At 38.6% G+C, this 250258-nt stretch overlaps 11 protein-coding genes across 19 annotated transcripts in view; 6 read left to right on the top strand and 5 right to left on the bottom strand.

The window, feature by feature from the left end:
* The first annotated feature begins 5556 nt into the window (after nt 1-5556).
* On the top strand, nt 5557-47770 carry gli1 (GLI family zinc finger 1). The gene is made up of 13 exons (XM_026922964.3): nt 5557-6247; nt 37696-37796; nt 39746-39945; nt 40369-40470; nt 40846-41044; nt 41241-41400; nt 41527-41634; nt 42022-42159; nt 42292-42441; nt 42535-42699; nt 42799-43041; nt 43189-43501; nt 43655-47770. Exons 2-13 carry the CDS (start codon nt 37729-37731, stop codon nt 46183-46185), a joined length of 4377 nt encoding a protein of 1458 aa, XP_026778765.1. The 5' UTR covers nt 5557-6247; nt 37696-37728; the 3' UTR covers nt 46186-47770.
* A 6765-nt stretch (nt 47771-54535) lies between these two features.
* Nucleotides 54536-79883, top strand: LOC113531982 (zinc finger E-box-binding homeobox 2). 2 transcript variants are annotated; one of them, XM_053232167.1, is made up of 8 exons: nt 54536-54700; nt 69807-70040; nt 71927-72124; nt 73497-73714; nt 73842-73950; nt 74918-76275; nt 76922-77105; nt 78246-79883. In XM_053232167.1, exons 1-8 carry the CDS (start codon nt 54643-54645, stop codon nt 78842-78844), a joined length of 2958 nt encoding a protein of 985 aa, XP_053088142.1. In that variant the 5' UTR covers nt 54536-54642; the 3' UTR covers nt 78845-79883. The 2 variants fall into 2 exon arrangements, with proteins under 2 accessions (XP_053088142.1, XP_053088143.1); XM_053232168.1 differs by lacking the exon at nt 54536-54700 and adding an exon at nt 65808-65984.
* Nucleotides 79884-87650: 7767 nt separating this feature from the next.
* arhgap9 (Rho GTPase activating protein 9) lies at nt 87651-130625 on the bottom strand. Of its 3 annotated transcripts, none has more exons than XM_026922402.3 (20): nt 130452-130625; nt 117892-118374; nt 114098-114408; nt 109090-109308; nt 108805-108894; nt 104906-104962; nt 104343-104489; nt 104051-104107; nt 98042-98103; nt 96992-97079; nt 96757-96852; nt 96476-96574; nt 96255-96372; nt 95734-95853; nt 95079-95177; nt 93629-93706; nt 93394-93447; nt 91339-91473; nt 90476-90581; nt 87651-89856 (listed from the first exon to the last, which is right to left on the bottom strand). In XM_026922402.3, exons 2-20 carry the CDS (start codon nt 118274-118276, stop codon nt 89664-89666), a joined length of 2514 nt encoding a protein of 837 aa, XP_026778203.3. In that variant the 5' UTR covers nt 118277-118374; nt 130452-130625; the 3' UTR covers nt 87651-89663. The 3 variants fall into 3 exon arrangements, with proteins under 3 accessions (XP_026778203.3, XP_026778193.3, XP_053083878.1); XM_026922392.3 differs by lacking the exon at nt 130452-130625 and adding an exon at nt 128689-129242; XM_053227903.1 differs by lacking the exon at nt 93394-93447.
* Nucleotides 130626-130984: 359 nt separating this feature from the next.
* On the top strand, nt 130985-145070 carry mars1 (methionyl-tRNA synthetase 1). Of its 2 annotated transcripts, XR_008300723.1 has the most exons (22): nt 130985-131248; nt 133084-133174; nt 133253-133331; nt 134848-134979; nt 135671-135746; nt 135848-136014; nt 136093-136202; nt 137268-137384; nt 137623-137826; nt 138191-138392; nt 138647-138721; nt 138802-138972; nt 139071-139166; nt 139909-140026; nt 140585-140798; nt 141014-141145; nt 142136-142240; nt 142473-142668; nt 142854-142925; nt 143365-143392; nt 144320-144385; nt 144679-145070. XR_008300723.1 is itself a non-coding variant. In XM_026922382.3 (21 exons), the coding sequence occupies exons 1-21, from the start codon at nt 131146-131148 to the stop codon at nt 144691-144693; spliced, it is 2541 nt and encodes an 846-aa protein (XP_026778183.1). In that variant the 5' UTR covers nt 130985-131145; the 3' UTR covers nt 144694-145070. The 2 variants fall into 2 exon arrangements, 1 of the variants encoding a protein (XP_026778183.1); XM_026922382.3 differs by lacking the exon at nt 143365-143392.
* Nucleotides 145071-149554, bottom strand: ddit3 (DNA-damage-inducible transcript 3). 2 transcript variants are annotated; one of them, XM_026925428.3, is made up of 4 exons: nt 149396-149554; nt 147746-147811; nt 147056-147263; nt 145071-146843 (listed from the first exon to the last, which is right to left on the bottom strand). In XM_026925428.3, exons 3-4 carry the CDS (start codon nt 147194-147196, stop codon nt 146172-146174), a joined length of 813 nt encoding a protein of 270 aa, XP_026781229.1. In that variant the 5' UTR covers nt 147197-147263; nt 147746-147811; nt 149396-149554; the 3' UTR covers nt 145071-146171. The 2 variants fall into 2 exon arrangements, with proteins under 2 accessions (XP_026781229.1, XP_053083890.1); XM_053227915.1 differs by lacking the exons at nt 147746-147811; nt 149396-149554 and having other exon boundaries at nt 146974-147108.
* A 2852-nt stretch (nt 149555-152406) lies between these two features.
* Nucleotides 152407-166427, top strand: mbd6 (methyl-CpG binding domain protein 6). Of its 2 annotated transcripts, none has more exons than XM_026918430.3 (13): nt 152407-152766; nt 154322-154502; nt 155247-155386; nt 156126-156228; nt 156898-157066; nt 157509-159530; nt 159681-160519; nt 160859-161018; nt 162465-162604; nt 163071-163730; nt 165095-165144; nt 165230-165293; nt 165445-166427. In XM_026918430.3, exons 3-13 carry the CDS (start codon nt 155271-155273, stop codon nt 165493-165495), a joined length of 4374 nt encoding a protein of 1457 aa, XP_026774231.2. In that variant the 5' UTR covers nt 152407-152766; nt 154322-154502; nt 155247-155270; the 3' UTR covers nt 165496-166427. The 2 variants fall into 2 exon arrangements, with proteins under 2 accessions (XP_026774231.2, XP_026774230.2); XM_026918429.3 differs by having other exon boundaries at nt 152408-152917.
* A 69-nt stretch (nt 166428-166496) lies between these two features.
* Nucleotides 166497-180257, bottom strand: dctn2 (dynactin 2 (p50)). Its single transcript, XM_026919922.3, has 14 exons — nt 180062-180257; nt 179165-179233; nt 174321-174417; nt 174160-174221; nt 173967-174065; nt 171207-171367; nt 170782-170932; nt 170599-170664; nt 169816-169854; nt 169649-169726; nt 169291-169362; nt 168375-168477; nt 167379-167470; nt 166497-167285 (listed from the first exon to the last, which is right to left on the bottom strand). Exons 1-14 carry the CDS (start codon nt 180095-180097, stop codon nt 167199-167201), a joined length of 1212 nt encoding a protein of 403 aa, XP_026775723.1. The 5' UTR covers nt 180098-180257; the 3' UTR covers nt 166497-167198.
* A 1278-nt stretch (nt 180258-181535) lies between these two features.
* kif5ab (kinesin family member 5A, b) lies at nt 181536-224494 on the top strand. Its single transcript, XM_026922188.3, has 28 exons — nt 181536-182118; nt 192047-192134; nt 195489-195562; nt 195642-195746; nt 195906-195954; nt 196625-196680; nt 197368-197455; nt 197646-197770; nt 201897-202001; nt 202153-202301; nt 202498-202646; nt 203363-203523; nt 204657-204725; nt 204881-205087; nt 205194-205340; nt 205546-205734; nt 205820-205937; nt 206312-206361; nt 206531-206625; nt 206722-206823; nt 220942-221002; nt 221098-221169; nt 221266-221370; nt 221504-221720; nt 222515-222665; nt 222759-222829; nt 222977-223004; nt 223130-224494. Exons 1-28 carry the CDS (start codon nt 181990-181992, stop codon nt 223239-223241), a joined length of 3072 nt encoding a protein of 1023 aa, XP_026777989.2. The 5' UTR covers nt 181536-181989; the 3' UTR covers nt 223242-224494.
* On the bottom strand, nt 210806-214853 carry LOC117595871 (mucin-5AC). Its single transcript, XM_034298674.2, has 6 exons — nt 214498-214853; nt 214291-214410; nt 214051-214166; nt 213283-213436; nt 212926-213044; nt 210806-212849 (listed from the first exon to the last, which is right to left on the bottom strand). The coding sequence occupies exons 1-6, from the start codon at nt 214736-214738 to the stop codon at nt 211041-211043; spliced, it is 2559 nt and encodes an 852-aa protein (XP_034154565.2). The 5' UTR covers nt 214739-214853; the 3' UTR covers nt 210806-211040.
* A 1095-nt stretch (nt 224495-225589) lies between the features above and the next one.
* On the top strand, nt 225590-238182 carry soat2 (sterol O-acyltransferase 2). 2 transcript variants are annotated; one of them, XM_053232071.1, is made up of 16 exons: nt 225590-225759; nt 227707-227860; nt 227990-228048; nt 228192-228343; nt 228441-228491; nt 228580-228687; nt 228805-229087; nt 231751-231826; nt 232568-232652; nt 232771-232816; nt 232996-233062; nt 235687-235784; nt 236392-236490; nt 236617-236752; nt 236931-237076; nt 237345-238182. In XM_053232071.1, exons 2-16 carry the CDS (start codon nt 227761-227763, stop codon nt 237399-237401), a joined length of 1563 nt encoding a protein of 520 aa, XP_053088046.1. In that variant the 5' UTR covers nt 225590-225759; nt 227707-227760; the 3' UTR covers nt 237402-238182. The 2 variants fall into 2 exon arrangements, with proteins under 2 accessions (XP_053088046.1, XP_026793821.1); XM_026938020.3 differs by having other exon boundaries at nt 225592-225759; nt 232933-233062.
* A 9386-nt stretch (nt 238183-247568) lies between these two features.
* Nucleotides 247569-250258, bottom strand: part of igsf8 (immunoglobulin superfamily, member 8) — a 10655-nt gene continuing 7965 nt past the window's right edge. For both annotated transcript variants that reach the window (XM_026926305.3, XM_026926314.3), the window contains one exon: nt 247569-249866. In XM_026926305.3, coding sequence (XP_026782106.1) covers nt 249733-249866 — 134 coding nt within the window. In that variant the 3' untranslated portion in view covers nt 247569-249732. The remainder of the gene's footprint in view (nt 249867-250258) is intronic.

The raw sequence follows: 250258 nt of genomic DNA, 5'->3' as shown, positions 1-250258 counted from the left end.
TTTTGAAAGCCTCTTTGAAGTCTGCTTTTAGATCAAGCAAATGTTGTCTCTGTTCTAAGCATGACAATGTTGCTGATCTTCTTCTTTACATGTAGAAGCATGTATACATGCACTCACACATACTATCAGACTTTCAGTATGTACAGTACACATAATGGCACTCTTAGGACATATACATAACAGAAAAATACATAAAACTGCAGCATCATGTGGAGTAGCAATGAACAAACCCAAAATATCTCCAGTCCCCTCATCATTTATATTCATAACTCAGCTTGTCCTGAATGCAGGAGTCTTCATATGATGGACCATATGTGTATGGGGTGGGGGTTGGGGGGGATGACAGAAAAGAGATAAAAGAGAGAAACAGAGATCAGTAGTTATAACTAAAGTCACCTGGCATATGGCCGTAGCATCTGCCTGAAAATAAGCCCACGGTATCACAGACAGCCTCGACTCTCATTCTCACAATCTGCTCCTGACAAGAGCAAGAGAACTTAGCCAGAGAGCTTATAGAGGAATTCCAGTTTTACACCCAAGGATCAATTATTCGGAAGGATCCAATTGATTTACTCAATTTTTTAAATGGGTAATTGGATATCTGATTATTTGATGCAAAAATCATCTGAAAATATATATATAGGTATAAGTTAAGTATAGTATACAAAGTTTTCAGAGAAACAGGACATGTTGGACAAATTTCCTTTTTCAGCTGTGCAAGCAAAGTGCTTCTGAGACTGTAGGAGGTAAAACCAGTAGATATTCAAAATGGGCGATGATATAATAGTTGTAGTCAGAACGTGACATTCATTCTCTGTGGTTCCAAAGTTCCAAGAGAGATGAGCTTTTTCTCATTACATTTCCTCACATTATTGCTCCCATAGGAAAAACTAGCAGTGCCTTGCCAGCAGAAAGGAGAAATCCTTCATTTTGTATATCTACTGGTTTCACCTCCTACGGCCACATAATCGTCTTGCTTGCACAGCTTATGAAAGACTGTATTATTTGTCTGAAATGTATTATTTCTCTGGAAGCTTTGTGTACTATACTTAAATTTTTCCTAAAGCCACTATCTCTACTGAAGTATACAGCAGTTCCTTCCTGGATTCATCTTTAGGCGTAGATATAAATATAAATATGTACTGACTGTATCTGAAGTGTATTTAAGTAATTGTTGTAGATGTAGTAAAAGTTATGAGAAGTACACAAAGTGTCTAGAGAAACAGGACATTTCTCTAGCTGTACAAGCAAAGTGCTTCTTAGGTTGTAGGAGGTGACATTTTTGCAAATAAGGAGAAATTATATTTATTTAAAACACAAATGACTTAATGAAAAAAAAAAAGGGGGGGGGGGGGGGGGGGGACAGAAACCTATAACCTCTGAATCACTTTGCTTGCACAGTTTATGAAAGACCTTTGCCTGAAACCTCCTGTTTCTATAGAAACTTTGTGTACCTTGCTTATCTTCTACTACTTTACTTTTATTACTTTTTCTACTATCTACAATGAATACTAAGTACACTGCAGTTACATATGCATAACCTACATGTACACATACATACACACACGTACACACATATAATAGATAGTATATTCACAGATAGCTATTTGACTTGATTTTGAAATCCCAGATCTTCCTGCTTGTCGCATGTCTGTCCCAAGAGCAGCTGGATGTGACTGCACGGTTTCCACTCTACTCAGCTGCTGCATGCAGGCGTGTGGTGTGTGAGACTCCACTCCGGGTTTTACACCTCTCCCCTCCTCTCCTCAGCCACACACAGCGTTTCAGCTCAGCCCACACACCTCTGCCTTTAGCATGCATAAGTTCATAGAAAAAGTTCAGACTTGCTTAAAACGCATGACTTCTTCTTCTTATTATTATTATCAGCATTATTATTATTATTATTATCTTCTTCTTCTTCTTCTTCCTCTTCTTCCTCTTCTTCTTATTATTATTACCATCATCATCTTCTTCTTCTTGTTTAGTGACCTTGCCATATCAAAATTACAGTATGCCATAACATCTAACTTATGTTAATCATATCTCAGTCTAGTAACCAGTCTATAATGCACTTTCAGAAATAAAGGTAGCACACTGTACTTTTCCTTGTCACTGAGGTGGACTCATGGGATACATCTTTTGTACCTTTAGTATGTATCTTATGATACCTAGTATGTATCATACCCCTTACTTCAATAATGAACCTTAAATTAAATTGAACCTTAATATAGCCTTTATTTTCCCCCCCATATAGCTTCATAGTGGGGGTCACGGGGGCTTAGTGGTTAGCACCGTTGCCTCGCACCTCCAGGGCTGGGGGTTCGATTCCTTCCTCCATGTGCATGGAGTTTGCATGTTCTCCCCGTGCTTCTGTGGTTTCCTTCAGGTACTCCAGTTTCCTCCCACAGTCCAAAGACATGCATTGTAGGCTGACTGGCATATCCAAATTGTCTGTAGAGTGTGAATTGGTGTGTGAGTATGTGCGTTTGTGCCCTGCAATGGGTTGGCACCCCATCCAGGTTGTCCCCTACCTTGTGCCCTGAGTTCCCTGGGATAGGCTCTGCGACCCCGTGTAGGATAAGTGGTACAGAGAATGGATGGATGGAGTGGAGATTCATAGTGCATGTGCCCCAGTGACAAGGAAAATTGGAGTTTGCTACCTTTATTTCTGAGAGTGTAATCACAAGATCTTACGGGACAGTTTGTGTGTCTGTTGTGCTCAAAGTGTAGTCTGGGAACCCCCGGGGGTCAGTGATGTATCCAGAAAGTCCCTGGCTATCTTGCTTTTTTGTATTACATAATGGTGGTGTAGATTACTATCAACTAACAACAAGTTTAGGGTTATTATATTGTTATCATAGTTATAAGCCTAATTGACTGTTCAATTAAAAATGAAAGAGGTAAAGCTAAAGCTCAGTAACTAAAATATATATATAAGTAGTATTTGCTTTAACTATAATTTCTTAATTAATACCACAAAGTGATTTTAGTATGATACACAGTGGTTCAAATCGACATCTGGGTGAGTGGAAAGTTCAGGAATAAAAGCATCTACCCTCTTAGAAATAAAGGTACTATACTGTACTTTTCCTTGTCACTGGAGTGGCACTTTTTTCTACTATTAATATGTTGTTTTCACCTGGAAACATGCATATAGTGTAACCATTTAAAAATGATTTAAGGTACATAAATGGACTGGAATTAGATTTTAGAGTGAAGCTAAAGATTTCTAGGGAAAAGATACACACTAAAGGTGTGTGTAACCCCAGATTTACCACCCCAGCAACAAGGAGAAGTACAGCTTGCTAAAATTATTTCTCAGAGTGTAATGTCTTGAATAAATTAATATGATGGCACATATTTGCCTTATTGGTTTAGAATTAAATATGTGCTGTGATCTTAAGGGGGTCATTGCAAACTAGTTTACTCTGGAAGGGGTTGCTGGTTACAAAATGAACCCTTGGTCTGTTGCAGCCTATTTTGTGTCTAGTCTATCAGTAGTAGTAGTAGTAGTAGTAGTAGTAGTTAAAGCTAAAAATAGCCGTGTAGTCTAGTAGTAGTAGTAGTAGTAGTAGTAAAAGCTAAAAGTAGTTGTGTAGTCAATCAGTAGTAGTAGTAGTAATAGTTAAAGCTAAAAGTAGCTGTGTAGTCTATCAGTAGTAGTAGTAGTAGTAGTTAAAGCTAAAAGTAGCTGTGTAGTCTATCAGTAGTAGTAGTAGTAATAGTTAAAGCTAAAAGTAGCTGTGTAGTCAATCAGTAGTAGTAGTAGTAGTAGTTAAAGCTAAAAGTAGCTGTGTAGTCTATCAGTAGTAGTAGTAGTAATAGTTAAAGCTAAAAGTAGCTGTGTAGTCTATCAGTAGTAGTAGTAGTAGTAGTAGTAATAGTTAAAGCTAAAAGTAGCCATGTAGTCTATCAGTAGTAGTAATAGTAGTAGTAATAGTAGTAGTAGTTAAAGCTAAAAGTAGCTGTGTAGTCTATCAGTAGTAGTAATAGTAGTAGTATTAGTAGTAGTAGTTAAAGCTAAAAGTAGCCGTGTAGTCTATCAGTAGAAGTAGTAATAGTAGTATTAGTTAAAGCTAAAAGTAGCTGTGTAGTCTATCAGTAGTAGTAGTAGTAATAGTTAAAGCTAAAAGTAGCTGTGTAGTCTATCAGTAGTAGTAATAGTAGTAGTAATAGTAATAGTAGTTAAAGCTAAAAGTAGCTGTGTAGTCTATCAGTAGTAATAATAGTAGTAGTATTAGTAGTATTAGTTAAAGCTAAAAGTAGCTGTGTAGTCTATCAGTAGTAGTAATAGTAGTAGTATTAGTAGTAGTAGTTAAAGCTAAAAGTAGCCGTGTAGTCTATCAGTAGAAGTAGTAATAGTAGTATTAGTTAAAGGTAAAAGTAGCCGTGTAGTCTATCAGTAGTAGTAGTAATAGTAGTAATAGTAGTAGTAGTTAAAGCTAAAAGTAGCCGTGTAGTCTATCAGTAGTAGTAATAGTAGTAGTAATAGTAGTAGTAGTTAAAGCTAAAAGTAGCTGTGTATTCTATCAGTAGTAGTAGTAATAATAGTATTAGTAGTAGTAGTTAAAGCTAAAAGTAGCCGTGTAGTCTATCAGTAGTAGTAGTAATAGTAGTAGTTGTTAAAGCTAAAAGTAGCCGTGTAGTCTATCAGTAGTAGTAGTAATAGTAGTATTAGTTAAAGCTAAAAGTAGCCGTGTAGTCTATCAGTAGTAGTAGTAGTAATAGTAGTAGTAGTTAAAGCTAAAAGTAGCCGTGTAGTCTATCAGTAGTAGTAGTAATAGTAGTAGTAGTTAAAGCTAAAAGTAGCCGTGTAGTCTATCAGTAGTAGTAGTAATAGTAGTATTAGTTAAAGCTAAAAGTAGCCGTGTAGTCTATCAGTAGTAGTAGTAGTTAAAGCTAAAAGTAGCCGTGTAGTCTATCAGTAGTAGTAGTAATAGTAGTATTAGTTAAAGCTAAAAGTAGCCGTGTAGTCTATCAGTAGTAGTAGTAATAGTAGTATTAGTAGTAGTAGTTAAAGCTAAAAGTAGCCGTGTAGTCTATCAGTAGTACTAGTAATAGTAGTAGTAGTTAAAGCTAAAAGTAGCCGTGTAGTCTATCAGTAGTAGTAGTAATAGTAGTATTAGTAGTAGTAGTTAAAGCTAAAAGTAGCCGTGTAGTCTATCAGTAGTAGTAGTAATAGTAGTATTAGTTAAAGCTAAAAGTAGCTGTGTAGTCTATCAGTAGTAGTAGTAATAGTAGTAGTTGTTAAAGCTAAAAGTAGCTGTGTAGTCTATCAGTAGTAGTAGTAATAGTAGTAGTAGTTAAAGCTAAAAGTAGCCGTGTAGTCTATCAGTAGTAGTAGTAATAGTAGTAGTTGTTAAAGCTAAAAGTAGCCGTGTAGTCTATCAGTAGTAGTAGTAATAGTAGTAGTAGTTAAAGCTAAAAGTAGCCGTGTAGTCTATCAGTAGTAGTAGTAGTAATAGTAGTAGTAGTTAAAGCTAAAAGTAGCCGTGTAGTCTATCAGTAGTAGTAGTAGTTAAAGCTAAAAGTAGCCGTGTAGTCTATCAGTAGTAGTAGTAGTTAAAGCTAAAAGTAGCCGTGTAGTCTATCAGTAGTAGTAGTAATAGTAGTAGTAGTTAAAGCTAAAAGTAGCCGTGTAGTCTACTTAGAAATAGCTTCATTAGACGATGCTTGAAACAGGAGAGGAGTAAGTTACAGCCTCAGCAGTCAGGCTTTCCTTCTCCCTCTCTCTCTCTCTCTCTTTCCTTGAAGAAAAACAGAAAGTTCACTTCCTGTTTCGGGGTGGTCCTCGGAGTGTGTTGCAGGAGAAGGAGGAGGAGGAGGAGGGGGACTCGGCGCTCAGCTCGCATGCTCGCGCTACCTCGAAAACTTCGGGCTCGCTGGAGCAGGATACCCAAAATGGAGCTCAAGTTTACCGCTCACTCCAAACTCCAACTTTAGGGGAAACTTCTTCTGGATGTGTTTTTTGTCCCGTGTGTGTGGAGTGGAGGACTGCGTGCTGGAGTGAGGTGAACATTTGAAGTTCACGCGCCTGGACTCTCCATCTGTGTGCGTGTGTTCAGCAGGAGAAAAAGAGGGGCTTTATTGGAAATTCTGAAACCCCCGGTGGGACGCGCTCAGCTTTCAGCTTCAGCTCTGCATTTTCCTCCTTCTTTCCAGGGAAAGCTGAGGTTTTTGTTTGTTTTTTGGCAGGGAAAAGTTTAGGGCCACACAAACTGATGCGGACAGCTCGGGAATCTGAAAGGTAAGCCTCTGTTCCAACTCTTTTATTTGGTTTTACATGGATTCATTAATATATGGAGTGAATGAATAATTTCTCATCAGAGGTGAACATGTCAGTGGCATTTCTAAGAGACCTTAAAAAGACTGAATGTGTGGAAAGGCTTGAGTAAGTGTGCTGGAGTGTTAATCAAGTGCAGTGTTTGCGCATTGATTAGCAAACCAAACATGTCTCTATATGACACACTGCTGAGGAGAATCACTTGACTAGAGATGGGAAACATAAGCACATAAGCATACATCCAAACTCATCCAGCTAGTCCATCAATAGGCTGAGAAGCTTACTGAATGAGAAGAAAAGACTTTTACACTCTCAGGGATGAGGTTTAGTTGGTGCTCCTTTAACAGTCCATGTTCCTCAAGACTGATTCTGAAGTTGCTGCATATACAGGTTTAATATTATTCATATTTTTTATTTTTATTTTATTAATATCCCTGCACAGTCAGCACCGCTGCAAGTTTCCGTCAGAGTTTTATGTGTCAGACAGAAATAAAATGTATGATGGTGGTCTTCTGAGGTCAACTAAGGCATTCTACTGCTTCCTACAAGAAAGGCTTATACAGATCCTGGCTAAGATATATCCTGACAAACACATCCGTATTCCCATATTCATGTCCTCCTCAGAACATCAGAGTTATAGGCTATATATATAATTCATAACGTCTTAAGAACTTTCCCTGGCAGCTTTGTCACTCTTTTGATAGAAGGTCCCAGGAAGCCTTCTTCTGTCTGGAGGTCACAGTATTCCTGTGTGGCTCGAGGGCCGCACCTCAGCAGCTGTTTCTCGTAACCTGAAATACTTTAGGAGCAAATATCTTTTCCAAATGTGCGTCACCACAGCCGGGACCAGACAACAGGCTCGCCATCTTGGTGATGGATTTAAAAGAATGGTTCTGGGGGAAAATTGGATTTATGCACAATTTCAACTTATCTCAGATGTCCATCAGCTAAAGTATACCTAATGTCTGAAAAAAATCTGCCCCCTTACTTTTTTGCACTAAAACAACTACTACAGGCTATTGTATGTACCAAATAATGGAAACCTATGACCACAAATTAGCATCACACAAACTACACATACAAAACGATTTTAACACACTTGCCTCAAACAAGTGTTGAGTGTTCAGTAATCACAAATAGACGTATTGTTTCTGGCACTGTATGACAAAAAAATCACTCAATTGTAGTGGCAGCCATATTGAAACCTGAACCTTGCGTTTTTAATATAGCCTTATTCTGATATTTTGTGAGGTACAAATTGTATTGCTTATCCATTCACACATCATTTGATATGAAAAGATTTAGGCATGCAGATTGCAAGTAATGCCTATTATTATCTGCCTATCATAATCGTCAATTACTTGTTAGCTTCAGTGCAAACATATAAAAAATCAGAAGACTGAGCAAAATCATAGGTATTTATCAAATCCTTCGAAATACAGTGATCTTTCCCTGAAGAATTTATTCTAATTAATTTCTGAAATACACAAACCCATCACAGTTCGGAATACGACAGCGTGCTGAGACAATGTCAGCATGACGTGTCAGAACGTTATCTTCTGTACGCTTCCAGTTAAAAAAAACAGCAAAACAACTTATTCACATCTGCTTTTCTCCTTTTCCTGGGTCGCCTCACTTTGTGTGTCATTTCTCTGAGTGGATATAAAAATCTGAAGCGAATTTGAACATTTCAGTGTAAACATGAGGCAAAGAGAGCGATGGTAGAGAGAAGTTTTGAAAGAGGGGGGAGATCCGGAGTTCTGAGTGTAAAAGCTTATGTAAGCTTTACTAATCTTCATAATTGCAGTGTAAAGAGCTCAGTCAAGCGTTTACTGTGGTTAGATCCCCTAAACATCTTAAACTCAACAAAAATTTTCCCATAAATGACTTTGTGTTGTGGTTTACATAAATTGGGGGTATTTCAGCAAGAGCAAGGAGCTGATGCAGATTAAGTAAATTTCTTATTTGTGGTTTTGACTTTAGTGCTTTTAAAATGATGATTATTATTATTATTATTATTATTATGCAGAGGTCAATTATTATTAATTAAACAGTGCCCAGAATCATCTTTACGTCTCAGTACACTACACTTTGCATTCAGAGCTGTATATGTACGTATACACATAGACACATAGCTCGTAATGTCACTGATGACAAGTTATTACGATTGTAAATCAGTGATCTGACGAACACACACACACACACGGACACACACAGACACAAATCCACACACATTCCTCTGGCAGTGCCCCGCTACAGGTTGACATGGTAGCTGAACTTGCCCTATGAGAGGTGAGAATGACCCAGTAGGGTTTCTTCCTCTCCCCTGTTATTCATTATTAGTGTTTGATGGAGCAGTGTTAAGGCCAAAAGGCTCTCATTAGCAAGCATCCTCCCACCCATCCACACACACACACACACACACACACACGCATACACACACACAGAGAGCTGAACTTTCTTTACAATCAGCCTACCAGACCATCTTCAGTTTCTAACAGAGAGGTGTCAAGGGGCTGGTGTATGCGTGTCACCTTTTGCTAACATGGAGGTGGAGACCTCAAGATTAAACTTCACTCGCAAATGAATGTAGTTGTTATGCCATTATCACATGCTTATTATCCTGTAATAGAGCTCTTTAAGCTCATGTGATGCTGTTTAAGTGTGAGTTGAGTATCTGCAGGCATAGAGCACACAGGCTTAAACTTAATTGCAGTTTTGTGGTTTGTGATTGAGATTGTTGTAGAGGAAAACTACTTTTTTATCATGTGTTTTTTTTTTTCTTGATTCTTTTTTAAAATTTGGAATCAGAGTGTGGAGATTAGCTGAAAATGCTAAATGCATGTGGGTGGGATACCGCTTACTGCTTCACTGAGGTGTGTGTATGTGTGAGTGAGTGTGTATGTGTCATGGAGTAGGCAAGCGGCATCAAGTGCTATGCTTTTTTCCATACTAGATTCCTTTTTCAGGCTGCGCAGCGAGATGCACTCGTCACGTGAGCCTTTCCTTTTGCTTCACCCCTCCACTCCTCCCTCCGGTGTGGAGACCACCCTCATAGGGAGCGTAGCCCCCAATCAGCCCCTTTCACACCCCGTGAACCTGAAACAATCAGAGTTTAATAGCAGCTGTCCATCCGCGCGCCAGCCAGAGAGAGACAGAAACAGACTGAGCAAAAGACTCACACTAAATGTCCCCTGCTCGCTCTTTCTCTATGTCTCTGTCTCTCTCTCTCCCTCTCTGTGTCTTTATCCCCTCACAAGCCTTTTGTCTTTCTTCTGTCCTTCATTCTGTGGATCAGGAAAACCTAAGAAAGGACATGGCTGATGCTGTGCATTTTTTATCCTCTTTGCCTACATGAGTGTGGACGTATTTTTATATGCCTACTTTTCTTTTTCTTTCTTTCTTTCTTTCTTTCTTTCTTTCTTTCTTTTTCTTCTCTACCCTCTGCACCTGTTTAAAGTTATGCGTACATAGATTTCTGTAGCAAAATTGGATTCGGTCTTGCAAAGCTACAGGTGTATTGAGTATAGAATGTCATCATTAAAGCGGAGAATCTCTCAGAACCTTTCAGGTGTATCTCTGAATGTCATTGTAATGTGCTTTTGTCATTGATTGTTGGGTCAGTGACTCGGGTCTACTCGGTGGAACTTAATGAGTGGAGGAGGGGTTCAGCAGTATTGCTAAGTAGTTGGTTTGACACAAAAGGGCAAAGGCATTAGATGTTTAGCCTTGGGATGATCACTTCAGACTTACCCCGACAAAAGAAGCGGCCAAAGGACACTGCTCCAGCAGAACTGATGTGCAGTATTAATAGTTGTATTAATTATTAGTTGTATTATTAATAGATGTATTGACTGTTATCTGTACAGATAATAGACGTATTAGAGGAAAATAAGGACAATTTCAAAGTTATTGGTTCAGTACTGTTTCTACCAGGATATAGTTTTTAAATGGTTTCTAACTCACTAATATGTTCACTATTAACTTCTCTTCTCTTCTCTCTGATTGGTCTCTTTGATTGGGAGTGGCTCTGAGACAGCCCATGTGGTAGATATTAGTAATAATACTGTAGTTAATGAGATCCAGGTGCTAAAGCACCTCACATTTAGCATGATTTTTCAGCTTTTTCTTCTTAGCTATGCAACTTTCCGTGAGGCCTGTTGCTGAGTTTAAAATCAGGAAAGAAGTGCTGAAACTTTATCTGTTCTAGAGGGGCTGAGGAAAGGAGAGGAGCTGCTTTGATTGCAGTGTACCCTGAATTAGGCTTGTGTTGCAGGTCGAAACAGTTGGCTAATTGAGTTAAACCATACAACTGAGCATTAACTAGAGTAGTCCTTTTGACTGGAGAGTTTCTAAAAAGTAGAAGTGGGGCATTGTTGCCTTGTTGAGAGCACTTTATACCTCCACCACTAGGTGGTGAAGGCATTATTTTTTTCAGGTTGTTCATCATTCTGTACATCATTCTGTCCGTCTGTCTGTGTGTCTGTCCAAGATGCTTATTAGCATGATATCTTAAGAACTAGATTTTGAGTGTTTATAGAATTTATATGGAATTGTCATTGTAACTAGCAGGTGAATGGATTAGACTTTGTAATTGATCCAAACGGAATCAAGGTCACGGCAAGGTCAGATGTCTGAAACAGTTTTTTTTTCAATAGCTCTTTTCTGGTTGAAGTATATTTTAAAGGTATTTCAGACATACAAATTAGTAAAAGAAGGACTAGACTTGTTGGTGATGGAGGCATCCCCGTTGAGTTCCACTTGTTTTTAAATAGACAGGAAGCATGTGTCTTTGCGTGTTATTTGCCAATTTTATTTGACTAATAAGCATTTTGTTTAAGCTTGTCCTTCTTGTGAGACTCGCCCACTTATGAAAAATGTGTTGTTTGTGTATGTGTTGCCTGTCTGAACCTTTAGAGCAGACATAGATATACACTGGTATTTCCTTTTTTTGAACATTCAAGCAATTACATTACTTTTGCAGTGTAATTTAATTGAAATTCTCCCATGGCATCCTTTTTTGTACCATCCGAGCTGTTTGTTAGCATGAATGGTGAGTCATGTTTGACTGTTAGCTGTGTGTGTGAGGCAGTATCACAGGGACGATCCGCTACACTGCTGATTAAAGAAGATGTACTGTATGTAGACAAATGTATTAAGGAAGGTGATCAGATATCAGGATAAATGTAAATGAAGCTCAGACACAGCAGAGATCCTTGCTGTAGCTTTCAATTTGCAGTGCGTCACCGATTTCACAATAATTTACATAGAATTTATAAAAGAAAATGCAAAGCAATGTTATTTTGTTAATCAGAAGGAAGGGTAAAATTTCATTAAACAGTTTCAGCCATAGTTTGGCAAGGAAAAACAATCACTGGGTGAAATATTGCAACCTTTGTCTGGTTTAGAAAAAAAAAAGCCAGTGAGCTATTTGGGAGCCGAAAGAGTCAGCTCTTATTCGTGAGCTGAGCCAAACGATCTGACTCACTGACGAGAGCAGGAATTCCCATCTCTAGTCAAAGGTCAAAAGCAAGAGAAAAATTCCAGAAGTAAGAAACACAGTGAAAGATTGCCAAAAAGAGAAAATTAAGCAACATTTAAATATTTGATTTCTATATGCATGCATTTTATTTCTATATTTATTTTCAGGAATTTGATGCGTAAAATGTTGCTCGTAGATTTTTGATTCATTCTTCTGGCATTTTTCCTAGCGGGAAGTGAATATATCTTTAAGAGTGACTAACTCACTGGCCACACAGGCTGATGTGTCTCCAGGATTGTCTTTTGTAGCATATGGTGATATCGCTTATGAGTGTGTACCATTCAGTGTGTAGGATGTAACTTTGAGAATTCAAAGCCAAATTATGTCATTGTTAGTATGAACAATATATCAATTCAAATGTTAAATCTCATTGTGCCTGAGACAGGAAATGAACGGACAAATAACACTTTGCTGATTGCTAGGTTGAATGCAGAGTTCTTTAGTGGTTAGTATATTACAGATGTGATGCAGGGGTGTCAGGTCCATATATATTCTCCACTACACTCTTAGAAAAAATGAGTTTCAGGGGTTCTTTGAATAGTTTTTGGTTGTAGGTTTCTAAAGAGGTTAGACGTAAAACCTTTTCTGAAAGGGAAACCCTGTGGTGTTTTAGAGTGGTGTATTAGATGGAGCGTTTTTTGCTAAGACGGTACTTGTTTTACATTTTAAGGCTTTTGCACAGAAATACAAAAAAAAAAAACCACAAGGATTCAGTGTGCACTTTTTCAGTTGTTTTAATGCTAGAAAATCAGAGAAAGAAAACACAGTTATGAAACCAATCCGATTTGGATCAGAGAAAAAAGGACAGTGAATTTCATTAGCTCAGGTGCTTAAACTCTACAGGCCAAAGCAACATACTGACAGCTGGTTAAAAGATCCACCATTAAGATTGCCAAGCCATTTAACAATTTTTTGCCATATCTTTTTTTTTTTCACATTATTATTTTTGTAATCTATTTTTTTAATAATTAAAAAGCTTCTTATGCTATGACAAACACACAACAAGCTTGCCAGCAGCCAGCTTTAACTGAAGATCAGTTAATTATGACTTGTTTTAAGTCAGTTTTTGGTGTATTGGTGCCACAGACTAGCATGTGTTTCTTATGGATTTGCTCATTTTTCGTCAATCGATTGGGCAGCCTGTTTACAATGGCCTTAAGGTGTAACAAGGTAAGTCTGAGGAGGTAGGTCTAAGGACTTAGTAGGTCTCTGTATGTGTGTGTGTGTGTGTGTGTGTGTGTGTGTAAAAAAAAAAAAAACGGTAGGTATAGAGCAGCACCAGACCCAGAGACAAACATCAAACACAGAATAACACATGCCAGAAATTACTGATAAACACAAGGACTCTCTCTCTCTTTCGCTCTCTCTCCCTCTCTCTCTCGCTCTATACATGTGTTTTTGTGTACTTAATACAGTGTGTGTGTGTGTGTGCGTGTGTGTGTGTGTGTGTGTGTGTGCGTGATGACTCACTGATGTCCACCTCTTTGAGAAAAGAGGGGGAGTGGTGTTTATTATTCGCCCCGGTTTCCACGGAGACTGCAGATTCTTTCGCTGTCATCAGTATAATTATACACCTCTGATGTTTCTGTTCTCCTCATTTGGATTTTCAGCATTTGACAAATTAGATACAACAGAGAAACCACTCAATTAGCTGATCTCTTTGAAACAGTGCAAGGATTTAAAGTGTTTACCAGCAGGTTAGTTTGGAGCCAAACAAGAAGGGATATTGAGCTGAAATATTGTGATGAACAGAAAAACAGGCATGAGTGAGGCTTTATGTCTTCACTAATTTGCTCAGAAATGAGATTAAATAGAGATTAAAAACTAAAGATGTGTATGTATTAAGTTTGCCAACTGGTGTTCTGACTTGTTGCATACATTCCACATGCACAAATATTCACAGAGTGCATTCAATAACAAACCCAGTTACAGCTCAGCAAAATAATATTATTCACAAAGTCTGAGAAAGGGTTTTGTTTCATAACCCACTGGTGAGAGGGGAAGGATATCAAGCACGACAAGAAGGAGGAGTTAGGAATAGAAAAAATGAGAGAGAGACAGACAGAGAGAGAGGGAGAGAGCTGTAGATTAAATCCACTGTGAGTCAGGCTCTCAGATTTATGCCCATGGGCTGCTGCTGCTTCTTGGGTGGGCTGGAGCAACAGTCTGAGCAAATCACTGAAAGCAAGAGGGACAGAAAACTCTGTGAAACACATTTCAGTCCGCACTTTCTTTCTTTCTTTCTTTCTATACAAAAAGTGATCCTTCTTTTCGTATTATCTTACACTCATTGTCAAATCTATGGCATTCATTTTTCACAGTTTATGCATTTCTTCTGCATTTGGTTGTCTACCTCGATATTTCTAGTGCATACACAACATGAGGGTGTTGATTTCGAGGTGAACTCTGCAGAGGAATGCCTAGATAATGACTTTACTCTGTCAGTATGTGTGGGACCATAATTTACACCTTAGTCTTGGAAAAGATGATGTTAATGCATTCTTATGTGCACTGAGTTGTATTTTTTTTTTTTACACATGAAAGTTGCGTTTCGATACCAAATTGTTTTATTGGTCCCTTGAGCACAGTCCAGCTGTTTTACCTCACTGTTCAAAGCTCTGTAAATGTTGGAATAAGAAGTTATATATATAATAATATATATATATTAACATTTAGTAGGGGAAAGAAAGTAGAATAGACGTTTGAGAAGACCTCTCGGGGAAGGCTAGCTCTACAGTAATGCTGTTTTTCCAGCCTGAGCTTCAGATCTGATAAGGCTCTCTCTGCTATGAGTGCTTTCGTGCCAGCCCACTTTGTTTGTTTTATGTGAGAGGGGGAAAAAATCATAGCCCGCATCTTTCCTTCTCCTGGATTCCGTCTGTAAATAAGATTCAGGATGTGCTGTCCTAGTGATATTGTGACTGTAGGAGCAACTGAGAGCAGATTTAAAAAGTTAAAAAACCATATAGACCATGTTAGAAACAGATAAAAACATACTGAATACCCCCTCCTATGATATTCTATCCTATAGGTCTTTTTATTTAATGATAATCAATTTTATTTAATGATAATAAAAGTTATTAGAACAACATAAATGATAATTTCTTAATTTTTTTAGGAGTTTTAGGTGAGTGTATCTACAAGTGTATGATGTAAAGATACTAGTAACGTCAATTAAAGTATAACTGATAGTGTTATAAGTGAGGAATGGATGACATAACAAAAAAATGTCATATGAGATGTTTCTACAATGCGCAATATGTATCATAATATAAAGATTTGCTAACAAACTGCCAGCAAACAGTAGTGTTGTGTTTAAAAAAAGAGTTCACTGATTATTGACATTTGCAAAAATAGATTATAAAACACTGTAAAAGAAGGAAATAGTTTTTAAAAATGTCTGTGCAATATTTGAACATTTTGAATTTTTATTGATTTAGTACATAATGTTAGCATCTAATCAGCTGCCCCAATCAGAATTTATAATTGTTATTAAAAATACTGATGATGCTCTGCTCTCAAATTCAGAAAATATAATGTATAACATAATTTATCATAGCATCTTTTATGTAATAATATTGCTAGGCTCTAGATGGATTAGTGTGAGCAATTTCAGTGTGTGCTTTGATTTACTGAAAAGTTTCTCTGCATAAAAATAAAAAAAAAATAATTTAAGCACAACAGAGATTATTTCTGTCCTAATGTAGCCCGTATTTTGTCTCTTTCCCATGACGTGTCCTCTATACTGTCTCTGCTCTAAGCCCCATGCCTGCTAATATGTGAGGGTTTCATGGTAATAATCATGACTGTAGGCCATTAAAGCTGTTATTTACTGGCATGTGTATGTGTCTTTGTGTGAGTTCTGTAATAATTGTGTTCATTAATTACACACAGTTCTGTGTCTGTCCAGCATTCAGTTTGAGTTACAACGTTTTCTCATTCAGATGCTGTGAAAAGAGCCCACAGAGACCTGCACTTCCACTTAATCTGAACCCATGGACCTTCAGGGTTTGTTGTCCAAGATCTTGGCAAAAAATAGGAGCACAGAGTATGATTAATAGGCAACAACCAGTCATTGCAAATCTTCTCTCAAGTGATCCAAATGCTTTAATGGTAATAAGATCAAAACAGTACACATAATAATTTGCAGTAGTTACACTGGTATATTCTGCTGTATTCTATGTGGTGGAGAATTTATTCTGGATTCTTCTGCTTCAGCTCCGCTCCCAGTTGTTTTGGAATACACACACACACACACACACACACACACACTTTTGATACCATCTCCTTCCGCCCTCATTCTTTAAGGCAAAGCAAACCGGTGTGGTGCTTGCCGCTGCCACAGATGTTTTCTCACCAGTGGGAGTGTGTGTGTCACCACGTCACTAAGCTACTGGTTAAACGGGAAAGCTTCCTTTTTAGTACAAGGGTGATAAATATCACCAGTCAATTGACATCCCAGTGTGGAGAAAGTGAGAGTGTAGATCCCCCTGACCTGTTTCTAAAGGGAAAAATCGACTCTGAATGAACATAGGAATGAATGTCAAGATAAAAATTATCCATGCTCACTCAAGCTACAGTACTGTGCAAAAGTCTTAGGCACACACAAAGAAATGCTGTAGAGCAAAGATGCCTTCAAAAATAATGAAGTTAAATGTTTCTACATTTAATACAAATACTATAAAGAGCAGTAAACAGTAATAAATGAAACAAAGTCAATATTTGGTGTGATGATCCTTCGCTTTTAAGAAAAAATAGTAGTCTCAGGTACAGTTTGTGCAGTTTTATAAGGAAATGAGCTGTAAGTGTTACTGAGCATCTTGCAGAAGCAGCCACAGTTCTTCTGGAGACTTTGACTGTCACACTTGCTTCTTATTTTTGCAGCAAAACCCAGCAGCCTTCATTATGTTTTTTTGTCTCAGAAGTGTCTCTTATGTAATATTCTGCTTTCTTTACTGACATACAAACATTTTTCTATAACATTTGATTTTGTGCTGGAAAACTAATGTTTGGAAATCTAAAAAGTTTTTTTGTACTGAATCAATAATGTAGAAATCATAAAATAAAAATCTATAACAAAGTTATAGTGTCTAAGATTTTTGCACAGTACTGTACGTTAATTCAATTTATTAATTTAAGTATGTGGAAACGAATTCCACACTGGTGATTATAGATGATTGAAATGGTGGTTTTACACTGATCTGAGATCAGTTTTTTTTTTTTTTACACTTTCACTATAAGGATTATAGTTTTGAGTGGCATGGCATGAGAATGGTACTACATCAGCACAAGATGGAGCAGTTGAAATTTTATAACTCTTTGTTCACAATGATGTGGTGAACTTCAGCTTGATGTAACTTTTACAGATATAGACATGCATTTAAGGGTACAATGACAGAATACAGGAACCTGTAATATACTAGGACCTCAGGATTCCTGATTCCTGACGATGCTTTCTCACCATAAATCAAGTTATGATGGTGCATTTTCTATATTTCTATCACTAAGGCCCATTTCTACTTGTTCATCTTATGTTTTATAGAAAAAAACACAAAATGGAAAAACTGGAATGTCCTAGGCCTACAATATGTAATACTCTTGGTCACAGCCTGAAGTGACTTTGCTGTAGATGTATATGAAGATTAGTTAAGTCAGCAACGTCACCATGCCCCTCCCTGTTGATGACAAATGTTGCATGGTTGGCGCACTGCCACAGCTGTTGTTGTTTCAGGTTCTGAGCTCTCTTCCTGGATGCAATTCCCCACATCCCCCTTTTTTCTCTGCCCATCCTTACTATTCTCCCACCCTCTTTCTCCAATTGCCCCATTTACCCCCATTCTAAAACTTTCTGTCAGCAGAGTTCACGGGAGCCAAGTCCACCTGCCATCAGGGGGTTGGAGGGGTGGGTGTGAGAGAGAAAAAAGAGAAAGGGAGAGAGAGTGTGACTGTGAGAGAGGTACAAGCTCAGTGAAGGATTGTGGTGCATCTTCAGCGGCCTCACAGCACAAGTATAAAAGGACAGAAGAAAGATAGCAAAAGTGGATCTGCACTAGTTGTTTGATCTCATACTCTGTGTGACTAGTTTTATGTGGAGGATTGAAGGCCCATGCTGAGACTAGCCCGCTGATAAAGGACTCAAAAGAACATCACTACAGGCAAGTCCCGTGAATGTGAACTTCATCAATGTTCTATTCACCATGTGATAGATGTGTAATGAGAATATAGCTCCTAGCTGCTGGCTCAAAGTCTGTTTGATTGAATATTTCAAGAATACTTCAGGAGTTAAAGACCCAGATGATTAAGAGATCTGAAGCCTGAACTTATTTAGTATATAAAGTGCACTGAAAATAAAGTTTAAATGCAGCTTACTTTGGGAAATCTGACCTGAGTGTGTGAGATAGCACTGTAGACACTGAGTATAAATCCATTGTTCTGGTAAAAGTCTTTCCCAGGTGGACACAGAGGCAGGACAGTGGGTCCACACCTGGTTAAATAGTAGGCTGAGGGGTTTGTGGCTCATCCCACAGCTACACATTCACATACATATACACACAGCGACAGCATTTATTCTCTCATCTTTACTCAGGTGGTGTAAACAAATGTGTGGGAGCTAGCTGTTTCTCTCAATTAATTATCATTTAACTTTAATTTATGTTGTCCAAATGCATTGTACATCATCATAGCCATTACAGAATAACTATTTATTGAGTTTGGATTACTTAGGATTTACATGTTTTAGTGATCGTTTCATGACAGAAAAAAAAAAATATGGCAAAGGAACATGTTTACAACTTTACCCTTATTAAATAATGCCAGTATCTATAAGTGTGCAATTTGAAAATGATCCAATGTCCATGTATCCAATGTTAACTGCTAGTAAACTAGTTGACAGGCAGACATGAGTGTGATTTTAGTATAATCAGTTGTATTTTGCAGTGTCATGTTCTCAGCGATTTATTTAATGCTAGTCAAACCTGTTAAATTACACCATAACACCAAAGAGTTTAATGTAACTAACATTAGTTGACAGAAACTGCTTAAAATATTAATGGGGCAGTGTGGTACACTAAACACGGTGGCTGTATAATGTATGTATGCCCCTTAGTAAATTATTATTTGAGCCAAAGTTCACACATTATTTACACCATTTTTGTGAGAACTATAAAAACTTTAACAACTAATTCAAATCTGCATTTAAAATGTGTATCTTGTCAATCTATTTCTGGTATTCGCATCTTTCCCCATTCGAGTAGATATGAGCCCAGTCTTGTGTGACTGAAAATAACAAGAACAGAAACATTGCCAAGATGGCCGCCAAGTGGACAGACTTTACTACAAGGACTTTGGTTAGCTGGCTAGTTTAGCATGTGGGTTCTGTGGCTAAGCAAGCTACCTAATAATTTCTGTATTGGGTGCGATGTTCAAAGCAACTGAGCCTGGTTCGTAACATCACAAAGTCATGAGCTCATACGTCACACTCCCTGAATCTTTTTTTTTACAGAAGTACTGACAAAGTCACCAATTTAAAGGGAAAAGTGTAAATGTAGCACAGTGTTAGCAAATTTGACTGAAGTGTACTCAAGTGATAGTTGATATAGTAAAAATCGCAGAGTAAAAGTACACAAGGTTTCCAGAGAAACAGGAAGTCATTTCACCTGAATCAGCCATTTAAACACATTTAAAAATCAGATTTTTCAGTTATATTTTAAAGCAGAAAATGCAGACATAGGAAACTGTCTACTGATTACTCTACCAGCAGGTCGACATGGCTGTGCTGTAGCCAGTTTTGTGATGAGCAGGTGTGTGTTGTGTCATGCTTTTAGTGGCTCCCTGTTGAGACACCTGTATTTAATGACTCTGTAGTAGGCTACGTGACTGCACAGTGGACTGTTAGAGAGGGAGATTTATGCAGGGACTAGTACGTGAGTGTGGGAACGTGTGTGATCATGCTATATTTGTGTTACAAGTGAGAGTATGGGTCAAAGGGCAAAAACTTTTGGTGCAAAATTTCTCTGAGTGCGGGATGCTCATGTCCCATTACACTGCTGTTCACACCCTTATACACAGACACAGAAGTGGCTCTGCTTAGGGAAACTCCACGCTGAACTGGAAAAATGTTGCTGTGCTAGAAAGCTGGTATACACACATCAAACACAGCTTAGCAACTCTCTGTCTGTGTGTGTTTGCATGTGTGTTTTCACCTTGGTCAGCAGCAAAAGATTTTCCTCAGGTATATTATGTTAAAAGTTATAACCACTTTCCTGCTATGGTAAAATTATGGTTAATTGTTATTATTTGCTCATATTTGGGGCTAACTTCACTCAGTCAGAGTAGTGTGAGACCTGAGGTACAGAGGTGTGTGGCTCACCACTGTGTGATCAGAACACACACACAGACACACACACTCACTCACTCAGGGTGGAGCCTGGACAGCGTTTTTTCCCCCAAGCCTCATGCAGCTCAGCCCAAACCCAGGAGAAACCTTGAGGCATAGTTCCAGAGACTGGACTACACACACACACACACACACACATAACCTGAATTCTCTCCAGGGCTGTTAGACGCACTGGTCAAGGAGGCAGTTGTTTTAACCCCAGAGCTGAAGTAGACAGGATGAGGGGGAGCTGGAAGGATAATTCACTGCCTCATCCCTCCATAAACAGAGAGAGAAGGGGAGAGAGAAGGATTGAGAGAAAGAGAGAGTAAGGGCGGTTAACAGTCTGAAGTGTGATGGCTGGTTAGAAAGTGGGGCTTTCTGTGTGGAAGGAGCGGATGCTGAAGAGCTCACAATAGCACTGCTGCCCCTCTAGCTTTGTGTGCACAAGGGCCTTTACATAACCCACATAACCAATTACATTGTCTAGCAACCAGCCAGCCAGTCAGCTCTAGGGCCTACGTGCGTGTGTGTGTGCGTGTGTGTTAAGGCAGGCTTAGACAGGCCCCCAGTATGCCTGTTAAAATGCTAATGTACCCTCTGGCTTTAGGATTTTATTCATTTAGGAGTTTCTGATCTCATGAGGAGAGGAATCCTCTTCTCCCCCATATCTCTCTAATTTATGTCAGACACATTTGGCCCCCATCAAAATGCACAGTTTCCTGTTTAAACAGAATTGTGCATAAGCTTCAGCAAAACCACAAAAAGCTGTGAACGCTTTGTTAACTGTTTACCTAGTCTCTCATGCTAAACAATATTACTTACCCCAAATTGAATAAATGTTGAGAGCCAGATGTATATACATGGTTAGACACAGCGCAAAAAGCGGCATGATGCAGCTACAAAATGTGCTCGCAGTGCGTCTGAAATGAATGGTCTATCTGCTAAGGCTGTAGGTCATCACGCCAGTTGTGCCTTGGACTACCAATGCTCTGTGTGAGACAGGAACTGTGGTTTAATGCGGCCAGTGTTAAGTGGTGGAAATGGTCACAGAGCTGTGAAAAAGCTAGGGAATAAAGAGGAAATGCAAATGATTTTTTTATTTTATCATAGATGTATCATATCTTATTGTATCGTAATGTACCATAATGTATCATAACAAGCAAACGGTGTACAGTGCATTAATACGGTTAATTGCCATTTGGTTAATAATTGGCTTTAATGAAAAGGCTGCTGTGTACGGAATAAGCTACTTCATATAAAAGTGCACAATTAAAACATTTGGAAATTTGGCCATATCACAGATTTAATTTGTTTTAATTTTTTTGTGGTAGATGTGAGGAAATTGATGTCTGTGTTCGTGATGTATGATCAGGCTTTCTAGCTCTGCATAACAAATCAGAGTACGTGACAAGGAGTAATAAAAGACATAGTTTCCCTGAATAGTTTTTTGACCAAGTTCGTATTACTAGACAAGTTGACATAAAAAACAATAAAAAATATCTATGATAATGAATAAAAAAACAACCTGCACTGACAGGACAAAAGAAGTCTATTTAGCGGTAAAACAGCACACCAGGCAACACTCAACAAACCCTGAGAAACATGCACTAATTTAAACCTGGTTTTGGCATCATGTTAAAAAAAATGGCTGCTGCTAAGTTTTAGTACATGGAATAATTAATCAGGCATGCTTTCCATTTCTCTCTACTTTGTTCTAACTTTCTATTTGTGTGTGTGATCCTCCCTCAAATGCATGTGTATGAGGGGGAGTAGTGCACTTTACATGTTGCAGAGTGCACAGTACTGTACGCTTTCATGTTTCTGTGCCAGTGTCGCACATTACAGTTTTGTTTTTGTACTCAAAACAAACATCTTTATACATCAGGCCCAGAGTGTTCATTAATTCCAAGCTTATATGAACACTAGTTATAAAGTAAAATCTGAAGATGTTCATTTAACACATGGGATTTGACTGTATTGTATTTTTTATTTCAGCCAACCCAATATCACACAAAATTGTAAGTATAGCTTCAATCGTTAACCTTGTCCCTCACTGTAAGCTTGAGTGACCCGTGTTTGGGCAACTACTAGTACAATTTACCATAATTTAATTTACTACCCTACACCTCTAGAGCAATCCTTAAGTCTTGTCTGGAAAAATATTATATGTTTAGCCACAATCTCCAGAAATGTTTAGAATATGTGGAATATGAGGGAGATATTCACAATTTCAAGCACAGAGAAGTTACTGTTACTGATCAAACAATCTTGAATTGTTCCCTTGTCAATGAGAGGGACACTGGCAAAGCGAAGAGTTATCTGTTAGCTCATGTAAGAGAGCAGTGCAGAGCAGAGAGCAGTTAATGCTCTCATCCATGCACCTTCAGCAATTCTATGATGTTGCTAGAGTGGCAAAAAAGATGTGATGGCTGGCTTCACCTGTTTCAGAGGAAGCATGTGTTAAATTTTACCCTCCCCTTGTGATAGGACAGAACTAAATTTGGAGAAATTAGTTAAAAAAAAAAACCCAGACTGAGTGTGTAATAGTGTTCTTGTGACCTTCACACTAATCACAGTCCTTTGACAGAACCTGGGACCAGTGACTGTCATTATAACACTTTCACTGTATCACCTTCTCATGTTAATGACCCATTTAGCAGTAGTGAGTCACACACACACACACACACACACACACACTTCTCCCAGGGTGAAGAGGAAGCATTTATGGCACTAGACTCCATTGTCCTCCAATACACAAAGAGAAGGTGCTGCAGCCTTGCCATTGTCATGGGTTTGTGACCAGTCACAGAGTGAAAGCGAGACAGAGGGATAGATAAGGGAGGAGGGGATGCATTGCTGGATAGGGCTTTGAGATGATGTGTGAAAGGGGAGAATTGGTATTAGGGATCAAACCCAGGAAGGGGTCTATTGCAGCCTGGGATCAAATCCCCCACCGAGCCCCATGATCTGCCTGCGTTAAGGTGAATACAACCTGACGGCAGGCCTGCGGTCCCGGCCAAAGTGCTACTAATGAGCAGCTGTTCCGAGCCAGCCCCCTGCTACACGTAACAATTCCACCACACACACATACTAAAGCACCATCAAATGACCTTTCTGTGCCTAATATACACACCATGCTACTGTCAAATAGTAATTCCCAGCCAATTAGTCCATTCAGTCATTGAGCAGACTTTCCACTAACATCTCATACAAACCCTTAAATATATCGTCCTCTAATACTCTGTTGATCTTTCTGATTACTGCCATGTCATTTGTTCTTAATAAACTCAATGGAATGCAAATTCTCTCAGCTTTCTCCAGTTTGATTTGTTTAATTATTGTGGGATGTTTTTGGTAAGACACCTTTATTTTCGCCTGCAGTAAAAGAAAAGCTGGCAAAGCTGTTTACATTTTTTGTATGCATCTCACATAATGACAGAAAATCACAGTAGTTGTCAATAATGCTAAATTGTGACATAAGCCTTGGCAAACCTTACTTGGCGAGTTGAGTTATTATACATAAATTACAAGGACTTTAACTGTGATGTTTTACGATCAAAAGCAAATGATAATACTAATAAAAACAAACCTATTTAAAAGAAATACTGTTTTAACTAAGTGGCCAATTAACTTGATTAAGGGTCTTTTAAGCTGTTTAGCTTATACTATGCTGTTATTAGCATATTCTTCAAGTGGGATATGTGCTTGATTGTGCTCGTAGTGTGAGTCCATGAGTGTGTACACATACATATTTGCACAGGGTTATCCAGCTTGCACGAGGCCAACAGAAGTAAAACAACTGTCAACAGTGGAAGTCTATAAAAACGGGTCGTTCACAAAGCGAGAACAAACAGCCGTAGTTTACTCAGGATTTCCTAACAAACACTCGAGGAGAGGGGACACACGGCAGAGGACACAAGACGGAATAAAGAAGGCAAAAGAACACTTACTTGTCCGTTTGGTACAGTTTATATAACACAGCTTCCACCAGGACGAGTGTGTTATACACCATATGATATACTTTAGTCCTAATTACAAAATTTTAGTATACAGTAATCTCTGATCACATGCAAGAGGTAGTTATCATGAAACACCTGTGTGTACGAATAATAATTGCGAGAGAACAAGCAAATTTTCATCATCATCGCTGGGGTAATAGATTATTTAATTGATTGAACAAAACACAAAATAGTAAAAGTAAATGGTTGAAAGTAAAGGTGGAGTAGTTGAGAGTTGGGGTCTTGCAGAAGTTTGAGGAGTTCAGAGGTTGTTAAACTTAACATAATAGGCTCAAACTGCATTTTCTTCATTAATAACCTCCAGGATATTTTCTCTAATGCATACACTTTCATTACAGTACATTAGAGACAACAAAAATGGACACGAAACAGCAAACAGTAATGTGTATGACTAGATTAAATGTACCTTGTTTTTATTTTTAACATCAGTCAAATACTGTTGTTAGTTATGTTTTGAACCTATGTATCTCATTGTTAATTGGTAGCAATATAATTATATTAATTATGTAGACTAATTGGGTAACTATTATATTATAAACCATTAGCTGTGTTGTCAACAGTAAGAGAAAACTTAAATGTCAGCTTCTCACGCCTTTGGAACAAATATACTTAAACTCAAGAAAAGGCTTTTGTAGTCCATCCACACAAAGACAGGCCTCTAAAGCTCTTGGACAAACAGGCAGGCTATGGGGGAAGAAGACTTTTCCACTGTCTAGGGCATCATTAAACCGTAGAACTCAGTGTAAGTGACTCAGAACATGTAGACACAACACAGTAACTGACAGTTAACTCGGTGTGTGATAAGTGGCATTGGAAATAACCTGTTGAGTCTGTTTTTTTTTTTTTGTTAAGGATTGGAGTGCAGACTGTCATGATTTCAGGAGTTGAGTGCTTTTTCGAAGGATAGTGTGGTACAGTTACTAATCTGAATCCCAAACTATCCTCATCCTGATAAAATGTGTCTGTTTCCCAATAGCATAAACATGAAAATACACATGAAAATAAAAGTACCTGTGAAAGTAAAGGTTCCTGTTAAAGTACAATTAACTGTGAAAGTAAAGGTTCCTGTGAAAGTACAATTACCTGTGAAAGTAAAAGTACCTGTAAAAGTAGGGGGAGTTCTTTAGAGGTTGTGAGGTGGTGACTAGCAGTGAGCTTGAGAAGTCAACTATATGTGTCTACCGCTCAATATTAGCAATTATTTCTTTGTCCAGAAATTAAAAAAAAACCAGGTCTATAGCTAATTTTATTTAAAATGTGTGTGACTATCTCAGAGGGCTCATACTGATCACAAAAAAAAAAAAAGTTTTTTGGCTTGCACCAATGATAGTCAAGTGTATAAAACTAAGAGTAGCAATGTAAAAAAAAAAAAGAGTGAGAGAGAAGAAGAAGAATGTTGAGTACAAACGGTATCTGATTTAGTGTTCACTAACAACAAAAATATGGATACTTTTCTGTGGCAGAATCTAAAATGGTGTTCTGTTAGGCATATGATGCGTTGACTACATAATACTCTATATAGGAAACATATACAGTATAGTGAAAGAATACTGTGGCTAATTAAGGAACAACTCTGTTGCATTTTATGATAACCTTGATATTTCCTAAAGCCTACAGAAGTCGTACATTTGAACAGAGACAGAAAGCCTCTTTTAGTCAGTCACTAGGCTACTAATTGCTCTACTGTAGATTGTTGTGCCATCTTGTATGATAGAAAAGTGACCCTTTTTCAACACAACAGTTTTCTGACTCGTGACAAGTGATGGTTGTGTGATGACTGCTTTTGACCAGTCAAGGGTCTGCACTATTTCTAGCTCCACCTATGTGACCCTGTTCAGTACACTTGATACGCTGCTAAGAACCAAATTCAGTACACATGCTTAGTTACAGTAAGACTCAGTTGGCAATGGAAACAACAACAAAATGCGGGATAATTTGTTTGTGTACCATGCTGTAACCCACTGTCCAGTGGGAAAATGACTATGAGGTTATAAACGGATGATGAGTGGGGGAAGCGGGGTAGGAAGCATTGGGCAATTGTAGGAGGAGTGGGTGATTAAAATTCATCCCACAGAGAGAACAAAAAGAAGAATGAAAAGAGTGAGAATGTGAAAGAAGGAGAAAGTGAGTGATAAGATTGTACGACTTCCCCTAACTCAGCCTTTGAATCACAGCACAATCACTCTAAGACAACGGAGTAGAGGAGGGGGTGGAGAGAGAGAGAGCGAGAGAGGGAGAACATTTATTATTCTGGAGGCTTTCTCTTCAGAGTAGCCCAGGCAGGCTGAACAGGAGGTCAACAATTGACTCAATTACAAGACAAACTTCCCAAGAGCTCTACACCCTGGCTCTCTGCAGACCTGCTCTCTCAGACACAAGAGCTTTTCCCTTTATTTCTCTTCTCTCCTTTGCTCTCTGTCTTTCCTCTCCCTTTCTTTTCCTACCCCTCATCATAAACGATTCAATGTTTGCCCCACCCCAGGTAGGAGAGAGAGTGTAGCCTCTTTTATCCACTCAAGGATTCTTCCCCCTCTTTCTGTCTGATAAGTGGTGGCAAGAAGGAGAGAGGGCGAACGATGGTGAGAGGGAGAGAGAATAAGTGCAGGTTAGAGGGGGAGAAGGCATCTCTTTGTGTCATTCTCGTTCTATCCTGGAGTGAAAGGAGAAGTAGATGCTGACCTAAACAGAAGGGTCTAGTTCAAAAAGGTAAATCAGCTCCACTTGTATTACCAAAAAGCTCAAGACGCAATGCTAGTAAAGCAGTAGACAGAATTAGTAGCAGCTGATGTAGCATTCCTGATATAAATATCCTTTACTTGGGGGGTGGGAGGGTTGCACAAATGTATATTTCCAGAATATCCAGATTTTTGCAGTTCTCTCTAGAACAAAACAGCCAAATGTTACATGCTACTTTTTCATTTCTACTTAGACATAAAAACCTAAATCTGTCCCGACTGAATAGAAACACCCTGAAAAAAGTGAGAAAGATCTTCTCACACACGGATATCCCTTTAAAACAATACATTTTAACATTAGAGACTGTACAAATAATATTAACAATATAATCATTACATAATATAAAGCATCTTGAATTAAATTTTAGTTCTAAATGAAATCTTAGCGCTTAAATCGCATTATGTTGGTGCTTTATGCAATTTATGCATCATTTATAATTCAAGGTTAGAAAATAGGATAGGATAAAACTGTAATTATGGTGTGATATAAGATCAATCATAGCACTGGAGTGTATTTAAAAATTCAGCCTTTGAGATACTGCACAGATCATTTATCCCACTCACAAAAGATTGGACAAGGCAAAATGTTTAAAGAAACTGCAGTTGGAATGTTGGAGAGTAATGTCTGATGTCTGAGAGAGACAGCAATTAAGAGTGAGTAGTAAGACTGGTTATGGTTATAGTGAGACTGGAGATGAGTATTGGGTCTCAATCTTGTTAAATCATTAGATTTGTTAGGAATGTAGATCAAATCCTTGAAGCTGTCTGTAGCTATCTGTCATCACTTTTCAACTACATGATTATATAGAAATATAGTGAAAAAAAAAATGTAAAAACATGTTATGGACTTAAGTTCCATAGCAAAGCAATTGCACTTTGTTACTTAGTTTTATTAATGAAGTTGTAAACATTGTGTTCATAAATGCCCTAGTATCTTTGTGATGTTTTGACTTTAATATTATAAGGGTCTCCCATTCATTCTTAACCCAGATTGAAGCTTATAATACTAAGGTCACAATGTGCAGCTGTGAATACTTTGTTTAAAATTCAAAGTTGCCAAGCCTCATGCTTTTGGCATAAGACTCATGCTTTTGGGTGCTGTCTCACTCTCCTAAGCCACCCAGAAATCTCTCTCAAATCATGACAGACCCCAGTAAGAGAACCCAATAAGAGCACTTCCTGGTGAAGGAAATGATCCAAGTTTGCAAGACACTTAGTTTGTTTCATGATGTTGTGCTGAGATTGGCTGAGAAAGACTGTTGTTTGGCTATTAGTCCTTGACAGCACGAGTATAAACAGTGAAGCAGTGAAACGCCTTACATCCAATGATTATAGAGCATCATATGGACCTAAACACTTCAAGTTAACTGTTATCATTCCAGTCAAATTTAAGCCATACCAGTAGTAGAGCTTCAGGTATTGTCTAGGGCTGGGAGATATTGCGGGAAAAAAAACAACTTGATTTTGTTTTTCAACGTTATGAATGACTCTCGATTACGATTAAAATATTTTGTTCTTACATAATGCAATTAAAAATAAATTGTATAAAGTTTTTAATGTTTTTTTAATTTATTAGAATGGACTTTGGAAAATGTAGATGTGCAAAAAAAGTAACAGCACCATCTATAGCAAACAGTTCAAATACATTGTTGCAGTATTTGCTATAGATGGCACTGTTACAATTTTTTCACAACATAGTGAACTCTTCTTTCTTGAGAGACTAAATGGGGACCATGTCTTTCACAACATGAAATGCCACTGCAACAGAGAAGTCACCTTGGGGTATTCTTCTGAACTCCGAGCTCCTTCCCCAATTACAGAGTGACATCAAATCACACATCAGTGACATCATGCGCACAGCATCAGAAATAAACAAAGTAAAAACCTCTTACTTTCAAATGAGTTAAACTATATATACAAGTATTAGCTTTAGATACAGACATATTTGTTTGTTAAATCTAAAACACTGACTAGACAGTTTGCTGTTTAGAGAAAAGAAAATATCTTCACAGCATCACTCATCCGAGTTATACGAACATGGGGGCGTCAGTTTTCCCACTTCGTCTGTCGAGCATGCCAAGGTCGAAAATGACGTAATTCTGACCTACGAATTACCACTTAGGATGTAATACAGCATTATATTTTGCATAAACTTCTTCTGTTCTGTTCTGACTTTTCAAACCTGTACCAATTCCATATCTAAGTGATATTTAATCATGAAAATCACCCAGCACTAGCATTGTCCAGAACCTAATACCAATCCGACAATGACTTTCTCTTAGTAACTGGGCTCACTTCTGTTGCTCAGTTATGTGAAACATGAGAAGTGCAATTTATGTCCTTCATAACCAAGATCTGTGTTGTGTTAGTCATAATTTGTGTTTATGACAGAAAATACATCAAATCCAATCCAATAGCAATATAGCCTTCATGCTAGTATCAGCCCTTATACCCATGCCCTCTTGCTATAACAGATCTATTGTCAAAAACTAACATTATGCAGCTACCTAGCTTTTGGAAAATATTACAATTATGTAATATTGTGCAATCTAATTTGTTTCTAAGTGAGCCAAGGATCAATTTTAATCAGTCTATTTGTCTCATTTGTTTTTGAAATCATTCTGTGCACATGGTTGTGATTACTCCCAGCCCTGACCTTAGAAATCTCACTCCAGACTGTGAAAGTGTGCACTTGTTAAATGATGATAGTGATAGAAACTCTTCAGAACTGGTGCGCACGTGTGTGTGTGTGTGTGTGTGTGTGTGTGTGAGTGTAGCATCTGGCATTATTCTGAAAGACAGATATATATTTTTTTACTTTATTGTACAAGGTCCATACAGAGCATAAAGATATTTATGTTTGACTTTTTAAGTTTGTTATTGAGTTTTTTATACTGTTGGGTATTGAGAGCAATTTAGAATTGTTGGTTTTCTGAGTGTGTTCATGAATGTGTGTGCCTTTGTATATGTAATATGATCAGTTTGAATTAGTTAGCGTAGTGTGTGAGTGAGCATCGTTGGCTGAGCATTGCAGCCGTTGAGGCCACACACGAGCACTGCAGCATTCCTCCCTCTTACAGCTACAGCAAGAGAGAGAACTGACTCAGAAATATATTTTTGCTCTGAGGTGAAGAGTTGCACTGTTAGCTCTTACAGATATAAACTGCAATGGGCATGCTGTTGCTGATCTCTCAGTATTCGAGGAAAGGGTAGTGTGAGAGATGCTGGGTCTGGAAAGTGGAAAAACCACAAGACTGAAGAAAGGAAAGTTTTGTAGAATGAGCAGATTGAGAAGATAGACCTTCTGGCAGCTCCTGCTAAGCTCTGCTGAGACTGCATTTTAGCTTTCTCATCAAACAAAGATAAATCTTGAAATTTCTGATGACAAATAAATTGTTTGCAATCATACATTCTTTTATTACCTAGAAAATTCTTAAGAGGAGCTGATGAGAAGGGGAGATAAGCAAGAGTGGGGAATGGACATGACAAAGACAGAAAACAAAGAAAGAAAGAAGATGCTCATGCAGTAGACCAGGAACAGAGCCAAAGTGTTGACTCATAGACTGGAGTCCTTGTCAGCTCATAACACACACTCACACATACATAAGCACACAAATGTGTAAGCACACCAATTAACAAGCTGAGTGCGAGTCGAAACAGGCTACATAAAAGTTCACCTTCCCATATTAAAGAATGGAAATGTTCAGGAGTGAGATTAAGCGATCTCAAACCCTGTTCAGACGTCATAGAGTCAGTGATGTTTAGAATAATGGCAGTCAAACTGCATGTTCAGATAATAAACTGTTTCTCTGGTACATTTCCAGATATTCTCAAAATAAGGGATTTCAGATTTCTGTGATTGTTGCTTTTCTGATCATTTCTGAAGATTAAGCCCAAACACACATAACCTACTGTACGTCAGCTGCCATGTCAGACTAGAACATGATCCCAGCCAGCGTCAGAGTTAGTGTGTGTGGTCTGTGTGCATGAGGACACTCAGCATGCAGCCTTGCCATGAAACCCGTTTGAAAATGTAAATCTTGGTTTCCTTGGCGTTACCTCCTTCAAAAACCAGGCATGTTCCTACCGTCCTGTTTCTCTTCTTATCCTGTGCCTGCTTCTTCTCTCTACTGTTCATCGCTGTCTGCCACCGTCCCCCTGCTTTTTTGTGGTATTTATAGTAAAAGAAATGGTTCTCAAAATATTCAGCGCACACACAAGTTCTTGGGCCACCCATCATTATTATGATTATTATTTTTTTTATACCATCATCAGAGCCAACATCAGGGTTAGCAGAGGGTTATACAGTACTATTCTTGACTCTTTGTGTGTGTGTGTGTGTGTGTGTGTGTGTGTGTGTGCGTGCATGTGTCAGGGCTCGGCCACTGCAGCTGGGTCCCAGCTGTGCATCCCAGCCTTTTGGTGGAGCTGTTTTCCACTCCTCCTCCTCCTCCTCCTCCTCCTCATCTGTTCCATCCCTCCCTACTTCCTCCGTCTCCTACAGGGAGTTCAAAGGGATACGTGTGGGCACATTTGGGCACATTAATAACCCCATACTATAGGATGTAAGACTCTCTGGACACAGAACAGAGCCTAAAGAAAAAAAATTAAAAGCCACATCACTGCCACAGAGTGTAGATTCATTTTCAGTTTAACCAATTTAATTCCCAAAATCCATGTGAGGGTCCAGACTCACTCTGTCACACCTTTCCTATTAGTTTTTGTTGTATTTACAGTGGTTATTGGATAACATGCTTTAAAATGAATAACTTAATAATAATCCAGGACTTTATTGGGTTAAGGCACATATAATAAATTAAGAGGTGACAGAGGTGAGTGAGTGTTAAATCGAAAACATAGTAGCTAAGAAGGTATGAGGATTAAAGGAGAGCAAGAAAGAGAACCTAAGGTATGAGGTGAAGGGAGGGAGGGCGACAGGAAACCACAGGTATGCACTGCCTGGAGAGAGAGAGAGAGAGAGAGAGAGAGAGAGAGAAGAGTGGGATGGATGGCGGTTAGAGGACTTCTAAACTAGGGGAGAATGGGTTTTTAGATCATTACCTTACTGATTGCTGCTTCATCAAGACTCCTTCTTCACATAAGATGCTCAGAGACACTTCTCTCTTTCTGTCTCACACCCGCAACACTTTCTAGTAGTCACTCATCGGCCACTCAAAGCATGTCATCGGCCACTCAAAGCATGTGTTCTCAAAAGATCAAAAGATCTCTGTGCTGACAGAAATTGATGCACCTGAACTCCCCACCAATGTCATGTTTCCTGTGCAGATAAACAAATGTTTGTTTAACCAATTAAGTTCAGTAGAAACTGAATTCGGCAAAAACGTCAAACAAACACAGTACAACAGATTTTTCCTGTGTGTGGAAGTTCACCTTGAGGTACTCAGTGGTGCTGAAGAATTTGAGTGTGTGTATGGGGGTGGGGTGTCTGGGTTGAGGGGAGCAGGAAGGGATGAGTATGTGTTATAAAAACAAAGGCAGAATGATAAAGCAAAGTTTACCATAAAAAAAATAACATGTAAAAAAGTGTGGAAAGAGCGAAACAGCAGGAAACGCTTAATTTTTTTCTGTAGTTCACCAAAATCTTAAGTCTGGTCCATTCCCCCCTCCCTTTCACCCTCACTCCCTCAGGAACAGCAAGCTACATTAGAGCTGCCATTATCCCCTCTAGCTCATAACAGCCAGAACACCCACCTCGACTCTGCTCCATGAGCAAGGGAGAGGGAGGGAGCAATGGGGGTTGGGATGAGAGAGTGTGCAAGATGAGCAGCTAAAGAGGGAGGAGGAAAAGGAGGAGGGGGTTCAGATGAGTGTGTCCAGCCCTATGTCTTGTTTTAGAGATCTTTCTCTCATGTGACGTGCACTTTTCTGCTAGGGACAGTACCAAATTGTTTATGTTGTAGTCTCAGAATGCCAAGCGAGTTTGAGCAAACAGAGCGATTTGAGGATTAGGGGATATAGTGCAGAGGGTGGAGAGAAAGAGGTGGAGGAGAGAGCTGGATGTGCCTGAAAATTCATTCTGTTACGTGTATAATGGGAACAGAGATAGACAAGGAGTAGTGGTAATAGAGAGATTAAAATGATGGATGTTGCATTTTGTGTGGGGTCAGTTACATGTCGGAGAGGCAAGAAGTTAAACAGAGTGAACACAGTGAGGCTGTACAGAACACTGTGTTTTAGACTGGCGTCCTGCTCTGTACACAGAAAATGCTGTTGGCCACAGATATTAATCCCATCAGTGTGATAGAAATAGTACTGGATGATAATTTATCCTTGACCAGGATGGATGCATTTGTAAGTGCTAAAGTTTCTGATAGTGAATAACTGTGTATGAAGCTATTTCAGATTCAAGGATGCTCATACACGTTTTTACAGGGAAAGAGTGTGCTTCATTTCTTCCCTCACTTTATTACCATTCTACAGGGTAGGGTTCTACAGGGTACAGGGTACAAGAGTAAAAGGAAGACAAGTAGAGCTATTCTTTCAGGGCAGTCGTGGCCTAATGGTTAGAGTCTCGGACTAGTGAACCTGAAGGTCGTGGGTTTGAGTCTCAGGTCTGGCAGGGATTGTAGGTAGGGGGAGTGAATGACCAGCACTCTCTCCCACCCTCGACTACCATGACTGAGGTGAGACCCTCGAGCAAGGCACCGAACCCCCAACTGCTCCATAGTACAGATGCTGCCTTTAAGTAACTGTGTGTGTTAGCTATATAAGCCTTTGTGAATTCATAAATTTGTAGGTGCCTGGTTAGCTGCCAACCCCAGCTACTGGGGTGCATAGACTAGTGTATTCTCAGTGCCAGTCCCAAGCCCAGATAAACAAGGAGGGTTGCATCAGGAATGGCATCCAAATGCGAACATATCAATATGCATTGGAAGGTGATCTGCTGTGGCGACCCCTAATGGGAGCAGCTGAAAGAAGAAGTAACAGCAGCACCATCTTGGCCTGCTCTGTATTAAATGATTCATGTAATGTACTGGATATCAATATTGTATTGTTTATTCTTTCTATATTTGGAAAATAACAGGTTTATACAACTTGGCATAAAGATTACATTCCACTGCACTAAATTTATGACAGAATCCGGTTTGGAATTCATTCAGTAAACAGCACAATCTAATTCCACCCATACCTTAATTAATTTAACTTGCATTCAAGTTAACAGTAACTGTTAAACAAATGCAGCTTAATTTTAATCTTGATTGATTTTAATGTTTGGTGACTTGCAGGCGAGTTGTGTAAATAATGGATTTTTTTTTTTCAATTATTTTGCCAATTTCAGGAGTTTTTTATTGTTATGCTCACATTGTGTGTGTGACGTTTTTGGGGCTGGGAAAGTGGGGTAGCAATTGGGGTAGATCGCCATGCAGCTCCATGCCTCATCCTCTTAAGCATATTACGTCACTATGACTGGACTGGATTAGTTTTACATAGGGAAGGTGGGGTAATGTACTTATTACCAGAGTATCTCTTGTCATTCTGTTACATCTTTTAGCTGCCAACCAGGGAGTATAAGGGCTATCACATGCTTCCTCTTGAAGCCAGCCAGCTGCATCTTTTGGAACTGCTCCTCATGCTGCATCACAGGGCAGCGTAACACACTTGGAGGAAAGCACTATCTGCCCTCTTCCGCAAGGATGAATTCGCAGACGCCCACAACTGGCTATTGTCGCTGTGATTGACTAATGCTCTCCCTCCTACCCAGAGAACATGGCTAATTTTTCCTCCCTTGGTTCCCAGCAACTGATAGTATATCACTGGGATTTGAACTCACAATCTTCAGGCGACCAGGCAAACGCTTTTCTGTTGCACCACCTGAAAGCCCTAGCAAACTTTTATCAACTGTGTATTCCCTGGTCTGTAAACTTATGCCATCTTTTACCTACCATATAAGGTAATATACACTAACTAAGCACTTTATTAGGAAAACTATTACTGGTTAGGGCCTCCCTTTGCTCACAAAACAGCCTCAATTCTTAAACATTCCTTTGAGATTCTGGTCCATGTTGACATGATTGCATGATGCAATTCCTGCAGTATTTTTTTCAGGTCCAGATCCAGTGACTGGGAAGGCCACTGAAGAGCATTGAACTCATTGTCATGAAGATGGGTAAATTGTGGCCATGAAGGGATGCACATAGTCAGCAACAATACTCAAATAGGCTGTGGCATTCAAGCAACGATTGATTGGTATTAACGGCCCAAAGTGTACCAAGAAAACTTTCCCCACATTATTACACCACCTCCACCAACCCAGACTGTTGACACAAGGCAGGTTGGGTCCATGGATTCATGCTGCTGGCACCAAATTCTGACCCTACCATCTGTGTGCCTCAGCAGAAATCGAGATTCACCAGACCAGGCTACGTTTTTCCAGTCTTGTCCAGTTTTGGTGAGCTTGTGCCCACTGCAGCCTCAGCTTTCTGTTCTTGGATGACAGGAGTGGAACCCGACATGGTCTTCTGCTGTTTTAGCCCATCTGTCTCAAGGTTCGACATGTCGCGCATTCTGCTTTTCTGCTCACCACAGTTGTACAGAGTTGTTATCTGAGTTACTGTAGCCTTTCTGTCAGCTCGAACCAGTCTGGCCATTTTCCTTTGACCTAGGGTTGTGTAAAGGAGGACAGAAAGAATGATGAACACCAAATGGTGAAAGAAGAGATATCGGGATGAAAGAATATGTCTACTTCTGTTTTTTTTTACTCTTGTCCTCTACCCTGTAGAATGGTAACAGTCATGCCAACGTCAAAATCACTGAGATCACATTTTTTTCCCATTCTGATGGTTGATGTGAACCTGAAGCTGCTGGCCTGTATCTGCATGATTTTATGCATTGCACTGCTGCCACACAGTTGGCTGATCAGATAATTGCATGAATGTGTAGGTTTATTGGTGTTCCTAATAAAGTGTTTGGTGAGTGTATATCCTGTCCTGATGTTGGTAAAGATGACGTTATAGCATGTTGGAAAAGAGATTTTGTATTTTTGCTTTGGTATAGAGACACTCCTAGAAGTGATCTTTTCTATAGTCTCTCTTCAAAACCAAGTAGCAGCAGAGTTTAAGATGCAGAACTATATAATAAAGAGGACTTTAAAAGAACTTGTCAGAGAATGTATGCTTCTGGGGGTTTTGGGCAAGTTATTGAGTTCCTAGCACAAATACAGCCTACGTTATGGACATATAACCTAGTAATGATCAAGCGCATCTTGGGCGGCTTTTCAACAAGTGGTTATAATAAATGTCAAAATAATCAGTTTCTATTCAAATGGTGTATGTAATACACACAGAACTTTTGGTGTTACAATCATTCTTACACTGTGCAGACACTCCCATCTCTCTGATGTTATACAGAAATTGCTTAACACGTGAATCAATTATACTTAGTACATTTTAATATACTTCTTCATTTCAATATTTGAAATTGAAATACTTTCTTTCCATTCTGTCTCCACTATAAAAATTCTGTTTAGCACTGAACCACTAAAGGTAGGGCAGGATATTGTTGCACCTGCCAAACCACACACACACACAATGCTATGCTTTCCAGAATATAAAAACAGAGCTGGAACAAAAAACTCATGCTTTCATGTTTTCCACACACACGTCTAGCCTCCTTAGCAGTGACAGACAGACTCTAGGGGACTTGCAATACTTCATCAGAACTGATTGTGAGGGCCGACCGGAACAAACTTAGGAAAATCCCACGCATACAATAGATACTTTCAAACACTTTAGCCATGTAATCAATCATCAATTTCTCTCTATCACAATCCCTCACTATACTTGTCTACACACGCCTGCCAAGCAGCATGCCTTTAGTCACTGAGGCATTAACACTTTCTGCTACACATACATGAACACACTTTCTCAGTAATGCAGAGCCCTTCTTTTTGGCTTATACACTAATCTCTGCTCTACCCCCTAATGATTCCAACAGGTGTCTGTGTGTGTGTGTGTGTGTGTGTATGTGTGTGAAGGATTGGACACTGCTATAGCAGCTGTGGCTTGAGAAGAGATCTCTATTTAGTGTATCCACCTCATTAACACATGTGTTATCAAATATACACCTCAAAACATCTACACACACATGCACGTATACCTGTCTATGGTGTCTTTATGTAAAACACTCAATCTGCGTGAATGCTGTCTTCGTATTGTGAATTAGTAATTTTAATTTTAATACTAATTTTACTCTTTTTAATTTTATCTAGTTTCAGACTTAAGTCCATGTTGGGGTAGGAAATGTGACAAAGTAGTGTCACATTAAAACACTGAAAAAAGTTCAGTGACCTCAGTACTGTAAGCTTGTATTGAAAAAAAAAAAAAGTGTTTTAGTATTGTATTATAACTTAGTATTATTAGTAAGTATTATTATTAGTTTTTGTTAAGACTAATAATTTTGTTAGTTTTTGTTAAGTTTTTGTTTTTGTTCTTTTAGACTGAATGTCAGATAAAACCTTGTTTTACTCATGACTTAGGTTATGTTTTATATAACAAACTGAACAAAAAATTATTTAACACAATGAAGCATACAGTATATAAAATATGCTAGTGAAGGTAATAATGAAGTCAGGCAGTGTTATAAAACTGATGATACCCATGGTATAGCCGGAAAGTTCATAGGGACAGTATTAAAATGGCATTGTCACATTGCCCAACCCTGTGTTCATCATTTTTTTCTTTCTCATTTATGCTGATGTGAATGTGTTTATGTAATCACAGGGTCCTACAGGACTAGCAGGAGTGCTGGCCCCAATGCCAGTGGTCATGCAGCCTCACCACAGGCTGTATCACTACAACAACACCAGTCAACCAAGCAAAGGGTAAGATGAGCATTTAGAAAAGATGCCCTTATACCTTCAACTTGAGTGGTGTGGTACAAAACACCCGTTTTGTGTTTTTCCAAGCACACAGGCTAAGGGCATCCCTACTAAAACACCACTGTAAGTGGTGTACCTAATTCAAACACCCTGGGGGGACTGGAGTTACAGTAGCAGCCAAACTTTCTGTCTGTTTCTTTCTGTGTGCCCTGATGTTGTTGTACAGAAGACTTGCTAGCTCCTCCTCTACTCCCCATCTCCACCCTCCTCCTGCAGAATGCCACCCAGGTTGAGCCAGCATTGGGCTCTCGCTCTTTCTCTGGGGTAACCTGAGTGGTGTTTGGTCAGTCATGCGGAGACTAGCAGCTCCCTGACCAGTCAGTAATAAGCAGCTGTCAGAGACAGAGGGGGAAAGAGAGAGAGAAAGAATGTTAACCAGGGAGAACAGGGCTACCGATGAGGAAAGAGGGGAAGAAAGAAAGAGTGCATGAAAGGAAGCGAGCTTCAGAAAAAATACCCAAAAAATAGACAACACATAAAGGGAGGCAGAATTGGGGGAAGGGGACTTGGTGGATTAGTGCAAGGAGATTAGGAGCTGTGGAATACACATGACGTTCTGAGAGAATTACAGCGACTGGGTGTCGAAGTGAACGTAGTGTAAGAGTCAAGGAATGGAGGAATGAAGTGTGTGTGTGTGTGTGTGTTGGAGGGCATGTATTTATCTCATGGGGGCTATATGTCTGCATGTTGATAGGAATACATAACATTTATGACCTTGAGAGGACGTTTAGGTGGTCCCTTTGAAGAAAAGCGCTTTTGAACACAAACTACAGCTTTGTTTGAAAAATTAAAAGAGCCAAAAAAATTTCCATTTTGTTCTTGAGATTAAAGTTAGGGTTAGGCAGAGCATTACAGTAATGCACACATCAATGGAAATACCTCACAAAAATGTAATACAAGACTAGGAACGTGTATGTGTATAGAAGACAGGGAAAGACAGAGCATTAGAGGAATGTGGGAATTCCCCTGCTGTCACTTTTGCTCTCAAAATACAGTCACTAGATGCCACCCAGTGGTCAGGAATGTACGTCACAACATAGGCTGCATTTCAGTTGGTTTCTGTTTTCAGCCTAATACGTTTTACCAGGGGAATGATGTGTTAGATGTGTCAGGTCTTATATACAGTGGGATCCAAAAGTCTGAGACCACTAGAGAAAATGCTACTGTTTTGCATTCTTTTCTAATTTAATATAACAATTTTAATTACAGATTATATTATTGGCAACAACTTGCATAAAATGTCAAATCTTACATACATATTTATATGAATTTCAGAGTTTCTTAGTATTTGGTATGTCCCCGATTTTGTTTTAATGACAGTGTGCACGCGAGCTGGCATGGACTCTACAAGTTTGTGCGAAACCTTATGATTCATTTTAAGTCAAATCCATAGGATTGTTGTCTGAACGCATGCTTCAGTAGAAGAGCTTAGACATGAGGAGAATCTGACTTTTTGTGCAAAGCATTTATCATAATTTTTGCATGTTTTCATTTAAAAAGGGACCTAGAAGTAGTGCAGAATCTCAAGACATTGAACCTTTACTTTCTTTGTTTTAAATATTTCAAAAATTTGTAAAACCTCCTGTATATTTCCAATTTCAAAAGAAAAAAATCTGAGATTTTCACTGTGGTCTCAGACTTTTGGACCCTGGTGTAAATGTAAACAGACGGGGCAAAATTTCAGACTTGTGTCAAAATATCAGAAGTGTGCATTAAGGCCCACAATCAGTAAGTCTCATCACTTTTCTCAGCATTGATACTTATAAGTCTAATATTAAAAGTATTATAATTGTCAGAAATAATAGTTAATCATAATCAATCAAAAGATATATTGCAAACATTTTGTGTGGAACTGAAATAACTTTATTGTGTTCTGTGAATGTTTTTTGTAGTCTGGCGCCATCAATAAAATCACCCTACAGTGAGGTATCTCCTGTGTGTGGTGCTCCCCCTTGTGGTCAACCTCCAGAAAGCAGAGCAATGTACAATCCATCCTTCAACCCTGGAACCTGCATGGATCCTTACATGCGGCCTCCGCAAGGACACCCACCCCATGGCATGATGGGACACCGTGGCATGCCCCCACCTGAGGGTGTGTGCTGCTATCAAATACTTCAAATTCATAGTTTGTTAAAAGAACTATATAAATTTTAAAAATTGATTTGAATTGAACTCTCCCAAGTGCTCAAGCACTAATTTTACCCAAAAAAGCTAATCCTTGGCCAACAATTAACCAACACAGTTGCAGCAGTCTATCACTCAGTAGAGAAACTGGTTTAAACAGGCAGTGACTTTATGCATGTGTAGAGAGAGCAGTTGCTAAGTTAGCTTTTTTTTTTTTTACATGTACTGTCAAAGCACATTGCTCCGTTCTAGGATCTTTCAGTATTTATGTATTACGAGGAATTCTTTAGTAGACATTATTCGAAGACCCACTGAGAAATGTTTCTGCTTCGAGCTCCTTTCTAGGCAGTAGCAGTATTTCATGCTTAATTTTAATTCTGTGTGTTTTTAGGAGGTAATGGTACCCCCTACTGTAGCCAGAGTAACACAATGTCAGCGCATCATGGCTTTCCTCACAACCAGTCAGGCCCAGAACACTTGGGTTCAGGAGACGGTGAGACGGCACTCACATTGGTTCTTAAGTAACATAAAATAAGATGAACCTATTTGAAGAATCTATAATCATCTGCATACCACATTTGTGTTTTCTATTTTATATTCTTTTATTTTATGTACTCTTAATTTAAGGAAGCAAGTTATTAAGAACAGTTTAATATTTACAATGGAGGTCTGAAAAAAGAAAGAAAGAACTACATAAAACAGGGTAAACACACTAGTAAAAGCAACATTAAAATGAAAAGGTGAATGACAAAATAAACAAAGGCACCATAGTACAACATAGAAGCCCACAAATTTAAAAATCTATAGTGCTTAGTTAAAGGAAATGTTAATAGAAAATCAATAAGGAATCCTTTTGCTCATTCACCAGGTTCTCGTTTCTCCACTCCTCGTTCCATACTGAAGTTGAGCAAGAAGCGAGCACTGTCCATCTCTCCTCTGTCTGATACAAGCGTGGACCTGCAGACAGTCATTCGCACATCTCCCAACTCTCTGGTGGCATTTGTTAACTCTCGCTGTGGGCAAAATGCTGCAAGCTCATATGGACACCTATCTGTGGGAGCTTTGAGGTAAATAGCATGTTATATGATTTCAGTGTCAAAGATGTTCAGTGCATAGGCCACGCCTCCATATAGTACTTGCCACAGTAAATGGCCACAACCCAGGAAGCCAAGTAGGAATACTGAAAGCACTTAAGTGTAACTGCTGTTACATGAGAGAACATCTGCATTTTGCTGAGTAACTGAACCTTTTTTTCTTGTGTAGTCCATCGATGGGTTACTCAAGCTCAACAAACTACCAGTCCAGGCCTCAAGGGAACATGTACGGAACGCCGCTTGGCCACACCCCTGCTCCCTGCCATGGACCCCCAACTCGCCTTCCTCCTCACAACCCCCGTCTGCATGCACCTCCAAAACATGGACATGTAAATAAGATCTTGTGCTTTCTCACCCTTTTCCTGCATCCTGAATTGACTTCTGAGTTGACCCATAATGGTGTGTGTATATATATGTGTGTGTGTGTGTGTGTGTGTGTGTCTGTCTGTCTCTAGCTGAAGGCAGAACCCATCATAGGTAATGTGATGGATGGCATTAATGTGAAGAGTTTAGAAGAGCATTCAGAAGGAGATGTGGCCAGTCCATCTTCCACTGGAACTCAGGTACTGCACTATTCAACTATTCAAAATCCACAGATAATATTTATTTCTCAAAGTATTCAGGCCTGATAACTGTCTGTCAACTGTTAGACTGTTCAGGCGTCTTGGACTGGTTGTTGTGGTCTGCACTTGAGTGCAGTTGCTATGTTCCCACCTGCCCAATGGAACCACACCAAAGAAGAAGAACACACCAGTGTTCAATTCAAACAGAGTAAATGCTGCAGAACCCTTAGATTAAACTTTTCTATATAAATATTCCACAAAAAAGACAACAGTTAAAAATTCCTTTATAGTATGTGTTGAAGTATATTGTGCGACCTGGTTAGTGAGCAATATATTTGTGTTTTTTTTTTGCCTAAGTTTATAATCTATAAAATGTTGTTCTTGTAGGATCCTCTTCTTGGGCTTCTGGAGGGCAGAGATGATTTGGATAAAGAGGAGAAACCAGAGCCTGAGGCCGTCTATGAGACCAACTGCCACTGGGAGAGCTGCAGCAAGGAGTTTGACACCCAGGAACAACTTGTGCATGTAAGACAGATAAAATGATAGTGTGGAGATTCTGTGTGGGAGCTTTTGTGTAGTTATTTATGTAATTTCCAACTCTTTTGCTTTTTTATTCCATCTTCATTGACTAATTTATTTAACTGTATCTCCCTCTAGCACATCAATAATGAGCATATCCATGGTGAGAAAAAAGAATTTGTGTGCCACTGGAAGGACTGCTCTCGTGAGCAGAGACCATTTAAGGCTCAATATATGCTGGTGGTACATATGCGTAGACACACTGGCGAGAAACCTCACAAGTGCACTGTGAGTGTCTGTGTGACTGATGCTGTATTCTTTTATATACAGTCTCTGCAACCCATAACATTATCCTTGATTATATGTTATTGTGTGCCTTAGTTTGAGGGTTGCAACAAAGCATACTCTCGTCTGGAGAACCTGAAAACACACCTGCGCTCACACACTGGTGAGAAGCCATATGTATGTGAGCATGAGGGATGTAACAAGGCTTTCTCTAATGCCTCAGACCGTGCAAAGCACCAGAACAGGACACACTCCAATGAGGTATACACCAAAGACAAACAAAAGCATGACACACAAAATCAGACATTAGCAGTCAAATGTTTTTTATACTATCCATAAATACCGGCTTTTCATCCTTAGAAACCCTATGTGTGCAAGATCCCTGGATGTACAAAGCGTTACACAGACCCAAGCTCCCTACGCAAGCATGTAAAGACAGTTCATGGACCTGAGGCTCACATAACTAAGAAACACCGTGGTGACACTGGACCTCGACCACCAGGTTCTGCTCTGACCTCTGCAGGTCAAAGTTCAGAGCTGATGGTAGAAAAAGAGGAAAGGACCAGAGAGGATTGCAAACTTCTGGCTCCTGAAAATACACTAGTGAGATATATATATATTTTCATGTACACTCTCTCTGTCTTCTCACTGTTTAACATCTGCTTTTTTAAGAATGTTTTAAAATCATGTCAGAATGTTTTTGCTCTGTTATGACTGATTTTCTACTTCTGTCTGCTTTGGGTACACCAGAAGTCTCAGCCAAGTCCTGGAGGCCAGTCATCCTGCAGTAGTGAGCGCTCTCCATTAGGGAGTGCAAACAACAACGACAGTGGTGTAGAGATGAACCTGAATGCAGCAGGAAGTCTGGAAGACCTGACAGCAGTGGAAGATGGAGGGGGAACCAGTGTGGCTGAGTCTAATGGGGGAGTGGGTTCTGGGGGTATGGGTATGTCTGCACAGGCCCTGAAGAGGCTGGAGAACTTGAAGATTGATAAACTAAAACAGATCCGCAGGCAGACCCCACCAGGCCGGGGCACAGTAAATAAATTACCAGCACTTTCAGGTATGGGAGATCTGGAAAATCAGTGATGTACAAATGTGATGAAATTACATAATGCATAATGCATTAATTTCTTATTGGAATTTTCTCCTGAATATTCCAGTTAAGGATTTTAGTAGCACAGTTACACAATTAACTTTCTCTTTTTCTCCTCAGCATCAGGTGAGATAATCGGCATGTGTGGCCCCTCCCCTTTGCTTTCTAATCGTCGTGTGATGGAGCTCTCTACCCCAGACCTGGGTGGAGGTGGTATAGGGGGAATCGGCAGAATGGTTATGCCTTGCCCACCCAGTGACCGCCGTGGAAGTGGTACCAGTAGTTTAAGCTCCGCCTACACTGTGAGCCGTCGTTCCTCTGTGGTTTCCCCTTACCTATCAAGTCGACGCTCAAGTGAAGTATCTCAGGTGGGCACAGGTGGGCATTGCCAGTCTGTCATTGGAAATGATGTGGGTGGGGACCCATTATCACCCGAGACCAGCCACAGAACTGGTTTGTGCCAGAGCACCAGTGGATTGCCAGGTCTACCATGTCTTACAGCTGCAGAACAATACAGTTTGAAAGCTAAATATGCGGCAGCAACTGGTGGACCACCGCCAACACCTCTACCCAATATGGAGCAGCCTGGTACCCCCAGCAGACGAAGTGGTTTCTTGAGTGAATATGACGGTCAGCCACTCCCACCATTCCTTCATCAAGTGGGAACCAGGAGACACAGTGCCAACACCGAGTATGGAACAGGCGTTATTTATCCACACCAGGCTCCTGGCAACAACATGCGACGTGCCAGTGATCCCGTGCGCTCTGGAGCTGACCCACAAGGCCTACCCAAAGTGCAGCGCTTTAACAGCCTGAGTAACATGACATTGATGGGCCGTCGTAATGCCTTGCAGCACTGTGGGTCTGATGCCAATGTCACCAGACACATGTATTCACCACGACCGCCAAGTATTACTGAGAACGTGATGATGGAGGCCATGGCAATGGAGCCTCAGAGGAATACCACAGAGGGCCGGGATCACGGAAGCATGATACAAGGTGCAGACAGGGCCTACATGGGCTACCAGCAGTCTCAGTCCCATCCTCGTACTGGTGACCAGCTTTCTCCTGGGAATGAAGGCATGGGATGCTTGGATCCTTCCTACCAGTCACAGATGCAGGGGCAGTACCACAGTCAACGTGGGAATATAGGTGTTGGAGAAACTATGGGTCAGAATGAGATTTCAAATACTCTCCTCCAGCAAGCCGAGTACAGTATGAGCACCTGTCAGCTCAGCCCCTCTGGGCCACACTACCCTGGCCTGGGGCAGCCTAGTGAGGGATCAGGACCCTGGGGACAAAATGGCCAGCTCCACAATCCTCATGTGGGTATGCAAGCAGCTATGCAGTTCCAAGACGCAGGATTGCAGGGACAACAGTATTCTCAAGGTTTGTATGATCCCAACACTGATCCTAACCATCAGAGGGTCACTATCAAACCAGAACAGTTCCATCCACCCATGGGAGGCTCCAATGCCTGCCAAAATGCCAAGGCTCTTCAACAGCATTGCCAGCCTAGCACTATGGAGGTATGCCAGCAAGGGTACGCACCACAGACAAAAGAGCATGGTTTAATCAGCAAATCTTCCAACCCCAGCTGTGACTTTGTCCATGGTCAGATCAAGACCCAGACTGATCATCATCAACACCAAAGCCAGGCTGGATCATTTCTCCATGGGGGAAGCTTGAGTCTCGGCTGTGCTGGCTCTGTGCTGGCTGAGGACCGGAGGTCACAGACTCCAATGCTGCAGGTGAAGGAGATGATGGTACGAAACTATGTGCAATCACAACAGGCACTCCTTTGGGAGCAGCAGCAAGAGCAACAAACAGCAAATAGTAGTCTCCCTCGGAAGCCAGAAAGCATGGAGTTGGGAGCACAGACAGCACTGATGCAGCATAGTCCTCAAGATCAGCAACTAAATCAAAACATCTACCATAACAGTTACCAGGGCTACTCAAATCAGAATGTCATGAGTCCCTCAGGACATAGTCAAGCATCCAGCTCAGTGCCAGTCAAGGAACAGATGGCTGGCATGCAGGATTCTTCCTACAGTCATGATATGGTGCCACATCCACCTCAGGGTCGAAAGCCTCTGAGTCGCCAGAGCAGTCTTTCCCAGAAGGCAAATGGAGCATACCTAAGCAGCCCACCTAATGTAAGTCCTGGTCATTCTACTGCCAGTCCCAGAAGAAGTGTCAGGTTACCACCTGTTCATCAACAGCAGCAACACACTGATAATTTCTATTACTCAGGCCAGATCCACATGCACCACAACATGGATAAGTCTCTGGAAGCCCATGATGGATCCTGCCGGACCCAGCAGCACCTTGCTGGAATAGAGCCTTCAACAAAGGCTGCTTCAGTGGCATATCCCCAGTCTGCATCTATGTCAAATACGCTTGAGAACTTGGACTTGGAGAATGCTCAGATTGACTTTGCTTCCATCATTGAGGATCCAGATCCTTCATCTTACAGCCCAGTAAATCCAGTTCTGGGCCACCAATCATCCTCCCAGGCCTCCTCCCGTCTTACCACTCCGCAAAACTCCATCACCCTTCCCTCCAACCTATCTAACATGGCCATTGGAGATATGACCTCCATGCTGACATCCCTTGCTGGGGAGAACAAGTATTTGAACACAATGACTTAAGAATAGCTTTACATGTTTCAAAGGGTTGTAAGGCATAGACTATCATTCTGGCTATATCAACATCCAATTGACTAATTAGATTCCTGATAAATGCATTCAGTGAAACAGTGGTTTCTGTGGACCTTCCTACACTCGCTGTCGAGTCTTACTAGATGGGCCAGGTTTCTATAGAGGCGTGATTCTGCTTCTCTGTTTCCATTTGTTTTTGTTTTATTTGTTTAATAAACATTGCCTTGGGTTTTATTATCAAGACTAAAATGGTATTTCAGTTGCCATGCTGGGAGGGTTAGTAAAAAAACACTTTGTTTAAATGTAAATACCTTTTACCTTTATATTAGCAATGGAATTTAAACTGAGACAATGATAGAAGAAAAAAAACTATCTTCTGCATTATAAAATATATGATGACTAGGAAGAGTTAGAGAGAGCACATTTCCTTTCTGAGGTACTAGAAAAGCTCAGTTATAATAAATGGTAGAACACGTCTGAAGTGCCTTTGCCTATTGTGGCTAATGACTCTCTACATGTGCATTAGTGTTATCATTTTAGAGAGTGACAGTCAGACAGGTCAGAGAACAAAACCCATAATGACCAGTCATAGTGCCTATGTGCAGTGCAGTATTCAAAGCCTTATCAGTAGTTATTTTTGATGATTATTATTCAAGTGAATGTGGCAAAACAGAAGACCTATGGTTGAACCCATTGGAACCCATTTGATTTAAATGAACTTTTCCTGTTTGTCTTTTTTTTTTTTTTTTTTGCCTATTCGTATTCAAACAGGTATCTTTAGTCAAGTGGCACTGATTATAATTTTTTAAATGTTACCCTCCTTTAAAGGCCTGGATAGACTAAGCCAATTTCGTCTGACCCCACAGTTGTTTTTATTTGAAACTCCAATTTCTAAAAGTAAATGTAGACCACTCACCTAATAGACATTTACATTTCTGTAGTATTTCCAGGCCTTAAATTGCACCACATCATGTAAACTTAATATTGCACTGACAACAGCACTGAGCTGAATTTTTTTGTTTTGGGTCTTATAGTACAGTATATGATATTGCATTCAGGCAGTATCCAGCTGACAAACTAAAGGACATAATGTCCTTTGTTTTAGCACATTTATGCGATGCCTCACAATGGTGTGAAGGACTCATTTAAGTATTGAAAACAACCATATCCCTGTGCTTCACTACAGCTGTTCATGGCATACCAAAGATGATTAGCACTGGGAAGAGTGCATGTGCACCCTTCAGTATCAACATTAATACAGTCATGTCGCCATGCCTCTATAGTGCTGCGATAGAGAATGTAAGTTTTCTAACATTCTTTTTTAAGAAAAAAATAGTTTTGTGGATTTTGCATTTCTCTGTGTGTTGTTCTGGCATCTGTCACGTTTTTTTTTTTTTTTTTTTTGCTGGCAAAAGAGAATTTAATGTAGCATTGAAAATTCATGGTATTAGCAGTTATTACATCTATATACAGGAAATCAAGTGATATATTTTTTGCATACCATTTTCTACATTTTTATACAAAGTAAAGGTACTATATTCTACCTGTTTATTAATAAACATGGCCTGTGATGGAAGTCTGTGTTGTTCCATATTCTGTTAGTGTATGATAATTACTTCATGACATTGTTTGTTATTAAGACAAATTCTAGATATTCTCACTTTACCTTTTAAATGTGCCAGAAAAAATATGATTCAAATCTAAAATAATCTTAGAATATTAAAAAAGAATTGAATTAACTAATTAATCTTTCCTGAGAGTTGATTATGAATTAAGTGATGAACATTTCAAGAAAGGCAAGCTTTCCTTAAAAATTGTTCTTGCATGTTATAGCTATTACCAGGATGATGCAAAAACCCTTGGAGGGATAGATGCTCCAAGTTAAAAAGGGGCACATGGATCAAGATTCTTAAATACCAACTAAAGCTACTCTGCTGAACTATAGCAACCGATATTCGAACAGAATATAACAAACCACACCATTATATGATTAAATTGGCATGTCTCGAATTACACAATAAATGTTTTTAAGTTAAAAATTGAACTGAACAACCTAGCTCTGAATCAAAATATTTTCATTCATGTTCGCTACCCACTTTATCCTGATCAGGGTTACGTTACTTTCGGTACTCTTAACATTCCTGTCCAGTTTCGATGCACTTTTACCTAGCCTCAGTTTCCTGTTCTTGGCTGACAGGAAGTGGCAAGATGTCGTCTTCTGCTGTTGTAGCCCATCTGCCTCAAGATGTGCTTTTTTTTGCTCACCAAGTAAGAGTGGCTATTTGAGTTACTTTTTAAATCAGACTTTATTGAAAAATTTTCAATATATTACAATTATCAGCAATGCATATATACATATATATCAATCCAAAAGGTTCACTTTGTACAAATATAAAGATTTTCTAACAGTATATACATTAGTACAAATATCATGAGTAAATTTTTACGATGTAATTCAAGTGTTCAAAAAATTTCAGTCCTAGGTAGAAAAATTTTAAGTATGTCCATAGAAAGTGTTTTAAGTCTTTTTAAATGATATACAATTTGTTTAAAAACAGCATCAGCAGGTATGTTGCACTGATTGACCACTGAGCTACCATAGCCTTCCTGTCGGCTCCAACCAGTGTGGCAATTCTCCCCTGACCTCTCTCATCAATAAGCTGTTAACACACTATAATGTGTAAACCCTAGAGACTGCTGCATGTGAAAATCACAGGAGATCAGCAGCTTCCGAAATACTCAAACCATCCCGTCTGGCACCAACAATCATGCTACAGTCAAAGTCCTGAGATCACATTTCCAAATTTCCATATCAAACCTCTTTGATGTGAACATTAACTGACAAGCTTGACCTGTATCTGCATGATTTTTTGCATTGCACTGCTGCCAGTTGACTAATATTTGTGTAAATGAGCAGGTGTACAGGTGTTCCTATTAGGACCGGGTATTTTTTACACTAGTACCAATTTTTCAAACATTAATCTATAGTTAGTCCCAATCAATAAATTATTTTATTAAAACTTGGATAATTTTGGACTATCCTAAAAATGCACTAGACAGGGATTTTTAAACCTCTCGAAACACTAGATGGAGCCAGTGTGGAAACTCCAGAGTTTGGGCACCCCACATACTAAAGAAATATGCAGAGGGCATACAGAACCAGTAAACCAGTAAAATGTGTGAACCCTTTAGAGTGTGAAAAATAAACATTTTTCACTGTCTTAAAGACATTTCAATAAAAGCTTATGGTTGAAATTTGATTTCAAGACTAATGTAAATACTTTCAATTAAAGCCAATATATGGATTTATATCTGTAGTTTTTACTTAAAATAAAATTGTTTCCTAAAACAAGTCGTTTTTATTTAGAACATAGGAGAGGCAGCCAACAAGTGTTTGTTCTATTTGGGAACTTTAAGAAAATGGTGAAGCTGGTGGAGATGCTAAGAGTGTGCAAAACTTGCTCCTATGAGCTTTCACTGTGCCTGTGTGATTGCATACAGCAATAAAGAGCAAGAGTGCAGTTATAGTGAATATTGGCATGGCTGTGATTCGTCTGTAGGTACAAGGCCACGGGCAGAGTTCCTCAGATAATCACCGTCGTTCCAATATTAAGTATAACAACACGAAAGCGAGTGCAATATTGCTTTTATGCAACAGTTTTTTTTTTAATAATAATATTGAGTAACTGACATTTTGGACACAATATGGGCAAATAATTTGTTTGTAATTTGTTGCAATTTGTGAATGGAAATGCAACCCGAAGAAGCCACACTGATATATAGCACATCAGCTAGCTGGCTAGCTAGCTCACAATGATTTGTACGTTTCTGTTAAAAGTGCATTTGGTAAAATTAGCTTCCCATGTTTCTTTTAATCTTCATCTGATGAGCTTTCTTGTTTTAAGTCAGAAGTTATATTCATAAAAATGTATCGTTTTGATGTTATGATGTCGCTAGCTCTACTGTAGTAACTTTCAGTGGGACTGTTGCTAGAATTAGAAATTTATGTAGTGAACACAGACAAGCAGAATGATACAAACAATGAAATGTTCCAGTGCGTTTATACTATACTTAAGCACCTTTGGGACTCCTCTCATCCAATCAAATTAGTGGACCAGAACTAAGTGTTGTATATTTTTTTCTTATATGACCTTTTATAAGGTCTCTAAATAATGAGATCTCTAATCATAATCTGAAAATAATTTACTGTGTAAATGTAAATGTACTATATCTGTGCACATATGTGAGAGAGCTTCCATCAGGCTCTAGTTAAAATCTCTACAGTGCTGATGAGTGTGTGTAAAATTATACAATTAAACTGTAAAGAAACAGAGCAGAGAGTTAATCAAGCCCAGAACTGCAGCCTCAAAATGTGAGCCAGAATGCACAGAGCTGAGCTTTGTGATACAAATGGAAGTGTTGAAATGAGAACTGAGGTTTTCACATGCGAAAAAGTGAGGTCAGGATAATGACTTTTCTTTTCTTGTTTTGCCATTCAAGTGAAAGCTTCTTTTTTCTTCTCTTTGTCACAACTGTTGGCATATAATTAACTTCTGCTTAATATGCCGTTGGGGAGTCTCCTCCCTGTGCTCTTTCTCTGAACCCCTGCCAGACACACTCACACACAGAAACACACTCAAAATCTCTGCTGGGCACCCCACCCCTGGGCTCTACTCTGTGTGTGTGTGTGTGTGTGTGTGTATCCATTTGGTGACCAGATTCCTCAATTCACTAGTTATCAGAATCTTCTGGCTTTATCAGGGATAGCATAAAGCTACAAACATCACACACACACACACACACATACACAGTGCTGCTCCTGGAAATTTCAGCAGCTTGTGCAGTAATGTATGCCTATGGGGCTTGGTCATGTGATGTCAGTGTCTTATGGGTGACCCGACATTTGCAGGGTTAGTCAGTATGTAGTGAGAAAGCCACCACAGATAAATGGTAAGTTTTCATATAACTGAGTGTCATGATGTTAGCACGCTATTGTTGTGTTAGAAACCGTGGCAGCAAAACGCATGACAGTTATTAAAAAAAAACAAAAAACTACAATCTACAATTTATGAGTCATTTTACCAGTGTCTTGTGTGGGGGCAAAACTAGGGAACCAAAGCTCCAGAGGATATATATACAGTATGCTTTTTAAACTGTAATATAGTTAGTAGTAAATTCACTGGAGAATACTGAGAGGTCTGTAACTATAACATTAGCTGCACACATTTGAACAAAGGTGTTATCACACTTTGGTTTCCTGTACATCTGCAGGTCCTGTGCACATTCATTTGTAAGCTATATGGGCATCTAATGACGTTAATTGCTCAAAAGAATAAGCACTCAGGCCACACAACAGATATGAAAAGTTGCTGGGTAATGTAAGGAAGTAGAATATCCAGAACATTACTCCAGTCTGGGGTTTTGTATAGATCTAAAGCGTCAATAAGACTAATTTTATCCATATACCCTTGTTTGGCATGCAGGTTGTCATTTCTGGAAAAACTACAGTAAAACAGCAACCTCTGTAATGCAGTGTGACATGATGTCAGATCTCAATCCCAATATGGTTTTCTAGGAGTAAACTCGACATCTCAAGACTATACTTGTGTCTCTCTTCTCACCTCCTCCCTCTGTCCTCTCATCCCTGATCCACAGCAGGGTGTTGCTTTATTATCCCCTCTGCACCTCCTTTCCTCTCTTGGACAAAAGGTCTGTGACCTCTCATCCCTCACTCTTTCTTTCTTTTCTCCACCTGGAATCCTCTTTCTAACAGGCCTGAAAGGGACAAATGTCCATTAGCAACTCCAGAGGGTCAGCAGGAGGATTAGGCTGATTTTACTCTCAGTTTTGTGTGTGTGTGTGCGCGTGTGTGTGTGTTTGTGTGAGACAGAGATATATATATCTCACTGTACTGATGTTACATTTTGCCTCAGTGAAGTAATTAGCTAATTGAATTTTCCAGAAGGCTCAGCTGGAAGAGAGTAAGATTACCTATGTTCTGCGAAACTTTGTTTTCAATTAAAATGCACTCCAAAAAGAAAAAAAAATTCCAGTGATTCTGCAGTGACAATTAGCGTCGTAGGTTTGCGGTTCCTTACGAGGATTTTCCACACAAAGGGCAACCCTCATCGCTGCTCTAAAACAGCCGTTAAGTTATTTTCAGAGCTGCTTGAATCGGCGACCTCAGCCACATCAAAGCGCAGCGGCTGTTCAGGCGCTACTCGAGCAGCGACATTTCGAGATGGCGCCGTAACCCATTAAGGAGCTCTGACTCTGGCTGCACTGTAGCGCGTTGCTTAAAGAACACAGCTCGTTTCCTAATTCAGGCGACAACGCAACACACTGCTAATAATCCAATACTACTACTACTAATACTAATATAGATAGATAGATAGATAGATAGATAGATAGATAGATAGATAGATAGATAGATAGATAGATAGATGTGCAATTGTCTTATAATTTTACCAGCAAAACAGAGTCCGTTACGGCAGGAGCTCTGACTCTTTTTTCATAATTGTCGCGACAAAGCAATATAGCCTACTACTACTACTACTACTACTACTACTAATAATAATAATAATAATAGTACTTGAAATATATATATATATATATATATATATATATATATATATATATATATATATATATATGTGTGTGTGTGTGTGTGTGTGTGTGTGTGTGTGTGTGTGTGTGTGTGAGTGTGTGAGTGTGTGTGTGTGTGTGTAGATATATATATATATATATATATATATATATATATATATATATATACACACATGCAATACATATACATACATACATACATACACACAGACACACACACACACACACACACACACACACACATATATATATATATATATATATATATATATATATATATATATATATATATGTATATATATGTGTGTGTGTGTATGATTATAACAGAGCCCGTTAATAAAAATGGACCCTTTAAAAAAATGAATTTAAACTTTGAGATTTCATCTTCATATTTCTGACTCATATGTTCAGAGATGTGCTCAGAAGCAGTGAGTCAGTACGGTGACTTGCGCGCAGAGCAGTGTGAGCTGCAGGAGTGTGAGCTGCAGGAGTGTGTGTCCCTGCGCAGCGCACTGGAGCAGCCCGCTGCGCGCCACAGGGGGTCATGCGTGTGAATGTCAAGGTAGGGGTCCTGAAACGGTGTGTTAGTGGGGTTTTTTTCGGATGTTTTTTTCAGTTGCTAAACAGATTACAGTCCAATCATTCACACAATAGGACGACAATGTAATACTTCCTCCAGCGCTCGGGGAGAGAGCGAGGTGCAGGTGGGATGGCTTTACATGACTTTACAGCTATACATCAGCGCGACAGACCGTCAAGCCATAACGCGTGCATGTAAAAGCCTATTGTCTGCATGCGTTTTTATTGCGCATGAATATTTCTGTAGGCCTAGGCTACATTAAACATCTATTATGGCTGGCATAAAAATGCACAAAACTGAGTAAAGTGTTTGAAATCGGATTTTTTTCTTTTTTTTTTTAAAGATTTTTTTTAAGACTAAATGTCAAATATCAATTTATTCGTCTATCACTGCATTTTTTTCTATTACTGTGCGCTACTATGTCAGACGTTTTTATCTAACACAAATGCGCAAATGTCTTGCAACAAACAAACAAACACATAAAGAAACTTCCTGACCCTGCTTATTGTGTTAGTGCTGAAAAGCTCCTGTCAGTTTATCACCTGGATGGTGATATGGATATGAAAAGGGTCAGTGTTAATATCTGATCATGCTGGATTTGAATAAATTCTGTGTGTAGTTTAATATTTTGGAGGAAAAACACTCCCATTTAAAAAAAGAACATTATTTAAAAACTCCTGTTGCCCATGTCACTCAGAGTGACATCCCAATCCACAGTAACACAATCATATACATATACAATCATATACAGTGTCAGAAATGAAGATGCCAGCCTGTACTTTTCCCTCTCACTGAGGTGGTGCAGTTAAGGGTCTTTCACCTGGAAAAGTGAACAGCTAGTGCACCTTAAAGATCATTTAGGGTACATCATTGGACTGTAAGGACCACTAATGTACCTTTTTACTCTAAAGGCTATAAAATTAAAGATGCATCTGATCAGGTAAAATATGATGGTGATATGATGGTGAGCCCAGTGCCAAGGAGTAGTACACTTGTTTCTGAAAATGTAGCTACATATTCATATTAAATCCTATATTCATATTCCAGGCGAATGGATTAAAGTGTGTTTAATTGGAGGTTTATGGGGACAGGGGTTACACTCGGGCTAAAATCTCTCACCGTGCCAGGTCAGGACCAGCCTCTGATGACATCACTGGCGCTGATGCGCGCGGGCAGGACGTCAGTGAGGCAGAGCGCGCGGGCCACCCGGAGCACTGCTCTGTCATTCAGCCCGTGACTCAGTGAGGCAGCTACACGGAGCTATGGCCGAGGAGAGCCGCGGAAAACGGAGGAAACAGGCGAACCCACGACGCAACCGAGGTATGATGAAAAAAGCATATATATATTTTTATATATTTATATATTCTTTCCATGCAGTCTGCAGCTGAGTATGAAGTTAGTGCAACTGCAGGCACTACTCACAAGTAGTTAGACGTATGCTAGGCAGTTAGTGAGTAAGTGCATGTGTGTTTCAGTCACTCTTAGCGGAAAGCTGTGTATACCTGTGTCAGGATTTAGACCTCACAGCGATTTATAGTAAACATAGTTGGAGCAGAAGGGCTCAGGAGAGCAGCAGCACTGCACATTCACAGCAAACTGCCAGCAAGATGATGTGCGCCTTCTCCCTCTCTTATCACCTCCTCACTCTCCTGCAGCATCACTAAACTCTAGAATCTGGTGCTATTCGTAATGGGCATGGACACAAACTTGGACGTGGAGTTGTTTGATTTAAACAGAGCGTAAACGTGTGTGGATGATTTATAGGCATTGAGGGAATTAATGTCGTCTTTCATTCATTTCAAAGTTTTACTACAGGGAAATATCAGATGCTGAATGCATATGAAGAGGTGCTGAATTCACCTTGAAATTCCATTATCATTCAAAATATGTATTTAAAAAAATGTTATTTCATTAACTACCACAAACTGGAAACTAGAATAAACAGATTTCTGCACAAATGCAAAAGACCAAGAATAAGAATGTAAGCAAGAGATTCTTTAATGTTCTGTATTTTTTTTTCTTTCATAATCTTGCATATTTTACTACTTAAATATTTATTAACACCTAGGCTTACCAAATCTGTTTAATAATAATATACTAATATTCATATATATATATATATATATATATATATATATATGCTTATCAAATATGTTTAACAATATTCAAATATTACAAAGATCTAAAAACATATTCCTAATATTCCAAAAAATATTCAATTGTTTTTTAGGGATATTTTAAATGCAAAAACAAAATGGTTATTTGTATGCCGCTGCTGCAGAGATTTAGTAAAATGCTTTTGAGTTTGTTGATAAACATATTACCTCTTGAAATAAATGTTCATTTTTATTTTACAGACACTTTTGGTCTGTAATTTATATGTATTTATATTCTTACATTTATAGTTTATTTTCTGAGTTGCAAAGGATAGTGAAATCAAGATTTTTTTTCCCCAGAAATGATTTAAAAATGTCATATTCGAAGAAAACATCTTATCTGCTTACCAGGTGTTCAGTAAACAGATTTTTAAATGGTATGTAATTATAATTTACATACACATCAGATTTAGACATGACAGCGTAGCAGCCATGCTTTTGTTCCACGGCATATTAAACGCTTAGATTCAGGTTGTAGGAAGCAGTAGTGTCTTCTAAGAATTATTGTTAATTTGTTATTTTTTTCACATCATTAATTTAGTTCATATGGACTCATCAGACAAACATTAGTTTGTTTGTCTCCATTCAAAAAAATCAAAGCATAAGCATAAGTGCAGGAGAATCCATGCAGTTACTGGTATATTATTATTTTGTTGTAGGCTGACTAACAAAAAAAGTTCAAGCACCCATTCACCATTCTTCTACCTTTTATGCTCAAGAAAGATACTTACAGCAGATGATGTAGTTATCTTGTGATAGGATGTATCAAGCCACCATAAATAGCTAAGGATATTTGCAGAACCTAGTTATGCATACCTTTGCTGAACATTTGAATTCTCATTTATTTCATTTCATCATGAAACATAAACACTATACATTTGATGTATGTTGTAATATCGGTCTTTAGCACTACATGCTGCACAGTTGATGATTTATGAAATGGTTGTATGGTTTAAGCAATTTAGTGCCTTTATAGATTTTTTTAACTGATTATTAGAGGTAACCTAAAAAAAAACAAAAAAAAAAAACTACCAGCCCTGACCTACCAGAACTTTCTCTTTAGGAGAAATATTAATTCATTATGTGTGACCTTACCGGGAATCATATGGATATTGTGAATGATATTGTCTCATGTTCGCGGATTTAAAAATTCTTTCGGTAGTTGGTAAGAAAGGTTCTTGGCTGGAGATTTAAAGTACATATATCTAAGTATGTGTGTGTGTGTCAGTATGGTGTGATTGACCTTCCTCATCAGTATGCATCATGAGTTGTCAGCTTTGTCAACCTCACACCCCAGTGTAAGTCCTTTATGGCTAATGTTACCATCTACTATGCTACCTCACACATACAGACAGATAGACAGACAGACAGACAGACACACACACACACACACACACACACACACATGCACGCACGCACACACACACACACACACACACACACCCACACACACCCAGCAGAATAAGTGGGCAGTGAGAGGCGACTTTTGTTCTTCACAAGTTATGCAGTTCCTCTATTAGGTGATAATGTTCCTACATGATGCAGTTGTTATAGCTCAACTGTCAGCCACACATTTGTGATGGCAGCATGTTTCTCAGAAGTGTCAACTGGCTTTTTGTGGCTTAAATGGTCAGCTTACAGGAACCCACAGCAAAGGTGACAACTTTCGGTGTAAATTAGGGAGTGTGTGTCTTCATCACATTTTGCATCTTGATGGTGTCTTGCTTGCGTTCTGCTTTCATGGCAAGCAGCATTAGCCATATACAGTACATATGTGAAACACACACATGCACCCCTTTGATTTGGCATGTCTTCTCCTATGTCTTTTCCACATCCGTCTTCTCTGCTCTCTTCTCCTTTGTGTCTTCTGGGATATGAGCATGTGTAGGACAGATGAGAGTGATCTGTGGTGAGAGAAAACACACAGCCAAGCAGATTAGAGATTCTGGGCAAGTTCCCTGGAATGCTGCTTGCTCATGGCTTGTTTCATGGGAAAAGTGACAACAACATAATTCTTAACAATTAACACACCACGATAAAGAGAGAGAAAAAAAACATGATGCATAATGTTTAGCAATTCATAAGGAAATGAATATGGTCACCTGGTAGTCATTTTCTTTATTGCACCAAGGTTCAAACAATGAGATTTGTCACCAAAGCATGTTGAGACTGTGGATCAAATTATCTTTTATTCTTTGTCTTTGGTCCAAACAGCACCTTGAGCTGAAAAAGTTTCAGAACTTTCCTAAGTATTCCGGACATTACACACGCATTCTGATTCAATCATAGAATTACAGTCAACAATATGGCGTATGTGTGCCCTCATATGCGAGGACACAAAATGAAAAATGGAATTAAATAGCCATCTATAGATTAAGGCCAAGACTCTTTTAGTGTTTCTGTAAAAGGGAAGAAGTAAATTAAAATATTGGGGTCCCCGTCCTTGTCTGAGATTGGATCATATTAAATAGTCCTGAGTGACTTTGTAGATTAGTAAATGTAACCTGGGATGCACTGCTACATTCAGCTAAAGCTTGCGACTGAATTTCTGACTTCTGAGTAGATACAAACAAAGAAAACGTCTCCTCAACTTGGAATTCCTCCCTTCCTACTCGGGAAGGTGTCCTCAAACTTGAATTCACCATGTGATATCATAGCATGGCTGCTCAGATCATCAGCAGTAAACGTAGTACAACCTCTCTACTTTTAAAGAGATTATAATAGTGTTTGCTTAAATCAATCAACATACATTAGTTGATTAGACACATTAGCTGGTTAAATCTATCACATTGACCATACTGTTTCTTTTTTGAGAAGGGTACATCATGTACATCATTAACTTTAAAGAAATTAGCTTGTTGCTAAAAAAAACCTACAAGCTTTCATGGAGGCGTTAGTGTTTTTCCCACTTTGTAGCTTAAACATGCCAAGGCTGATAATTCTGAGTTCCGTCTTCAGAGTTAAGTCAAACGCAGCATATGTAGTTCTGATACATGGTGAGAATAGACAAACTACCTGACATGAAAGACGACATCATGCAACATCAGAAGATGAGCTTTTTAAACATATGACATAGTAGGTAATATATTAAGATGCTTAGAACTACAGAAAGTATGTCATGCCGGGTTTTTTTTTTTTCTTCCTTTTTTTTAAAAAAAAGACAGGATCTAGATTTCTTCTTATTGAAAAGTTCTTATAGCGATTCTAGCTGTACTGAAGAAGAGCACATGATAGAGACTAATGTGAACACTTAATATGGCTCTTGTCTCTGGCCATCCTGGTCTTTGACCTGTTATTGGAGCAGAGCTAGAATTCTATTCTGTGGTTGCAGCTCGTTTCCTTTCCCTTTGACCCTCCTCATTTGTCCCCTCTCTTCAACTTTTCCAATTGCCTCCCTTTCCGTGCTTTTTTTTTCAAGTGCCAATTTATTTAAACTCTTTCCCATTTTTCTACATTCTCCTTCATTGATTTCCAAAGCACTCTCTTTGTAGGCAGCTGGGGTCCAGCTGTGTGTTTTCTGTAGTGTGTGTGTGTGTGTGTGTGTGTGTGTGTGTGTGTGTGTGTGTGTGTGGTTCTCTGGCACAGGCTCGTCACAGTGGGCAGTGCACGAAAAGAGTAGGGGGGTAACAGAAAAACTGTAAGTGGGAGTCACTTGTCATTTTGGACCACAGAGAAAAACTGGGCAAGAAATCAGAGAGATTCAGAGAAAGAGAAAACGAGAAAGAGAGAGAGACCGTGCAGAGTCCAGGCTCCAAGGTTTATTAGTGCTGCTGCCTATACGACAGGGCCAAGGCGTCAGCCTCAGCAGGAGAGAGGGATTCAGAGAGACAGGGACAAATAATCAGCACATGGGAACACCAAAAAGGGAAGTGCATGTGTGGGGTATGTGAAAAACTGATAGACATAGAGGTACTGTAGGACCTGAGTCTTAAGTAACAGACTTCACAGCAACTCAAGCTGATAATACTAATAATAAATTCGTATTTTCATAGGAAATTTGCTTCACAGTCCAAAAGGAAATGCACAACAAATTTTAACATTGTGTAGTATTTTGCAATGAGGCTGCTGTTATTGACTAGGTGTGTATCCAAATTTAACACCCTACTCTGAATATAGACATGTGGTCTCTGGACCTGTGTGTGTGTATGTGTGTGTGTTAAAACAGTTGTCCTGGGCAATGTGTGAAGAAAAGGTGAGACTGCATGTGACTGCAATCATCTCATGTTTGGGAACTTAAACTACCACAGCTGGGCCAGTGATGAATCAACATTGAGCCAACTGAGATATTTGTCGAGTTGAACCTTTTGTTTACTCGTGAGGGGCTGTGAGTCTTGGTGTGTGTGCGCACACTTGGGGTGCTGTTTGTATGTGATGTGTGATGTGTCGTGATGGACTGCTGGCGTTTGTCACTTGTGGTAGTGAGCGCCTATGGATAATTTGCACTCTTTCTTACACACAGTTGAAAACACAAATAAACACACACTCACACACACAAACACACTGCACGCACTAACTTTAACCTCAAACCCCAGAGGATTTTTTTGTTCTTTTGGGGGAAAAAAGCGTGTTGCTTTGTAGGGATCATCCAAATATCCTCAGGTCAAAATTCTTATGTATTTCTGTATAGTGGACACATTTGGTCCTCACCAAAAACTAAACACACACAGATTTAAGGTGAATGATGATTAAAAAAAATATCGACCTTGAGAGAGAGAGAGAGAGAGCTTGAGAGTTACTCCCTTTCCCTCCCATTCCCAGTACCTGCAGGAAACAGGTACAACCTAACCACCCAGCTACTATTACACCTGCACCTGCTGCACTGGACTTTCGCTCACTGCTAAACACAGTTTTAGCCTGCAACTTTCATCACTGTATAGAAAAACTTTGAGCATGTAAGGGTTGCACAATGATCCAGCTGCAGAAAGTGTTGTCCATTGGGAAGACTGCAATTTCCAGAAACACAGACCTCCGACCCTGCTATGTGCAGTTTTTAATTTTGGGGGTTACATGGGATGGAATAGGGGAAGATTTTGATCCAGACAATGTACATGAAGGAAGCAAAGCAAAAGTGTGAGTAGAAAGTGTAAGGCATCAATAACTCTGTAATATAAGAAGCTACAATATATGTATGACATCATGATTGTTGTAGATAAATCTTGTCTAAATCTGTAGCATCACCAATGTACTTGTGAGTGTATAAGCATTGTAGATATTTACATTTAATTACATTTATTCATTTGGAAGACATCTTCATTCAAAATGATTTACAATTTAGACAACACAACTCAAGCATACAGCTAAGCAGGATGCTTAAGCGATTAACATCAGTTCTCTAAAGGGGCATGAACACATCTTGGCAGATGAGGCCATTATTAAGCTCATGTAGAGTCAAAGGGTATTGACCAATTCCACAGAGCATTAGGAACTATGAAGTGCTACTATGGAAACCATTAATGTAATGTCATTGTATGGTCATTCATTTTCCACCAAGGAACAAATCAGATATTCTTTAAATGCAATTTTGTCCTTCATTTAATTAGGTTGTGCCGCCACTTTGCCATCTTGCACTCCTAAAATTTTAACTCACCTTCCATTAAACTTAACCAGTGAGTGACTACAGACCTTGAAATTCTCTTCAAAGCAACATAAGCAACCTCACATTGATTACCTGTTCAGCAGCAGACAGAAGAATATAGATGTTAATAAAGTCCAAGTGAATGACAGTAAAAGAAGGAGGCTCTGAAGTGCTGAGTCTTACACAGAGGGTCTGTCACTCTAGAGAAAATGTGGTTCTATAGTTCAGAATTGTTTGTGGAATAGATGAGAGAGAGAGAGAGAGAGAGAGAGAAAGAGAGAGAGAGAAAGAGAGAGAGAGCACATTAGTAATGACATTCTGGTTGAGTATTGCCTCATGTACAGGATATAGCTCATTTAATATAGCAAGCAAAGGTGTGAACACGGCCTCACTGCAACAGGACATATGACGTGCACAGGAGACACACACACACACACACACAAAATCCAATAATAGGAAGAGACAAGGAGATGAAGCAGAAGGCAGTTGAGAGAGAGAGGAGGAGGAGGGAGGGGGTCACCCAAGCCCCATACTGTCGCCATCACCCCCCTCCCAGAGTCCCACTGACGCCACACACTGCTCCTTTTCCCCCAAAACCACATCACACACACACACACACACACACACACACACTTACTTCAAATACGCTACAGCCCGCCAGCCTTCTGCTTTAACTTACAGAACTCAAGTCCCAGTCATATTCTCTCTCTCTCTCTCTCTCTCTCACACACACACACACACACCATCTTCTACTTCCAGTTTGCCTTTTTAAACTTCCTCATTTTTCCTCTCTCTGAAATTCTTTATTCTGTTACTTTTTTCCACAAGTCACACACACAGACACACACTTTGCTGCATTTGCACTTTCTGTGACTTTAATTGGAGTGATTTTAAAGACATTGGTTTAGGTTCCCATGCATGCCAGCACAATCATGCACACACACACACACACAACTTATTAGACAGAAGGGAGTGAACCCTAATGTATACACACACACACACACACACACACACACAGAGAGAGAGAGAGAGAGAGAGAGAGAGAGAGAGAGAGAAAGTGTAGATTATTTCTGTTGTGTAAATGTTGACATAAGTATGCATGGCTTTTTCTGTTTTAGTAACAAAAAATAACTTCTTGGTCTTGAAACTGCTGTGTAATACTAAAGCCAAAGCAGCAGATTTGCTAACATGTATTTCCTGATCACGTCACAAGGTGGTGCTGAGAAATGCCTGTTGATAGCTCTATGAATTCCAAGCCCAATGCACTAGATAATGTAGCATGTGTAAGTCTGTTGTGTTTTTGTCAATAAATTGTACTATTAAATGATGGGCTGTTATTGAAGCAGCAATGCTCAGCCCTGCTTATCTGAGACACATCAGGACCGTGTAAGGAAGCTGAAAGCTTTGGTAAGTTGAGGCAGAAATGCCACTTGAGTCCATAAAAAGAAGAAACAGTCCTACTGCTATGGATACCAGGCATATTTGAGAAACCCAAAAACTAATTTCTCAGCAAGTGCAAGTCAAGTCGAACTAACGAACTTGCACATTATATAGCTGTTAAGCTCAAAGAGGCACTTTTATTTCAGACCCCCTATTAAAACTTCAAAACTTTTTGTGCGTGTGCTCTGAGCTATGAGAATGTTTTAATAATCACGAACCACGATTGTGTGGTTTGTGCAAATGCACAAAATAACGAACCACATCAGATAGCTTAGAAGAGGTCGCAAACATTTTCTTATGTTGGGAGGGGAAGAAAAAGAAAGAAGAAGAAAACAAATTTTGGGGGGAAGGGTTGGAATTTATAGTGCGGTGCAAGTGAGAGGAAAGAGACGGACACAGAGAGAGAGAGAGAGAGAGAGAGAGAGAGAAAGAGAGAGAGAGAAAATGGGAATGAGTGAAATCTGTAACAAGAGAGTTGTTTGGATTCAGAGAGTGGCAAATGTGTGATTATACACTTTCTACATTCTAACATGAAACTACATCTACACAGACACGCACATCCACATGAGCTATATATACATATAGAGATACACGTGTGTATAATACGCACACACAAACACACACAAAAACAACAGAAGTGAGATTTGCACTTAGCTTTAATGATACGTGAGTCAGAAATAGGTTATTGTGGTCAGTGATACCTTCATCTTACACAGCAAAGTAGCCAGCAAGTAGACACCTGTACGAAACCACTGAGGAGATGTGAAAAGTAAGGTGTGGTTGCCTCTAGAGAACACACACACATACACACACACACACACACACACACACACACTAGTGTACATGGTACAGGTACATGCATGATGTACATGATATCATTCTGTACCCAAGATATCAGAATATCAGATGCCTGTGTATAAGGTAAATGTCACATGTTTCACACTGTCTCTCATGCTTTCTCTGTATCTCTCTATCTAGCTTTCTCTCTATTATCAGATGAAAATAATTTCCGCTAAACTTTTACACAGGTTAACCTAATGTCTCTCTGACACATAAGATCTTATGTATGTGCAATACATTATGCTGTAAAACAAAAAAACAGCATGGCACAGAAGTTGTATAAAATGCTCTGAATGGAGGAGTGACAGTTGAATTTGACTGACTTTGCATGAATTTGTTCATCTTTTATAGAATTTTTGTATGCAAGGGTGATGTGTAAAATTATTATTATTATTATTATTATTATTATGAAGTATGATCTGTGGTGAATACATCAGATATTGTTTGATGGAGAAGCTCTATAGGGTTTGATAGATATAAGGAGGTGGTGTGGGTGCAGTCTTGTAAAAGGCTTTGTCACCCTGCTATCGGAGTTCAGCATGGGGAATTTCCCCATGCAGCTCTCTCCTGTGCTGCTTGAATAGATCTGCTCTAGAATGATCTGAGTCAAGGGTCTCTCACTGTGTCACACATTCTCACTCACAACTACAGATCACCCTCTCCATGTATGCGCTTTCTTCCCCCGTCTGTCCTTCTCAGAAATCTTGTCTTCTTCCCGTCTTTTTGCGAGCTTAGTTGATTAGTGGTGCGTTTTTGGGACAGACTCAGAGGGGCGAACCCTGTTATGCATCAATATACAGTCACTAGTGAGCGCTCGCCTGTCACACCAGGATAATCAGTTCAGCCTGCTGTCAGTGGCTGAGAAGCACCATATTCACACTTTTTAGATCAGGCCTTTTATTCAGAACATTACATTTTAATTCAGTTTAAGTCTGATTAATTCCATGAGCCGCTTAGAGATCTGTGATATATCACCATGGGGTCCACAATATTACCAATTTCATTCAATTTAATACCATTACGCTGTTGCTGACTATCAATCACTATCAAAGTTGTTACAAGCCATACTGAAGGGGTTTAATCAAAATGGATAAGGTCAACTTGAATCCAGTGTTAATAAAATGAAGAATAGTGAATTTGATATGATACAAAATATTTCATATATACATTTTATATACCATATTTAAATGCATGGGATAAAAAAGCTTTGTGTCCAGTAAATAAATATGATGGTACACATTTGCATAGCGCAAAGCCAATTACTGTAATAGTTGGATTATACTTAGAAAATGAGTGTACTGCAATAAGATGGTCTTTTTTCCCAATGGAAGGGATATCAGGTTTAAATAAGTTCTGGGTTCCTACATAGTGAACTGAAGAACTGTGTGGTGCCAGTGGGTACGAGTGTCCATGCATACCAAATTAATTACGAGAATCAGGTAAGGATGAACATGTGTGGGTGGACTGATTATGACTATGTATATGCAAAGAAGTCTAGGCATAATTTGTTTCAAACATTGTTCCAATGTTTTTTCATTTAAAAAAAATGCAAGATAGGTTTTATAAATAAGCAAAGAATAATTTAATGTCTTTCACACATACAAGCACATCTTAGAACATGACCGTGTCCACACATGCACTCACAAACACTCACTCATAAGTTCTGCACACAGATTTATCTCTGTATATAAACACGATATCCACATTTATTACTCCAAAACTACTTGAAGAGTTTTCACTGCCACAATAATAAAAACCAGACCATGTACAAGCTCAAAGAGAAAAACTACAACTACACTGCTGTTAGTGTTTGTTCAGAGAAATGGCTGTTACATTCAGTCAGTGTGAAGAGAAATACAAAACTATATAAAACAAACAAGCGTTGCTCACTATTAATGAAGATTCTAGTGAGATGTCATTTAAGGTGCTGAATGTGCTGCACGCAAACTCACACATACCTCACCTTAGCCCCTTTATAAGAGCACACAATGTCACATGTGCTAGTCACTGACACCCACTATACTGAATAGTGCATGTGACATTATGTGCTCTTATACACAGCATGACACACTTTGAAAGTGTGCTTGTAGTCAATGTGGCACTTCAATTTTAGCTGAGGAAGCAGATTTTCTCTTCTTAAAAACAACAACACCAACAGTGTGACACGCATATTAATAGTGCATCTTTACTTTTGCATTTTCTTTGCTTTTTGTTCTTTAATCTAATCTTATTTACATGTGGTATATTTGTGTACCGGTCCTCTAAAAATGACTAAGGCTTGAGTAAGATTTTGATGTGTTTATATGTGTCTATGCGCGCATGTGTGTGTGTGTGTGTGTGTGTGTGTGCGTCTCAGAGATAGTGTGTAGGAGAGCTGTAGGGAGTGTTGTAGCTGTGATGTGGTGTGTGCGTGTGACTCATTGTCAGAGTTTGAAAATAGCGGCATCTGATAATTTCTCAAGCGTTTTTCATGTTTTAAGGAATGTAGAGGTTAAATGGTTTTTTTTTTTTTTTTTGGTCTTTAGCAAAAAGTCTGGAATAAAATCTTCATAGTGGATTTATGTATGAACAGCCTTTACCTCACCTACAGAAGGTAAAACACAAATTTTGATCTGCATTTGTACTTTCATCTGTTCAGACAGGCTGAGTGATGTTCAGTAGTGAAGTACAGTCTGGATTATCAGTGATAATGATTCGGAAGCCTCATCTTTAAAAAATAAAAAAAGTAGTGCTAAATGCTTACAAAAAGCTTCAGTGTAGCCTGAGAAACTGAATTCTACATCTTAATCTGACATACTTTTTAAGTTTTCATGTGGCTTCCACTGTACTGATAAATCTCTCACACTGTACATTTGTGTACCGCAAGAAGCAATAGAATAATTTCGATTTTCTTGGGTTTCTATACCTTTTTGCACTTTTCAAACAACACTAGCTTTTGAAATAATTTCAATTTAGTTTTCATTCTCACATAGTGGTCACAGTCTTTGTGTGCAAAAACGAAAGCTGAGAAACACCTACATACATTAACACAATGGTATTGTATATTCCTGAATATATGGTGTTACGATACAATTTCATAGATTTTTTTTTTGTTTTTGTGTATTGTAACAACTATAGTGATGATGAGTAAAAGTACATATATAATGACAATGAAACTAAGATAATGCCTAAAACTGCGATTTTTTTTTTTTTTTTTTCGGTCTGTGGTAGCAATGTAATTTGAAGCAGGATAAAATACAGAATTATTTACTGCTTTTTTTAACTGCTGTCAAAAATAAGGTCACCTTATCATCATATATCTCATTAAATCCTTCTCTTTTTTTTTTTTTTTTTTTTACACAATCAAATATCTTTTCCACTCTTTTCGGATTTGCCATTACCAGAGTAGATTGTAAAGGTCATAACAATCATTTCTTAGTTTTTCGCTTTCCTCCTTGTTATATTATGTTACACATAATCTTCTGTCCTGCGATCCTATCAAACTGTTAAATGTCCCTATCATGTTTAATATATTTGTAAATTCACTTTGTATCACAAGCAATAATCACTTTAAAAATCTCTCTTTCCAAGCCATTATGGTTTTAATTATTTATTTTGAAATGATTGGCAAAGTTTTAATTTACATGAATGCAAATTAAGTCAGAGCTAAAGTTTTTTTAGTACACAATTTTTTGTAATGCTTAGTTTTACATGGAAACGCCAGAACAATAATACATTATAATACATTAAAACATTTTATTATTATACAATTCGGGAAATACATTATGAATGTATTTCCCAAAGGTGTTTGTTTAGATTGTATACATGAAGAAAAATGGGTAACTTTATACACTACACAATAAGACTGAAAATAAATAGTGAACGGACAAGAAACTATACATAAAATCTTTCAAATCTAGACCAATCAGTCGACTGGGTTAGGTATAGCGCTGTTGGTGAGAACTGACTCGGTTTTGCATACACAGACATGAGAATAATTGGCGGCTGCTGTTCATAACTTATGGGAAACTGTACCAGTACTGGTGGCACAGCTGTATAACTGTAAATCCTGAAAGGGCGCATATTATTTCTTGGTTTAAAAAAATAATTAAAAAATGAAATTGTGAAACAGAATGTTTTGCCAAATTCATAGAAGTAGATCTGCAGCAAACCCTCCATCTTGGTTTTGCTGCGTCTTATCAGTTTCCACAAAAAATTATGTCAGCAAAAATCATGACCTGTGCTTGGCCTGTGGCACTGAGAGCATCACAGCAACAGAATATGATTTATAAAAAAGAATTGACAGTGCCCGTGGATATGTGAGCACATGCCATAATGAAGACTCGGTTAAGTCTTACACTCACTTGATTGAGTTGGATCATGGCTTCACTATTCTGCACAGTCATAACATGAAAGGTCACGTTGTGCACAGTGTGCGTATGTGCACGCAAACATAAGGCCTTGTCCAAACCCCAGGCTCGTTGGGAGGTGGTGTCATTATTTTGTTGCTGCTCTGTACAGTCATAACAGAAAAGACCAAATTGTTCACTCTGTGTGTGTGTGTGAGTGTATGTGTATGTGAGTGCGTGGGTGTGTGTGTTTTACCTGGTCACAAGTGTGTATTACTCATGGATGAGCAACACCGGAACTTTACATGCCATCTCACTCTCTCTCTCTCTCTCTCTCTCTCTCTCTCTCACACACACACACACACACACACACACACACACACACAGAGTCAGCACTGCATTGTTATTTCCATCACAGTCGAACTGAAACTGCAGCTTCCTGCCACATGATGCCAACAGGTTTATACTTCAACTTATTAGACAGAAGGGAGTGAACCCTAATGTATACACACACACACACACACACACACACACACACACACACACACACACCAAAGACACCACTGTTAACTTCATTTTTGGTTTGTACTAATGTATATCGTAATTAAAGCTAATATTTTAAAACATACAAAAGACCAAAAAGTACAAAAGGTAAAAACAGTAAATAAATAAAATAAAATCTTAGATAGAATTTACATAATTAATCCCAACGAAATTATATTCTTCACTTTTGTGACTACATACATTTTCCTATTAGTTATTGGGGTAATAGTCTGTTGGATTGTACTGCATTTTATAATATTACCTGTAATTCTGAGTTATGAATCTAAAAAAAGCATGGTTATCAGGGGAAAACTACGAGAAGTGTATACAGTCTTGTTCATATGTTCGTGGGTATTTGGTTGCTTATATTATACATCATATATATATATAAATATATATATATATATATATATATATATATATATATATATATATATATATATATATATATATATATATATATATATGGGCATTTTTATATTTCGAGCTTTCAATTTTCATTATTACTTGAAATACAGAGCAAAAATCATTTCTAAACTAATTGTAGGACAGAGAGATAAGCTTTTTTCGTAAACATGCTGGATCATCAGTCTCATTTTCAGAAAGCCAGTAACAGCTGATACAGTATTAAGTTTCTCTCACAGATACTTTATGGTACATAGATATCTCACTAAACACTGTTTCACTGAAGCAAGCTCGACTGAAAATAATAAGAAAATATATTAAAATATGTTAAAAACAATTAGACTGACTGATTAGTATCACTCTTTATCTTTTCGCATTTTCCTCAGTGGTAAAACATACTCCTTTAAATAATAAAATGTCTTTTAATTCTTTTTAATTGTTCTTCAGTCCTTCATAGCACTTGAAAAACAATTATAATAAGTCACGATTGTGGGTGCCAAGTCTCTACAATATATAAAGGCGCTATAACCATGTGCTCCTTTCAGTGAATTTCCTGTTCCTCATTTCTGATTTATTCCTAAGTAAGTAGCAAAATTTTTATTGGGGTTGCAAACATAAAGTAATAAAAAGAATGAAAATGAAATTTTTAACTGTTATTTTTAATGATTTAATTATTTTAAAATAATTGTTAATTGTACTATTATTTTTTTTTAATAATTTGTACATCTTTTCATTCTGCTGAATATATTTGTCCATTAAAGATATTAAACTTTGCCTCAAAATCAGTCACACACATTAAACTATTCCCCATGTCTGATATTCACAAATCAGTATCAACAGTTGGGCTCTAAATTAATGATTGGTTAATAATAAACACAATAAATCTAGCCCTAAATTAAAAAAAAAAAAAAAAAAAAAAAAAAGAGTTTCACTGACACTTTACTGCAATATTATATTTATCTGGTATAGATGTATCACTTGTAGCACAACTATGTGTTTCTCATTATACATAATTCAACATATAAGGAACACAAAAATCATGAACATCATGGTTTGCCATCAACATGTATAATAAACGTAATCATATATCTCTCTAATTAATTAACATTCTCTCTTTCTCTCTCTCTCTCTTTCTACAGAGTGCTCTCTGGGCTCTGAGGGAGAGGATGAGGTGTGTGCATGGGGGACGGATGCGCAGGATGAAAGAAATGAACAAGATAAGATGAGTCTGACACCCAGCGAGGGCACAGAGGCTGGAAGTCCCTCTCGTTCCACCCGCGCCCACAGTCTGAGCCCCTCGCTGGAGCACTGGGACGAGACTGAGAACACGACCCTCCCAAGTACCACCGGAGAGAAAGAGAACAGTGCATACAGTAAGTAGCTATGATTACAAGACCAGATGTGTTCAGAGATGAAAACTCCTTACCCCTGTCAATTCTTTAGAAAATCAACAGGCCAGGTTTAGAAAAGGAGATCAAAAAGTTCTTAAAAAGCGCTTAAAATATCAAACGACATACAGGCCTCAGTCTTATACAGATCTTACATGTGAATTTAACAGACATTAGTCTGTAACATCTGTCAGTAATAAAAAGTGAACAAAGACTTCACAAATTGAGGACTTACAGAATACAAATTCAACCGTTATCTTACCTGACAGTGCTTATCCAACTGAAATTTATACTGACTGATTTAACATTTATTAACATAAGAGGAATCGTTTTCTTTTGGATATGCACTTACAGCTACCTACTATGTTTAGTTATGATGTATTAAGCATGATTACAATCATTGCAGTAGTTGTGACTCCAAACCAGTTGCCTGACTTCAGCAATTTCCAACACCTACGAGATATTAGAGATGATAAATAACCAAGCTGTGGACGGAAATTGAAACTTCTTGCTAGCATTTAGATAACACAGCAGTATCAAAGGTTATTTTCAAAAAGTCATCACATCATGCATGACAAAGGGCTTTTAGCATCAAACAAGATGACGTTCCCATTCTAAAGTCAAAAGTAAGTAAGTACAGCTTTCCTTTTATATTCATCAAGATTAAAGACTTATGCATATCATCTAAAAGTCATTGCACACTCGTTTTCTCTCTCTAATGAAGAAAAAGAGAGTCTGTGCAGCAGTTATGTACACTGCCTCTTCTCTGGCCGCAGTAGAGAAAGCTGGAAATACGATGCCAACATCTGCAAACATTTGAAAAATCCTCCTCAAAGTCACAGCGCAGTGCTGGCATTTATCCTCTCTTTCTTTTTATATTATTATTTGATAGGTTTTTTTTGGCTCTCTGGCTCTTATTGGTCTCATGGGAGAATCTCAAACATTTTCCTCATTTCAGCTCTCATCATTCCCATTACAGAGCCCTTTAAATTCCCACTAGAAGCCTTTTTTATTTTAATTTTTCTTTAACAAAGAGTAGAAAAATATACCCCAATTCTCTTTTTTTCTGTGGTGTCCAGTATGGTTCTTCTCAAATCTAATCCCGTAATAGAGTTCTGTGTTTTCTCTGCTGTTACATACCTGATTCGACTCATCCACTATTCCCTTTTTGAAAAACCACATACATTTCTCATTTCAGGGGATCATATTCGCACATTTTTTTTTTACATGTGATTATGCGTGTAATATGCGAAAATGTGAAAAAATCACATGAAGGTGCATTTCACCGTGTTATCCCCTGCGTTTGTGAATTCAAGTGAACATGTGAATAATATGTGATTTTTCATTTATATGAACAATAAGAAGCATGCCCTACATGTAAAACTAAATGAATCGTGAAAAATCATGAGGAAAAATGAAAAAAAAGAAAGAAACAATGTGAAAAATAACATGAAGTTATGTAAGTAAAAACAAATTCACACGTGAATCGTGATTATTTACATGTGATGAATTTACATGTGATGTACTGTATGTGCATATTCTGTAAGGGTTATTATAACCTACATAGGCTAAAAAATATAACATATAAAATACATCTTTAAAATTGGGGTGAAATTGAAAAATGGTATGAACTCAATAAATTAAACACCGCAGGACAAAAAAATGCATGTGTGTAAATATCCAATTTTTTACTGCAGCTGTATAGTGCAGGCAGCCCGCGCAACCATTAGGTTTGGGTTATTACTACAACATGGACAGTGGAAGATTGTTGAGAATTAGCAGAAACTTTTTTTTTTTCTGAAGTAATTATGACATTGGACAGCAAGACAGATGTTGACTAACATCAGCACACTCTGCCCCTGTTCAATCAGCACAGAAAGATGCCCGTGTAGTGGAAGACTGGACTGGGTATGACTTCCTCATGCAGCTGAGAAAAGTTTCCCACCTTCCTGACTCACGACACAGCCAGCAACACAACGGCTCCATCACTTCCTACCACACAGCTGGTGTGCAGGACGACACACTATCCATCCTGTCACCAGGAGTTCAGGAGTCACCTGAGGGAAAAGGTATATCATTCTAAGGCTGATGGAGGTTAGGATTTGGAAATATTTTTCTGTGTTGGAACCAGAATTAGAAAAAGTTAACACCCGAAATGGCAACCGTAGCGAATTTTCTTTGCTCAAATGTTTCAGGAATGTCATTACCAAGATTCAAACATCACAGGGCAAACAGTTTACATTATAGTATTAGTATTACATTACATTAAAATAAATTTCTGTGTATTGTTCACTGGTATGTTTTTACTGATACAAGTCACTTATAAAATTTAAGCCAAAGTGCTTTACACTTGAACTTAAAATGATATTTATATAATAGAGAATTTTCTTCTTCTTCTTCCAATACAGTTTTAAATAAATGACCTGAGTATTTACAGACTTAAATACTTTTCATGCCTGTATTACTACATTTAAAAATGAATGAATACATTATTTGCCATTGAGTGTACTTCAAGTATATTTATAAATGCTAGCATATCAAAAGTACACTAGAATTCTCCCCACATATACATAAACATGACAGTATACCTCAAGTAAACTGTACATCTCTCAAAGTAAACATTAGTATATTTGTATTAAGCTGGAGAAACATGTAGCATACTTGAATGGACTTGAATCATTATCTTGGTACATCTGAGCACACTGTGTGAGCTCGCTACTGAAATTCAAGAGGAGAGTAATATATGAGATTACTGGGGTCTTTATGCTATCGGGGAAAAATGGAGACACGGGAGTTAAGAGTCTTTATTTTTCTTTTGATCCAGTTTATGAGAACCATAAGATATGATACAATTTTTTTTCAGAATTTCAGAATTTACTTATGGGAATTGTGTGTTTAGGCTGACCTAGCAGACACTCAGCCAGGCCAGATGTGACCAAATACAGTTAGTGTGAAAAGGTCAAGACGAATCAGGACAGCTCAGCAGCTTGCAATAACCAAATGGGTGTTGAGAGGAAAAATGAAAAATTCATTAGGAAAAGCAGGGTAACAAATAGGGGGGTTTGCAGCTAACAAGTAAATTGTTAGTCCAGGGAAAAAAAATATGAGAAAAAAAACAAGACTGAAAATTGCATGAAGACAGTAATTAATTATATGTATTATATATATATATATATATATATATATATATATATATATATATATATATATATATATATATAGAGAGAGAGAGAGAGAGAGAGAGAGAGAGAGAGAGCAGGGAGTTATTTAGTGGTTTACTGGCTAGAATTAATTCCGAATAGTATGCTTTTACAAATTCAAAAAAATCAGCAACAATCCAGAAAAAAATACTAAAAATACTTTAAAAAATAAATAAATAAAAAACTTAAAATAAAAGTAACCTTCACCTTTAGTAACCAGTGTTCCCTTCCTGATTAACAGACGCATACCCTGGGAGCCCTGATCCTACAGAGACAGAAATGCAGGTGTGTCCATTTTGCCAGCGGTCATATCAGCGGGGCACCTATCTCAGAGAACACATGAAGTTATGCCAGGAGAGGGAGGGAGGGCACACTGTGTGTCCACTCTGTGGCTACAACACTCCGTACAGGGCACAGATGGAGCGGCACATGGCACTTCACGCCCAGGTTAAAGAGAAGGTGGGACCTCGTCCTGTGATACATGGCTTCAACCGACTACAACATAAGAATACTGAAATATTGTAAAAGTTGATCACAGTGGAAAGTTCAGTTTTCCTTGGTTTTCTAACGCGTGTGTGTGTTACAGAATTCTGTGTCTGACCCCAACATGGAAAACCGGAAGTTTAAGTGTACACAGTGTGGAAAAGCCTTTAAATACAAGCATCATCTTAAGGAGCATCTGCGTATTCATAGTGGTAAGAAAAACTTGCTTTCTAATTCACATAATCACTGAAAAAAATGAAAAGAAGTTTCCATACAATTACATACAAAATCTTGTTACAGTACCCAGTGAAACTGTGACTAATTACTCCATAGCTTTTTAAACAGTTCTTGGTAATATGCCGCACAAGCAAATATGCACATAAAACTAATATATTGTGGTGAGTAAGATAAGGTGTTAGGAAAGGCTACATTTTTGCTAATAAAATCATGGTATGATTTTATTTTTTATGTATATGTATATTTTATGTATAATTAAATTTATAAGTGTGGTGTGCTCATGCATTTTGGTTGGATTCCAGACAGAAGTAGAAGTACTTCTGTGGTAGTATTAAGATTTTGTCATTTAATTATTTAAGACTCTGATCAACCAAATTAACCAATTGTGCCATGTTAATAACGTTAATAAGCATAAGAAACAAAATACCTTCATGAACATTCCACTGAATATGATTAAAATAATATGCTAGTAGTAGGGGAACGTTCACGTCTCACCTTATAACAGCAGATCTAGCCTTCTTTCTTTTCTCTTGCAGTACATCTCCCATACTACATTGGCTATAACTTTGATATCTCTGTACTCAGAGTGTATCTAGCTGACTAATAATTTTCTCACCATAACCAATAAAATATGACTAAAATATGACTAAGAGATGTGTTCGTTTGACGTCTGGAGTGGTTAAATAAGGAAGAATCATAATGATGACTTTGTTGACCTTATATGAACATCATTATAGCACAAAGCAAGACAGTGTTATTTGGTGCAACTTTATAAAATCACCTTTGTATATTAACCACCCATGAATAAGCATTTGGAATTGCCATAAAATATTTCAAGGTGGGTTCAAACCTGAAATCCCCAACCTGCCTTCAGCTACACCTCTGGTGGTGAGTCAGAGACATGTAGAAAAATCTGTAGTAAATATTGTTTTGTCATTTTAGGTGAGAAGCCCTACGAGTGCTCCAACTGTAAGAAACGTTTCAGTCACTCAGGCTCCTACAGCTCACACCTAAGCAGCAAAAAGTGTCTCAGTGGGGGTGGCTCAGGGAACGGCACATATTTCAATGGCCACTCTCACTCTGCCTACCTCTTCCAACCCCCAGCGTCACCCCCTGTAGTTGGAAGCAGGAATGGTAACAGAGGGAAGAGCTCTCCTTATGCCACACTGAGTCATTGCTTCACAGAGCAACTAGCCAATCAGGGACAGGAATCTATTGCTTCTGCACTCCGAGCTTCGGATCTAAGCAGACCTTGGGATTCTGTTGCAGCCATGAGGATGGGGGTGTTAAAAGGGACTACACTTTTGCCCTTACTGCACTCTGGTGGCAAGTTTGAACAGCTCCTGCAGGAAATGCTCCGAAAGGAAGTGGGGAAGGATGAGCAGCTAGGAAGCAGGCAGGACAAGGAAGACGAAGACACGTCAGAAAGAAGAGAGGGGAAAAGTGATATGCCTGTCTGTGCCGTATCATGTCAGCGTTGCTTCCAGCTGTTTCCAAATGAAGTTGTTCTAAAGCAGCATGAGAGATATCTGTGCAAGGGAAAAGATGAGCAGAACGCTGCACAGATGCACTGCATCAAAGATGGATCACCGCTCAACTTCTCACGTGTCTCCCAGAAGCTTTACGACACACAGAAAACTCCCACCACCCCTAATGGAATGACCAGAGAGCTCTCTTCTCCACAGCGGGCATCCTGGCATTCACTTCCACAGCAGCTCCTTGTGCCACTGCAGTCACCTTTGCACTTCCGCTCTGATCCTGCACATGCCTTCTGGCCAAACAGAAAGACAGACAGCCCTGGAAACTCCAGCATCATGAGCCCGACCTCGCCCTCACTACAGGAACACCGACGTCCAGGTTTCGGCTCTCCATCAGTCACATCACCATGCCAGCCTCTTCAACAGAGACCATCACCTAGATCAGAGGGTTCTCAGAGTGAACCTCTAGACCTCTCCATTCCCAAACCTCGGAAAGGCTCTGAGCCTGGCTCAGACTGCAACGGCAGCTCACCACATACAGACCGCAAGGATGCAGAGCATATGACCAGAAGGTTAAGCCCACTATCCCATCACGAAGTAGGCGGGGCCTATAGACCTTTATTTGGAAGTGCAGTTTTTGGCAACTACCCCTTTTTTAATCCTATTATGTCAAGTGGTCTTGCAGCAATGGGGCGTAATGGGCTGACGTCACTTCCTCTAACGCCACCAGCACCCAGTCCGGGGTTTCTCTCCCCCATAGCATATATGATGGAGCCAGAGTCTGAGACCATGCAAAGAATGCATCAAGAGATAAATATCATGGTGAGAACACATGCTGAATCAGCAACCCAATCTGACAATCTGACTCCAGACACCATGTGGCCACTAATTATAGTTCCTTCTTTGATTAGCTGCCAAAAGAAAAGAACAAAAAATGCAAACTAAATTTGGGGCCTGTTTTAGGTACCCTATCACATATATTTTAATGAAATTTTGCAGAAACATCCTCATTAAAACCCTTATTAAAACCTATACTGAAACCCACCCACAGCCCCTTCCTCAGCTTTTAACAATATAAGCAATTTGTACTTTCATTTCAGCTCAGGGTCTCTTATTCAAGAGTACATCATCAGATAAAGAACTATCTTTAGTGCTACATAAAGAATCATAACAGGCCCTCATTTGCAGACTCTTAGGCTGTTGTAGGTTGCTCTTGATGCATTTGTTTCCCCCATTTGTGCTGTAAACAAGCATATTACTCAGAGGGGAATTCCAGCCCCAACATACGTAAAGGGCAGAGATAATGCAAGCCTGTTTACACATAGTTACACTCATTCACACTCATAAAATGACTTCACAAATGAAATGCACATTTTACACCGTAGAACATATATTATTATTTATTCAGGGGCTTCATATTCTATGTTGTCACAGACCCCAATTAACAAAACGAATATGTGTCTTTAAGGGTGATGCCAGAACTCGAGGAAGTCTGGACTACCTTGCTCTGATGGAGGAGGGGCTGGATGGAGACCATGGTCCAGGGAGAAAGAGACTCAGGAAGACAGAGGAAGGATTATACGCCTGCGACATCTGTGACAAAAGCTTCCAGAAGAGCAGCTCTTTGCTGCGCCACAAATATGAACACACAGGTACTGACACAGCACCTCTCTGAATATACTACTGCACTGTACAACAGCAAGACTGATATAGCTTTGTGGTTGTATGTTTCTTCTAGGAAAATTAATTGAATGTAACAGTACATAAGAGATTTTATTAATTAGGCAGCAAAGAGGAATTTACTCATACCAGTCATAATTGTGTTATTTTTGTGTCATGATTATTGAAAACCTCGGCAGAAGTACTATTCTGGAGTTACTGATATTGGTCAGGATGTTCAGAACACAATAAAAACTTCTCGTTCGTTCTGTAGCCTTCTGCAATATCAATATTTCACAAGTGAATATTAACATAATAATAAAAATTTATATATACTCTGCAGGCCTGGAAATTATATTTACAAAACCTTTTATCATTTGACACACTATATTACAGAGATTGGTGTATATTATTACGTAAGTAATAAAACACAACGGGGTATGCTCTTACAGGAAAATAATTAATGACAGGGTTGGGTCACCTCAAAGTGATTCTTTTCCAAAAACATCACAACCTGAATTGATTTATTCCCCTTATCCTACAGCAATTTGCCAACATTAACATTTTTTAAAAATTTATTAACACCATGTCATACTTTGTATCTGTTTATACTAATGTTAATGTTGTGGAATGTTCACAAAACAAGTTAGTTCCTGTTATCACTTAGATTATTACAGGTTATAACAGGTTTCCTGTCCTTCTTTCTCTCTTTAAATTAGTAAGACAAAAAAAAAATAATTCAGCTTGTCATGTTACAGACAAACAGCAAAGCTCTCTGTCATGAAGTATTTTGTGTGTCAGAAACCTTGTGTGCCAGAACTTTGTGTGATAGAAACCTCTGGAGACTCTTCCCAAAAATGCTAAATAATTGTCTCCCCACAGGAAGCTTCACCATATCAACAATTACATGGTTTTTTCATCTGTTTATGTGGAGAGTCTGCCATGCAAGTTCCTGTGAATTAGCTATTACAATAGAAAGGATAATATATTAAAATGTGTGCATTAATATATGCCTGTGAGAGCCGTGCTATTACATTACAGCTTTGTGGTATCAATCAGAATATATCACGTCTATTTAATTGCAAAAATGGAAGAGCCATGCAGCTGATTGTCTTTTCTTTCTGTCATTTTAGGAAAGCGGCCACATGAGTGCCAGATCTGTAAGAAAGCATTTAAACACAAGCACCACCTGATTGAGCACAGCCGGCTTCACTCTGGAGAAAAGCCCTATCAGTGTGATAAATGTGGAAAGCGTTTCTCACACTCTGGCTCCTACTCACAGCATATGAACCACCGCTATGCTTTCTGTGGTCGAGACAATGACCCAGATGCCCAGGTAGAGGAGCAGGTTTTGAGGGACACAAGTGTCTACGCAAACTCGCACACCAAGCTTCATCCTGGGACAAGAGACAATCCTCTCATGCTGGACACAGCCACATTCCTCAGTGATTCCAGCCTGGACGGGGCTCCACTAGGATTCAGAGCAGAAGAGGAGGAGGAGGAGGAGGAAGAAGAAGAAAACTCACTTAGTAATCATGCACACAAGAGTAGGGTGGAGAGAAGAATGGAGATAGAGGACAGAAGCAGACATCTGGAACAGTCAAGTGAAGATAGTAAGAAAAAAAATGAAAAGGAGGCTAAAGGACAGGACACAAAAAATGATCATCACAGCAGAGAGATTATAGTGGAACATGATGAGGAACAAAGAGACATGAATCAAGAGACAGTATGAATGCTCTGCACAGAGAACTTACTAAGTTTTGAGTCAATTTGCCAAAGATGTGTAAAAACACAAGGACAGTATTGTACAGAACAGAATTTGAATGCCTTAAAGTTCCGCCTCGTGCCTTTGGATCTATGCTGATTCAAGACAATAATGCAAAACATGCACACCATGTGTTACTATGAATACAGTGACATACACGCACAAGGGCTAGGTAACCAAAACTGGACTGTATATTTGGTGCTCACTAAATACTGCATTTTCTAAAGCATTTTTTGACCAGAGATATCATCATCAGAGAAGTACACAGGCAACCCAATCTATCACAAACACAGTATAATATTTTTAAGAAATGAAAGCCACTTTATCTTCACATAAAATTACACGATTTTTCTGTGGATTAACCCAGGTAAACAACCACACATTCACTTAAACGAAATTATAGCATTCATTTTCTTCATTTCATTTTTGTCCCATTTTCCTGAAATCCAAAAGTATTTGCACTCTCTAATGTCAAGTTGCCTGTGTTAAAACATGCGTTCTGTGCATCATGCCTCTGTGATAGATTCTAGGATAGAGAAAGAAGCAAATGGTCTATGCAGGCTGTCAAACTCTGAAAAACCTGCTACATATGAGAACTAAACATATTGTTGTTGCATACTGCATTGTTGCATGAGACCGCAGAGAGTGAGAAATATGCTATTACTGAGGTTTGCTAATGTGTGGTGTTTAGCTATGCAAGGGTTCAGATCAATGCACAGCACCTGTAGCATTCAACTGCCCAAGCAGAAAATGGTGCTTTTTCCAGGTTTGGTTCCAGCTTTATCCTGTTTCATAACTGTTTAAGTAAAGTCAGTGTTTTTCTGTCAACATGTAAATGTTGCCAAATGTATATCCCTTTAAGCTATTTAAATATTCTGTCTAAATTGCATCAGTGTTGCTTTTATACAGCAACACTGTACCATTTTATAGAATTATTTTACCATTTTATAGAATTATTTGTTTGTGCATACAATTACTTACAGTCTAATAAAGTTGTACATATCAATTCTCAGGTTTTTAATAGGCGCAATGGTCAGTTTGAACCTGGTATGTCTAGAATAAATTGTTTTTCCTTTTCTAAATGAGAGAACTATCTTTAAATATTTAAAATTTCATGTAGTTACCTCAGGTTTTTGATAATATATGTACTAGCTACATTTTATAAAGATTCTTAACAGAATGAATCATATTCATCCCCTGATGAGCAGTAAGGTCCCCTGTTTACATTCTGAGTCAGATGTGGACTTTGGGCTGTCCCGAAACTGCTTAACTACATAAATTAATATAAAAAAAGGAAATTAATTTGACACTGCAACACCACTGTGTTCATCCTGGCTTCATAACAGAGTAATATACGAGAGTATATAGAGAACAGTGAGTGCTGATCAAATAGAATATGTACAATTTTTAAAATTAATAAGATAAAACAAAGAACACTCAGAAATAGACAGAACAGCGTGGAACAAAATTCCACCAATCAAAACAAATAAAACATTTTAAGAATAAAGACAAGATAACAGTAATGGACAAGATATGAAGACGCAGCAGGATAAAGCTGACATCCCTGTTATTTGCAGATGATGTTATTCTTGTGGCACCTCCAATATGCACTTGAACATTCACTGCTGAGAGTGAAGAAGCTGCGATGAAAAGCAGCACCTCTAAGTATGAGGTCATGATTCTCTCCTGGAAAAGATTGGGATACTCCCTTCAGGTGAGGAGTGAAACCTTGCTCCACCCTGGTGAAGGAGTTTAAGTATAAGTATAAGACTGAAAAACAGATCAGTAACGCTGATCAGGCGCTGTAACAGTCTGTTGTGGTGAAGCTCAGTTTTCGGATGAAGATCTCAGTTTACTGGTCAGTCTACATCCTTATTCTCATGGTCATGAGCTATAGGTAGGGACAAAAAAGAATAATGTTGCTGGACTTTCTCTCAGTGATAGGGTGAGGAGCTTATAAGGATGCGCTCTAGTCAGCTCCTCGTAGAAATGGGTCAGGCACATCCCACCATTCCTCAGGGGGAGCAGGAATCTGCTGGCCAGGGATAGAGAGGTCTGGTCTGACCTTCTCAGCCTGTTGCCACTGCAACCCCCATCAGGAAAAGAGGAAAGGGAATGAATTAATGAATCAAATTGACAGGTTTCAGAACACCTATATTACATATAGCCATCCACTGACTGCCTGGTTAACCTGGCAAAGGAAGTAATGGAAGCTAGAAACCTAACATACACTGGAAAGTGGTTAACCCTGCAGATGACCTGTTTTGTGAATTTTGGGCATACTCTACCAATCATAGATAACAGCTCCAACCCATCTGGTTATGGCTACAATATAAAAGTAAAAAAACACCTGATCCCTTAATGTAGTCGTTTAACTTGCCTGTTAGACTGAGGATGATAACCCCATGTCAGACTGATATTTATACAGAGGGCCTTTCATATATGTGAGATAAACTGAGTACCCCAGTTAAAGATTATCTTTGGGAATTCTGTAGAACCTAAAACATCATGGGATAATCTTTTCACTGTTTTGAGTGCAGTAGGAAATTTTGCTAAGGGAATTAACTGGCAAGCCTTTGAAAAAATAACCACCTAAATTGTGTCTATTGGAGAATGGTAACTCTGTCAGGAAGTCTGTACTAACATGAGACTGATACTGCTTCAGAACTGACAGGGTTAAAGGAGACTAAGTCTGCATGCAGATCTAGTTATCTCTGGGACTAATCAAGGACACAAAAAAAATAATTTTTGCCCAGAGTGGCTGTTTCTTGTATTCCAGTGTGAGCAGAACTGGGTGAACCTTGCCTCATACTTTATTAAGTGTTCCTTTAAATTGTTAAATGCAGAGGTAATGGCTAATGTTTTTTTTTTTTTTTTTAGTTTTATCTCTGAGTAATGAAGTGAGTAGGGCAGCTAACATTCTAAAATCTTAAAAACGTCTCATATAAATGTTCTTGAAACCCAAAAATTGTTGTAAATCTCTAATAGTTTTAGGTTGTGGATACTCCTCACTGCTTACACTTTACTCTGATCTATAAGCACTCACTGCCTATTAAGATTATATCCTAAGAATAAGACTTTAGACTTGTGAAACTCTATGAAACATTTCTGCCTTGACATACAGCCCATTCTGCAATAGTCAGTTGAGTATGAGACATGCAGTTGCAATCAGTAAAATTCAAAACCCCAAAGAAAGTAAGGATTTATAACTTTAAACTTTTCTGCAGAGTTAGATTTTGCTTTAAATTAAGTAATTAAGTAATTAAATACAGCAAATGACAAAGAAAATGAATGATGCAGTATTTTACAGTAGCAGGATATTTTGTTGATACTGCCATATCACAATTATTCAACCCCTATATGATATTGCTGATTTTAAAACCTCCTGCTAGTCTCTATGACCTAAAGTTGGGTTAAAACATGGTTATCCCATTGTGTACTCAATATTGACCATTAATTTGCTTCAGCTGTGAAGTGTTAATATATAAATACCACCCAGGGATGTGTTCAAGGTGTGTGGCAACCATGGTGAAGACTAAGGAGCTGTCACAAAACCTGAGAGAGGAGATAATTTCATTGCACCAAAAGGGCAGTGGGGATAAGAAGATTTCCAAGACCTTGAACATTCCTAGAGACACCACTGGGTGCATTGTACGGAAGTTCAAAACTTATGGCACAGCAGCAAACCTGCCTGGCCGTGGGAGAAAGCCCAAAATTTCATCAAGAGGCCTTAGCCATTTCATCAAGACAACAAAGAAAAACCCACGAGTTGCTCCAAAAGACTTACAGGATGACCTGAGAAAGGCTGAGACAAATGTGTCAGTGGCAACCATAAGAAGATGACTTAACAACCAAGGACTCCACGGCAACCGGACTCCACGATGCATGTCACTCTTGACCAAGATGCACAAGAAGGGTCGATATGCCAGAAGGAATTTGGATAGACCTGCAGAGTTCTGGGACACAGTTATATGGAGTGATGAACCAAAACTGGAACTGTTTGGCCATATGAGCAAGGCTTATGATCAGAAGAATACTATCCCCATGGTCAAGCATAGAGGTGGGTCAGTGATGATGTGGGGATGTTTTCCTGCTGCAGAAACTGGCATCGTGACCATGTGATGGGCATCATTGGTTCACAGAAATACAAAGCCATTTTGAGGAGGAATGTTATGCCTTCTGTGGTGAACTTGAAGATTGGTGATAATTGGACTCTCCAGGAAGATAATGATCCCAAGCAAACTTCCATCAACCAAAGCTTGGTTAAGGAATCAGTCCTGGAATGTCCTAGAGTGGCCTTCTCAGCTTTCAGTTTTAAATCCCATAGAAAATCTTTGGTGGGTTTTAAAGAAAGCACTTGCAGCATGGAAGCCATCAAACCTCAATGAGCCAGAATCTTTTGCATGAGAAGAATGGGCAAAGATTCCATGAGAGAGGCATCAGAAGCTTGTCAGCACTTACCGAAATTGCTTATTAGAGGTTATTAAGGCAAAAGGATGCTCCACCAAGTACTGAGGTTGAATAATAGTGCACATGGACATTTGTCAAGAGAACTAGATGTCTTTCATTAAACTCAAAATTATGTCAACTTATGTTATAAGAATTGCTTGTATGTATCAATAAATATGATTTATTTATTTATTGAGACTTTTTTTGTTGTATATTTTCATTCAATTCTATACACATCACCATAGTACCTTTTAAGGTTAGAGAGGTTTGAATATTTCCTGATTGCAGCTGTACATAGTAGACATGTTCAGCCTCATCAGCCAAATAACAAAAATATTGTCAATGTGAACAATGATATCTTGATCAAACATGTCTCTGAGTACTTCAATAAAGACCTGACAGATCAATTGGGTGTTAGCAACACCCATAACTCATGACCAAGTACTCACATCACCCCCTAGTGGTGATAAAGACTGTCTACCATTTATCCCCCTCTCTCATTTTAATGAGTCTACACACTCCATAGGTTGATTTTGGTAAAGATGTGAGCCCCTTGCACTTGTTCTTGTGCTCCTGGTGGTAATAGAATTTGGTGATGATATTTTACATTAAATTGAGCTCCCTGGTAATCTTGTGTCCAGGTTTCCCAGGATAGGATAGATCCTGGGATTGGATCAAGTGGTTACTGAAGATGAATGAATATTTTTTATGGAACTGTTTTATGGCACAGTCCCACTGGTCTACACAGTATTAGTTGGTCAATCTCGTTCTTAATAAATATATCTACTAAATCTTGGTAGACTAGTACAATGTCTAAAGAGGAATGGCTTTCATGAGCAGCATGACATGAAGTTTCTTGGCCAATCCTTTAATGATAAGGTTCTCTAAACTGCTGATGCTGATTGGAGTACTCACACTCAAATTCCCTGCAGCATAAGGGTGTTCAGGGCAGGTTGCACATGGGTATCTCCTCCACAGTACATGAAGGTCCTCTCTAATAGTCTTTGTTCCCTCTCCCTGATAGTTATGGTTTTCATGCAATTGGGATCTGATGAGCAGCGTGCAGAGGTAAGACTAGAAGTCTGGATATAGTGCTCTAATGTAATAGCCTCCCTGCCACACACAAATCTGCTAGTGTGTTGCACCACAGTCCTTGGCAGTAGACAATGGGAAGTGAAGAGAGAAGAGAGGAAGCATCTGTAGCATTTTCTAGTCTAGAGAGAAAAGATTGCTGTGAAAAAGTATTTGCCCTTTCTGATTTCCTCTATTTTTGTATATTTACCACACTAAATGGTTTCAGATCCTCATACAAAATGTAGTACAGGACAAAGAGAGCATGAGGAAACACAAAACACTTTTTAAAAATAAACATTAAATTTATTAAAGAAAAAAGGTTATGCAACACCTATATCATCCATGTGAAAAAGTAATAGCCCCCACTACATTTAGCAACAACAGCTGCAGCCAAATGCTTCCAATAACTGAAGATCAGGCTTTTACACTGCAGAATTGCTGTAATTCAAGCACACTGGAGGGCTTTCTAGCATGAACTGCCCATTTAAATTCCTGCCACAGCATCTCAATGGGGTTCAAGTCAGGACTTTGACTAGGCCACTCCAAAACCTTAATTTTGTTTCTTTTGAAGAAGAAGAAATTGTCTTTATTTGTCATATATACATTACAGTACAGTGAAGTTCTTTCTTCAAATAGCCCAGCTTGTTAGAAAGTTGGGTCGGAGCACTGGGTCAGCAATAATAGGGCACCCTTGGAGCAGAGAGAGTTAAGGGCATTGCTCAAGGGCCAAACAGTGGCAGCTTGGTGGTGCTGGGCTTGACCCCTGACCTTCTGATCAGTAACCCAGAATCTTTAACCACCACTGCCTTCAGAACCATTCAGTGGTGGACTTGCACTTGAGCTTCAGATCACAGACTGATCACCAGACATTCTCCTTCAGGATTTTCTGGTACAGAGCAGAATTCATGGTTTCATCAATTATGGCAAGCTGCCCAGGCCCTGAAGCAGCAAAACATCTCCACACCATCACACTACCACCACCATGTTTGACTGCTGGTATATTGGATGTTATTATTGTGGAATGCTGTGTTTAGCTTTTAAAGGGACCCATGTCTTCTAAAATGTATCCCAAAAGGCTTTGGGGTCATCAAGGTGTTTTTTTGGCAAATGTGAGATGAGCCTTTATGTTCCTATTGATTAGCATTGTTTTTTGTCTTACAACTCTCCCATGGATACCATTTTGCCCAGTCTCTTCCTAATGGTGAAATCCTGAATGCTGACCTTATCTGAAGCAAATGAGGTCTGCAGGTTCGTCTGGGTTATTTTGTGAGTTCCTGGATGAATCATCAGTGTGCTTTCGGAGGAATTTTGGTAGTCTGGCCACTTCTGGGTAGATTCATTCATGTTCCAAGTTTTCTCTATTTGGAGCTAATGGCTCTCACTGTGATTCACTGGAGTCCCAGATCCTTAGAACTGCCTTTGTAACCCTTTCCAGACTGATATACAGTACTGTGCAAACGTCTTAGGCACATGCAAAGAAATGCTGTAGAGCAAAGATGCCTTCAAAAATAATCAAATTAAATGTTTCTACATTAAAAAAAAATACTATAAATAGCAGTAAACAGTAATAAATGAAACAAAGTCAATATTTGGTTTGACAATCCTTCGCTTTAAAAAAAAAAGTGGTCTCAGGTACAATGTGTGCAGTTTTATAAGGAAATGAGCTGTAAGTGTTACTGAGCATCTTGCAGAAGCAGCCACAGTTCTTCTGGAGACTTTGACTGTCACACTTGCTTCTTATTTTTGCAGCAAAACCCAGCAGCTTTCATTATGTTTTTTGTCTGAAAAGTGTCTCTTATGTAATATTCTGCTTTCTTTACTGACATACAAACATTTTTCTGTAACATTTAATTTTGTGCTAGAAAACTAATGTTTGGAAATCTAAAAAGTTTTTGTACTGAATCAATAATGTAGAAGTCATAAAATAAAAATCTATAAGAAAGTTTGTACTGAAAAAAATAGGGTGCCTAAGATTTTGCACAGTACTGTATTTCAATAACTTTCTCACCTCTTCCAGAATTTCTTTTGATCATGGAATAATATGCTGCTTGTTGAGACCTTTTAGCCTACTTCACAGTGCTGGAAAGGGTTTATTTAAGTGATGCCAGTAATCAAGCTGGGTGTACCTAGTCTAAACGGAGCCAACTGTAAATAAAATCTGATTTATTGGTTGATTGAGTAAATAAAGGGCAATTACTTTTTCATACTGGGCCAGCTGGTTTTGAATAACATTTTTCCTTCAATAAATGAAATAAGCATTTAAGAACTGTATTTTGTGTTTTCTCAGGTTGTCTTATATTAAATTTTATTTTGAAGATTTGTAATAATTGTGATATATATGCAAAAAAAAATAAAAAATAGAAGACATCAGGAAGGAAGCAAACGTATACACCGCACTGTGTATAAACTAGCTTTAAAACCATATTGTTACAAATTAGAATTAGTTAAATCATGATACTGATTTCAGTACTTTTCATGGAGTGTTAGTCTTTACATGTTGTGAAACGCCCATTGTGGAGGAACATTAACGGAATCTAGGAAGCTTGTTAGCGGGTCTGCCTACATAATGTTTTAGAGAGATCTGACAACTGAATTGAGTGAGTGGCACAGAAAAGCAGAAATTCTAGCTTACATACAGTGGATATAAAAAGTCTACACAACCCTGTTAAAACGGCAGTTAAAAAAAAAAAAAAAAATTAAACTAAGTTAAACCATGTCAGAACCTTTTTTACCTTTATTGTGAAATTGCAACATATAAAAATCAAGTGACAAACAACCAGAAATGTTTTAGGGAAAAAAAAAAAAAAAAACTATGGTTACTAGATGTGCCAAAGTTTCTGACATGATTTATCTTGGTTTCATTTTTTTACATCACAAAAACCTGCCATTTTAACAGGGGTGTGTAGACTTTTTTATATCTACTGTAGATAGTTTACAACAGATAAAATTGTTTCACTGATGCAGGTGCTAGCCTAAACTATGTACACTTACCAACTCATCATTTTTTAAAATGATGAAGGTAAGAGGGCATTCACAACCTTGAAAGCAAGACTAAATTTTAGCCTTTATATGTGTAATCATATATCTAGAATGGGATTGATGACGTTAAGTGTATAATTTTGCTTTTTTTCCTTTAAACCACTAATGTATAGTACATTTACTGTAGTTGCAAACCAAAATCCACAAAATCCATTTCACATAACATTCGCCAAAGCTCTTTCTAATAAATAATCTTTCTGGTCCAAACATATTCACATATTTATTAATTGGCTTTTATTTTCAAATATTTTGCTCAAAGTAGCTTACAGGATCTGGAGGAAGAGAAAAGGCATAGACCAGCAATTAGCCATGTTGGTAAAACTTAAGAACAGTATTCAAGCCATCACATTAAAATGCTAGGTTATGAGAATGGGATACCAAATGGCTGCAGTCCAAAACCTGAAGTTACGTGATAAAAAAAAGAAATATTATACTATAGTACAAGTGTCCTTTCGCTTAACATACAGTTTAGGGACAAACATATATATGTGTACAATGGAAGAATGGAAATTGTTTGGGGATCAGTCAAAGGTCATTGGGCCAAACATTTGGCACAATAAATAAAAGAATTTTGATGGACTATTCCGGCTACTATTCAGGCTAGTATGACCTTGTTTTCTGCGGTCCTTCTGAGGTTAAGACAAGGCTTCTGAACTCTGATGCTGACTTGCACAGTTTGAAGTTTTATTTCTAGTTCTAGTTCTAACACACATGATTCAATTAAACAGTTAAAGGAGCAAACTGTAATTGTCCTCTGCTGCCTATGAGGCAAACTGCAATTGCAATGAAAACAATGACAAGCTATTTCCTTCCCCCCAACCAAACACATCTCCTCTGTTAAAACTATACGTCTTGTCAGCTTCCTTTTAAGGCCAAGGTGTAGGGCTGCATAGCATTGTTCCGGCTCGGAGCAGAGTATTCCAGGCAATATTTCAAATCACAGTTTTAAGATATCTTTGAAATTCCAAGACTTGTACAGTTCTAGAAACACATTTAAACAGGATTTGGATCAGGTGTGTGGTGGGCATAGAAAATCTTCAAACCATGCAGAGTAGGATTGCATTTGAGAGCCCCTGGCATAAAACAGATTGGTTATGAATGTTTTTCCAATGAGAAAGGAGGTTCCTAAAAAATTGATGGCACAAAAATACATGGGCAACTTACAACAGTATTAAGAGAAGGACAACAGTTCATTAAATATCCAACAAAGTACTTAAAAGTAACAAAAATAGCATAAGACTTCATTTCATTTCTCCACTTATATTACTTCAGTAATCTCCCCCATCCTTCATGCCGCCCATAGCAATAATAAGAAAATAAAAAAATGAATAAATATATAAACTCTAACATTAAAATCCATATGCTCTCCATGTTCTTTTTCTTGCCTCTCACTTCTTCTTGTCTCCTGCCAAGCCACAGTCAATATAAAATTACCAAAGCCCTGGTGCTGATGGGGGGTGGTGGGGGGTTTACTCCACATTTTTTAAACATAATGCATTTTTAGCTCTTCTTTTGTTCTGTTATTAAAAACAGAGATTTGGACCAATAGTGGCAAAAAGCTCCACCGAATCAACGAGAAAAATACGGAACATACTTCTGCCCTTCTATCTGTCACGCACAACACACACACACACACAGGCACACACATGCACACACCACAGCCATACTGCTGGAACAATGGAAAAGGAGACTACATAGCAATTTGGATTGTTAAAAAAGAAATGAAATGACTTAAATGCAGTTGAATAACAGGTTAGATTTCAGAACTGTCTTCTTGTTTATGCCTATTGGGTGACTATTGCTGATTTTATTTTACAGAATTTAGTTCATGGAGGCTAATGTCTTTTTTTGCCAACGCAAAATGTGTGGTTTTCAAGTTGCTGCAAACAATACAATGAAAAACACTTGTGAGGAGACATCACATTCACACACACACACACACACACACACACATTAACGAACATAAAATAAGCCTCTTGATTCAATTTGAAAACACATGTTTTTTGTGTGACTTTGTGCCCACTAAAGGCCATTTGGCTGATTGTTGCTCAAGCACTTCCATCCAACCATTCATCCATCCATCATCCACCAGGATGGAATTTGTGGCATCGCTGAAGTTTAATGAACAGTTGCATGGATCATATTTAGCTCCCCTTCCATGCGTTTCAGATTCCTCTGATTCACAGTGAGCAGGTTATGCTGCTGTCCATGTTCCACACTAGCGTCAGAGAGATCTGGATGGGTCAGATCCAAAGATCTGGTCATATTCACTGAGGATGAGTTCTACTGCCTGGTTCTGATAAACCATGTTAATGGCCATGTTCGCACAGTCGCTCTGCGGACGCATCAGAGTTGGCCCAAAGACGATTCCGATGTTCTGCGTTGTCATGCGATTACTATCTGAGTGCTCCATCACGCTGTAATGTAGAGAGAGGAAACGAGATACTGTGTGAGTACGCATGTGGGTGGGAGTGCAACAAGGACACAGGGGCAAAGGAAGGGGTTAAACCTCCAGTATGAGGATTTTTTTTTTCTAGAAATGCCTTTCCCACTTAACCACAGATCCAGCCAGCAATTGCTCAAAACTTCCATATTAAAAAGAAAAAGGGTGAAAGGGAAGAAACGGAGGAGTGATTCCAGAAATGATGGCGCTGGTGTTCCTTCTATCAGATGACACACAGAGGTCTCACAAGATGCAGAGTAAAGAGATGAAAGAAATGGATGCACAAGAATGACAAGTATAGTATATAAAGTAGCAAAGGAAGGGTAAAGGAGAAGCGAGAGAAGTACTATAACTCAGGTGAGGTTATATTCTGTATAACTTCCCAGAATAGTGTTTATTTCAAATCCTTCTATAAATCTGTCTAAATTTTTTTAAACCAAGCCAAACTGATTCTTTATCACCACTGAACAGAGTGAGGCGCACAAAATAGACTTTGAAACAATGTGAGCACCCCACCCCCTCTTGTGGCTGAAAATAATATTACTAGAAAAAAAAAATCCTAATGCACTCTCAACTGTAAATACAGTACATACCGCTTAAGATGCTGGAACATGTGCCTCATGGTATTGTGGTTAGGGGGAGGCATGCTGACCACTAGTGATTTCATCCGTTCCACTTTATCCATGTAATCAGACAGCTCTAAAATGTACATATATATTAAGCAACAATAACAACTGCACTACACATAACTATTTTCAGCAAAATGGTATCTATGGTTACTAGTAATATCAGCAGGTTGTAGGCTTGATATTTTATTATTTTTTATTATTTTATTATATGTTATTATTTCCATCTAGACCCAAATTTATACAGTATGCTAATCCAGAAATACTAATTCAAACATGGATTTGCAATTGCATTTCCTATGTTTGAGTGCATAATTTGAGACATATTTCAAAATCAATTGCAAAACATTCATTTTTGTACACAGCAATGTACACTAGCTGCCAAAATAAAAACAGAAGTACAAAGTCTGTTTGACATTTCAGTTTCAGTGTCTTAATTGGTATGACTCTGCCATATTGAAAAATGAATAGAATGCCATCCGTTTGCGATTGCACTTTCTCATCCTCACACTACAACTCAGCCAAAAATAAAACACCTCTGCAATCCTGTTTGCATTTGCATTTTCACAGTCAACAAGGTAGCCCTGTCAATCAAACACTGTGGGTAGGATTTTGGAAGAATTTTCTTTTTTTTTGGCTGAGTTGTAGCATGAGGATTAGCATTTGAATTTTAGTAAAATCCAGAAAATGCTGCCATAACAAACATCACAACATAATAAAAAGTATTCTAAATTTCTTATATATGCTTTTTAATTCTGTCCAGAAGGCTATACGACATACTATTGGACAGCATCCATCCATTCATCCATCTCTCTCTTTCTCTCACTTACTGACAGCCTCGACAATGTCTTGAAAGAGTCCATAAGGTACAAGTGGTTCAGGAAGCTCTCTAAAGAAGAGTTTCAGGGCTCCTGTTATCACATGGATATCCTCCCACTGCGGGTCTTCCAGGTCCACATGCTCCACTGACCCACAGCGAAGAAGGGATGAGTTTGGGAGTGGATAAAAAGGAGAATATCAAATGATAGAGAGATAAATAAAGAAGTTGGTTTAGGGGTGTTGCATGGAGGGAGAAAGCAGGAATATTCAAATAAATATGCTCATATTTATCACAGAGGAGAGCTTTTTGGCATGAGATGACAAGCGCAGTGAAACATAGAAGACAACAAGGGCAGTGAGACAAGGGACAAGTTGTGCAAATGCAAAAACAGCTTATAGCATTTTATCGCATAGTTTTCTGCTGTTCACAGAAACACACACACACCTCAGTGAAGATTCATAAATTCTCAGAAATGTGGGTGTGGTTCCAAAGCTCAACAAAATAACTGTATATCCAGACCACTAAAACTATATAAATACATAATTTCATATTTCTCTCAGTCAGTGAAGCACAAGCAAATAAAAAAAATCAACAGAGCAATACAGAGCAGCATGCATGCGTGCAGTGCACTGGCCACAAGGTGTCAGTCACAAACTTCCTCAACATCAGGAGTGTCATGTATTAGGTAACTGACCAATATCAGGCGAGTCAGACGAAAAATAATCGGCTTAGTGACCAATAACATCAACATCAACAATAACACACTCTTAAATGTGTTCATTTATCTACACACATGTATAGATGAGCTGTAGACGGATGTTATTAATGCCTGATGCACAAGATGCATTTTTCATATATTCATAACTCTTAAATGTTTTACTGTTTTATGCTTCTGTACAAATGTGATTAGACACAAAGCAACAGTATCAGTACTGCTAGAAATATGGGACATTTTTGTCTGAAAAGTGGTTTACTAACATTTTTGTCTGTAATATTTTTTTTTTTTGTTGTTGAAAAAATAATGTTTGGAGATCTAAAATATTTTTATACCAATTCAATAATGCAGAATATATTAAAATCTATATTAAAAAAATTTCTGTGTCTAATACTTTTGCTCATCATCAACATCGATAATAACACACTCTTAACTGTGTTCATTTATCACCATTATTTGAAGGTTACATTCTGAATGCACTAATGGATTGAACATATCTCACCTACACAATAGATAAAAACACTACAATTCATTACCAATATCTATCTATCTCTCTCTCTCTCTCTCTCTCTATATATATATATATATATATATATATATTCACATAAACATTATTATTATTATTATTATTATTATTATTATTATTATTATTATATATATGACATGGATTTCATTGGGAAAAGGACTTTTTGCTATAATGAAGTACATACCATTAGCACATTTTGTCAGTAGCTGAGTTTATGGCCCTGAGTTTATTACTCTAATTTGCCCCCTAGTGGAATAACAGAGACTAACTCTTTTCTCAAATCTTTCAAGTCCACAAGACAATTTTTGAAATGATTAGAAATTCATCAGGTGGGCCAGATTAGAACCTTTATTGGGCCAGTATGTTTGACACCTATGCTCTAGATAGTACTGATTCCCAAAACATATCTTTCAATTCAACTATGGTCCACAAGACAATTTTAATTTAAAATGGAAGAACTGGAAGAATGGACAGGAGTTACACACCACCTATTAGTACCACCTGTTCGGCAGGTCCGATTAGAACCTTTATCAGACTGGACCTGGAACCCAAACAAAAGTTACAAAAAATGAATGGAAACACTCTGGACCACAATGTGACCTCGTGACCTTGTTCTAATGCTATCTGGTCCTCTACTATAATGTATTCAAGAACAGTAATATTACAGGCAAAACTGTTGATTTAAGCCTTTTGTGTATGAGCAGCTGTTGTCAGATCAGTGCAACAAGGAGGCATACTCCCAGACAACACAGTGAAAGCAAGCTAGCTTTAGAGAGAGAGCAAGGAAGAAAAGGATTTTCATTCCTGCTGATTGGTCGGGCTACCTGGCACTAAATCCTCTGGAAAGAGATAACGTCCGTCTGTAGACACAGCTCGCTCTGGAAGAATGGACAGGAGTTACACACCATCTATTAGTACCTGACTGCATATGTTATATATACACTCTCTCCTTCAAGTCATTATATCAGATTTCACCTAAACATAGAATGTAATAGAACATCTCTTGAGTTAAGACAATATACCTTTTATTTAGATCTGTATAATCATTGCTGGTCTTACCATGATTGACAGCAAAGCGTAGTTTCTGGATTACAGCCAGATTTCCACTGACTCTGTAGATGCCATCTGTCTCTAAACCTGAAAACACACACACACACACACACACACAAGCTAATTATCTACTGGGCAGTATTCATGTTTACCCATAGGTGGTAATGATATCAGAGGTGTCACATCGAGGGGACTAGTGGAAGGGACAAAAAGAGGCTCTGGCACAGTGCATTTACTAATCCGACTCCAGAACCCTCCTTATCAAGTACAGTGTTGATTTCCCATTGCATAATGGTCCTTCAGATATTTAATGCTATCTGAATACTACGGAGCTGTGACTGGTGATGTTTGCAGTTGTTATGTAATTACCTATGGGATAAATAACTACTCAAAATGTTGCTAAATTGATTTTCTTTGACGCAATAAAATCACACATTATTATTTAACATACAGTAGATATGCATGACATTACTGCTGGTGTATTTTACAAAGCATCTACAGAACACATGCCATTATGTTATACCTTATGTAGTGAGTAACCAAACTGAATAGAACGGTGTTTGGGATTCATCCTAACATGAAGGTTGCAGTTTTACCTGGATCACAAAATCAGTGACAGTGAGTTACAATGAATCTGTAACATTAATTCTTATATAAAATTGGATTACTGCCTCCAAAGCACCCAAAACGAAAGGCAACTTAAAAGAGAAATAAACTGGATGAATTCACTACACTACTGCTGAAGATTACTGTTACGTAATGTCCAGTAGAGAAGTGAATTCTAGCTAGAGACATTATCAGGATGAATCTGTGGCAATTTCTAACTTCATCCATATATCCCGGTTTGGTATATTTAGTTTGGAACATTTAGTACAAATCTGACACAGATGATCTCATTATTTTCATCCCTTTTTTGGGTCACACTGTACGGGTCACTTGGCAACTGATACAGCTGTACCCTAACACACTGTCTGCTAAAAACTTAGCTTTAATATATAAATGTAAATTTCTAGTTAATTAATGCCATAATGAAGTGATGTCATAATTTGTCATAAAATGTAGTCTGAACCCTCGCTAGATTTTAACTTCTGATTTGTGACTGTTGGTGAAAGAAAACAATAGAAAAGTAACAGGTAATGTTTTAATGTAAATTTGAAAGACAAAGATGTGGAACAAAAGAGGAAAGAGAAAAGCAAAAAGGGAAGCAAAATATCGGAAGGTAGGCAACAAGGAAGAACAATTTTTAGGGGTTTAAGGGGATAGGTCTTGTTGAATTGAGTTATTAGCAGCGAGTGTAGTAAGGTAAGGTAAGCATATAATTTTATATATAGATGATCTCATTATTTTCATCCCGTTTTTAGAGAGCTTGCATTTGTACAGGGCCTAGAAATTTGTGGTACTCTTCTGATAGGAGGCGGGGATTCAGTGTCACTGATGTATTTATGTTATGTAGGCTTACCTTTCTTCTCCACTATTTCAGTGCAGTTCCTGACAAACCGTGGCACTGTGCTCTTCTCCCTCTCACACAGCAACTCTAAACTACAGCCAAACACCTGGTCTGAAAGAATCAACCACATACGTCAATCACACCCTATCTTTACCACTCCTAAATAAAACACAACATAAAGAGATGGTTAAACCTGTGAAGAATTGTATAAGACACACGTGTATAGATGAGCTGTAGACAGATGTAGTGTTATTAACCCTTGATGCATAAGATGCATTTTTCATACGCGTATGTTCATAACTCTTAAATCTTTTACTGTTTTATTTTATGTTTCAAGACAAATGTGGTTAGACACAAAGCAACAGTATCAATGCTGCTAGAAATATGGGAATTTTTTGTCTGAAAAGTGGTTTACTATATAATATGTTCCTTTCTTTACTGACATACAAACATTTTTTTCTGTAACATTTAATTTTTTTTGTTGAAAATTAGCATTTATATACCGATTCAGTAATGCAGAATATAATAAAATCTATATTTAAAAAATTAGTGTGTCTAATACTTTTGAAACATCACTGTATACGACACTGTAGCATGTATACCTGCTTTAAATTTCCTTTAAATAATTGTCAATCATAAACAATCACAGACTTCAAATATAACTCACCTTTGATAAGGCCTTTTTCCTGTAATGCCTGAATTGGTGGTCTCCTCAGAATGAGCTTTTTCAGGCGACTCTTCACTCGTTTCCGCTCCGATGTCTCCAAATTAGAGATGGAGCGAGGGACTGAATGGAAAGGGAGAGTGAGAAAGAGAGAGAGAAAAAGAGAGAGAGATTTTTTAATGACGAAATGTATTTAGGACTGAGTGAATTACCTCAAAATTATTCTTATATAATTATTCTTAAAATAAATCTATATCTATTATTATCTAAATATTATTGTTTTAAAACTTTTCATAGTTTTAATAGTTAAATGCTATTATTTTAAAACTGAAAGTGTCAAGGTTTTCATTGTGGTGTCTCTGGTTTTGAATAGAGATGTCAGCTTACCAATATTTCATTAGCCTTAGCTTTAAGGCTGGACTGTATTTATGGCTCTAGCTGGCAATATTTATCTATAGTATGATATGACTCTGTCCTAGACCTCCATAATCTATTTACAGGACAGTGTGTGTTGTATGACTAACGTGAGGGCTTGTGTCCTGTACGATTCTCCTCTTCATCTCCACTATGGTCCAACAACTCCAAGGAGCCTGTTCTCCTCAAAGAATACTGCAATACATTATCCAGAGGATTCTCCTTATCCTGCAAAACACACACACACACACGCTCACACCAAATCCACTATGACAACACAGATAAGTATATAGTAATATTAAGTATATATTAATGATAAAGATGGACTTACAAGTCTGTCAATGACTTTCTGTATTATGCTGTACCACTCTCTAATTACAGAGTCAGTGTCTGATTGCAGCAAAAATTCATTTCCTGTAACCGTCCTCAACTACACACAGAGAAACACACACACATACATACACACACAATACATGTCAATAAGAAACTCTGTTACAATAGCAAACATTTTAACATCATGCAGCACACATCCCATATGCTGTTTGGCAAGCTGTAATAATCTAATATTCTTCTAGACATTTTAAACCAATCTTTTGTAAGGTTTTGCCTTACCTTGAAGACATTCTTCTTGCTGGAAAGCTCATTGGCCCACTGCAGCTGAGCTCCTCGTAGATCCACACTGCTCTCTGGACAGCTGTTCCCCGGTTTCTACACCCACAGGCACAGGCATACACAAACACACACACTGAGTATTCGACTGAATTTGTGATGATGTACATGAGCCCTTACATGTAAGTCAATAATTCACAATGGTTTTCATATATATGTGGGCTGAAGGTTTTCTTACCCAGCTATCAGAATTTTGGGTTTTGGGATCTTTGAAGAACATAAGACTGTTCCCCACCAACACCACCCACGAGAGGTTCCAGTTTTTCCTGCAGACCACACACTCAAAATTATGTTCAACATCATCTATTAGGCAGGTGTCTAACTTTCAGTGTCACACATGCTACATCGAAATCAGGTGTTGTCATTAAATATTTGTAACTCAGCACATTTGAAGTTTAACAATCATTTTGCCCTTTTGTATTTCAACTGCTTAGACATGTGCTGTCTAGCTTAAGCCGGTTTTACACTGTGCGTATACAGTGATCTCACACTGTATGAGATGATCCCAGTAAAATCTTGGCTGAATTCTATAACAGACTGAGTGAAAATGCATTCTCCATGTCAGCTTATGATGAAGATCCTCTAACAATAGACCTGTGATTTTTGCTTTATCCTATGTCATCCTCTTATTGGTGGCTTTTAGACGAGTCACACTGAGATTTTTAGCAGCGGTCACACTGAGATTTAAAAAAAAAAAAATTGACACCGTTAGATCTTTGTCGCTGGCTGTCGGCTGTGAGCATGTCACATTATGCGTTCTAAGTCAGCAGATCTCAACACACGCTCAAAGATTTCTAAATAATGTGTGTGAAGCCAGCTTAACACATGTTCTTAAATTACATTTAGCTAGAAATTAACCAGGGTGACACAATAGCCCTCAATTACCAGGAACCAAACTTATATTACAAGCTTGTATTCCTCTTTCTTGTAACTACAAACCTTCTCTGTTAGTTTAACCATTAGTTACAGATTAATTCATAGTGGTTTCGGAATAATATCCAAGACAAATAACTGAAAAATAAGTCAGGAGTTCAAGAGGTTACAGCTTTTGATAATCAGCAGAGAGAAGACACTACTGAGTAAAAAAAAAAAAGGTTTTGGAAACATTGCTACATCTTTAAAATTAACCATCATTACTTGCTTTACATCACGTGCAGGGTTACTTTAGGACTGTAGAGGTAATATAAACCACAGGTGTGTCAACACATGTCCCTTTAGATAAGCTTACCTCAGCTTCCGACCTCCTTCTGCTATCTTGGTTTTGTTGAGCAGACCTGCTTTTTCCAGCTCCTGCATTAGAAGACAGACGTCAGCATAAGTTCAGCAATAACATGGGCAGTGCGCGCGCACACACACACACACACACACACACACACACACACACACACACACACACACACACACACACACACACACGCCCCAATATAATCTGCATAAATTTGCATTTGGACCTAAAGAGCTCTGGACCTGAATTTCACCCTTTCCATTCATACAGTATGTCCTATGTGGTTATTATTCTTGATTATACCACAGCACAGTTGAATTCTCTGGCCTGAAGGCGCTAATTAATATTCTATAACAATGCTACTCTGACAGTAGCGCCAGCTGCAGTTTAAATCACAAGTTTATATTAATGCAGTCATTACAATTTGTTAGAATTTCTAATAACAGGAGAGGAAATGGCAGATGTGTGTGTATGTGTGTGTGTGTGTGTGTGTACACATACATACATACATACATACATACATACATACACACACACATAGATAGATAGATAGATAGATAGATAGATAGATAGATATACTTTATTGATCCCATGCAGGAAATTCTTGTGTTACAGCAGCATGGTCAGTAGCAAGATACAACACGTACACACACAAAATATAAAGTATAAAATACAATAAGTTAAATTAAATGTAGTAGTGCAGATATGGAACACAGTTGTAGATTTGACCAGATTTACATCAGTATTTACATAAGTACACTTGTGAAAACTGGCAGTGAATAATGAATATGAAGAACCTTGAGAATGTAGAATATAATGACAGCTTTCTAAATGACAGCTTCCTTGCAGTAGTGTTATCATCTGTCACACACAGGTGAGCTGTTGTACAATGTTATTACGAATGGTAAGAATGAACTCACACACACACACACACACACATATATATATATACACACACATATATAAAACCTGGTTGCATAAGTGTGCACACCCCTAAACTAATACACTGTTGAAGCACCTTTTGATTATATTACACCACTCAGTCTTTTTGGCTGCGAGTCTATCAGCACGGCACATCGTGACTTGGCAATATTTTCTCACTTTTTCTTACAAAAACATTCTAGATCCGTCAAATTGTGAGGGCATCTCCTCTGCACAGCCTGCTTCAGGTCACCCCACAGATTTTTAGTTGGATTCAGGTCTGGGCTCTGGCTAGGCCATTTAAAAACATTGATCTTCTTTTGTTTAAGCCACTCCTTTGTTGATTTGAATGTATGCTTTGGGTCACTGTCATGCTGAAACATCAAATTCCTTTTCACTAGCAAAAACCTGAAGGTTTTGCACTGAAATCGACTAGTATTTGTAGCTCTTCATGATTCCTCCACCTTAATAAAAGCCCCAGTTCTGGCTGAAGAAAGAAGCCCTAAAGCATTATGCTGCCACCACCATGCTTCACCAGGCATGTAGTTTTTCGCAATGTGCTTTTTTTTTTTTGTTGCACCAAACATACCTTTTGGAATTATGGAATTATTATACCTTTTGGAACTAGGCTCATCAGACCATAACACATTTTGCCACACAGTTTGGGGTGATTTAGTTGAGCTTGGATGTTTTTTGTGAAAAAGGGCTTCTGTCAAGCCACCCTACCCCATAGCCCAGACATGCGAAGAATGTAAGAGATTGTTTTCACATGCTGAGCATGATACTTGTCAGATATTCCTGCAGCTCCACTAATGTTGCCGTACGTCTCCTGGCAGCCTCCCTGGTAAGTTTTTTTCTTGTCCTTTTGTAAATTTTGGAGGGACATCCTGTTCTTAGTGATCTCCATTTTCTCCACTGGTTGATGATGGCCTTCATGGTGTCCCATGGTATATCTAATGTTTTGGATATTTTTTGTTACCTCTCTCTTGATCAATACTTTTCAACAGTGGGACCTTTTGTAAGCTTTGTAAGACCATGTCTTCAGAAATCAGATGTGAAGAAAATCCTACAGAAACAGCTGGTCTTTATTTGGGGTTAATCAGAATAATTTCATTGATGACATCTGTATGATAATTACTTTTGAACATGAGATTGAATGTGATTGGTTCATTCTGAACACAGCCACATCCCCAATGACTTTTTTACTTTTTATACATTGTAATTTCACATTGAGGGTGGAAAAAGTTCTGACATGATTTATCTGTGTGTAGACTTTTTATATCCTCTGTACTTACTGTACACGCACACACACACACACTTATATATATATATATATATATATATATATATATATATATATATTTTTTTTTTTTATATGTATAAAACGTGTGTGTGTGTGTGTAATTGTAAAGAGCTGCTTTGTAGCCATCAGTGGTAAAGCTGTAAATTTTCTGACATGGGAAAGGCCTTGCAGTGACAAGCATAACAAGCTGCATTTTTATGCCTTATTAACATCAAGCGAGAGAAAAAAAAGGAGAAGCTGCTGAAGGAATAAAAGGTTTATCGCTGTTATAACGTAAACGGAACTAACTAGTTTCCTGGACGTTCCACAAGATTAAACATAACTATAAACAGAAAAATGTATGATGTGCCATTGTTTAATCAATAATGAAAATGTTACTAGCAAATTTCTGTGGTACAAGAATATTAAAATAGTACAGGTCATGCTGTTATTGCAAAATAATAAACTTCATGGTGATGACAACATGCGCCATCGTATTTTATTCCTTATGTATTTCATGTCCATGATTAATGAGGAATTTATACTGTTAAAGAAATATTTATTTTGGTTTTGAAAATATACTGCCAGAAATCCATAAGATTTCAACAAAGATACTTTCCCTTCTGCTAGAGATGACACTGTTCTTAAAATCATCAAACATTTATTATGATATTTCACTCTGCCTGACAGCATGGCAGGATTTCACATCAACCTGTCCTGAGCTGTAGCTGAAGTGTTGACTGGATGCCAAGTGAGAAGGATTAAGTCATTAAATATATAAAATTGTCTCTTGGCCACACAAGACAATGCACCCTGCACAGAGCAGGCTGGAGAGTGTGGAACATTTTGAACATTATTATCTGTATATTATTATAATATTATGAAATAAATATCTTTAGAAATCCTTCACACTGCTGCAAAATGTTCCCCTTTAGGATTGACACTTTCTGATGCTGTAGGCACCAAACAATCATGTGTGTTCATTACTGGACATGTCACTGATGAGCACTTCTAGATTATTGTACAAAATACTTCTGATTCCAGAATATTTTTTTATTAGTAGTATCTGATGTATGTTTCTGTGGCACCACATGCTTTTTAAAGGCTGTCACTCAATTAATGTGGGTGAATCTAAATCTCTAAATTGAGACAAATCTGAAGAGATGGCAAACCAATGTGATGATCATAACTAGGCCTAATTATGACAAACATCTCATTGAGATGATATTGAGATTTATAATTTCAATCTTGCCTGCTACTAATTTTTATATTATTAAAATAAAGTCATCATTATTTATTTTTTGTCTCTTGTATGCTACATCATATGACTGGAGATTTCAATGGGGAGCACTTCTAGCTTACATAGAGCTAGAAATTAACCACGGTGGCATGATGGCCTTCAACTACCAGGAACTTATATCACAAGCTTATATTCCTCTTTCTTGCAACTACAAACCTTCCCTGTTAGTTTCACCATTAGTTACATACTAATTCAAAAGTGATTACATTGCAAACATTGCAACATCATTGTCATTGTCAGCAAACACTGTTACATCATTAAGATTAACCATCATTATTTGCTGGACATTGTGTGGGTTACTTCTAGCTTTGCAAAAAACAAAATTAATAATATGAAAAAGCCATCCAGAAGATTGGATCATTCATTCATTCATCTCTAATTTCTTTACCCCAAGCTCAGGATCAAACCAGGGACCCTGGAGCTGTGAGGCAGCAATGCTACCTGCTGCACTCTGCATTTAAATGGCTGACTCTGAGACCCTGAGAAGTTGCTAACTCTGAGCACAGAAAATTTTGACTAGTTTTTTCCTTTTTCCCCTTTATTTTGCCTTGATCTACTGTGAAACTATTGATAAGAGGTTCTTTGAATATGGTTGTTTTCACACTTGGCCCGCACTCAGGACTGATTCTGGGCTCATTTTGGGTAGGTAATCATTGGTTTGCTTTCACATCGATGAATTCTTTCCAAACCATGGATCGATTGCGGAATTCCATACATCAATTTCACGCACACAGTTTTGCAAAATGGTAGGCATTAAGTTCATGCTGTTTTTATAATTTTACTTGGTACCACACTCATTTGGCAAAGAATAGCACTTCTTGCATGCACAGCATGGCATCATGCAGGAATAGCTGAAAACGAGGAGCTGTTCTTCTGTAAGAAGATGTTTAGTCATGCAGGCCGGCACAAAATGTACACTTTTCATGATGCTTTCAGTGCAAGCATTTGCACCATGAAAGTGAGCTAATTATGGTGCACCAATCCTATGCAACACTGGTTTTATATTGGGCGTTCAAAGGGGTGTTCAAAGTCCGGTGCCCAGGCCAAATGTGGTCTGCAGACAGATGTTAACGGGTTAACTGGCAATTTTTTTAGAGGGCTGAAGAAACTGGAAGCTAAGCTAGTCTCACATAAGCAACTTTTTATCAGAGCAAGGGGGCACAACAGGAGAACACAAGCTACTTATGAAGTGGAAGTCGCAGACAAGAAACTGTCCTGGGAAAAACTGTGTGGAATGGGTACTGACGACACACCAGTGATGATGTGTGAGCAGAGAGGATTAGCCTCACTTGTGTACAACAGATGGTCGCAGTTAGCATCAGCAGGTTTCTCTTTAGAACTTTTAACACCTGGATAAAGAGAGATTCCCTGAGATGTGAGCTCAGGCCAAGAGAATGCTAGGCTTTAATGTTGTCCACATAAATCTGTGAACAGGCTTCTCTGTTATGAACTTAAACAAGAACCATTTAAGATTAAGACTGACTGCTTGAGATCCAGACTGACTATGTGACATCTTGCATGTCACAGCCAAAGCTGTCACACCCACAGCTCTTAGTGGGCTGTTCTGGTGAGTTGGAGCATCTCAATTTTGACACTTTTTTTTATTTAGATGATATGTGACTAAATGTATGAGAAAATAAGTACAGCTTGACGCCAACTGTGTTGACAGAGATGTCTCCGCTACAAGCCCAGTCTTTTTTGTTACTAATTTGCGTGCTAGAAAGATCCTTAAAATATACTACAAACAGAAAGGAAGCTATTGAAGAAAAACTATTTCAGAAATTTGACCTTGCTGTGATCTTGACCCTGTTTGAATGAATTCCAAACTCTAATCAGTTCAGCTGCTGTTTACAATGATAATTCCACATAAATCTTACAAACATTCAACCAGTTGTTCCTGAGATATTGCATTAATGAGAATCTCAGACGGACAAACGGATGGATGGACAGACAACCCGAAAACATAATGCCTCCAGCCACTTAGTGGCGGAAGCATAACAACGGCTTTCTTTGTTATTAAGGTCCAGATGTATACCACTGCATAGCAGCTGAAAAATGAAATGCAACCTGCATAAGAAATGTTAACTGCAAACACTTTAACACCTCAAAAATGCAGTCTTGTGCATAAATGTTTGCAAGAAATCATTTAGCCTAAGGTTGTAGTAACATTTAATATTGCAGTATTTTGTACACAAACGATACCCTGCTCATATTAAATTCAGTTATAAATTGTCCTATGTCTTTTTTCATGTTTTTAATATTTGATATTTTTAATATTTTATTAATAATATTTTGGAGAAAGAGTGATCCATGAAAATGTATTTTTATACTCATATTCACTTTGCGTGTAAAACCATTACGGTTTTGTTCATGAATATGCTTTCTATGGACATTTCCTTAAAGTTCTTTAATATACTTATTTGTAATGCCCCGTATAATCTGTAGGCAGATTTTGAGTGTGTATGAGAGTGTGTGTGTGTGTGTGTGTGTGTGTTTGTGTGTATCTCACCGGTGTCATTCCATTGCTGTCCGGAGAGTTGTCGGGCGACTCCACCACCTTTTGGTACTTTTGAAGGACATTAAAAGACATTAGTGTGAGCTGTGAGAATGTATATATTCCTATAGTAGTATACAGGATGACTATGCTTTTTTTGTCTTTTTGTGTATTTGTAAAAAAAAATAAATAAATAAAAAATTAATACACACAGAAATAATTTTAGTTGCATTAATTACATCTTTACACTGTAAAGGAAATTAAATTGTGAGATGCCTAAAGGTTCACACCACTATCTGAATGGTACCTTGCCATTTGAAGAGATCCTGTCTGTTTGGGAAGGCAGAATCAAGGAGTAGGATTGGGCGATGTCCTCTCTGCCCTCTGTGCTCTGGGCATCAGTAGTAAAGGAGGAAGAACTGAGCGTGTCTGATGATTCTGCACGCTGCATGGTCTTCAAAATGCAAATCAGTTCTACTTAGTTACATGAGTTACACTTTTCCTGATTTTATTCAATTCAATTAGTAAACTAATTTTACTCTGGGCAAAATCAGCTTATCAGAAAGGTTCAGTATTAAAGTGCAATGCAGACTAAAGATCTGTCCATATGCTCTGGATTACAACCCACCCTCAGGCAGGAAGCCCTTACTTAGCATCAGATATGCACACACCAAAGTGCACTACTTGTCAACAGCATCAGAGGATTTCGCAAGAAGAGAGCTTTCAGTAATGACTTTCATAATTACACACTTGAAATCCCTTCAGAATTACTGCTACATCTGTCGTTGGGTCTCTACTGAACCCACGTTTTCTGAATAAGCAGTTTCTGAAAAACCAATTTAGGACAAATAGTATTAAAGGTTGCCTCACCTGACTCAGCTGTCGTACATTTGCATCCTGGGTACTGTGGGTCAGGTCAGAGGAGAGCTGAGAGAGTACACAGAGAGACGCAGAGAGAGAAAGAGGAAAATGAGCACAAGTGACAAAGTTTGAGTATGGAAATCCCCTGAACATTATGACTAACTTGCATATACATGACATACGCACACTCTCAATCACCGTCACCACAGTGACACAGCCAAGCTGAAATGCCTCTACGTTTCTGAACAGTGACAAAAATGGAGGCAGTAATAAGTGTCATTCTGCTTTATCAAATCTGATAGTCTAAACACACCACACAAACACACAAGTTAAAAAATACTAAAATCACAAACCTGTATGATCTCTGTGTAAGGTTTCAGTATGCTAGTTATATCTAAATATGTGCTAAACCGCTAAGCACGTACTATTTCATTCCAACCATTAGTTTTACTAAGTATGACAATTCTCTAGAGAGGCTGTTATGTGGTAGTTCCTGTATGTCAGCTGAAATAACTGTCACAGCTGAGGTCCTTCCTGTTCAGCAAAAAAGAAAATCACACCCAACTTACAGCGGCAGAGCTCATCAACCTGCCTTCAAATTATAATCCAGCAAATTCCAGGTCTGCTTAATCCAGGGGACAGTCTGCTACTTTTTACAGCTTCATGAAAACTATCCTTCATGCCACACTCTCTGGTTAGGGTCCAGCCCACTTTAGTCTCCATTTATGAACTTCCTCAATTTTCAAAGGAAGGTGGCATGTTACATATTTCTCTCTCTCTCTCTCTCTCTCTCTCGCTCTCTCTTTCTCTGTTTCTGTCTCTCTCTCTCGCACACACACACACACACAATAGAACAAGGAACTGTATTAAGTGTTTCTCCGTCATTTAAACTCTCTCTTGCCCACAAAACAACTCTTACCACATAAACGTTACGTGGAATTTTGCAGCAATCTGAATAATGTTACTTAGTAAATGTGTGTGTGTGTGTGTGTGTGTGTGTGTGTGTGTGCGCGCACACATCTGGTTACCAATGTAGAAACCTGGTCTGGCCCTCAGCATCAGATCAACAGGCATTACCCTCTTTACACCAGAAGCATTAGCTAAACAAAAAGCAATTTGAAGCAAATAAATAACTGAAGATGGAAAGTGTAATCCCCTTTTTAATTTGACTCTGCCTTCTGCTCTAATCTGCACACTCAACAGGCAATCTGCCATCAATGTGTGTGTGTGTGTGTTTGCCTGTCTGTACTGTCTAAGTAAAAGTAGGGGCCACAGCTTATATTTAAGCTGTCATGAAACAAGCACATTGCCTACTGTTTGTGCATTACAATAAACCGTTATGACTTCTGACTAACAGGAGTTTCAAGGCCTTCTTCATGTATGTCTGAACAGTTTAATTTGTGGTAGAGTGGGACAAGAGTAAAGTAGAGTGGGGAAAATGAAAAAAGTTATGTTTTCCCAGGATATGTATTAGAAACCAATGAACTATCTAGAGAATAGGTGTCAAATACACCGGCCCGATAAAGATTCTGATTCCAACTCCACTGAATTTCTAATCCATGCTCTAAATAAAAATTGTCTTGTGGACTGTAACTGTCTTGAAAGGTTCAAAAAAAGAGCTAGTCTCTGCTGCTCCACTAGGAGCAAATAGAGCAATACATTTTTGATTCTGTAAAATTTTGATTCTGTAATCATGTTTCTTTCCAAAATAACTATTTTAGAGATTTCATAGCAACACAAATACTTATGCAATTACAACTTTTGTGTACAACTTTTAAATTCCAATTTTTTAAATCTAAAATTTAATTTTAAATAAAATTATTCTGCAAATTACACTCACCATTAACTTTACTAGGAAAACCTGTACACCTGCACATTCATGTAGTTATCTAATCAGCCAATCATGTGGCAGCAGTAAAATGCATAAATTCATGCAGATACAGGTCAAGAGCTTCAGTTAATGTTTACAACAAACACACGAATGGAGAAAAAAAAAAAGTGATCTCTGTGACTTTAACCGTGGCATTGTTGTTGGTGCCAGATGGGCTTGCTTGAGTATTTCAGAAATTGCTGATCTCCTGGGATTTTCACATACAATACTCTCTACAGTTTACACAGAATGGTGCGATTAAAATAAATAAATAAATAAAATCCTTTGAGCAGAGGGTCTGCAGGCTGAAACACCTTGTTGATGAGAGAGATCAGAGGAGAAAGACCAGATTGGTCTGAGTTGACAGGAAATCTATAACAGGAAGTAACTCAAATAAGCACACTTTACAACTGTGGGGAGCAGAAAAGCTTCTCAGAACACACAAAACATCAAATCATATCTGTCCTGTCTAAGTAGAAGTAGGGGCCATCAGAAAATGCAGAATTTCTGCTTTGTGCTTATGTGATTTTCAGTCTAACTTTTAGTCTAAAATCTACAGTTGATCAGGCCAGTTTATATGTTCGATTTGTACACAGGGAGTTTCACAAACAAATACAGAACACCACACAACAGTTTTCAACAGCACAGTAGCACACTTTTTCTCGTTCAATCCTGAATGTATAGAAAAAAAACAGTTTCTGCATGAATTTATGCATTTTACTGCTGCCACATGATTGGCTGAGTAGATAACTACATGAATGTGCAGGTGTGCTAGTGTCTAATGTGGCTGAACAGACATATATCTCTCTTAACCATTCTTGTTTTGCGTTCTGAGTTTTTCCTGTTTAAGCCATCAGACCACATCCCGCCAGCAGGACATACACTAGTTCATCTACCATCTTTGTTGGTGATCTCTAGAGGGAAGTTTTTTTTTTTAATTTTAGCTCTGCTAGGTCACATCACGGCTTATATTTAAGGCTGAATCATGGCTGAAACACAGCTTATATTTAAGCTGTCATGAAACAAGCACATTGCTTACTGTTTGTGCATTACAATAAACCGTTATGACTTCTGACTAACAGGAGTTTCAAGGCCTTCTTCATGTATGTCTGAACAGTTTAATTTGTGGTAGAGTGGGATAAGAGTAAAGTAGAGTGGGGAAAATGAAAAAAGTTATATTTTCCCAGGATATGTATTAGAAACCAATGAACTATCTATAACAGGAAATAACTCAAATAAGCACACTTTACAACTGTGGGGAGCAGAAAAGCTTCTCAGAACACACAACACATCAAACCTTGAAGTGCATGAGCTACAACTGCAGAACACCAAAACAGGTCCCACTCCTGTCAGCCAAGCACAAGAACCGAAGTCTATCATGAGCACAGACTCACCTAAACTGGACAGCTGAAGATTAGAAAAAAAAAATCACTTGGTCTTTTGCCTGTGTTCAACTGTCCAGTTTAACTGAAGCTCTTGACCTGTATCTGCATTATCTTATGCATTACGCTGCTGCCCCCTGATTGGCTGATTAGATAACTGCATGAAAGTGCAGGTGTACAGGCATTCCTAATAAAGTGGATGGTGAGTGTGTGTTGATCCTTTTTTATAGATTCAGGCCATCTAATTTCAGTTACAGACTGTAACACTGCATAATATGGAGAAGTTCAAGGGGATGAACATTTGTGCAAGGTACTGTATATATAAATGTTGAAAAATAAACAGATGTTGATGTCTTATTGGTCTACTAAACTGATGTTCTTGGTCCAGACCACTAGACACTGGACTACGTGTTATGTAACCTGTTACCTACAATGAGTTTGACTCCCTGACCTAGATCCTTTCTGCCATGTTACAGAAGCCACCTGGGTATGATCTGCTTGCTTATACAGAAACTGCATGAGACAGACATATTGATATTACGATATTGTCATATTGTCAAGCAGACACCATAATACTGTTACAATGTCAAGGCTGAACACTTTGGGGGACTGCTCACACACACACACACACACACACTCACGCACAGTTGTTTTACCCTGCTAAACATTTTGCTTCCTGAGTTGTAAAGGGGAAGTGACAGGCGGCTGGAGTCACATGGGGAAGTCCCAATCTGTGTAACACTGCCCTGTAAATGAGATGGCAAGAGCATGTGATATGAAACAGGGAGAAACCGGAAATGTCAAAATGTCACAACGTGCATAGAAGTCATTGTGTCTAATAAAATAAACTAATTGACTTAAGACCACAGTGTATAATTTTTAATGTTTGTGCAGCTGGTTACCAAATTCATGCACAAAATGAACTGTAAGCGCTTGGTTACCGTATTTTGGATATGATTATTCTGGCGAGCTCTACGTGGCGGTTTCCATGAGCGCTCCTTTGTAACGCTGTTGATGTAGTAGAAGCGACCGGAGGCAGGGTCTTGGTACTGCTCCCACAAATGCAGCATCTGCAAAGGCTTCTGGCCTGGGAGTGGGCTAGGGATCTCTGCCCACTGTTTCTTCTGCGTGTCCGTCAATGAATTTTGAGAGATACAGGCCTGAAAAGAAAGATGGATGAAGATTGGATTTTAAAAAACGGATGGCAGCATTGTAAATTGTATGCAGTCATAATATGTAGGTTTAATATACTTTATGCACATATAGTACTGTACAAAACTCCTAAACATCCTCTCAAGAATTTAAAGGTACCACAATATAAACATATTTCTTCCACAGCCTTGAGGAATTATCAAATCAGAAGGTGTGGATACTATTCCTATAGTATTTGTTCAAATTATCAAAGAAATATCTGACTCATAGACAACACAACATCAAGCTGAAAAAAAATTTATGGAAATCACTTCAGCAAGTTAGACTCAATATAAGCTCACTGACAAGTAATGTATCCCTGTATCTCAACCTACATAGCATCTGTCCATGGTTAAACTATTTGCCTAAAGAGGTCAAAAAGTGAACAGGGACAACCTTGTATTGAATTAATTCTAGTAAGGATCGACAAACATGTAACAGTCACTCACCACCAGATGGCTGCTCTTGAATATTAACAGCAGCAGCAGAAGATATACTCAGTCACTGTATTTTATGTCCCACAACTTCATCTATTGTTCTTGTTTAATCACATACACTATATGGCCAATAGTATGGACCCCTGACCAAAACGCCCATATGTGGGTCATCACTAAACTGTTGCAACAAAGTTTGAAGCACACAATTGTCTAGAATACCTTTGTATACTATAGCATTACGATTTCCCTTCACTGAACTAAGAGGCTTAAACACTGGCGTGGAAGAACTCAAGTGTCCTGCACAGAGCCCTGACCTCAACCCCACTCAACACCTTCAGGATGAATCGGAACATCGAATGTTCCCCAGGCCTTCTCATCTGACATCAGTGCCTGACTCTACTAAATATTCTTGTGCCTGAATGCACAAATCTCCTCAGCCATGCTCCAAAATCTAGTGTAAAGCCTTCCTAGAAGAGTGGAGGTTATTATAACAGCAAAGGGGGACTAAATCTGGAATGGGATGTTCAAAAAGCACATATGGGTGTGATGGTCAGGTGTCTATAAACTTTTGGCCATAAAGTGTAGCACAATATTTTCACTGAATTTTGTATTACAGGATGTGGTAGGGAAACAAATATGTGCATTCCGAGATGGACAACAGGGCTGTTTTTATATAAAATAGATTTGTATTTTTCCCAGCCTTATCTTTAAAAATGTATTGTATCTAATGCTACCAGCAACCCTAACTAATGGTGCACTTGGTACATGTCCTGTTGTAGAACACATTCTCTCTCTCAACCACCATTTTAACCTAAAGCAGACATTTAAAGTTTCAGTACACATATTTAGCATCTGGAGCTATAGCTTTGTTCATTGTTTGTATTAATGTGCGCAGGTGTGTGTGTGTGTTTAACTGTGACCACTGCCTTGCTGCTACACAGACCACTAATGATGGATTCCATTCGAGATGAAAATATGCTTGCCTTCTGTATATAATATCATACCACAGTGCTGTTGAATGCTCGAATCCGATCTAATGATTCATTTTCTATAACAGCACAACTCTGACAATAGTTCTAGCTGCAAATTTTATATTAATTAATAATGCATTCGTTCTACTATTTAATGTTTGCTAGCTTAACAACTAACATGCATACTTGTATGGTGGACACTCCACATAAATGGATTTTTAAAATGTGTGTAGTCGTTGGTATGGAGTTGGTATGGAGAAGACTTTTATTTAATATTTATGAAAGAAGTCTCCAGTGTCAGCGCTTTATAACAGTCAGAGGTAAAGCTGTAACTTCAAGTTTGTTGACACGGGACAGCCTTCAGCACGGAGGGCACTGCGGTTTCTTGGTAACATGGCAAGCTTCTTTTTTTTTTTTTTATTCTCTCCCTGGTAAGAGAATGACTGTTTATGGCTATTTATATAAGTTATAACAGGAACTAACTTGTTTCAGAGATGTTCCTCAACATTAAATGCAACTATAAATGGATAAAAAGCAATACTTCAGGGGAATAACATTGTGTTATATTCCTTATATACACAGTATATATATAGACAGTTAGGTCCGGAAGTATTTGGACAATGACAGAGTTTTTGTGATTTTGCCTTTATATACATATATACATATATATAACACATCATTTATGAATATGGCTAAAGAATGTGTGGCGTGTGGCATCAGAATGACGATATAGAGACGATATTGAGACAGTAAATACGACAATGAGATTCTCACTTCCCAATAGGCATTCTAAAAGAGCTATGATAAATTTACCATAGGCAGTAAGGGTGTGTGTGCGCGTGTGTGCATGTGTGTGCACGTGTGCTTGTGTGTTTAACAGGCTGCCTCCTCAGCCTTTTTATGGGACTGAATAAAGAGCCCAATGCAAATAGATGGTGAGTATGTGTGTTGAGTGTGCATATGTGTGTTTCATAAACTGTGATGGTGAGGAAGACATGAGGTAGATATATATGCATATGTATGTACAGTATATAAGGAAAGAATGGGCTAATGTGAGCTGCTCGGTAAACTTCATACATTTAACAAGCCATATAGAAATATATATCAAAATATCTATAATATTTTCAGGAAGAGATAACCAAATTATTCAATGCTGAAAAAGAGCACATAGAGGGTTTATGTTTAAAAAAAATCTGACTTTTTACTTTCCAAGGAAATTCTACTGCAATCCAGTGTTACAATAATCTTCAGAATAAAATCTAGCCTAACTGATGCTTTTATAACTATGTTATGAGACCTGATGAAATCGATACTGATCTGAGATGAGTCGATATCTGTGTAATGAATACTTTCGCATTAACTGCTTTATAATTACAGCACTACACACTAACCGAATGAATACAATCTGCTAATGGTAGCAAGATAGAGACATCTTTAGCTAGTTAAATAATCCTCTTACAGGCTTGAACAGAAGTCAGAATTTGGGTAATATGTGCAACATTGTAGATGACGTTTGTCTGTTTGTTCATTACTAAAAAGAATCATCTTATCATCTATGGTTGCTATGCGTGCTAGTCCGTGTTAGGGAAAAAAAAGAAATTTCATGGAAAAAAACAAGAATTTTCAACATTAAGTTATGTCCTTGTTCTTCAGTGGGAGTTTTGGTGACAAAGTATTACAAAACATAGAAAGTAGAGATTTTCCAATACTAATACTGAAACCTTAAGTATCAGCCGATACCAATACCCAACTGATAATGCTTTCTTTAAAAACTACTATGCTTTAAAATGTTTTTTATAAACTGAAGAACTTCACAGTTAAACCCTTTCACACAAAAATCACTTACATATGTAAATGTAAATGTAATATAATAAAGTATAATAAAATTCCTAACAAAGAAAAAAAGTCAACCTTCTTAGTATGTAAACATTTCCAGTTCCAAAAATAAGTTTATTTTCCAAATCCAATTCCAATCTTTGCCATTTGTTACAGGATCCGATATCCGATAAGTCTTCTCCAATATCTGATCCACAATTTTGTGCTGGTATTGGCCCCATACTGATAATGGTATCAGATCAGCATCATCACTAACAGAAAGAAAGTAATCTTATTACAGTACAGGCACATTTATTAACATGGAAGCGTACTGGACATGGCACTGCTGCACATTGTGTTCACCATGTCTAGTGTAAAACGGGCCTTACTAACTACCGTGTTACCAGTAGCTCCCCCCTAGTGGAAAGTCTTCATCCTTCTAAACGTGAGTGACTGAGTGTCAGAGTGAGTGTCAGAGTGAGTGAATGAGTGAGTGAGAGAGTCAAGTCAATCCTATGAGTCACTATTGAGTCAGGGGATTTCTGCACTTCACCCCAGCAATCCTGTAACAGTAATTCACAGGATACCTTAGAAAGAAGATCGGCTTCACACAGAGCCCATGGTAATAAGTTAACCAGTTTGGGTAATACAAATACCCTTACTGGAAGCTACCAGGTATTCATATTTGTTCTCCACAATCTCTTTTAGCTACCAAGCTAAAGTTAGTGAGCTAGCTCGCTACCATTGGCCACAGAGTTACACAAAGCTCTGTGAAGTGAGTACACTTACACTGCAGCCTTCCATAAACAGATAGCTCAAAGATCAAAACAAAGAGAACCCTTTCCTCTATAAGAGGTTTCGTCTAGCTAGCTAAATGTTAGCTACCTAGCCTGCTCTGTTCGCTCTGTGCTGAGTTTGGCGATTAGGTCAACAATGTACAGAGTACTGAAAGATCAGAATGGAGCATAAACAGCAAAGTGAGCTCAATAACTAAATGACAAGTTTTTGTTAAAGGTGTGTGGTCTCCCTTTTTCACTTACTACTCTGTAACCTTGACAGTCACATCGACACATTTCCGCAATACTAAGGTGCAGATGATAACAGCAGCAGATAATTACATCCTTATAGTCTCTACTTTGGCCGCATGCCAAACCAAATACTACTGCACTACACTACTCACATGGATTAATCCACATGGTGATGAAAGGCACAGTACAACCCACCTTACTAAATATTTTTCTGCAAATACCTTGCTATTGGATTCACCCAGCCAAATCTCCTAATATTTCAGCCATCAGTTTTAAATGTTGAAATTTTAGTCCACTTAATGTCAATATTAATGCCTTGCCAAATACCATCACGTACATGCATAACATCCATTGCAACTCACAAACATGTATGCACATTTAAACAACTGCAATCAGCCTGTCTGATAGCAACTTAACTAATGAATTGGTGTGGGAAAAATATGGCACAAAATACTCATTTTTCAATACATGAATATGTGTATGTGTGGGTGCGTGTGTATATGTCACCTGGATGTTTCCGTCTGTGTGTTTGCGAGTGGTGCTTGCCACATCCCACTGGCTGAAGGACTTAGGTGAGCTGGATGGACTTGGCCTGGTGATGTGCAATTCCCTGTATGGGTTCTGAGGCAGGTGACTGGAGCTTTTGCTGCGTGGTAACAGAGACCGCGGGACCTTGAGTTGACCTGAAGGTGAGGCGGTTGTCGAGATGGGTGATGTGGTGAAATGTCTTCCTGGTGCTCCTTTTCCCATGCATGTGCTCTTAAAAGCACTGTTACTGTTCAGGTCCTCCATGGAACGACAGAATTCTTTAGCAGGTGCTGACCAGGGAGAAGACAGAAAAACAATTAGAGTAAACTTAAAATACAATACTCATAAAAAACAGAAATGTCAAGACCATAACCCATTAGACCCACTCTCAGTATATAACCTAAAATGTTCAAAATCTACCAGTATAACCAGATTTCCATGTGGTAAAGAGTATTTGCCTCAACAACATGACACTACAGCCAGCGTCTGAATGGTGCTAAGTAAACATCCCTGCGTGCCCTGGGCGGTATTCAAATCAGCAAGCTCCGAGTGTGGTGTCTTAGCCCATTGATTCTCACTCAGCAGCTAGAACTGAGCTGACTGAAGTCTGATTTGTTCTGACCCCCAAAAATTAACCACATTAAAAGCCCTGCCTTATGTTTAACCTACATCACTTCCCTCTAATAATGAAAGCACAAACTCTCAATAAGGTAGTCATTCCATTGCGTGTACATTCTGGAGTTAACCAAACATTCTCTTCCCCAAAAATGAAGGATTAATGCAGTCAGCGTAGACCAAAACCCAACCACAAAACAAGACTGATATTCTTTGTACCAGAACAGAGTGTAGAGGCCAAAGGCAATGATGGGACTGTGACCAGAGGTGTGTAGTTTTGCACTACCTTCACATTTGTTTATTTTGAATACATTGTTCTTGTGATCACAGGTCACAGTTTTACATTTTATGTTTCTTTTTTTATTTATTTCCAGCAGAGTTTTAATGGAGTAATGTCCTTAAGGATGTTTTTATTGTCTAGTATTTTTTTTTTTAATGTTTAAAATCATGTTTAATTCATGATTTGAATTCATGCTTTTCAATTTTCAAAAAGCATGGGAAAAATATTACAAGTTAGTCATCTACAAAAGTTAAATCTTAGTAAGAAAAAACATACAGAACTTGTTTTGAACTTGCCTTGGCCAAGAATATTTATTCTAATGCACACTCCTGGGCAAAAAAATGGGCTAAGCCCAAAATGGCAAATATTTTAATAGTCTTAACAACAAATCATTGGTCAGAAAATTAGCAGCAATTAAACAAATGAACTCCTGAGACCTCCTCTGCCAACATTTGCTCGTTTCTAGCTTTTCCCCCAAACATTTCATTTTTGCTGCAGTGAACTGTTGGGGAAAAGCTAGAAAAAGGGAAATTCTTGTAAGCAAAGGTAAAATCATGATAATGATTAAAATGTTTAATGTAAAATTCAAACTAACATGTCTGGGGGTACAAAATTTTCCAAAAATATCTTCTGGGATGTTTTTTTTCTTAAAAGATTAGTCATTATTTGATTATCTGCCATACCTGATGCAGCCCATCAAGGGCCACAAGGCTTAAACATTTAAATAAATAAACTTCCTTTATCTATTTTCTGACCAATTTCCTGACCAATGATTTGTTGTTAAGACCATTAAAAGCTTTATATTTTGCCATTTTAGGCTTGCCCCCAAACCCCCCCCCCCCTTTTTTTTGCCCATGGGTGTATTACTAATAATGCATGTTAAAAATAGCTAATTAGGGTGTGCTGCTGTTAATATTTGTGCCATCTGCGACATTGGTTCAATCCTGAGCTTGAGTTACTGTCTGTGCGGTCTTATATGTTCTCCCGTGTTCGTGTGGGTTCCTCCTCTAGGTTTTCCAGTTTCCTTTCGCTGTCCAAAAACGAGCTGGTATGTAGACTGGCAATGCTAAAGTGCCCCTAGGAGTGAATGAGTGTGTGAATCTGTGTGTGCATGGTGCCCTACGATGCACTGGCATCTCATTCAGGGTGAATTCTCTCGCCTTGCACCCAGTGTTCCAAGGATAGGCTCTGGATCCCCCATGACCATGAATGAATAACATTTTAATCTTTTAAGTAATTAAATCTTTTAAAGAATTTGACTATGACAACACATACTGATACCGTTACAAATATTACCTGGTTAGCAAGCAAATAATTTTATGCTTAACATTTTTTCACAGATGAGAGGTGACGGCTGCCTTTTGTATGACATAATACATAATACATTAAAACATATATTAAAATTGTTAATATAAAACAAACTATTTAATATATTAAATAGTTTGTTGTCATTTAAATCCTGTGTACCACTTTTTTTTTACTAAGTAGGTTTTACTTACATATTTTTTACTTTCACTCAACTAGATATTTAGACTTTTACTTAGGTCCTTATTTTTAAAGTAACACTTATTTTGAGTAAGCTTTTGAGCTACTCTACCTTCTTTTGCTTCTAACACCATCACAGTAATTTTACCACTTACACTATATGGCCAAAAGTTTGTGGACACCTGCCCATCACACCCACATGTGCTTGTTGAACATCAATTCCAGATTTAGTTCCACTTTGTTGTTATTATAATCTCCAATCTTCTCGAAAGGCTTTCCAATAGATCGATTTTAGAGTGCGGCTTTCGAGATTTTCCCATTTAACCACAAGGGCATTAGTGAAGTAGGGCACTGAGGAAGCCTGGCTTGCAGTCGGCGTTCCATTTCATCCCAAAGGTGTTCAGTGGGGTTGAGGTCAGGGCTCTGTTCAGGACACTAGAGCTCTTCCACTCCAACCTTGGCAAACCATGTCTACATGGACCTCACTTTGTGCACAGGGCCACTGTCATGCTGGAACATGTTTGGGCTGATGAATTCTGGATTCTGACTGGTTAGAAGGAAGATAAATTTGCCATAACAGCACAGCTCAGACAGTAGTTCTGGCTACACTGCAAATCACAAGTATACATTCATGAATTCTAATACATTATCATTTCTATAGTAATTTACACAGGGACTGTGGCGTATTAAAAACATGTATTTAATATTCTGTAAGGAGATGTTTGTTTAACATTTATGGGAGGAGTCTCCATTGTCAGAGATAAAGCTGTTCCTTTAAGTTTTCTGACACTGGAATGGCTTCAGGCCAGGCTTTGAGGTTCCTTGGTAACATGACAAGCAGCATTTTTATGTCTTATTAACTTGAAAAAAGAGAAACATAGAGAAGTTGTCTAGGTAAAAACTGTCCTGAATATGTTCTACAACATTAAATGTAACTATAAAATAAAGTATGGTGTATCATTCTTTAATTAATAAAAAAGGAATCACTGACAAATTGCTGTGGTTTAAGAGGAATAAAACACTTTGGGAAGTTCTGTAATTGGAAAATAATCACCTTTGGGTTGATAATAGTCCTTTATTTCGTGTTGGGACGCATGATTATTTTCATATAAGCACATCCCATTAACTTTTATTCCGTACTTATGAAACATTGATACAGACCATTTGTCTGATTATAAACAAACACAAACTTTGATCTACAGTGATAAATAAAATTCCACTTATGTATTTGTATACTACAATTCTTTATACACTGAATACACAAAAAAATTAGACCAAAAAATTAGACCCTTGAGAGACACACACAAAGAAACAAATGCCCTTCATCTCCCTTTCAAGACACTTTAGAACATTCACTCTAACACACACGCACTAGTACACACACGCACTATACCTGAGCACTGTATCTGAGAGCATGGGTTGTGCGATCTGCGAACCACCAGCACGGAGTGTTGAGGTGAGGCTGCTGTTTGAGTGCTGGTCTGTGGTGAATGCAGTGTGTTGACTGGCACCTCGATGACATAAGTGGCGGGCACGTACAGTGGCTTAGTTTTCTTGTCCACTCCGAGCCTCCGCACCTGCCACCAGTCAGAGTTCGTCTTTTTCAGCAACAGAAAGCGCTCACCGTCATGTATGGAGATAGTCCGTCCATCTGCCCCACGGTATGAGTAGTCATACTGGGCTTCCAGAACCACAAGACCAGGTGTCAATGACCCCCTGCCCACTGGAAGGCTGTGGGTGGGGCTGGTCATGCTCCTGTACCAGCTGCCTGACAACATGACTCTCAGTGACACCAGGTGGAAGGGCTGATGCCACAGTAGCAGCTAGCACTGTTGGACAGCGGGACGAGACAGTGTGATGTCCATTGTGCCATGCTCTGAAACAAATGGTGGGAAAAGAGATTAGCACATCCCAGGAGGGCCACACACACCCACACACACACACACACACGCACACACACGCACACACACGCACACACATGCACACACATGCACACACATGCACACACATGCACACACACCCACACACCATGCCCAATATAAACTATAAATTGATAATTCTATCCTGTCATGCTCAGGTCAATTCAGGTCAACGTTCTCAATATTCTCTCCACAACAAAAAGAGCGTACTGTACATAAAAATGTAGCCACAATCAAGACGGTGGAAATCACTGGCTTCAAACAAGGTCCGATTGTTCTGATTAGTTGCTGTAGTAGCTCATCTCTAAAGGGGTTTTAGCTTGATTGTATTCTTAGACTCTGAACTATTTGTACTAGAATGAGAATATATTTTTGATAGAGACTACAAAGAATTTCTGTAAGTCGCTCTGGAAAAAGGCATCTACCAAACGCCTTTTGTAAATGCAAGTTGTAATGGTGCTCCCACCGCTGCGGCCCGGGTTCGATTCCTGGCCAAGGAGCCGATCCCAGCCACTGGGGTTGCACACGACAGTGCACTCCCAGTGCTGGTCCCAAGCCCAGATAAAATTGGGAAGGGTTGCATCATGAAGGGCACAAAAACTGTGCCAAATCAAATATACGAACCAATGATCCCTGTTGACCTGGTGACCCCTAATGTGAGCAGCCAAAGAAGAAGAAGAACAACAACATAGAACACTATAAAGCCCAGAGATAAGCAAGTTTTGTGGAGATAGTGTAATGACAGCTGAAAACTGATTGCTGATGATGGCCATTTTTTTCAATTATCATTACAAATCCACTTACAGATTAGCAGTGTACCAAATATCAACTGTACTGAATAAGCAGCTTCTGAGAAATAGTTATTAGAATGTTACAGCATCTCATATTGATGATCACGGCCCCAGGCTCTTAGCCAGCTTCTTCAAAATCTTGGCTTGACAATGGATTTCAAGTTGTTGGAAATCCTCATTGGAAATCCTCTTCCAGAGTAGCACAAAGACACAGTACGACAATTTTCAGCTCAATTGAGCAAGCGTTTCCTGAGAAACTTATCGGAAATATTACAGAATGTTACAGCATGCCCTGTACATGACCACGCACTAACCTTAGCAGACATCCTCAGAATCTTGTCTTGAACATGTCTTTTATGTTTTTTAACAATCCATGAAATGGTTTTCATGGATTTGAAATGTTTTTGAAGTAATCCAGACCCCGGGCCAGTTAGAATTTATTGGTATGTGGCAGCCATATTGTTTATAACTCTCAAAATTAATTAATTCATCTTCAAAATGAAACTGGAACCCATCCCAGGAATACAATGGGGGAAATACACCCTGCATGGGACATGAACTTGAAAATTATTGAGTTAGACACTTCTGAGTATTGTGACACCAGTTTTATGATATTCAAAAAAAAAAATAAAAATAAAAAAAAAAGGACTATTTCTCAGCAATGTTTAGTGTATCAACCAAATTAGCTGTCCAAATAAGTGGGCAGAGGTAAATGGCACTTAATTCTTTTTTTGGCTTTCTTGAAGTCAGGCAAGAAAACAATTTTCACTGCACAACTTACGGTTTCACAAGAAATGGGCCAAAATGTAAAAGACTCTGCTACAGCACTACCATCAGTCTGCCCAGACTCATCTCTATTACCTCCATAGTGGGAGGCATTACAACTTTTTGACCAACTTCATCTGTACGGCATGTGATTTGGTCTGCACGAGTCATTTTAGAAGAAGATTTATATTTATAAAATCACCTTGTAAAATCTTGTTGCAAACCTCTCATGAGAAATAGTGCTAATCACAAGTTAATCAGATTTATATATTTTACAAGAAGCAAGTTTGGTGACAGTATGTGCATTGGCCATGGCAAAACCCTTGACATGGTCAAACATTTTCTACTTTATACAGTGGGGTAAAAAAGTCTGAGATCACTACTGAAAATGCTTCTATTTTGCATTATTTTCTAATATAATACAACAATTTTCATCACAAATTATATTACTGACAATAACTTGAGTGAAAAGTAGAATCTCTGAAATATTTACATGCATTTCAGAGTTTCTTAGTATTTGGTATGTCCTCTTTTTCCTTTAATGACAGTGTGCACTTGAGCTGGCATGGACTCCACAAGGAGTGTCGTCTGAACACATGCTTCAATAGAAGGGCTTAGACATTAGGAGAATCTAACCTTTTGCTTTTGCTTACATTTAAATAGGGACCTAGAAATAGTGCAGAACCTTGAATATTAAATATTCACAATATTGAACAGTTACTTTCTTCGTTTTAAATATTTCAAAATTTTAAAACCATCTGTTTATTTCCTATTTTAAATGAAAAAAAATCTTACATTTTCAATGTATTTCAGACTTTTGGACCCCACTGTAATTTTAAAAATATGTTTCTCTTTTGCATGTATCTCAACCCTAAGTAAAGATTTAAAACATTAAACTCTTATTGGTTTGACATTTTTAACTCTGCTGTTAAATTTCTGCTAAAGAGTAAGAATTAGGTTTATGATGGAAAATCAGCATCATCCATATCAGTCTCTGTCTCATCACCTGAGGTAAAACACACTCACAGCATTTAAATATGAGCCTCATCGCCGCCTCTTCCTACACTTGTGGGGAAACAATCGTTGTACTGCTTCTTTTTATTAATGCATTTTTAGAAGGTAATTAAAAAACATTTTAAAACTTTGTCTGCTGTAATCTGAGTATTTGAGCACTCTTCTCTGGTTTGAGGTGACGATGCAGGTGCATCACAGACAAATTGACAGCCGGTATCTGATTACAAACTTGATTACGCTTTGTCTATTTCACCATGACATTTTTTTTCCCCTAATCACTGCATCAAGCTCCCTCTGCTATGGCCTTATATAGTAAATAAAAAAGAAAGAGAAAAAAAGGCACAACATACCAGAGAGATAGAGAAGTAGATATGTGGCTCTTGCCACTTCCTAGGACTATATATATTTTTTGATTCCTCCTACTCCCAAATATACTTACACTGATATCACCGATATACCAAATGACATGCTATACTAAAAATATTTCATTTAAATAATTACCTACAACTAAGAATTTTTTAATTAACTGAACAATAATTTGTAAATACAGTATATACACTGTGAACTTTTACAAATCTGATCTAATCAGCATCTAATCTATGTTTGCGCAGCCACGTGCTGAATGTCATACATAACTTGTTTTCTTGTGAACTGATTCTATCTTCTACAACATACACTGATGCCAACAATATAGCGAAGCTGTAAGAGAGAAAAGACAAACATTTGGATAATCGACTGATGATTGAAGTTTCTCCTGAATTTCCCCCCCTGTCATGAATCCACTGAGAATAGTGTACATAAAGTAACCAGCAAGCAGGTAAATGCTAGAACAGCTTGCTATACTAGAGGCAAACAAGGCCACAGCCTGGCTTCCTGCATGTGTAAGGGTATGCGTGTGTACGTGTGTGTGTGCGCGCGTGTGCACGCAAGGCAGGAGAATGGAGGAGTCTTAATCCTCACTGCAGAGTAGTGTGCTAGAATGAGGCTTTGTGTGGTTTATGTTAAAACCAAACCACCCTCTCAGCATATGGAACACACGTGCACTCCGCATTACACCCAATGACACACATATTGGGTACATATACAAAAAATTTTAGCAGCTGTGAGGTAGCATTTGCATTTTGATTAAAATCTACACAATAACCAAAAAGTCACGCACAATGAACATTTATTTAATATGAAACCAAATCATTTCTACTGCTTCTCTATCAGTTAAATAGGTCTATTTAACGACTATGCTTCTGCCTCTACAGGAAGTGAAGAGATGGTTTGAAGTGAGCACAAGTGGAGAAAACAGGAAACCACATATAAGATCACCAAAGTCCAACTCAGAATCGCTGATCTTTCCCTAAGTGTTATTGAATTTATTTAGTTCACTGCCAGTCTATAAAGCATTTGTAGTGGTGATGCCTCTCTTTCACTCTCAGCCCTATCTTCACATATATGCAAACCAAACACACAGGTACCAGCAGGTATTTGCCTTCATTTAGTAGCAATGACAAGTCAGGGAGGTGCCATATCCCATATCCAAGTTTTTTTTCTCTGAAAAAAGAAAAAAAAATAGTTTTTTACTCTGAAAAAACTTCAGATTAACTTCAGAACATGTGCATCAAGTAATGAAAAACATTTATAGAATACTGCTTGGCCATATATCATGGCTTGGCAAAAGTAAATAAAAACTGCTTGGCAGAAATCAGAAAATACTTTTCTGGGTGTATCAAGGGAATTATCCACTCTTTCGTAACACTTACTGATTGCATTGTTACACTGTAATGTGTAGCTGACTTGATGTTACAATATATTGTTGTACCAAATGTTTCATTTTTACACTCATTTGTACACTCATTTGTACACATTTTCATTAAACTCATAGTTTTTCATAGTTTAACTTACAGTAAGTCCTTGGGGCATGTAACCATTGAGCATTATTGTTAAAATCATTTTAAAAAGTATTATGACAAGAGAGTTTTGCCATATCAGCCACCCCTAGCATAAATGAAATGCTGTAAAGGCAATATTTGCAATTTGACATGAGAAGTTTTAAAAGAAAATTATGCACATGTGTGTAAGCATGTTTAATGACAGCCAAATAATTAAAACGTATAGGCACATTAGTTTACATTTATTCATTCATAGAACTGGCACTGGGCCAGTCTATTCTTAAATAAGTGCCTGTCTTTACATGCTTTGCATTTTTTCATATAAATAAAGTACATATCCAAAACTTTAGTATAGTGGCATCAAATGCCATCATGACATGACAAACACTGCTAAGAAGGGAGTAATATACAAGTAATATAGGAAGTCAAACACTTTTGGATGAGTTATATATGCCTTCTGAAGTAATGTAATCAACCAAATCACAAATATTGTTACATCAAGGGTCTTGCTCCTCTTTGGGAATACTGATATAAGCTCTTTGTCATGAAGTGTACGGACAGACGCAATTTTTATTTAAAAAATATTTAATAAAAATTTATTTTTATTAATTTTAAAAAAAAATTAAAATCAATGTAGCAGAGAAACAAAGGGACTATGCAATACTCATAAACATGAGGTAGACAAATGGCCAGGGGTTGGCAAATAGGCATAAACTAGACATGACTGATTTGGTAAATGTGAAGCTGGCCGTGGTCAAATACTAATCAAACCAGGAAGAGAACAAAGGCTTGCATTAGCTGTGGTATTTGAGCAGTGTGGCTTTGTATGGCTTTTAGGGTATTTCTCTTATAAATACTGGGAAAAACATTGAAATTGTTGCTCATGGTAACCGACCATACACTACAAATGCAGCAGATTAGGTTTAGGTTTAAATAATGCTGGAGACTGTGTATATTGACATTATTAAATTTATTACATGTCTGAAATGTAATTTCGGACAAATTAAGACTCTTTAAGGACCCATGTGGGCTCCTGTGCTTACATTTTATGAAGTCCTTATGAAGCCGGTTTTCAGAAAAGCATTACAAAATATAAACCACCACATAACAGCAAAACAGCTTATAAATAGTCAGTGGCCAGATGTGTGCAATCCTGGGTGAATGGCCCTGGATCAGCCTCATAAGCCAGAGCTTGCCCATTTACCTCAGATTCTGAGAGGAGTTTAATCGGAGATGCATACACTTTACACACGGCTATGCACAATTTCTCTCTGTTACAAAGTCAGCTTGATTTATCCATCGAGCCGTGTTTCTTTGTACACAGTCGAATCAGTTGTCATTTGACGGACATTTATTACACTAATAAGTCATTCCAGGTTGGTTGACACTCAACAGAGACTGCTGTTTAGGAAATATACTGTGGTCACTTGTTTTAAGCAACCTTGGAGAAAATGCACGCACACTATTTAACTAAAGAATAATTCATTTTGTAACATTTCAGTCTGCATGAGTGGTTTTCCAAATTCTACATTTTATGAATGTATTACTCTTCCTACTTACACACTATTACACGTAAACTATAACAAGAATCATATCACAAAATTTTTGAAGTATCATCTCTAAGTAGTATTTCAAGTCATAGTATTTTTATCCTGCCATATCTAAGCATTAAGTGACATATGAAGCACAATTCATATACACAATGTGGCAAGATCCCTGGAACAAAAGGCAGCACAGTGTTATAGCCAGTGCGTCTGCAACAAGGCCAATCAATTCACTCACCAGTCCAATAGATGATAATGAATCAATGTACACTGACCTAAAACCACCCTCCTGTTCAATTAGCCAACCATACAAATCAACCCTTCCACTATTGACTGCTCAGGAAGAACTCTGTTTCATCAAGCACACAGATAGATGGCCAAATAAAAGCCCTATTTTCATGCTTCTGTTATTTTGCTAAGCTAGATTATGCTGCTTCTCACAGACAATAGCACAGATGACAGGTTTTATGACCGAAATGATGATGTGCACCGTGTCGATAAAAACAAGACTGATGGTGTTCGCGATAAGGTTTGTTACTGCAGATTATTGCATTATAGTGTAATAGTGTAATAGCATGTAATAAATATATTTTTAATTATATTATTATATAATTAACATGTAATATATGTTTTATTCCTCCTACAATAGCAATTTGCCAATGATTACAAGTTTTTTATTTATTAAAAGAGACATGTAATATTGTTTATCCATACACAGTTACATTTAATGTTGTGGAACATCTGCAAAAACACATCAATGCTTTTATCACTTATAACAGCTACAAACAGATGTTTGCATAACACATAATCCTGGATGTAATTTAATAGAAGAAATGCTTGTCGTGTTACTGAAAAATCGTCCTGAAGACTTTTCCATATCGGAAAATTTACATTTACAGCTTTACCTCTAACATACAAGAGCGCTGACACTGGAGACTCCTTCCAAAAACACAAACTTCACTATATCAACAACTACACACTTTCTTTTTTACGTATCTTTTAATGTGGAGCATCAGCCATGCAAGTCCCCTGTGTAAGTAGTTTCTAGAGAAACATTAACGTGTTAGAATGAGCAAATAAACCTGTGATTTGAATTACAGCCAGCATTACTGTCTGAGCTGCCGATATTAATCAATGCCTTCTGATCAATCAGAAGAAATCATCTGAGAAAGCAACAGCACTGTGGTATACAGTCATATATACATATTCCACAGGCAATGACAGATACCTTGTGTCGATCAGAAAATTGGTAGACCAACATCCATGATAAATTTGGACAGATGTGACAGATATATTGGCATTTATTTACTGAAAACTAAGAATTTAATTAGCTTTTATCACAGAAAGAAATAATATAACATGAATTTGTATACTTTCAGAATATGCCTACTGGAACTATTTTTCAAAGGAGTAGACTGTGGATCTCTTAAGGTCAATAAATTACACCAAATAAAGTTAGTAGCATGGTCATTGTTGTTTGCTACAAGAAAAAAAGTATCTTGTACTCCAAGAGTGTCACAGCTTTATTTACATATTGTTTGTCAAAAGAGAAAAACAGATAACTGTGAAACAAATTATAGGCGTTTTTATATACACGCCGTTTTAACAATCAGTTACGCTTTTAAAGATGCTGATCTGTTTTACATGATAACTAGGCAAGGCCAATGCTAGCAAGTAACCTTATAACCCTGAAGTTACAGTAAAAAGTCTCAGTCTTGCACAATTCACAAAACACTTGTGTGACTGTGGCAAGCCTATGAAATACTCTGATTTCCACGAAATATCCTGCAAAAATTCCTCATGAGTACATGACGCCAGACTTCAACAGCACGAATAGCTAATCAACTTTCACTGCAGCGTATTTGAAAGTGTGGTGCCACTTGAAAAATTCAACAATCTTTGCATCACACAGAGCAATATCATTCTTTCTCCCGCAGACACCAATGAGCAATGCCCACAGAGATCTGAAAGAATTCTATTGGTCCAGTTCATGGTAACGGAAAATACAAGAAAGAACAGTAAATCGGTGGAGTGGAGTGACTTTCAATAACACATTAACAGAGCTGGCTTTTGCAAAGCAGCCATGCACACTAGCCAGGTTTTCCAAAGCACAAATGTCATTATTCAAATATGACATGTAATATGAAACTCTTCAGCATAATATGCTGTTTCTCTCCCATTAGCTCTACACCTTGCTTTATAGCTCCAGATTGCAATGTTATTTATGACAGCAGGACTATATCATCATATACAAATCACATGCTCGTATTCTACTTTGCATGCTTGTGGTCGAGAGGCAATATAGCAGCACTAACAGCTGCAAAAACATAGTACTCTTTCCCACTCTTCTTATCACATTTTTATCACTCACTCTGTCATGCCCTGTGTGGAGGAAGAAGACATGTGTCAGTGTGATTTTTCTATGCGCATCCAGCCTCCACATCTCCTGCCCTCACCTCACTGATCCAGAGAGAGAGAGAGATACATTTTGACATGTAAACAGACGGTTTTTACCTATATATCGACGACATGCACTGACAATAAAAAAAAGGTTGCCTAGGAGACATGAGGAAAATATGGACTGTGTAAATATGTGGTTAGCTGGACATAGAGAGGTCTATAACTAACAAACACCTATACACAGACCCAGGGACTGTAAGTGTGCGATTTCTCAACTTCACTTACAGAACAGCTATGGTGCTTTAAAATGCATCACAAGGCTGCATTACATAATGCAAAAATATTAAAGCAACAGTGGGAGTGTAATAACTTTAACAGGAACTTTAATAGGAACACACGTACACCTGCACATTCATGCAATCATGATTATCCAATCAGCCAATCATGTGCCAGGAGCGCAGTGTAGAAAATCATGCACATCAAGTCGAGAGCTTCATGTAATGTACACATCAAACATCAGAATGGGGGAAAAATGCGATTTTGATTGTGGCATGGTTGTTGACGCTAGACAGGCTAGGTTTGAGTAGAAGATACAAGATACTTTTAATGCCACCCAACGGTGTTGGTAGTAATTTGGGTCGGTACAGCTCAACAATCAACAATCAACAATATAATTGCATGAATTGCAAGTGGACAAATGTTCCTATTAAAGTGGCCAGTGGAGTGTATATTCATATAATAAAAAAATAACAAATGAAAATAAAATTTTAAAAAAGTTACAAAGCATAGTAAGGTATATAATAAATTAAGATTAAATAAATAATAAAAGATATGAAACATAATATAACATATGTAATTGAAAAGAAAAGAAAAAGGAATTTCTGTGCAGTAACGCCGCGGCATCTGCAGTTCTGTGGTGTATGACATTTGACGTGCATTACATCCTCAAAAAGGCAGAAGGTTTGCTCTGAATGTAACTGTTTGCTTTTCCAATAACCGTTACAGTCAGAGAGCATTAAACAAGAGCTTGACAGCAAACTCAATCAAACTGAAACCGAGAAAAGACAGATCACCACTCAGTGGCCAAAAAAGTGCATGCTGTTTCTTCCCAAGAGACACCAATGACTTCAAACTCTCACGACAGCCACAATAGACCCTTGTATTACTGCTATATACTGCTGGCCATTAACTACCTTTGGTTTATCTAAACAAATCGAGCTCCAGTGTCATAATTTGCAGGAAATGTCACGGAAATGCTTTCATTTCACAAAAGTCAATTCAATTTTATTTGTTTAGTGTCTTTAACAATAGTAGACATTGTCACAACGTGTCTTTAAAGGAAGCTGGATGTAGACTTAGAGCAAGCCAGAGAGCCCTAATGAGCAAGCCAGAGACAGCAGTGAAAAAGAAAAAACTCCCTTGTCTTGAGAGGAACCAGACTCAAAAGGGACCTAGGGGGGGTAATGATACAGCATACTGTATTGTTCGATCTTGATATGATGCATCTGTGTATCGAATAATACAGTCACACTGCATAATAAACTAGGCTATTCCTCATAAAATGCATGAAGTGTGCCGTCTGTGTCTAGAGAAACAGTGCGTTTCGGACAAAACTCCTTCATTAGCTGTGCAAGCAAAATGTTGCTTTCATATGATTCATATCCTACAGCTACACAAGCACTCTGCCTGCACAGATGATGAAAGGCTTTTGCCAAAAATTGCCCTGTTTGTCTGGAAACACAGCATGTAATACACAGACTTTTTTTTTTGCATCATCTACAATTATTACTGGTAGCTGCCCAACATAAACATGTTTTTTTTTTTAAAAGATATTTTTACATATCTTTTCCCGGAACAGTAAAACAAGGAACACTTACCTTAAGGTCTGGCCTGCCAATTGTAACAGACATAACAAAAGTTTTTTTAATCAGGCTTCTTTGATATCAGTGCCAAGAACTCCAAATATGAACATTATTGTGACTATATTGTTTCCACATTGTTTGCACATCTGAAAGGAGCAGAGCTTCCACACCTCCTAAACTGTTTATACAGAAACGCCAGACGCATCATATCCCAGGTTTAATGGTAAAACAAAACAAAAAAGTAGACAGATTGTAAACAGGTTCTTTCCATCACTTCTAAGAGCACTGGGGTCTGTGGGATTAAAGGCTACTGAGTTCTAAATATGAAACAACGGCAACCACATCCTTTTTCCACATCATTACGTCAGAAACGTCCAAAAACAAGTACTAGAAAAGCCTACTAAATAGTGTGCTGAAACTAATGTAATGTAATGTAATGTTGTATTTGACTTAGCCTGCTGTTTAGTGCTGTAGAATATACATTAGTGCTGACATTTAGAAGGACCTTAAAGAAGGCACTATATTTGCAAACTGCAGCGGTTTTACAATATCCTGCTTTCTGCTTTGCCTACTGATTTCATTTGAAGCTGTACGTTACGAAAGCACTGTTTTGCTAGTTAACACTTTCTGCAAGGGAACATAATCCTGAGCTGATATTTAGGTAAGCTTTATAATGACATGCTGGTCCAGGACATTTGTGCTGAGCTCTACTTTATTACTGTGGCCTCATCAGAAAATGCTTCCACACTCTCAGGAAAGAAACGGTACTGCACTGTACCATGCTTTGTGGCACGGGTGGTGCCCTCAAAACACACATCAACTAGTGTGTATCTTTTACCTACAAAGGTGTATGTAGTGTATCTTTAAAGCTTTACTCTAAAAGGTAATTATGCACCTTAAAATCATTTTAAAGGTACATTATATCCCACATATTTTCAAGTGATAGATACATATTAAAGGTACAAAGGATGTACCCTTGAGGACACCACCCCAGTGACAGCAGAAGGTACAGTTTAGTGTGCTTTGTTTCTGGGAGTGCAGCCATCACATTTTGAGAGTGTAAACTGTCTTGTCTAAAAATGCTTCCATTATAGGTGAAACTATAGGTAGCATAGTTTTGATAGTCTTATTATTAGATTATACTGATTATAAAATATATCCAGCAGTAAAATATTTACATATATTTGATTTATCAGTTTGCCAAAGTCAAGTGCGCATGCGCAGTAGCCCCTCTCTAGGTAGGACAATTTGTCACGGCAGCGCCAGATGACCGCTGAACAATAAAATCGTCAAAGATGCATCATATTTCATCTCAACACGAGTCTGTAGGCAAAAAAAATCCTTTCCTGTGAGCTTCTGGTGATGTACAGGGGGTAAATGACCAGACTAAATATACTGCTACCTGTAGAGACTACTGGCAGGGAAAGCAGAGTGATGTGCTCTTCCGTCTGCTGTGTGCTGAATTTCAACTTTAATTTCAAACTAAATAGAAATAATTACTCCCATCGCGTATTTTGTAAGCTGCAGAGCTTACTCTAGTGCATTTATTCCATTTGAATTAATTTAAAAAGTTCCCTAAATGGTCATCAGATAAAATCGCAGCTCATTTTATTTCTGTCAAACAATTAAAAATTCGCCACATGCTCTCAGTGCACGATTTACATACAGCCTAGATTAAAAATAATAATAATAATAATAAAACAAAACAAAACGATCAGAGGGGCATTTAAGCGCTAAAAGTACCGAAATTGTTTACAAACAAATTGTGTTTGTCTCACCTTTTGCAGGTGCTTTCAGGATCTGTAATCCAAATATCCTAAGATGAGCCGAGCATCTTCTCACAACTCAAACTCCGCTCCAGCGTTTACACTCTGCCCCGGTCACGTGACCACGCGCTGCGCTGCTTTAAATGGCGTCCCAATTAACCGCCTCCTCCCTCCACATGAACACTACATAGGGAGGGAGATAATGGCTGCGGATATTAAACGGTGACTCAACTTTATTGCTGCGGCTTCTGGAGATCTATTTGGGGCTCGGTAATCATTTAACATGGAGTAACGGAATTTTAACCCAAAATGATATGTTATAATTATAAGTAGATGAATCTTTAATTGTTATTTTTCAATAATATACGTTATTTTTGAAGTTGCTCAACTATCATTGGCACGTCGATACCATGAGAACAATGATAAAAATGCCGGAAGTGCAATGCGTTTTACGACAGATTGCATCGTTTATGGGTATTGTAGTCCACGTGACACCGTGTGTCAGTCGGTGTACACAGCGCACCGGACCCGTGAAAACTACAGCTTGCCGAGTTGCAGTTATCCGGTGCCAAGTTGCATCAGCTCATGAAAGATATAAAAGCCGGTTGAGTGGCGTGTTTTATGTGTCTGACTGAACTCTTCAGAGGAGTTGAGTTGTAGAGTCATTCCTGTAGGCTGACGGCGGGGGAACAGAAGAAGAGTTCAGATGAAGCTGTTTGTGAATGAAGGCAATCCGCAGTGTGTGAAAGTGCTGGCGGCGCTCGAGCACACCGCAGTGCAATGTGACGTGCAGCTGCTCAGCCATGAGGGTGAGAGAGTCTGTTAATGTTACTTTCTGTACACAAGAACTTGGCACACAGAAAAGGTTAAAGGACACATTTTCCGGCTGAGGTATTTTCTGTGAAAGAAAAAAAAAAGGTTGCTACCAAACCCTTGAGCGCTGAATAATAGTAGCAGGACTTTCTATAGAAATCTGAAAGAAATGCTGCCTTCACGTGCTGTCGGATTTATCGTAAATACGAGTTTCCCACTGGGAAGTTCCACACGAATGACGCCTCAAGTCGTAATTACGACTGGGAAACTCAACTAATTTTGAATTCTGTACTGAATGACAGGTTTTGTTCATTTTTCTAAAAGAAGCTAACTGTTAGTGCTTGGTGTTTTGGTCCTATTCACGTATGTACCACATCAGCAACCAGTGTATGTATGCTGTACATTTTTACACTGTGAAAATAGCTTGTATCTGACCAAAATTCCCTTATTGTCAACAGGCTAGCTAACTGAGCAAAGATGTTATGGTGTCAAAATAAAAAAGGGGTGAAAAAAAGAAATATGTATGAATGAACCTGGCGTCGTCCATGTTTCATGTTCTCTCTGACAACAAAGTATGTGAACACGACATAATCGTAATTACTGTTTAGGATCATTCTGATCGCTTGTGAAGGCAGCATTAGAATGACAGTGTGTTCATTCTGACAGCTGAGCTTTAGATGAATTAGCATCAGTGCAAAAGTATTAAACAATTAAAAAATAAATAAAAAAAACAATAAATACATGAATAATTAATGGTCTACGTCTGGTGATGAGGTAGTTCTTTGCCCTGAGCTGTAGCTATGGTGCAGAAACCCAAGAGAGAAGAGGGAGATGTTTGTGTTTGTATGCAGTTGCTTTGTACGCGGAAAACTTACATTTTCTGTTCTCCATGTTTTTTACTCACTGTCCCCCCAACCTGTGACCTGATTGGTTGGGAGGTACAAAGAGACCTTAATGTCAGTCTTTTCTGAAAAGTGTCTTTTTTTTTTTTTTTTTTCTTTTTTTTTTCCAGCTTTGTTTGTCTGTGTACTGTGACAATTAAATACTGTCAGCATTGCTTTTTTTCTGTGTCTAGTGTGATGGTAGGTGACACAACAGGCTGAAATCCAGTCAGCTGCTTGTTGCTATGCAGTTTCACTTTTTAAAATGACACTATTGGCACAAAATGAAACCATTGTATGGCACTAAAAAAACAAAAAAAAAATTTTTTTTTTTTTGCTTGTTTGTTTTTTTTAATCAATCAGAAGGTCTGTCAGTGTTCCTGAGATACTGACGCTGCCTGCCAATTTACACAAGTACATAATACATGTAATACAGTCAGTAGGATCCCTGGTGGATTAGTGGTTAGGCCTTGGTGCTCTCACCGCTGTGGCCCCAGAGCCAATCCCAGCCACTGGGGATAAAATCAGGAAGATTGTCCAATTGTTTTTGAGCCTGTGAAAATGGAGGGTCTATTAAAAAAACAAAATGGCAGTAATTCCTAAATGGTTAATGGAATATTTATATTGAACCCCTTGAATTAAAGCTGGAAGACTACTCTTCAGTCACATCTTGATTGCTTCATTTCACGTCCATTGTGGTTGTGTACAGAGGCAAAATTATGAAAATTCTCACTGTCCAAATACTTATGGACCCGACTGGTCCTATGTTGGTGCTTTTCTATTAATGACTGAGGTAGAGGAGGTTGTACAGATGTAATTAAGTAATCATATGCGTACAAAATGGACCTGCACGCTAGGTCTGTGCGATAAATGTCCGGTGAATATATTTACAATATAAGTGTAAGTTGCCTGCGAAGTTAGTAGCTGAGTGTATCTGTGTGTGTTTCCAGAACGGGTGGTGTCCTTCCTGAGTCGCCCAGTCCTGCCTGCTGTGCTGTTGCCCAGCGGCCAGCAACTTTTCAGTGCTAATGCCATCTGCCAGTGAGTATTTCCTAATACAACTCTTAATTTCTGCCCTGTTAATTTCTGTGGAAGGCTGAAACGTCTGTATCTCCACAGGTATCTGTTTGAGGTTGGTGGGAAAGAAATCACTGATGCTAGCAGGCAGTTACTGGAATGGGAAGCAACCGAATTGCAGGTCAGGATCTGCTGCCAAGGAGCAATGATCATATTGACCATTCATGTATTTACGATTAGAAGTCTGGATCTCAAATCAGTGCTGATGTCTGTTATACTCTCAGTAGTAAGATTTCTCAAAGTATGTGTGCTATTAGAAACAAAGAGTATAAAAAAAAAAAAAAAAGTTTAACATCGGTATGCTTGAAGAGATTTTCCTGATAAATAGTCACACTATCTGGCTTTTCTGAGGTTAACATACAAGTTAATGAACAAAAACAACATACCAGCTTAACAATTTCACTTTCATTATTGGACACCCAGCAGCTTAACAGGATATATAAACCAAACATGGTGGTGTTTAGAAAACTCAGAGATGACATAAGATATGACCTTCATGAAGAACCAGGTTAAGGAGGAGAACATTCTTTTTCTGGGTGTAACTGGACACTGGATTAGGACATTAAGCTCATGATGACATGATAAGGAAGACACAAGAGAAGCTGCAGGGGGAAAAAACTGTAGATACTATACATTGATGTTTATCTAAATAAAAGTAGACATTAGATAAACATTTTTTTTTAAGTAGAATATTTTATAAAACCTTAAGCCGTCTGCTGTGACCAGAAAAACACTGACCATGCTTTTTGACGACGGAAGTGTTCCTATACTGCGCTCGCTTCCCATAGGATTACATACAACTCATGAGCTGTGGGTTGAGATGAAATGCCCAGTGTGAAAGCAGACACTGAAAATTCCAACAAGAAGTGCACATCAAGTATCCGAATGATATACTTACTCAACCGAAAAAAAATGAAGTGTGGAATGATTGCAGCTTTGCTGACGTAATGGAAAAAGGGAGGGGCTACCAGTGGCTCAGATTTGCTCAGAATCCAAAAAAAAAAAGAGTGTGAAAAATTGATTGGGTTTTCTGCTAAAGTTAGTGCCGTTGCATTACATTCGTTTGACGTCATTTGCAATCAACTGGGAAACGGCTTATACTTCTGTTTAGTTAACAATGTTCCATTCGAGTCAATACTACCTTTCCAAAATTCATACACTAGACAGTAGTGTATGTAGTGCGTAGTGTAAGTGCATGGTGTATAGTAGGTCATTTGGGACACAGCTCAACAGGCTGAAATCCAGTCAGCTGCTTGTTGCTGTGCAGTTTCACTTTTATAATGTGTCAGCACTGAATCTTTTATGAATCAAAAAGTTGGTCAGTGTTCTTGAGGTACTGACAATGCCCAACAATTTGCACAAAAAAGTACATTGTGATATCACAATAAATGGTGTTGCCATAGAAGTAACATGATTCATTTTCTATCATTATACAAATGAGTAGTCACTAGGATGTTTTGACTAAAATGATAAATGTCAACTGATTTAACTTGACATGTCAGCCAAGTAGACTTGGCATTAAAATCCATGTTTTGCAAAAACATACCTTTGACAACCTAAAGTCTAAAGCATTATAGAATTATATTGAGGTTTGTTGTATGGTGTGTGTGTGTGTGTGTGTGTGTGTGTGTGTGTAGCCTGTGCTGCTTCAGGCCCTCCATGTGGCAGTGCTGCAGGGGAAGAGCAGCGAGGCTGGCACACTGCTGAAAAAACCTCTGAGCTGGCTGGAGCAGTGTCTGAGTGGAAAAAGCACACAGTTCCTAGCTGCAGTAAGTACTTAAACCCTAACCTAGCAGAGCTGGGCACATCATTTAGGATCATTTTGGACTAGGCATAACATGTCTGCATAACATTCTATTGTGTAAGGACACATGCATCTATGCAAATATATTGCTAAGATTTTGAAACGGGAATAAGAAAAAGATACATGATCTGCCAGACACATTTCTGTGCTTCAGTTACTGCTGACCCAAATTTGTCCTCCCTCCCATGTTCTTCTGTCTCTGTGCAACGAACACATGAATAATGATTCACAAGGTTTACAAAATTGACTAACCTTTGATTTATAAAATTCTGGCATCACATTCACATGTGATTACTTATTGATTGATTAAATGGTTTATCACATTGCAGAGCTTAGAGTATACATATTAACAAGTATGTGCATAAGAACATTTAAAGACAAGCATTATACATGTACAAGCATAGGCATGTGTGCAAATATACAGCATTTACCAAAAATCACCTAGTCCGAGAGGGGAGAGAGTAGAGTGGAGTAAGTGAGAGGGCATGGTACACATTTGAAATGCATAATTTTCTCAGTGCATTATTGACATTCCATCTTTTAATTTCTGCTGCCGTTGTGTTAGATTATGTTTGGCCTTCTCACTTTTGACAGGAAATCACCCCCATATTCTACCTAATGCAAGCTAGTTCACCAGGCGTACTTATCTGTTTCAGGAGACAGTCGAAGTGGCAGACATTGTCTTATGGGCAGCACTGTACCCCGTTCTGTCTGTCTCGGCTTTGGAAGCTGGTGAGAGAAGCAGCCGTTACCTTTTAATGTGTGCTTGCTTCAGTCTATGTGCTATATACCAGTATTTATCTCTTTTGGTGTCTCTTTTTCTCTGGTTTCAGGTGAGCTGCGTTCTGTTCAAGGCTGGTTTGAGCGTGTAGGTCAGCTCCCAGCATGCACCACAGCAGTGCAAAAGATTCTGCCAGGCAAAGATCTTAAAGCTCTGAAGAATTTCCTTCAAAAGCAACCAGCTCCACACACACAGCAAAAGGAAAACCTGCCCAGTGAGGTACACTCTCTTCCTTCATTGGGTAGAGAAAAGTGAAAAGATGTAAAAAAAAGTGACTGTGAGCATGTTGTCTTTTAGCTGGAAGGCGTGGAGCATGTGATGACTGCAGAGGAAATTGAGGTAGCTGCTCAGGCTTGGACTAAAGGACTGGCAGAGTGTCATGATGCCATAGAAAGGAAAAACCCTGTGTAAGATTATAATCCCCTCCGATATGCACACACAGAGTGGAAGATTACAGTCTTGAGTTATATATGTAATATGTAAGGTGTTTACAGCATTGTAGGAAAAATTATCTAAAAATTATCTCCCACTTTGTTTTTCTCCTAACACCCTTGTATCTTGCAGCAGTGATTGAGGGGCAGAATCACCTGATCACCTTACAAGCATGTTTATGGGGTTGAAAGATGACTTTCTTTGCAAAATGTGATTGCTGCCATTTTTTAAACTGAATAAAACATACTGTATCTTGGCACTTTGAAGCCCTGTTTCCAAGAACTTTTCCTACACTCAGCTCCAGAATTACTGGCACCTTAACTTTTTAATTAAAAGTTTGATTTCTTTCATATTTTCAGTGTGAGATTAAGCCAATTAAGCAGAAAGCTATGGTATCATTTCTACTCTTCTTTACCAAGGCTGTCAATATTTCTGGAGTTGACTGGAGCTGGCCAAATTGGTGAACAGATATCAGGTTTATAATTTTATTTATGAAGTGAAAAAAAAATATTGTCTTAGAACCTGAATACAGGCAAATTTATCTACTAAAGGCAAATTAATTTGATATTTCTCATTATCTGATTATTATAAACCAATACAAGATTATTAACCAGATTTCTAGTAACTTTTTTTTTTTTTTTTTTTTTTATTCCTGATCTCAAGCATTAAATTACCTCATTCTACTGGCAGATCATTTTGCTTCTTTTGTATTTTTATGTCTAGAAAGAAGCAATGAAATGGCTTAATCTTATGAGGTTACTATGTAATAAATAAAAGAATAAATGTTATATAAGTGTATATATATATATTTTTTATTAAAGGTGTTTTCACTTAGTTTTCTGCATGGATGGCTTCTACAATGTAATTGTTTAGTCATCCTAAATAACTTTAATAACCCAAACAGACATGTTTCGATTGCTGTGAAATGTACATCAAGTTCATGTGGAACTCGTGTGTTCTTGCAAATCTGTTCTCATAAATGTAGCTGTAATGTGTAAATGTGATGTTTATAATGTGATGTTTGTATGTGATTTATTCAGTTTACCTGAGGAAGGGATGCGTAATGTGCTGGTCACAAGTGCACTGCCGTATGTCAACAACGTGCCTCACCTAGGCAACATCATCGGCTGTGTGCTGAGCGCTGATGTATTCTCCAGGTAACACAGCCCTCTGCTCTGCTATACTTATTTTGTTTACCCTTCTTATGAAGCACTAATGGGAAAACTACAGTAGCCTGATCTGTCTTTCTACCCTTCAGGTTTTTTTTTTTTTTTTTTTTTTTTTGTAGTTTTTTGTTCTCTCTCTTTGTATGTAAATCTTTTAAGCCTAATTGTGAACTGAATAGTTCAATAAATGGTGGTATCTCGCTTTGTGTCTCACACTGTCTCACTGCAGATATGGCCGTTTGCGTGGCTGGAACTTGCTTTATGTGTGCGGGACAGACGAGTACGGCACTGCAACAGAGAACAAGGCTCTTGAGGAGGGTCTAACGCCCCAGGAGATATGTGACAAATACTATGCTGTCCACACTGCCATCTACAAGTGGTTCCAGATCGACTTTGACTATTTCGGCCGCACCACCACTCAACAACAGACAGAGTATGATGATGAAATGCATGTGTGAGGTAGAAAGAGTTTAGAAATGGAGAACATGCTGAATGAAGAGTGTGTTTTGGGGGATATTCTGAGTGGCACAACACACTTCTCCTGACTTGTGATGTTTCATGAGCAGAAGTTTAAAAGATTCACTAACAGGCTTTACTTGTTTCAGAGGCACATCATGTTGGCCCTCACCGTCTCAGATTAGTAGTTATTGTGCGATATTAAAGATCTAACTAAAACTTGACTTTTTTTAAAACTTGAGTGCTATTTTTATGGCGTACTATTAAGAGGTTAACTTTAAATCTTGAGCTCCCTTCTTGCTTATACATATTTACTCTTTCTCTCTTGCCTTTTCTCTCAGAATTGCACAGAACATATTCTTTCGTTTACATGAGAGGGGATTTTTACACGAGGACACAGTGGAGCAGCTGTGCTGTGAGAACTGTCAGCGCTTCCTAGCTGACCGCTTTGTAGAGGGTGTGTGTCCTTATTGCAAATATCCTGAAGCCAGAGGGGACCAATGTGATAAGTGTGGCCGACTCATTAACGCTGTGGAGCTCAAGGTACAATAATAAAGACCCATTTCAGCAACACCTCTGGATAATGAATAGAAATATTATTCATTTTCATCTTCAGTCTGATTCCATTAAAGTGTATGTTATTGAATGCATCAGTATTATGCCAGAGTGGCTGCCTTCCAATTCACATGTACACATAACTGACGTACTTTGTGTGACGACGAAACTGCTTGTCCTCATTTCTAACTTGGATTATAACATTAGAGATTGAGGTCACTTTTTCTCTGACATCCCCATAGGATCCTCAGTGTAAGGTGTGTGGACAGACTCCTGTGATTCGCACCTCTAAGCACTTGTTTCTTGACCTGCCCCAGGTAACCACTATGAATTTACTTATAAAATAAAACATGTACATGTATTTTTTACACTAACACTGACTGTGTGCATTTATTAGCTGGAAGGCGAGTTGGAGAAGTGGCTGGAGCAGTCTTTGAATACAGGTGATTGGACCGCTAACGCTAAGCAAATCACCCGCTCATGGATAAGAGATGGTCTGAAGCCACGCTGCATCACACGAGATCTGAAGTGGGGGACACCTGTACCACTCCCAGAATATAGTGGAAAGGTAAGAAAAGCACTTTACACACAGGCACGAATGGTTGGATGTTATTTTGTGGTCTCCAGACACCTGACTCACCTGCTGGTGTCCCTCTTTCTTTAAAGGTGTTTTATGTCTGGTTCGACGCGCCCATTGGCTACCTCTCAATAACTGCCAATTACACCAGTGAATGGGAGAAATGGTGGAAGAACCCACAACAGGTGCCACATCTTAACCCCTCAAACATCATTATACCCATCCCAAATGTTTTCCTGTCCACTACATGTGTTCATCTCATAACCCCTATATCTAGTGGCTGAGCACAACCAAGATACAGGAAATACATTTTACAAATAATAGTACATTTTGCTGTTTATAAAAACCTAATGGAGGAAGAATAAAATTTACTCTGGGGTTGCAACGGATGTTTCTTTGTGCTAGTGATGGGCAATACCACACTATACCAAGACTAGTTTCCTGATACCGGTGCTGATATTTTGAAAAATCTTCTTATTTATAAGAAGGAAACTGGCAATTTCTACAATGAGAATATACAAGCATGGAGATCAAAAATATGTGAAATAAATGATTTGAGACGATTGTCTTTTGAGCCTGTTTAATTGCAGAAATAAGCCATATATTACTTAATACATGTTCACTTGGTGTTTGTTTCTGCCTACCTGCCTGTATGTGTAAAATTTGTGAAAAACTAGTTCAGAAATTTCATAGATTAGTGGGATCAGTTAAGATTAGCCTTGTTCAGGTTAATAAACAAATGTCTACATACAAGTTGGGCAGTTTAGATAAAGAGATAGAGATGTCAATATGATCTAATTGTTTTTTTATGCCATTATTTAAAATTGTCAAGTTCATTATATTTATTTTAAATTATAGTTATTGGAATAGCAAATAATTATGTCTATTATCAAAAAAATAATTGTGTCTCTCCCACTTGTCCTGCAGGTGGAGCTGTACAACTTCATGGCAAAAGACAATGTACCATTCCACAGTGTAGTTTTCCCCTGCTCTCTGCTCGGGGCACAGGACAACTACACACTCGTCAACCACCTCATCGCTACAGGTGATGCACAACAACTCACCTGAAAACCGTTCAACTGATTTTGTTCTAATAAATGGATATGAGATGAAATTGGATGTGTAATAAAGCAATAAGCTAATGAGAGGTCGTGCATTACAGTGAATGATCATGAGTAAGAGTGTTCTTAGACACAACATGAAGCATTATTATACTGTATAAATGATATTCGCAGTAAACAATTCTTCTGCCATGCAGTGTAGTCTGTTCACTGTAAGCTTTGTTTGCTAAGCAACATATCGGGTAAAGATGAGGACATTAAATGGATTCTTGGAACAATGGCTTAAGTGAAACGTTTTTATCTGGTACATTAATAATGAATTTAATTATTGTGACTTTATAACTGTTTCAAACACTGTTCAGCCAATCAGATTTTAGATCCGAAACTGTCCGTTTATTAACAATAATTTTTATTGGAATGATGAGATTTAAATCAATGGCATGGTTTTAGAAGGAAAAGGAGCTATGTTCAGCAAGTCAAGCTGGACTAGTTTAGAGTTAGAAAATATTAATTTGTTTAATTTGTTATTTATTTACACTTAGAATATTTGAACTATGAGGACACAAAGTTCTCAAAGAGCCGTGGTGTGGGAGTGTTTGGAGACATGGCTAAAGACACAGGCATTCCATCGGACGTTTGGCGTTTCTATCTTACCTACGTGAGACCTGAGGGCCAGGACTCCTCCTTCTCTTGGGCCGACCTGGCTCTGAAGAACAACTCCGAACTGCTCAATAACCTGGGCAATTTTATCAACAGGTATATAGAACATGCACGCTCCCACTTTATTTCCAGTAATTGTCTGCATAAATAAACGTACAAACAGGACACACACTCAACTACACAGATAAAAATCTAGATATGATTATCGAGACCCACATTACACATTCTTCTGCACAGCTCAGTAAATATACAGGATTTTATTGACCTGCTCTGTTTTCTTGTCTCTGCCTTTCTTTCTCTCTGTCTCTTAGGGCAGGCATGTTTGTGAATAAGTTCTTTAATGGCTGTGTGCCGGAGATTGTTCTGCAGGATGAAGACAAGCGTCTCATTGCTCAGGTGTCCTGGGAGCTCAAGCAGTACATCCAGTTGCTGGACAAAGTCAGGTCAGAAATGTATTTAGTTTATTATTAAGTCTTTAGTTTCTTTTGTTTTGTTTTTTTTTTTTTCCTCTCATGATTATTTACCTGTAAATAATTAATTTACATGCATTTTATAGGAAGTTTATTTTAAAATACCGGTTTTATACTTGCTTTTTTTTATTGTTTTTGCTAAAGACCACTCTAAATCACTTCTTATTTCACTGCAACCAGTCACTATTTGACTACACAATTTAAGGAACAAGACACACATTATCTGCTCATTGCTGTGAAACTAACAATTGGACAAACCTAAAGAACATCTCAAATCTATCACATTATTTCTGACTCTGTTGTTATATCAATATATACAAGTGATGGATAATCTAGCTCTGTATTTAATGGAAAAAATTAATTTAATGATGTTAGCTTTAATGAATACATTTTTGCCTTTCAAACATTATGTATGAGGATAAATTGTGCACATGGGTTGAGCGTGAGAGCCAATATTCAGATACGACATGCATTTTTAATTATATATTAGTTCTTCCTGTCCACTGAGAATAAATCCATATACACTGAACATGATATTGTTTCCACATACATTGAAGTAACATTTTAGTGATCATATAATATTAAAGATTTAATGTCAGGTGATTTACTAAAAAAAAAAAAATAACATTAATTTATTTTGTAAAAACAATTATTTTTATTTTATTGCATATTGTACAAATTATACTTTCTTTATTTCTAATTTATTTTGTACTGGTTCAGGTGTAATACAGATGCAAAATATACGAGTAGGTTTCAATAATTTAGTTATTGTTTTATTCAGAAGATAAGTTTTTCTAAAGGCATAATATTTTTGAGACCTATGCATCGTGTGGTTTGATAGTATATTAAAAATAAATTTAAAAACTTTACAAACTACATATACTACAATTTAAAATGTATATATAAATATATGAATGTATGTCTGATTTATTGTATTGTATTTATTTATTTATTTATGGTCAGGATTCGCGATGCCTTGAAGTGCATTCTCAATATCTCTCGTCATGGCAACCAGTATATTCAGAGTAATGAACCCTGGAAGAAGATCAAAGGAGGAGATGAGGACAGGCAAGTGAATGTGAATAAGCATCAATGTGACTATAGTTTTGGTCACTTAGTGAGTGAATACGCATGGGTTTTCCTCAGATACAATTAATACACCTTTTTAAATCAGAGGATGTTTACAAACCATTTTAACCACCTCTTCCAGTTAATAAAAATACTCGACATATTCTGTAAAATAATTTGTTTTTGAGAGCAAAAGGACTCTGAGGTCGTAACATTCGTGTATGTTCTGTAGGAAACGTGCAGGCACAGTAACTGGCGTGTCGGTGAATGTGGCGTGTCTCCTGTCGGCCATGTTGGAGCCGTACATGCCCACAGTCAGTCGGACCATTCGTACCCAGCTGCAAGCTTCAGATAATTGTGCCAGTGCCATGCTGGGTGCTGAGGGATGTTTCCTCCGCAGCCTCCCAACCGGCCACCAAATCGGCACGGTAATTATTCTGTAATAAATGTGTAACTACAGCACCTTTGTTGTATCAAACTCCGTTAGTGATGAAATCCAGATTGAATTTTGTTGCAGTTTGATTTATTATCATTATTATTATTATTATTATTATTATTATTATTATTATTAAAAAATTAGATTATTTATTCCATTTTATTTTTCCCCTGTCAGGTCAGTCCTTTGTTCCAGAAGCTGGAGTCTGAGCAAATTGAGACACTAAGGAAGAAATTTGGAGGACAGCAGGTTTGTAAATATGTGCCACAGATTGGATTTAAAATTATGGAAAAGCAAATAATTTTGATAAATGACTTTTCTTTTGAGGTCAGACATGATTAACCGTCTGGTTTGATGAAGTATGACACAGTGACCGGTTCATAAGTTGGATGAGGTGTCTGGATATTACATCATTCCAGAGTGAAATAACAAGCTCCAATCACACCTGTTGCAACATTTTTCGAAATGCGAGATGGGGCGATATTTTAAGCCCCATTCAGGAATTGCTGCACCATCAAGAAAGCCTTCAAACAAGATTACAATACAGCGGCAACGCATGATATTTACTTTTACTTATTCTCTGTGTTGATGATAAATTCAAGGATAGACCTTGAGCAGCCAAGTTCCAGTCAGAGCTAATATAGTCTTTGTCCTTTTTTTTCTTTTCTTACTTGAACCTTCTTTTCAGCCGGAGGAGGAGACCCCTACGGGGAAAGGTAGATCTGAGTTGCATGCTTTTGTGCCCCTGCACTGCCACCTCCACTGATGCCTTAAGTATGAAATTGATCTAGCACCCTCAGATCAAAGCCCACTACTGCCAATCACTGTGGTGTTTTAGTTTAGGTTTTTTGGTATTTTTTTCAGTTCAGAATTGTTTGCCTGAGGGCATGCTGGAGCAAAAAAAAAAAAAAAAAAAAAAAAAGTTAATCGAAAAGATTAAACAAACTGCCGTCTGTGCAGCATGGCCTTTTTCGTTAGAATAAGGCGATGGAATGATTTGCTCAGTGATGCTGTGAAATAAATGTCTGCATGTTTGTGGACTTTTTATTTTTTCCCCCAGATTAAATCCAAATATAATTGGAATTTGAAATTATTTAACGTTAACTAATCATGAATTTCAGCCTTATATCACAATTAATATTCAAGTACTATTACTTAACAGTTAATATTAAACACTTGCACTACTGATTGTTTAAATGTTAACTAAATAATAATCACCGGCATTAACAAATATTTATTCTGTGTATGACTGAAAATGAGTCCACAATGAGCAGTATAAACAATATAATGTCAAAATTAATATGTTGTTGGTGATTAATTTGCAGAATTTATATGTCGGGATTAGTGACGCAGAGAGACCTGACTTCAGTTAATTATCAGCATTTATTAACATTGGCAATTCAATTTATATGGATGTATTTTTAATCCCATCATTTAATGCAGGTTTGATTACATTAGCTCTGCTTGTGGAGTATTAACGCTGAAATACGTGATGTGTCAATGTCAACTAATGCCGTTAATAAGGGAACTTTAACATAGCGTTATTTTTGGAAAGCGTTTTAAAGTATTAAAAACAAATGTTTTTAAATTACATTTTCATACCTCAATAAAAGCGTGGCTAAGTCATTTCTTTTCTTGGGCAGGGTCGCAGTGAGGAGACGAGCACAACGGAGACCAAGCCTCCCAATGCCGCAGAACCTATTGCTAGTGTAAGTGCAGCCGATCCTGAGAAAGCCAAACAGCTGGCTGCCACTGATCATTGTCTTTTTTGACCGCTGTTTTCACAGTTATGTACAATGCAAGTAATCAGCCTTTTCGCAATATATTGTATTAGTAATATGTAATGTATAAGTAATAACTGCATGGTTGGACCCCATGCCATTGATTTTCCTGATGTCTATTATTTAGATTTGTTTAACAATTGTGGTATTATTAGTCTTAGAAATATAATAAACTAATAATATAGTATTAACACTTCATTTATGCTTTTTTCCCCCCTCAGCAAGGAAAGAAGTGATGAGAGAAGAGAAAGAATGAGGAGGAATGAGGATACCTTCATTTGGGTGTACCAGAAGAAGGTACATAGTGCAGGGATATTTTTTTCTAAAAGAATCATTGTGAAAGAAAATGTAACTGTAATCAACTTGACATGACTGCTGCCAAGACAGAGCAAATTACAATGTACAACAATAATAAATCCTTTAAATATAGTAAGGCAATACTATGTCTGTGAAGAAATTTATCATTCAGTAGAAAGGTTTATAGACCTTGGGCTTTTTAAAATCAGTAAAGAATATGCACGTTACCTGTTTTTTTAAATTTATTTAAATTGATCACTTTCCTTGTATTAATCAAATTCACTGATCATTAAATAAACACAAGTTACTCATTCAATTTTGTTCAAATTTTTATTAGTAAATGTATACAATACAGTAAGTAAAGACAAAAAGGGAAATTCTATCACATTTGAGTACACAAATACAACAATTTAGCATGCATGTTTTTACTTATTACACAGTACTAGTGTGAATAGTGTGAATAATGTTTATATATAATGAGTGATTACGTAGGCAGATACAATAGAAAAATAAGCATGGAACAGCTTGAACTGCATAATCTAAAAGGCTAATTTAGTCAAAATTTTTTTTTTTTTTTTTTTTTTTAACAAAAGTGATACATGACTACTCGACCAACCACATTTCCCCTATCCATCCACACTTAAAGGCCATGGCTTGAGCTGAGCTTCAGAAAAGAAAATTGCAAATGCAGACTTTTTTTTTTTTTTTTCTCCTTTCCTAAAAAACCAAAAAAAAAAAAAAAAAAAAAAAAAAAACAGTCCTGAGCTATTTCTGTGAACTAGGTCTACCTTAACATTTTTGTTTATAAGCCCTTTTAATTATTCATGATAAGACATGATAATATTGATCTACTTCTATAACTGGGTTACAATGAAATGCACAGAGAATCCTTGCATAAAACCATTTTACACATCTTGCAAATCTGTTACGGGTAAACGGACAAATAAGTGCTTAATTTCTAGAGGTTGGTCAAAAATATTTGCCAGTTACACCCACCCCGGGAGTCGGTTATCAATTCAAGATTTCTCCATCCTTCAAGATTTCTTCATTCAAGTACAAAAGCAACATGTGATGGATACTGCATTTAGGAAAATACCATAAACGTACAGTCTTCTTGTGTAGGAAACCATGTATTAAATTATCAATAAGGTGCCTGAATAGTGAGGCTGATTCTTACAGTAATAACTCTAAACCTGGGGTCCTTTTCTATTTCTATAGCCAAGTCAGACTTCATCACACTTTCTCTCTCTATCCTTCATTCTTGGGGAAGACCCTTAAAGAATCGCTCTCTCCCCATGTTTCCACATTCCATTTCCTCTCTTGTCTCTATGTGCATTTCATGGTTACCATTTAATTCTTCTACTTGTTCCTTCTTTCTTTCCAACCTTTCTCTACCCCACTTCCTTCCCGTAACCCCTCACTTCCTGGTGTTGACGAGCCTCTCGATGAGTGCACGGCGTGTCCGCTGAACCTCCTCGCCAAGTCGCTCAATCTCAGCTTTAAGCCTCTCATTCTGGTCGGTCAGCTCCTGCACCTTCCTCTCATTCTCCTGCTCCCGCTCCTTTCTGCTCTTCTTCCCTGAGAAAGGTGAGGTAAGTGCACTCCCTTTCTTCCTCTTGCCCAGGCGTGAGGAGGCAGGGGCCGGTGGAGGGGAGAGAGGAGGGGAGGAGGAAGGTGAGCAGTTAAGGGAAGGCGACTGCGAGGATGAGGAAGATGAGGAGCAGGACGGGGACGAGTTTGGAACGGTGGACAGCTCTTCCTCACTGACTGATGGGGAGGCAGGCGGAGGGTTCGGGGGGTGATGGTGGTGGTGGTAACCGTTGGTGACCATAACTGCCCCCGTTTCCACCAGGCCAACTCCTCCCTCGCTCAGCAGCTCGAAGAACTCGGGGGGCAGGAGGTCTCCTGCACCAGAGCTCGCGGTCTCTCGTGCACCACGCTGCTCCTCCTGTGCCGCTGGCTGGCTGAGGAGCAGCGGAGGTGGTGAAGGCTCCTCCATCACACGCTGCACCCCCTCCCCCCACACCTGCCCCTCCGTCAGCCAGGTGAGTGAGCAGCTCTCCAAGACATCCAGAAACTCCGGCTCTTTCTGCATGTGGGAGATAAAGGAGAAACAAAGTGATGAAAAATAACTAAATTAGCAGAGAAAATTAATTAAATCAATAGACTTCAATCACTATTAAGAAAATCAATTTGTCAAAAACATCAAATGCCTTTACAGAGCACAGAAAGGAGGAGGGAGGGCGTAACATTGAAGGTACGAGAGCAGAGACGGCAGCCGTTGCTTTCGGCGTGACTGACCTCGGTGCAGGGCGGGGGGCGTGTGTGCTTGGCCCCACCTGCATCGGATCCCAATATATCTTGCAAGTCTTCATACCACGCCTCCAACTCTGCACCACACAGCGGCGCCACGCCGGGGGGGTACATCCACTCCGCAGTCATCTCAACCAATCAGCTGCTACGCACAGACACGACGACTCAACACGCTCCTACACCCAGCACACCAGACCTGGCCCAAAAAATATTTAAGTGGTTTTTTTTATGTTTAAAAAAAAAGTCTCAAACCTTACACCTACACCAAAAAAAGCACACATTGTATTGGGCAGCACTGCTACAGCCATTCCTAATAGAAAGTCAAAACTAGTTTGGCCAGATATTGACAGATGAAAATAGTCAGTTGTCTAAGGACACTTAGTGGCCAGATGGAGTTACTACAGAGATCACAAGTCCACCAGACCGTTCAGCCGTTCAACTTCAGAGCACTGAGGTCTAAAGCAAGGTGCACGCGCGTGCCAGAGATTACAGGTGACTATTACTGTAATATTCTAAATCAGCTAGCACAGCAATACACAATAACCAAAAATGCAGTACATAATAAACCTACAGATCTGTGGTAGATCAGACGTGTTCGGTACAAATAAAATAAAATTTAAAAACACACACACACACACACACACACACACACGTAAGAAAATCAGAACACGTGCTTACCTTAAAAGCGTTTCTTCTTAATCAAGTGTGGTTGTGAGTTGTCGGCGATATAGTGTCCCAGTAATTCTGAAAAATAATCGTTAAACAAGTTATTGTGGCGTATATTATTCTATACAAGGTTTGCAAAGATGATTTATTAAAATTAAATTAAAATTGATTATTAAAAATAAGAGAAATAAACTAAAGCAATAACTTCCTTAGGATGAATTCCTCGGTCACAGAACTGTTAAAGAGAAAACTTTTCAGACCAAAAAGATTTTTATTTTGAACTGAAACTGCTGAAGAGAAAAGGTGAGGTGTAAAGAGGTAAAAGATGTAGAAACTCGACAGCGGCGAAACGAAGGTGTTTATTGGGTGATGAACAGTAATTGAAGTTAATTCAGGTCACTGACTCTTTCTGTAAACAGCAGCGCTTTGGTGCCGCTGGCGCCCCCTGCTCCAGCCCGAGGTCAGGGATGATCGCCAAGTCCCAAAGCTCAAGGCTCTCCGTCCTCAACTGCGCTCCGTGTCCAAATACCACAGCACACCTTCAGCAGTGGTCACCTATCGGTGGTGTATTAGTTTGGCATTTTAAATTGTATTTAGTGTATTTTGCCGGGGGTGTAGCCGATCTCAAGTTCCTCTAAAACTATGTCCAAGCGCTTTGAGAAGTACAGCACTAACCCGTGTGCGCCCCTCATATAACCACAGAGGCCTGTTAAGCCCTCAAGTCCAACTTTAGTTGTTCTTATCCATCTCAAATCACGGGTAAATATTGCGATTTGGCACACGGCCATCCAAAAAAAAAAAAAAAAGCCGAAACAAGTGGTTGTTACTTCGTACTATCTAATCTGAGTGTTTTTCAGCTAATGATTATTGAATTAAGAGTTGGATAAAAAGCTTCTTAAATGGTCAATAATAAATTAATGAAGTAAACTAAAAGAAAAACTAACTAAATAAGTGTTAAGAGTTATATCTGACATAAATGTTATAATAGTGAGCCTGTTAAATAAACCCAAAGACAGCCAGTTACGTCATGGTGTCAAAGTACAGGACTGAGAAACAAAAGACAGATAACACAATCACTGCAGGAGCAGGACACACGACTTAACCGAGAGAAATAATATTATTAAAAACAGTAAATTAAAATGAAAAGGTAATTATGTATAATGGTATAATGGAAAGAATGTAAAAGAATGTAAAAATACTGGCTATGAAATAAAAACACACGCAACAAATAACATGTTGTTTTAACCAGCTAATGTGATGTTTATAGCCTCTAAAAGTAGATAAAAATGGATAAATAAATAAAGCCATGGTCCTGTCTTTGATCTGGCAGTGACGTAAGGTAAATTCCCTAAAACTGAAAACAAACTTGACCTTTAAACCAAACACAAGCAAGTTAGGGAATAAAACAAGAAAGGAAGTTTAAAAAAAAAAAATTAAATAAAGTAAAAAATCCTTTGTCCGTTCAGTAAGAAATAAGAGATGGTCCGACAAATAAGAAGTGAGAACAACTGCTGTCCAAAAACAGCTGCGGGATCGCTGCCAGAACATGAGCAGTCCGCTTTCTGAAAGGAAAAACTGAACTTCACACCGGGAGCGGTGGCGCCCACAACTTACACCAACTTAACCGTGCTGGAAGAAAACAAACACAAAACGGAAACTTACCCTTTTTCTTTTATTATGCCGTTTTCTCGACTGTCTTGGACTCGGGTTGTGTATATATTTTTGTTGAGATTGGTGATAGTTCATGTTAACCATTGTTCAGTTGAAGTCACCGAGTATGAATTTCGGAAACTCCCGGGGCTGTTTATATAGCAGGCTGAACTGCAACCAACCTCCAGAGGAAGCGCTTCGGCTTCAACCGAACCCACAGCCGTGTAGCTGAGCGCGGACAGTCGTGCGAACCAGCCAACCCTGGAGGAAGGATAAAACTCTTTTGCTTAGAGACATCCAATCCGAGCAGGCCATGGGTGAGGGAGGCGGGGCTACAGCGCGCTGCTGGTTGTCTCGCCGTGAGCGGGTTTGTGTGAGCGGAAAGATGTGATGCAGTCATAAGGCAGCCAGGACGAATTTGGGGCGTAAGGGAGTCACATGAAAGGAATGATGCAATCGTTGGCAACCGGTTTCTAGTCGGAGATAAGACTAGCAGAACCCGAGCATGTTTTATTAAACAGCCTTGTATTAAAAGAAAACCCAGACAAAATACCTTATAAGGACGTGAGAAAATTTATCGATTTTGCTTGCGTTCGCAAAACGCTCATAAAGCGTAGCTTTATAATATCCGTAGATGTTAAGACGCTTTTATTGCAGTATTGTTTTGTCCCCGGTCCCGATTGTACACATAATACTCCAAGCGAAGTGTCGGACTTTAATGTTTTAAAATGAAAAGAAAGGAAACGTCCACTATTAGCTACTGCTTGGAATAACCATAGGACACAATAAGGAAAAAAATAATAATAATAAACACCCCTCCTCTTGGGCTTGCCTAAGGATTCATTGATATCTCGTACTGTATCGCTTTAAAGGGGCACAAGATCCTGTATATTAATCACTGTTTTTTTATTTTTTATTTTCTATTTTCAATCAGTATAATATCGTGTTCCACCATTATAACGGCTACATGATTGATGCATGTTGTTATTGTCCAGGCACACAGCCGTCCTCTTGGCCATGCGCCTCTTGATGCGGCGTGAAGATAAATCATAAAACTGTTAGATTTCTAACGGAGGGACCTCGCGCGAGCACTATAGCTAATATAATTCTAATTATTACAGTATAATTATAATTTCTGCAGGGTATCGAGGTCAGTGCGACTTACAGACCTATACTGTTTAAACTTTGCTCATGAACAGCATCCTGCGTTAGGTGTGTGGAGCAGGGAAGAGTCCAGGTGTAACTTTGTTGCTGTTGCTGTGCTGTGTTTTTAGCGCGCCATATGGGTGTGGACGCAAGAATGACCCGTAACTTGTGGCCATCCGATGTCACCCACCCGGGGCTCATCTCGTTAGTATTCAGAAACTCTCCTGAGCACAGGAGTTGAGCGCTTTAACATGCACGGTGCAGAAGCGTGCAGCGTATTGCCTAGCAACAGCGCAAGTGGGCCGCGCGCACGCTTAGCGAATAGAAAGCTCAACTTCTGTTTCCAGGAGGCGCGCGCCGCTCGCGAGCAGCGCGCCGCGTACACGTCACTGCCGCGCGGCTGTTGCTGTGTAGTCTCGCGCTCTCTCCCCGCCGCTAATGGCTGTCACCTGCACGCGCGCGATTCTATTGGCAGCTCAAGCTTTTATTCCCAAAAGTTGTGTTTACTTTCACAGAGCTGTAAAAGCGTGGCCGAGCTGTTCTGTCCACCTTCCCTCGCCGTGTTTCAAAAACACACTCGTCGTCTTTATTAAATTTTTTTTTATTTAAATCAGTGTTTATGTGGTGTTTTGGTCGGTTATGTGAACTTGCGCTGTCAAATGGTCAATAAACAATATCACAAAACTGCAATCTAAGATGTGTTTATTTGGCTGTAAACGAGGCTGTCTGAGCGGCTTTGCTGTTCTTCAGCCACCCTCCAGTGTCTATTATTCAACTTTATAATGAATATTTCTATTTTCATTACTTATTATTCAGTCCTTAAACACAACATGGTTTCCTATGGTTTTAAATATGACACTGTAATTACCGGTGGTTGTACTATGGCACTTTATGGTGAGTACTGTTGTGAAACTCTGTGATAATCAGAGGCTGTAATGGATTTACAGTTAAAACCATGGTTTATCATTGATATGTTAACGTCATGCATTGTAATAACTATTTTATTACATATTTAACCATGATTCTAGTATGGTTTTTCTATGAGGCTTTAGATTAATTAGATTTACTCCATATGTAACTATTGTACTATGGCGCTTTAGAGTAATTATGACTATTTATTATGTTTGTTTATTTATTAAGTTGTGTTTATTACGTATTTAAACTTAATACCATGATTTTACTTTGGTACTTTATTTGAGTGGAACTGTATTCCCTAATTTCACACTAAATGAAGGAGCTAAATTTTGTGTAGACCTGCATGCATCGAAGCTGTAAGGCTAGAGCATTACACACATAATCTATAAATGACAACAAGGCTATAACAGTAATGTAGAGTATAATAGAGATAGTAAACAGTATAGAGTCTGTGCTTTGTTTTAGCCACTCGTGGCCACGTGGAGGAAATTAGACACAGATCATAAATAAGTCCAGTTATCCCAAACACCTGGAACCTCAACAAGGCCATGGCTTTCTTTTTAAATTTAGATTTACTGAATAATTTACTTAATAATAGATAATACTTTTAATGGAGTGTGTCCTACCGAAAACATCGAAAGTTTAGCTAAAAACCTGGCTACATTTATGGTGACATGTAAACCATATTAAATAACTTGGAAGTAAATAACATCCTGTCTAGTTCAAACTCTTCAAACATGTATCATCTAAGTGTTGCTATTTGTTTATTGAACGAGAACGAGTCTTCCACATCGGGCCAGTCACCGCGGCTGAGTTACAAATGGCTCCACATTATACATAGACTGCACTACACAGGAAGCTGAAAGCCATTATCTGACACACTTTGTAGTGCTCTTATAAAGAAAATAGGACGCTATTTGGAGCTCAGCCCGCTTCTGTCGAGTCCAGACGCTCCCTTCAGCACCGGTGCATTGTGGGTATGGAATTCCCTAGGCCGAAGGAAGCCAGTGCGCAGGTCCGAAGGAAACTCCATGATTTTTTGGCACGAAATCCTGGAGAAAATAGGAACTTGAAACAGGGATTAACGGGAACGGGGCATTACTTGAAGCACAGTAAAACCTTAACTCGTTTTCACGTGCTTAAGAAGCTTCCAGCGATATTGACGCTTTGAATGAAACAATCGGCTTGTCCGCGACCGACTGAGATCCACTCGAAATTTAAGATCATTTTTGGCGACAATGCAACGGGCGCAATAAAACCCAGCTAGCGTTATTGCTCTTTGTTTTTAGGCAGGACGGACGGATGGCGCAAAGGGAGAAGAGGTAGGAAAGTGCCTGAAAATTAGTTTAGTGCCGTCCACGGTGTTCACAACAGCAGCACTTGAAGCTAAAGGCTGTCCAAAAGGCTGCGCTAGCTCTCGCCTCTGCTTCGCAACGCGGCTAACAAGCAGCAAACTTCGTAAACACAGAGGAGGTATGTGGCTAAACCAGCCAAGCCAGCTAACACAGTCTGCTAGCGTTTTGTGCACACCAAATTCACCACATTCACCACTTTGTAAAAATTTCGCATTAATTGCATCTTTTCTCATTTTGCTTTCTTCGTCAATGCCATACTTTCCCTTTTATTCAACAGTTTTTTTTGGTTTAGTCGAGTCGCTTCTTCATAGCCTGTGAAGCTAGCTGGCTAGTTAGCTAAGTAGTAGTATGTAGACGCTAGCTAGCTGTTAGCCGGCTGCTTTAAACGGGCTGATCCTCTCATTATTATTCTTCTAATCAGTGCACAGATCCGTATTTGTGCTTCTGCAAACAAGCTGCAAGGCTTTATTCATTCTGGAGACTTGTTAGGTTGGGATAATGTCTTGAAATAATAAAGTTATACGTCTTGTTTTTTCGCCGTTTGTCTTCACTCCTTAACTTGTTTACTTTCCTTCTGTCATGACTCGCTGTAGGTTGGAAACCCAGAATGAGACATTTTATTTTTATTGTTTCTATTTCACTTTTATACGTTTCTGTTTTACATTTAAAATAATAAAAAAAATAATAATGTGGGTTGCCGACAAGGACTGATGGAAAAGTTTGAAACTTGTCTTTACAGGCAGCAGCTTGTGTCTGTTTTCATGATCAGTTTATTAAATGCACATTGAAACCTTTCCTTCAGATTTCCAGTGACTGCTTGTTAAATTCATTGATCACACTTTGATTGGTTTCTATAATTTGCACTGTAGCATTTGGAGAGCCTCTCCAGTCTGTACTTCACACAGGAAATTTAGTGACACATTTCACACCTTAATTTTGCCATGCTCTTCATCCAGCCCTCTGCTTCCTCAGCCCTTTCCTATCCTCCAGAACAACACTCTCATCTTTATGTTTTCAGCACTTAGCATTTCATGTATACCAGGGATTCTCAAACTTTCTGGAGGCAGGGACACCTTTAACTAAAAAATAAATGTTATGGACCTTTTGGTACACATTTACTTTATGAACATAAATTATTTATATATTAGGCTCAGTATTTAAATGTGAACTTTAATATTTTGTCTAGGTATAAGTCCCATAGGGCTTTATTTAATTCATGAACTTTTCATCAAGACACCTCATTAGGTCCAACTTTCTATTTGTTTTTCAGTTATTGAGGCTTGGATTAAACTCATTCAATTAAAGTGAACAATCAACTAAGAACTCAGTAATAAATAAAATATCTTTCATAATGATGGAGTGTGATTTCCTTTTGGCAAAAAAAAAAACAACAATTAAAAGCTTTTTTTGTTTGTTTGTTTGTTGTTTTTTTTTTTGGCCTAAAACATAAACCATAGTTAAACAGTTTTGTCAAGTGCATTAAACTAGAGTGCTATTATTAAAGTTGCACTTTTCATTTCAGATTGTGAGAGTTCAGAGAGATCTTTCCAAAGCTGAGAGAGTCCACCGGAGATAAGAGAGGCCTGCCTGTTTTGGCCGGATTTGAGTTCAATTGTGTTGAGTGCCGGCAACACTACTTAGGATGTGTTCACTGGGGTGGATTTCATGGATGGTGCTGACCCAGGCTAAATAAAAATGAAAAGGTACAGTAAAAAGTGTACAATTTTGCTGTCAAAAGAATTCCTGCACATCTCGTATCAGTGAAATATACATTCTATGGCCAAAAGTATGTGAACACCTGAGCATCATACCCATATGTGCTTTTTGAACATTTCAGATTTAGCCCCTTTCTGTTATAATAACCTCCAATTTTCTGGGAAGGCTTTCCACTAGATTTTGGAGCATGGCTGTGGGGATTTGTGCATTCAGCCACAAGAGCATTAATAAAGTCAGTCACTGATGTCAAGTGAGGAGTCAGTATTCCAGTTCATCCCAAAAGTGTTCAGTGGGGTTGAGGTCAGGGCTGTGTGCAGGCCACTCGAACTCTTCCACTCCAGCATTGGCAAACCATGTCTTCATGGAGCTCACTTTGTGCACAGGGGCATGGTCATGCTGAACAGGTTTGGGCCCCTTAGTTCCAGTGAAGGGAAATTGTAATGCTACAGCATACAAAGACATCCTATACAGTTGTGTGCTTCCAACCTTGTGGCAACAGTGTGGTGAAGGCCCACATATGGGTGTGATGGTCAGGTCTGCAGGAACTTTTAGCCATATAGTGTAGATTTAGGTTCAGTTTCATCATATAGGCCGCTGTTATATATTTAATTTTATCATATTGTTTACTCAAAACATTCTGTAAACTGTACATGTATAGCTTGTTAATTTCTGAATTAGATTTAATTTGTACGGGAAAGGGGTTTTGACCTGTGTGTGGTTTGGATCTACAGGAGCTGGATGTGTGTGAGCCAAAAATGACTGGGGGCAGTGAGAAGGCAGCAGGAAAAAAAGATGGTGGTCCGACACTCACCGCTCAGGTCCCTGTTGGTTGGCAGAGAAAAGTGGAGGATGGGGCTGTGGCTTACATGAGGTAAGTTTTCACCCCTTTCAAATTTCTTCCATATTGTTTTGGTTCTTCATCTGAAGGTCAAGTGTTTAGTATATGCACCCATTAAAATGCCCTTTGAGTGATGGCTGTGTTCTCTGTTACTAAACACAGGTGGTGTTATGCAATGTTTTAGCAATTACCATTGGAAATCTTTACAAATTTATAAGTTAGTTCTTAGTGTGTCTGCCTGATCAAGCAGCAGTGCCCATGCATTACCGATACCACAGTGTAACTGTGCTTGTTCTGGGATATCAAAAACAGCAAATAACATACAGAATAAACTAGTTGGCTAATGTTAGCTATCTAGCTACAATATAAGCTCTGGTTTACAGGAGACCTGTCTCTGAATTACTATTACAGAATAGTCAGGGCAAGTATTTTTCTTGCTATTTATTCAGCAGTCTTTTTTTAAAACAAAAGATTCTGCAAAATGTAGCGTTAATGTCAATATTCAGATGTCAATATAGTAGTGGGAACTAAGTGGCTTTTTTCCGAAAGAAATTGTTGGATTGATTTTGAAGTCCAATGGCAGACAAAGCAGCTGTGATTACACACAGATGGGTGTGACTGTTCTCCAAAGCAAACTTCAGTCACACACATTCAAACACATTCAGTGAGCTGTTAAACAGATACTGTGAGCACAGCCGCTTAAGCAGAACATTTATGCTTTGACCCCCCGATCCACAAACACACTCTCTCTCTCTCTCTCACTCTCTCACAGCCCAAGTGGTACAGTTCTGTGTTCTGTGGAAGAGGTGAGGGTGTATCTCTTGACAGATGGCACATGTAAGTGTGGACTGGAATGCCCACTTGTCCTTCATAAGGTGAGATACCTGTTTAGATGTTAAAATCAACCTTTTTTTAAAATTTCTTTTCTTACATTTTACAACTAAAATAAAATGAAAGGTTTCTATAAAGAAAAGACACAATGGGAGGTGCTTATTTGAATAAATTATGTTATTTCCTTATAATTGTAAGTGATTACCCATCTATTATTATTATTATTAATTGGTGTTTTTTTTTTTACTTAGTCTTGCAGTATGCTGATATTTTGATTTTGTTTTAAAATGTGCTTATGTAATTTTTATCCAGTGTTTGCGCTAGTATAAGAAAATGTGTTTTATATTCAAGTCAAAGAATGAACTCTGTGCCACTAAGCTTCCAGTACATATCAGATTGTTGATAGTACATGAGCAAATTATAAATACCAAATCTTTGTGCTCAATATGGGAGGGGAAGTACAAACGATTATCTAAATTCATATATTTAATTTGATACATAAATCATTATTGAATCATTCTGCGAGTTGCTGGCACACTCATTTTTTTTAAACAATAGTTCAGATTTCCATTTTAAATATGTAACATTGCTGATACTGACTTTTTCTTGTCTAATCAAAACAGCAAAAAAAAAGCTCATAATGCATTCTTTATAAAAAAAAAAAAGAAAAAAAAAAAAGGTGTGACCCCTCAAGGAACTCTTTGTCCCTGCAGGTGTTCAACTTCGACCCTACTGCAGGGGTTCATGCTCAGAGTCATCAGTCAGGGAAGGTGGAAGAAGATATGACCAAACTGTGCAACCATCGCAGGAAAGTGGTCGCAATGGCTGCTCTGTGTCGGAGTATGCAGGCTTCCCAAATACCATTACCAGCTCACGGCTCAGGTACACTAATCTAATCGTAGCTCCATATATAAGTTAGTTGTTTTTGTTATATATCTTTACATTTTTGCAGTATATTCTGTTAATCTGTTAATGTCTCCTAACTAAACTATTGATCGATTATTTATTTATTTATTTATTCTTTTATTTATTCTTTTATTTATTTATTACTATTTTTAAATATACACCATAGTAATTGTTATAACAGTTGGGTTTGGTTCCTCTGATTGGGCAAACTCATCTTGACATTGCATATATAATCTCTAATTTGACTAGTTTTATAGTGAAGAAGCTACTTCTGGTCTATTGTTTTAAGATGTAGTATGTAATTTGCTTGCTTTTGTTTCCCTTGTATCCTCGTGAATCAATTGTTTTGAAATCCATGCCTTCAACTGTGTTTCTTTTTTTTTTCTTTTCGTATAATAAAATGTGTATTTGCTTCTAGGGAGTGGTGTGTGTTCAGTGGATGGCAAGGATAAGAGAGGATCTGTAGTGGCTCGAGGAGACGTAGCCCAGCGCGCTTGCACGACCCAGCTGACACTGAACCAGGCCAGACCCAGCAGCAGTGGCAGCTTTCCTGTGCCCTCGCCTCTTTCACTTCTTCAGAATGGCTCTGTATCTCACACCACCTCCATACTGACTTCTGATTCGAGCTCACCCTTAAAGAAGACCTCTCCCCAGTCCCCAGGGCCCAGTGTAGCTGCTTATGGGAAACAGCAGTGGAGCCCTCGCCCTGTCCTTAACCAAACCATTCTCCAAAGAGCACCTCATAAACCAATCTCTCCCAGCACTACAAAACTAGACACAACCCACACGTACCAGATGGACTCTTCCCTTCCTTTGACATTTTCTTCTCCCTCCTCTTCATCTTCACCTGTTATTGCCAGGGCAGGACAGCCTCATCTGCAGGGAATGGCTGTGAAATCTTCTCCTCCTCTCTCTCTGTGTTCATCCCCTTCTTGTGCTCAGGACACTTTCTCCCCTCACCAGCGATCCCGTCACTCCTCCACCTCCTCTCTCTCTGAGGGAGCTCCAGGATCCATGCTCATTCAGGGGGTTAAACCTTCCCCTTCTCCTCTGCCTCCCACCCAAACTTGCTCTTCACCCAAACTCTCCGTACCCCCGACCAGCCCACGCAGTCGTCTGGAGGGCATTTTGCAGCACTACAAAGACTGCAGCACCACCAACCCTGACTCTGCCCAACAGCACCACACATTCAGCAGCAAAAACAAACTTCACACTCTGCAGAGCCCACAGCCAGCACAGAATAATTCCTGTGATAAGAGGAATGGACCAGTACTAGGTTCTGCCCCAGGACTGATTGGTCTCCCTTTGGGTCAGATCCTGTGTCAGCAGAAGAGCCAGCAGCATATCAGCAGCTCTTTCCCAGCCAGTAGCCTCCTTTCTGCAGCTGCCAAAGCCCAGTTGGCCAGCCAGAAAAAACAGAACCAGTCCAGGGCTGCAGAAACGGGTGCCCTTCCTCTCCCAGCCCTGGACAAGGAGCAGCAGTCCAAGGTATTAATTAGCACTTTAAACAGTAGCCTCAGCACCCCTACAGCCCCAACCCAATCTTTGACGGCTTTCTTGCTTCCTCACTCCCCCTCTCTCCCTGTTTCCAACCCTGTTCAGTCTGAAAAAACACTACGCCGCAAACGCCAACGTCGCTCACCCACTGTTCTTAGCATGCTGAAAGAATCACAGGTAAATCGAACTGTGGGAGACCTGGTTGTGTCCTCCCCTATTGTCCCTTCCCCTTCTTTATCATCCTCTAGCTCCCCACCTCCTGTTACTCACTCAGAAAACCACCTCCAGCCTGCACGCTTGTCTGGCACTCCTCCTTCCACCACTTCTGTGCCTAATAGTATACTAAGGCAGACCGAATTGGAGGAGGGCAAGAGGATGGCTCTTTCAAATTCTCTTCCTCTCTCCTCACCCCCTGCTTCCTCCCAGCCCCTCTCTGCACTGCTCCAGCTCCTCAGTATGCAGAACGCCCAGAATAACACTCCACCAACGATACCACCCAGCAGGCACCCTTCTTCACCACCTTTGGGTACCTCTCAAACGCCTCAGTATGACAGCCAGCTTGGGCCACAAACACATATCCACATGAAACAGTCTCAGCCCCAAAACCTGGTGCCCACTTTGGATCCTCTTACCCAGCTGGCAACTGCTCAACCCCTTTCCCTGACGTGTGAAGACACGGAAGCAGTTGCAGTAAACCTCAAAACGACAGCAAATAGTGCAGTTCTAAACTTGAGCCTGCCTCACACAAGCACCAGTGCAGGAACTGAGCCTTCCAACAGCAGCCATACCCTTGGTGTGATGAGCCAGCTGTCCTCAGCCACCTGCCAGTCTGCTTCCACCGTATCAGAGAAAACCTGTGGGTCCAAACTAGGGGATTTGGGACCTGATCATAACATATACCAAACAAACCAGCCAGACCAAAACCAGGCTACAGATAGTGAGGGTAAGATTTTACTTTTCAGAAAAAAAAATATAATGTATATTGAATAATTTCTTAAGGTTGTCAAACTTCTACTAGCCTCAGAATTAAACAACTAGAATGAAATAGCCATTTCCTCTTAATCTAAACATCTCTCGTGACGTCTCTTTTCAGATCCTGTAATATCAGAAGAGCAGCAGAATTTGGAGACTAAGCTACTTTCTGGCTGTGATCCTGACCCTAACCTCTCCCTGTCCCATGCACCTGGCACCTCTTCGGTTGATCTCCCGAACTCTGCGGCTGACCATGCAAGCACCTTGCAGCTGGCTGAGTCTTTCCCCTTCATGACACAGGAACAGCTCCTCCAGCTTCTCTCCTCCAATGCAGCCCTGCCCTCCCTGCTTCCCCCTTTCTTAGGTTCTCTGCCTCTCGGGCTTTGGACAGGCACTCAGCCTCCCACAACCGGAGGCACCCAAACTCAACCAGCAAACAACCTCCTCAACCAGGCTTCTCCGCTCAGTGTTTTGCCTTCCGCACTGGGACCTCAGGGGGACCTCCCTCTTAACCTTGTTAGTCTATTAAATCCTCCTGCTCCAGGGCCTACACTGGCTCCAGGTGTAGCTCCAGGGCTTGAGGCTGGTGAAAAGAACCCTGGGCTACAGGCACTGCTCATGGCATCTTTGCTTCTTGGGCAGAACCCAGCTGCCATGCTCCCATTGCCAGGACTCAATTTAGACCTCCCTCCCCTGCAGCAGGTATTTGGGGAAGGAGTGTCTCTAGAGAAGACCCCAGCTCTGCTGGACTCTGTCTTGATGGGGCCAGGACTCCTAGACGCTCTCCAGGCTCTAGCACCACATGCAGATGGCCAGTCGCTTTTGCTCTCTGCCCAGCTCACTCCTCCTCCCCCTCCTCCTCCTGCCTTCCTGTCCCTGAACCCTGCCCTGCTGGCTGCAGCTCTTGCACAGGCTGAAACCCTTCCCAACCATACACCACCCCCCCCACCTCATACTCAGGTACACTCGCTCACACCCACTGACCACATGCCTTCTGTATAGATAAGTGGTATTTCCTAATACTTTGCCAGACTGTATTAAAACTAGAAGTGTATAGATACTTAAGTGGTTATTTAGTTTCAAATCCATTTCACTTGCTGTAAATAGCTAATGTACACAATGTGCCATATTGAATTTTAATCATGTGAGTTCAGAAAGTGGATATTGATCTGGGATGAGGTCAGTTTTTGACGAGAGGTGAACTGAGAGATTATATTGATGGCCAGACATTTTGAGCTGGTATATGTAAGACAGTTCAAGTTAAGATATCTTGTGTGTGTGCATTTTTGCATGTTGTAGGGGACCCTTTCCAGTCCTGCACTGGTTTCTACCTCTGTGTCCTGTACCCCACTGGTACCAGTCACTGGACAGGAAACATGTGACTCACTTACTGAGCAGGAGAAGACCAACAGCCAGACACCTCAATTTCTTCCCACGATCCTGCCTCAAGGGGTCCTGGGTAAGTAAACTAAAACTGCTCTATGTTATGCGTTCCCCTTTTCGATTGCATTATGTATTTGTGTTGATGCAATGCATATTATTTGTTTGTGATTGTTGTACAATTAGCCTGCAGGGAGATTCCCTTGCATACTGATATGTACATAGACTGCTACTAGCCATAGCTGTCTAGTGCCCTGCCATTTCCTATGATGCCTTTAGAATGGACTACCTCTTCTGACAGTTAAGACTGCTCTGTCACTTTAAACAGTCTGATAAGCTCTTTGCACTAGTCCCTTTGCATCTGCTCTGTTTGCACTCTATCCGTTGTGCCTTGTGGATCTATATTTATTCGATGTTTATATGTATTTATTTGTATTTTTACATCCCCTCCTTTTTTTTTTTTTTAATTTTTATTTTTTTTATTTTTTTTGTTTGTGTGTTAACTCTATGCACCTAGAGTCTGAGAGTAACGTAATTCTCTGTATGTGCTGAACACGTGGCAAAATTGACAATAAAGCAGGCTTTGACTTTTGACTTTGACTTTGACAACGCTGTCCTGTGGCTGGAAGCAGCCTGTGAACAGTTTCTGGAACTCCCAGTGAGCTGCTGCCATGAAATTATTTTTGACGGCGATCAGGATGAGAGCTGGGTTCTGTGACAGACCATAAGCACATAGCAAGTGCCATGTTGGTAAGGCTGGGTGCTGGGACTGATCCATCATAAGTCCAATCATCTCCATTTTATATTAATGAAAAAAATTCTAATGTGCTGATGACTGACTGGATAGTTCAAACCCTAGCATTCAATTGGAATTACCTTCAATTGGATTCTAAAACCAAAACAATACTGAAGTTAATTGATAAGCTTTTTTTGTTTATGCGGTCCATCCGGCTGATATGATTTGATTAGAAGTTTTTGGGAATAAATTTTCAGTTGTCCTTTCCTGACTTCAGTCAGCTGTATCTGAGATGAGAAAAAGCCAACAAGCTATTGGTTAGAAAGCTCGCCTGCTGTCAGAACAGAACTATCCTGTGGTCTGTGAATGAAGTCTGAAACCATTAGGTGTGTTCTGCACATTATGGTTTTCAATCTCTGAACAGTGTGTTGAATTTAGTACCAGTTTTTTGCCACCTACATACCTAGGTGAGAGTGATTATCCACTGTTTTTAGCTTGCCTATTTGAAATCATAACCCATATTCCATGATGACAATTGAGTTCAGCATAAAGGCCTCGGCATATTTCATGCATGGTGGTGGGCTGGCTTCCACAACCAATATGACGTGATTGTGGAGTTCACAGGCTACGCGACAAAGCCTGTGATTGGAGCGTTAAATATGCTGAGGCTTTAGGAATATAACAGGAAGAGCCCAGTAAACTGAGCAAAATTTGCTTTGTAATTTCAGTGTCTTCTTGGGTGTCTTTGCGAATCTAATTACATGAACTTGTTTCTTATTGTTTGTAAAGGTGACCTGGCAGCTTTGGGGAACATTAATAGTCTACATGGTTTACTAGCAGCAGGGCCTTTGTTGCTCTCCCAGGCTCCGTCACTGGGAATGCCACTGCCACAGAACCAGGCTGCTCTTAACCCACTAACGTGCCTGCAGGTAACACATCATTACAAACATGTGAAAGACTGATTCTGTTCCTCTCTTCCTCACCCTGCCACTCAACCTTTTGAGCTTTTACACATTTTGTAGTGTTACATCCTGGAATTGAATTGGACATAATTGGGTATTTGTTATTTGAGATATATATTTGATATATATATATATATATTTGATATATAATTTGTTAATAAATTTGGCAAGTGTCGTGTGTGTGATGTGCTTGCCATGTTTCCTGTTAAAGTCCATCACAACGTTGCAACAGCTTCCAGATCCAGCTGCCTTATTACAGTATATTCTTCTTTTGTCAAAGGCATTCTTAGAGGCTATCTGAACAAAAAATATAATATAAACTAAGTATGAAAAATTTTGGAAGACATTTTGCTAAAAAGTGTTAATTTTGGAACACCCTGAGTGTATATTTATGTATGTGTGTGTATATGTATTATGTTCTTTCACTTTTTAGCTGTCTATGGGTCCAACACTAATGGGGGAGAAACCACTGGCAGTACACGAGACCACACCTGCCCAAGAAGACCTCCCCGCTGCCCAGCTGTGCCAGGATTCCCTGCTTAATCCTGGCCACCTACAACCACCTACACAGCAGAGGGAAGAGCCAGCGGGGGCTGGACCAGGGCTCATTGATCCATACGGCTCCTTTATGGACACCATCTACACTTCCTTCCTGCAGGTGAGTGGGCGTGGCTCAGAGGGAGCGAGTGACTGCACCCCAGTCTCGTACCCAGAGCTCGCACCCTCTCTTAGTCCTCGGCGAGCATGCTCAGTACACAATCCTGACCTGTCCCGCCTCAGCATGGAAGCGGCCCAGTCTCCGGCCCGTGGCACACCCAAACTCAGTGAAGACCCGCCCACCACTCCACCCTGTAAACCTGCAGAGTCTCGCCCACCAGATGCCCCCCTTCATCTCACATTTATGGAAGAGGCCAAGACTGACGGCTCAGCCAAGCTGTGTGTCTATAGCAATGGTATAGGTTCAGGAGCGAGAAGAGATGACGATGGTGAAGAAGAACGAAGACAGGCACCAGGATACTTGAGCCCCAGAGAGAGAGTGAACATTGACCCAGTGGATGATACCATGGGTAATGTGGACACAGAGCAAGGGAGGGTGAGTATCTCTGTAAGAATAACCTTTGGGACTACTTTGTTGAATTGGTTTTCTCACAAAGCTCTCCAAGCATTAAGGTTGCAATTAATTCTTCAGTGTTTACAGACCTACAATAATCATACATTTTCAAAAATAGCTTGAAAAGACTGTTTGAGTATTCTGTTTTCTGTCTCAGAATGAATTCTGCTTCCAGCTGGATCGGAGCCACTTAGTTCTGCCCATTTTCCCTGAAAAGCAATAGGCCTCATATAGAAATCTTTTAGTGAAGATAAGTTTTTAATATTTGTATGTGTATGTTGATAAATGCATTTATTGACACTCAGAAAACCCCATAAAAGAAAAGGTTGAAGGGAGTCTGGCACATTGCAGACAAAAAGGTGAAAGAAAAGGAATTTCTCAAGGACAGATTTGGAAGTTTTTTGATGCATATCTATGTCAATAAAAATATTATTGCAGTGAAATATTAAATACAAAAATATATTTAAAAATATTTTTAAAATATTTAGCATAAATATTTAGCAGTGTAACATCACCTTGAGACAAATTAGAAAATAGGTGAGTTGGTGACTCTGAATTATTTGAGGTAAAAAGAAAATGGTTTGACACGTAAATGGACAGAAAAAGATACCTACTCTATGCTGAGGTGATCATGGACTTCAAAGTGTCTTACACAGGGAAAGTGGGAAAATATTGAATTGTTTTAAGTGTCTCAGTGACTGTTGGCCAGAAGTCTCTCACACCAGTGCACTCTTTGGCCTCACATGCACCAGTGCACCTTCCCTGATGCCTTGGAAAAGCAGGAGAGAATGTGCTGTAAGGAAACCTGATGTATTTAGGAAGTAGCCCGATGATAAAACACAGCTCACCAAGGAGTATATGGCTTGGTTGAGATATACCAGATCCCTCACTTAGCTCTTTTTGAAACATGTCAGTAGCAAGAAATCCAAGCAAGGATAAATCATTTTGTTGGTCGAATTAGTGCTGGTTATAAAGTGTTGTACACATTTGTCAGTGTTTTCAGTGTAGTTCACTTCACAGGCATCAGAAGGTGCTAAAAATAATAAACTGCTCCTTTAAGACATTGAAGTCAATTTTCTTGCTGCATATTAAAGTAGTATGGAGGGCTCAGAAGTGCTTGTGCCTCATATTTACCTGGTTATCAATGCAAATTTCTCCAGAGATTATAAAAAGTTAACATACTTTTGAAGTTTTTTTTTAAACCAAATGTTTTGCAAAGTGCTTATAGCAGTATTTACAATTTTATAGTGATTTAGCTGTTTTTGGTTTAGGTTATTCAGTGAAGATTAAGCAGATCAGTCATTATATATCCAGGGGATGATTTTGTACTTTTCATCCTGTTACAGGCTTTAGAAATACGTACAGGAGCCAGGAGGGGGAGAAAAAGAAAACAAACGTGAGTATTTCAGTTAATGAGTAAAATCAAACTAATTGATCTTTAATTAAGTCACAGCTAATTCCTTGCCATCTCTTTACACTAGGTTGCAGAGAGGGCCGGAGTTTCCTGGAGATATTGAGCGCATCATAGAGGAGCCAGCAGCTACAGTGAGCCCAACACACAAACATCCCAGAAACATGTTCTAGCCAATTAAACGCTCATGTACAAATCTTTATCACAGTCAGAGGACATCCTGCCTGACTATAGCAGGTGTATACTGTAATTCATTTCTAATCCCGTACGTCTTGTGTGATGCAGATAGCACTGCAGAGGCCAGCGAGAGGGAAAAGGCGGCGTGTGGTCAGATAGACGTTCTAACAGAAGCCCTTATCCTACTGTACTTTACACACCAACACCAGCACTGTCAGTATGGCAAACCCACAGTGTGCAATTGAGCTACACTGTGCTGTCCTGCAGAACGCACTCCATCTTTTTTAAAAGCCTAGTTACCTCACTCGCCTTCTTCTCCTTTCATTCTTGTGGATTTGACCCGTTGTTCTGTTACATATTTCTAGCCACAGTGATGACAACAATACAAGTGATGGAATTGGCTAGCCAACACTACTGCATAGGATCTTTCCCTCCTGTTTTGTTGTCTATTTAATATGGGCCTGTAACGCCCTCTATCTGCCGACCATTGTTACTGCATTCCCTCTAGTTCCCGTCCTACCTGCCATGAATCATGCTGGAGTAATTCTGGGATAATGTTCCATCAAAGCTTTGACTGAAATCAAATATTTACAGGCTTAACTTTGTCATTGCTTATGTGATGACCTACATAACCTCATGGGTAGAATCTCCTTCCTCACACAATGTTGTGTGTAAGGAAAGTATGTACTGTATATGTGTGTAAGTTGTGGGGGCCGGAGTCCAATACTGTGAGCTGTGGCAGATTCTGCATGTATAGTCAGAGCTGTAACTCGCCCATTCCGTTGCCTCTGACACCAACTGCCACTTCAACATAGGCACAAAATATTAAATTAATGGTTTAAAGTAATAATGAGGATGATTATGCAATTTTACTAATGAATTTATGTAAATATGTACAGTTTTAGTATTTTATTTTGTACACTTTTTTAGGAAAAAATGATCAATTTGTAAAGTATTTCCTCCTCAGAAAAAAACCCTTTCCTTTTCCATATTTACATTGGTTTTGTAAAGAGAATACTTTGTGAGCAGTAGCATTTCTTTGTTTTTATGGGAGTCAACTTTTATTTAACAAATTAAAATGTCTACCTGTATCTTTGTCAGTGTGTCTTTTTCTCAGACAGCTCTGTTTATTTAGTGGGGTGAAAAGAACAATGCAACACTTCTCAAAGCATGTTTAGTTTATTCTCACATCTGGAGAAAGACAATATTTTAAACAGTTTATGCATATGACAAAAGCAGAGTAACCTGTGCTGATCCATCTTGGTCATAATACAATCAGTTACAAGCAACTGAGAGTGATTAGGTAAAGGTACTCCCAGATGTATAAATACAGTATGATTTCTGACTCAATGAGCAAACATCCTCCTATAAACACTGGCCAGAGGCAGTGGCTCTCCTCATGTGTACATTTTATTCATGGACTGCTGTTCACAGAAGAGTGAACTAATGTTTAAACATGTAATTTAGTCCTTGGGTCAGAAACATCTACAACACAAAAACATTAAGTTCAGTCTTTCAAGCTGAGTTAAAGTGGCAGGAAAATCATCAATCTGGAATTCATTCTTTAAAAACCCCATCAGTAGTTGGGAGTGGAATTTAGGCAAGTGATTCAGATATGAGGAGATACATACCTATCTCCAGAGACAGGAACAGCAGAGGTGTAAATGTCACTAAGTTTTTGTAGTGTAAAAGGGCATTTGGTCATAACCTTCAACTACACCATTCTTTTAAACTTTATTTCCAAGGAAATAAAGGAAAATGTTTAAAGGAAGAAGCACAGAATTTAAATGTATGAAATGATCATCTTCCACATCCCTCAATCTCTCTCTCTTAATTGCTCATTCAAGGGGAAAAAAAAAATCTTATTTTGAGAGTTTCTTCATCCTCTGGTCCAAAGCAGCAAAATTCTCTTCAACTGAAACCAAGTTCTCTTTCATGGTCTGCTGCACCTAAACATAGAAACAGAATAAAGGCACATTAGAACAGAAAAGCCATATGAGAAACTTGTCACTAAATACAAAAGAGAGTAACCCTGTGAGTACCTGTGTGAGCAGTGTGCTGTTGTCCTTCAGTGCGTTGTTGATCATCTGCTGTGTGGTGTCCAGATGGGCCAGCAGCTGCCCAAACTGCATGGCTGAGAAAAACACACATACACTGCTTAGAAACACAAAGGTACTTCCTCTCACAAACAAGCGTGAAAAAAGTCATACTAGCAGTTTAACACAGGCCAAATGTGTGGAATTTAGTTGTCATGCCAGCGTGACATTTTAGACCACAAACCCATTAAAATTAAACACCAACAGTAACACTGGCATGTAGGCTTTGCAAATTATTTATTTAGAATGCACTTACACCAGTTCAAAATGTGCATTATTTCCACCTCCTACTTTCAACTATTTTACTATCACATATACATTCTCAGGTCCACATTATGGTTCCACTCTATTCCACTCTGTATGTTATTGTTTCTATAGTAACAGCTCATACACAGGAACTTGTGTGGCGGTTAATAACAGAAGGATTTAAAAAAAAAAAAAAAACAGCTATTTAACAAAGGATAACAATCATTTATATGGTGAAGCATTCTGTGAGGAGACTTTTAACAGTCTCCAATGTCAGCTTTGGAATGGTCAGTAAGTTGTCAGCCACTGTAGAGAGATGAGATGCATTTTTTGTCTTCTTAACTTTAAGAAAAATGATCAATGCTCAATATCAAAATTGTTGATTATATTCCTATAACAGCATGCCCCATCGTGTTTTATTCCTTACTTAAACAGCAGACGAACTTAATGGGCCTTCATGCTTTAGAGGTACAACATCATGAGGGAAACAATAAACTCAAGGGAATAGAAAAACATGTTAACCGAACTGAAGTCTGATAATAACGCTTAGTGATTTAATGAACAACCTTTTAGAATCTTAAAGCATCCAAAAATCCATATAATTGTTTCAATCACCATCAACGACTGGAACTCAAGTCCCTTTTGCTAAAGCATTATTGGCATAGTACCACGTAGAATCCAAGAGAGAGATGTTACCTTGCTCATGTAGCTCTTTAACAGCGATCAGTCTCTGGACCACCTGAGGGAGGGATGTTGCCATGGCATCCCACTTCTGCACCATATCATACAGCTGTGCCACCTAAATGAAGCACAAACCAGACAAGCACCAACAATATAATTATCAGCAAAAAGTCCCCCCTAATAACCTTAAAACACTTTAATTCCACTCTAAACATGTGTCTAAGCTTCATAAATAGTAAATATGGAACAGCAATTACAAGGTGTCCTTTACAAACACGTACAGAGAAGTAGTCAGTTTTAAACTTTTAAGCTGAGACACAAACTGAGAACAGGATACGGAATACCTTTACTTCTGCGCCACTGGATGACACTAAACATTTGCACTTGAATAAGATCCACAGTTGGTTACATGATTCTACATTGCATACAGTGCAATAAAAAAAAATCATTTCTTTCTGTTGAACTTAATTGTTCTATAAAAAAGATAAATAATTTACACATGTAGAAAAGATGCTGGCTACATGAATAATAGGAGCATTTTTGAGCTTTAGTTTAGTCATAAGCTGCATGTCCATTGGTGTGCTACACAGTATACGATATACTGTGTACTTAGAGCTACGGGATGTAAGAGTTTGGAACTTTGTCCTCTCTGGTAGAAAAATATTACAAGCTACTCACAAAGGAACATTTCATAAGACTAGTTGTACTATGGCCTTCTCCACCACACAGATTACCCTGCATTCACACTAGCAAATAAAGCAGCAGCTGACCGTTTAGGTGACCGGCAAGCAACACGAGGGAGAGTGATGTTCCAGTTACTACGTTCAGTGCACACGTGCCCAAACACTAATAGGTTTATACTTTCATGTATTTTAGCAGACAATTTCTCATTTACATCACAAACAAATGCTGAGTGAGAATGTAAACCCACCTTGTTTTGTGTTTCAGCATCTTCAATTGCTGCCTTGTGTTTGGCTATTTCATTCATCTTCCCCAAAACACTCTGCAAAGTAAAAAGCAACACTGTCTCTTAGTTCCTGGAGCATACACATAATAAAAAGATTCAAAAGAGGGCTTCCGTTTACATTTGCCTAAAGATCAGCATACTAATGTATAATACGCAAAACTGATAATGACTGTCATTCTGAGATCTGCTGTAGTACTACGGTGTTACTGTAACTGTTGCCAAAACCTTCTGTCTGTTTCTTATTCTCAGTAGGCAAGCTTAAATGCCAGAAGGCCTTTAACAACTGAACTTGAGGTAAATCACTCGCTGTAGTCATGGTTACCTGCAGTCTGGCTTCAACCTGGTCCAGAGTGGCAGCATCCAGAGCACTGACTCGAGCCTGCAGCAGCTCCATAGTCTCCTACAGAGACAGAAAAAATGTCAAGAACATGGAGTGGAACAGACAAGCAGTCAAGCACATCACGACTGGTGTAACAGTATGATACTCACCATTAGACTGGTTCCCTGAAGACCAGCACTGAGAGGACCCTGCAGTACACACAACCAAAACACAAGACTGCTACTGTAGTCACCACAAACCTCCACCCCTCATAAGCCCTCACAACTTCACACAGTGATACAGTCATAACCAAAATTGGGCAAGCACAACTGCATGCAGATATTAGCTAAATGTCTGATGATCTGGGAAAATCCATTAGACACCATAAACCTATTTCCCCAAAACAATGTGGAAATGTCTTTACTCTTCAGTCTTGCCTAGGCCGTCCCACAATGTTAGGTCATGTTAGGTAATGAGCCCAAGAGTTAGGTTTAAGATTTTATTTATTCACACAGTGAATGTCAGGCTAGTTGCCACAGAAAAAAGTACTTGAGCCTGATCAACTCAGTTTGTAAACAGGTGGTGCTGTCAAAATGTCCACAATACACTTGGCCAAGAGTCTGAATGGATTCTTTAAATGCAATTTTCACTTTCTGACCAGATTTTAAAATGCTATAATTTTAGATGTGGCTGAGACATGCAAAAGAAAAATATATTTCAGTTCAGGAAAGCCTAGCAGTAAGTGCAGAAAATTCCAAAATTTCACCATGTGAAGGATTTTCCCAGGCCATCACACAAATATGTTCCTCTGATCCATAAAAACAGTAGATGCCACTACTCTATATAATTCCAAGGAAACACAAAGTTGTTCCTAGATTTAAGCTGGATGATTATTACAAACATAACTTTCATCTGACTGAGGACAATGAGAAAGTGTTGGCAAATTAACGCACCCGCTTGTCTAATCCAGAACCTACTGCAGTCTCCAGGTCCGCCAACCTCCTCTCCATCTCTGCTATCTAAAGATACACAGACAGAGGAAAAGATCAGTACCTGTAATTACTTACTTACTGGAAATTTGTCCCAAATAAGCTTCACAAGAATGAGGAAACTAAGTTTAGAAAAATACACTGTACCTTGGCAGACTCTGTGAACTTCTCATGTTCAGGCCGGCTGTGGAGTTCATACAGCACAACTCCATCTGGGCCCTTGGGTGCTGCTGATTTCCCCTCCACCCCAGCACTGCTACGCACACCCCGAGCCACCTCGAGCTGAGTCATCAACCGCCTAACACACACAGTGATTGTATTTAATAAAACAGAAATTGTGTGTGTGTTTCATGCACTCCATTTCTTTTACTCTCTCTCAACACTTCAGGAACACTCTGTACTGTTCTCATGGTTGTTAAGAATATCTTTGATTTGGGAGGAGTTTAGCTCATCTTGCACCATTGGCTGAAAGGACACACTGTACAGAGAACATTGATCCAATATCAGCAAAAAAAACGTGTCATCTACGCAGAGCCATAGTCTCATTACAGACCATCTCCACTGTTCCTTACTTTGCAAGAGCTCCATCTGGGTCAGCCAAGTTAATGTGGGCGTTTGGGCCCAGCAATGAGTCCAGATGGGCTGAGACCAGCTGCTGTTTGAGCTGGGCCGCCTGCTGAGCCAGAACCACTGGCGTTAAGCGCTCCTCTGCACTGCTCTCTTTAGCACTGGTCTGAAAACAAACACACACACACACAGTGCGATAATTGTTAAGCACTCCACCTCACCCTATCCAAAAAATAAATTAAGGAGCTCCATGATCAGAAAGATCCAGTCAAGGGACACAATGCTGACAATGTTTCACAACTCATGTGAAGGCCTTAATTATTTCCAGATTATATCACAAGTCCAGTCACTTATCTTAACGTATAGCTACTTATAGTACATTCAAAATGGTCTGGGTTTCTGAACACCTTCCTATTCCTATTATATTCCTGTTATAATGTGCTATGAACACAGATTAAGTGTAGTCCTAAAACAAGAGAGGAATCTCTGGAAAGCTGGCTGTACATGTTCAGATGTCATCTTTGTTACTCTAGCCACTGAACTCCTTGGCTACCTCTTTAGCACTTGAAAAAAGAAGTGACTGACTCACAGCTGCAGTATCCGGCAAAATGAAAATACAGGATTTATAAAGGTGTAATGTTTAAAACAGGTCTCTGCTGAATATTCAGTGAAAGCAGTGGTTATATTTTTTCTACATACTGATCATTCAGTGTTGCAGGGGAAGGATAGTTCACTGGTACAACAAGCTCTTCGGGGCCTGGCATAGGTATGTGCCTTCTGCTTAATTTTATTATTCAGATAACTGAAAGAATTATTGAACAGATATTCAGTTAGCTGCTACAAGATGGGGAAAAGAAGTATTTCATATGGCTTAATCAGGTATTATTTTCCACTAAAACTAAATGTTCCTGTTGTTGGTAGTGCCACAAATGTTTGTGTTTGACAAATGTAATACAGAGAAATAATGAAAACAAATAATAATTAAAAAAAAAAAAATGCAGAGCAAAAGCTTTGCTGCATGTCAGCTAAATATTTCAGCCTGTGTGCTCTCTGGTGTCAGTTAAAATTTAAACTTTGAGAAAATTTTAACTGCTAGAGTCTAAAAGGGTACAGCCATGTTTATATTTGTGGGCATGATGTGGGAAACTTTCACTACAGTAACAAACTTAATATGATCACAGTGGCAGTTTGTGTTTATGTTAATCTTTAGATCAGAACGGATATTTCCATGTTCAGCTATATTTACTAAAACAGTGAATTGAAACAATCAAATAAATGTTTCAAGCTTCAGGGACATTTTAGTTACAATCTATACCTGTAACTTGTACAACAGGACAGTGCTACTCTCTGCAAAAAAATATTGTCAGAGCTTTTCTTTTTTATATTTTCCCTCACTGATTCTTGTTGACATATGACATTACAAATACCTGAATCCTGATTTCAGTATATGAATACTGGTGCCTTAAATGCTAAACCAGGTAGCCTAGCACTGAATAAGCATGCTATACTACTTGGTTCTATCAGTAGAATAAAAATGCCAGCAATTAAGAGCAAGTGTCCTGATCACATAAAAGGATAGTTTGCCCAAAAATGAAAATTCTGTTATCAAATACTCACCCTCATGTTGTTCCAAACCCATAAGACTTTTGCTCATCTTCAGAACACAAATGAAGATATTTTTAATGAAACCTGGTAGATTTCTGTCCCTCCATTGACAGTCCATGTAACCAAAACTTTCAACCTCTGAAAAGTTCTTAAAGGCATCGTAAAAGTTAAAAAAAAAAAATCCAAGTGTCTCCAGTGGTTTAATCCCAATTTTATGGAGTGATACGAATGCTTTGTGTGTGCAAAAAAACTAAAATTAAGTCTTTAGTCACAAAATATCTTCACTTCCGCATAGATCTCCGACACGCGTTGACGAGAGAACCATGACACATACGTGCTGTGTTGAGGCGAGAGCCGACATTATCGCGATACAACCGGACCCAGAAGCACTACACTGTTTACAGCAGAGGAAGTTTCTCAAGGTTCTGGCATCCAGGAAATGCAAAATCAACTTAGAATGTAACGAACAGAATGAATGCAGTATGTGCTTGCATACTGCATCCCTCTTCCTCTGCTGTAAACAGTGCAGTGCTTCCGGGTCCAGTTGCATCGTTAGAACGTCCGCTTTCGCGTATAAAAATATCTTTATTTGCGTTCCGAAAAAGAACAAAAGTCTTATGGCTTTGGAACGACATGAGGATGAGTAATTGATGACAGAATTTTCATTTTTGGAAACTATCCCTTTCAGCACTTAAATGAAATTCAAAAAAATTCAAAATGTGTCCTTCTAAATTTGTTAGGCTTAGAGGAAAATAAAAATATTATATTTATATAACACTTTGTTGTACCAAGTCACATTAATGATCCAGGCATTTTGTGCACAATTATTTTATGTATTTACGGTGTATTTTACAATGTGCAACTAAGCTGTGTAACATCTCTTAGTTGCTAGCATTTTTGTTCTACTGATAGAACCAAGTAGCGTAGACTGATTACTCAGAATTTAATATGTAGGAAACTATTTCATTCCTTGATTGGTCTAAGTGTTTGTATTTAATGGTCTTAATAAATTAGCAGATATTATTTCTGGCTTTAATATCCTGGTTCCTGACTCAGGAGTATTAGTAACAAAATGATGACTCACCTAAAGTTAAAATAGCTGAAATAAGAAAAAAAAAAAGAGGATAAAAAGAGAGTGTCTGTGTGTACTGATCCCTAACCTGAATATGTTCCACTTCCTCTGTGAGCTCCTGAATCTCATTAACGAGCCGCTGGTACTTCTGCTGAGGAGTCTCCTTAACCCCACACCCTTCACCCAGCTAGAGAGGGATAGACAGAAAGAGGAAGCGACTCATTAAAAAAAAAACATTTCAATTGGTATATGCCTAACAGTGATCCTGAGGTAGAACTCACAAGCTCATAGTCTCCAGACTCATAACCCACTCTGCGACTCTTGCTGATGCGGTCCGAGAAGTCTGTAAATATTCAGGTCACAGCAATGAGACCCAGAAAAGGAACATTTAACATTGCATATAACAAATCAAATATGGACATCCTGCAGTCGCTGTGCTCACCGAGGCCCTTAGTGCCGACACGCTTGTCTTTGAACTTGTCATAAGCAGCGTTGGGATTGACAACAATCCGCTCCACACTGTCACTACACAGCTCTTCCTGTTAGAGGGATGAGGAAAACATGTTAACCGCTGTTTTACAAGTAGGAACATCTGAGGCTGCTTTTTACACCTGAAATTAAATTGCCAAAAGCACTATCACCTGCTTGTAGTTACAACTAGCATTTAAATTATATGCATGCTAACTGTTCCAGTAATGTTCAGGCAGTTTTTATGTTTTAAACTATACTATTCCTGGTTTACATTCAACCAAGATTAATATTCTTACACAAGCAGTTTTCTTTTTAATGTCAGATGTAAAAAGGTCTAAAGAACATAACACATACAGTATAACACATGCAGGCTTTTAAAACAATTTGTACATGCAATGTTTTTGAGAAATTAAGGCAGAAAGGTCACAGTGATGATTATTAAAGTACTGCAGAAAAAGTAACAAAATTAAATGTGTACTTGGCATGTGAGATATTTTCCCTACTTGCAATATTTTCTTTATAAAATTTCATGAAAAAACGATTTAATCATCCAGGATGGTGGATTTTTAAGCCACTCTTCAGTAATGCGTAGTAAACAGTCAAAAAAAAAAAAAAAAAAAACACAGCACATTTCAACAAAAATCTTTGCAAATTAGTTGTCTAATGTCCATAACCAAAATTTTTGATGGTGATGCTGTGTGAGTGTTGAGCAGGACAATGCAAATTTAAAAAAAAAAAAAAAAAAGAAGTAGATGTATTAGGTGTATTTTCGAGTGATAGCTCAGATAGCTCTGGTGTTTTTACAGAGCTCCTACAAAAACAGGTTGTTGATCTGGTAATATAATGTAATTGGCGATAAACGTCACTGGATATTGTGGCAGTGTAATATCATGTAGGGATGATATCATTATATCACACTAGCCTAGTGTACATTAAGCCTTAGAATCACTATAGAACTGCAAACCTGATCAGTTTGCCAGGCTAAAATGATCTAAAAGTGTAATAATCACAAAGGATTGATTTGTTGATTTCAACTTCAAATTCAATGTTATTCTCTCCCTCAAACACACACACACACACACACCACACACAATTTGACAAAGACAAGATGCGGGCAAAATACAAAACTGGATTCTTGGATTTTATTAACTGCCTCTAATTTTAGTTAGTTAGTTTTTTAAAACTAATTCTATAAATTCCCATGCCTGAGTTTTTAAACTAACTTAAATGGCTTACTGGATCCAGTTTCATACACCCACTAAAGTCAGCAATTAGAATCACACACACATTTCAGATGGCTTAGAGAAAAATCACTGATGTGCTACTGGAAGAGTATAGCTGTAAAGATGTTATATGGGTTTTGGCTTTGCTTTCAGTCAGCTCCCAGGTAAAGCAGCGTTTATGTGCTATGCCGCCTAGTAAGCACTGGATTCTTAAACAGTATTATATTGACAAGAAAATGCACAACCAGGCAAACACTCAGTCAAACACAAAGTCCATTTAAAACAGACAAGGGGTTGATTTTGATTAGATGGGAGGAGTGATGTTAGATGTTAGGGGGAATCACATAAGCTCTTACCAGCTCCTTGGGTTCCCAAAGAGAGTTAGAGGGGTAGAAGTAAAGGAGGAGCAAGACACAAAGAATAGTGGGAGAGAGAGATATAAGGAAAGAGCAAGAGAAAGAGAGAGACATATTAATGTGGTTATCACATGACATGCACAACAGGAGCTGGTGGCAAAGGCAAAATAAGAGGGCTGGTTGTTGTAAGCATCCGCTGTGCTGTCTGTTCAATCATCCTTTCTCTCGTTCCCTACCCCACAAGGCCATAAGACAAGCATTCCACCAGTTTCTCACAGCAAAGCTGTGTTTGAGTTTATGCTAAATTTTTAGACAACACTGCAAGTCATAGGCTGGACTGAGTTAGAGCGGGACAACAGGGGTCGCATGTTGTGGTCGATGTAGGTTAGGCGACAAGAGATTCAGACAGCTGTGCAAGAGAGTTTCTGTCTCAGCCTGAAGGTGAAGGATGAACGGGCTGAAGCACCTTCTCCTTCAGATCAGAGAAACAGCAGATGTTCCACACATACGGAGCTCACACTGGAGGCACACAGCAGTTACTTTGTCCCTTTTCTACTGATAAGGTGCCCACACGGGTGCTGGTGCCTAATTTGGAACTGTTCCACACTTTTCCAACACAGTTTTCTGCCAGAACAACTGGTCCGGTTCCAGAGTCAAAACATTGCACTTTACTGGTCTCAAACCAACAACGAGGTGCATCAAACACTGAAGGCCGGTGTTATTTTGTGTCCATGGTCACTCAAGGAGCTGATGTTATTCAAATGACTGCTCTGTAAATACCATTGTGGGAGGGTTGGAAAAATAATGTTAAAACAGTGCTGAAAACTGAAAATTAATACAGTGAATCAAAGCTGGAAGGAAGAAACCATATTAGTAGAGACTGCAACAAATTAAAATGAGATTTATGTTGCTATTGTTTGCAAAAAGTTGAGCAGCTACACACTTAAATAATTTAAAAAAATAAACAAAGGGGTGGACAAATCACTAGCTCAAGCATCTGGCACAAGCACATTTAGTATCCGGGCTATTAGTTGGTATACATAGTTGGCTCACAAAACTAAACTTTCCATTTGATATGTTTAAACTAAATGCACTCCACAAGGATGCAACACACCTTGAAGCTGAAACTAAAGAAACATGCTTCCGAAATCCCAAAGCCACTACACACATTAGCTTAAGGCAAAGCAATCATATTATTCTCCGACTTACTACACTACAGTCACCTGTCAAGAGAAAATAAAGATGGTACACATAATAGTGTTTATGAGCAATGCAGGGATAGAACACAGCTCATAGCAAAACTTTAATCAACAACTTGCTGACTTTCTGTTAAGGCGGCAAACATGATGCTATGCTACATTGGATAATGATCCAAAAAAGTGGATAATGATCCATTTGTTTCATCTTAACTAGCTAGCTTGCCATACATTATGACTTTACATTAGCTACCACTTTTTAACCTGGTCAATTAGTTTCTAGGCATCCAAAACATGGGACTGAGCAGCACACTGGAATTTATCATTTGAATTTATCATTTGTCCACCCCTGAAAAAGATCTTTAATCTTATGCACAATTGTCTGTGGTGATATTTTGGTGGATTTTTGTGGCACTGAAGAATTTTACTGTTGATGGTGAATTAAATTCTCAAAGCCGAAAAGTAAATCTTTCACATTATTACTTTAATTATTATTATTACATACTAATAATAATAATATAATATAATATTATAATTATTATAATCTTTCTTATTATTACAAAACTCACATTTGATTGTGTAATGCATTGGCGCTTGACCCGTTGGAAACCAACACCAGCTGCAAGATCAAGATCAGAACTGTGTTGGTGGAAAAGGAGTGACAGTCCATTAAAGCAATACGTGTGCATACAAGCACTCTCTATTTCATACTCTGTCAAAAGCATTTGGTCTGAGATTTAGGATACAGCTAGTATGATCTCGATCTACCATGTCTGTATGAAAATATCTCCAAATTGTTAGGGTAGGAAAATTTTGGTGGCTTTATGGGACGTCCTCCAGTCCAGCCCATTAATGGTTCAATTCTATCCCATGCGTACATTAAGAAAAATTTATCAAATCAAGACAGATGCCAAATCAGAAAAAAAAAAATCAGAAAGTCCCACAGCTCTAGGAATATGATTGTTCCTGATTGGAACCAAGGAGAAAGGGAGCAAGATTCCAACCCATGCAGATATTGCTGGAGAAAAAGGACGACCTCTTACTTGCACAAACTAGTGTCCGAAGTGGATCATAACAGGGAGGGAAGGTGTTGTGACAGGGAAAGTAAAGCACTATTATGTTAATAGTGTGTCAGTAATTAGCACAGCTTTAATAAAACTGTTCAAAGATCTTGAGATGCACAAAACTGATAAAACATAGTAATTACAACTAATTATTACAGTATGTTATATGCTATATGTAATTGCTCTAATTCCCCCTTGATCAGTAATGTTATATAATAATAATAATAATAATAATAATAATATCTTATATGCACAAGCAATCAATATGTTAACAGCACAGTGGTGAACTTTTGATATGGCAAGGTTGGCTTACTTTATTTTGCTAATTTTTTTTTTTTCTGCTTTGGGTAATGTGTGATCAGAAACCCACATCAAGACTCATCCGTAAAGGACAGGTTCAAAGACTGCATGTATAGAGTGCAAAAGTTTGCACTCCCCATAAATTTTGGATATAAAAGGAAAGAAATACCTTTACATTGTATTTAAAAATGAAATAAATCCCAACAAAATAAAAAAAAAAAATAAACAGGATACACTGAGAGAGAGCGCGAGAGAGAAAGAGAGAGAGAGAGCGGGTGAGAGCGAGGAAGAGAGAGATTGAGTGCAAGAGAGTGAGGGCGAGAGAGAAAGTGAGTGAGTGATTGAGTGAGAGAGAGTGACAGAGTGAGTGAGTGAGTGATAGAGAAAATGAGAGAGAGAGAGAGAGCGAGAGAGCGAGAGAGAGAGAGAGAGAAACAAAAAACAGCCCACACAGAATTTCCTTATGGCTAGTCCACTCCTGCATGTCGGCCTAAAATTAATTTCTTTGTCTTTTTAATTTTGTTGTATAAGAATACAAACTTTTCTTTTGTATAGATAGAGTCATTGGTCAGGATGCTCACCTCACACAAAAAAACAATGATTTCATTCTCAAAAATCCAGTTACTTCTCCCCCCAAAAAATGCAGAGTGAAAAGGCCGTGTGTGGAGCCACTCACCGACTCAAACTGCGCCTGATCGTCCTCGGGCAGGTCGCTGGTCTCATACACATCCGGCTCGTTAGAGGCCTGCGGACACATGAGCGCATTCTGTTAATGCAGCAACACAAACCTTCCTCCTGAGGCAGTGTGTAAACCTTCAGGATAAACACACTGCCTCAACACACGCGTCTCAGTGCAGGAGAAAGAGCTGAGCATGAAGCGCGTCCTGGACACTGGAGGCCGACGCCCTCTAAAGAAGAGGCGCTTCTACAAAATGGATGGAGAACAGGACAACTGCTACACACACATTCACAATATTCACAGTAATGAACTGACGGATTTCGTTTCATTTTTTGTTGTTGCTGTTGTTGTTGTTGTTGTAAACTTAAGCACCAGTGCTGACGTTGTCCCTCCCTCCCTCCCTCCCAAGCCAGTGCAATAAAACAACGCTTAAAATGAATCATCATGCTAACTAGCTTATGTGTAACATCAACAACTCCTAGATATCTAACATTCCATAGCTGGGTGTAAACATGTTCATGCACACTTCGCTATAACATCATGCTGGTAAATGACAGGACTGGTCCATCACTTCTCTAGCTAGCCGTCTTGTTTGTATTAATAGCTAAAGATGATAATATGATAATGAACGTTAGCCGGCTTTTTGGGTGTTGTGTTTACGAGTTCACTTGGCTACCTATCTCCTTACCTTTATCAGCCATTAGCCAAATAATGTCTGTAAAATAATCTCCAAAACAATGTGTTATTTTAAGAGAGCATTTCATTAGAAAAATAAAATTGAAAGAAAGAAAGAAACCGCATAACACTACAGCTAGCAGCGAGCGCTAACACTGTTTAGCTAACTAGCTTCTGACTGACTGTCGCTAGCATGCTATATGAATTACAGGAACTTACGATGCCCGGCAGGTTGGCGTACTTCGGGTCGGCCATTGCCACACAGATAAATAAAACACAATCCTACCGAGTATCTGATATTTTTTTGTTACAGAATTTCCAGTTTGAAAAGAAACGAACGAGCAGCAAAAGCGAGCCGCCTTGGTGACTTGCAAGCTGCTGACAACAGCGCAAACGTCAGGCGTGAACCCAGCGGCAGGGTTGCCAGGTCTGTGAAAAGTAAAAGAAAAAGGCCAAAAAACAAACAAACAAACAAAAAAAAAAACCCACCCTCACTAAAATGGTACTGCTAACCCCACACTGTGCTTAAAGTCCAATATCGTGACCACCAATGTAATCAAATGTACTGTAGTATTTAAAACTATTGTCATAAACTGGATTTTTTTCACTTGCTCTAAATGGGTGTTCAACCAAGTTCCCAAAATGGTCTCGTATAATCATGAATAAAGAATAGCTGGAATACTGAGTAGATTAATTCACATGCAAATAACTTAATCCATTCATACAGAAAAGAGCTAAAGTCAACAATCAAAACAACAGGCACTGCATGTGAGGAGACCTCTTCAAGTGTGCATGTTTTTATATCTATCTATCTATCTATCTATCTATCTATCTATCTATATAAGAAATGCTGTAGAGCAAAGATGCCTTCAAAAATAATGAAATTAAATGTTTCTACATTAAAAAAATACTATAAATAGCAGTAAACAGTAATAAATGAAACAAAGTCAATATTTGGTGTGACGATCCTTCGCTTTAAAAAGAAATTAGCAGTCTCAGGTACGATTTGTGCAGTTTTATAAGGAAATGAGCTGTAAGTGTTACTGAGAACCAGCCACAGTTCTTCTGGAGACTTTGACTGTCGCAGTTGCTTCTTATTTTTGCCTTCATTATGTTTTTTTGTGTGAAAAGTGGTCTCTTATGTAGCTAATATGAAAGTGGACTAGCTAAGATAAAATGTTCCTTGGGGTGAATGACTTGGGGAGAGTGTGTTCCCGGGATAGGCTGTGGACCCTGACAAGAAAAAAGAGGTTAGTGAAGATGATCCAATGAATGAACATTTCAAAAGTAGCCCTGTTACGCAGGAAAACCGCGGACCTGGCAACAGTGGAACTCATCAGTCTCGCGAGAACACCATCCCAGCGACAAACGCGAGCTCAGTCTGAAATGGATCCCCATCACTCTCCACCTATGTATTAAATAAGTGGTTCTATGCCATATTTTGCTCACCATAGCAGATGTTGTCTATATAATTAATCTGTTGTTAGACGAAAATGTAGTCCTCTATATTTTAGTATCTATATATATGTAGGCAATAATAGGCCTATTAAGTGTCTGAAGGGATTGGCTAGGCTATGAGCTTTTTATTGCGTTTGTTATAATTGGTCTGGCTGTAATTGTGTAGTCAGCTGTATGTAAGTTGTTATCTATTTTTTCATGTGAGATCAGTGGTCCTGATGCGAGCATCACTTCATTGTCACAGCATCAGAACACAAGCCACGCCCCCTTGCTATTCTCAAGCTGTGCCGAGCACGCAGCATCATACTGCACACCTGCCTCCTCCGCTTGCGCATGGAGTAGGCACAAGAGCAAAACTGTCAGGACATCCCAACATCCTAAAACATTTCCGTCATCTTATGAGAAACAAAATCAGTTTGGCTTATAGGTCTTCTGGCTGCAGAATCTTTTCGGCTTTGCGTAGAGACGCATTCTCTGTTTTGGATACTGCACGGCTCAGGGGAAGGTGCGAAACTGCGCATCTGTCATTCAGCCAACTCAAAGGGTTCCTGAGTGTTTCGACTATTTAATCCCAGCAGTCTACTAACCTGCTTTAAGAGCAGTATCTGCGATCTGTTTTACGCGCCTGGTAACGCACGGGAACCGTCACAAGAAAGCGATCGGCTTTAAAACACTTTCCACATCACACAATGGCTGAAGCCGGCGCAGAATGCAACATCAGGGTGCTGTGCCGTTTTCGCCCTTTGAACCAGTATGAAATCCTTCGTGGAGACAAATTTCTCCCCGTATTTCAGGGGGATGACACTGTCATCATGGGGGTAAGTTGCGTTCATATCATTTTGCTCTGTGGATTTTTAAAAAATTTCATTTAGAGAGTGACGCAGAGTCTCACACCTCTCCATAATATCTTTCCTAAGAAGTTACTAACAATCCGTAATAAAACTATGAATCCGTGAAAAACACTGTGTAACTGCCTATCATTTAACTGTTAGTGTACAGATATGTTGACTGGTATGTTGCCAGGTTTTCTTTAGAGAATTGCTTAAGATCTGTTTATTGGGGATTTATGACTTGTTTAAACCAGGCCATGTTAAATTAGGACACCAACAAATCATGCCTTAAGGCTGAACAGACTAGAAATACTCAACCAGCCAGTTTTTCCTAAACACAAATGCGACATAAGAATATTGTATAAGGATGTACAGGGATGCATTGATTTGGCTCCCTGGCACAAAATGTGTGGAAAGGATTTGTGTGTGTGTGTGTGTGTGTACCCTGGGCAGCTGATAAATTCACCCTGGGAATACAAACATGCACATACTATGTACAGAGCACTAGTTTTTGGTCATAGAGTTCGACATAAATATGTCCAGGCACTGTTAATGAGTCCTACCACAGTACTTTCACACACACAAAGACACATGTCATGCTTCAAAGTCACAGAAATTCACTAAAGAGATTGTGGTATCCTGTGACAACATTCAGCTTAATAATAAACACTAAATACACACAATGTAGGTATTGCAAAATTTTGGCTAAAGAGGCAAACTGTGAAAACAGCTGCTAGTTGCTCCCTTTAGAGTTCATGCACGCGCGCACACACACACACACACACACACACACACACACACACACACACACACACACACACATTATTGATCACTGTGTGTAAGGGGGCAGCAGAGTGAGACTGAGGGACTCACACAGCAACCAGAGTGTGGTTAGTAGTAATGGGCTCTTAATAGTTGTGTAAAATTGAATCAGTGCACTGTGGGGTATTCAAAACTGTATTCTGGAACATTATAATTAGTAATAATCATTGATAATAATCATATTCACTAACATTTATTCATTTTTTGGCCAAAGGCTATTTTTAAACACTTACTCCAGACTACCGTTGATATGCAACTACTATATACAGTCAGGTCTGGAAGTATTTGGACAATGACAGAGTTTTTGTGATTTTGCCTTTATACACCACCACAATGGATTTGAAATAAAACAATCAAGATGTAATCGAAGTGTAGACTTTCAGCTTTATTTTAAGAGGTTCCACAAAAATATGGCATTTACCATTTAGGAATTACAGCCATTTTATGCAAAGTACTTCCATTTTCAGGGGCTCAACGGTATTTGGACAATTGACTGACAAGAAGTTAATTGACCAGGTGCGGTCCATTCCTCATTACTTCAAGACAAATGAAGCAGATAAAAGGTCTGGAGTTGATATCAGGTATTGAGTTGGCATTTGGCAGCTGTTCGAATGGAGCTAGCAATATGAAGTCCAAGGAGATCTCAATGCAAGTGAAGGAGGCCATCATTAGGCTGAAAAGACAACATAAATCTATAAGAAAGATAGCAAAAACCTTAGGTGTGCTATCTTTAACCTTAGGTGTGCTATCTTTAACCATAAACCAAATCAACAGTTGGGTACATTCTTAAAAAGAAAGAAAGCACTGGTGAGCTCAACAACATCGAAAGGCCTAGAAGACCACGGAAGACAACTAAAGTGGATGATCGCAGAATCCTTTCCTTGGTGAAGAAAAACCCCTTCACAACATCAACAGAAGACATGAATACTCTGGAGAAGGTAGGCGTATCATTGTCAAAATATACAATCAAGAGACGCCTTCATGAATGTAAATACAGAGAGTTTACAACAAGGTGCAAACCAATGGTAACATTCAAGAACAGGAAAGCCAGATTAGACTTTGCCAGAAAACATCTAAAAAAGCCTCCCATGTTCTGGAATAAGATTCTTTGGACTGATGAAACCAAGATTAACTTGTACCAGAATGATGGGAAGAGAAAAGTATGGTGAAAGAAAGAAAGAGCTCATGATCCAAAGTATACCACATCATGTGTCAAACATGGTGGAGGAAGTGTTATGGCATGGGCATGTATGGCTGCCAATGGAACGGGCTCACTGGTGTTTATTGATGATGTGACTGCTGACAGAAGCAGCAAGATGAATTCTGAGGTGTATAGGGCTATAGTCTCTGCTCACATTCAGCCAAATGCTACAAAACTGATAGGTTGCCGCTTCACAGTGCAGGTGGATAATGACCCTAAACATACTGCAAAAGCAACTCAAAACTTTTTGAAGGCAAAGAAATGGAATATTCTTCAATGGCCAAGCCATTCTCCTGATCTCAACCCAAAAGAGCATGCTTTTCATTTACTGAAGACAAGACTGAAGGCAGAAAGACACACGAACAAGCAGCAACTGAAGGTGGCTGCAGTGAAGGCCTGGCAAAGCATCTCCAGGGAGACAGTGATTGACTGCAATGGATTTTCATCCAAGTATTAAAATTATGGTTATATTTACAATTATGTCACTTTGTCCAAATACCTCTGAGCCCCTGAAAATGGAGGTACTTTGTTGAAAATGGCTGTAATTCCTAAATGGTAAATGCCGTATTTTTGTGGAACCTCTTAAAATAAGGCTGAAAGTCTACATTTCGATCACATCTTGAATAATTTATAATAATTGAATAATTCATAAAGGAGCATAATCAAATAGAATAATGGGGCCAGAGATTTGCACTCCTGATTTTAATTAATTTTTCTCTTTTCCTTGCTTCTATCTATTTCTTAAATGCAACTACATGATTTGTGGTAAATGCTAAATAAATTCTCTTAACAAGGGGAGAAAGAATACGGCTGTCTGATTAGATTAAGTCTAGTTCCATGAGACTGTGTAGAGCGTGGAAAACACTCAATACTAAGCAAAAATAAATAATATGCCAATAATAAAAATAAAGCATCCAAATAAATTCTACTTTCTGTATTTCTCTGATTATAGTAAGTCACACTGGTCCACACTGGTTGTTTTCTGATCAGTTCTGCATCATATAATTGGATTTAAATATGTACACAAATAATCTAATCTTAGATCAGTTCTTTTACAGTGCTAGCTGAGATGTTTTTCTAGCCATGTTTTGTTCTGTGGGGGGAATTAGGCTGAACGAGTTTTCTGTTTTTTTCTTACAGCAAAGAGAAGGTGTCAGTCCCAGTGGGGCATGGGTTTTCTCAGCCTTCTCCATCCTCTCCTTCTTATAAACATGTTGGTGTGTGAGTCACAGCAAGAATGAATCAGTTGGGCATGACGCTGAGCATATGTGACTGGTGTATTCACCCATCTGTCTACCCATCCTTCCATCCATCAACCCTATTCTTCATTTTCTCTCTCTTCCTTTCTGTCTTTCCCCTAATTATATTAAGAAAGCATCCTCAGATTGATGTGCTCCTGGCAAAGAGGCTTAAATAAAATGAAGAGAACAAATAGAGAACAGCAACACTTTACAGTTTCATTCTTTTTTTCTTATCTGTCTTTTTCTCACCTTCTGTCTTATTAATTATAAATTAATACAGACAATGAAACTATTCTGGCTTTAACCAGCAGGAAATACATACATACATACATACATACATACATACTGTCTCCTCCAAGAATTTTGGAATGGCAAGTCCAATTCTTTTGTTTTTGCTATGCATTTACAACAACAGTTTGGTGATGTGAGGGGTCACCGGCTTGATGCAGTTATTGCAGGCAAGTTATATGCAACCAAATATTAAGTGTTATATAAGACACCATAGACACCATAGACTCCATAGATCGGACTTGTTTATCCAGCACATCCCACAGATGCTTGATCGGCTTGAGATCTGGGGAATTTGGAGATCATATCAACACCTTGAACTCTCTGTCATGTTCCTCAAACCATTCTTGAACAATTTTTGTAGTGTGGCAGGGCGTATTATCCTGCTGGAAAGAGGCCACTGCCATTAGCGAATACCATTGTCACTGGGTTAACCAGTCATCCATCCCTGGACCACTTTTGGTAGGTACTTTGGTAGGTACCCCTTTTGGTAGGCATACTGGGAACACCCCACAAGACCTGCAGTTTTGGAGATGCTCTGACCAAGTTGTCTAACCATCACAATTTGGCCCTTGTCAAAGTCGCTCAGATACTTACGCTTGCTCATTTTTCCTGCTTCCAGCACATCAGCTTTGAGAACTGACTATTCAATTGCTGCCTAATATATCCCACCCCCTGACAGGTGCCATTGTAACAAGATCAATGTTATTCATGTCACCTGTCAGTGGTTTTAATGTTATGGCTGATCAGTGTATATGCATACATACATACATACATACATACTAGGGGTGTAACTGAATATAATAACATTATTCCGATTGAACAGATAATGTGTCCTAAATGAATACAAATACAGATCCCAAAGTTTCTCCTTCACTGGAGCTAAGGGACCCAAACCTGTTCCAGGATACAATGCCCCTGCAAGCTCCATGAAGACATGATTTGCCAAGGTTGGAGTGGAAGAGTTCTAGTGTCCTGTACAGAGCCCTGACCTCAACCCCACTGAACATCTTTGGGATGAACTGGTACACTGACTGCGTCACAGGCCTTCTCATCCGACATCAGTGCCTAGCCTCACTACTGCTCCAAAATCTAGTGCAAAGTCTTCCCAGAAGAGTGGAGGTTATTATAACAGAAAGAGATACTAAATCTGAAACTGAATGTTCAAAAACCATGTATGGGAGTGATGGTCAGGTGTACAACAAACCCAAAACTAAATGAAATCTTATAAAATATTATTAGATGGCTAATGTTGTCAACTGCATAAAACAGTAACTTGATTTGGGAAATACATTGCTGTTTTGAAACAGTTAATTTCCTTAGTCAAGCACATTAGAAAGAAGATTTAGATAGAAATTTACACAGGACATTAGTACAGGAGTTGAATAAATTTATGTTATGTAAAAAATACCCAAATAAATTTTCCAGTGTTTCCTGGTCATAGTAACAGGGTTTACCCCTTATTAAAAAAAAAACTTCCTGTTTAAATGTGAATATGAAAACATATAAGAATATTTTGAGCACTAAAGAGATACAGATACAAATAGAGATAATGGCATTGCATTACACCCTGATACGTACACACAAAGGAAGGAAGGAATTGTATTGCAGTGTGTACACAATATCCACTGAACAATAGAACTGTTATCAGTAGAAAAATGGGAGCAGTGCATCATGCGTGTCTCACAGCACTGAGAAGGAGCAGCAGCAGCCTGGTCTCTGATGTGATGGAAATGAATAAATCTAATCACACGAGATCTTTAATAAAACAGAGGCAGACAGAAGGAGATATTTACAAAAAAATCATTTTAAAAAGAGTATTATGTTCTGAGGATGTGAATCAGGGACAATATGAGAAAGAGGCTTTATTCATGTTTCAGACAGAATGCTGCCTTCCTGGGATTATATTACTCTTAGGAAAAAGGTTCTTCAGTGAGTCTTTAAGGGTACATTGGATGATTTAGCCTCCTGAAAGGTTTTATTTGGAACTCTTTCTGATAGGGAAACACTATTGCAGCATGGTCCAGTCTAAGCCACACACACTGGACATTTGTGCATTCGGGCACTGCAAAAAATGTGCCTGATTAATGATGAGCTGTGGCCAGTAGAACAAGGCAAACAATTTTGTATTTCATGTCAGCATGGTGGCACAGCAGGTTGTGTTGCTGCCTCACAGGTGCAGGGTCTATGGGTCAATCCTGAGCTTGTGCAGACTTTTCATGTTCTTTTGATGAATTGGCGACTCTAAATTGCACCAATGTGTATATTCATACTGCCCTGTCCCATTCAGGGTGTATTCCTGACTCGTGCCCAGTGTTCACTTGATAAACTCTGGATCCACTGTGACCCTGACCAGGATAAAGGTGAATGGGTGAATGAATGATATCTACTATATGAAGATATTATATGACATCATAACCTTTAAAACTGGCTGTGCATTGCATAATAAGATTACTGGTTGCTTATTAGGTATATGTATTATGTTATGTAGATTTAAAGATAAGCATATTTGCTAGTCAGTGTCCTTAATATATTTTTTTAAATGAACAATAAGTATTTGTGTATTATTTGTATATACATGTTCATTCTCTTATGATTAAGAAGTAACTAGACACACATTTCAGCATAAGTTTAACCAGTAAATTGTCACGTTATTGTTACAAGCAAACAAAACTTTCATGGTCTTCTCGTGGGAAAGGACTTGCTCCCACTTTGATTGTACCCACTGTTCACTGCGGTTTATTATCCTACAATCTCAGGTGGTTTGTGTGTGTACAAGAGGATGTACACTGTATTGTTCCCAAACCTGCTTATGGAGTACCCCTGTCCCGCATATTGTAATGTTTTTTTAAAATTATATTATACAAACTAATCCTCCAGGCTGATTTGTTTACATTTATTGTGTTTCCATAATTATGGAAAAAGTGGTCCACAGTTAAGAAGTCAGGTGCTGCAACTAGTTTGTGATCCATTGCTTATATTCATAGAAATGGACTGCTCTTTCTAGATTAAGGTCAAACCCTCAGACTCGCAGTCTGGGTTTAATATTTAATAAAGCAGCATGGTCTAATTATGTAGAGAGATAACCCACATGTTTTTTGTACCGGTAAGAGGTAACAGGAAATAATCTTGGTGTATTCCTGCTTGGAGCTAGTTCTGCTCAAGAAGGGCATAGGTATGATTTATATCTTGGTGGGGACCATATGCCCCTTTATTTCTTACCTTTTCATATGTCCATGGAAGGTCCTCACAAATATAGTAACAGTGTGTAACAGAGTGTGTATGCATGTGTGTGTTTCTGTGTGTGCTTTCCCTTGAGAGTTTGACTGGTATATTTGGATTAGCATGACTCTCAGTATGCCCTGATACTCTCTAACACATTATGTCTGGTATATATAGCCAGGTTTCCCTGGTTCATTTATCTGTAAATATCCTCTGTTTTAACTACAGAAGCTGGCCGTGCAGTGGGGATGTGTCTGTCATGGGTTGTTATGTTTACAGAGAAAGAGCTTAGCTGTGATGCTGTTTCTGTAGTGGGGGCTCAATGCTTTCCCTGTGGAGAAGGAAGTAGAGGGACTAATTAATGAGCATGAAACAGATGATGAAAGGAGTGTGTGTGTGTGTGTGTTGTGTGTTTGACCTTATAAGTAATATAAGTATTGAGGTTTCAATTAATAGAAGTTGAATAACACAGTTAGAGCTTAGTTTTGATTAAAATACCAGACAGAACTGTATAAGTCATAAAGTCAGTACAGACAGATGACACAGTGGATAGTGTTTCTGCCTCACGGCTCCAGGGTCCCTAGTTCTATCTTGAGCTTGAGTTCATCATGGTTTCCTGAGGGTTGTCCTGGCAGGCATGTGGCCTGACAGGCATGATTGGCTACACTACATCGCTTGTAGCCTTGAATGAATGTATGAATGTATATGTGAACGGTGCCCTGCAAAGCACTGGCATCCCATCGGGTGTGAATTCTTCTGCCTTGCTGCTGGTGTTCCTGGGATGGGCTCCAGATCCACCATGAGCCTGACCAGAACAAAAATAGGTTACTGAAGATGAATGAAAATGGATGAATGTATTTATCTGTGTACATGTTTGTATGTTTTTTTTTTGTTTTGTAAATACGGCAGTAATAGTGCGCATTGTTTTACTCCTTCTGCATCTGTAACTATATGCTCACATCCGCCAATGCTGCCCTAATTAGTATAAAAAGAAGGAGCTTCCTGTCTCAAGTCAAGTCAAGTGGAGTTTATTGTCATTTCAGCCATATACAAGTACACAGTGAAACGAAACAACGTTTCTCCAGGACCAAGGTGCTACATAAGACAACACAGAACAACACAGAACTACGGGGACTACATAAATTACATAAATTAAACGTAAAGTGCACAAGTGCAAACATGTGCAGACAGCACAGGACAGAACAGACAGTACATAACTACGACGCCGACCAGTACACAGTCCTGTTGAAAGTGATAAAGTGACTGTCTTGTCCCGACCTAGAAATTAAACATGTAAAATGTGTTGCCTTCTATTAATAATGATGACAATCATTGTTTACTTTATTTTGCACTTCAACGTAACTATCACAGTGCTAAGTCCCAGATTGTAATCTCACAGCTGTATATGTGCAGCTCAGATGCAGATAGACACAAAGTAGCCTGCTAACTCTAAATAGCTATCTAAAGAACACCACAGAGAACAAACTGTAACTATAACTTCTGGTTGCTTGAGACATGTGTATATTTATTACCTGATCTGTGTTCTCTGTGTTTTTATTATATAATACATGGATTTTGTTGTTCAACAGGCCAATAAACACATAAAGGCAAGCAGATACCCCAATGATTCAGTTTCATGTAATATCACTGAGTTTGAAATACAAAAATAAAGAGAAAATCCTCCTGCTATCATAAGTCTAGCTGAACAACTTCACAAATGAGTAATTCCACAATGGAGATATACTAGATGACCATCATTGACTAGCTTCCCACCAGATTAGAGAAGAAATAAATTCATTACCTGTTCAGCAAGGGAAAAAACTCTACTGAACCCATTTTCCTCCAATAGTATTATATCTGACATAGTGCTGACTGTGAATTACTATTATAGGATTTTCACGGTGACTCACAGCAGCGCAGGAACATTATGAAGTATTTTTGTCCCCTGACTCAATAATGTCTTCATTTATTTATTTATTTACTTAAATTCACTGTAAAAATGACTGTGTAAATTTTTACTGGCAGCAGAGTTGCAAAGTAGTTACAATAATTAATATTTACAGCATTCATACTATAATATCTGTTTACAGTTATGGCATGCTGTACTGTATTTTAAAGTAGGCCTATTGCGCAAAATGGTATTTTTTAATGAACTAGTTGTGTAATGCAATGCCATTACCTGTATCAATATCTGTTTAGTGCTCCAACTATTCAGATCTACACTCACCATCCACTTTATTAGGAACACCTGTACACCGGCACATTCATATAGTTATCTAATCAGCCAGTCATGTGGCAGCAGTGCAATGCATAACATCATGCAGATACAGATCAAGCGCTTCAGTTGATGTTCATATCAATGAAGAAAATGTGTGAACTCTGTGACCTTGATCATGGCATACATGTTGGTACCAGAATGGCTGGTTTGGGTATTTCAGAAACTGATGATCTCCTGGATTTTCACACACAACAGTCTCTAGAGTTTACACAGAATGGTGTGAAAAACAAAAAAACACCCTGTGTGTGCCTTGTTGATGAGAGAGAGATCAGAGGAGAATGACCAGACTGGTCTGAGCTAAAGCAAGTTCATAGTAACTCAAATACACAGTCTTTACAACCGTGGTGAGCAGAAAAGCATCTCAGAACACACAACACATCAGTCCTTGGGGTGGATGGGCTACAGCAGCAGAAGACCACATTGGGTTCCACTCCTGTCAGCCAAACTGGACAGTTGAAGAATTTTTCCAGTCTTCAACTGTCTAGTTTGGGTGAGTCTCTGCTCATGATACCCTCAGATTCTGGAACCTGATGTGGTCTTCTGCTGTTGTAGCCCATCCACCTCAGGGTTCAATGTGTTGTGTGTTCTGAGATGCTTTTCTGCTTATCGCAGGTGTAAAGACAATGATCCAGCTTCTGGCTTTTGCAAACAAAGATTTCTTTAATATAAGCTATTCAAAAGCTGGCTATGAATACAGATTGTTATTCTGATTATTGGAAATCGCTGTCACATGCTAAATTTCTGTAAACCTATTTTACTTATTCATTGTTTTTTTCTTCCCTCTCTTTCTCCTCTGTTCAGTCACCAGTTCCTGCATCACTCGGTTGTAATTTTTGGATTGTAACACTTGTGTGTTTCTTGCAGGGGAAGTCTTTCGTATTTGACCGAGTCTTTCCCACCAATACCACCCAAGAGCAGGTCTACAACAGCTGTGCCAAACAAATTGTTAAAGGTGAGAGTGTGTATAATCACTGTGTACATTTTATACAGGTAACATCTGTCTTAGGATGCATAGTGTAAATATGGGCATGTCTGGCCATGACACAATTGTTAGAGTTGATTTAATGGAGGCGTGGCCTCCAGTGAAATCTATTGTTGCTATTTAATTTCATTTCACACCTGATTACCATCTGTAACTTAACCTAAAGTATCTTTTATGTATTATGGATTGCACATAATGTAACTGCATATTCTGTATAGGACAGTGTGCCAAACCCAGTTGGTCTTTGACTGGTTTTTAACATAGGTATGTTTTGGAATAAATAAATAAGATACTGTAAATAATTTGAGCAATAATTTTGTTAGCTATAGATACGTGATATCATATCTAATAAAGTCTGCTCATTCATAATATGCTTGTAGGCTTTCATGTAATGTTTAAAATCTCAATTATTAAATGAATAATGCTGGTACTAAGCAGCGTGATGGCAGGTAGTATTGCAGCTTCACAGCTCCAAGGTTCCTAGGTTGATCCCAAGCTCGGGTTAGTGACTGTGTAGAGTTTCTGAGCATGTGTCTACCATAGGCTTCCTTTAGGTTCTCTGCTTTTCTCCCACTGTCAAAAACATGCCAGTAGGTAGGTCGGCTATGCTAAATTGCCCCAAGGTATCTGTGAATGTGTCTGTCATGCCCAGTGTTCCTGGTATAGGCTACGGATTCACCTTCACCCTGACAAAGACAGAGTTTTAACTGAAAGTGAATAAGTAATTCTGGTACTGAAATATTGAACAGCAGTCCGCTAGCTGTTAAGTACTTATAACTGCAATAAAGTTCATTCAAAAATATTATATGGCCTCTTGTGATTTATTGCCCAATTAAAACATAAAATCAAAATTAGACTCTGCTTTCAGTGTTGCAGACAATGAGAAATGTCAGCAAGCTTTCCATTTCTGTTAATCCAGGGGGGCTTTACTTGAAGGTAATTTGAGGAGTTTAAAATGAAAACCGTTTAATGAATCCCAGAGGCTTGGGATGTCTGGATCTGCATGTTTTATAAACTGTTGTACTTACTGCACTGCAGTGAATAAGAGGCAAAACAGCTTCAAAGCGAGGGTAAGGGAAAGAAAGAGCACAGTCTTTGGATAAAGAGAATTTAAGTCAATTTGAGTGGGTATGTGTGTGCATATTAACCATCTGGCTAGTGGAGATAAGTATTGGTATTGGTTTGCTTCCCCGTTTCTCAATTGTATCCTCTTTGATTGTTCCCTTTTTGTCTGCTGTTCAATTTGTCTCCACTCTCCTACACTGTGACAAGCTTGTTATGCTTAAAACCCAGCTCTCCCTCCCCTTCTCTCTCTCTCTCTCTCACACGCACACACACACACACACACACACAGTCACACTGCACTGCACATTCACAACAGCAGAGAAAACAGCTCTTTCATCAGCCAAAATGGTTTCTCATTTGGATACGAGTAAATTGTTTATAGAAGATTAGATTAATGTATAGTATGTTTTAAAAATATGTATTTATTTTTTTCACCTGACATTACAAAGCATACATATAACATAAATTTTTAACTTAAATGCCACTGGAGCACAGAAAGAAACAAAATTATCCATAATTTGCATGAGTTACTACCATACATTATATAATACATTTAAAATAATCTACTAGCTGTGGTCTTTTATATATACAATTGAGGCCAAATGTTTACATACAGCTAGGCTAAAGACATTCAATCTTAGTTTTTCCATTAGACTCAGTTCCTTTCTGTCCTTGATACCACGGGAAAATCTAGCAAAAAAAAAAAAAAAAAAAAAATTATGGACCTCCACAGGTCCAGTTCCTGCTTAGGAGTAATTTCCAAACAACTGAAGGTACCATCAGCATCAGTACAAACAATTGTATGCAAATATAAAAATCTTGGGACAACAAAGACACTGCATCATCCAGTAAGGAAGCACAAACTTCCAGGGATGAACACTCTTTATGTACCAAAGTATGTACATCCACCATTAAGAGAGTTCTACATCACCATTGCCTGAAATGCTGTCATGCAAAGAAGAAGCCCTTACTCCAAGACCAGCATAAAAACGTCAGACTGAATTTTGCAGTTGATCACCAGCTCTCTGGTCAGATGAAACAAAAATTGAACTGTTTGGCCATAGTGATCAGCACTATGTATTGAGGAAAAAGGGTGAAACTTTTAATTTGAAGAACACTACCCTAACTGTGAAGCATGGGGGTGGCAGCACCATGTTATGGGGGTGTGCAGTGGTGCACTTCAGAAAATAGATGGCATCATGAGGAAGGAGGATTATCTAGAAATACTGAAGCAAAACCTCAAGACCTTGGTCATAACTGGGTCTTCCAGAAGGACAGTGATCCTAAACATACCTCCAAAATTGTAACATATTGGCTTCAGGACAACAAAGTGAAAGTTTTGGCGCGACCATCAAAAAGTCCAAAATTTTTGGACTGAACTGAAAAAGCATGTCCAAGCAAGGAGACCCACAAACCTGACTCTCTTACACCAGTTCTATCAGAAGGAATGAAAAAAATTTCAGTAAAGTATTGTGAGTAGCTTGTGCAAGGCTACCTAAAGCATTTGACTCAAGTTCAAGCAGTTGAAAGGCAATGCCACCAAATACTAGCAAAGTGTATGCAAACATTTGATCCACTGAAAATCTGATATAGTAAATTAAAGGTGAAATAAATCTATCTCTTAGCTATTACTTTGAAATGACCCCTTACGGAAATAAAGTAGATTCCCTAACTGACTTAACACAGGAAATTTATGGCAACATATTGTTAAAAATTGAGTTTGAATGTCTTTAGCCTAGGTGTATGTATAATATTTGCCTCAGTTGTAAATGCCATGACATTGTACACTATGTATGTACTGTATTTACTGCAATATCTTCCAAGAAAACTTTTCATATTCTATAAAACTATTTATTATTGATTCTAAAAGACACATTAGAAAATCCACAGGAATATGTGCCATTATTATTTTATGCCATCCACTTAAGAAGTATATATTTTTTTCTGGGACAGAAGGTTAAAACATTATTGATTTTTCTTTTGTGCCTGTCAGCAGTACATTCACTAGGCAGACCTACGACCAGAGAAAGATTCTGAAGCTTTACCTCTACTATTTCTTCAGCAAATTTTAATAGCAAATACTTAAAAGTACTTGGTATGTGAATGTTAGTTTTATTTAGGAAAATATTAATTAATATTAATTAACAGTTTATACTAAAGTACTTAGACATATTTTAAGTATAAACACAAAGAAATAACTTTAAAACTGAAAAATACAAGTAAAATCTGTATATTTTTGCACTTTCTCCCTCACTTCAGATGTGCTGGATGGATACAATGGTACCATCTTTGCATACGGACAAACATCCTCTGGCAAAACCCACACCATGGAGGTAAAAGACAGCCAGTTTTATAAACATATTTATTAGATTTTAGCTTTCACCTTGGCTGAGGTCTCTCTTTTTTAATCAGGGAAAGCTCCATGATCCCGACAACATGGGCATTATTCCGAGGATCACTGATGACATCTTCAACTATATCTTTGCCATGGATGAAAACTTGGAATTTCACATCAAGGCAACAATAACATTGACCATTTTGAATATTTCTAAATAAAGTTCATGATTTAGCTATAAAAAATGTACTCTGTGGCATTATTAACAATTCTACATACAGTATTGATCTAAAGCTATTCATGCATCCCTCAAAACCTTTCCTTTCTTTTCTTTTATACAGGTTTCCTATTTTGAAATCTACATGGATAAAATTCGGGACCTGCTTGATGGTGAGAAAGAAACAGATTAAACATAAACATCAGTAAAATTATAATTTACCTTAAGCCAAACCGTGTGAGAAAGAAATAAAAAAAGAAAGAGACTGAGAGAGAGAGCATGAGAGAGACAGAGAGAGATAGAGAGAGTGTGTGTGTGTGTGTGTGAGAGAGAGAGAGAGAGAGAGAGAGAGAAAGGGGCGGGGGGAAAGGAGGGAAAAATTGCTATTATAGTGATGAGATGATATGATGTGCTGTGACAGAATGCAGTCACTGATTGGAATTCTGGTTGAACATTTGGATCTTTATCACACAGACACCTAGACAGCAAGGCAGGCTTATCTTCATTTGCAGTCTATCTTTCCTGACTCATGCAAAACACATTTCCACTGGAGTTTGATCATTTTTTTGTGTGTGAAAATTACACAGTTTGTGTAGATTTATGTCTGCTATATATTAAATATTAACAGTTGAGAAAGGGCTGTGAGAATGTATTCTGCTACTCTGTAGCCTAATTATTTTTCTGCCTGATCTTGTTTATGTTTGTTTATTGAAAGCGAATCTCTATTCCCTTTCTGACCTATTCCATTTTCTTTCCATCTATTTTACTTTACATCATGTGGTCTTTGTATTTTATTATATATTCTGTGAATATCTCTCTCTAACCCCTCTCTCCCTCTCTTAGTGAGTAAGACCAACCTGTCAGTACATGAAGACAAGAACAGGGTCCCATATGTCAAGGTAAGATAGAGTACAGTGAGAGCTGAAAAGCTGCATGTTCATGTTTGATTGAAGGCAACTGTAGTAAAAATCTTGTGCTGGGTTGAGTCAGATAAACACCAGGGCCAAAATACTGGCATTGCCCTTGGCTTACCTTTAAAAATGAACCTACATTTTACAATTATCTACCAATACTTGTTTAAACTAGGTAGTGTATGAGATCTGGCAGAGCAAAAACAGACATGCCAGGAAGATCAGAGGATATGCAACAGGTGTCTAGAGCATATCTATACCATATTCAGAAGGAAACTTTTTAATCACATCTAAACTTTTGAACTGATATCTGTAGATATGTAGATTTTTGTTACTTGTGACAAAAACAACAAAGGAATATTTGTGAAAGCTAGCTGACTAAATTTTGTTCTAAGGGTATACAGGCTTTTGCACTTGACTCTATGGCACATAGAGGTTTATACCCACACAAATGTGAATCCAGTACAACCCTGGTCAGTGTAGAGGAACTAGGGTAGATAAAATACACAAATGTAGTTTGAACTGTGATAGATACACATAGGAAAGAATCTCCACAGCTCTTACTTGCATTGTACTGGCTAAAATTCTGAGTGACATAAACGTGTATCACTGCTGTATCACACAAAAGTAAGGCTTACTCATATCACTGTTTGTGTGTATGTGTGTGTGAGACAGGGTTGTACAGAACGCTTTGTCTCCAGTCCTGAGGAAGTGATGGATGTAATTGATGAAGGGAAATCTAACCGCCATGTAGCTGTTACCAGTGAGTTTTCCACTTTAACAAACTTTCAATGAAGTATAACTATAGTATTAAAAGGTTTTGTCTGCCATTAAATCTTAACCTAGATAGAACCTTATAATATTAACGTTATGAATTGTTAGTCTCATATAATGTAGTTTTTCTCATCAGTTCAATTTTAGCTTTCAGTAACTTTAGCCATTTGCTGCTTCAGATATGAATGAACACAGCTCCAGAAGTCATAGCATCTTCCTCATAAATATCAAACAAGAGCATGTGGAGACAGAGCAGAAACTCTCTGGCAAGCTCTACCTGGTGGACTTAGCTGGAAGTGAAAAGGTGAGACCAGAGTTTGTGTTTATATCTGTGTTTGAGTCAGAGCCGAGTGCTACTAGCTTTATTTTATTAGTTTATTAGACTAGTTTATTAGACTAATTTTTACTAGAAAAATTAAAATATACTTGTAAGTCCTGAACCTTCTTAATCTCCTTACATATTACTGGAAGATTAATTGGTAAGTAAATATTGTATGTGGCACACAGGTTTTTTTGTATGTTGTATGAGACTTGGCTCCAAGATAACACCAAGCAAAACACACATAATAAATTAGAACTGGCTGTAGCTGTGGCACTTTGGGTTGCATTACTGCCTCACAACTCCAGGGTCCTGGGCTCGATCCGGACCAGGTTACTGTCTGTGGGGAGTTTGTGTGATTTGTGTTCATGTGGGTTTCCTTTGGGTTTGCTGGTTTTCTTCCATTGTCCACAAACACGCAGATAGGTGGATTGGCTAAATTACCATGAGGTGGATGAATGCATGAGTGGTGTGTCCCATCCTGGGTGAATTCTCCCACCTTTTGCCCAGTGTTCCCAGGATATGCTCCGAATTCTCCATGACCCTGACCCGGATAAAGCAGTTACTGGATGTATGGTCTCAAATGAATACTGGATGTATGATCTTAAATGAAAAGTGAAACTTGTGGCAATCATACTATCAAAATCAAGACCACATAAAACAGTCTAGTAATGTTTAAAAAAAAAACATTTCCAAAAAGTCAGCAAAAGAAAATGCGAAGAAGTCTGTGTTTCCATCAACTAAGTTCACGCGAAAATCCAGAAGATAAAAGTGATCCTTCAGATAGAAGAAATCCTTCAGAACTAGTGGAGGCTGTATGTTGTAATCTTGCCAGACAATAACAGACAGCAATCATAAATAGTGCCAGTACTGTAAGTGCCAAGTGCTCAAAGACAAGCTGTTGCTTCATGTGTTTTGTTTATGTCTCAGACAGAAGGAGGTGATCATTTAATGGCCCCAGGAACAGATAGACCAGCCAATGGCAACGCCATTTTTGCAATGCAAACTTGCCTTCTCATTTTTTGTCAATTGAACCAGTGATTTCCCATGCTCCCTTGATATGGCTCCCATAGCTTGGGGTGCTGCCTGTACGATATTATTTATAGATAGATATAGACATAGATATAATTTCCTTGAGTGCCAAGAGCAAATAGAGCATGGTATTAACAATATAACTTACACTGACAAGCATATCATACATTTTTCACAGCAAAGTGTCTGATTTTACCACTAGCTAGGCCAATGGTGTCTCTGCTGCGGCATTGATTTCAGTCCTATGGTTTCCGCAACTGCCATTGTGGCCACTACAACCTGGCATACTCATATACAAGGTTGAAGCTTCTTTGCCCTTTCAAACACATAAAAGAGTTCCTTTATGAAACTGGTCCACTGTAGAATATAACAGCCACTCACTTGTGCTACTATACCAGATTATGGATCACACATATTCAGTCAGTAGCATTAAATGATCAGCTTTACTTTTGTCAAGGCAGCCTTTATGTCGGCTTGCAGCACATTAACTGCTATTGTACCATATTTTGGGGTCACATTCTAACTTTCCAAATGCTCCAGTGGTAGGCTATGTGCACTCTCCTCCAAGGTAGGCCTCAGTTTTAGAGAATGAAATCCAGCCACTGAAAGTACCTCAGGGTCTGTCTCTGCATGCAGTTGAGCTGTAATAAGCTATGCCGAGCTCTGCATTTTCTGCAGTCTTTGGCTCATGTCTTCTGCCAGCTCCTCGACTCTGTGTTCTAGTACAATAAGGATGCTCCTTTTCTCTTCTCCACAGAGCTGATCAGCTGAATCCTCTGTCAGCTGCTGTTCTTACTTTGATCGTGCTACAGAGAAGCACGCCTTCCTTTTTCTAGGTTCTGCTTGTACTTACGTTGGTGGCCGTTTCACCTCCTGGAGAGTCGGCTGAATAGGCAGCAGTTCTTCCATAGCCTGCAATGTGTGCTTCCCATGTCACAATTGACATTATTCTGCAATTAGGGCTGGGCTATGTAAGTGGGTGTCAAAGATGCTCTGGTCCCAAGCAATTTGAGGATTGATCATGTCTATCTTCCAACTCCATTGTGGCTTGGCAGAACAAACAACTTGCCACTGTGCCCTTAAAGGGACATTGAAGAGTTGGAAAAGGTTATAAGTTCAACAATTCACAAGAAGTTAGACTTTATGAACTTATGATGAACTCCACATTACTGTATGCCAACACAAAAATAGGACATGTTTGCTCTTTGAGTCAGTGGCAAGTATTAATAAATCCATACTAAAGTTACCATCAGCCAAGGTGCATGTAACCCTCTCCTTGATGGTGCAGATTTTACCAAAACAATTTTACCATAAAGATTTTTGAAGGCTTCTTAGCATCTTGTATCCACTCCTTTGACTTTCTTAGCAAGATAAGAATGTGATGTGAATATCATTTCACTGACAAGGAATAAAATATCAAAAGCAACATTTTTGTTACCAGTATAGAGCTAATATGTAGCTTGAGCCTGTACCATACAGTCATGGGGAAAAGACAGTACACCATCCTTCAGTTCTATGATTTTATTTATCAGGACCTAAATAACAATTGTGTAGGCCTCATCAACTTCTATAAACAAAGAAATAACCTCAGGTGACAACAACAACTACAAAAAGAACAGATTTCAATATGTAGTCATTTTGTCCAAAAAAGGAAACCAACATTCAGAAACCAGATGGGAATAAATAAGTACACCGCACAATTTAGTAACATGTGGAACCACCTTTAGCAACAATAACTTGAAGTAAATGTTTTCTGTAGGAGTTTATTAGTCTCTCACATTGTTTTGGAGAAATGTTGCCCCATTCTTCATTACAATATTGCTTCAGTTCATTGATGTTTGACAGCAGTCGTTTAAGCTCTCTTAAGATCCTGACACAGCATCTCAATGGGGTTGAGGTCTGGACTTTGACTTGGCCATTCCAACATCTTGATGTTTTTCTTCTTTAGTCATTCAGATATCGATTTGCTGGTGTGCTTGGGATTATTGTCCTGTTGCATGACCCAATTTTGGCCCAGCTTAAGCTGCTGGTCAGATGGCCTCATGTTTGTCTCAAGAATATTCTGGTATAAAGTGGTATTCATCATTGTCTCAATGACTGCAAGTTTCCCAGGTCCTGTGGCTGCAAAACATGACACTGTGCATGATGACCAAACATCTCCACCTTGGTCTCATCAGTCTAAAGAGTTTTAGTTGTTTTGTTGTTTGTTCAGATACAGTTTTGCAAACCTAGGTCATGCTGATATAATTTTTTTTGGAGAGAACAGGCTTTTTCCTAGCCACCCATTCATGAAAGCCATATTTGTTCAGACTTTTTTTGATTTTTTGGTCATGAACATAAACATTTAATGTGATTACAGAGGCCTGTAGGTCACATGATGTAGCTCTTGATGTAGCTTTTTCTTTATATCTCTGGGCATTAAACTGTCTGACCTTGGACTGAATCTGCTGGGATGCCCACTCCTGGGAAGATTGGCAACTGTCTTGAAGGCTCTCCATGTGTAAATAATCCTTCTCTCTGTAGAATGGTGAATTTCAAATCGTTTGGAGATGGCCTTATAACCCTTCCCAGATTGATGAGCAGCATCAGTTGCTTCTCTGAGAAAAGAAGTCTTTTCTTCTTGGCATGATGTAGAAACACACCTGAGTGCTCCAGAACAGAAAACTGCCAAAGGCTGTTCTTTTATAGAAGTATTCACACTTCTTGATGATTAACTAACCTTGTGTATTTCATTAGTAACACCTGGCCGCTAATTACTCTCTTAATTATCGAGGAAGTAGGAAAGTTGTTCTTATTTTTTCCCACCTGGTTTCTGAATGTTGTTTTACTTTTTGGGAAAAAATGACTACATATTGTAATCTGTTGTGTGATTTTGTTGTCACCTGGGGTTATTTGTTTGTTTATAGAAGTCTGTGAGGTCCACAGTATTGTTATTTAGGCCCTGATAAATAAAAACATAGAATTGTACTTTCTTTTTCACATGACTGTATTTAAGCTAGATAGAACTACATATAGAAGCACATGCCCATATACAAATTCATCTTATCCCTCTCGCTTTCTCTCTCTCTCTCTCTCCAAGGTGAGCAAGACAGGTGCAGAAGGGTCTGTCCTGGATGAGGCCAAAAATATCAACAAATCTCTTTCTGCACTGGGCAATGTGATATCAGCTCTGGCTGAGGGAACGGTGAGCTCAGCAATTAAAACAATAAATAAATCAAAATATCCATGTTCAGCACATTGCAGCCTTTACCACTGTGGGCATACACAAAATATTCTAAACTCTATAATGATTCACAGGTTTTAAAACATGCTTGTTTTGATCTTTCTGTCTGTAGAAGACCCACGTACCTTACCGAGACAGTAAGATGACCCGAATTCTCCAGGACTCATTAGGTGGAAACTGCAGAACCACCATGTTTATCTGCTGTTCACCTTCCTCTTACAATGAAGCTGAGACCAAATCTACACTCATGTTTGGACAACGGTAACATGGAGTACAAAAAAAAGGGACTCAATTCCATTAATATTATATATATAATACTATACATACTATATAGTCATACAGACTATAGTTTAGTTCTGTTAGGCTCAAGTTCTCTTATTTTAAACCATGACCCTAATTAGTGGGTAGTTTTTAATGTCAGCATACAAACACTCTTTGCCCCACCCACCTTTCTTAGTGCTAAAACCATAAGGAACTCAGCATCAGTGAATCTGGAGCTGACGGCAGATCAGTACAGGAGGAAGTACGAGAAGGAGAAGGAAAAGAACAAGAGTCTGAAGGAAAGCATCCTGAGACTGGAGGCTGAACTTAAGCGCTGGCGTAATGGTAAGGCCTTTAGAAAGAATACTTGTCACTGAAGCAGGATGCATGTTAGCCTTAAATAGGACTTAGGGCTCAGATGCTCTGTGGTTAGACTGGACATATCCCTTTCTTTTCATTTTGATTACAGATTTTGGTGTTAGCACCAGAGAGAGGGGATAAAGATAAGAGAAAAGAACATATGGTCTCTATTCACTTTCTGGCATTAAAAGAATACCAACAAGGGCTGAACATTGGCTGACTAAGGCTGTTTGAACTTGAATTGAGGATATAACTTTATATCTAACTGTCATTACATGGTTACCTATTTTCTTTTTCCTCTCCTTGCTTTTTCGTAACAATGCAACAGATATATAGTTATAATTTCTAAAACCTACAGCTGATTTCTAAAACCTACAGACAGAATATAGAATTTGGTGGACATTTATGAGGGCAATTACCTGGTCCTCCCAAAAAAATAAATGCATTTATTTATTTATCTATCTATCAATTTGTTTGTTTGTTTGTTTGTTTATTAATTAAAAGAACTGCCAGCAAAATTATGTACTTTTAGTAACCAGTAGGGTAATTGTAAAGGTTAGGGATAGCAGTATGTACCTACTGTAATACATATGTCAGTGGAAGTACAGTACCTCATAAAGATAGTAAAACTAATGTGTGTGTGTGTGTGTGTGTGTGTGTATAGGTAAAATGGCCACAAAATGGTGATATTTCTGTTGTAGGAGAGGCGGTCCCCGAGGTGGAGCAGGACGGTGTTTGTGTTGTGGAGTCTGAGCTTAGTGAAGATGCTGCTTTAGATGACCGAAGCAGTGGTCCATCCTCAGTTCCCCTCACAGTTACAGAGGAGGAGCTATGCAAACTTTACAAACAGCTAGATGACAAGGTAGCTATAGTTTGGACAAATGCAGCTGCTCTGTGAAATCCTTAACAAAATATTTGTGCATTTTCTCACAGGGAATGAAAGAGGATTTGATAGATAATGAACCACCTGTTCAGGGGTCTATATGATCAAGTAGCAGCTAGCTTGAAAAGATGTATAGCCTTTGCCCTCAGAATATGGCAGTTCATAATTATGCGGTGAACAAGACCTGAGAAAAGACATTGTGCCAGTGAACTTAATCCTGACTGCCAGATGTCTGTGATAAGTTCATGTACATGGAATTCTAAAAACAGATGAATTCGCCACCTGTGAGATCCACACTGCCAATAGACATCTTCATGCTCTGACATGGACTTTCCCTGAACCTGCATTCATTCATTCATTCAATTAAAGTAAAGGTATGGAGAACAAGTGAGGTGGGAATTTATCCTGGATGGGACATCAGTCCATCTCAGGATATCATGCTCACACACATTCACACACTCATTCACAACAGTTGTTGGGAAGGTGGGAGGAATCCAGAGGTGAGTTCAGGATTGAACCAGGGCCCCTGGAGCTATGAGATGGCAATGCTACCCTGTCCACCACTGTGCCCCCCTGAACCTGTACTTATCTGACTCAATTTAAAGTAATAAAAAATATAGCTTCCTTTTTTGCCACTCTAGACAACGTCACCTGTTTAAGAATAGTTCTGTTTTCATTCAGTCACATATTTGCTTGAAACTATATGTAAGACATCTAATATACAGTACAATGTCAAATGACGATAACAGATGTAAATAACGCTTTTGTTATTGGTTAAGTATTTATGGTAAATTGACTTTTTTATGGCTGTTTAGTCTGTTATTTGGAGAGGATATCTCACAATGATGATAAACATAGTAACAGTCACACCATCATTGTAGTCTGTTATTACACAGTCTGATAATGAAGTGCTTAGCCAGTGAAATATAATTCACCTATATGTAAGTCACCTATAAGTATTCTGTATTGACACTTTTGTACTCATTTCGATTCTTCTAAATGTAACTTGGTAAGGAATTTGGCATTGATTCTATTTTTTTTGTTGTTGTTTTAAATATATGCTAACTAATACCTAACTTTCATTTTTGCCTCTGCCTTTTTCCTGATCACAGGATGATGAGATTAACTTGCAGAGTCAACTGGTGGAAAAACTGAAGGAGCAGATGCTGGATCAGGAGGAGGTGAAGAATTTTGGTGTCTGTGATCTCTGTTCTCATTCAATGTTCTCTGGTTTTCTTCCCCTCAATCTTTTAATTTCTTTAAATATGCTATTTTTAAATGTGCTATTTTTAAATATCTATTATGAATATTTGTGCGTAATTGTGTTTGTATGTAGGTTTTGGCATCATCACGTGCGGACAGCGAGCGGGTCCAGTGTGAGCTGGGCCACCTTCAGGCTGAGAGTGAGAGTGCTAAAGCAGAAGTTAAGGAGGTTTTGCAGGCTTTGGAGGAACTGGCACTTAGCTATGACCAGAAGAGTCATGAGGCCCAAAACAAGAGTATGGAGAACAAACTGCTCACTCAAGAGCTTGCCCAGAAAATGGTGAACCCTGTCTTTCTTACTGTTTAAACTACCGTTTGATGAATATCCTTTGTAGAAACTTTAATTCATTTTATTTTAACATGGCTAGGGATAATTTATGCTTCAGACAGATTTGATGTGCTTGGAGACTGAATTCTCGCAGCTGCAGGAAGTGAACAATCAGCAGAGGAAACGCATCACTGAGGTTCTAAATACCCTGCTGAAGGATTTGAGTGACTTCAGCATCATCTTGGGCAGTGGTGAAATCAGACTGGTATGTGTATGCATGCATGATTTAGGCACACGGCGGTGTCACCTTATGTATACATTTAGTGATTTTCTTACTCAGTCTCTGTTTAATTTGAGTCTTTCATATTAATTTGTTAACTGCCCACATTAACAACTCTTTTTGCACACATTCCATCCTTTACTTTCATTCACTGCTTTTCTCCCACTGTATCTTTTTACTGTCTCCATAGCCACACGATCTCTCTGGTGTGTTAGAGGGAGAGTATGCTGTGGTGTGCGTTTACATTAGTAAGGTAAAGTCAGAGCTGAAGTCCCTAGTAAACCGCTGCAGGCAGCTAGAGAACTTGCAGACAGACAGCCAACGCAAAATGGAGGAGACTGGGAGAGAACTGTCGTCTTGCCAACTGCTCATATCACAGGTGAGAAAACATAAATGCACACTCACACCCACAATGTCAAAACACTGTCTGTAACGTTCACTGTGTTTTTCGCATACATGTGTAGCATGAGGCAAAAATCCGCTCTCTGACTGAGTACATGCAGAATATGGAGCTGAAGAAGAGGCAGTTGGAGGAGAACTGCGACTGTCTTGTGACTGAGATAGCAAGATTACAGAATGCAGGCAAGCCTGTGTAACCACTACCTAGCTAACACACACATGACCATGGCAGGGAAATGGATGCATTTCAGGGATACTAAGTCCATCACAAATATTCTGATAGGCTGAAAATATTTGTCCAAGGAAAAAGCAATTTACAATTTACTATAAAATAAATAAATAGAAAAAGAAAAAAAAATTTTAAAAGAATAAAATACTCATGTAATAAACTACCACAGTTATACTGAAAAGTGGCAAAGAGCCTGCATATAGCTAACTAGGAACATGCAAATTATATTATGAGAGCCTGTGTATTTGAGCTAATTTCACATGTTTGTATGACCAGAAACACCATCTGTGTTTCTGAGTATGTTCAATAATAGCTTCTCTTTTTACAGAGAGCCTTCAAGAAAACCAGCAAGACAGTGAGGAGGCTGGGGAACCTAAGGTAACACAAGTATCTGTATATACATGTATATATTAATTTACTACTACTAATGTGTAATATGTAAAGATGTTATGCAGTCATGCAAATGCCACAAATAATTCCATTTGCTCCTGTAGGCTAGTTGAAATGGTACTAATTTTAATGGTAGAAATGTTTTTATGTGAAACAGCACCGAGGCAATCATCTTGAATCGCAGCACAAACAACTTGGCCGCCTGCGCGATGACATCAACAACAAGCAGAAGATAATCGATGAGCTCACAGAGTCAGTGATATCAAAATTTTGCCCACTTCTTTTCCTTTTTTTCCCTCATCTCTGGAATCTTTTCACTGTACTCTCTCTTTCTCTCTCACTTTCAAGTGAAAATCAGAGGCTGGTTGTGGAATTACAACAATTGCGTGCTGAGTTTGTTAGCTTGAAAAGTCAAGACTGTGAGAAGAGTGCCCGGTTGGAAGAGCTCAAGTGAGTTTTTACATACAAATACATACGATTATTGGATTGACCTTGATAATATTGCATTAAATCTTATTTTTGGGCCAGTGATTATGGACATACAGACTAAACAAGCTTGTTGCTAACAAATTTTACAGTCACTCCCTCAGCAACTTCCTTTTTTTTTCTTGAAATTAATAAGAATAATGCAGTTTGTACTGTTACCAAGAAAAGTCTCCTGTCTTGAAGAGACAGTGGCAGAAGACTTACTGACCTTTGTAACAACACCTGAGATTACTTCCATAATATTTAGTTATATTATATATTTAGTGTCATATATTTGTTTTTCTCATTTTACTTAATTTTTTGACAGCATCCAGAGGTGTGTAAACAAGAATTTCAGTGTGTAGGCCTACTGTACATATGACAATAAAGAATCTTAAATCTTAAAATGTTAAGTAAACATCTACTTACAAAAGGCTTCAGATTTGAGAATTCAACAGTGTTGTGGTATAATTACTGTATCTAAAATAATTATTGCAGTGTGAGAGGGTCTCTGGAGGATTACTGGTTACGCCTCTATGCTCTCACCACTGTGGCCTGGGTTCGATTTCTGGCCAGGGAACCAACCCCAGCCACTGATGTTGCACAAGACAGTGCACCCCAGTGCCAGTCCCAAGCCTGGATAAAACTGGGGAGGGTTGCATCAGAAAGGGCATCCAGCATAAAAACTGTGCCAAATCAAATATGATCTGCCATGGCAAACCTTAATGGGAGCAGCCTAAAAAAACAAATACTGTACTGTGAGCACATGTACACAGATCAGCCATAATATTAAAACCACTGAGAGGTGAAGTGAATATCAGTGGCATCTGTTATTCTGTTTATTTCATTACAGTGGCATCTGTCAAGGGGTGGGATATATTAGGCAGCAAGTGAACAGTCAGTTCTCAAAGCTGATGTCCTGGAAGCAGGAAAAATGGGTCATTCTGACCGTGGCATGATTGTTGGTGTCAGATGGGCTGGTTTGAGTATTTTTATAACTGCTGATCTCCTGGGATTTTCATGCACAACAGAAAAAAAACATCCAGTAAGCAGCAATTCTGCAGACAGGAACACTTTGTTGATTAGAGAGGTCAAAAGAGAATGGCCAGACTGTTTCAAGCTGAGAGAAAGGCTACAGTAACTCAGATAACCACTCTGTACAATTGTGGTAAGCAGAAAAGCATCTCAGAATGCACAACACATCGAACCTTGAGGCAAATGGGCTATAGCAGCAGAAGACCACGTTGGGTTCCACTTCTGTCAGCCAAGAACAGAAAGCTGAGGCTGCTGATGGTACGGTCAGAATTTGGTGCCAACAGCATGAATACATGGACCCAATCTGCCTTGTGTCAACAGTCCACACTTTGGGCCTCTTAATACCAATCATTGCTTGAAAACCACAGCCTATTTGAGTATTGTTGCTGACCATGTGCTTCCCTTCATGGCCACAATTTACCCATCTTTTAATAAGTACTACCAGCATGATAATGCACCATGTTACAAAGCAAAATCATCTCAAACTGGTTTTTTGAACATGACAATGAGTTCAGTGTTCTTCACTGGCTTTCCCAGTGACTGGATCCGAATCCAATAGAACACCTTTGGGACGTGGTAGAACGGGAAATCCGCAGCACCTGAAAATCTGCAGGAATTGCGTGATGCAATCATGTCAACATGGACCAGAATCTCAAAGGAATGTTTCCAAAATCTTGTGGAGTCCATGCCATGAAAATTGAGGCTATTTTGATTGCAAAGTGAGGCCCTACCCATTATTAGTATAGTGTTCCTAATAAAGTGCTCCATGAGTGTAAATTTCCAATTCTAGCAATAGTTCATTACACTGAAACCATTACTACACTTACACTTCTGGGCAAGAAATGGGCCAAGCCCAAAATGGCAAATATTAAGCTTTTAATGGTCTTAACAACAAATCATTGGTCAGAATATTAGCATAAAATGCACTCCTGAGACTTCCTGTGCCAACATTAGCTTGTTTACTTTTGCTGCTGCGCTGCAGTTTTTGCGGAAGAGCTGGAAACAGGGAAATTTACTTATATAGTCTTCTTGTACACAAAGGTAAAATCATGATAATGATTAAAATGTTTGATGTAAAATTCAATCTAACACATGTCTGGGTGTACAAAATTTTCCAAAATATCTTCTGGGATGTTTTTTTTCTTAAAAGATTAGTCATTATTTGGTTATCTGCCACACCTGATGCAGCCCATCGAGGGCCACAAGGCTTAAACATTTAAAGAAATCAAAGGGAAAAGCTCCCTATCTATTATCTATTTGTTTCATTCTTGCTAATTTCCTGATTTGTTGTTAAGACCATTAAAAGCTTGATATTTTTAACATTTTGGGCTTGGTCAGTTTTTTTGCCCAGGTGTGTACTATGGACTGTTAGTCATGCAATGCTCTAGCTAGCTGTGGTTTCTTTGGGAACTAATTTCCCAGCCTCATGCAATTGCTCATGCAATATTGCTTAATTTATATAATCGGAATTTCTACAGACATTTATAAAGTGTATTTTTGAAAAGTGACCAGTCAGGTAGTGACTGGTAGAAATTTACTATTCTGTAAGCTCAAACATGATTTGGTCTTATAGGATTCTATTTGTCTGTTACCCATCAATCCATGAAGCTCAATAATTAATAAATGGTACAACTAACAGAGATAAATATTTAAGCCTATTTAGACCACATTATGATCACACATGCTTTAAAAAAGACTTTTAGCTTTATTTTTCTGAATGTATTCTCCAATATCGAAAAATCTGTGTTTTACTTTTCACAACCCCTTAAAATGCGCAAGTAAACATAATTCAATGAATGATGCTTCAAGACTGCTGTCTTCTGTCACTGCATTAACAGAACATGGATATTGATTGGCCACAGCTGCCTATCTTACATATTCATCCTGGATGATGATTGGATAGCAGACTAGATTGGATAGAACTTATAAAAACAACTTTGAGAGATTGGATTTTTATTTATTTAAATATTACACCCAAAATTTACAAAGAAAACACCATAGAGAATTACCCATCCCCTAGAGTACTACAGTAGAGTCTTCTCAACAAAAATGCCAAACAGAACCTTTTAAACCACAGTGCTGGTGAATTCCCAAATGTGAACATCTGGATTATTATTATTTTTTTAATAATAGCACAACTGTGACAAATTTTGTTATGCGTATATATCCCTATGTATATCATTCCTGTAGTGACAGTCACAGGGACTTGTATGTTAGGTGCTCCACATGACTAAAGCTAAGAAAAAAAAAAAAAAAAAGAATAAATGTCCTGTTATTTAACAAAGAAAATTTATGATCATTGATCATGAAGTTTTATCTGAAGAAACATTTGTCTAACATTTATGAAAGAAGTCTCAGGTGGCAGGGTACAATGAGAGAGTCTTTAGGAAAGAGGAGTTTGCCCTTTTCAGTTTCTCGGTAACCACACCCTGTTCTGGTTTGTCTTATTAACTTCAAGAGAAAAGACAGACTTGTTGGGGAACAACAGTTTATGGCTGACACAATAGGACCCAGCTTGATTTGCAGGCCACATCACACCACCGTGCTGGAATTTTCTTTAAAACACAACACATCTGAATGCTCAAATATGATTGGCCAGAAGGTGTGCATTATTTTTGTGCAGCAGCATGGCTCAGACAGTGGTTATAGCTGTAAAATGAACAATAGGTTAACAGTGATGCATTTGTTCTGATATGTTATTGTTTCTATAGTAATAGCTCATTAACAGGGACTTGTACAGCAGAAGTTCTACATAATCCAAGACTAACAAATATTAATGGTGGTGACTTTTTTTGTTTTTTTTTTTTTTAAATATAGAGAGACATTTAACATTTATGGAGTCTCAGTTACAAGTGTTTGTGTTGTACCCTTTTTTTTTTTACCTCAATATTATAGTGAAACAACTTAACAGTTTTCAATGAAAACATCAATCCAAAATCAACTTGCTTAATTTATTGAAATAAAAAAAAAAAACCCACCAAGATTCAAACCACCATTCAAGGTGGACAGTATGCTGATATGAACAGCAGTTTAAAGGTGTACAGGCTACACAGTGATCCAACTTAAATAGCAGACATTTGATATAGTACATGGGATAATGAACAGTGGCTGGTGTAGTTGTATTAAGGTAATTTTATAAACCTGGCAGATCACTGGTAAAAATGAAACTACTGCTTAAAGTTAAACTCTGATAAAGACCTGACGTGGCTCATTTTGTGCTTAATAGCAACAGGAGGAGTTGAGGTTGTGGGTAAAAATTCTAGGCCTTTCTGAAGCTGATTGTGGTTATAATAGTACATCCAGGGTGCCAGATTTTTTGTAAAATGCATGGGCACAAAAGGATAATACATTTGAGGGGAAGATGTAGTTGGAGCAGTTGTTGAAGTAGTTTTTGGTATAGTTGCTGGAAAAGCCCAAGGATATCCGAGATGCGTAGGTTTATACTGGTAATGCATGGGGCTCAACATAGAATACATCCGATTGAAAGGATACACAAACTGTTGAGGGTTACTGGCTATGATAGTGGGTGTTGCAGCAGCTGTTGCAGGTTCAGCTGTTGGAGCAGTACTGGGTGCTTTTGCAGGAAAAGCCAAAGAATCGCCATAAGGCATGGGCATATGACGGTATGGCATAGAGCCAAATGGATGGGGCATCTGTCTTGAAGGATATGCAGACTGTTGAAAGTTACTGGCCAAGATAGTTGGTGTTGTGGCAGTTGTTGCAGTTTTAGTAGTTAGAGCAAATGTAGTTTTAGTTGTCAGAGCAGGATTCTTTGGAGCAGTAGTGGAGGCTTTTACAGGAAATGCTAAAGGATAGCCAAGATAATGTGAGGGCCTATGATGGCAATGCATGGGGCCAAATGGATAATACAACTGCTGAGGGTCACTGGCAACAATGGCCAAGGTTCTGGCAGTTGTTTGGGAAGTTGTTGCTGTTTTAGTGGTTGGCGCAGTAGTAGGTGCTTTTGCAGGAAAAGCCCAATGATAGCCATAAGTCATGGGTTTATTGTGGTACGGCATGGGGACATGTGGATAATACATATGATTGAAAGAATGCACAGACTGTTGGGGGTTACTGGCTATGATAGTGGGTGTTGAGGCAGTTTTTTGGGAAGTTGTTGCAGTTTTAGTGGTTGGAACAATTGTAGATGGAGCAGTAGTGGGTGCTTTTGCAGGAAAAGCCCAAGGATATCCATGAGGCATAGGTTTATGATGGTACGGCATGGGGCCATATGGATAATACATCTGATTGAAAGAATGCACAGACTGTTGGGGGTTACTGGCCACAATACTGGGTGTTGATGCAGTTTTAGTGGTTGGAGCAATTGTAGTTGGGGCAGTAGTAGATGCTTTTGCAGGAAAAGCCCAAGGATATCCATGACGCATAGGTTTATGATGGTATGGCATGGGGCCATATGGATAATACATCTGATTGAAAGAATGCACAGACTGTTGGGGGTTACTGGCCACGATAGTGGGTTTTGTGGAAGTTGTTGGAGTTTTAGTGGTTGGAACAGTTGTAGTTGGGGCAGTAGTGGGTGCTTTTGCGGGAAAAGCCCAAGGATGTCCATGAAGCATGGGCTTATATGACATGGGACTGAATGGCAAATACATCTGAGGGAAAGGATACATCATATCTATACTTTTACTGGTAGAGACAGTAGCTGGGGCATTTGTAGCAGGGCTAGAAGTGACTGATGGGGCAGTGCTAGTTCTTGCAGGGATTGCCCAAGCATATCCATAATACATATGACGAGAAGGATAAGACATAGGCTGTTCTGGATTACTGGCAAGGCCTGTTGTAGCAGTTCCAATGTGTGTGGTTGTTATAGTATCTGTAGGAGGGGTTACACTAGGCTCATGTCTCTGGTAAGACACAATTCCAACATGACCATAGGGCTGAGGGTCCTGGGAATCAGGGCAGGAAAGGGTAAATTCCTCATTGCCATACAGTATGGACAGAAACCTTTTACCATCCTGGGAAAAAATGTAGATATTTATAGAGGATGTAGACAAAAGCTTAGTCAAATTTGAAGTTGCCAGTGATAACTACCTTAATTTGCCAGCAGCTGCTTTGGTATGGTGCAGTGACCAGCACTCCATCAGTCTCAGATTCTGTAGTGAATCCACATGTGCTGCTCGCTGGTATAAAGGGGTCCCATTTGCCATTCACTGGAACAAAGCAAGAACCATGTTGTATACTGATAGAAAAATAGTATCAACATCAGTATCCAGTGTTGGAGGCTCACATTGCCACCAGGTTGTGTTCACATCAAAATGTAGTTGCATTTGGTTGATAAATTGGAGCAAGGAAATCCTATGATGCTGTGGCCATTCAGGACCAAATTTAAAGACTTGGTGACACTAGACAGGGAAAGGGGGGGGGAGGAAAAAAAAAAAACCCTCTCACCTTTTAGTTTAAGAACATCTGCAGACTTGCAGCCTATCTTAGTCACCATACCAGATACAAGGCAAGAGACAGTAAGGAGAGCATATGGAGCCAAAGGACAAGACATTTTCATGGGTATTCCCCACAGGCGCAGTGGCAGAACATGACCATCTCCCTGTAAGGGGGAAAAAAAAAAAAAAAAAAAAAAAAAAAAAAAAAAAAAAAAAAAAAAATTGACCCTAGGTCTTAAAACATGGCTACCCAACACCAGGCCTAGAGTTCTTTGCAATTTGGTGAGTTTCCTGCTTAAAGGCACTTGAGTCAATGTTTTACCATGTTTAGTGGGTGTTAGAGCAGGGAAATCACCAAAACATGCTGAGCTTCATACCTTCAGGACTGACAAGTAATCCGTTCTGCATTTTTTTGGTTTCACAAAAAAACACAAGTGTAACCAAAGCACTTTTGGAAAAGGCCAGCTGGATTGGAGGTATACGGACAATTACGCCAGTTGCATATGGCATGGTCATATGCAGACAAAAGTCTGTGTTATATTTGGCTAAATCATGCAGTGTATAAATGATCAGCTGTAGAATGAATCCATTCCATACATTGTTTTGAATAGATTTCCAAGAAACATGGAGACCAATTAATGGCTACAAATCAAAAGTTTTCTTCCATAGTGCTATAGTATTCAGTAAGAACTACTATATGCTGCATGATTACTACATGCTATCGTAACATCATGCTAGCATCTCTTACACTCAAAACAGTCCATGCAGAAGCACATACCTGTTGGGTAACATGACAGCCCTGATAATGTACAGTAAAGACAGCATCTGTGGGACCTTGAGTCACTGAGAGTCCACAGTTGGCAGGTATCCGAGTCAGTGGGATTGGACCATCACCTGAGTAAAAATCTTGTCAATTTTCAAGACAGCAGGTGGGCACAATCATGCTGTTTTCACTGTGATTATACAGTAGAGACAATTTGATTATCAAGTTGCTAAACAGCCAGGTCAGTATAATCACCTCCATCAATCATGAAGTTGGGCATAATACTTCCTTGAACATGCAGGGTCATGGCATCACCACCACAATACACAGCGGGATTCAGTCGCCTCAGCTTTGACTCCACCACCTCATGCCATGCTGACATGTAGAATATACACAGTTACAAAAAAGGATAAGTATATAAGAAATAGGCAAGACTCTATATGACTACCTGCCCATTTTTACCTGTTGAAGCAGGTTGATCATACTGGTACCCTTCAGTATCCTCATGCACAGCTTGTGGATTTTTGCTATTACTTTCCTTATTTTTATTTGAGATCAGCTTTGTACCACTCCCAATAACTAACCTCCCAAAATGCCTGGCTACATTAGACATTTCAGAGGTAGTATTTGTTTTTGGAACTATCTCTAAGCAAAATGAACCCAGAGTTGCATACACTATGATAAGAAAATTGGCTTGCCACATTGTGTTAAATTAGCTTAGATAGGAACAAGCCTACACAGAAACAGGCTACAGCAAACCAAACACTGTACATTGAAACTTTGTTCTTTAGTGGAATGGGTTGTGAAAATTTCTGTGATGCTGTATTTAATTTTTTTTTTTAAATTCTTTGTTTATTGGCTTACCAATGAACTCAGTCAATCACAGTGTCCTCCAGGTGTGGCAAATTAATGTGCTTGTTTGTTCTTAATGGGATAGGCCACAGTTGATTGTGGAAAAATGGGTTAAAAGATCAAGTCATGTAGGATTAGCATTTGTAATACCTGAACTGAAGCTACAAGAATATAAAAGTGATGCATCATTTATCAGTATATACTGCAGAATTTATTGCAAAAGTCTTAGCTTTTTTTTTTACCCAGATAAGTAAACATGTGCTCAAATTACCACTCAATATTGGCAAGTCTTCTGACACAAACATCACATTTAAAATGTTTAAAATGAGGTTTAGTTTTATGTGGGGTCCAACATACCCAGGGAATAGAGAGGAATGGAGGTTCTGATAAAAGTTATGATAGCGTTTATACTGAAATACCAAGTAAAGTAGAAAATAACAATTTCATCTGGAATGTATTATATAAGATGAGAGAGATAAATGACAACTTTTTGACATCTTCAAGAAGGTTCGGCCAGGAAAAGTAAAAGGGAGGAACAGGAATGAAGAGGTTATATTCACTAGTTTGCAAGTTGGTCACTGTAGATTAAAATTCAATGCTTAAAATAATTGGGAAGCATAATACAGGGAGGTGTGATGGATATCAGGCACTTGAGTCAGTGATATGTGTGTTATTGCAATGTAGACAGTCCAAGACTAGGCGAGAGAACTTGAAACACTAAAAAGGACTAGCTAAAAAGGACTGGCACGTTAAGTATTTTTTGACATCTGTAACCACACTCCAGTCCACAATGTGGCAGTAATACACTGCTTCAATTCAAAGAAGAAGTTGATTGGGGTATATTTCCCCACTCCCTGTACTTTCTTAACTTGTTCTTAAGAATGTTCTTTGAACAAGCATTACCCAAAACTGTTCTTAATTAAAAAAGTAAACTTGTTTGTAAATTGACAAATATTCATTATTAGGGGCCAAGCATATGGTGTGTAGACACCCTATTGTTCTTCTTCTTCTTCTTTTTCTGGCTAGGATGTCTATGGCAGAACTTTCTTGTAAAAAGGTCATCTTTTGAACCGTGTGTCCACAATTTAAAAGCCAGGCATCCTGGGATTCCCTGGGTAGAGACAAGTTCAGTGCACCCTATGACATCAATTTCCATGTAATTAGATTTCTGCCATCTTGGATTGTTTCAAAAACTGTTTTTTTTGCTACTCCTACTACAAATTTTGTCCAATTGTCATCAAATTTGGCACACGTCATCTTCAGAGTAAGCCTCACAAAAAATTGCTAAGGCAGCAATTGTAGTGTGTTTGTGCGGCTCACCGAGACTGGGTGCTTGGTCCCTGAAAATGCTGCTTGCAGTTTTAATTATTATTATTATTATTATTATTATTATTATTGTTGTTGTTGTTGTTGTTTAGTAGGAGAAGTAGTAGTAGTATTACTTCTATTTCTATCAGTGCTCTTACTTGTGTGTTCCTGATAAAGAAAAGATCACCTATCATCTGTGCATGCTAATTAATTCACCTAGTCAAAATTGCTTCATGAGGTGGCTGTTGTGCATAGTGCAGCAGGCGGTGGGGTTTGAGCACTATAGTGACAGCATCAAGGTGCACTTAATGAAGAGCTTTAAGTTTAGCTATCTACATACTAATACTGTTGTTTCGCAAACAAGTGAATGAAAAAAATAAATAGACCAGACAAATCTGTTTGTCCTGGACACATGGGCTACTGATCTGACCACCTCTCCTGCGGGCTATACAGGGACACAATTGAATAAAGAACATTTTTACCTTGGATTAAAGAGACAAAGCTAAATATGTGCTATTAGCCTACAAAATTCAATCGACAACAAAGAATGGTTGGTCTTCCAATGCAATGAATTCAATTATTCTTTAGTTATACTTTGTGTTTTGGCACTGTCATTTGTGAATATTTTTCATCTTTTTAAAATTATGGCTACAGATGGCATCCGGGTGCTAGCAGGGACTTTTCTGTGCTTCTGTTGTTTTGATGTGTTCTACATATTGAATGGGATAGTTGATATGTTTACTCACTTTAATTATCATTATAATTACCAATAAAGTTGTAAAGTTTTAGATTTGACTTCCCTGTTGTGCTTGTAGTCTACTTTATGACTTTATAAATAATACAGTAAAGTCATGTTGAACAAATAAGATATTCTATAAATGGAATCTAGTCACTATACATACTTATATGATGCTTTTTTATACAGTGGGTATAAAAAGTACCCATATCCCTGTAAAAATTGCAGGTATTTGTGATATGAAACCAAGTTAAATCATGTCAGTTCTGTGATATAGTAGCTAACAAAATTCAAGTGAAAAATAAATAGAAATGTTTTAGAAAGAAAACAAATGAAGAAAAAAAGCTTACAATAATCTGGTTGCATAAGTGTGCATACCCCTTAATTAATACTTTGTTAAAGCACATTTTACAGCATTTGGCACATGCCCCTATCCAGAGAAACTTACATTTATCTCATATACAGCTGAGTTGAGGGTTAAGCATCTTGCTCAAGGGCTTAGTTGTGGCAGCTTAGCAGTGCTGGGATTTGAACTCAAGCCCTTCCAAGCAGAAGGCTAACATCTTAACCACTGATCTACCACCTCCCATTTGCTTGTAATACAGCACTCAGTCTTTTTGGGTAAAAATCTACTAATTTAGCACATCTTTTGGAATTACACTCTTCCTTGCAAAAATGTAAGGAGTAAGACCACCGAGCCTGAATTTGTGTCCCAGTCCGGCCCTGGACTAAGTAGGAGTAGGAGTAAATTTTGAGTCCTAAGAATTTTACCAAATATTTTCATAAGTTTAAGACCTGGTTTTAGTGCTAAATGCTTTTTGAATTACACAGAGGAATCTTAATATTAGGAATAACACACCCTTATTTATTTATTTATTTATTTATTTATTTATTTATTTATTTAATCAATCCTAAATCGGCCAGTTAGCTGGTCATGGTTGAGCTGTCAGTCCAAAACCTTTAAAGCTCTTGATAAAATCCTTGCACTGTGACATAGCGAATTTAATGACTGCTATTGTGTGAAAGAGTGTGCCTGGTCCAATACCATCACATCACTATCCAGAACCCCAAAATGGACACCATCAGTTTGAGGTTGGCTGTCACAGCTAATTTAGAGCCAATCCCAGCTCATTTTTGCATGCTGCTGTGGCTTGAGTTGAACTCCTTGGTCATTAGTAGCTGGAGTGCTGTTATAGACATAGCATCCTCTCATTCCTCATCTATATGCTGTCATATCATCCAAACATATAGAAAGTGACTTGGGCTGCTTTCTCAGCTTCTATGTTTATCACTCTTTGTGGACATGGGCGTTTAGGACTGGCAAGTTGTTTATGCTGTGGCATTTGGGTCAGATTTGTGTCTAAATTCATCAGCTGGGCACGCTGTGTCAGCATAGGTATCCCTGCTGTCAATGCAGGGGATGTCTAAACCACTGCTTCTTTTAAATGGTCAATGCCAAGGCAGTGAGCACATAGCTGGTGCCTGTCAGCTTCCAAAGTGTTCAAACAATGAGTGCATGAGTGCAGCAGAAACACAAATGACTCATAAATTCAAATCAGCACTAAGATTCAACTTAAAGAGCTGACACATTCGCTAACATCTCTTATGTTCATCAGTGTGTCCTTCTTTGTCCCATAAGTTTCCTAACTGACTGCCCTCTCCTGCATGCATAAATGTAAAAACTGTCTGCTCCCGTAACTTTCTTGGTGGGTGACTAAGTCAAACCTTTAGTACAGTGAACATCCAAGCATAATATTAACTAGCTAGGCTACATTTGTAACAATTGTATTGCATGTGTATTGTAGCACATGTATTGCAAACAGCATGCACATACTGTATATTGGTACCACAAACAATTTTGTGTGTGCTTCAGAATTTTGGTTAGTGTCAGTGCTGCAGCTTTGGAAATGGGAGCACCCCAGACACATTATGAATTTTTAACCCCTGCAAGTAGCAGCAGAAAAATTGTTTACCATTAGTTCAGTGGTTTATGAATGCAGTTGTTGAAGTACATGCAAAACAGCCTAAAAATAATTTAAGTGTTATGTGGTCTTATGTGTCAGTATTCTAAAAAAAAAAAAAAAAAAAATGTAGATGAAGAGTCAGAGCACAGACAAGAGTTCGACATAGAAACCGTTAAGGAAAAAGGTGGTAGAGATGAGACATTGACAGACTATTTCAGTTATTCAATTTCAATTATTACACATGCCCCAGTCTAAAGAGTTTGACATGTTTTTCCATTACTATACCAAAAAAAGTACTTGTTTCATTTTAAAAATATATCCATTTTTACACAACACTTTGCTGTTTATGGCAATATTTTCTTGTTTATGTGGCAATATACATTGGACTTAATGAAACTGTGTAATAATGCTGCTTGATGCACTTTCATTTATGTTTTTCTGGACAGTTATTGTGGGACAATTTAAAGAAACTTCTCTGGCAGATTTGTTTATTTTTAGGATTGTTCTTGATTTGATTATCAAAGGAGTCCTTTATTAGTTTAGTTAAGTTTAGGACCTTTGTTAATTAATCTTTGAAAAAAAAAAAAGGAGTCTTAACATAAAGTAGTATGCAAAGGTATGGGTGCTCCATACCAAATGACATATTTTATTGATTTGTGAATTGAAAAAAGTAAACACAACTTCTGCAGCAAACTATATACAAAAAACAAACAAACAAAGAAAAAAAAAAGTCTCCAAACTTAAAAAACACACAAAAAATAACATAGTAATTGTAGCATGTTCAAAAGTTTGGACACCCTACTAAGTTAGTATTTAGTATTTTTTCACTCACTCTTTCTTCCAGAATATTTCCAGTTTTGAGATATCTTGGCCCATCTTGGATGCACAGCATGATGTTGTTTAATGATGTCAGGGGAATGTGAGGGCCATTCCAAAAGCTTCAGCTTGCATTACTTGAAGTAGTTAATAGTGGATTTTGAGGTATGTTTTGGATCATTGTCCTGCTGTAGAATCCAACCTCTTTTCAGCTTCAGTTTTTTTACTGACTGTGTCATATTTGCTTTCAGAATTTGCAGATATTTACAGGAATCCAGTCTTTCTTCTACCAATGCAATGTTTGCTGTGCCACTGGCTGCCACACAACCCCAAATATAATAGATCCACCCCAATGCTTAACAACTGGCAAAGTGTTCTTTCCATTAAATGCTGCTTCTTTTTTCTCCAAACAAACCTTTGGGGGTTGTGGCTAAAGAGTTCCATTTTGACTTGATCAGTCCACATAGATGTTGTTTTGTATACTTTAGATGTTGGATTTTGTGATGACTTCATGCAATCATGTTTAGTGTACCACCACTTCTGTGTCAGATAAAGCTTCCTGCATGTCCTTGCTGTCATACAGTGGTTTTGCTTTAATGGCCAGCATACAGCAATTATAGTAGAGAGTTTTCTTGGTCTTCCAAATATTGCCTCGACTTCCACAGTTGCTTTTAACTGCCATTCCATAATTACATTTTAGACAAGTGGAAATTGAGAGCTGAAAGTGTCTTATCAGATTTAAATAACTCTCATAATTATTAGATCAATGCAATGTAACTTATCAGATTTAAACAGAAAGATGCTAGCTTTGAGCTCACTTTTGGCCATCAAAGACCTATTGACAAGCCAAGGGCCATATAATCACAAATACTCAGAGTCCCTTTGCTAGGAAATGAAAGAACTCGTACATGGGAATGAAAAAAAGTAAAATGTAAAAAAAGCATGATAGATTAGACTGTGCACACAATTCACACATCGTGCTATAGCACTGCAGATTATCAAAGGGTGATGATATGTTGGTATAATTAATATTGTTGTCCAGTATTAAAAAAAAGCAACACAGCCATGAAAAGGTTTGCTGCATAGACATCTGAAAATGATTTCTATTTCTATCTGAAAATGATTGATACCAGTCAGAGTTCCATGGAACATATAGTTAATAGTACAGCTAATAGCAGTTGTGAAATCTAATCTGATAGAGTGTGTTGGGATTGTGATTTCTGTGAGCAGATATCTCAATGAACGCCATGAGCAGGCTAAACAAGACATGAAAAGGCTGGAAGAAACTGTTGTGAGTATTTCACCGTTAGCACATAAGCCTGAAAAGTAAATCATGCAATGATAGTAACTATGACTCTCACCCCCTCCCACAACCCCATTACCAAGGCTTGTGAGCTCCAGAGCTTGCACAACCTGAGGAAGCTTTTTGTTCAAGACCTCACAACTCGAGTTAAACGAGTGAGTACAATGAAATGTGAAATGCCTCATGTTGATTGCTCCACTAAAACCCTCTTCAAAATCGAGACATCTGTCTGTCCGTTGTTGTTTTTGCAGAGCTCTGAAATGGAACTCGATGATAGTGGAGGGTTTTCCACCCAGAAGCAGAAGATTTCCTTTCTTGAGAACAACTTGGAACAGCTTACAAAAGTACACAAACAGGTCAGTGTTACAGAATGAGTTTGCTGGTGGTATTAAACATGACGTGGGGCATGTGCTCTCAAATAATTCTTATTTCTTATTTCAGTTGTACTCCAAATTGATTTTTTTCCTTTCTTGCTCTCTTGTCTCTCAGCTGGTGCGTGATAACGCAGATCTGCGCTGTGAACTTCCTAAACTGGAGAAGCGTCTTCGTTCTACAGCTGAGCGAGTTCGCGCACTGGAGGGTGCACTGAAAGAAGCCAAAGAAGGAGCCATGAAAGACCGGCGCCGCTACCAGCACGAAGTTGAGCGTATTAGAGAGGTCATGAGAACCAAGAACTTCTTTCATCGCCCTAATACTGCATTGATTGGTCAGTTGACATCAACAAAGCACCAACTGACCTGTTTAATCTATATAGCGCAAGATAGGCTGACCATACAAATTTACTGATTATGCTACATTTATAGCAACTCTGACATTTCATACTGTGTTAAGTAACAATGCAGATGTGTAGTGTATAATAATATTAGTATTTTAATAATAAGTCTAAGCAACAGAATAAAATATTGCACAACAATATTTTTTTTTTGGAATCAGGACATACGCTATATGACCAAAATTATATGCACACCTGACTAATCACACCCATATGTTCTTGTTGAACATGCCATTCCAGATATACTCCACCCCTTGTTGCTGTAATGGCCTCTACACTTCTGGGAAGTCTTTCCACTAGATTTTGGAGTGTGGCTGTGGGAATTTCTGCCCATTCAGCTACAAGAGCATTAGTGAGATCAGATGTTGGGTGAGGCATTCCAGTTCATCCCAAACGTGTTCAGTGGGGTTGAAGTCAGGGCTCTGTGCAGGACACTCGAGTTCTTCCACTCCAATCTTGACAAACCATGTCTTCACGGACCTTACTTTGTCCACAGGACATTGTCATGCTGGAACAGGTTTGGGCCCCTTAGTTCCAGTAAAGGAGAAATCTTAAAGCTACAGCATACAAAGACATTGTAGACAAATATGTGGCAACAGTTTAGGGAAGGCCCAAATGTGGGTGTGAACGGTCAAGTGTCCACATACTTTTGGCCATATAGTGTATATTTTCCACTTTAATTGCATGGTTCCTAATATTGATAACATGTTACATATTTCTTTTCTCAGCCAAACCTGTTCGACCGGGGCACTACCCTGCATACTCACCAATCAATCACACATTCGTGCGCACCAATGATCCAAGAATTGCATTTAGCAATGTATTGTTTCAGAGAGCCATTCAACCCCGCATAAAGAATAAATCAAACTATATGGACAAGTGAGTTATGCTTATACATTACATGTTGTTATATATACACACATATACATATTATTTTGATTGACATGGTGTGTGCATTTGCATTTTGTACAGAGTTCCTGAGGACAGACACAGCACAGCAAATGAGTCGCTAAACTGCACTCACAAGCTTAACACTGTCAATGGTAAACTACTCTATGTATTAAACTGGAGATTCTGAGTCAAATTAATTGCACTAATTTAATTACAGCTTTTGTATTTAACAGGTTACCTCTAGCAGAATAATCCTTGTTTATAAATATCAGGTTTACAGTGTTGGTATTTATTCACAGGGAATACCACAGACATCAATGACAACAGGTAGGTTTTAATACCTTACTTAAATACTTTAAATGTTATACAGAAAATATGTTAATATCAAGCTTTCTGTTTCTGTGTGGCTCTAATAAAAAAAATCCGGTGATGGCTTCTGATTCCTGCCATAGCGTGCCTCTCAGTGACTGTTCAGTGTGTAGCAATGATGAGCACTGCAGGGCTCCTCCTGACCAGATCAAACAGCAACAACCAGTTATCCAACAGGAGCAAGCAACCAGCTAGTCACTTAGAAAATGTGCCAAACGAGGTACACAAAACATACCAGAAGCACAGAGTATACAGATATAACTGAAATAACTCTCCTAACTTAGTGGTATTCAGTAGATAATATTCCATCTAATACTGAATCTTGTTCTAACATTTAGATATGTTATAATTTATTGCTATAAGAGCATTAAGAACATCAATGCTTGTCTCTGTCATAGATAACATGTTGTAAGTCCTTTTCTGTATACGTGCATGTTGCCTGCGAAAGGACCTTCACAGAAAAGGCCTCTGCATTTCTCTGTTCTGTATACGCAATATATAGCTTTTAAAGTCAACCAGCAGATGGTGCTGTTTTGTGTTTTGAAGATCAGCATTTGCTATATATAGTACACACAAATACTGTATGAGAATCTTGAGATGATGTGAGATGGCAGTGTAATCAAGTTAGTTGTGTGTATTTATGTATGATGATATATTGGGATATATCATGTTATATTGGGATGAATAGTCACAAACATAGGCACCATATGTATTGTAGATCAGGCTGTAGTTGCTTAACTATCGACTATTAAATGAAGATCTCTCATTCACTCACTGAACAGGCATGACTCAACATGGGCCTTATGTGTACCTCTCTGTGTGCTTGTAGCTGTGGCTCTCTCCTAATCAGCCAGTTAGGATGAGAAAATAAAGAAGGTCAGAAATACTACCTGTACATCCTGATAATAAAGATGGAATTAAGTGCATAAACCTCAGAGCTAATACAAATGGATATTTGTTTTGCGAAGTTACTCTGGTACAAAGTGTTTCACTAAGCTCTGAAAAGTCTATTCAGTGACCTTCATCTGAACCCATCTGATTCATAAACAAGAAATTTGATTGTGCTTTTTGAAACATGAAATTGTTTTTTGACAGAGATTAACTGAAGTGTTGGATTTGGGGGGCAGTGATGGCTGTGGGGGGTGGGGACTACTAATGTAGTCCAGGCCTAGGGTGTGCATGCATATAAATTACACATATTTTGCTAACTTAGCCTAATATACAATAGTTGGGCAATATTTCCTAATGTAATGCAGTGGAGATTTGTAAAAAAAAATAAATAATTTGGAATCAGGCAGTTGTTTGCAGTTACTATATTTTTTATGGCTTTGTTTTTGTATTTTTCTTGTGACTAAAATATAGTGCACGCTGCGCAACATGCATCTGTAGCAGATAAGATGGCCTTACTCAGGAAAATGTGTCAATAAAAAATACATCTCTAAATGTTATGCTTTTGACTGTTATTTGAAATAGATATATTTGCGAATGGAAAATAGACTTGATTCTGATTAATTTCTATTGCACTTGGATTATCAAATGTATAATTCTTAATGCAAGATGAATTCCAAACCTATGTGACAATGATCTTTGTTTCTGAATATGAGCTCCTGTTACTCGCTAAACCAAACTCACCACTTCTGCATTGCTGTATAATCCAATAATTCATTATAACTTCACTATCTGGTGCCCCGTGACAGAGGCAATGACACAGTAGCAGTATACTGTGACAGATTACATGAACACAGCGACTAAGAACCAAACACAGAACCATATACACACACAAACTCAAAATACAGAGGCTATCGAAACATGGTGGTATAAATGCAGACTCGGTATAAGTACAAGAGAATTGTCATCTATCTGGTTTTATTTTACTTCTTTACAGTTGTTACTATTATTACAACTTTAACTATTATTATTAGTATTAATATCCATTCCTGTTATCAACATTTCTGTTATATTATTACTATTCTTGAAAACTCACTGCTATAGCTAAATGTATTTGCTAATATCTGTTCTTCTCTTTTGTATGATGATTTGGCAATACTGCAATGCAACAAGCTATTTTTTTAAGCAGACCTTAGGCAGATAATGGGCTATTAATGGTGCCATAAAGAGACAGGAACTGGCTCTAAAGTCCAAACTTATTCCAAACAGAGTGCCACTAAAGAGCCACTGAAGTTCAAACATCAACAAACATACAGTATGTTATGACTATTTAAGCTGTTCCTTTGGAAGATAATATTATTAACAGAGTGCACATTCATGCAGCCTATGCATTGTTCCCTTTACAGAAGATTCAGATAATTGTAGATAATACAATCAAGCCCTTGATGTCATAAGGCCTTGATTAATTTTAAATGTTGGATAAGAAAGAATGAACGGGAAGCAGAAAAAGTGAAAAAAGATTTAAAAAAAAGAAAAAAGGACTTTTTTGGACGTGAGTATTGTGTACGTAGCAAAGGTTAGTAAAATGGGGCTGGGTTCCCAAACAGATCAATAAGAGGGAACATGTAGCACCCACTGAGAGAGAAGAGGCAACAGCTGAGCCAACGCATGGACCTGGGACACAGGACGAAGTTCAGGATAGGGAATCAAAAGGACAGACTTCTGTCACACACGTGCACACACACACACACACACACACCCAACAGATAATCCTGGTGCTCGGAGGGAAGGATGTAGAAGGTTTGACGAAGAGAAGAGGTTAAAGGTGAGTTTGACTCTCTTTCTAAACTGCTTAGATTTTAGATATAAATAAAAATTACTCCAAAATTTGTTGCTGACTATTTTGAATCATGTTACATATAAAAATTTTACAAAAACCCCCCAGAAATCTAACATTATGATAGTCCTCAATTACTCAGTAATAATGTTTTCCTAACCGGTTTTGAGCAACCACAAGAAAATTAATATATCTTTGTTTTTTTCCACAAAATGCTGTCCTTTTTTCATTAATATTGATCTGAAAAATTGTAAATAGCAATTCTGAATACAAATATCACATAGCCTTTGTTCAATATACAGTTTTATAGATTTGCAGATACAGATGATAAATAAATGCTCCTTGCATGTAATAATTTGTTAAAAGTAAACTTGAGTATTGAAATTCTTGTACTGCATATTTGAAACTCTTGAATCTACCCAAATTAATTATCATTGCTTCCCTTACAAGGTAAATATACAAGGTAAATTTATGCACTGATGTGACAATAGTGCACAATATGTGGAGACATAAATAAGAGAAATCAATTATTGTAAAGTCAACAGTCTAAATATACACTATATGGCCAGAAGTATTTGTACACCTGACCATCACACTCATATGTGCTTTTTGAACATCCCATTCCTGATTTAGTCCCCCTATTGCTGTTACTAATAATCTCCACTCTTCTGGGAAGGCTTCCCACTAGATTTTGGAGCGTGACTTTCCATTCAGCCACAAGAGCATTAGCGAGGCCCTGCACTGATGTTGGGCGAGAAGACCTGGGGTGCAGTCAGCATTCCAATTCATCCCAATGGTGTTCCATGGGGTTGAGGTCAGGGGTCTGTGCAGCTCAAGTTCTTCTTGGCAAACCGTGTCTTCATGGACCTCATGCACAGGGACATTGTCATGCTGGAACATGTTTGGGCCCCTTAGTTCCACTGAAGGGAAACAGTAATGCTGCATACAAAGACAGCATACAAAGACATTCTATACAATTCTATGCTTCCAACTTTGTAGCAGCAGTTTGAGGAGGACTCATATGTGGGTGCGATGGTCAGGTGTCCACAAATTTTGGCCATATAGTGAACGTATCATAAGCTGAAATAAATGAAAATTCAGTAGTGAGATGCTCCATTCATTTAAACTATTATTCAAGACCTTGGAATTATAAGGTTCAATCTGACTTTTTTGGCAAAAATAAGCTAATGCTATAAAAATAATCATGGTACTGGATATATGTGGGGTGGCACAGTGCAGCAGGTAGTGTTGCCACCTCACAGCTCCAGAGTCCCTGGTTTGATCCTGAGCTGTGTGGAGTTTTACACGTTCTCCCCATTGTTCACGTGTGTTTCCTCTAAGTTCTCCGGTTTCCTTCCACTGTCCAACAACATGCAGGTAGGTGGATTGGTTACACTAAATTTCCTGTAGGTGTGAATGATGTAAATTTAAAATTTATATCCTGAATTTATATATTTCTGTAAAGCTGCTTTGTGGCCATGTCAATTGTTAGACGCACTATACAAATAAAACATAATGAATTGAATGACTGGTGTCCCATCTGTTGTCCCACCACAGAGTTGTCCCACCACAACTCTGACCAGGATGAAGTAGTTCTCTTAAGATGAATGAATGAATGAATATATGTGGCAAGTTTTACACTGTAATTGCTTAAAACTATTTAAAAAAATTAAACTGAAAAGCAATGCGCTCTCGGGATCAAACTAATACGTAACATTGTTTACATTATGTGATAACCTAGTCTCAGTGACTGGGGACAATGCCTCAGAATAACACCACAGGTAACCAGAGGTCAGTGTAAATATAAACGAATATAGAGGCCACACACACACTTAGACAGACTTCACATGAAAGCTCTTACTTTACTTTTCTAAGCTTTTCTCTTTGTGTGATGAAAACATATCTGCAATTACAAGTTTTTCCCTTGCACCTCAGATGCAACTCAAGTCAAGCTAATTCCAGCTAAAACCTTCTGCAAGTGGAATAATCATGGCAGCCAGCAAGACTAGCAGTAATGTGGTGCATCGTGCCAGTGGACTGTCATCCCATAGTAGTCCTTCTCCCACAGAAAACGGGCCTGTCAGACAGGGTGGGTATGAATCCCACACATCTTTCAGTTTTTTTTAATATAAGAACATAACTAAATTATCATTATTATGGTGAAGTGCTTTAAAGTACATTGGATGGTCAGTGAACAGACAAATGTGTATGTTTGCAGATGCCAAACACACAGAGTTTAATTCAGAAGATATGCAGCAGTGGACAAGGCATGTAGAGGTAAAAGGAATTTGTTTAAGTCTTAAGATCATAAAAACCTGTGCGCTATTATACAGCCTTACAGGTCGTATTGCCCCTTATCTGCTTTAAAACCAATCTATGTCCTTGGAACACATGCTGATATATCACTCTTCCCTAATCAGCGGATAAAAGCAAAGGTCATTGAGCAAGTAAAAGCTCAGATGAGTGAGGTGTTGGACAAAGTGCTTACAGACTCATTGCAGTCGTTCTCCCAAAGCACACATTCAAATGCAGTTGAGAATACACACCAACAGACTGATGGAAAAACTAGGAGGTAAAATCATAAAATGTGCTCACTATTTTTTTGCCAGCTCTTTGCAGTAATATCAACTCCAGTGTAAAAATCATTAAATTAATCTTTATGATTTCAGACATAGAATGCAGGATGGAAAGGTGTTTGTTGCCAGGCAGTCCATACTTGAGTAAGTGTGAATAGAAATTAATACTGTATGTCTGTAATGCAGGGAATATTTTTAAAATGTTTTACAATTTTATTTTCTTTTTCTCTAGCGAGCTGTTTGAGATCAGTCACATCCGGACCATTTATCACATGTTCATTGCTGCTCTCTTACTTTTCATCATCAGCACATTGGCAGTGGATTACATTGACCAGGGCAGGTGTGTTTGCTATACCTGTTCTACATCTCTTTGTTACAAAAACTGAGTTGTAACAAGAACCTTAGCAATTATACAACATACTTTAATTGCATCTGATACATTGTTTCCTTATTTCAGGCTGGTTCTAGATTTTGACTTGTTCTTCTATGCCTTTGGTCAGCTGGGCACTGTCATATGGGCCTGGCTTATCATGTTCAGTTACACCCTGCTTGGACCATACTATATTCTGAGCCAGTGGCAGGAACTGTACCATCACTTCCAGTGGAAGAAGCCAGTATCAGTAGCAACAGCTGTGGTGCTGTTGGCAGCTGAAATGAGTGTGCTGGGTTATTTTCCTGTATATGTTGTCCTGCACTACCAGTTGCCCCCAGCATCACGCTTCATCATCATCCTTGAACAGGTATTGTGAGAATACAATAGAAATTAGTCACAGTTGGCATGTTCTCATTTATATGTGACTCAGCTCTGTGATATTACAAGGCTAGATGTTGTTTGCACAATCTCAGTTGTTAAATGGTTAGCCAGGAACTATGACTTGAGTCTGATAATCACACATTGTCCTGCTTCATGCTCCATTAGTTCACTATCTGTCAGTGTCCCCCATTTACTGCTGGTATTAAGTTAATAAAAAAAGGTGAATATTCCAATACATTAGCCTTACAGGTCCTTCACCATACAGGTAACACAAACACCTACAGTAAATAAAACAGACGTGTTTAGACAAAGAATAGTGTACAATACAGCCACGTACATAATGCAATTCCAACAATGACTGGTCTAATCAGCAAGAAGGGGCCAAAGGCCAGAAGGAAAGCACATCGTAGAGAGAATTAAGGAGATTACATAGAGTTCAGGAAAGTGAACAAAGATAAGGAAAAACTCCTTGAGAGGAAACCAAACTCAAACTTGTAGAGAGAATTGATAATATACTATATAGTCATATAGTGAAAAGGAAAGAGAATTGAGATAAGCAATGAATAATGAGATAAGTATAAGATAATGTTTTAATTACAGCAAAAGTTAGGAGGTCTAAAAAGGTTATTCAGTGTGGCAGGAATTAAGTGCTCAATGCTAAGGTAAACTTATCAGATTATCAGATATACACTCATTGAGCACTTTATTAGGAACACCTGTACAAATACTCATTCATGCAATCATCTAATCAGCCAATCGTGTGGCAGCAGTGCAATGCATAAAATCATGCAGATACGGGCCAGCAGGTTTGAGTAATGTTCACACCAACCATCAGAATGGGGAAAAAATCTCAGTGATTTTGACCATGGCATGATTGTTGGTGCCAGGATTTCCATAACTGCTGATCTCCTGGGATTTTCATGCACAACAGTCTCTAGAGTTTACTCAGAATGGTGCAATAAAGAAAAAAACATCCAATGAGCAGCAGTTCTGAAGACAGAAATGCCGTGTTGGTGAGAGAGGTCAATGGAGAATGGCCAGATGGATGGATGGGCTACAACAGCAGAAGACCACATTGGGTTCCACTTCTGTCAGCCAAGAGCAGAAAGCTGAGGCTGCAGTGGGCACAAGCTCACCAAAACTGGACAGTTGAAGACTGGAAAAGCATAGTCCCGTCTGATGAATCTTGATTTCTGCTGAGGCACACAGATGGTACGGTCAGAATTTGGCACCAACAGCATGAATCCATGGAACCAACCTGCCTTGTTTCAACAGTTCAGGCTGGTGGAGGTGGTGTAATTGTGGGGAAGGTTTTCTTGGCACACTTTGGGCCAAACAATACCAATCATTCATTGCTTGAATGCCACAGCCTATTTGAGTATTGTTGCTGATCATGTGCTTCCCTTCTTGGCCACAATTTCCCCATCTTTTAAAGGCTACTTCCAGCATGATAATGCACCATGTCACAAAGCAAAAGTCATCTCAAATTGGTTTCATGAACATTACAATGAGTTCTGTGTTCTTCAGTGGCCTTCCCAGGAAGGAATCTGCAGGAATTGTGTGATCCAATCATGTCAACTTGGACCAGAACCTCAAAGGAACATTTTCAACTTCTTGTTTAAAAAAGGGAGGCCCTACCCAGTATTAGTATAGTGTTCCTAATAAAGTGCTCAGTGAGTGTACATAGTCCCCTCTGAAAGTATTGGAACAGCAAGGCCAAAACAACAATTCTTTTGTTTTTGCTATACACTGAAGACATCTGGGTTTGAGATCAAAAGATGAATATGAGACAATAGATCAAAATTGCAGCTTTCATCATCAGCTTTTACATCCAGATGTCCTAAACTTAGAACATGGCACTTTTGGTGGCAGGTAACCCAATTTTTAGGTGAGTAAAAGTTTTGGAACATCTATTCTGCTAACAGTTATATCATCAATAAAGATTAGTAAGCCCATCCCAGAAGCTGCCATGCAAGGCAAAGCCATGACACTACCTCCACTGTGCTTGACCGATGACCTTTATGTTTAAGATCATGAGCAGATTCTTTCTTTCTCCACACTTTGACCTTTCCATCACTTTGTCATCTTTCCATCATCTTGGTCCCAGAACTTTTGTGGCTCATGTCTGTATTTCTTTGCGAATTCCAATCTGACCTTCAGATTCTTACTGCTGATGAATAGTTCACATCTAGATATAAATATCAGGAAATGAAAGCTGACATTCTGGTCTATCGTCTCATGCTCATCTTTTGATCTCAAACCAAAATGTCTTCAGTGTAAAGCAAAAAAACTCTCATGGCAAAAATGACTAGTATTTTTGGTCTTTTTGACTAATAATTGTGTGATACCAAGTAGATAACACCAGTAAATAATTCATTTTCATCATACAGTAGTACATAGTTTTGAGCTATTCACAGTCTTTGAGACACAGGAGAGGGCATGTTGAATTATTCTGTAGTGCTGTGCTATGGTACAACATGACAGACTGGAATTCGCAAAGAAATACAGACATGAGCCATAAAAGTACTGGGATCAAGATTAGCATCTATTTGTTTAAGATTTTTGTCATGCTCTAATAATTACATTAGTAAAACAATGTTTGCTAAAGACTTGGATAAAACCTGACTTTGCTGGATGCTTTTTTACCAGATAAGATTCCTGATGAAGAGCTATTCCTTTATTCGGGAGACGGTGGTGGCAGTCCTCAGAGCCAAATCAAAGAAAGGTAATTCTACTTAGTTTGCCTACTAAACCTTCTAATGCCACCTTTCAGTTCAGTCCTCTGGGACCCTCAGTGGTCCACGCTTTTGATTTCTCCCAGCTTCCAATACACCAAGACCAAGCAATTAAGAGCACTGAATACCTGGTAAAGATGGGTCCTACAGAACCAATTCGGAATACATTTGGCAGTGGATAGTGTTGCCATCTCACAGCTCCTGGGTCTCTGGTTCAGTCATGAGCTTGGATTACTGTCATTGTAGAGTTTCTCATATTCTTCCTGTGTCTGCGTGGGGTTCTTCCCAAAAACCTCCATATCCACATAATTTGATTGACTACTCTAAATGAGTGTATGAGTGTGTGAATGTGTGTGCATGGTGCCCTGCAATGACATCCCATCAAGTGTGTATTCCTGCCTTGTGCGCAGTGTTCCCAGGATAGGCTCTGGATTCATCACGACCCTGACCGGTATAATACGGTTACTGTAAATAAATGAATGTTTGAATGTATATATTATTTACAGTAACCGTATTATACCGGTCAGGGTCGTGATGAATCCAGACCCTGACCAGTATAATACGGTTACTGTAAATAAATGAATGTTTGAATGTATATACTGTATTATTTAGATGTTGCGTAGGATTTAAAACAATATCCCAGGCCAATCCTTAAAATATGGACTTTGAAAATACTGCCTTGGGATTAAACTGCGATGAAACTCTAAATGCTTTTTTTTTGTGTGTTCCAGGTGAGGCTGCCAGATTCCCTGCTCTTTCCAGCTATCTATACTTCCTGTTTTGCCCAACTCTGATCTACAGGGAGACATACCCTCGGTAAATATCCCTCACTTTTTAATCATTAGATCGCTAACTTAGTCTCGAAGACCACTGGCATTATAAATTATATCAAACACAAAAGAAATGTGTTTAATGTTGTGGTATTTATTCCCAGAAACCCTTATATCAGATGGAACTATGTGGGGAGGAACTTTGCAATGGTGACCCAGTTTCAGATTTTGATCATATTACTCACATGATATTAATGCTGACTTTATCGAGAATTCTGACATTAAATAATATATATTGTCCTTTTGAACCCTCCATACTGCTGTAGATTTTGGGAAGTCTGTTTTACCTCTACTTTATCCTGGTACGTCTGTGTATCCCTGTGTATAAGAATGAGAGCAATCAGCCATTCAGTCGACGCACTCTGGTTCTGGCTGTGTTTCACTCAACCTTACCAGGTACGTACCACAGACCCACCCACACACACAAACACACTAATTATCATGCTTCTATACACCCACTCTCTCTCACTCCTCCACTTATGGAAAAGAAATAGATGACAATATATTGCTAACCAGTAAACTGGATTGTATAATATAGAGACAATATATACATCTGTCTGTGATGAGAGGAATGAAAAAGCCTACTTGAACCTGAACTTATATACTGTGCCTTGCATAAGTATTCACTCCCTTGAACATTTCCACATTATATAGTATTACAATCTGGAATTGAAATGTACTTGATTGTGATATTTTGTACAACTGGATTTATAAAATATGCCTAACATTTGAAGGAGCAATATATTTTAACTGTGACACAAAGATTAATTAAACAAAAAAGCTAACATTTGTTGGTTGAATAAGTATTGAAACCACTGGGCAAATACTTGGTAGAACCACCTTTGGCTGCACTTACAGTCTTCTGGGATATATGTCTATCAGTTTCGATTACCTTGATCCTGATATTTTTGCCCAAACTTCTTGGCAAAATTGCCCAAGCTCTGTCAGACTGGATGAAGACCACTGGTTCACAGCAAAAGGAATGAATGCCTATGCAAACACAGTTTAAGTTTTTTCTAATTTTGCAAATGATATTGATTCCCCCACTTCAATATTATGGGCTATTTTCTGTCGGTTCATGATATATAAGCCAATTTAACTTGTGGAAAAGTTCACAGATCACTGCCGCTTTTCATATATGGGAAAATATATATCATTTACAGTCACAATTCTTTCCTGCATTCCACATTTTCTTGTTTATGTGGATAAGAATACTGATATATGTATAAACATGTATTTATAGGTAGGTTGTATATTGCAATGAATATGTGATACATGATTTTTATTTAAATACAGTCCCCTCCGAAAGTACTGGAACGGCAAGGTCAATTTGTTTGTTTTTGCTATACATTGAATACATCTGGATTTGAGATCAAAAGATGAATATAAAATGATAGATCAAAATTTCAGCTTTCATTTACATCCAGATGTGTTAAACAACTTAGAACATGGCGCCTTTGGTGGCAGACAACCCAATTTTGAGCAAAGGTATAGTAACATATCCCTTGCATATCCCTTGATAGCAATAATTGCATAAACCTGATGATCCACTGACATCACCAAACTGTTGCATTCTTTTGTGATGCTTTTCCAGGCTTGTACTGAAGCTGCTTTCAGTTGATGTTTGTTTTGGGTTGTTTCTCCCTTTAGTCTCCTCTTCAGCAGGTGAAATGCATGCTAAATTGGGTTAAGGTTTGGTGATTGACTTGGCCAGTCTAAAACCTTCTACTTTTTTCCCCTGATGAAGTCCTTTGTTGTGTTGGCAGTGTGTTTTGGCTCATTGTCTTACTGCATGATGAAGTTCCTCCCAATTAGATTAGATGCATTTCTCTGTAAAATGGCAGATAAAATGTTTCTGTAGATTCAGAATTAATTTCGCTGCTAACATCATGAGTAACATCATCAATAACGATTAGCAAGCCTGTTCCAGAAGAAGCCATTCAAGCCCAAGTCATGACACTACCTCCACCTTACTTGGCCGATGATCTTGTATGTTTTGGATCATGAGCAGCTCATTTCTTTCTCCACACTTTGGCTTTCCATCACTTTGGTAGAGGTTAACATTTGCGGCTCATGTCTGTATTTCTTTGTGAATTCCAATCTGCTCTCGAAGTCTTCTTCAAATGGTGGATTGTGATACCGTCACCCCTGCCCTGTGGAGGTTGTTGGTGATGTCACTGACTGGGTTTTTCTTCACAGCTCTCACAATGATTCTGTCATCAACTGCTGTTGTTTTCCTTGACTGACCTGTTTGATGTCCATTCCATATCAGGAAATAAAAGCTGAAATTCTGGTCTATCGTATCATATTCATCTTTTGATCTCAAACCCAAACGTCTGCAGTGTATAGTGAAAACAAACGAATTGACTTTGCCAGTCCAATACTTTTGGAGGGGACTGTATATGAATATGCCTACATTTTTCCCTCTTATTTTTTACATTTAAGGAAACAGTGGCATATTAACTATACCATAACTTTATGATACTTCAAAATAAACATAAATAATGCTCTGTCTTAAACAGTTCTCAATATTTGCATGCAGAAGTGCTATATATGCTATAAAGAGCTGTAAACATGTTCAACAATATATTTAAAATACACTGGGGGGAAATATTGCTATACATATTGCCATATATTAGTGAATAAATTGAAATTTTCCCCATATATGATAATATATTTCTGTTCTATAAGGGCTCTCTCTCTCTCTGGTACTCTGACACACATACACACATGGGAGTAGTATATGGGAGAGATATGCACATGCAGGCCATACGTAGGAGAGATGAGAGAGAAATGTCTAGACTGTTGCACAACATACTGAGCGAAAAGTCTGCATTGTGTGAGTGTGTGTATCTGTGTGTGTGTGCACTTGTCCAAAGTTCCGTAACACAGTATTATGAACTCACAGAACTGTGGGTCCTCTTAATAGCTGCTTTTTTTATACTGTCTCACGCAGAATGATGCATGTCTATATTGCTTTTAAAATAAGTGTAGGTGCTTGTGTTATCTATCTCTGTCAGGTATGCTGATGCTCCTACTGGGCTTTTTTGCTTTTCTGCACTGTTGGCTCAATGCCTTTGCTGAGATGCTGCGCTTTGCTGATCGGATGTTTTACAAAGTGAGAAATCTCATCCAATGTTTGACTTACACTTAATTACATAAGTGTGGTGGTCTGGGAAAACCCAAAAAACATGAAAAATCAGGTTTCTGCCAATTTTTTTTCAACAACTTACTTTGACAGTTTAGCTTAAAGATACCATAAATAACATCAGTTTTACCAAAACATAATGGAAATGTTTTGATTTACTTTTTAAATTTGCCTAGGCTATCTTCCTGCAAACATCATGTCAGGTAAGGAGCCAGTTTAATAAATGCATCAGTAAATGCAGTCTAAATATATCTAAAACCTTGCTAGCTAAGTATGATTTCCTCACACAGTTGATCACAGTTTTTAAATACAATTTTCTCCTTTTTCACTTTTGGGGTAAGCAGACTTCATAATGCTGTAAATATACTTCTGGTTGAGATGCATGCAAAAATTCAGGATTTTTTTTTTTTTAGCTCAGGAAAACCTGCAGATTTCATATTTATGTGTAGCATAAATGTCAAATTTTCACCATGTGAAGGGTTTTCCCAAGCTGCCACACATGCATCAAAAATCTAAGTGTGATCCAGTGAAATCCAGTGAAAACAATCACAATATCTCATCTCTTTCCTATGATTAGGACTGGTGGAACTCCACCTCGTTCGCTAACTACTACCGCACCTGGAACATTGTGGTGCATGACTGGCTCTATTATTATGCCTACAGGGACTTCCTCTGGGTAAGACACTTTATATCTTAATTGTATCTATAATTATCCCCACATACATGGTGTCTGTCCAAGACTGTAAATGAAACACTAAATTCTGCTAATCTCTCTCATCCCTCTCCCTCATCTTCTTCTCAGTTATCGGGTCATCGTCTCCGCTCAGTAGCCACACTGTCTGTGTTCGCAGTTTCAGCTTTTGTTCATGAATATGCTTTTACCATGGGCTTTGGCTTTTTCTACCCTGTGATGTTCTGTCTGTTCGCAGTTATTGGAGGTAAGACAGCACACAACAAAGTACCTCAGAAATGAAAAAGGCAAAAGCACTTTTTCAATACTTTTTAAGTAATAGAGATCAAAGCATGTTTTGTGGAAAGTCTGCCTTAAATACATTTATTTGCACTTTTTGATACATTTATATCAGTAAAAATAAGAACATATATCTACTATCACAGTGGTCTTCAACTTCACCCTCAATGACAAGCGCAAAGGTCCTGTGTGGAACATTATTATGTGGACATGTCTGTTCATTGGTCAAGGTGTGCAGGTGTGCCTATACTGCTTGGAATGGTACGCTCAGGTTCACTGCCCACGTACTGGGGTAAGAGACATGACACCACTACATGACTGACTGCTACAATTTACTGCATGTAGCTATTAGATATTAGATTATACTAGCATGTTTAATGGCAGTTTTAAACATTGTTGTGAAACTAACTTTACAAGACTGGGTGAGCTAAGATGTGAGCTCCTCCATAATTGTATAGTAGTAGCAGTGCGGTTATGGCCACTTGATGGTGCTGAAGGAGCAGATTGAATTTGAAATCTTGAATATAGTGTTTTTTGTGTTTTTTTTTTCCAACATACAGACAGGGTTCTGGGAGTTGGTGACACCAAGATCCTGGACATGTAGTTATAAGGGATAACATCTAATGCTATCTAATGCTGCTACAGTCATTGTTACTTTATATGATGACTGCAGTTGATCTAGGCATAGCAAAAGGCAATATACAGCCTGATCATCATCGTCATCATCATCATCATCCATCAATCATCATCACTCAACATCAACTCATCAATAATGTGGTGTCTACACTATATGGCCAAAGATTTGTGGACACCTGGCCATCACACCCATTTGTGGGCCTTCTTTAAACAGTTGCAAGAAAGTTGGAAGCAGACAATTGTATAGGATGTCACTGTATGCTGTAGCAATACGACTTCCCTTCACTGGAACTAACAGGTCCAAACCTGTTCCAGCATGTGAACGCCTTTGGGATGAAATGAAATGCTGACTGCGCCCCAGGCCTCCTTCCCCAACATCAGTGCCTGACCTCACTAATCCCCACAACCATGTCCCAGAAGAGTAGAAGACTCAAAGTGGGGAGTAAATCTGGAGTGGGACATTCAAAAAGCATATATAGGTTCAATGGTCAGGTGTTTACAAACCTTTGGCCATATAATGTATTTATCATCTGGCTGGACAATTCATACTACGTAATGAATTGGACTAAATCGAGACTGAAAAACAGGCCCGGTATGTTCAAAAGTGACAGTTCAATACCTTCCAAGGTATCTCATGAGAGACAAAAAGAAGCATTAAATGCATATCTGTATGCTTAATTTTTCTCCTTCTTGCTTCCTGTAACTTGTTAACTGTGCACTGTGTAATAATAAAATAATAAAATGCCTTCCATATACTGATAATGATTTTGGCGACCTGGTTTTATTTACTGACATTGAAATGATTACTGATAATTGTTAAGAAATGCTAATGTCTCTTTTATTCTGTAAGAAGACACAGAGACTATCTACTGAATCAGTACTGACATACAGTACACTTACTTTAGTAAATTGTGTAGTTTTCACATTTCTACAAGACACCTGTTAACATTGACTTCACCCAGTCATATTCCTTATCTCATCAGTGTCTTCACTCTAAAAACATTTCAGTACTGGTTCAGTCTTTGGTTTACATTTTATAGTGGGATAACCCTGAGCTTTCCCAAAATTCCTTGTAATCCTTAACCTGGCTAGCAGCAGGGTCCACTGATTCATCCAATATTTTGACATATATACAACATGTAGGCAACGTGCCACACAGAAAAGCAAAACCTTCATTGCATTGCTCTTCCATCACCTGATCTCTTCAGTGAAAATCAATCAACCATGATTGTTTTTTTTAAGAAATAAAGGCAAAATGATGTAATTCCCCTTAATTCTCTTTCATCAATGCATTGCTGTAGTGCCACAATCAAATGCAATCACTGTCCAGTGACCACCCTAAGCCATACTCGGGTTGTGTAATTTTCCAGGAGGTGTTGCCATCCATATAAAGGAATGCTATTTATAGGCTTGTTGTTTCTTCATTCCTACTGCACTGAAACCTTCATCATTATTCATTAATTCTTAAGCTTTTAGAATTACTAGTAAGACATAATAAATGTGTTATTATGACAAAACTACTTACAGCTCTCAAATGGACTTAGGATATAGGTTATCAGATTTTATATACTGCTCAAAAAAATTAAAGGAACACTTTGAAAACATCAGATCTCAGTGGGGAAAAATATCATGCTGGATATCTATACTGATATGGACTGGGTAATGTGTTAGGAATGAAAGGATGCCACATCGTTTGATGGAAATGAAAATTATCAACCTACAGAGGGCTGAATTGAAAGACACCCCAAAAATCAAAGTGAAAAAATGATGCAGCAGGCTAGTCCATTTTGCTGAAATTTCATTGCAGCAACTCAAAATGGTACTCAGTAGTTTGTATGGCCCCCACGTGCTTGTATGAATGCCTGACAACGTCGGGGCATGCTCCTAATGAGACGACGGATGGTGTCCTGGGGTATTTCCTCCCAGATCTGGAGCAGGGCATCACTGAGCTCCTGGACAGTCTGAGGTGCAACCTGGCGGCGTCGGATGGACAGAAACATAATGTCCCAGAGGTGTTCTATTGGATTTAGGTCAGGTGAGCGTGGGGGCCATTCAATGGTATCAATTCCTTCATCCTCCAGGAACTGCCTGCATACTCTCGCCACATGAGGCCGGGCATTGTCGTGCACCAGGAGGAACCCAGGACCCACTGCACCAGCGTAGGGTTTGACAATGGGTCCAAGGATTTCATCCCGATACCTAATGACAGTCAGGGTGCCATTGTCTAGCCTGTAGAGGTCTGTGCGTCCCTCCATGGATATGCCTCCCCAGTCACATCTGTCACATGTGCTCAGGGTGAACCTGCTCTCATCTGTGAAAAGCACAGGGCACTAGTGGTGGACTTGCCAATTCTAGTGTTCAATAGCAAATGCCAATCGAGCTCCACGGTGCCAGGCAGTGAGCACAGGGCCCACTAGAGGATGTCAGGCCCTCAGGCCACCCTCATGAAGTCTGTTTCTGATTGTTTGGTCAGAAACATTCACACCAGTGGCCTGCTGGAGGTCATTTTGTAGGGCTCTGGCAGTGCTCATCCTGTTCCTCCTTGCACAAAGGACCAGATACCGGTCCTGCTGGTGGGTTAAGGACCTTCTACGGCCCTGTCCAGCTCTCCTAGAGTAACTGCCAGTCTCCTGGAATCTCCTCCATGCTCTTGAGACTGTGCTGGGAGACAAACCTTCAGCAAACCTTCTGGCAATGGCAGGAGTTGGACTGCCTGTGCGACCTCTGTAGGGTCCAGGTATCGCCTTATGCTACCAATAGTGACACTGACCCTAGCCAAATGCAAAACTAGTGAAAAACAGTTAGAAAAGCCATAACATTAAAACTACTGACAGGTGAATTGAATAACATCGATTATCTCATTACACTAGAACCTGTCACAGGGGGGATATATTAGACAGCAAGTGAACAGTCAGTTGTTGAAGTCGATGTGTTGGATGCAGGAAAAATGGACAAGTGTAAGAATCTGAGCAACTCTGACAAGGGCCAAATTGTGATGGCTATTTGCTAGACCTACCAAAAATGGTCCAAGGAAGGACAATCGGTGAATCCATGACAGGGTTATGGGTGCCCAAGGCTCACTGATGCGTGTGGGGAGTGAAGGCTAGCCTGTCTGGTCCGATCCCACACAAGAGCTACTGTAGCACAAATTGCTGAAAACGTTAATGCTGGCTATGATAGAAAGGTGTTAGAACACACAGTGCATCGCAGCTTGCCGCATATGGGGCTGCATAGCTGCAGACCAGTCAGAGTGCCCATGCTGACCCCTGTCCACCACTGAAAGTGCCTACAATGGGCACGTGAGCATCAGAACTGGGCCACGGAGCAGTGGGCCACGGAGCAGTGGAAGTAGGTTGCCTGGTATGATGACTTACAGGACTTAAAGGATCTGCTGGTAACATCTTAGTGCCAGATACCACAGCACACCTTCAGAGGTCTTGTGAGTCAGAGTCCATGCCCCGATGGGTTTTGACAGCTCAAGGGGGACCTACACAATATTAGGCAGGTGGTTTTAAGGTTATGGCTGGTCACTGTATGTGTCTGTAACATGTTTGTATTTTCTGCCAGAGTGTATAATTGCAACTAATCACATTGTGTAAACCCCTAAAAACTAGTGGATGCAGTATGCAGGAATGGTGCTGTCCTAAAACACATCAGGAATATTTAGCCACACAAGCACACTAAAGATAAAACATATTTTTCTGAAAGTTCCATAATACTACTATATAAGGTTTTCCTGCAAATGTGTTAAGTAAATGCAATATGTAATTCTTTACAGTAACTTAAATGGAAGGTTGGCTTGTTTTTCTTTGAAATGTTTGTGTGATTTTGTATACGTGTTTTAATTTGAGGGTATTTACATCTAAATCTGATGAATGACGTAGGAATTACAGCACTTTTTATATGTGATCCCTAGTTTTAAGGGACCAAAAGTTATTGGTGTGTTATTTCCTCCATAATGGTGTTTACATTTGGATTCTGTTGCTGTTAACACTCAAAGAAAATTCCAAAGAGCTGTCACTGCCAGTGATGTAAGCCATCCTTAGGCTGAAAAATCAAAACAAACCCATCAGAGAGGTAGCAAAAAGACATCCAACTCAACTGCTCACCTGATGTAAATGACCTCAAATTAAAGCTGCACTTTGATCGCGTATTTATTTTATTTCTACTACAATAGACTGTCATAGACATCCAAAATAACAATAACTTGTCAAGTTAACAATATAATGTCCAATTATTTATGCCCCTGACAGTATATGCTTCCCCTTGGCCAGATCATTAATAAACACAGTCTTAGCTTCCACTGAGGCAGATGACAGTCAGATTTTTCTCAGTACAAGCTGCAACACAGCTCTTGCTCCCACCTTGTAATCTGAATGTATTCATAATATAAAATCATGGATGGACACCAATTTTCTTAAAATAAACCCCAAAAAAACAGAAACCTTACTTGTCATCCCTAAAGCTCTTAGCTATTAAACTAATTTTCAGTTGATATTGAAGGCATCACTGTTACACTCTCTACAAATGTTCATAATCTAGGTATAATCTTGACACAACACACTTTCGCTTGAATCCTATACTTGTTCACTCATGAAAGTCTCTTTTTGTCAGCTCAGCAACATTGCCTGACTTTGACCCATGGTGAAACCCTGGTTCATGCTTTCATAACCTCATTCTTAGACTACTGTAAGTTCCTGTTCTTTTGTATTTCTGGTAAAACCGTCAATAGACTCCAACACGATCAAAAATGCTAGAAAAGCTGCTAGAATCCTTACTCATACAAGAGCTACACTGGCTACCTGTTTCACAAAGAATAAATTCTACTTCTCACTTACAAAGCACTACATGCCCTTGCCCCACCTTATCTCTCTGAACTGTTACAACCATATACCCCTGCTCAGATTCTCAGATCCATCAATTCTGGTTTGCTGGTAGTGCCCCAGAACAGACTGACACCAACTGGGGCAGATCCTTTATTGCTATGGCCCCCAAACTAAGGAATGCCCATAGTCTTTGTTTCCTATTTTTTAAAAATACAGAATGAAGAACATGTGATCCCCCACTTGGCCAGCTAAGTCTAGGTGAACTCTTTTCCATGGCTCATTTGGGAAGTCCCATGAATGCAGCAAGCCTGTGGCATGTTTCTCAGTTTCTGACAAGCTGGGCAAGCCTTAACTTTCTACTCAATTGCTGCATCTATCACGAGCCACCAGAAGTAACTGCAAACTATCTCCTTCATTCTCACTATTCTGCAGTACCTTGAGTGGAGTTCTTCTAACATGAGGCTTCGTAGGGGTAGAGATATTACTGTGAGGTTTGATGGCCCCACAGTGAGCAACCAGACTGAACTGGGAGCTTGTTCCTTCTCACCAAGTAAGACTTTAAACTGTAATCTCTCCTTTTCTTCAAAGAAAGACAATGTCCAATACTTCAGACATGACTGGATCAGTTCTTGTTAACTTTTTTTACTTGGGCTGATATTACTGGGGTATTTGGCACCTCTCTGAAGTAAAAGATGTTGACCTATGGGTTTTCTGTATGCTTGATGGGCAAAGGAAGCCCGGAAGGCCCATCCGCATTAGAGTTCAGACCTTCTGTAATTGATCATACTGATAAGCAGAAACCCATCACTGCATGAGACTGGCTGCATGTGATGGAAAACCAGCTTCATACCAAGTAAGTGGTCTGTGATCTGTTGTGAATTTTCATCCAAAAAGAAATTGATTAAATTGATAAAATTATTGTTTCATGTTCAATGTATCAATAATAATATGTTTAATTTATATGGTACCTTTCTCACACACAAGGTTGCTTTACAATTACAAAAACAAAACTAACAAACAAAGAAAAACAAAAACACAGAGTCCTCCAAAAGCTGCCGGGATCTAGTTTCAGTGGTGTAGCTGCTCATAGTCCCACACAGCCTGTACAGCTGCAATGCCACTGGGCAACACCGCTCAGTACGTTTTCTCATATCTTGCCTGTGGACATCTGTAGCACTGCACACCAGATAACCCACTCAGGATCTAGTCCATAGCTCTCTGAAATAAGCCCTTTGTGTGTTACAATAGTTAACAGGTCTTGTGAGTCTGGGTCAACATGCATGTACAAGTAAGCCTGACATAGATCTAGACAGCAGCCCAGAGTACAGGTCAGTGTTAGTGGATACCATTCAGAAGCGAAGCCTGGATTCACAGACAATTTGAAGTCTCCACAGACTCTAACTGACCCATCTTTCTGAATAACTGGGACAACCAGGAAGCCCAGTTACTCTGACCCAGTCACATGGGTTTCAGCACTTGATGAAAGATAGTTCATTTCGGCCTCAACTTTGGGCTTAATGGCTTAAACTGGTCTAGTTTTCTGGCATTTTAGCTTACTATCTGACTTAATACAGAGTTTCACTGTAATATCCTTCATGCTGTGAAGGTCACTAGTAAATACATTCGCCTGTGTATTCAATATGCTTGCAAGAGTTATTGCCTTTCTTTCAACCACATGCACTTCCTGCCAGTTCAGTTTAATCTTTTCTAGCCATGTGCATTGTAATAGTGCTGGCAGTGTACAATTTCAGAGCCAGCTTCGCAGCCTTTGGCATAAGACCAGTCACCAGGCTTAGCATGATGCACTAGGCTTTGCAGTAGATTGTATGTTTTGCTGCCCATTACTCTGAGAAAAAGATACTTTCAGAGTTTATTTTGTTGGCCAGTAAAACTCAAAACAATCTGCGTATGAACTCCAATACTTCAAAGATTCTTCATATGTCCGACCAGACTCAACATTTTGTCTCACTTTTCTCCAGTTAGTTTTTCTCTCTTAGTTTTACTTTTAGTGTAAGATCTGTGTTTCCTTATTCCCTGCATTTAGTGTTTCAGTTAGTTTTGTTTCCTTTCTGTGTTTTCGTGCTTCGAATAGTTCATAATGCGTAATAATGTGTAATATTTTCAAATCTGGCCTTATTTACAGATATTCACAGGACTACAATACCCGTCCAGTGATGACATAACACGGTAGGAAACAGGATATGGTAATGGTCCAAAAGTATTAGAAAATACACAAGGATAGTGAATGCTATCACATTAGAAAAGGGTAATCAATTTATAACTGATCATATTTGAGAAAGAAATTTATTTTCAGAAGACCTACCTGTTCTTTAATCTTCCAAATGCAATTTTGGAATTTTGTTGCATGGAAATATTTATAATAAGATAAACCTGCTGGAGAATTTGCCTGGCTTTAAGAAAAATAAAAAAAGAAAAAAAAAAAACAGTAAAGTAGGCTATTGATCTGCTCAACTGTCAACGAAAACCTTAAACAGAATTCTTCAATATGACTTTGTAGTGTCACATGAAGATTCCCTGATAGGCAACAATGTAACAATAGATCCCTACTCAATACGGGGGGGTCATTTATTTTTGAAGCAGTTCTCTTCAGTTAAAATAGCCCTATTACTATGGCGTGGTCTATCAGTTTGAATGATCAAAACCCTGGAAATTTTCAAAAGCCCTGAAATGACCTGAAATCTGTAATCTGAACTTGATCATGGTTATAAGCAGGTGGTTTGGCACTTTAACAGTAACCAGTGTGCGTAAGTGTAGGGGGATTGTCACATATGCATATAGATGTAACTACAGGACAGGTAAGGCAGTTGATTCCCTGAGTTTTGAGGTGGCCCCCTGAAGGCCGAAACTAAGTCCATGAAAATGTCAAATCTCAAAGCGCAGAACTTCCCCCAAACCTCTGATGGATAATATACAATGCTATACCAGGAACAACCCTAAAGTGGGCCCCTTTTCACTAGCATGTTGAACTTGCAGAAATTTAGTTTGAATTGTGACGCTTTTAAAAAGAGAACTGACCTGCCTGGAAAGAAAGAGAAAAGTGGAAAAGAGGAAGCAGAACTGTGGTAAGTGGTGGAAATACTACTAACAAAATAATAATAATAAATGAATAACAATGGTTTATCTAATTGGGAAGCTCTAGCACTACATCTAGCATGCAGAATACAACACTAAAACTTTCACACAGTTATCCTACAGTTGGCTCATCATATTGAAGTGTAACAAACCTGTATGACTACAGTTTGGGTTACAATTAAAGCCAACAGAAGGAAAAGGACATATTTTCCCAATTTTGAATTTAATATATCTATTTTAACTTAAATTTTATATTCTGTTAGCTGGGGCAGTTGAATATTATTTTTCTATTACCACAAAGCTATGAAAAAAGTTTAAATTCCAAAATGCTTTTTTGTGGATTTCTGATTCTTTATATAGGCATCTGGGTAACATCTAAAAAGGACAAAAATGCCAGTAGGGCCCCCACAGTTCTTCAACTTGCCTCTACTTATGCCACAGTGTGAAGCCAGTGTATTTAAGGCATTAATAATAGAATGCCTAGTCTGAAAGCAGCCTAAGGGGCATATGTGGCCAAATGGAATAGTTATAGAGCCTAAAGACAGTATGTATATGAAGTATTAAGGTGCATTATTAATTGTAATTACACAGAAAGAACGTAACACTTGTTTGAGTGAAACAAAAACATTGAAGACAGTGGGGCAGAGCTATGGGGTGGCCATGGCCAACCCTGAAAGATCATAACAGTGGAATTTATATATGCTGTTTACAAACAGACTTTACCATATACAACTTTGACCAAGTGTGACACTCAGAGTTATTTATAAATACTATGGACTGTATTATTTGAATCAGTATGTTACTTCTTTAATAATTAATTCACTGATCTATAAGTCTTTTATTATCTTGATTTTATTACTTATTCATGTCCCTAAACCACAATTACACAGTACAAGCAGACACTGACAATGAAAATAATCACAGTTCACTGTCAACACTTGCAAAATGCAGTGGAAAATGGACATCTAATTAAATTACAAAATCACTGAAATGACCTGAAATCTGTAATCTGAACTTGATCATGGTTATAAGCAGGTGGTTTGGCACTTTAACAGTAACCAGTGTGCGTAAGTGTAGGGGGATTGTCACATATGCATATAGATGTAACTACAGGACAGGTAAGGCAGTTGATTCCCTGAGTTTTGAGGTGGCCCCCTGAAGGCCGAAACTAAGTCCATGAAAATGTCAAATCTCAAAGCGCAGAACTTCCCCCAAACCTCTGATGGATAATATACAATGCTATACCAGGAACAACCCTAAAGTGGGCCCCTTTTCACTAGCATGTTGAACTTGCAGAAATTTAGTTTGAATTGTGACGCTTTTAAAAAGAGAACTGACCTGCCTGGAAAGAAAGAGAAAAGTGGAAAAGAGGAAGCAGAACTGTGGTAAGTGGTGGAAATACTACTAACAAAATAATAATAATAAATGAATAACAATGGTTTATCTAATTGGGAAGCTCTAGCACTACATCTAGCATGCAGAATACAACACTAAAACTTTCACACAGTTATCCTACAGTTGGCTCATCATATTGAAGTGTAACAAACCTATATGACTACAGTTTGGGTTACAATTAAAGCCAACAGAAGGAAAAGGACATATTTTCCCAATTTTGAATTTAATATATCTATTTTAACTTAAATTTTATATTCTGTTAGCTCAGGAAGTTGAATAGTATTTTTCTATTACCATAAAGCTACGAAAAAAGTTTAAATTCCAAAATGCTTTTTTGTGGATTTCTGATTCTTTATATAGGCATCTGGGTAACATCTAAAAAGGACAAAAATGCCAGTAGGGCCCCCACAGTTCTTCAACTTGCCTCTACTTATGCCACAGTGTGAAGCCAGTGTATTTAAGGCATTAATAATAGAATGCCTAGTCTGAAAGCAGCCTAAGGGGCATATGTGGCCAAATGGAATAGTTATAGAGCCTAAAGACAGTACGTATATGAAGTATTAAGGTGCATTATTAATTGTAATTACACAGAAAGAACGCAACACTTGTTTGAGTGAAACAAAAACATTGAAGACAGTGGGGCAGAGCTATGGGGTGGCCATGGCCAACCCTGAAAGATCATAACAGTGGAATTTATATATGCTGTTTACAAACAGACTTTACCATATACAACTTTGACCAAGTGTGACACTCAGAGTTATTTATAAATACTATGGACTGTATTATTTGAATCAGTATGTTACTTCTTTAATAATTAATTCACTGATCCATAAGTCTTTTATTATCTTGATTTTATTACTTATTCATGTCCCTAAACCACAATTACACAGTACAAGCAGACACTGACAATGAAAATAATCACAGTTCACTGTCAACACTTGCAAAATGCAGTGGAAAATGGACATCTAATTAAATTACAAAATCACAGAAATTAGCTTTAAAAACAAAAAAATAGGCAGTCTAATCATCATTATAATTCACATAAAAAACACAAGAAAAGACGGTACATAGTAAATTCACTTGTGCCTATGTGATTTTAGGTACATTACTTCTGAGGCCTGACATTTGCATGGGTTTGCTAAGAGATTCCAAGCCTATTCATGCAAAACCATGCAGAACCATCCAGCAAAAACTAGTGTAAGAATGGAAAACAAAAATGGCTACTGAACAGCTGTACAACTCCAGAACAGTACGTGACAAATTTAGTGGGGGGGGAGAGTGTCTTTGCAATGTAAACATAAGGATTAATAGACAGCTAGTGTTGCATTACTCTCACTGAAATGGTCTCACGGTCCAGCTGGGTAAGAGGGTAACTCTGCTTTCAGTTTTGTGAGCTGAACATTGCAAAGCACTATAACATGCAATAGCAATGTGTGTTCAGTAACTTTCCAAATGTTGTTGCTGTTGTTCTTCTTCTCGTTAGGGTTGCCACAGTAGATCATTGGTCTGCATATGTGATTTGGCACAGTTTTTATGCCAGATTCCCTTCCTGATCTGGGCTTGGGACCAGTACTAGGAGTACACTGTTGTATGCAACCCCAGGCCGGGAATCGAACGCGGGCTGTAGCAGTGAGAGGGCCGAGGTCTAACCACTAGCCCTCCAGGGACAGTAACGTTCCAAAAGTATTAACCATATTAACAATCACAAAGATCAGAGATCTTCATTATCTCCTAAATCACAGTTGAAAACAGCAATCAGATCAATTATCCAAAATTGGACAGAAGTGGTACAGATACATGCCTATCATTTTTCCTGTATTCATGACCTAATCCACTATCCCCTTTTCTTCTTCTCTTTCTTTCAACTTACTGTGGTTAAATCCTATATGAGATGTAAAGAAAATAGCAATAGAAATTGTGCTTGAGTGCACAATGATCTTCCTTATTCATACAACACAAAGCATAAATGTATTTTTAAAAAGAAATCTATTTCACAGTACCAACTCAATAGCAGTGCAACACAAGAAACCCAGTTAAACAGAAATCATGCAAAATATAAAATGTTCAAAATACAGCTTTTAAGAAAAAAATGTTAACGATCGCTTTGGTCCCTGACCCACTTTGGTCCTGCTGATTTGGCTGAGAAGTCTACACAGGTTTGTCTGATTTGACCCGGATGCTCAGTTTTTGCAACAGCATTTAAGTTCACTTTTTATAAAGTGGTCAAGTTTCTTTCTGGTAATTGAATTTATTTTACAGTGTGTAGTATCACTGCTAGTTTAATTCAGTATATGACTAACTACTACTGTAGTGGCATGGTTCTATTCATTCAGTGGCTCCAAGTTGATTTCTAAATTGCTGGGATGCTACACACAGTGTTTAGCTTATTCCACCCACTGTAAACTAATTCCTATCATCAAGGGTTTGCTTAATTACAGTACAGAGTGCATGAACTGTGTGTGGGCTATGAGTGTTTAAGTACCAGGGATGGCTAGTCTTTAACTCTATGGAGGTCAGTGCAACATTTTGCTTAGTTTGTTTCATAAATACCATAAAAAGAATGGTAAAACATTTATGGCATGCTATATAGGAACACTATATATAGCTTCTTGTACTAAAACCAGGTTTTGTTAAACATTACATTACATTTATATAAAAAAAAAAAAAATGCACAAAAAAATGGTCCATCCTTTGAAACAAACACAAAAAGCTGCTTTAAGCAGCTGACAAGTATTGGATGCTGCAGATATGACAGTTTAAAGGTTATACCCAACACAATTAGGCTAACTGTGACTTAAAAGAAAATAATGTACTTGTTGGCACACTTTGAATTAATAATTCAACCCAACAATCAGAGCTGTCTCTCACAAACATGCCAGCAGAAGTCAGTATACTTAATTCCTCCATCAAGTACACTCTTACTTATATTTATATTTTTAATCCTTACAGTTTCTTTATTGGCCTGCCAGTAATTGCTGTAGGGAAGCCAGACAGTTTCCTACTTCCTTAGCTGGGAGCGCTGCCTGGCAAGTCGCTTCATGAAGCAGCATGTTACCATGGCAATGATGACCACTCCCACAAACAGGGCAGAGGAGACACCAACCACCAGTGGTATAAGGAGAAGGTCAGTAACTGGAAAAGAGAGAGAAAATAAATGCAAACAACAGATCCTTATATAGTAGTTCAGCAGTTCAGACTGTCTCTTATTGGCAAACATTTATAAACAATAGCATACCAGTGTTGCTCACCAAACTAATTCAGTGGATTACTGTTACAGGCAACTTGTCAGCATGTCAGGTATGCACCAAAATTAATCAAAGCAAATAGCTAGGATTTTCCATAATCTCTTACTTTAATAAGGTTTCTCTCTCTCTCTCTCTCTCTCTAATAAAGGCTTAACAGTAAAAAGACCACCAATATATTCTCTGATGAGTGCCCTTGCTAGATATAGATATATTCTCACATATTTTTTTTTACCCCCTAATGGTTAGGAAACAGCTAAACTACCAAAAAACGAAACTAAA

Source organism: Pangasianodon hypophthalmus, chromosome 2, assembly GCF_027358585.1.
Source record: "Pangasianodon hypophthalmus isolate fPanHyp1 chromosome 2, fPanHyp1.pri, whole genome shotgun sequence".
NCBI classification, from domain to species: Eukaryota; Metazoa; Chordata; class Actinopteri; order Siluriformes; family Pangasiidae; genus Pangasianodon; species Pangasianodon hypophthalmus.
Note: the sequence above shows the minus strand (reverse complement) of the source record. Positions and strands in the feature narration are given on the sequence as shown.

What these genes read in the sequence shown, in the direction of transcription:
- gli1 (XM_026922964.3), top strand. Translation starts at nt 37,729, where the DNA reads ATGCCAGTGGTCATGCAGCCTCACCACAGGCTGTATCACTACAACAAC. An exon ending in CACCTCCAAAACATGGACAT is followed by an intron (nt 41,401 to 41,526) that starts GTAAATAAGATC and finishes GTCTGTCTCTAG; the next exon opens with CTGAAGGCAGAACCCATCAT. An exon ending in CCCAGGAACAACTTGTGCAT is followed by an intron (nt 42,160 to 42,291) that starts GTAAGACAGATA and finishes ATCTCCCTCTAG; the next exon opens with CACATCAATAATGAGCATAT.
- LOC113531982 (XM_053232167.1), top strand. Translation starts at nt 54,643, where the DNA reads ATGGCCGAGGAGAGCCGCGGAAAACGGAGGAAACAGGCGAACCCACGA. An exon ending in GAAAGAGAACAGTGCATACA is followed by an intron (nt 70,041 to 71,926) that starts GTAAGTAGCTAT and finishes CTGTTCAATCAG; the next exon opens with CACAGAAAGATGCCCGTGTA. An exon ending in GGAGTCACCTGAGGGAAAAG is followed by an intron (nt 72,125 to 73,496) that starts GTATATCATTCT and finishes CCTGATTAACAG; the next exon opens with ACGCATACCCTGGGAGCCCT.
- arhgap9 (XM_026922402.3), bottom strand. Translation starts at nt 118,276, where the DNA reads ATGTTGTCAGGCAGCTGGTACAGGAGCATGACCAGCCCCACCCACAGC. An exon ending in ACACAGACGGAAACATCCAG is followed by an intron (nt 109,309 to 114,097) that starts GTGACATATACA and finishes CTTTCTTTTCAG; the next exon opens with GCCTGTATCTCTCAAAATTC. An exon ending in CCCAAAATTCTGATAGCTGG is followed by an intron (nt 96,853 to 96,991) that starts GTAAGAAAACCT and finishes CTGTGGGTGTAG; the next exon opens with AAACCGGGGAACAGCTGTCC.
- mars1 (XM_026922382.3), top strand. Translation starts at nt 131,146, where the DNA reads ATGAAGCTGTTTGTGAATGAAGGCAATCCGCAGTGTGTGAAAGTGCTG. An exon ending in TTAACGCTGTGGAGCTCAAG is followed by an intron (nt 138,393 to 138,646) that starts GTACAATAATAA and finishes ACATCCCCATAG; the next exon opens with GATCCTCAGTGTAAGGTGTG. An exon ending in CTGGGCAATTTTATCAACAG is followed by an intron (nt 140,799 to 141,013) that starts GTATATAGAACA and finishes TCTGTCTCTTAG; the next exon opens with GGCAGGCATGTTTGTGAATA.
- ddit3 (XM_026925428.3), bottom strand. Translation starts at nt 147,196, where the DNA reads ATGACTGCGGAGTGGATGTACCCCCCCGGCGTGGCGCCGCTGTGTGGT. An exon ending in GCCCCCCGCCCTGCACCGAG is followed by an intron (nt 146,844 to 147,055) that starts GTCAGTCACGCC and finishes TCCCACATGCAG; the next exon opens with AAAGAGCCGGAGTTTCTGGA.
- mbd6 (XM_026918430.3), top strand. Translation starts at nt 155,271, where the DNA reads ATGACTGGGGGCAGTGAGAAGGCAGCAGGAAAAAAAGATGGTGGTCCG. An exon ending in CCAGGCTACAGATAGTGAGG is followed by an intron (nt 159,531 to 159,680) that starts GTAAGATTTTAC and finishes GTCTCTTTTCAG; the next exon opens with ATCCTGTAATATCAGAAGAG. An exon ending in ACCCACTAACGTGCCTGCAG is followed by an intron (nt 162,605 to 163,070) that starts GTAACACATCAT and finishes TTCACTTTTTAG; the next exon opens with CTGTCTATGGGTCCAACACT.
- dctn2 (XM_026919922.3), bottom strand. Translation starts at nt 180,097, where the DNA reads ATGGCCGACCCGAAGTACGCCAACCTGCCGGGCATC. An exon ending in TTCAGGGAACCAGTCTAATG is followed by an intron (nt 169,727 to 169,815) that starts GTGAGTATCATA and finishes CTGTCTCTGTAG; the next exon opens with GAGACTATGGAGCTGCTGCA. An exon ending in ACAGCACACTGCTCACACAG is followed by an intron (nt 167,286 to 167,378) that starts GTACTCACAGGG and finishes TTCTATGTTTAG; the next exon opens with GTGCAGCAGACCATGAAAGA.
- kif5ab (XM_026922188.3), top strand. Translation starts at nt 181,990, where the DNA reads ATGGCTGAAGCCGGCGCAGAATGCAACATCAGGGTGCTGTGCCGTTTT. An exon ending in AAGAGCTTGCCCAGAAAATG is followed by an intron (nt 205,088 to 205,193) that starts GTGAACCCTGTC and finishes TTTATGCTTCAG; the next exon opens with ACAGATTTGATGTGCTTGGA. An exon ending in GCCCGGTTGGAAGAGCTCAA is followed by an intron (nt 206,824 to 220,941) that starts GTGAGTTTTTAC and finishes TTCTGTGAGCAG; the next exon opens with ATATCTCAATGAACGCCATG.
- LOC117595871 (XM_034298674.2), bottom strand. Translation starts at nt 214,738, where the DNA reads ATGTGGCAAGCCAATTTTCTTATCATAGTGTATGCAACTCTGGGTTCA. An exon ending in TGATCAACCTGCTTCAACAG is followed by an intron (nt 214,411 to 214,497) that starts GTAAAAATGGGC and finishes TCTACATGTCAG; the next exon opens with CATGGCATGAGGTGGTGGAG. An exon ending in GCTGTCATGTTACCCAACAG is followed by an intron (nt 213,437 to 214,050) that starts GTATGTGCTTCT and finishes TCCCCCTTACAG; the next exon opens with GGAGATGGTCATGTTCTGCC.
- soat2 (XM_026938020.3), top strand. Translation starts at nt 227,761, where the DNA reads ATGGCAGCCAGCAAGACTAGCAGTAATGTGGTGCATCGTGCCAGTGGA. An exon ending in TACAGGGAGACATACCCTCG is followed by an intron (nt 232,653 to 232,770) that starts GTAAATATCCCT and finishes ATTTATTCCCAG; the next exon opens with AAACCCTTATATCAGATGGA. An exon ending in TCTGTTCGCAGTTATTGGAG is followed by an intron (nt 236,753 to 236,930) that starts GTAAGACAGCAC and finishes CTACTATCACAG; the next exon opens with TGGTCTTCAACTTCACCCTC.